Source organism: Hemiscyllium ocellatum, chromosome 14, assembly GCF_020745735.1.
Source record: "Hemiscyllium ocellatum isolate sHemOce1 chromosome 14, sHemOce1.pat.X.cur, whole genome shotgun sequence".
Classification (NCBI taxonomy): Eukaryota; Metazoa; Chordata; class Chondrichthyes; order Orectolobiformes; family Hemiscylliidae; genus Hemiscyllium; species Hemiscyllium ocellatum.
Genome location: NC_083414.1, coordinates 1961656 through 2168578, shown reverse-complemented (window position 1 = coordinate 2168578; position 206923 = coordinate 1961656). Strand labels below are relative to the sequence as shown.

The window sequence follows — 206923 nt, the reverse complement described above, 5'->3', positions numbered from 1 at the left end:
CAGAACACTATTCCAACAAGTGTTGGAACTTCGGAAAACAGAGGAGAACCACCTATACAACGTATTCAAGAAGAACGGATACTCAAAAAACACAGTCCGCAGATTCCTCAAGAACAAACCACGACAAGCAGACCAAACACAGCCAGAAACTCTAACCACCTTACCATACATCAAAGAAGTTTCAGAAATGACAGCCAGACTACTAAGACCCCTTGGAATCCTAGTAGCACACAAACCCACCAACACTCTCAAAGAAAAACTAACAAACTTAAAAGACCCAGTACAACCCATGGACAAAACCAACGCCATCTACAAAATTCCATGCAAGGACTGCCCCAAACACAAATAGGAAGAAAGTTAACCACCAGGATACACGAACACCAGCTAGCCACAAAAATACACGACCCCCTCTCCCTCATAGCCCTACACACGGATGAAATAAACCACCATTTTGCCTGGGACAACACATCTATCCTGGGACAGGCTAAGCAAAGACATGCCAGAGAATTCCTAGAGGCCTGGCACTCCAACCACAATGCCATAAACAAACACATAGATCTAGATACCATCTATCAACTCCTCAGAAAACGAACAGGAAATGACATCACCACAAACCCCAGGAACCCTATCCAGGAGAAAGATACAAATAGAAAGCAGGAGACAACAGCTTCGCTTCACTTGGAGCTCGCTGATGATGTTACCTAGTCAAGTAATGAAACGTCGGGATATCAAACCTACACCTCAGTGAGCAAACCTACACCCAGATCGCTGAAAGTTGCCACCCAGGTTGATAGGATTGTTAAGAAGGCATACAGTGTGTTAGCTTTTATTGGTAGATGGATTGAGTCTCAAAACCATGAGGTCATGCTGCAGCTGTACAAAACTCTGGTGCGGCCGCACTTGGAGTATTGTGTACAGTTCTGGTCACCGCATTATAGGAAGGATGTGGAAGCCTTGGAAAGCGTTTAGAGGAGATTTATTGGGATGGTGCCGGTATGGTGGGAAGGTCTTATGAGGAAAGGCTGAGGACTTTAAGACTGTTTTCATTAGAGAGAAGAAGGCCGAGTGGTGACTTAATAGAGACATATAAGATAATCAGAGGGCTAGATAGGGTGGACAGTGAGAGCCTTTTTCCTTGAATGGTGATGGCTAGCATGAGGGGACATAGTTTTAAATTGGGGGGTGATAGATATAGGACAGATGTCAGAGGTAGTTTCTTTACTCAGAGAGTAGTAGGGGTGTGGAATGCACTGCCCGCAACAGGAGTAGACTCACCAACTTTAAGGGCATTTAAATGGTCATTGGATAGACATATGGACGAGAATGGAATACTGAAGGATAGATGGGCTTCAGATTGGTTCCACAGGTTGGCACAACATCGAGTGCCGAAAGGGCCTGTACTGCACTGTAATGTTATCTGTTCTTAGTAGATTCATTAATATTTTTTAATGTGAAAGGGGTTCTTTCATTCATCCATGGGACAAGGTGGTCTTGGTTGGTCAGTATTTATTGACCGTCCCTAGTTGCCCCGTTGACAAGATGAGGGTGAGCTGCCTCCTTGAATCGCTGCTGTGGGAGGGAATTTCAAGATTTTGTCCCAGTAACATTTAAGGAATGGCGATATATTTCCAGGTAAGGATGGTGAGCACTTTGATGGGAATTGTACAATTTGATGTAGGTGTAAGATTCCGTTGCCTGTGGAACACCGTTCAGGTAAGGAGCCAATCCGCACTTCCCTTACATTCCCATTCTCTCAGTCTATCACCATCAGCACCTGGACTTGAGAAAGTTTGCATTATCTTCCATTTGCAATGCAGCCTTCTGCTCACAATATACATCACTAGCACAGCTCTCTGATAGATCCCAGTACCCCATCTCTTTCCCAAAAGCCCTGAACGTGTTTCACCCCCCCCCAATATTTCTTGGATTTCCCTTTCCGAGTGTTCCTGTTGGACTTGCTTCCACCGTCCTTCCTCCAAGCAGCAAACTCCCACATCACAATAACTCTCTGTTTTAGAAACTGTTCTCCTCAGCTCTGATCTGCTCGTTCATTAATCATCTTAACCCTGTGTCTGGTCACCAAATGTTCAACCATTTTTTCCTTTTCACTGCAATAGGAACAGGAGTAGGCCATTCAGCCCCGTGAGCCTGTTCCTCCATTCAATAGGATGATGGCTGATTCAACATCCCCTCCATCTCCTTTCCTCCCCTTTCCCCATAACCCTTGATTCTCCAACCAATCAAGAATCTATTTCAGCCTTAAATTTTCACAAAGACTCTGGCCCGACGGCTCACTGTGGCAAGGAATTCCAAAGATCTGAACGAAGAAATTCCTCCCCATCTCAGTCTGAAATTGCTGCCCCTTTATTCTGAGACTGTGCCCCCATGTTCCCAGACCCTCCCATGAGGGGGACCATTCTCTCAGCGTTGACCCTGTCAAGCCCCTTAAGAATCCAATATGTTTCGGTGAGGTCACCTCTCATTCTGCTAAATTCCAACCTATTTCGCCCTCACTCATGAGACAATCCCTCCATACGAGGTATCTGCTGGGCACAGAATGTGGCATTCAAAATTATAAATAATTGGGAAGAAATGACCAATAAGCATGGGAGAGAAAGGTAACGTATTATTTCCAAGAGCAATAGTAAACCTCAGTCGTTGACTAATTGGGGGGAATTCAGCAGAGGGATGGAGTAAAGTTTATTTACGAACAACATACTGCCATATGACTTGAAAGGTTTTGTATGTTTCTGTAAGGTATGTAAATAGATAATAGCAGGTGAAGGTGTACACAGGATTTTGGGTAAAATGTTAGCAAAGATTGGGACTTTATAGAAGGATAGAGCAGGAGTAAAAGTCACATTTCAATTTTGAGGCAACAGGTGAATAAATACCTGGGACATCGATACAATCAGTTTAATGTTTGGGTGAGAAAGCAGCATTGAGTGTGAGTTGTCTATGTAGCCGGATGACAAAGGTGATGTGTTTAGATGAAAACAATGAAGTGATAAAGGAAGATGGGCAGATTGCTTGTGTGACCCGGAAGATGGAATATAATGACGAACTGCACAGTGGAACTGTAAAACAAAGACAGAATAGAATAGTTCTTGAAATGTGAAAGACTGAGATATATTTGGGCTATACCTGAAAGAAGGTACGTTAACAACAAGCGAAGATGTTAATTAGCAATGCAAAATGATGCAAAATTTGTGCTTATAGAAAGATTACACCAGCAAAGCACTAGACATCAGTGAGACGACAGCGGACATTAATGAATCATATCTGGAATGTGGCGTGTGGTTTGTCTCAGCAATAAGTCTCCATTGGAATCAGGCAATAGTGTGAGAGATGATATTGTTGACTGAGATTTAGTGAGAGTCCTATTTTTGAAAATGCATTATCAATAAAATGATTTAAAGCCCATAAAACTTCAGCTGCAAGTGTAAAGGAATCCACGGTGGGAGAAATTACACTCACAGCCAGAATATTAATAGATTAGATTAGATTAAAATCCCTACAGTACAGAAATAGGCCCTTCGGCCCAACAAGTCCACACCGACCCTCTGAAGAATAACCCACCCAAACCTATTTCAATATGGATAGATCAGTTCAGATGCTGATCAAAGATAACGTCCAGAAGTTTAACACTGAAGATTTAATGATGACTATGTCATTGCCTGTCAAGGGGTGCCGGTTAGATTCTCTGTTAGTGATAGTCAATGCATGGCACATGTGTGGCACAATTAAGATCGCAGCTTAGAGAAGGGAAAGAACGACATCTTAAAGTTTTGATTTCCTGGAAGTTCAGACGGGATTTCATATTAGAAATCCAAAGTTGCAGGCAGCAATAGTTATTTAAGTTTAAAAAAAAGGGTAGAAGGGTGGGATATGTTAGATAGAAAACGTTCAAAAAATGAAGCCTGATATTGCTCATTTTGCAAGAACTCCGGGAGAGGAATTGTGCAAGTTGGAGGCAAGTTCCCAGTAAGTTGAAAAAACATCAAGAATACAAAAACAGTAATATTATGAGCCCTTACATGATTTGTACATAGTCAGTGAAATTACATGGATACTCTACTTCAGATTTTAAATGTACAGCAGTATTAACCAGTCTGTCGCAGTATTAACCAGTCTGTCCCAGTCCAATGGTGCACTTGCCAGCATTTGGAAATTCCACGTTTAGATTTTGGAGACTGAGATGGAACAGCTCAAATGAGTAGTACAAGGAGAGCATTTTTTTGTGGTAGGTGACACATATTTTAGCATAATTGTGGAAAACAAGGATAAAATAAGAGTAAATGTCCTATAAGGGGAGTTCAAACGTGCGTGGCTGAGAAGCAAGTGGGCTGGAAATAGCAGCGATAACGGAAATCTGTGACAGTCCAAGAGGACCCTGCCAGAAAGGTGAGGCAGGAAATTTAAGCTGAACATGATCTGATCAATCAAACGCGTAGAACAACAAACTCTACACCTTGCTCCACTGAGCAGCTGCAGTAAGGATCCAATTTCAAAAAAGCAAGAAAAATAATATCTGGCAAAGCAAGCAAAATACTACAGAAAATCAGAAACAGTACAATAAGCATAAAGGAGAATTACAAAAAGCAAACAGATCAGGAGAACGTATGGAGAGGATACACCCAAAAAAAACATATTTTTGTGTTCAAAGTATGTAAAGTGCAAGGATAAATGAAGCAACAAGTCAGCTATATTATGATCAAAGTGGCAACCTATCTGTATCTCTATAACTCTATAAATAGTGTACAATGCAATGGGGAAACAGCAGGAGAGTGGCACTAGGTAATATTGTTTGTTTGAAGAGTTGGTGCACAAACAATAGGCCACATGGCCTCCTTCAGCACTGTAACAATTCTCTGATTCCATGTAATGCCTGAAGCGTTTAGCCATGGGCCAATGTGGCAAAGGCTCTTAAAGTAGGCATTGCATAGAATTAGAGTCAGAGACTCATAGAGATACAGCACAGAAACAGGTCCTTTGGTCCAACTCATCCATGCTGTCCAAATATCCCAACCCAATCTAGTCCCACCTGCCAGCACCCGGCCCATTTCCCTCCAAATCCTTCCTATTCATATACCCATCGAGATACCTTTTAAAAGGTGCAATTGTACCAGCCTCCACCACTTCCTCTGGAAGTTCAGTCCACACACGCACCACCCTCTGTGTAAAAATGTTGCCCCTTAGGTCTCTTTTTATATCTTTTCCCTCTCACCCTAAACCTATGCCCTTTAGTTCTGGAAAAGACTTTGTCTATTTATCCTATCCATGCCCCTTGTGATTTTATAAAACTCTGCAAGGTCGCCCCTCAGCCTCCGAAGCTCCAGGGAAAACAGCCCCAGCCTATTCAGCATATTCCTATCACTCAAATCCTCCAACCTGGCAACATCGTTATAAATCTTTTCTAAACCCTTTCAAGTTTCACAACATCTTTCCGATAGGAAGGAGACCAGAATTCCACACAATATTCCAACAGTGGTCTAACCAATGTCCTGTACAGCCGCAACATGACCTCCCAACTCCTATATTCAATACTCTGACCAATAAAGGAAAGCATACCAAACAATCCTATCTATATGCGACTCTACTTTCAAGGTGCAGTCCAAGATCTCTTTGTTCAGCAATACTCCCGAGGACCTTGCCATTAAGTGTATAAGTTCTGCAAAGATTTGCTTTCCCAAAATGCAGCACCTCACATTTATCTGAATTAAACTCCATCTGCCGCTTCTCAGCCCATTGGCCCAGCTGGTCAAGATCTTTTTGTAATCTGAGGTAACCCTCTTCGCTGTCCACTACACCTCCAATTTTGGTGTCATCTGCAAACTTACTAACGATACCTCTTATGCTCACATCCAAATCATTTACATAAATGTCAAAAAGTAGTGGCACCAGCACCAATCCTTGTGGCACTCCACTGGTCACAGGCCTCCAGTCTGAAAAACAACCCTCCACCACCACCCTCTGTCTTCTACCTTTGAGTCAGTTCTGTATCTAAATGGCTAGTTCTCCCTGTATTCCATGAGATCTAACCTTACTCACCAGTCTCCCATGAGGAACCTTGTTGAACGCCTTACTGAAGTCCATATAGATCATGTCCACCGCTCTGCCCTCATCCATCCTCTTTGTTACTTCTTCAAAAAACTCAATCAAGTTTGAGAGACATGGTTTCCCATGCACAAAGCTATGCTGACTATTCCTAATCAGTCCTCGCCTTTGCAAATACATATAAATCCTGTCACTCAGGATTCCCTCCAACAACTTGCCCACCACCGAGGTCAGGCTCACTGGTCTGTAGTTCCTTACCACCTTCGTAAATTAACAACAGAGAAAGAGAGCATTCAGCCCATCTAGTCTGTGCTCTGTTTATAATCCAGGGGTCTGGTCCTGTTGTGTACAGATATTGAGCTGAGGATGTGTTTCAGGCAAGTGCTGCTGGATAAATACAAGATGCCCTGACCAATTCGGCAATCAGCACACAGTGTAGGCAAACACAACAACCACTTTTTGACTCCCTGTTTAAGGATTATAAAATAGACGCTGTCTGGGCTCTCGTGTGTTAATCTTTGATTCATTTTTCATAGTCACCTTTTCACAGCTAATTACACATAATCAAAGTTAAAAATCACATAACTCTAGGTTATAGCCCAGCAGGTTTATTTACCTGCTCCATCATCAGGTAGTTATGGAGCAGGACCATCAGACACAGAAGTTATAGCAGAAGATTACAGTGTCATGCATCTGAAATGATATATTGAACAAACCTAAATTGCTGTTAAGTCTTTCGTCTTTTAGAATGGGTTGCAGGTTTCGGTTCAGTAATATGTAAATCCCAGAACTACTTTTCAGTCACCTTCTCAAGATAAATTAAGGTTTTATTTAAAAAAGGTGACATCTCAGCTCAGACAATGCATTAAAGGAGTGAAGTTAGAGCCTGTCTGTATTGCAATCTTGAGTCGGACTGGTTCTATTCCAAAGTGGAATTTTTAAACTATTACGTGCATTGACTGATTCCAAAAAACCTGTTGGACTGCAACCTGATGTTGTGTGATTTTTAACTTTGTCCACCCCAGTCTAACACCGGCACCTCCACATCATGGCTACACATACAGGGAGACCCTGTATGTGCGGGATCGTTTTCCACGGTTTCAGTTACCCATGGTTTACCGCGGCCTGAACATATTATAGGGAACCTTCCAGAGCCAGGGACCAAGGGGCTGCTGGGATGGTAAATTTCCCATTTAAATAAGTGGGTTCACTTCTATCCATGGTTTTGGGCTTCTGCGTTAGGTCTTGGAAGGTATCCCCCTCGGGTCCGGAGGTCTCCTGTCATCAGTGAACTCCATCCAGAAGGAGATGTATGACTTGACCATCTGTAACAGGTTTGTCCAAAGGCCTAAACACAGTTTGGATTTCTCTCTGTACTTTGAGAACTGTCTCTTCACAGGCTTTGATACAGTTTATGACCACGTCGCACGGTAAAGTTTTGTGGGTCTGCTTTCCAGGACACTTGGTTTGAATGATCCTGCACAAACATTGAATTATGTTGGTGCCTTGTTATATAAATTGTGGGTGAATACCCAAAGCAGACGGTTTCTCTCTGATGAGATTGTGAATTGTAGTGGTGAAGAGACACAGCTGTTAAATAAAGGGAACAGTTCCCAAAATTATACTCTTTACTCTCTGTTTGATTCAATGAAACCTGCAGACAGTTCTAAGGGTAGTTCTTGAAGTAGAAACTATTGTATTCAGACCTTTCATTAGCGACAGGAGATTCTCTCTGAAGATGCCTGGCTAATTAAGATGCCATGAGTCTGGAACAGCTTTAAGTCATCAGCAACTCTACAAGTGACCAACACCTAAGTGTACAAGGCAGAGGGGGAGTGGGTCTCTGCCGGGAACCAGTTGGGAATTCCTTGTGTTCAACAATTAAAAGAGCACGGGATGGGAACTAAATCCTGGGATGGATCTGACATAAATCGGAGCTCAAATTTGAATTCTAATTCAGGTTTCTCATTCTGAATTGTCTGAAATCCGATATCTGGGATGACAAAGAGCTCCTGAAGACAAGTATGGAGAATGAATGAAAGCTATTGACCGTGGCTTGTACAAATTAGGTGCAGGATTAGGCCACTCGGCCCCTCAGTCCTTCGAACCTGCTCCACCATTCAATAAGATCACAGCTGATCAGATTACTCTACATTCCTCCGATAATCTTTCAAACCCTTTGCTCATCAAGAATCTATCCACATCCACCTCTGAAATTATTCGAACATACTGCATCTTTTTGACAAAGAATATTCCAAAGACACATAACACTCTGAAAGAAGAATATTTCACCCTTCCACCCTTCACCTTAAATTTATGTCCCCTTGTAACACTCTGTTGTACCCGGGAAAAAGTCTCTGACTGTCTACTCTATCTATTCCCCTGATCATCTTATAAACCTCTATCAAGTCACTCCTCAGCCTTCGCTGTTCCAATGAGAAAAGGCCTAGCACTCTCAACCTATCCTCGTACGACCTATTCTCCATTCCAGGCAACATCCTGGTAAATCTCCTCTGCACCCTCTCCAAAGCTTCCACATCTTTCCTAAAATGAGGCGACCAGAATTGCACACAGTACTCCAAATGTGGCCTTACCAAGGTCCTGTACAGCTGCAACATCACCTCACGACTCTTGAATTCAATCCCTCTGCTAATGAATGCTAATACACCATAGGCCTTCTTACAAGCTCTATCCACCTGAGTGGCTACTTTCAAAGAGCTATGAACATAGACCACAAGATCCCTCTGCTCCTCCACCTTACTAAGAACCCTACCGTTAACCCTGTATTCCGCATTCTTATTTGTCCTTCCAAAATGGACAACCTCACACTTGGCAGGGTTGAACTCCATCTGCCACTCCTCAGCCCAGCTCTGCATCATATCTAAGTCCCTTTGCAGCTGACAACAGCCCTCCTCACTATCCACAACTCCACCAATCTTCGTATTGTCTGCAAACTTACTGACCCACCCTTTGACTCCCTCTTCCAAGTCATTAATAAACATTACAAACAGCAGAGGACCCAGAACTGATCCCTGCGGAACTCCACTTGTAACTGGGCTCCGGGCTGAATATTTATCATCTACCACCACTCTCTGACTTCGACCGGTTAGCCAGTTCTCTATCCAACTGTCCAAATTTCCCACTATCCCATGCCTCCTGACTTTCCGCATAAGCCTACCATGGGGAATCTTATCAAATGCCTTACTAAAATCCATGTACACTACATCCACTGCTCTACCCTCATCCACATGCTTGGTCACCTCCTCAAAGAAATCAATAAGACTTGTAAGGCAAGACCTACCCCTCACAAATCCGTGCTGGCTGTCCCTAATCAAGCAGTGTCTTTCCAGATACTCATAAATCCTATCCCTCAGTACCCTTTCCATTACTTTGCCTACCACTGAAGTAAGACTAACTGGCCTGTAATTCCTGGGGTTATCCCTATTCCCTTTTTTAACAGGGGCACAACATTCGCCACTCTCCAGTCCCCTGGTACCACTCCCGTTAATAGTGAAGATGAAAAGATAATTGCCAACGGCTCTCCAATTTCCTCTCTTGCTTCCCACATAATCCTAGGATATATCCCGTCAGGCCCGGGGGACTTGTCTATCCTCAAGTTTTTCAAAATGCCCAACACATCTTCCTTCCTAACAAGTATATCCTCTAGCTTATCAGTCCGTTTCATACTCTCCTCTTCAACAATACGGTCCCTCTCATTTGTAAAAACTGAAGAAAAGTACTCATTCAAGACCTCTCCTATCTCTTCCGACTCAATACACAGTCTCCCACTACTGTCCTTGATCGGACCTACCCTCGTTCTCATCATTCTCATGTTTCTCACATATGCATAAAAGGCCTTGGGGTTATCCTTGATCCTACCCGCCAAAGAGTTTTCATGCCCTCTCTTAGCTCTCCTAATCTCTTTCTTCAGCTCCATCCTGGCTATCCTGTATCCCTCCAACGCTCTGTCTGAACCTTGTTTCCTCAACCTTATGTAAGCCTCCTTCTTCCTCTTTACTAGACATTCAACCTCCCTCGTCAACCAAGGTTCCCTCACACGACCATCTCTTTCCTGCCTGACAGGTACATACATATCAAGGACACGTCGTATCTGCTCCTTGAAAAAGTTCCACATTTCAATGACATCCTTCCCTGACAGGCTATGCTCCCAACTTATGCTCCTCAGATCCTGTCTTGCAGCATCGTATTTACCCTTCCCCCCAGTTGTAAAACCTGCCCTGTTGCACGCACATATCTCTCTCCATGATATGATCGAATTCCCCCTGCAGTTTGAGAAGGAGGAGCTGGAAGCAGATGGAATGAGATTACATTTGAATAAAGGTAACTACAAAAATATGAGGGAGGGGTTAGCCAGAGTTGATTGGATGGAGAGCCTTGCAGGGAAGATGGTGGAGCAGCAATGGCAGGAGTTTCTGGGGTAATTTGGGAGGCACGGCAGAAATTCATACCGCGATAGAAGCATCTGTTCAGGGAACAGTGAGGCAACCCTGGATGACAAGGGAAGTCAGGGAAAGTATAAAAACAAAAGATAAAGTATAAAATGTAATGAAGATAGGGGCGGCATGGTGGTTCAGTGGTTAGCACTGCTACCTTACAGCATCAGGGACCCAGGTTCGATTCCACCCTCAAATTCCTGTGTGGAATTTATACAATCTCCCCGTGTCTGCGTGGATTCCCTCCAGGTGCTCCGGTTTCCTCCCACAACCCAAAAATGTGCAGGTCAGGTGAATTGGCCATGCTAAATTGCCCACAGTGTTCAGGGATGTGTACTTCAGGTGCATTAGTCTGGGGTAAATATCAGGTAGGGGAATTGGTCATGGTAGGTTACTCTTCAGAGGGTCAGTATGAACTTGTTGGGCCAAAGGGCCTGTTTCTACACTGTCGGGAATCTATGAAAATTAGTGGGAATCATTTAAAAGCCAGCAGAGAACAGCTGAAAAAAGCAATGGGGGAAGAACATGAAATATAAAGGTAAGCTGGCAAATAACATCAAAGAAGATTGTAAGCATTTCTTTAAGATATTTTAAAAAGTACAAGTAGATTTTGGAGGCTGAAGAATGAGGCTGGAGAAGTAGTGATGGGAAATAAATGAATGGTGGAGGAACTAAATCAGTACTTTACATCGGTCTTCACAGTGGAAGGCACTGGCAACGTACCAGAACCTCAGGAGAATCAGGGCAGAGGTGCGTGTAGTGGCTATCACTAAGGAAAAGGTTCTGGAGAAACTGAAAGATCTGAAGCTGGATAAAGCAGCCAGACCAGAGAGACGACAGACAAAATTCTGCAAGAGATAGCGGAGTACAATGTAAGGGCAGTGGTGGCAGTCTTTCAGAATACCTGAGCAGAGCGGTACTGCTGAGGGTATATAAGGCTCTGGTCAGAGTGCATTTGGTAAAAACACCTTGCCAGTAAGTATATTCTTCCTTCAGTTAGGAGACCAATGTTCCAGGTGAGGTCTCACCAAGGCCCTATGTTACTGCAGCAAAACATTTTTACTCCAAGACTCAAATTCTCTTGAAATAGAAGCCAATGTACCACTCAGCTTTCTAACTGCCTGCTGCATCTATGTACTAGATCCTTGTACACTCATGAACAAGAACACTCAGGTTTACACCCGTACTTCCCACCCTCTCAGCATTTAACATTTCTGCCTTTCTGTTTTTCTTCCAAAGTTAATAACTTTACATTTATTCACATTATATTCCATTCACTTTGTCCATCCAAGTCCTCTTGAAACCTCTTTGCTCACACTTACTTTCCTTCTCAATTTGTTTTCATCAGCAAATCTGAAAATAGTTATTTGGGTCCCAGTGCCATTATTAATGAAGCACTGTGGATCTAGCACTGACCCTAGCTGTACCCCACCAGTAAAAGCCTGCCATCTTGACAATGATCCATTTATTCCTTCTCTTTGCTTTCTGTCTGTTAGCTAATTCTCAATCCGTACTGGTGTAGATTCCTCAAGAAGGGCTTATGCCCAAAACGTCGATTCTCCTGCTCCTTTGATGCTGCCTGACCTGCTGCGCTTTTCCAGCAACACATTTTTCAGCTCTGGTGCAGATCATACCTTTCGTAAAATCCAAATTCAGCACATCCATTGATTCTCGCTACGCTACAAGTACTATTGTCAAAAGTTTCTCACTGTTATTTCAAATATGTTTTCCCTGGCATAAATTCATGTTAACTCTGTCCAATTTTGCTACTTTTATTCTAAATGCTCAATTATCACATTTTTTACATTGGATTTTAATATTTGCCCAACTATGGAGTGTAGTCCTCTTCTTCCCTTCTTAAACATTGGCATTGCATTTGCTGTTTTCCTCTTAGCAGGAACATTTCCAAAATCTATAGAAATATGACAATTAATTACCAATGCAATCACTATCTCTGTCGCTATTTCCTGCAATATTCTGTAGAGAAACTCATCGGGTTCAGGAAATGTATTAACCCACAATCCAGCTAATCTTTCAACTACTAACTCCTTTACAACATTCATTTCACTTCCTCAGTTGCACAAGTCTCTGGGCTAAATACTATTCCTGGGAGATTTATGGCATTTTTGTCTCTGAGAGCAGACATGAAGTGACTGTTTAGTTTGTTTGCCATTTCCCAATTCTCCACAATAAAATCTCCTGACCCTACAACCCTGCTTTCCTGAAATGAGCCTATTTTTGTTCTTTTTTCTTTCACATATCCATTGAAGCTTTTACAGTCTGCTTTTATGTTCCTTTCTGGCTTGATTTATGTTTTCTTTTCCTTTATCAGTTTCTTGGTCCTGTTTTATTGGGTCCTAAATGACTTCCAATCCTCACTATTTTTGGCATTCCTTAAGATCACTTTATTTGATTTAATGCATCTTTGACTTTTTTAATTATATAGAGTTGAGTTTCCATTTTTGTGTATGTGACTTAGATGATGAAATATCTCTTTTGTAGCATTTCTAAAAATACAAGCCATTGCCTGGCTACCATCTAGTGTATTTTCCTAATCCATTCTAGTCAACTTGTAGATTCTTATAGGTTCCTTTGCTCAGATTCCAGAATCAGGTTTCAGAATGAACTATGTTACATTCACACATTATATAAAGATTCTACCATACAATGGTCCCTGTGGTCATTGGGCCTCTTATTGGAAAGCTGCAAGTCAGTGCCAACAGTGACCATACTTCACATATACTTCAATGACTGTGAAGCCATTTCAGGCATCATGAGATTGTAAATATACCACACTTAAAGAAGGTAGCCATGATGTGGAGACAATGGTGTTGGACTGGGTGGACAAGGCCAGAAGTCACACAACACCAAATTACAGTCTAACAGGCTGATTGGAAATCACAAGCTTTCAACTGTAACCTGGTGTTGTGTGACTTCTGACTTTATATGCAAAGAAACATTAAAATTACTCTAATCAAAATTGAGTCTGAAAAATTGTGACGATTTCAAGAACTCTAGAACACCACCACCAACTTTTGTCATACAACATCAATCCTTTAATTAACCCACTGTGGCCCTTCATCCCATCACAGCCAGTCTGTTTTTCTCTTTTTCTCCTCTCTCCCTTTTCCCTCGCTCTTTATATTGAATGTATGGCAGACAGTAAGGCCATTTAGCCCAACAACTCTCTACTGGCTGCTCCTATGTTCTGTGGTCTTATGGTCACTGCTTGAAGAAGGTACCATTGCATATTCATCTTACAATGAATTCCAGTAACTCATCTTCAAAAAGACAACATTTTTTTCCATAGTTTCCTTGGTTTAAAGCAGTATCGTTTCCTTTTTATTTTAGGAAGCACCTCAATCTCTCTTCTGTCTCTCTCCTGGGACAGGAGAAAGAACAGGAAATCCCATTGGTAGCTGTTCTCATTCACCATTTCCCTGTAAAACTGCTGTCTTTGTAAATTCTGTTGTTGAAAGGAAAGGGGGAGAAAGAAAAGCCTTCAAAGACACTGAAAGAACAGAGCTTCCACCAGTGAAAGAAAGATTGGGAACTGATGTACTCACAACCTCATGTCATTAGCAACATCTCAGAAGAAAGTCAAAAGGAAGCAACTCATCACCTTCTGTGATCCGGACTGGTGCCAGAGCTGTTCCCCTGACTTTGTTTTAGATTAGATTAGATTAGATTACTTACAGTGTGGAAACAGGCCCTTCGGCCCTACAAGTCCACACCGACCCGCCGAAGCACAACCCACCCATACCCCTACATTTACCCCTTACCTAACACTACGGGCAATTTAGCATGGCCAATTCACCTGACCCGCACATCTTTGGACTGTGGGAGGAAACCGTGTTCCTTCCCCTCTGATGATATTTGTGTTTTATTTTGACTTGCTGTGTATCACTTTGTGTATGTATGTGGGAATTCTAAAAAGAGTTTAAATTATGGGATTATAAGTTACCAACTCCTGTTTCTTTCTTGCCACTGATTAAAAACAGTTTGTTTGCAGTATGTAGTTGTTTTCTTGCTAATGAAAAAACAACTGTGCATAACCTTTTAATCTGAATTAGGCAGTTAGTTGAGATTCGGTAATTTGATGGTTTAATCACGTTTTCCCATTGGTGACAAGTCCCAGAATAGTGGGCTTGATTTCCAGCAGATGGTCTGAATGAATTGTGTGAGAGTGATTGGTCCTGATGACATGGCCTTGGGTTCTCCTCCCTCACCTCCATCCAAAGCCCAAAGGAGCCTTCCACATCCATCAAAGTTTCACCTGCACATTCACCAATGTCATTTATTGTCTCCTTTGCTCCCGGTGCGGTCTCCTCTACACTGGGGAGACTGGGCGCCTCCTCACAGAGCGCTTTAGGGAATATCTCTGGGACACCCGCACCAAACAACCCCACTGCCCCGTGGTCGAACATTTTAACTCCTCCTCCCACTCTGCCAAGGACATGCAGGTCCTGGGCCTCCTCCGCCACCGCTCCCTCACCACCCGACACCTGGAGGAAGAACGCCTCATCTTCTGCCTTGGGACTTTCCAGCCCCAGGTGGACTTCACCAGTTTCCTCATTTCCCCTCCCTCCACCTTACCCCAGTTCCAAACTTCCAGCTCAGTACCATTCCCATGATCCGTCCTACCTGCCTTCCCACCTATCCGGTCCACCCTCCCCTCTGACCTATCACCTTCATCTCCACCCCCATTCACCTATTGTACTCTCAGCTACCTTCCCCCAGCCCCACCCCTCTCCCATTTACCTCTCCACCCCGGAGGCTCCCTATCTCATTCCTGATAAAGGATTTTTGCCCGAAACATCGATTTCCCTGCTCCTCGGATGCTGCCTGACCTGCTGTGCTTTTCCAGCACCACTCTAATCTAGACTCCAATCTCCAGCATCTGCAGTCCTCACTTTCACCTTGGGTTGAAAGCTGACAACTATTTGAAGTTGAATTGCCAACCCTCCCTCTCTCTCTGATGCTGTCCCTATGCAGTAAAGGATATTGAGAGTAGATTAGATCGAGGTATGCAAGGTTACCAAGGCTTGTGAGATAGGGAAGGGTGCACTTTTCCATTCACTGATAGTGCAAGGACTGGGGGACACAGGTTTGGATTTTTAAGCAGGAGATGTGGTGGGGGATGTGGATGTGGGGAAGCACCAATAGGTGATGGTAAAGTGAAACTCACCACATTGGCAAGGGGATGGGGGGGATGGGGGGGATGGGGGGGGGGGGGGGGGGTGGGGTGGGGACACTACTGGACCGTTCAGGACAAAACTGGATGTAGACTTGAGGCAAAGAGACTTGCAGAGATCCAGGCATAAAATATACGAATGGGACAGACTGCAATTTCCAAAGAGCCTCCTCCTGTGTTGTAATGGTGAAATTAACGTTGACCCCGTGTGGTTGGAGGGTCCCAGGACGGAAGATGAGGTGTTCTTCCTCCCATTGTCAGGTGGCTAGGATTTGGCGGTGGAGGAGGCCCAGGACTTGCATGTCCTTGGTGGGATGGGAGGGGGAGTTGAAGTGTTCGGCTAAGGGGCGGTGGGGTTGCTGGGTGCCTGTGTCCCAGAGATGTTCCCTGAAATGTTCCATGAGTTCCAAACACCTCATCTACTGTACCTCCATCCCCAAGGTCCCAAATGATCCTTCCACATCCGGCAGAGATTTTCCTGAACATCCATGCACCTCATCTACTATATCCACTCCCGGCACCTTCCCTTGCTGCCGCAAGAGATGCAAAACTTGCACACACATCTCCCCCCCCCACTTCCAACCAAGACCTCCCTCCACATCCAGCAAAGATTTTCCTGCACATCTAAACACTTCATCTACTGTAAAAGGCTCCATTGTCCCTGGGGAGATCTGACTTAATGTCCCAACATAGCTATTTCCTTGTCCTGACCATGGAATGAGCTGCCAGAGGATGTGCTGGAGGCTGGTACAATTGCAACATTTAAGAGGCATTTGGATGGGTATATGACTAGGAAGGGTTTGGAGGGATATGGGCCGGGTGCTGGCAGGTGGGACTAGATTGGGTTGGGGTATCTGGTCGGCATGGATGGGTTGGACCGAAGGCTCTATTACCATGCTGTATATCTCTATGACTGTCACCTAGTTATATCCTGGGAGTTAAGGCCAACACTGGGATTGGGATCCATCCAAAATGCAGACCTTTCTCACTATTGACAGTTTGTAGTAGATTGTCCATGATTGAGGTTCAGCTGAGAAATCTGTAGTTGCTTGTTTTCTGTTTCTCTCTCTACACCTCCTCCCACCCTGCCCCCTGTAATCCCACAGCTACCTAGACTACACCTCCTCCCACCCTGCCCCCTGTAATCCCACAGCTACCTAGACTACACCTCCTCCCACCCTGCCCCCTGTAATCCCACAGCTACCTAGACTACACCTCCTCCCACCCTGCCCCCTGTAATCCCACAGCTACCTAGACTACACCTCCTCCCACCCTGCCCCCTGTAATCCCACAGCTACCTAGACTACACCTCCTCCCACCCTGCCCCCTGTAATCCCACAGCTACCTAGACTACACCTCCTCCCACCCTGCCCCCTGTAATCCCACAGCTACCTAGACTACATCTCCTCCCACCCTGCCCCCTGTAATCCCACAGCTACCTAGACTACACCTCCTCCCACCCTGCCCCCTGTAAAAATGCCATCCCATATTCCCAATTCCTTCGTCTCCGCCTCATCTGCTCCCAGGAGGACCGGTTCCAATACCGTACAGCCCAGATGGCCTCCTTCTTCAAATACCACAATTTCCCCCCAGATGTGATCGACGATGCCCTCCACCGCATCTCCTTCACTTCCCGCTCCTCCGCCCTTGAGCCCCGCCCTTCCAATCACCACCAGGACAGAACCCCATTGGTCCTCACCTACCACCCCACCAACCTCCATATACATCATATCAACCGTTGTAATTTCCGCCACCTCCAAACAGATCCCACCACCAGGGATATATTTCCCTCCCCTCCCCTATCAGCGTTCCGAAAAGACCACTCTCTCCGTGACTCCCTTGTCAGGTCCACACCCCCCACCAACCCAACCTCCACTCCCGGCACCTTCCCCTGCAACCACAGGAAATGCAAAACTTGCGCCCACACCTCCTCCCTTACTTCTCTCCAAGGCCCCAAAGGATCTTTCCATATCCGCCACAAATTCACCTGCACCTCCACACACATCAGCTATTGCATCCGCTGCACCCGATGTAGCCTCCTCTATATTGGGGAGACAGGCCGCCTACTTGCGGAACGTTTCAGAGAACACCTCTGGGATACCCGGACCAACCAACCCAACCACCCCGTGGCTCAACACTTTAACTCCCCCTCCCACTCCACCAAGGACATGCAGGTCCTTGGCCTCCTCCATCGCCAGACCATAGTAACACGACGGTTGGAGGAAGAGCGCCTCATCTTCCGCCTGGGAACCCTCCAACCACAAGGGATGAACTCAGATTTATCCAGTTTCCTCATTTCCCCTCCCCCCACCTTGTCTCAGTCAAATCCCTCGAACTCAGCACCGCCCTCCTAACCTGCAATCTTCTTCCCGACCTCTCCGCCCCCACCCCACTCCAGCCTATCACCCTCACCTTAACCTCCTTCCACCTATCGCATCTCCAACGCCCCTCCCCCAAGTCCCTCCTCCCTACCTTTTATCTTAGCCTGCTGGGCACACTCTCCTCATTCCTGAAGAACGGCTCATGCCCAAAACGTCGATTCTCCTGCTCCTTGGATGCTGCCTGACCTGCTGCACTTTTCCAGCAACACATCTTCAGTTCTCTCTCCTTCCCAACCTAAGTAACTGAGTAACATGTACACTTCTCCAGTGCATTGGCACAGTTTGGAAAGCTTTGAAAGACAATAATATATAGCTTTTGCAATTTCCTCACTGATTTATTTTAATCTGGTGGGGTGGATGCCATCAGGTCCTGGAAATACATTTAACTTTAGCTCCCATTACTTTATCCACTGCCATTTTGATACTAAAACATTGATATTGAGACTACACTGACTCACTCCAGCCCCAACTCCCACTGATTCCCTTCAGTACCAGCTAGACCTCTATCTTCCAAATTGACTCCGATTCCGTTTCCCCCTCCTCCGGCTCTTAGTCAGTATCTCACTCCAATCCCAGCTCTGATCCACTGCGGTTTTTTCCATCTCTCAGTTTTAAATATCTCAGCTGCTGAGATGGGAGTGTGTGCTGGGAGGGTCTGAGAGAAGGGGCACTGAGCACAGCTAGTGACTAGTTTCGGAGTGTTGTCAGTTGCAGTCCTGGGGGGTGGGTGAGGAGCTGCAGTTTAGGCTGACTGATCTGACAGGTGCTTTCCGAGGAACCCCATCCTGTGCGAGCCGCTGCTTCCGATTGCAACTTCCCGCAGAAAGTTTGCAAACAGCCAGCCCTGCGGACCGGAGTTCCCCACAACCGCTACCACCGAGAGGCTGCATTTGGGGACGATGAACACCCTCATCCTCACACTCTGCGGTGAGTAACCAGGAAAAAATATTTAATTGCAAATACCTTGGAAAACAAAATGTTCCGCTCTCAGCGCCAGGAGCTGGACATTTTTAGATGAGTGTGAGGGTTTTTTGTTGTGTTCTGACTGGCACTTCGAATCCCCAATAGGATTGAGAGCAACATTGAGTTGGGTCAGTTTGGTTATTTGTGCAGAGGCACCATCTTAAAATGAGCTTTTTAAAAAATAATCAGAGCAATAGGTGTCCCGGGTAAGAACTTCCCTCCCTCCTGCATCTTGGTCTGTTCTATTGGGAGTGAGTGCTACATTGGGAACCTTCACTGCTTTGTCAGTGTTGTACGCATTCCAAGCCTAAGTACATAAAAAGACACACACACACACTCAATTCCTAATTCCTAATATAGAAATAAGTGGGATGCAACATCAGATTTCCAAACTAACCCACCCAGTTTAGCCTGGAGATCCTCTTCCCCAGGATCCTGATCGGATTCATCTCTGGAATTCCAGCTAACAGTGATTCCCTGATGACTTTTTCCAACTGTCACTGACTTTTTCTCTCAAATAATCCCTTCCTCTGAGATCATACCAGCGTCCGTGCTAACTGAGGATCAAGCTTGACATTTATTTTCCCTCCAGTCCTGCATGGGTGCAGCTCTAACAACACTCAAGAAGCTTGACATCATCCAGGACAAAGCAGCCCACTTCACTGGCACTGCATTCACAAACACCCACTCCCGCCACCAACGACACTCAGTAGCAGCAGTGGGTACCGTCACGAGATGTACCACATAAAATCCACAAAAGATCATTAAATAGCATCTTCCAAATCCACAACCACTTCCATTTGGAATGATAAGGACAGCAGATACGAGAGAACACCACTCCCTGCAAGTTCCCCTCTCAGCTCCTCACCAACCTGACTTGGAAATAGAGTCATAGTTGGAGTCATACAGCATGAAATAGACCATTCCGTCCATCCAGCCGTGCTGACCATAATCCCAAACTAATCTTATCTGCCTGTGCTTGGCCCATGTCCCTCCAAACATTTCTTATCCATGTACTTATCCAAATGTCTGTTCAACATTCTACAGCAGCTTGACTAGTCTATGTGACAGCTGTTACAGTTTGGGTCCCTGTCCTGACATGTCTTCACCATTTGGAGAAAGTGAGGTCTGCAGATGCTGGAGATCAGAGCTGGAAATGTGTTGCTGGAAAAGCGCAGCAGGTCAGGCAGCATCAAAGGAATAGGAGAATCGACGTTTCGGGAATAAGCCCTTCTTCAGGAATTTTTCATATCTTCACCGTTTGTCAACTGGGAGTAAAAGACAACGAGGGGAGAACTGCTCCTTTACCAGTATCTCTGGGCAGCCCAGGGTGAGCATTTGCTCTGTTCAACTTTCCCTGTGATTATACTAAGTGGTCTGTCTTGATAAAGAGCAGTTCTGCACATGTCTACTCCAGCATAACACTAGGGTACAGTACTGGTGGGGACAGGTCTGTCACTGTATAACACTGGGGTACAGTACTGGGGGTGGGGATGGGTCTGTCGCTGTATAACACTGGCGTACGGTACTGGTGGGGACAGGTCTGTCACTATATCACACTGGGGTACTGTACTGGTGGGGACAGGTCTGTCACTGTATAACATTGGGATACAGTACTGGTGGGACAGGTCTGTCGCTGTATAACACGGGGTACAGTACTGGTGGGGACAGGTCTGTCACTGTATAACATTGGGATACAGTACTGGTGGGACAGGTCTGTCGCTGTATAACACGGGGTACAGTACTGGTGGGGACAGGTCTGTCGCTGTATAACACGGGTTACAGTACTGGTGGGTAAAAACAATGACTGCAGCTGCTGGAAACCAGATTTTGGATTAGTGGTGCTGGAAGAGCACAGCAGTTCAGGCAGCATCCGAGGAGCAGCGAAATCGACGTTTCGGGCAAAAGCCCTTCATCAGGAATACTGGTGGGACAGGTCTGTCGCTGTATAACACTGGGGTACAGTACTGGTGGGGACAGGTCTGTCACTGTATAACACTGGGGTACAGTACTGGTGGGGACAGGTCTGTCACTGTATAACACTGGGGTACAGTATTGGTGGGGACAGGTCTGTCACTGTATAACACTGGGGTACAGTACTGGTGGGGACAGGTCTGTCACTGTATAACATTGGGGTACAGTACCGATGGGGACAGGTCAGTGAATGTTTTAATCTGTTTCTAGCTTTGCTGGCCTGATTCATGAAGAGGCAATTACCCACTTGTTGTGCTTTCTTTGTCTCTGAGTTGGCATGCAGTGAGTGACGAATGAGTGTGGGTAATACTATGCTGTACCATGGAATGTGGTTGATTTTAGAGAAGGGCTTATTAGGCCATCGGTGCATTCCTGGGCTGGACGTGTATGAGCGGCTCTCCAGCTGGACTCTGTTTTGAAATCGTTCTGAACATCTGTCAGACATAGTAGCATTGCCTGAACCCTCGCTCTGAGGGGCATTGAGAGGGGAGCTGGCAGTTCGTTGACCATCTCTAAAATCCAGCTGCTAGTTTAAGCAGTAGAAGATATTTCTGGACCAATTGCTCTCTCTGTTTGTGACTGTAGGATGAGCTGTTGTGGGGGGTGTTTTTGCAGGGTGTGTGGGGGGATGTGTATAAAATCAGGTAGGTGCACGTTCCCACCCATTATACAAGAGGTGTAATTACGTGTCACTTTTACTCGTTACAAGCTCAATTGAACCCAATGATAGCAGAGATGATGACCTCATTGCATTATCATTATTTTATTAATCCTGAAACCCGGGTTCTTGGGACCTGGGTTCAAATCCCACAACAGCAGTTGGTGGAATTGGAATTCAGTTCAGCAACACTCCGAAAATAAGAGTCTCATGATGACCATGAAAGTGTTGCTAATTTTTGGAAAACCCACCTGGCTCACAGCTGTCCTTTAGGGGAGGAAATCTACCATCCTCACCCAGTCCAACTTACAGGTGATCCAGACTTACAGTAATTGTGCTGACCCCTAACTGCCCTCTGGGCAATTCATAAGGTGCAATGAATTAAAAACAGATTACTCTGCCCATGCCAAAATATAGCTGGCACAGTCAGGTGTGGGCAGCACTTTTTAAAATGTTTTGAAATTGGCATCAGGAAAGGTTGGGGTACGACCCAGAAGGTAGTCCTCCCCTCCTTTCCTCCCTGAGCATTAAAACCTAACCCAGCCCCCACCCTCTTGCCCCTGCTGAGGGGCTACCCAATACCAAATGCTCTGACTTTCCCAGTTGTTGGGGTTCCCACTGTATCCCTTACCTGTTGTCTTGGTAATGCCCACCTCTGATCTACTGGTCTGTTGAAGCTGCTGGTCAGTTGGTGCAGAGAACCCCTTTATCCACAACCCTCACCGCACCCCTTCTCTCAGCTTTCTCTCTCACCAACCCCCCCCTCGCCCTGTCCTCACTCCCACAGGTCACTATCTACCCCCACCCCACTCACAGCCATAGAGTGGGCGCCACAACAATTTACAAAGCTCCAGACGGTATTGGAGGAGCACTGTACCAGGGGATAATGATCATGGGTTAGGAAGGTGCTGTTGGGGAACCTTGATGAGTCCCTCCAGTATATCTTGTAGGTGGTACACACGGCTGCTCCTTATGGTGCTGAGCAGGGGCTGCATTGTCCTGGATGGTATTGAGCTGCTCGAGTTTCATTGGAGCTGCACTCATCCAGGGATTGTTTAACTGAACAGAAAAACTCTCTCCTCCACAGTAATCTCCCCAGCGTTTGTTATGTTCCAAAGCGTGATATTAAATAAACAGTTACTCTTGGTCTCTAAACAAGCCTAACACTTGAGGTGGAAAAGCTGAAGGAAACCCAGCGCTAACTGTGCTGTCTTCCCCTCACCTCTCTGTCTGTCTCTCTTTCTCCACCTCCCCCAGCCAGTCCCTCTCTCCGTCAGCCTGGACACACTCTCCCTCTGCCCCTTGCCTGACTGGCTTTCCGAGAAGCCTGATCTCCCTGTGATGTTCCTGTCTGTCCTGGTACACATGTCCTGCTCCATTTACTTTCCCAGAGGGACTGGCTGTGAGGCTTGTACAGAAACAGTATGGTCCAACTCTGCAGTTTTACTGAGACAATTTGTGAATATGCAGTGAGCCAGTTCAGGTGTTGGACATCAGAGTCAAATTCTGCTCATTACATATTCTTAATCTAAACAGTTTGGTTTGTGCATTGCTAAAAACGAGACAAGAAGCTGAACGTTTTCATCTTCAGTAGCAAGAAATAGACTTAGAACAAAAGTTAAAAATCACGCAACACCAGGTTATGGTCCATCAGGTGAAGGAGCGTCGCTCTGAAAGCATGTGTGCTTCCAATTAAACCTGTTGGACTATAACCTGGTGTTGTGTGATTTTTAACATTGTACACCCCAGTCCAACACCGGCATCTCCAAATTAGAACAAAAAGAGATACCATTTCCTGCAGAATGACACAAGAGTGCTGGGGTTGGGCCATAGTTGACATGGAAATGAAGTTAACTGTCAATCTTCATTCACAGGTCAGGCAGTGAGATTCTGATTGGTCAGGGAGTTTTCATAAAAATCTATCAGAGATTGGCTGTCTCCATGACCACTTTTTTTTAATGAGAATGGGGCAATGTTTGTCCAAATTAGTTTTGCTTAGACAGACAGGGGCTGAGGATTTATCTAAATGTACAAAAAGATCATATTGTGGCCTCAAGTGATTGTCTTCATTTTATTTGAGAATAATGGCAGTTGGAAGAACAAGGCAATGGAATGGGATGTGATGGAAGGAGTAAGGCAAGTAAAGGATGAGGGACGGGATGAGAAGCATTTGAGGGAGGAGGTAATAGAGGGAAGAGGAAGAGGGGAAAGATTACATGATAGTACAAGGAGGAATGTGATGCTTCTGGTCTCCTGCAGTCTTCAGTTGCCAGGTGCATTATACACACATGAAATAGTTCAGAATCTTAGCCAGAACCTCCCTTCCTGGCTGACCCTCTACTCATCCCCCATCAAACCCTCCCAGCTCAGGAATGGCACATACACCCTGAGCAGTGATCATTGGGATTATTCAACACTCCCAGCACTTGTACAGCATGTGGTTGGTTACAGGGTAAAGCCCTCTCTACTCGCTTGAACTGAAAGTAAATCTTCCTCTCACTGTCCTCATCAAACACCCCCAGGACAGGGGCAGGATGGGATCAGATACAGAGTAAAGCTCCCTCCTCACTGTCCCCCATCAAACACTACTAGGATAAGAATGGCACACACTTACTAATGCGCCCTGAGCAGTGATCATGGGGACCATGCTTCAAGCAGGGGAATTTTATCCCAAGTTCCTTCAGCAGTTCCAGCAGTGGAGAGGAACAGGGAGAGCGGCGGGGGGTGGGGGTGCAGCTGCAGGGTTTTATTGGAGGGTGTCTGGTAGGACCAAGCAGTCAAATTGGTTCTTTGCTTCGTTGAAACATACATTGAGATGGTGTTGATCCCTGACATTGATGCAGTGCTGAAGCCCCATGTCTGCTCTCAGTACACTCACTGGAACATCATGCTATTCAGTCCCTGAGTTTCCCCTTGCTGTTCCCAGCTCAACTCTCCACCCACATCATCCAGATTTCTGTGAATGAGCAGCTTTTGTGGAATGGAAAGTGATTCACTGAGAAGGATGTCCAACTCAACTCTAGCAGCTGGTAATGCTCTCACTCCCAGGAGTGTCTTTTTCTCTTTCTCTTTGTCCTTTGCAATCTAGCTGTCTCTCCTCCTCTCACACTTTCTATGTTGCTGTCTCTCTTTCTTTTGCTGTCGTGTTTCTGTTTTGTATTGTCCTCTTCTGTTCCTCTGTTGATAGGATGTGGGTGTCACTGGTTGGGGGCAGTAATTAATGCTGGTCTCTAATCCCCCTGGAGAAGATGCTGGTGAACAGATTTCTCCCCCTCTCCCACAATTGAACTGTTGCAGTCTGTGTTGAGTCATCATATCTGTTAATAGACTCCAGGCTGTTTGGGAAAATTGAAATCAAAACACGTTATGTCTTCATTTATAGAGACAGTTTATTGACTTCCTCAGTCTTTCTCTTCTTGTCGCCCATCCAATCCTCCCTGTATATAAATTATTTTAGATAAGCCTGATATGTTATGACACACCTCTGGGGCTAGTGGGATTTGAAATTCCAACATTTTGTCCAGGGATTGAGACACAACCCCTTCACCACAAAAGCCCAAAAAGGGCACTCGGAAATCAGATGGATTTATATTGCAATGGTTTCATGAGTTAATTATTCTTCACTTTTGAAAATTCAAGTGCTGTCATCTGCTCTGATTGGACTGTCAACTGTGTTCCTGGATCATTACCTGGATTACTAATCCAGTGACAATACAGTTGGTTCTGCTATAACGCACATTTCTTCAACGCAATTGAAGAACTTAGATCATTATTTGTAGAAAGTGAACTTTCCTTGGTTATAATGTGATTCCGGTCCCATTGCTGCTATCACTCGACTTTCTTATAACCGGGATCATGTGACTGTACCATTATCTACTGCATAAAAAACAAGGACTGCAGATGCTGGAAACCAGATTCTAGATCAGAGCGGTGCTGGAAGCATCCGCGGAACAGGACAATCGACTGCGCTAGCCCAAAGTTATCACTGATGGAGGTTGGACCAGGTACAACACAAGGGAGTAATCCATGAATGGCAGGACACTAGGAAGCTGAGAGGAACAGAGAGATCTCTGAGGGTGACAAGAGAAGTTAATAAGTAGTTAAGGAGGCATATGAGACACTTGTTTTTATCAATCGTGGTATAGATTATAAGAGCAGGGAGGTGATGTTGGAGCTGTACAGGAATTTGGTGAGGCCACAGCTGGAGTACTGATCACTGCACTATAGCAAGGATGTGATTTTACTGGAGGGAGTGCAGAGGAGGTTCACCAGGATGTTACCTGGGGATGGAACAGTTTTAATTATGAAGAGTTAAGGGCTTTTGCCTGAAATGTTGATTTTCCTGCTCCTCGGATGTTGCCTGACCTGCTGTGCTTTTCCAGCACCACTCTGATCTAAACTTTGATTTCCAGCATCTGCGGTCCTCACTTTTGCCCAACAATGAAGAGAGGCTGGATAAGCGCGGATTGTTTTCTTTGGAGCAGAGAAGATTAAAGGAGGACCTGATAAAGGGTGAATAGAAAACAGTTATTCCTCTTAGTCGAAGGGTCAATAACAAGGGGCTATCATTTTAAAGAGAAAGGCAGGAGGTTTTCAGGGGATTTGAGAAAAGCCTTTTTCACTCAGAGGGTGGTAGGGGTCTGGAATGTGCTACAGTCACTGAGGCAGGAACCCTCCCAACCTTTAAAAAGTACTTGGATGAGCAGCTGGACATCCAAGGCTATGGTCCCAGTGCTGGAAAGTGCGTCCAGTGTAGATTTAAAGATATTATTGTTGGTGTTGACTTGATAGGCTGAAGGGCCTAATCTGTGCTGTATGATTCAAATAATGACACTGCTTTCGTAGAGATAGGGCACTACCACAGCACCAGAAACGTCCTCTGCTCCCTATATACTTCTATAATTAATAGCCACCACTGTCTTTCAAAAGTATTTTCTAAGAGATGTTTTTCTGTTCAGGTAAGTTATTACATGCCTTTGGAGCAGGTGGGACTTGAACCTGAGTCAGAAGTAGGGACACTATCACCACACTACAAGAGACCCTCCTGTTTATTTTTAACCATAAATAAAGACTTTAACAAATTGAACAATATGATTAATCAAATATTAACAATGCCGACAGTGCTGTTGGGAAAGAAGTTCCAGGATTGGACACTCTGTCTTGCTCTCTCCATTTCTCTTTTACCAGCTTTATCTCATTTTCCTTTTGTCCTTCTCTCTATCTGCATCTCAGTCCCTAATCAAGGGCACTGTGAAGTAACACCCTCATTGCCCGAGGGTAGGTCACTGTGTAATGACAGGGATGGGATCTTGTACATTCTAACCACCGAGATTCTGCCATCACATTGGATGGTAAAAACAATGAGTGTAGATGCTGGAAACCAGATTCTAGATTAGAGTGGGGCTGGAAAAGCACAGCAGTTCAGGCAGCATCTGAGGAGCAGTAAAATCGACGTTTCGGGCAATAGCCCTTCATCAGGAATACAGGCAGCGTGCCTGAAGGGTGGAGAGATAAATGAGAGGAGCGTGGGGGTGGGGAGAAAGTAGCATAGAGTACAATGGGTGAGTGGGGGAGGGGATGAAGGTGCTAGGTCAGGGAGGAGGATGGAGTGGATAGGTGGAAAAGGAGATAGGCAGGTAGGACAAGTCCGGACAAGTCATGGGGACAGTGCTGAGCTGGAAGTTTGGAACTGGGGTGAGGTGGGGGAAGGGGAAATGAGGAAACTGGTGAAGTCCGCATTGATGCCCTGGGGTTGAAGTGTTCCAAGGCGGAAGATGAGGCGTTCTTCCTCCAGGCGTCTGGTGGTGAGGAAACGACGCTGAAGGAGGCCCAGGACCTCCATGTCCTCGGTAGAGTGGGAGGGGGAGTTGAAATGTTGGGCCACAGGGCGGTGTGGTTGATTGGTGCGGGTGTCCCGGAGATGTTCCCTAAAGCGCTCTGCTAGGAGGCGCCCAGTCTCCCCAATGTAGAGGACACCGCATCGGGAGCAATGGATACAATAAATGATATTGGTGGATGTGCAGGTAAAACTTTGATGGATGTGGAAGGCTCCCTTAGGGCCTTGGATAGAGGTGAGGGAGGAGGTGTGGGCACAGGTTTTGCAATTCCTGCGGTGGCAGGGGAAGGTGCCAGGATGGGAGGGTGGGTTGTAGGAGGGCGTGGACCTGACCAGGTAGTCACGATGGTCATTTTACTCAAAGCGCCAGCTTTGTGACAGCAGCTCGTATTTTCAAATCTCTCCTTAACATAGAAATCCAACCCTTCACTGAGATACAATTGAATTGAATTGAATGGATTGTCTCATGTCCTGAGGCACAGTGAAAAGCTTTGTCTTGCGAGCAATCCAGGCAGATCACAGAGTTAAGTAGCACAGATAGTAAATAATAGGGAAACGGCAGCAAAAACAAAAACACAGGTACAGGCGAATGTTAAGAGTTTGTGAGTCCATTTAGTATTCTAACAACAGTAGGGTAGGAACTGTTACGAAACTGCTACAACAATCAAGAGTGACAGCCTGACCAACAGAAAGCAATATTAGACAGTCAGCCACTCGCTGTTGTGACTGGGATTCAATGGGGAGTCTACAGCTCTATTGACCTGGGACTCAATCCTCAGGCTGTAATTCCTAGTTCACTCCAACAGATGATAACTGGCAGCTTTATTTATATTTGTAACGTGATGATCAGTCAGCTGGGTCCCAGTTTTCTGGTTCCAGAAAGATCCATCCTTGTGCATCCACTGGCTGCCCTCAGCAGCCTCACATCCAAAGACACAGCATTTGTTTCCACACGGACAGGACCTCAACTCCGACACTGTCTCGGAATTATCATCCCAGTGTTCACATCCAGCACTGGATGAGCACAAAGTTCCTCCCATTTCAATATCGGCAAGGCTGAAATTACCGTTCTCAGGCCCAACCCCAAACTCTGCTCCCCAGCGACCAACTCCCTCTCCCTCCCCAGCGACCAACTCCCTCTCCCTGGCAACAACCCAAGCTGAACTCACCTGTTTGTAACATCATGTGACTATTTCTGATCAGTGTGTCATCACTAAGACTGCCTATTTTTCTAATCATCCTTTTCAGAGCTGTTATTACACACGTTTGGAGCAGATAGGACTTGAGCACAGACCTCCTGATCCAACGGGAGGGACACTACCACTGCATTACAAGAGGGCTCCCATTCTGATCTTGTCTGAGCTTATCTGCTGCTGAAACCCTGACGTGTCCCTCTGTTACCTCTCAGTGCTGACTATTCCAACACACTCCTGACTGGCATCCCACTTAAATGCCCTCTGGAAACTTGAAACGAAAATTCAACTGTCAGTCATAACTTGCCCCAGGTTCCATTCGCCCATTACCTGTGATTTCCTTGGACCTATACCAGGTGGTTGATTTTTAAAAATGCTATTCTTATTTTCAGCTCTCTCTGTGGCTCCATCCTTTCATTTCCCTGTAATCTCCTCTAGCCCCACAAGCCTCAAAGCACTCTCACGTTCTGGCTTTTACAGCATCGCCAAATGTAATTGCCCCACTGTTAGTAACTGTGTTGTTTGTTCCCTAGGCTTTAAGCTCTGGGGTTTTCCTCCTGAATCCTATTTGCTTTCCTCATCTCCTGTCGGACAAGGCAACCTTTCTCAGCAAGCATTTCTGACATGCATCGTAATCTCTTCCAGTCTGGTTCAGTGCCATGATGTACCCATGAAGCACCTTGGATGGGGGATTATGTTAGAGGTGCTTCATTATTACAAACTGTTGTTTTGGTATAAATTCCCATCACGCTGATCGTTTCAAGACTGTACAATCGACAGAGCCAAGGAAAAAGACCGACAGGAATCCAGCTTGAGAAAACAGCAGGGTTTCTAAGAATGTTTCCCACTGAGTCCAGCTGCAGGAAACGGAAGGCTTGCCCACCCTCTCCTTGCCCTTCCTGCTCTTGTATTCGATCTGATTCAAGCCGCACGTCTATTATCATCTCAAATGCTGCGTGAAATGGAACATTTCCTCCGATCATAACTGGGATGAGGGCCAACTTTAAGACTTTTGTCCCCTCTGTGCTCTTGAAGCTGGCCCTCCCTGTACACTAGCGTCTGATGGGGACAGTGTAGAGGGAGCTTTACTCTGTGTCTAACCGCCTGTCCTGGGAGTGTTTGATGGGGACAGTGCAGAGGGAGCTTTACTCTGTATCTAACCCTGTGCTGTCCCTGTCCTGGGGAGTGTTTGATGGGGGGACAGTGCAGAGGGAGCTTTACCCTGTATCCAACCCCGTGCTGTCCCTGTCCTGGGATTTGGAGATGCCGGTGTTGGACTGGGGTGTACAAAGTTAAAAATCACACAACACCAGGTTATAGCCCAACAAGTTTAATTGGAAGCACACTAGCTTTCAGAGCAACACTCCTTCATCAGGTTCTGTGTTACGATCGAGCCCTCCACTACTACGTGATGAAGGAGCGTCGCTCCAAAAGCTAGTGTGCTTCCAATTAAACCTGTTGGTCTATAACCTGGTATTGTGTGATTTTTAACCCTGTCCTGGGAGTGTTTGAAGTTTACCCCAAAAAAATGGTTGTTTTCTACAGTTGGAAGCCTTCACTGTGAGATCTGTGTTCTGGTAAAAAAATGAGGTGTTCTACCCAAACCTCTTGACAACTTTCTGACTTGATTTTCTTTGGTACAGATGGTCTTTACAAACGGTAGAATTGGAACCTCCTTGTATCCAGCACTGCTGGATTTCTGTCTCTCAGTTCAGTGCATGAGCTGCTCCTCTTTATCTAGCATTGCCTTTTCAGCATAGTAGAGGATTTTAATTCAATATTTGGACACTGCACACATTAACTCTCTAATCACCCACTGTAAACACTTGATGGCCCTTAAAGGGAGTTTAATGAATCTAAATTGCAGAGAATGAGTTACCATGGAGATTAAAAGGTCAGGACATTGGGCTCACTGGCTGGTTTTCTGGACAATGGGCTTGTGTCACACAGCCTCTGGTGGATTATAAAGGTGCATTAGTGAGGAGGCGTTGGCCCTAGAGTGGGGGTGTAGATTGTAGACAGAGTGAGTGAGGCCCTGGAAGGGTACACAATGACATGTTCTGGAGATTCACATTTCTTCGGCAACGTGAGGCTTCCCTCCTGGATCAGCTTCTCTGTGCCTCGAGGTCAGGGTGAAGAGCTGGATTAGAAATAAAGAGAGAGGAATCTCAGACACAGTCCCTGCTCCCACTCACTATCACCCTGGTAAACACTGCCTGTGGAGACTGATGGAACTGAGTTCAGTCCTAGGCACCTCAGAAAGGAGATAATGATCTCGAGAAAGAACAAAACCGAATCATCACAATAATCCTGGGGTTGAAAGGGTTAAATCATGAGGGCCAGCTCTGGAGACAAGACTCATAATGTTTGGTATAAAGATTAAGGGTTGGTCTAAGACAGAGGTGGGGAACCTTTTCATGTTGGAAGGCTGCATTATGTTAGTTGTAATCTAATAAGGCCGCATCCAAAAAACTTCAATTATGTATTCTTCAAAATTCACATTACTTTGTAAAAATCTAACTGCTGTGTACTAACTAACTAAAAAAAATGAAAAAAAAGTTAATTATAAAGTTAACTAACTTTTTAATGACTTTGTTGTGGCTGCTTTTTGTAGGAAAGCATTTGAATGTCTGGTTGCAGCAAGGAGGTCTGCAGTTTTAGCTGATCCTCTCGATGGGTATCCGTCATCTGTGACCTTAAGGGCGACTTGAATTTGGTTAAGTGGGAGAATGTAGATTTGCAGCAAGAATTGGGGATTATTTCGTTGAATTTTCTTTTACTCTCTGGTATTTTAAATACATTCATTTTAAGATTAAAATAAAAATAATAAAGGACAAAAAAAATTAATAAAAAGTAAAAGATTTGTTCTGCAAAATTTGGAATCATTCAAAAGACCACACTCAATGGCCTAGAAAACCACATGCAGCCTTAAGGCCGCAGGTTCCCCACCCCTGGGCTAAGTGAGGGGTTTAGGTTGGTTAAGAAAATTACGACGAATGTTATAAGATACCGGTTATGCCTCAGTTCCAGGAACCGCTGTTTCTGGAGGATATGCAGGCATTGGAGAGGGTGCAGGCATTGGAGAGGGTGCAGTAGAAGGTTAAAAGGTTCCAGGGATGAGAGACTTCAGTTGGAAAGATGGATTGCCAAAGTTAGGACTGTTTTCACTGGAGAAGACAAGAGCCGGGAGGAGATGTCACAATCTTGATGAACTGGACCGAGGGTGGAGGGAGAGGCTGTTTCTTTGGGAGAAAGGTTGTAAAGAGGGTTCCTGAAGAAGGGCTTATGCCCGAAACATCGATTCTCCTCCTTGGATGCTGCCTGACCTGCTGCGCTTTTCCAGAACCACATTTTTCAGCACTGTACAAGATCCTCTTAAAGTCCTACCAGCCCTAGATGCCAAACATTTCTGAACAGGTTGATTCAAAGTAATGACAGGGAAAGATTGGAAGAAGAACTACTCTTGCAGAGAGCCAGCATGAATATAACAGGCCGAATGGTCTCCTTCTGAGTTATGAGTCATTCTGTATTTGTTAGTTTCTATACTTTATGATTTGATAGAGTGGATATGAAGGATTTTCTCAGGTGAGTGGACTTTATAAAGAAGGGTCAGAACCTTAAAGTTTGAAGGAGGCCTTTCAGGGGAGCTGGCAGGGAGCATTCCCTCCCACTGAGAGGAGTGGACATCCGGAACTCAATCTCTCTCTTTTCCCCTTCTACCCAAAAACAAGCTTTTGAGGCTGGGGGCCAACTGAAGTTGTCAAAACGGACTTTGATAGATCTGTGTTGGAGAAGGAGATCATGGAGACACCAGTCAGCTGTGATCTAGCTGAATATTAGATAAGGTGGAAGGGCTGAGTAGCCTTATCCTGTTTGAACAATAGAGACTCTGGTTCCTGAAGAGGTTGGAAAATTATTGTGAAGAAGCCTCTGTGAGGTAATGGAATTCACCAAGTGTTGGCTTTTGTATCGAGGTTATTTAGTGATGAAGGAATGGGTTAGTCAGAGAATGTTTGTAATCAGACTCACAGCTGCCCTCACTGTTGCCATTATCTGTCCATCTTGTGCTGCAATGTGGCTGAACCCCTCCAGCTCTTGATGGTTTTGGGTTTTTTTGATCTCTGTGTATGCTGATGAGAGCAAAATTGGAGACAAAGAGAGGTGACGCTGGGATCACTCAGGACTTAATGACCATGAGTTTCCAACTGGCCAACTGCCCACTGAATTCCCATCCTTTTCACCATCAGTCCCTATCCTTTGTGTGTAAATCCTTTTCCCTCTTTCTCTGTTCAGAGACTGTGAGAATTGTGGTTTAGTGGTAATGTCACTGGACTAGTAACTCAGAACCCCAGGTTCATGATGTGGTTTAGTGGTAATGTCACTGGACTAGTAACTCAGAACCCCAGGTTCATGATGTGGTTTAGTGGTAATGTCACTGGACTAGTAACTCAGAACCCCAGGTTCATGATGTGGTTTAGTGGTAATGTCACTGGACTAGTAACTCAGAACCCCAGGTTCATGATGTGGTTTAGTGGTAATGTCACTGGACTAGTAACTCAGAACCCCAGGTTCATGATGTGGGGCTGACGGTTTGAATCTCACCTCGCCAGCTGGTGAAATTTGATCTAAAAGCTAAACTAATAATGTAACCACTGCCAATTGTTAAAATTTGCTTGATATCCTGATCTTTTTTGGGCTAGCCTACGTGTGACTGCAGATCTATAGCAATGTGGTTACCCCTTGCCTGTCCTCTGCAATGACAGAAGAGACCACTCATTTCAAGAGATGAAGTAATGAGATCAGCTAGCTGGCCCTCACAGCATAGGATTTCCTTGATTGGGGCTATTACCATGGTCCAGTCAGAGAACCCTGGCTAGTGGATAAAAAGAGTAGTATGACTGAGAACTGGAAGGGGCACAGGGTGGACCGAGAACCGGAAGGTGGGTAGGGGCGGGCTGCCTTAGAGTGGTTGGAAGGTGGGAGAGGTGGGGGCTTGCTGGGTCTGTATTGTCTGCACTTCTGTATGTAACTGTATTGTTTAATGTACAAATGTCATTGTCACTGTCTTGTTAAATGTGGAACTGGGATTTGAGGTTTGTCCTCATTCTCTGTAAAATGGTTGAATGGTAGGGTTTGGGGCCTAGCTTTGCTGCTCCTTTCCCTTGTAAAATTGCTGTCTCTTTTACAGCTGTAAATGTTTATTGTAAACTGTTTTGTAATTTGTTTAATAAAATAAAAAAAAGAGTAGTATGACTGAGAACTGGAAGGGGCACGGGGTGGACCGAGAACCGGAAGGTGGGTAGGGGCGGGCTGCCTTAGAGTGGTCGAATGGTGGGAGGGGTGGGGGCTTGCTGGGTCTGTATTGTCTGCACCTCTGTATGTAACCGTATTGTTTAATGTACAAATGTCATTGTCACTGTCTTGTTAAATGTGGAACTGGGATTTGAGGGTTGTCCTCATCTCCCTGTAAAATGGTCAAACGATAGGGTTTGGGGCCTAGCTTTGCTGCTCCTCTCCCTTGTAAAATTGCTGTCTCTTGTACAGCTGTAAATGTTTACTGTAAACTGTTTTGTAATTTGTTTAATAAAAAATTATAAACAGGGAAAAAAAATATTAAAAAGAAAAAGAGTAGTATCAGCGATAATGACACTCTGGGAACTGCGTCTTCAGGGTCAGTTCTCAAAGTCCACATGTAAATAAAGACTGACTTGGTGACGGGATACTGGCCTCTGCAGAGAGTTATTTCAAAGGGCAATTAGGAAGAAAAACATCACATGTCCCAGAAACTCCACTCTGTTTCAAAGAAGAGTGATATCGGACTTGAGACGTTAATCTTATTCCTCTCTCTACAGCTGCTGCCAGGCCTGACAAGTTTCTACAACACTTCCTGATTTTATTCCAGATTTCCAGTAGGAATAGAGAATGAAAGCTGACCTTCCTAGCGATGGCTACAACCCATACATGGATTAAATACAGAATCAAACAGTAATATTGATGTTTCATTTCACCTCATTGAAACAAGCTATGAAATTTGTCTGTTACAGAAAGGGACAACACAATATCTCTAGCTCTGCAACTTTCTCCTTTTCCAAATTATTGTTGAATCTGTTTTCAGTTCCTCTTCAGGGAGTATATTCCAGATGGCAACTCGCTGTGTAATGAAACTCTCTCCTCTCTCTACTAAGACCGGAGGATCTGAATTATAAAGAGAGGCTGGATAGGCTGGCTCATAAGAGGTTGAGGGGTGACCTTATAGAGGTTTATAAAATCATGAGCACAGATGAGGTGAATAGCAAAGGTCTTTTCCCTCAGGGAGTTCAAAACTAGAGGCTTTGGGTTTAAGGTGAGAGGAGAAATGTTTAAAAGGGACATTAGGGCAACATTTTCACACAGAGGGTGGTACGTATGTGGAATGAATTGCCAGAGGAAGTGGTAGATACAAGTACAGTTACAACATTTCAAAGATATTTGGACAGGTACATGAATAGGATTGGTTTAGAGGGATGCAGGCAAATGGAACTAGAGTGGTTTGGGAAACTTGGTTGGCATGGACCAGTTAAACTAAAGGGTCTGTTTCTGTGCTGAATGACTCCATGATCGTGACTCTCTCTCCCTCTCTCAGGTTTTTCCGTCAGTTATTAAATCTGTGTCCTCAGGTTGCCAACTCTCTTGTCATTGCAAACAGCTCCTCACAATCTATTTTCTCAAAACCGTTTATAAAACCATCTATTAAATCTCCATCGAACAATCCAGACTCTGCACATTACCTCAAGCTCCTCGACCTTGGGACTGTTTTGGAAAGAGTCTTCTGTTTTGACAGCTTTCCTCAGGTGCAGTGTGATCAATGTTATAGGTGCTATATAAGTACAAGCTTTTGTAAGTTGTTTAGTTGGAAATTAGTTGGAAGAATGGAGATCAAATCTGAGAGATTCTTGGTCTGTGTTAGTACAACTGTTCACCACATACACAAAAACCTATTCCCTCCACCACTGACACTCAGTAGCAGCACCGCTGAACTGTCTACAAGATGTATTGCAGATATTTACCAAGGATACTGTGGCACGGTGGCTCAGTGGTTAGCACTGCTGCCTCACAGCGCCAGAGATGCAGGTTCAATTCCAGCCTCAGGCGACTGTCCGTGTGGAGTTTACACATTCTCCCCGTGTCTGCGTGGGTTTCCTCCGGGTGCTCTGGTTTCCTCCCACAGTCCAAAGATGTGCAGGTCAGGTGAATTGACTATACTAAATTGCCGTAGTGTTATGTGCGTTAGTCAGAAGGAATTGTATCTGAGTAGGTGGGTTACTTTCCGGAGGGTCAGTGTGGACTTGTTGGGCCAAATGGCCTGTATCCACACTGCAGGGAAACTAATCTAAATCCTCAGACAGCACTTTCCAAACCCACAATGACTTCCATCTAGAAGGACAAGGGCAGCAGATACATGGGAACACCATCCCTTGCAAGTTTCCTCTAAGCCACTCACCATCCTGACTTGGAAATACATCGCTGTTCCTTCAGTGTCGCTGGATCAGAATCCTGGAATTCCCTCCCTGAGGGCATTGTGGGTCAACCCTACAGCACATGGACTGCAGCGGGTCAGGAAGGCAGCATTCCAGGGAAAATTTTGAAACTTTACTCATCCTTTAATACATCTTCAGTCATTGACAACATGTTTGTATTAACCTTTAGCAATCCATTATGTTTATACAAACTATCATCTCCTCCTGCCTTTGGACTGCCCCCATCTGTCAGCTCCTCCAGCCCTTCAACCCTCACTATTTCTGTAACTTCCTCCAGCCTCTAAACTCTTCCCTATGTCTATAACCTCATCCAGCCTCTACACCCCTCCCTATCTCTGGGACCTCAGGACTCTTGGTGATCTTGATGCTGTTCCAGTCCTGGGTTCCTGAGTATTCCTGATTTTAATCTCACTCTTGTTGGTGGCCATGTCTTCAGCTGCATGGGTCTAGTCTCTCAGGTTTCCTCCCTCTCCAACTCTCTTATACAGAAACATAGGAATTTGAAGCAGGAATAGGCTCTGGATGTAGGTTTACTTGCTGAGCAGGAAGGTTCATTTTCAGATGTTTCATCACCATACTAGGTAACATCTTCGGTGAACCCCCGGATGAAGCACTGGTGGTGTTGCCCGCTTTTTGATTATGTATTTAGGGTTCCTTGGGTTGGTGACATCATTTCCTATGGTGATATCATTTCCTGTTCTTGTTCTCAGGTGGTGGTAAATGAGGCACAAATGATAGAGTTCCGGTTGGAATGCCATGCTTCTATGAATTCCCACGCGTGTCTCTGTTAGGCTTGTTCTAGGATGGATGTGTTGTCCCAGTCGAAGTGGTGTCCTACCTCATCCATGTGTAAGGATACTGGTGAGAATGGGTCATGTCTTTTTGAGGCTAGTTGATGTTCATGTATCCTGGTGGTTAGTTTTCTGTCTGTTTGTCCAATGTAGTGTTTGTTACAGTCCTTGCAGGTATTTTGTAAATGACATTAATGTTGCTCATTGTCTTTCAAGTTCATTAGCTGCTGTTTTAGTGTGTTGGTGGGTTTGTGGGCTACCATGATGCCAAGGGGTCAGAGTAGTCTGACAGTCATTTCTGAGATGTCTTTGATGTAGGGGAGAGTGGCTAGGGTTTCTGGACGTGTTTTTTCTGCTTGTTTGGGTTTGTTGTTGAGAAATCAGTGGACTGTGTTCATTGGGTACCCATTCTTATTGAATACACTGTATAAATGATGCAGCTTCGTTTGTGGGTGTTGGGATGATTGTTTCTGTAGTTCAGTATTTGGTCTGTATGTGGATGCTGGTTTGAAGTTCCCCATTGGCTATTCGCTCTACTGTGACATCTGGGAATGGCAGTTTGTTGTTGTTTTCTTCCTCTTCAGTGAATTTTATGCCAGTAAGGGTATTATTGATGAGTCTTGAAGGTTTCCTCTAATTTGTTTTGTTTAGTGATCACAAAGGTGTCATCCATGAAGCGGATCCAAAGTTTGGGTTGGATGGTGGGCAGAGCTGTTTGTTCAAGTCTCTGCATTACTGTCTCTGCTAAGAACCCTGATATCGGAGATCCCATGGTGTTCCGTTGGTTTGTCTGTAGGTCTTGTTGTTGAAGGTGAAATGGGTGGTAAGGCATAGTCCACGAGCTTGACAATACTGTCCTTGCTGATGAAGTTGGTGGTGTTTGGTGTTTGTGTCTTTGGGTCTTCTAATAATGTAGTTAATGTTTCCTTGGCCAGGTTAATGTTGGTGGATGTGAACAGGGCTGTTACATCAAAGCAGGCCATTATTTCATCCTCTTCTATCTTGGTGTGTTTTATGGTCTTCAGGAATTCTTGAATGAAGTAGATGGAGTGGTGTGAGTCTACTCAGTGTTTCAGTCTTTGGTGTAGCTCCTTGGCCAGTCTGTAAGTTGGTGGAGCGTGACTATAGGTCTGAGGGGGGCTCATGGTTTGTAAATTTTGGGTAATCTGTGGAGGCATGGTATATTGGATCTGTTTGGTTTCATTTTTTGGAACTCGATCTTATTTATTTCTCCAGATATCTGAAGTTTTTTGAGTAATGCTGTGATTCGGTTCTCTAGTTGTGGGGTCGGGTCTATTGCCTACCCTATATCCTTGGATAGAGTCACAGAGTCCTAGAGATGTACAGTATGGAAACAGACCCTTCGGTCCAACCCGTCCATGCCGACCAGATATCCCAACCCAATCTAGTCCCACCTGCCAGCACCCGGCTCATATCCCTCCAAACCCTTCCTACTCATATACCCATCTAAATGCCTTTTAAATGTTGCAATTGTACCAGCCTCCTCCACTTCCTCTGGCAGCTCATTCCATACACATACCACCCTCTGTGTGAAAAAGTTGCCCCTTAGGTCTCTTTTACATCTTTCCCTTCCAGAACCTATGCCCTCTAGTTCTGGACTCCACGACCCAGGGAAAATACTTTGTCTATTTATCCTATCCACGCCCCTCATAATTTTGTAAATCTCAGCCTCCAACGCTCCAGGGAAAACAGCCCCAGCCTGTTCAGCCTCTCCCTGTAGCTCAAATCCTCCAACCCTGCAACATCCTTGTAAATCTTTTCTGAACCCTTTCACATCTTTCTGATAGGAGGGAGACCAGAATTGCGCACAATATTCCAACAGTGGCCTAACCAATGTCCTGTACAGCCGCAACATGACCTCCCAACTCCTGTACTCAATAGTCTGACCAATAAAGGAAAGCATACCAAACGCCTTCTTCACTATCCTATCTACCTGCGACTCTACTTTCAAGGAGCTATGAACCTGCATTCCAAGGTCTCTTTGTTCAGCAACACTCTCTAGGACCTTACTGTTAAGTGTATAAGTCCTGCTAAGATTTGCTTTCCCAAATGCAGCACCTCGCATTTATCTGAATTAAACTCATCTGCCACATCTCTGCCCATTGGCCCATCTGGTCCAGATCCTGTTGTAATCTGAGGTAACCCTCTTCGCTGTCCACTACACCTCCAATTTTGGTGTCATCTGCAAACTTACTAACTGTACCTCTTACGCTCACATCCAAATCATTTATGTAAATGACAAAAAGTAGAGGGCCCAGCACCGATCCTTGTGGCACTCCACTGGTCACAGGCCTCCAGTCTGATTCACCTCATTTAAAAGATTCTCCACAAGCACCTGGTGAAGGAGCAGCGCTCCGAAAGCTAGTGCTTCCAAATAAGCCTGTTGGACTATAACCTGGTGTTGTGTTATTTTTAACTTTGTACACCCGAAACGTCGAATCTCCTGCTCCTTGGATGCTGCCTGACCTGTTGCGCTTTTCCAGCAACACATTTTCAGCACACCCCAGTCCAATCTTTTAAACCACATCATTTAAAAGACTTCTCAAAGCTTGCTGAGTTTTTAGGTCAGCTGGCTTATTATCCTGATGTGGTTTGGTATCAAATTCTGTTTGACAATCTGAAGTTTTACTTTATTGTAAAAGTGCAAGTTGTTGGTGATCCAGTATGTTATTGATAGGGTGAAGCCATGGTAACGCACTGTCCAATAGCAGATCAGAAATGCTGGTTTAAACTCTGTGAGATCGGCTGTTTTGAAATTAAAGGAAAATGGGTCATGATGGAAAAAAGATCCAGGAGCAGATTCCCCTCTGCCTGAGAAGTTCATTGTTCTCATGTGTTTAGTATTTTAGGGGATGGAATTTTCCAATGAAGGATATTTATGTTCAGACCAAATTCCATTTTTTTAAAAAGAAAACAAACAGTCGATGGTTATCATGGTTGGGAGCATCTCAGGAATAGTCAAAAAGTCACGGAAAACATGTCAGCCTGACCATATCTTCTGAATTTGTCTGGGACGAGAGTATCCGGGGACACATTGTGAGGAAGGGAAGGGACGGGGTAGGCAGTATTGACTGGGAAGAGAGCACAGGCGGAGAGTCTCAGGATACTGGTCTCAAAATGCTTACTCCAGCCCCTGGATTTAGGATGTCTGCTCTGTTGATGGCTGGGTCTCAGAAAATCTCCAAAAACTGACATGGAATTTGGCAGCTGGCTCCTGAATGTGTATTTTTATGACTGGAGATACTGGTTTAATATAACCAAGAGTTAGATCATTGTATTATACATAGAAATGGTTATTATTAGACAATATATGAGGCACAGTGAGATTGGGGGTGGGAGAAGGACTTAGGGGACTGAATAATAATACATTAAAAACTGCCACATAGTTTAGCAAAGCAGAAAAAGTACATTCTAGAATTCATTTTGCAAGGAAAAGAATTGAAAAGCAGAGGGGTTCTGCTAAACTTGTGTAGAATCTTGGTGAGAGCAATCTTAGAACACTGTGAACAGTTCTGGTTAATTTATAAAAAATAGAAGGGGTCTTTTTCAGAAAGGCAGCTGGTGACGAGTGGAGTTTCGCAGAGGTCCATGTTGGGACCACAACTATTCACGTGATGCATTAATGATCTGAGGGCACTTTTGTTAATTTTGCACATGACACAAAAGATAGAAGGAGGGACAGGTGGTGTTGAGGAAGTGGGGAGGCTGCAGAAGGACTTGGACATGCTCAGCAAGGGGCAAAGAAGTGGCAGCTGGAATGCAGGGTGGGAAAGTGTGAAGTTATGCACTTTGGTAAGAGTAGCAGTGTAGACTATTTTCTAATTGGAGAAAGTCTTCAGAAATCTGAATCACAAGGGGACTTGAGAGACCTAGTTCAGGATTCTTTGTGGTTAACATTGCAGGTTCAGTTGGACATTATGAAGGCAAATGCAACGTTAGCATTCATTGCAAGAGGGCTAGAATACAAAAGCAGACATGCACTGCTGAGACTGTATAAGGCTCTGGACAGACCGCACTTGCAATATTGTGATCAGTTTTGGCTCCCATATTTAAGGAAGATGTGCTGGCCTTGGGGGAAGTGCAGAGGAGGCTTACAAGAATGATGCTGGGGATGAAGGGCTTGAATATGAGGAACACTTCAACTGACGAAGGAGCAGTGTTATGAAAGCTTGTGATTCCAAATAAACCTTTTGGACAATAAATCTCGATGACTTCTGACTATATGAGGAGCCATGATGTGGCGATGCTGGTGTTGAACTGGGGTGGACAAAAGCCGAAGTCACACAACACCAGATTATAGTCCAATAGGTTTATTTAAAATCACAAGTTTTTAGAGTGCTGGTCCTTGGTCAGGTTGTCCACTAATAGGAGAGACTAGAGCCCAAGGGCACAGCCTCAGGGTGAAGGTTCGACCCTTTAGAACTGAGATCAGGAGGAATTCCTTCAGCGAGAGGGTGGTGAATCTGTGGAATTCATTGCCATAGAAGGCTGTGGAGGCCAAGTCATTGAGTGTCTTCAAGACAAAGATATGTTCTTGATGGGTAAGGGAATGATGGGTTATGGGGAGAAGGCAGGAGAATGGGATTGGGAAACATATCAGCCATGATCAGACTTGATGGGCTGAGTGGCCAAATTCTGCTCTGATGTCTTATGGTTATAGAGAGACTGGAGAAGGTGCAGAAAGGTTTATAAGGATGATGCTAGACTGAGAAGAAAGATTGAATAGACTGAAGCCCTTTTCTTAAAAAGGAAAAGACTGAGAGATGAAATAGAGAAGTCTTAAAATCATAAAGATGTTTGATAGGATAGATGCAGAGGAGAAGTTCCACTTGTGGGGAAATCCAAAAGTAGGGATCATAAATACAGGTCAGTCATGAATAGATTCCACTAAAAAAAATCAAGAGTAATGTCTTTATCCAGAGGGTGGTGAGTTTGCAGATATACTCCAATGGGGAGTGGTTGAATGACATTGAGATTTTGAGGGAGAAAGAGAGAGAAGACTAGGATAATAGGGTGAGGTGAAAGAACTGAGAGAGGCTTATGTGGACAGTAAACAGTGGCTGAACTGCCTCTGCTGAAAGGGTTATATCATGTGGAATTTGGGCAGATCAATGAAACATCAAGTGTTTAGAATGAGATGTTAAGTAACGTCTTTTCCCGGGTAAGGGAATGAGGGAAACAGCCAGTGCTCCTTCTCCTGATGATAGTTCAGTGAGTATTGTTGCAGAGTGTGTGAGTATAGTCAGGAGCCTGCATGCCTGGAACACCTTCTGTAGAAGTTACCTTGCTCTGGTTTTAATAAAAAAAATACTGAGAATATAAATCTCACCATCAGTAATGGTGACCATGAGACCACCACTGATTGTTGTTAAACCCATCTGGTTCATTCACGGATGGAAATCTGCCATCCCTACCTGGTCTAGCCTACACATCATTACAGACCCACAACAATGCAGTTGGTTCATAACTACCCTCTAGGCGATTAGGGATGGGGTTAATAAATGCTGGCCCATAAATGAATAAAAATAAAAATAGTTGGAGGCATCAACCAGATATTGAGAGGACTGACCCTGTACTGTCTTCCAGCACTTGAGACAAATGGCAGAGTGAAAGACATAGTCTGGATTAAAGGTGCATGTAGAAAACATTCTGAATTCTGTCTGATGGGAGATTTGATGGTGTTTGAATGAAAGGCTGTCCTCAGCATTGACAGACATGTGACACCTGTTGCTATCTCAGAGAGCTGGCTGCCTGCCTGACGACCAGTTACATTCTATTATTTCTGTCCTGTAACAGGCATCAGGAATAGCTCTGAGCTCATCCAGCCTCTTGTCCTCTCTGCAGCTTCTCAATGTCTCTGTTATTTAAACAACAGCCCCCATCCAAAAGGCAAGGAATCCTTTTGGGTTATGGGTTCTGCACCAGTGGGTTAATTGCGTTGTCTGCTGTGACACTGAGGCACACTGACAGTTCAGAAGATTCTTGGTCCAAAGCTAGTCCACACTGATCCCACCTTAAGCTCCAGCATTACCAACACTGACCTGGATTAAGGAATTCAGAACTTCCTCAACCAGAGAATGGGAAACACATTACCATAGGGAATGGTTGAAGTAAATAATATTGATGCATTTAAGGGGAAGCTGGATAAACACAACGAGAAAGAATTAGGTGCACTTAATATCTGTAAGTGAGAGAGGGTAGTGAGAGGGACAAACAGTGTGATCTACTGGAGTATAAATTCCAAACAGGCGTTAAGACAATTCACAATTCCTGTTCTTGTGTTTTGGGCCAGTTCACACTCCTCAGCTATCCCATGACAAATGAGCAAGAAACCATTAGTGGGGAAGGAGCACAATACTCTGGAAAAGACAGAAACTGAAATGTAAGACGTGCAGTAATTGCGTCCATAGCTTCATGCCCAATTCTAAGACGAAGTTCATATCCTTGCAGATTGGAGCACAGTGCTGGAGGCCAAGTAGCGAATGTGAATGCATGAGCCCCCTCCCACTGGCAGATACACCCCCACTGGTACCACCCTTTGCATGAACAAGTTGCCCTTTAGGTCCTTTTTAAATCTTCCCCCCCCCTCACCTTAAACCTATGCTCTCTCGTTCTGACTTCCCTCGCTGAGGGAAAAGACCTTGCGTATTCACATTTCTTGGTTTCTTAGCCCTTTCATTTACACTGAGAGATTGGAGAGAGAGACAGAGGGAGAGAGAGACAGACAGAGGGGGAGAGAGAGAGAGAGAGAGACAGAGAGAGATGTTTTCTAATGGCTGGTGCTAAAGGTCTCTGGCTGCTCTGTATTTACGAGGCTGTCACCAGACCATGTTTCCTTAACTCAAAACTCCAGGTGCCACTTTGACGCAATAATGTACTAATCTCACTGCTCCAACAACATTGTCTTGTCCAATTAAAAAGTTGCCACGTGATGTTTTCCGAGTCACAAATCTCCTGGTGTTTCAGCTAAATAGTGGAATCTAATGTCTTGTTCAGTTTAGGATCCAAAAAGGAATCTATAAGGTGCCTTACACTGAGTGCTATCTGATTTGCTGCTAATAGAACATAGAGCATAGAACAATACAGCACAGAACAGGCCCTTCGGCCCACGATGTTGTGCCGCACATTTGTCCTAGCTTAAGCACCTATCCATGTACCTATCCAATTGCCGCTTAAAGGTCACCAATGATTCTGACTCTGCCACTCCCACAGGCAGCGCATTCCATGCCCCCACCACTCTCTAGGTAAAGAACCTACTCCTGACATCCCCCCCATACCTTCCACCCTTCACCTTAAATTTATGTCCCCTTGTAACACTCTGTTGTACCCGGGGAAAAAGTCTCAGACTGTCTACTCTATCTATTCACCTGATCATCTTATAAACCTCTATCAAGTCACCTCTCATCCTTCGCCGTTCCAATGAGAAAAGGCCTAGCACTCTCAACCTATCCTCGTACGACCTATTCTCCATTCCAGGCAACATCCTGGTAAATCTTCTCTGCACCCTCTCCAAAGCTTCCACATCTTTCCTAAAGTGAGGCGACCAGAACTGCACACAGTACTCCAAATGTGGCCTTACCAAGGTCCTGTACAGCTGCAACATCACCTCACGACTCTTGAATTCAATCCCTCTGCTAATGAACGCTAATACACCATAGGCCTCCTTACAAGCTCTATCCACCTGAGTGGCAACTTTCAAAGATCTATGAACATAGACCCCAAGATCCCTCTGCTCCTCCACTTTACTAAGAATCCTACTGTTAACCTTATAGAACATAGAACATAGAAAAATACAGGGCAGTACAGGCCCTTCGGCCCTCGATGTTGCACCGACCGAAGCCTACCTAACCTACACTAGCCCAATAACCTCCATCTGCTTATCCAATGCCCACTTGAATGACCATAAAGAGGGAGAGTTCACCACTGCTACTGGCAGGGCATTCCATGAACTCTCAACCTGCTGAGTAAAGAATCTACCCCTAACATCTGTCCTATACCAACCCCCCCCTTAATTTAAAGCTGTGTCCCCTAGTAACAGCTGACTCCATACGCAGAAAAATACCTTGTATTCCGCATTCTTATTTGTCCTTCCAAAATGGACAACCTCACACTTGACAGGGTTGAATTCCATCTGCCACTCCTCAGCCCAGCTCTGTATCATATCTAAGTCCCTTTGCAGCCGATAATAGCCCTGCTGTATCACATAGTTTCTTCCTAATGTGTTCCCTAACCAGCTGAATAAGCCGTTGCAGTCAGAAAGCTCCCCCAGCTCTGCACCCCGCTATAAAGACACAATACGGGTCAGCTTTGAGTGAAGCCAGCTTACCAGGATGAAACGAGACAAACAGCACACCCTGGGTGGGGGAGAATCTTGCTTCGTGATCCTATTGGCTGTTTAGAATATTTATTGAACTTCCAACACCTTTGGTTTTATACTTTAAATCCCTTGAAATAAAAGCTACCATACCATGTGTCTTCGTAATTGCTTGCTGTTACCTTTCTGATATCCTGACACACACCCTCAGACAGACACACACCCACTCCTTGCTTTGTACTGAGATGACTAACTGAAATTATAAAATGAAAGAACACAAATGAAAAGAAAGGTTGAAGGGTAAGTAATGTTTATGGTATTGTGAAAATTACACGACTCCTGTCACAGTGACTAATCTCTCTCTTTCTCTCTTGTCCAGTTGTGGTAGGGACAGGGTTTGCTCAGGATCCTGATTCGGTCCATGGCTGTGCCCAAGGCAGCTGCTATCCAGCTACTGGGGACTTACTGGTGGGTCGTCAGAACAAGCTAACGGCATCGTCCACCTGTGGCCTGAGGAGACAGCAGCCGTACTGCATTGTGAGTCATCTACAGGTACGTACACCCACACTGGAGGTGTGGCAGGGTATCTCTGGGCATCTGCACCAATGCCAGCACTGCTTTGACATAGACCTGCTGGTTTAAACACGTAGCATTTGATCATTTGACACCATTCTGGACACTGAATCAGGTGACTTTTAATCACATGACATTTTGTTACTGTTTTTATATTCATCAAGTGTCACAGTAACAGCACTGATAGAATAATTATCATGTTTACTCGCGAGATGAAAGAACAATATTTTAAAATAAATATAGGGAAAAAGGAATGAATAATTTAAGGCAGCATTTCTCAAACTGTGGATCCTAACCCCAGCTGGAGCTAATGTGCCCCCGCCCTGACCCCACCCGCGCAGGACCCCCAGCTCTGCCCTTGTGCTACTGGGCTCTCACTCTCAGGAGCTTCCTCTTCTTTTCAGGACCATTCAGCAGTTCGGCCTCCCCATCAGAATGATTCCTGATGAAGGGCTTTTGCACAAAACATCAATCCTCCTGCCTCTCAGATTCTGCCTGACCTGCTGTGCTTTTCCAGCACCACTCTAATCTTGACTCTAATCTCCAGCATCTGCAGTACCCACTTTTGCCCGCATGTATGCAAGCGTATGGGTGTGAATATATTTATGTTTGTGTGTGTGTGGATGTGTTTATACCTGTGTGGGTGTGTCTTTGTGTGTCGGTGTGTGTGTGAGTGTGGATGTGTGTGTGAGAGTGTGGGTGTGTGTGGGCGTGTGGGGTGGATCAGGATGTGTGCGTGTGTCAGTGTGTGAGAGTAGGTGCATGAATGTATGAGTATGGATGTGAATATATTTATGTTTGTGTGTTTGGATGTGTTTATACCTGTGTGGGTGTGTGTGTCTGTGTGGGGGTGTGTGTGGGTGTGTCTGTGTGTGTGAGAGAGTGGGTGTGTGCGTCTGTGTGTGTTTGTGGGTGTGTGTCTGTGTGTGAGAGAGTGGGTGTGTGTCTGTGTGTGAGAGAGTGGGTGTGTGTGTGTCTGTGTGTGTGAGAGAGTGGGTGTGTGTGTGTCTGTGTGTGTGAGAGAGTGGGTGTGTGTGTGTCTGTGTGTGAGAGAGAGTGGGTGTGTGTGTCTGTGTGTGAGAGAGAGTGGGTGTGTCTGTGTGTGTGTGTGTGTGTGTGTGTGTCTGTATGTGTGAGAGAGTGGGTGTGTGTGTGTGTCTGTATGTGTGAGAGAGTGGGTGTGTGTGTGTGTGTGTCTGTATGTGTGAGAGAGTGGGTGTGTATGTGTGTGTGTCTGTGTGTGTGAGAGAGTGGGTGTGTATGTGTGTGTGTCTGTGTGTGTGTGAGAGTGGGTGTGTCTGTGTGTGTGAGAGCAGGTGTGTGTGTGTGTGTGTGAGAGAGTGGGTGTGTCTGTGTGTGTGTCTGTATGTGTGAGAGTGGGTGTGTCTGTGTGTGTGAGAGAGTGGGTGTGTCTGTGTGTGTGTGTGTCTGTGTGTCTGTGTGTGTGAGAGAGTGGGGGGGGGGTGTTTCTGTGTGTGAGAGAGTGGGTGTGTGTCTGTGTGGGTGTGTGTGTCTGATGTGTGTGGGTGTGTGCAGTTTGAGGCAGTGATTGGTAAATGTGATGTCACTCAGATGTAAGCTCCTGAGGAAAGGATCCAACCTGAAACATCAAACCCCCCTGCTCCTCCCTCTGATTTGCTTAACCTGCTGTGTTTTTTCCAGCTCCACTCTTTATCCCCTCTGCTAACAGTCCACTCATGTGATATTTCAGACAGTGTTGGCAAAGTGAGTGATGAGCTTACATTAAAGATGGAGAATAATGGAAAATGAGATTGACAGAGGGTTTAATAGTTTCAGTTCACAGCTTAACTAAGCAGCTGCTGAGTGGAGTCAGAGAGACCCAGTTTACTCTGAGCATCATGATCTTTAGCTGGAGAGTTCAATGATGCTGTCCAGCCAGAATTATTGAGTAAAGGTTATCTAAGGCGGGCAACTGTGCAGAGAGGTTTTGGTATCTGCCTGGAGAGAACTGAATGAGGCAGGATGGGAAGATGGACAGGAGATATGAAGAGGGGTGCCTTTCCCTGAGGGGTGAGCTTACTGAGTGCCCCTGTCTGAGCTGAGCAGGAAGCTGACACACAAGCCTAAACACAGGTCCTCCTCACAACTGAACCCTGGAGAAGGATCGGAGAATCACCCAGACTTGCTGCTCCCCGTCCCAATTCTGTCAGTCTTGCTGGGAAAGCTAATCATGAATATCTGTTGATTGTGATCAGCTGCGACGTGCATGGTTGAGCAACTTGTAAACACTAACTGTCAATGCACATTAATAATGGTCATATGGTTAGAAACTATACCAACGCAGAGTCAGCACCTGAGGAACTGTACCCCAGTGAGAGTCAGTGTGTGTATATGTGTGTGTGTGTGTGTGTGGGACTGTACCCCAGTGAGGGTCTGTGTGTGTGGGACTGTACCCCAGTGAGGGTCTGTGTGTGTGTGTGTGTGTGTGTCTGTACCCCAGTGAGGGTCAGTGTGTGTGTGTGGGACTGTACCCCAGTGAGAGTCAGTGTGTGTTGGTCTGTACCCCATTGAGAGTCAGTGTGTGTCTGTGGGACTGTTCCCCAGTGAGAGTCAGTGTGTGTGGGACTGTACCCCGCTGAGAGTCAGTGCGTGTGGGACTGTTCCCCAGTGAGGGTCAGTGTGTGTGTGTGTGTGTGTGTGTGTGTGTGTGTGTGTGTGTGTGGGACTGTACCCAGTGAGAGTCAGTGCGTGTGGGACTGTTCCCCAGTGAGGGTCAGTGTGTGTGGGACTGTACCCCTGATGATAATGTGAAGAGGGTGTGATTGCACAGCACTTGATCTGTCCGATGTTTGAGAGCCATGTATGATGTGTACATTTATTCCCGAGCAGGATGAAAAAAAATGTTTCATCTGTGATTCCCGTAAACCATACGATCGACTGCGAAATCCCAACAGCCACAGAGTGGAAAATGTGATTACAACATTCGCACAGTATCGTAAAAAGGCCTGGTGGCAATCAGAAAACGGTGAGTCTGGGAAACATTGGAAGAAAGTGATAGAGAGGGTAGAATCTGGTGTTAGAACTAACCGTGGTTCCCTCTGACTGAGTCAGGGAACTGACGCTTGGTTTTGCTTGGAGTTTTCTTGGCTCTGAATCGAAAGGTTTTGGGTTTGGGTTCTACTCCTGAACACTCGGAGGACAAGTGCGGGAATGTATGACCCGAGTATTCTTAGATTAGATTCTCTACAGTGTGGAAACAGGCCCTTCGGCCCAACAAGTCCACACCAACCCTCCGAAGAGTAACCCACCCAGACCCATTCCCCTAACTACATATGATTAACACACCTAACACTATGGGTAATTTAGCATGGCCAATTCATCTGACCTGCACATCTTTTGGATTGTGGGAGGAAACCGGAGAAAACCCACGCAGACACGGGGACAATGTGCAAACCCCACACAGACATTCACCCAAAGTGGGACTCGAACCCAGGTCCCTGGCGCTGGGAGGCTGCAGTGCTAACCACTGAGTCACTGTGCCACCCATTTTGCTGATGGATCTCATGTTTTGTTGAAGTTTTTTGTCTTGCCCTTTTCAGACAACTCACAAGCTTACCAATTCCAGGGGAAAACTAACATTTATATTCCATCAGAGGAGAATGTTGCTTGGCAACTGGAATTTGATTGCATACAATTATGCTAATTGACAGTTAACTGCCATGTTTATTTAAATTTTAAATCAGGCAAGTTGACTCTGGTCAGGGTATTGCCTGAAAGATGACCCAGAGAATGCCTTTAGCTATTCAGTTCAGTTGAAACAGGTGCAGTGAGTGTACATCTTCTTTCTGTCTGTAAAGGGCATGGCCTTGTGTATTAGTACCTGGAGCTGTGTCTGCACCTCCGGCTGTCAGCCTAATGCTGTCAGTGTAATTTTTCACACACTCTGAATTATCCAGCAAATGCTGTCCAATTTTAGGACCACATTTACGTGCCTGATACACCCAAACTCCCCCCAAGTAAAGAATCTCAAATATTACAGCAGCAGGAGAAGCCAGCGGTACCATGCAGCTGGTATGCAGTAGCAACCCAGTGGTCTTCACCGCTAATAGGAAGCCAAAACTGTGTTCTGTCTGTCACAGAGATGAGTTATGTGGGATATGAATTTCATTGCCAGTGTGATACCAGGTAAATGGGACAAATGTCTGAAAGACTACTGGATCATATTAAATAGGATGTCTCTTCGACTGATTGCAATAAGTAAGAGTGGTGCTGGAAAAGCACAGCAGGTCAGGCAGCATCCGAGGAGCAGGAGAATTGACGTTTCGGGCATAAGCCCTTCATCAGGAATGGCTTTTGCCGAAAACGGGATTTTCCTGCTCCTCAGATGCTGGCTGACCTGCTGTGCTTTTCCAGCACCACTCTAATCTGGTTTCCAGCATCTGCAGTCCTCACTTTTGCCTGCAATAAGTAAGAAACTGACCATACCCAAGGGCTTACGTTTGTAAAATTTACAACACAGTGTTTAGCTTCGATGTGATTCTGTAGCCACAGGGCTAACACACTGACTCTCACTGGGTACAGGGTCCCACACACACTGACTCTCACTGGGGTATACTCCCACACACACTGACTCTCACTGGGTACAGGGTCCCACACACACACTGACCCTCACTGGGTACAGGGTCCCACACACACTGACTCTGACTGGGTACAGGGTCCCACACACACTGACTCTCACTGGGGGACAGTCCCACACACACACACTGACTCTCACTGGGGTACACTCCCACACACACTGACTCTCACTGGTGGACAGTCCCACACACACACACACACACACACACACACACACACACACACACACACACACACACACTCTGACTCTCACTGGGGTACAGACCAACACACACTGACTCTCACTGGGGTACAGTCCCACACACACACTGACTCTCACTGGGGTACAGTCCCACACACAACTGACTCTCACTGGGGTACAGTCCCACACATACACAGACTCTCACTGGGGTACAGTCCCACACACACACTGATTCTCACTGGGGTACAGTTCCACACACATTGACACTCACTGGGGTACACTCCCACACACACTGACTCTCACTGGGGTACAGTCCCACACACACACTGGCTCTCACTGGGGTAGTCCCACACACACACTGACTCTCACTGGGGTACAGTCCCACACATACACAGACTCTCACTGGGGTACAGTCCCACACACACACACACTGACTCTCACTGGGGGACAGTCCCACAGACACTGACACTCACTGGGCTACAGTGTCTCACACACACTGACTCTCACTGGGGTACAGTCCTGCACATACGGACTGTCACTGGGGTACTGACCCACACACATACACACTGACTCTCACTGGGCTACAGTGTCTCACACACACTGACTCTCACTGGGGTACTGACCCACACACATTGACACTCATTGGGGTACAGTCCCACACACACACTGACTCTCACTGGGATACAGTCCCATACACACACTGACTCTCACTGGGGTACAGTCCCACAGACACTGACTCTCACTGGGGTACACACACACACACACACACACACACACACACACACACACACACACACACACACACACACACACACAAACATAATAGAAAATCCTGAACAGAACATCTCCTTTCACTTCTCCAATGTGATGGCGTCACAGATGTTTATATGGTGGGCCCAGTCTAAAGCAGTGGAACAGTAGGTTCAGTGTGTGAGAGTGTTGCTTCTTTCAGAACAAGCAGCATTTGGCCACTGTACTTTTCCTGTTTCTCTCTCTGGAATGTGTGAATGGGCCAGAAATTGTTCGGGCCAGAACTGTCAGCCTACTGCCACATTTCACAGGGAAACATGTATCTGCTGTGTTAGTCAGCTCCTGGGCCACAGAGATCGCGTTCGCTGGTCACTGAATGGATGCCCATTCACAGAAACTTTAACCTGTCCTTTCTCACTGCTGTTTCAGTGTTAACTCTCTGCGAAGTTCTCTACTGCTGATATCTACCTTCCCTGTGGGATTGAGGGTTGGAGGGTGGAGGACAGTATAAGGTGAAGCCATCCTCTCTCTAACTCACTGTGTCCCTGGGGTTCAGAGAGATGCACTCTTCATTGTTAGCAGCAGATCATTATTCCTGAACAGAGGAATGTGTCACACACACACACACACACACACCCGACATGCTGACAATCTTGTTGGACCATGTACGTGCTGACACCCACATCTCCTCAGACTGGAACACTATATTCCTATACATCCACACACTCTCGCTCACACTGAATCTTCACTGGGTTATTGTGCTCAATGATGATCAGGAACCAGCAGCTCCTTTCCCACATCCTGCTTTTATTTCCATGATTTCAGGGCAACTGTCCAAATTGGTGTGAGCATCAGGCACCATCTCAACCAATCAGCAGATGTTGCAGAGTTTGAAGAGTTCATGTAGCAATTGCCATGACCTGAGGATATTTCAAAGCTTTCACTCTCACTAATGTACCTCAAAACCTTAAGGTCTGGCTGCACCATTTCTTGTATTACAACAATATGTGCTCAGCAGGATCCCATAAACAGTATTGTGACTGTGCACAGAGAATCTAATTCTGCTGAGGACCGAAAAGCTGGGATGACAGACAGGACTTGCATTTCAACAGTTCACCTGAAAGAGGGCATTTTTGACAGTGTAGCACTCCCTCAGTATGACACTCAAACTGTTGTCCTGGATTATGAGCTTTGGAGTGGGGTTTAAACTTGCAGCCTTCTGGATGAGAGAGAGAGAGAGAGAGAGAGAGAGAGAGTGTGTGTGTGTGTGTGTGTGTGTGTGTGTGTGTGTGTGTGTGTGTGTGTGTGTGTGTGTGTGTGTGTGTGTCTGTTGGTGTGGGGGGGTGTGTGGGGGGGTATGTGTGTGTGTGATAGAGAGAGAGAGGGAGGAAGAGCTTCTGACAGAGCTGTTATTGCTGGCTTGATGTCTGAGTTTGAGCTGGGTGTGGTCCGTATACTAAGACTTGTCCAGCACACCTCTGCCAGATCAAGTGGCCATCACGTGAGCCCAGTGCTTCTGCCTTTTCCATTCACCCCTCTGTGAAATGCGTTTATGGAAAGGAATTCCAGATTGTTCTATAATGCAAGCTCCTGATGTGTCGGTGGAAAATTCCTCGGACTCTGTTAAGCAGTTAAACAGGCTGCACTGTCTGTGTTGTGCTGCAGCTGTAACTATGGGTCAGAGATCGAGGGGAATGGGTCACACAGCCAGGAAGTTCAGTTTGGGGACTGTTCGGGATCAGGTGGCAGCTATGGGCTTCAATTATCGTCTTGTTTCAGCTGAATTCCTTTCAGCAACAACTCTTGATGTGGTCTGTATTATGATCTGGCAGGGAGTGCCAAGATGTGAAGGGGCCTCCCAGGGCAAGTCTCAGTCAATTCACTCCTTGTGTTATCTGACTGTGCTCCCTTCAGCACACAGCTCCTTCCGCTGAAAGAACTCATTATCAATGTTTTAAGTTGCCTCTCCTCCCCCCTTCCTTTCTTTGTACATACCTCTTCCCTTTAGGTCCCTCACCCCTCCCCCTCCTCGGCACACCCTCCTTTCTTCTCTGTACCCCACCCTTTTCCCCTTCCTTACTTATCCAGAACTGCAACTTCATTCAGTCCGGAAGGAATGTGTGACAGGGATGTTCCCAGTACTGCTGGGAAGTGGACGGAACACTGGGAAAGGGGAAAGGAAAGAGGGAGAGTAGAGGAGGGAAGGGGAGCAGAAAGGAGTGAGAGAAGGTGACACGGAGGGAGAGTGGGCGGGTGGGGGTGGAGGAAGGAGGGGAGAATGAAGCTTAACCGGTTTCAGCTCAGGCCCCAGATGTTGAACGAAGCTTGTGTGATCCCTCAGAGTGGATCAGAGGCACCAGTACATGGCCATTCAGCCCGTCTGGTCTGTGTTGGCATTTACCCTGCATAAACAAACAGATCCAATTTGATCTCCCGTGTCTTAGGAAGGGTACACTTGCCATTGACAGAGTAGAGCAGAGCTTCAGTCGGCTGATACCAGAGATGGCAGGACTCTTCTAAAAGGACAAGTTAGTTTGATTTGGCTTAGATTCACGAGAATTTAGAATGAGAGGGGATCTGATTGAAACATATAAAATCCTGACATGTCTGGACAGACTAAATGAAGACAGCAGGTTATCCCTGGCTGGAGGGTGTCAAGGACAAAGGTCATTGTCTCAGGATTTGGGGTAGGCCACTTCAGACTGAGATGAGGAAACATTTCTTTCAGAGGATGTGTAACCCGTGGAATGCTTGACCACAGAAGGTCAAGTGTTAGGTAAGTGGTAAATGTAGGGGTATGGGTGGGTTGCGCTTCGGCGGGTCGGTGTGGACTTGTTGGGCCGAAGGGCCTGTTTCCACACTGTAAGTAATCTAATCTAAAAAGAAAGCTGTGAAGGCTGGGTCACAGGCTTGATTCGCACCACACAAATGCCAGGCAGTGATTATCTGCAATAAGAGAAAATCTAACCACTGCACACAGACTGCAGCAGCTCAAGAAGGCAGCTCATCACCACCTTCTCAAGGGCAACTAGAGACAGGCAATAAATGCTGATCCACTCGGAATGCCCATGTCCTATGAGTGAATAAAATTCAAGAAAGTGATTTATAATTTTTTAGGTTTTAATGAGATCAAATGCTATAGGGAAAAAGCAGGAATATGGCGTCAAGAGACCGTTTCAGTTGTAATTATATTGACTGGGCGAGCAGGCTCAAAGGGCTGAATGGCCTCCTCCTGCTCCTAGTTTCTATGTTTCCATCACCTTTACCCACCTTATTGCCAGCTCCCTTCAACTTGCGGTCCTTCTGGAATGGGAGATTTAAATATACAGACAGATCTTTATTCCACTGATATCAGGTCCTTATAAATGTGAACGGAAATTAATAGGAAAACAGGTTATTTACATGGTATTGAGCCTATATTTCACATTTAATTGAGGAAATCCTTTGTTAGTCTCTCCCTGTCTGCATGAGGTTCCTGTCTCACAAAGACACCCTTTCATCTTAAGTTCCAGACATCTATCTGAGTCCGCTGCTTGGTGCCCTCCCTCATCATCACCACATACAGTCATACAGTTCGGAAAAAAATCCTACAATCCAACATGTCCACACCAACCAGATATCCCAATTTGATCTAGTCCCATTTGCCAGCACTTGGCCCATATCTCTCCAAACCCTCCCTGTTCATTTACCATCCAGATGCCTTTTAAATGTTGCAATTGTACCAACCTCCACCACATCCTCTGGCAGCTCATTCCATACACGTACCACCCTGTGTGTGAAAAAGTTGCCCCTCAGGTCCCTTTTAAATCTTTACCTTCTCACCCTAAACCTATACCCTCTAGTTTTGGACTCCCCCACCCCAGGAAAAAGACCTTGTCTGTTTATCCTACTCATACCCCTCATGATTTTATAAACCTCTGTAAGGTCACCCCTCAGCCTCCGATGCTTCAGGAATAAAAGCCCCAGCCTGTTCAGCCTCTCCCTATCCTCAAACCCTCCAGTCCCACAGCATCCTTGTAAATGTGTTGTTGTTTTTGCCACTGTTTACCTATTATTTACTATCGATGCTGTTTAACTGTGTGGTCTGCCTGGATTGCTCACAAGACAAAGCTTTTCACTGTGCCTCGCTACACATGACAATAAATTCAATTCAATGTTTTCTCAAATTTAACAACATCCTTCCTACAGAAGGACGACTAGAATTGTGTTCGGTATTCTAATATTGGCCTCACCAAAATCCTGTACAGCTGCAATATGACATTCCAACTCCTCTCCTCAATGTTCTGAACAATGACGGTAAGTGTGCCAAACGCCGCCTTCACCACCCTGTCTACCTGTGACGTCATTGTCCAGGTATTCTGCACCTGCACCCCTAGGTCTCTTTGCTCAGCAACACTCCCCAGGGCCTACCATTAAGTGTATAACTCCTGCTCTGATTTGTCTTACCAACTGCAACACCTCACATTTAACTAAATTAAACTCCATCTGCCACTCCTCAGCTCATTGGCCCATCTGGTCCAGGTCCCGTTGTACTCTGAAATAATCTTCACTGCCCACTACACCATTTATTTTGGTGTCATCTGAAAACCTACTAACCATACCTCCTATATTCACATGCAAATAATTTATATAAATGACAGCAGTGGACCCAGCACCGATCCTTGTGGTACACCACTGATCACAGGCCTCCAGTCTGAGAGGCAACCCTCTACCACTATCCTGTGACTCCTACCTTTAATTGGTTAGTTCCCTCTGGATTCCATGTGATCCTACCTTACTAATCAGTCTACCATGCAGAACCTTATCGAATGTTTTGTCCATATAGACAATGTCTACCTCTCTAACATTATCAATCTTCTATGTCACCTCTTCAAATAAAAGTTAGTGAGACACAATTTCCCGTGCACAAAGCCATGCAGATACACACTTCTTTGCTTGAGATTTGCTGCTGACAAATCCCCATTGCAGACAGTAGTTATTCACTAAGTAGTTGTGTCACCAGCCGGTGTAATTGCACCATGAAGGCCAGGATGTGGAGGTTCACATTCTCTTCATGCATCACCAGTCTGAGCAAATGGTAAGACCGCCTCTGCCTGGGTTTGGCCGCAAGAGCTGATTTCCTCTACTGGTACCTGAGTCTCCAATGATACTGCAGCAACTTCAATCTCCCTCAGAGATATTACCCATCTCAACTCCTGGGTCTTTCAAACTTCCCCACGATGACTTGGTGCCTACATCATGGAGTGCTGCCAACCAAGCCAGTCTTCACCCTCGGTCCAAACAGATCCTCAATGAGGACACAGTTTTTGCACTAATCAGTGACCCTGGGTATAATCCCATAACCTCACAACACCCTATGTGACAGACTCCTTCCTGCTGTGTCCCAAATTTCAGACATTAAATAGCCCTCAGTCCTGACTCTTTGACTAATGCAAACAATCTGCTTTCTCTACATTACTGAAGTGGGTTTCCACTGCCTATTTACTTCAGTGCATGAGAATGAATTTTAATTTCATTGGGGGTGGAGGATTGGCTACCCATTATATGCCCAGCCTGTTGACCCTTGACTAATTTCCCAGGATTCCCTGTGATCAACATCCTGGGGGTTATCACTGACCAGGTTTTGGACAGGACCAGATAAAGCAACCGTGGTTACAAGAGCATGTCAGAAGCTGGAAGTTCTGCAGCGAGTAACTCCCCTCCTGACTCCCCAAAGCCCGTCCACCATCCACAAGGCACAAGTCAGGAGTGTGATGGAATACTCCCAACCTTCCTGGATGGGGGCAGCTCCAACACTCAGGAAGCTTGACACCATCCAGGAGAAAGCAGTCTGCTCTTGGTTAGCAATTCCATAATCCTCCCTTCACCACCACTGCTCAGTGATAGCTGTGTGGACTGATACCTACAAGTTACACAGCAAAAAATCACCATGTCCATGGGAGCTCAGTGCCTGATGGGATTAATTTGACAGCTGATTCTTGGCCATATTTTCCCCTGAAGTTGTTTAAAATATAATATCACTCACTGGTGTGGAAATGTGCTGGAGTTGTGTGGTTTCTAACCTCATGACTGGGTCAATTTTTGGGGATTGCCTCTGAGTGTGTGTGTGTGAGATTTCTGTGTCACTAGCATAGCTTTCCTGTAGCTCTTTGACTCAGCAGCTGAGCAGCCTGACCTGTACTTGGTACAACCCTGTGTTACTCAGAGCTGAACTAAAGTGTCTCCAGCTTGATGCTGGTCAGGCTGCAGACAGCTGAGCTTTCCAGTCTTGGCTGCTTCCTTGTATTGATTCTGATTGCAGAGTGTAACGTGTGTCATGTGACCCACCTGTCACCCATTCCTGGCCAAACCTTGTGATTCAGGTGAAACTGATGGATCTGACTGTCTGTCCTCCAGGTGTGTCCAATGTCCACTTACGTCTGGACCTGGAGGCAGAGTTCCACTTCACCCACCTCATCATGACATTCAAGGTAGGTGTACAGTACACCAAGGTGGAACTGAGCTTGGCAATTGACCCAGCAGCACCTCTGCTTTTATCAAACAATCAGCAGCAGCAGCTGTATAATACTCACCAATTCTGAAGGAGTTCCAAAGGGAGGAGCAGGAAACGCCCACATCCCGAGAATTAATGTTTTAAAATAGTCTTTGTACCTGTCCCCTGTGTGCCTCAGTGTGGTGTTAGCTACACAAACCACGATAGCCTTGGGGTTGATCCTTGCGCTGTGCAAAGCTGGCTGCTCTTAGCTAATGTTGAAGAAAGGACACTAGTGTTGGTCAGAGCTTTTCTGGGGTATAAGGGAGGGAACAGGCCATGGTTCTGGTGCTCCATAAATTGCCCCTCCTCCCCACCCCACCCATCTACCAAATCAGCCCCTTGATGAAGAGTGGAAATACCCTGCCAATGCTGAGTTGAATCTGGCGTGAGGCATGGCTGCTTTGGTGCTGCTGGTCACACCAAGAACAAGAACAGTTTGGGACGGGTGGTGATGGAGATCAGAGGGAGAGGATTAACTGTGCAATTGTATTATCCCTCTGCAGACCTTCAGGCCTGCTGCTATGTTGATTGAGCGCTCTGCAGACTTTGGCCGCACATGGCAGGTCTATCGGTACTTCAGTTATGATTGTGCTACTGACTTCCCGCATGTCTCTCTGGGACCCCTCCGAAAGGTGGATGATGTTATCTGTGAATCGCGTTACTCTGACATCGAGCCATCAACTGAGGGAGAAGTGAGTAACAAAATAATTGCTTGTTCAGGGACTTGAGTGGTCTAATGTGTTCCTTGCAGAACGTAAACTCTGTGCAGTACTGAAGGAGTGCAGTACTGTGTTACAGGTGAGGCATTAATCAAGGCTTTGTCTTCCCCCTCAGGTATATGTAAAAGATCCCACTGATGGGGTTTCTGGGTAAAAGCTCACTGCCAGTCTGATTTGGTCTGAGTTTTCTTGTATGTTAACAACACACAGCACAATGATTGGATCCTTGCTGAGACAGATGTCTTCAAGTTTATTAGGAACACTAACTTTACATTGCTGCTAGATATCAGACTTACATATAATCTAGGTCCAGTGCTTAAAGCCTACACAGAGCAAAGGTGGATTAACTGCAAACAGACAACTATTATTGTTATTGATGGTGACGCAGCTACCTTTACACTGCATCATGTCATGACGCCATCCAACTGTCTTAAAGGTATAAGACATGTTTGGTCTGGGGTCTCTGCAATAACAGAACCCCAAAATCCAGCGGTGAAAGACTGCGTGGAAGTTCTCCCTATTTTTGTGACCAGTATTTATATCTGTTGGTTATTATACTTTTATTTGTTAGAGCTGTTTGTGCATAAATTGTCTATTGCAATTCTCACATTAAAGAGCCATTCAATGATTGTGAAAATCATGACGGACTTCCAAGTGTAATATGATTTTCCCCTCTTTTTCTGGAACACAAGAATCTATTGAGCATGAAACTGAGTAAGACCTTATACCTCACAACAGAGATAGTCAGAAATAGGTACTGAGAACAAAATGAACAAGCTTAAACATTTTGTGGAATGTATCATTAGGTACGGCATCTTCTTTTGATATTTCATTGGCAGTTAGTTATCGATATTTTGCAGGTGCTGAAGGAGTAGAGAATATGGGACAATAACCTTTGAATTAACATATTTAAATGCACATGTGAGTGCTTATTGGAAGTTAATGCTGAAGTCTGTGCACATAACAGTGACAAATGTTTGGACGTTTTTTTTCTGTCTCCATGGGATGTGAGCATCATTGCCTAGTCTAACATGTATTGCCAATCACTAATTGCCCAGGGAAGAGTTAAGAGTGAAATACATATCTGTGGGTCTGGAGTCACATGTCAGTCAGACTGGGTAAAAATGAAAAATGTCCATTCCCTAAAGGGCATTAGTAAAGCAGGTGGGTTTTTACAACAATTAGGAGTGGTTACACGGCCTTTGGTAGGCTTACTTTTAGTCCCAGATGTTTATGGAATTCAAATTTCACCATTGTCACAGTGGGATTCAAACCCTTATCCCCAGAACATTAGTCTAGGGTTCTAGATCCCTTCAACCCCAACTCAACCCCAGGGCACCAATGTGGATTTCACCAGTTTCCTCATTTCCCCTCCCCCCACCATACCCCATTCCAACCTTCCAGCTCAGCTCCATCCCCATGACCTGTCCTACCTGCCAATCTCCCTTCCCACCTATCCACTCCACCCTCCTCTCTGACCTATCACCTCCATCCCCACCCCCATTCACCTACTGTACTTTTTGCTACCTTCTCCCCAGCCTCACCCCTGAATTTATCTCTCCATTCTGCAGGCACCCTGATGGAGGGCTTTTGCCCAAAACGTCGATTTTCCTGCTCCTCAGATGCTGCCTGACCTGCTGTGCTTTTCCAGCACCACTCTAATCTAGACTCTGGTTTCCAGCATCTGCAGTCTCACTTTTGCCCATATAAACTCCTGGTCCAGCGATATTACTGCTGGATCACCACTTCTTCTAAGATCTACATTTCTATGTTCATAGACTATGTGAAAAACTGGAATATGAAACTGAACTGTTTGGTTGCTTTCTGGATTAAAACATGTTTTTAACCAAATCAGAAGGGAATTTAAATAAAGCAAAGAATTGCAGAAACAGAATCAGAAATTGCAACAAAAACAGAAAGTGCTGGAGAAATTCAGAGATCTGACAGCGTTTGTACAGAGAAAAACAGAATAGACATTTCGCGTCCCTGATGGGGAGAGGGCTCGATACAGATACAGACAGGTTTATGAGTGGGTCAGAATTCGGAATGGATGAGGAAAGGAACTATTCCTGTTCCGAATGGTTCTTGAGCGAAGCAGTTTGAATTTTCCTTTCCCCTTAAATGGTTTATCTTCTGATGAAAGTTGTTTTCTTACTTCACAGGTAATCTATAGGGTTCTGGATCCAGCAATTCCTATTGAAGATCCTTACAGTCCTCAGATCCAGAGTAAGTTCTGTTCTTATAGCTCATGGCTGAAGCAATGTTTGAACAGAGGCCTATAAACAATAATGATTGATCTTCAAAACAGACAAATAATGGGGGTGTATTAATGCTTAGAAAGCAACTATCAGTGGAAAGGCTTTGTGACTTTTCTCAGAAAGCTTGCCCATCACCCAGGAAGAGCTGATCCCAAATTCCATCCTTGGTTTAGTAGCTTATCTCCATTAGTTGACCAAGTGGGGAAAGGTCAATCATGGCTGCTATCCTTGACTGAGATCTGAGGCAAGGAGATGTTGACAGATGACCAAGGCTTGCTCAAGAGCGTGGTCCTTAAAGAGCAACTTAAATTAAGTCGTGTTATAAAAGTGGAGAGACTCTGGGTGGGTATCCAGAGGTTAGGACTTAGACAGCTAATGACTTAGCTGCCATTGGTAGAATGACAGCAACAGGGCGGCATAAGAAGCTGGAACTAAAGGAACACAGATCTCAGGTTGCTGTGGGGCTGGAGGAGGTTACAGAGATAGAGTGGGGTATAGGGGCTGAGGGAGGTTACAGAGATAGAGAGGGGCGTAGGGGCTGAGGGAGGTTACAGAGATAGAGAGGGGTGTAGGGGCTGAGGGAGGTTACAGAGATAGAGAGGGGCGTAGGGGCTGAGGGAGGTTACAGAGATAGAGAGGGGCGTAGGGGCTGAAGGAGGTTACAGAGATGGGGATGGGTGTTTTATTCATGGGGACAGGCAGTGCCATCCTGGTCATATCGCTGGATTAGTAATCCAGAAATCAGACTAACAGTTTGATGATGTGGATTTGAATCTTACCGTGGTTAATGGTGGAATTTAAATTCAATAAAATGTATGCTTATGGCAATGATATAACCATTATTGGTTGTCATAAAAACCCATCCAGTTCACTAGTATCCTTAAGGGATGGCAATACGTCGTCTTTACCTGATCTTGCCTAAATGTGACTCCAGAGTCTGAACTGCTCTTGGGGCAATTGGAGATGGCAATAATTGCCAACCTTATCAATGACACTGGCTCTCATGAAATGAACAATTAAAATATAACCAGGGCATAGAGTATAGGAGCAAGGAGACTGTGTTGAACCTGTATGAGACCTTGTTTGGTCTTAGCTGGAATATTGTGTCCAGTTGTGGGCACCACACTCAGGGAGGGCATGAAGGATGAAGCGGAGGATTAATTGATGACATTGGTTCCAGGAATGAACAGTCTCAGCTATCAGGATAGAGTGAAGAAACTGGAACTGTTTACCTTGGAGAGTAATAGGCTGAGAGGAGATGTGATAGAGGTGTTAAAATTCACCAGCTGTCTGGGCCGAGTGCATAAGGAAAAATTGTGTCCACTTGCAAAAGAATCGGGAATGAGAGGGCACCAATTTAAAGAAATTAGCAAAAGAAGGAAAGGCAGCACAAGAGAAAACGTTCCAACTGTGCAAGTGGTTAGAGCCTAGAATTTGCTGCCTGACAGAATAGTAGAGACAGGTGAAATCAAAGAGTTGATAAGGTAGTTTGATTGTTATGTGTAAGGTTATCGCAAGGGAACAGGGAAATGGCATGAAATGAACTGCTCACTTGGAAAGCTAGTGTGGCCATAAACGGCTGAGTGGTCCCCTTCTACAATGTCACTATTCTGTGACTCTGTGAGAAAGATGACACTTATTTTCATTCGTAAGACTGCACTTGGAAAAAACTGTTGGGTCTGAACCGTGGTCTATTTTGGGATTTATTAGACAATCACTGTTAGCCCATGCACTGTGTAATAAGGTCTCAAGGCTTGGAGCTTCCCCAGGGTGTGTGATAAATTGCCAGTAAATGTTTCCATGTATGATGACTTGTTAAAGGAACATGGGATCAGCAGTAGGCCATTCAGCCCCTCGAACCTGCTCCACCATTCTAGATCACAACTGATCATCTCGCTTAATCCTTTATTCCCACTATTCCCAGTTTGCTTTATATAATTAAGAACCAAGAAATTATAAATTTGTGTCCTGAACATACTCAATGTCTGAGATTCCACAGCCTCTAGGATAGAGAATTCCAAAGATTCGCCACCCTTACAGGAAAGAAATTCCTCCTCAATTAGGTTCTAAATGATCTGCCCCTTATTCTGAAACTGTGTCTCCATGTTCTAAACTGCACAGCCAGGGGAACTTTCTTCATCTAACCTGTCTATTATTTTAAGAAATTTGTATATTTCTTTGAGATTGCTTCTCATTCTTCTAACATTAGAGAATATAGGCCCAATCTCCTCAAAAATAGAAGTTGTTGGAAAGCAGAGCAGGTCTGGCAGCATCTGTGGAGAGAAATCAGTTAACTTTTCAAGTCAAGTGGCCCTTCCTCAGAACCCAATCCCTTCAATCTTTCCTCACAGGATGGAATCCTGTGTACTCCTTCTGTGACAAGTCAATCTTTTCTGACACTATACGCAGTGCTCCAGGTGAGATATCTTACAATCTCCCCTCCATCATAACGTCAGAAATGGGGATGTTAGCCAATGATTGCATAATGTTCAGCACCATTCACAACACTGCAGATACTGAAGCAGTCCATGTACAAATGCAACAAGATCATGACAATATCCAGGCTTGGGCTGACAAATGGCAAGTAACACACAAATGCCAGGCTATGACTATCAACCAGTGAGAGACAATCTAACCACCGCCCCATGACACTCAATGGTGTTACCATCACTGAATTCCCACTATCAACATCCTGGGGAGTTATCATTGACCAGAAACTCAACTGGACTCACCACATAAACACAGCAGCTACAAGAGCAGGTCAGAGACTGGGAATCCTGCGGTGAGTAACTCCCCTCCTGACTCCCCAAAGCCTGTTCACCATCTACAGACACAAATCAGGAGTGTGGTGAAATACTCCCCATTTGCCTGAATGAGTGCCGTTCCAACAATGTTCAAGAAGCCATACACAAGCTCCATTCCCTCTACCATTCATGCTCAGTAACAGCAGTTTGTATTATCTATAAGATGCACTTCAGAAATACACCAAAGATCTTTTCACCTGGGTGGCACAGTGGCTCAGAGGTTAGCACTGCTACCTCAAAGCACCAGGGATCCAGGTTCGATTCCAGCCTCGGGCGACTGCCTGTGTGGAGTTTGCACATTCTCCCTGTGTCTGCGTGGGTTTCCTCTGGGTGCTCTGGTTTCCTCCCACGGTCCAAAGATGTGCAGGTTAGGGTGGATTGGCCAAGCTCAGTTGCCCGTAGTGTTACGTGCATGAGTCAGAGGGAAATAGGTCTGGGAAGGTTAGTCTTTAGAGGGTCAGTGTGGACTTGTTGGGCCGAAGAGCCTGATTCCGTACTATAGGGAATCTAATCTTCAGACAGCATTTTCTAAATCCATGACTATTTCCATCTAGAATGGCAAGTACAGCAGATACATGGGAACACCACCCCCTGCAAATTTCCCTCCAAGTCCCTCCCCATCCTGACTTGGAAATATATTGTCGTTCCTTCACTGTCCCTGGGTCAGAATCCTGGAATTCCCTCCCTAAGGGCATCGTTGGTCTACCCACAGCACATGGACTGCAGCAGGTCAAGAAGGCAGCTCACCCCCACCTTCTCAAGGGACAGCTACTGATAATAAATACTCGGCCCAGCCAACGATGTCCACGTCCCACAAATGAATTTTAAAAAATCATCAAGGCTCTAATTAACAGCAGCAAGACATCGTTACTCTTGCACCACTTTGTAATCTCTCATTATTTAAGAAATTCTTTACACCTTTACTCAACTTATCAAAATGGAAATCCTCACATTTATCCACAATATATTCCATGCTCTTGGTCACTTACTCAGCCTGGGTATAAATCCCCTTAAAGCGTCTTTGCATTCTCCTCCCAACTCATATTCCCACCAAGTTTATCTGCTCAGTTTATTGAAATACAAAAGTCAGATGGAAAAGATGGAACACGTTCCTCTGATCAGTAGCACGACAGACCGATTTCTGTTGGCTTGCTGCTTTAGTTTTCAATTTGTTAGGGATGTGAGTGTTGAAGGCTGGGCCAGCATTTATTGTCCATCCCTAACTGGCCTGGAGAAGGAGGTGCTGAGCTCCTTCCTCGAAGAACTGCAGTTCTTGAGGTTTAGGGAAACCCAGTGTTATTAGGAAGGGAGTTAAAGAATCTTCACCCAGCAAGGGAGAGGCAGTCGCTCAGTAATAGCGTATCTGAGCTAATAATCCTGTTGAAAATGTGTTGCTGGTCAAAGCACAGCAGGCCAGGCAGCATCTCAGGAATAGGGAATTCGACGTTTCGAGCATAAGCCCTTCATCAGGGCTTATGCTCGAAACGTCGAATTCCCTATTCCTGAGATGCTGCCTGGCCTGCTGTATTTTGACCAGCAACACATTTTCAGCTGTGATCTCCAGCATCTGCAGACCTCATTTTTTACCCTAATAATCCAGTTTCCAGGCTAATGTTTCAGGGACACAAGTTTGCATCCTGTCATGGCAGATGATGTAACTTGGATTTGGTAAAAAGAAGTCTGGAATTAAAATGGTGACCATGTAAATATTCATTGTCATAAAAACCCATCTGGTTCAATAATGTCCCTTAGGGAAGGAAATCTGCTGTCCTTACTTGGTCTGGTCTATATGTAAGTTCACAGCTACAGCAATGGGGCTGATTTCTCAGCTGTGGCTGTGAAATGTTTGATTGTGCTGCAGTTATGCAGAACCCTAGTCAGACCCCACTTGGAGTACTGTGAGTAGATCTGGGCACCACACCTTAGGAAGGATGGTTTGACCCTGGAGGGAGTTCAATGAAGGTTTACAAGGATGATATCTGGACTTCAAGGGTTATGAGGAGAGATTAGACAAACTAGGCCTTTATCAGAATATAGGTTAAGATTAGGTTAGATTCCCTACAGTGTGGAAACAGGCCCTTCGGCCCAACAACTCCACATGACCCTCTGAAGAGCAACCCACACCCCTACATTTACTGCTGACTAATCCACCTAACACTACGAGCAATTTAACATGGCCAATTCACCTAACCTGCGCATCTTTGGACTGTGGGAGGAAACCGGAGCACCCGGAGGGAACCCACACAGACACAGGGAGAATGTGCAAACTCCACACAGTCAGTTGCCCGAGGCAGGAATTGAACCCGGGACCATTCTCATAAGCCTCTTCCGAACATGCTGTAGAGCCAGTACATCCTTCCTGAGATATGGGACCCAAAACTGCACACACTTTTCCAAATGTGGCCTGACCAGAGCCTTAGAGAGCCTCAGAAATATGTTCTTGCTTTTATATTCAAGTCCTCTCAAAATAAATGCCAGCATTGCATTTGCCTTCCTAACGACTGACTCAACCTGCAAGTTTACCTTGAGAGAATCCTGGACTAGAACTCCCAAGTCTCTTTGCACCTCAGACTTCTGGATTTTCTCCCCATTTAGAAAACAGTCCTTGCCTCTGTTCTTCCCACCAAGGTGCATGACCTCACACTTTCCCACATTGTACTCCATTTGCCAATTCTTTGCCTACTACATGCAGATCATAGTGGAGGTTTGGAATTCTCTCCTACAAACAGCAGTAGATGCTAATTCAATTGTTAAATTTAAATTTGAGAAAGACAAACCTTTATTAATCAAGGGTATCAATGGTTATGGGCCCAAGATAGATGAAGGCGTTAGGCAACAGATCAGCCATGATCTCATTCAATGGCAGAGCAGGCTTGATGGGCTGAATGGCCTATCCCTGATTCTCTGTTCCTCTGACCTTCTTGGTTGTATTTCAATTCCAGAAAGTCTAAATTGAAGTTACTGGTTTCAGGGTTTAATTCATTAAAGATGGGGCTTCATTTGTTGAAACTCACTCACTCAGAAGTAAATATGGTACAGAATTTAAGGAGGTCATTCAGCCCTTCCTGCCCATGCTGGTTCCTCTGTCAAACTTCCTGCCGTTGAATTGTTTGGATTTCTCAATGCTTTATTCTTGCTTTCTTGAAGATTTATTGAAGATCACCAACCTGCGTGTGAATTTCACCAAGTTACACACCCTGGGAGACAATCTGCTCGATTCACGGCATGAGATTAAAGAAAAATACTACTACGCTGTGTATGAATTGGTGGTGCGGGGAAACTGCTTCTGCTATGGTCACGCCAGTGAATGTGCCCCCATTGAAGGAATTCGAGGAGATATCGAAGGAATGGTACAGTAATCCCTTCTTGAGTATCGATCTGAGATCCATAATAGACCGATTGAGCCAACAACACCAACTCGGGTCAGACATGGGGAATGAGCAATAGGGTGAAGTACCAGAGGGTCAGTGTGCACCCATCAAGGGTCAGATTGGAGGCAGGGAGGTTAACAGCAGAGGCCAGCAGGTTCCAACATACAATGACATACTTTTTTTATTTAGAGCTTTAATTGGAACAAAACATCACTCAACACTTCTTAGGAGCAGTTCTGAGAGCAAATTTTACACTGAGCTACTGGTGCATAGACATCCCAAATACATTGAAAAATGCCAAGAGGGGAAGAAATAAAAACAGAAAACAAAGTCATACTTGGAAATGAATGTACTGGGTATACCAGAGCTCTGTTAGGAAGTTTTACACAATGGGTCCGATCAGAATGTCTCATTTGCAAGTTTGACTGGGTTTGCTTTCTGAAGGGACTTACATGTTAGAATTACAGAGACACAAAGCAGAGAGTACTGCTGCAGTATCATCCAGACCCTGGCCCATTGTGGGAGCTATCATAGCCATATACAATCAAGAGTGGCATCTCAGGTGCAGAATGCCACACCAAGCTCCCTTTTGTCAGAAAGATAAAAGGTTTGAGAGCTACAACAGTCAGTTTTGCAGGAATGGGTTCAGTTCCAGAGCAAGGATCCCCTCTAAGAATAACATGTGATAACGGTACCCAATTCACTTCTGGAGAATTTAAGGGATTCATTGAATAGTTTGGGTTCAGCATCATGATCACATCTCCATGTTACCCTCAGGGATATGGGTTTGCAGACAGCCACATCCAGATGGTGGAGAGAACCTTCACACAATATTGAGGGATAGAAGATGATTGAAACCTTGCCTTATTGTCACATCTGAACATCAAAGCAGTACCATGAATAATATTTTTCAGTGTAAAGAAAACAAATCATTCAGGGGTTTACTTTCTTTTTAACTCAATTATTAACTTTCAGTATAGAAAGTTAATGTTTAGAACAATTATATACAGCCAGAGAAACTATCTATAAAAGAAGAGAGATGTTATATTTTTGCATTCACTGTAAACAGCGAGCAACTGATTGTTTTGTGAATGTTGAACTTACTAGCCCATTGCAGTCCTGTACTGAACGGCAATGTCTCAGTCTGTCAGTCCACCTGCCTCATGGAGAGTGAGGCACTTTTGATGAAGCTCCAGTATTTTGAGAATAAAGTGGGAATGTTTCTCAGTTACAGGAAGTAGGAGATATAACATTGTTTTGGAATAATCTGATTTAATATGGAACATATTTCCAGATCAGGTGGGTGTGCTATAAGATTAAAGGAGACAGAAAGAATGGCTGGCCCTTTCCACATGCAGGTAATGTCTGGTACACCTACCAAATGACCTGTTTTGTTGGTTTGTTGACTGTTTCCCATTGTGTGGCAGGTTCATGGCAGGTGTATGTGCAATCACCATACGAATGGGTTAAATTGTGAGAGGTGTGATGACTTCTATAACGAGTTGCCTTGGAGACCAGCCAAGGGACGGCATACCAATGCTTGTAAACGTAAGTGTCAGCAGCAATTTCCAACGTTGGAATTGATGAGAAAATGCATGGGTCACTGCAGTGTGTATTGTCATATGGAGATATAGACGAACACAGTCTCCGATTCAGTTGAAGACTAGACATTAACTAATCACATATAGTAGAATGAAATTTTAAAGTCGAGACATAATGTTACAGTTGGGCAGAACTTTGGTTACATCCTGCTTGCACTACAGTGGACATCTTCTGGTATCCATTTTAGACAAAGGATATAGAGGCATTGAAAAATATGCTAAACAAAGTCACCAAGATGGTATTGATATTGAGAGGTTATAGCCATCAGGAAAGATTGAAGGCACTCTTTTCTCTAGAATTGAGAGACCAACATAAGTTCTGTCCTGAAGAATTCATACTGGCCCTGAAAACGGTTTCTCTCTCTGCATAGACGCTGCCGAATCTCTCCAGCATTCTCTCTGTTTTTGTTTCAAACATACACCATCCGCAGTATTTCCCAACATGGGTGACTTGTTGAAGGATTTTACGCTGATTGGGGGGAGGGGGGGGTTAATTGGTCTGGTGTTAAGAAAATATTTCCACTTTTCGGGAAGGTAAAATTCAGGAGTGGTAAACATAAGTTGGCGATGAGGGGCAATTCAGGAGAAACTTCTACACCCAGAAATTGGTGAGAATGCGGAACTCACAGTGAGTCAGGCAGCATCTATGGAGAGACAGCAAGCTGAAGTAATCAGCTCTGATGAAGAGTCACCTGGACTCAAAACATTAGCCTGCTTCCTGTCTGTGGATAGCGGTGAAAATGAGGACTGCAGATACTGGAGATCAGAGTCAAGATGAGAGTGGTGCTGGAAGAGCACAGCAGGTCAGGCAGCATCCAAGGAGCAGGAAAATCAACGTTTCAGGCAAAAGCCCTTCATCAGGAATGAGCTCATTCCTGATGAAGGGCTTTTGCCCAAAACGTTGATTTTCCTGCTCCTTGGATGCTGCCAGACCTGCTGTGCTCTTCCAGCACCACTCTCATCTTGACTCTGTCCATGGGTGCTGCCTGACTCATGGGGATCTCCAGCACTCCTTGTTTTCAGTTCAGATTCCAGCTTCTGCAGTAGTTTGCTCCTAGAATGTGGAACTCTATGGTTGAGGTAAATAGTATGGATGCATTTAAAAGATAAGTACATCAGAGAGAAAGGGATGAAAAGTTAGGGTAAAATTATATAAAGTGGGAGGAGTCAACACTGGCATGAGGTAATTGGGTCAAAGGGCCTGTTTCTGTAAACTCAATGTCAGCTGATCTAGGATGAGTCTGAGGTAGCTAACCTCAGCCTGTCTGTTACAGTTTTTGATTGGTTGATTGATTTATTGTCACATGTACTGAAGTGCAGTGCAAAAACTTTGTTTATGAACTACACAGGCAGATCATAGTAAGCAAGGATGTACAGATCAGAGAGACTTAGACAGAGACAAACAGGTTCCATTGCCCCGGGTGTGCCCGAGGAGAGATCAACGTTAGCAAGATCAGCATCATTTGAGGCTCGAGAATCCATCCATCAGTCTAATACCGGCCGGGAAGACGCTGTTTCTGAACCTGCTGGTGGGTGTGTTCAAGCTTCTGTATCTCCTGCCTGATGGAAGGGGTTGTAGGAGATCAATACCGGGGTGGGAGGGGTCTTTGATAATGTTGGCAGCTTTTCCAACGGCGAGCCATGTAAATGGAGTCCCGTGGGTGGAAGGTTGGCTTCTGTGATGGTCTGGGCTGTGCTCACCACCTTCTGTCATTACCAATGGTCCTGGGCAGAGCAGTTGCCATTACCAGGCCCTTATCCCACCCGGACAGTGTGCTCTCAATGGTGCATCTGTCAGCCTCAGTGTCCTGAGTTTATACATGGACCCAGTATTAGTGCAGATTCCCACTGGAAAGTCTGGAGACTGGGAGAGGACTGGATCAGACTTGGCACTGATATCTCTCCTTACTTCAATGAACCAAATTGGTCTTGGAGAGACTAACCTCTTAACTGACACATCAGAGAGATAATTGATTCAAATGGTAACCATGTAATTTCTAGAGAAGGAGATGAAATGAGAGGGTGAGGAAGTGGAATTGCTGGATAGGCCCTTTATCAGAGGTGGAGCTGAGTCTGTGAACATCATTTTCCTTTGTAATTGAAGCTGTCATACCACGTGGTTGTTGTCCCTGTGTGTGAACTTTCTGTGATTCTTGTACAAGGACACCGAGGGTTTCCTGAATGCAACACATCCAAGTCTTTAACCATTTAAAAACATTCTACATTTGCATTTTTCCTTTCAAAGTAGGTAACTTCACATCTCCTCAGATTATATTCCATCTGTTATACTCTTTCCCACTTTCCCAACCTGTCTCTATCCCTCTGCGCCTCTTCACAATGTATTTTCCCAGCAAACTTTATATTATCAGATACATGACTCAGTTACATTACACTTGTCTCCTCCCCCAGGTCATTAATACTGGGCGCAAGTACTGACCCTTGTGATGAACTGTGGGGTGTCAACCTGAAAATGACCTAATGTGGAAGCATTGGAAAAGGTGCAGAGGAGATTTACCAGGATGTTGCCTGGTCTGGAGGGAAGGTCTTATGAGGAAAGGCTGAGGGATTTGGGTCTGTTCTCATTGGAAAGAAGAAGGCTAAGGGGGGATTTGATAGAGACATACAAGATGATCAGAGGATTAGATAGGGTAGACAGTGAGAGTCTTTTTCCTAGGATGATGACGTCAGCTTGTACTAGGGGACACAGCTACAAATTGAGGGGTGATAGATTTAAGACAGATGTCAGAGGCAGGTTCTTTACTCAGAGAGTGGTAAGGGCGTGGAATGCCCTGCCTGCTAATGTGGTTAACTCAGTCACGTTAGGGAGGTTTAGGCAATCCTTGGATAAGCACATGGATGATGATGGGATAGTGTAGGGGGACGAGCTGAGAATAGTTCACAGGTCAGCGCAACATCGAGGGCCGAAGGGCCTGTTCTGTGCTGTATTGTTCTATGTTCTAGTTCTTACTTTCTGTTTTACATTTGTAATCCTTGCTTGTATTTTATTCATTGGTTAAACATTGTTTAGTAATGTTTTGTGTGGTTCCTGAAGGAATTGTTTCTAAAAGTGACCTAAATATCCACAAATCTCTTTCTAGTATGGAATCACGGCACTCTGGTAGATAAAATATGGAAAGACAGAGTAAAACAAAGGGTGCAGCTCTGATGGGGATGTAGGAGGAGAGCAACCTGGAGGTGTATATAGATATGTCATTGAAGGTATCAGGAAATGTGGAAAGAGTATACGTTATTCTATAATGAACAGGAAGTGCTTGAGAAACTCAGCAGGTCTGGCAACATCTGTGGAAAGAAAGCGCAGTTAATGCTTTGAGAACAGTGACCCTTTGTCAGAATGGATAATAGCTCGGAAAAGCTGGGGAGGTTGTTAGGGGTGAGAGCAGACAGGCAGAGATGGGGCTGAGTTTCTCCAGCAGTTTCTGTTTTTATTTCAGATTTCCAGCGTCCACAGTTCTTTGCATTGATCTTTAATAGTGGCTTTGGCTAGAAGAGCAAGGAGGTTATTCTGAACTTGTACAAAAATCATTAGTTTTTCCTCAGCTGGAGTATTGTGTTCAGTTCTGGGTAACACACTTTCAGAAGGATGTGAAAGCATTTGAGGAAACAGAAAAGATTAGTAAGAATTGTTCCAGGGATGGGGCATTTCCGTTAGGAAGAGAGGTTAGAGAAAGTGGGACTGGAGAAAGTTTGAAAGGAGATTTGCTGGAAGGGTTCAAAATCATAAGGGGTCTGTAGAGTTGACAGGGAGACATTGTTCCCACTTGTGAAAGAATCAAGAATAAGAGGGGACTGTTCTCAAAAGAAGCAAAGGTAACATGAGGGAAAGTGTTTTTCACAAACCGGGTAACTTTTACTGAGAGTGATGATGGCTGGTTTAATCAAAACATTTCACAGAGAATTAGATTGGTCAAGAGGCTGGGGAAATGGAATTTGGTGAATTGCTAATTGGAAGAATTGGTGAAAACATAACGGATTGAATGGTGTCCCTCTGCACTGTAACAATTCTGGGAGACAGTTTCCTGATGAAGGACTCAGGCACGAAAGGTCGATTCTCCTGTACCTCAGATGCTGCCTGACCTGCTGTGCTTTTCCACCACCACACTCTCAACTCTATAACAATTCTGTCATTTCCCACACAGGCATTTGCTGGCTACCCCATTAATTCCTTCACAAACAATATCTCAAAACCCCAAACACTGAACAGCGGTTTTAAAATAGTGTGGTTTTAAAATTTGATTTTTTAAAAAAATTATTATATGTCTGGAGATGACAGGGCAACCCTTTACATACATAACACTGGCAAACAACTTCAGAGTCTCAGCCTTGGAAGCTGCACACCCCGATTAATCTTTTCCAGTGCAGTCTCTAACATTTTGCCAAGCTGTTAGGAGTTCATGTGAGTGAAACAAATTCAAGACTGACACTCCCACTGCAACCATAGCATTTTCACTGATTCCTCTCCCTCTCTAACTTTTATTCAGACTGGGCCAGTGGTAGGGGAATGTGGTAAGTAAAGAGTGGGTGGTTTGGAGTGGGGCTGAGTTAAAATCAGGAGCACTCCGTATGATTAAGGAGGTGAAATGTCTTCTTACTGCATTTCATTAAAGAAAGCCTGCCTTAAGTAAAGAATAGATTTTGTTTTAGCAAAATGTGTACATGCCTCAAATGAGCACAGAATATGAGAGATATGATGAGGTGCTGTATAGATCTGGACTGGGACTTGCTGATCTTTATGTAACTCCTTCTCTTTGGCAGGGTGTAACTGTAACAATCACTCTGGGAGGTGTCACTTCGACATGGCAATGTACTTATCCACAGGGAACGTGAGTGGAGGTGTGTGTGATGATTGTCACCATAACACGATGGGCAAGAACTGCGAGATGTGTAAACCGTTTTATTACCAGGACCCATCCAGAGACATCCGGGACCCCAGAGTCTGTGTTCGTGAGTATTGAATGGGTTTCATTGTGGAGAACCTGCATTAGTCGGAAAGTTCACAAGGATCTATTGATCATTTCAATTTTAGCTTAAGTAGGATTTACTGCTGGTCATTGATAATGAGTGTCTAAGGGTTAGAGTTAGTGTGATCCATCCAATGACCCAGATTTTAACACCTAAACTTCAATTTGTCTGATTTGAGAAATGGCGGGAGATGGTACAGTTAAAGGCAAGTGGGGACCATAGAAAATGGTCTCTGGTGGCCAAAGTGACAAGGGTGGGAAGGGAGGTTCATGCCAGAACCGTCTTACTTGAGCCTTTTCTGGCCTCATCCTGTTTACTGCCATCCATACTGATGGACCATAGTTACCCGGTGATTCAAGTTGTTTGTGTGCCTGAATGACATCATTGGAGCATAATCTTATCATTGTAATCCATCCTCCTCCTCCTCTCTGTTCAAAGGCAAAAATGTATTCTGATGAAATCATTTTGAACAGAGTAGGAAAAGTTTAGCAATGGTATGGAATGTTCTCCAATTAGGTGGTTAAAAAACAAATTGTTGCATTGGACGTAGGGATCACTGGATGGGCCGGTATTTATTGCCCCATCCCTGGTTGCCCCTTGAGAAGGTAGGGGGAGCTGCCTTCTTGAACCGCTGCAGTCCATGTGCTATAAGGCAGGGATCTCCAATGGAACGGCGATATATTTCCAAGTCAGGATAGTGAGTGGCTCAGAGGGGAACTTGCGGGGGCGGGGTGGGGGGTATTCCTATGTATCTGCTGCCCTTGTCCTTCTAGATGGAAGGGGTCATGGGATTGGAAGGTGCTGTCTAAGGAGCTTTGGCAAATTTCTATAGTACATTTTGCAGCTAGTATACACTGCTGCTACTGAGTATTGGTGGTGTTGGGAATGAATGCTTATGGATGTGGTGCCAATGAAATGAGCTGCTTTGTCCTGGATGGTGTCAAATGATTTGTGTTGTTGAGAGCTGCCCCTGTCCAGGCAAGTGGGGAGGAATCCATCACACTCTTGACTTATGCTTTTTAGATGGTGAACAGGCTTTTGGGAATCAGGAGGTGAGTTATTCACTGCAATATTCCAGCCTCTGACCTGTTCTTATAGCTACTATTTAGTGAGGGATTCAGTGTTGACAGTCCCATTGAATGTTAAAGGTGCTATGGTTAGATTCTCTGTTGTTGGAAATCCCTGCACTTGTGTGGCACAAATGTTCCTTGCCAGTTTTCAGCCCATAACTAGACATGGCCCAGGTCTTGCTGCATTTTGTCAAGGCCTGCTTCAGCATTTGAGAGGTTGCAAATAGTGCTCCACATTATGCAGTCATCAGCAAAAATCCCCATTTCTGACCTTATGATGGAGGGAAGGTCATTGATGAAGCAGATGAAGATGACACTACTCTGAGGAACTCCTAGAGATTTCAATGCAGTGAGAATGTAGGGAGGGAAAGTAATAAAATAAGATGAGGTCCCCACTCAATCAAGTAAATATTAATAAGCTTTACTAAACATTATTTGTGAGGTATTGTGAGAGAGAACATCTTCTGGAAACAGCTAGACTCAGGATCCAACTCTGTGTCATCTTGATAGAGCTTCTTTCATGCATGCTCAACAGCTAATCTCAGAATAAAGGTGAAAATAACCCTTTACTCCACCCAGAATAAGATGGAGATTAGAAACCAAGGGGAACAATGGAAGAAAATTGAAGAGATATTAAACATAGTTGTCCTCATCCAAACTGAGATGGGCCATGAATGACAGCAAAAGGAATTTATTTTTCCCTTGTGGTAGCCGCTCAGTCATGCAGCTGGCTGGATGACACTGCTTGTTGGGGATAGAGTGAAACTTGTCCAAAGTGAAGTTGGCTGATCCCTTGCTGATGAGCTGTACAAAAATGAGTCAATGGAAAGTACATCTTTGGCCTGTCCAATCTTCACAGCTGCGAGTATAATCCTCCGATAATCAGGAAGAAAAACAATTTTTGATGAGTGCATCTTTGGCCATTACGCCATCCCCAGTTACCAGCCAGCCCAGAGTGGCCGAAGGGCTCCGAAGTATTGTGAACCTGGTTCACTTTTTACTCTTAACCTTCTGAAGTCACTCAGTGGGCTGCTCAGTTTGTGTCCAAGCCACTGTCCATGTTGAAGGGAACTAAGGGCTGGGTAATATAGAACATAGAACATAGAAAAATACAGCGCAGTACAGGCCCTTCGGCCCTCGATGTTGCACCGACCGAAGCCCACCTAACCTACACTAGCCCAATAACCTCCATATGCTTATCCAATGCCCGCTTAAATGACCATAAAGAGGGAGAGTTCACCACTGCTACTGGCAGGGCATTCCATGAACTCACAACACACTGAGTAAAGAATCTACCGCTAACATCTGTCCTATACCAACCCCCCCTTAATTTAAAGCTGTGTCCCCTAGTAACAGCTGACTCCATTAGCGGAAAAAGGTTCTCACTGTCAACCCTATCTAAACCCCTAATCATCTTGTACACCTCTATCAAATCTCCCCTAAACCTTCTTTTCTCCAATGAGAACAGCCCCAAGTGCCTCAGCCTTTCCTCATACGATCTTCCTACCATGCCAGGCAACATCCTGGTAAACCTCCTCTGCACTCGTTCCAATGCCTCCACATCCTTCCTATAGTATGGCGACCAAAACTGCACACAATACTCCAGATGAGGCCGCACCAGAGTCTTATACAACTGCAACATGACCTCAGGACTCCGGAACTCAATTCCTCTACCAATAAAGCCCAGTACACCATATGCCTTCTTCACAGCACTATTTACCTGGGTGGCAACTTTCAGAGATCTGTGTACATGGACACCAAGATCCCTCTGCTCATCCACACTACCAAATAGCCTACCATTAGCCCAGTAATCCATCTTCTTGTTACTCCTACCAAAGTGAATGACTTCACATTTAGCTACATTGAACTCCATTTGCCACCTTTCTGCCCAGCTCTGCAACTTATCTATATCCCGCTGTAACCTGCCACATCCTTCCTCACTGTCCACAACTCCACCGACTTTCGTATCATCCGCAAACTTGCTCACCCAGCCTTCAAGCCCCTCCTCCAGGTTATTTATAAAAATGACAAACAGCAATGGTCCCAAAACAGATCCTTGTGGAACACCGCTAGTAACTGCACTCCAAGATGAACCTATTCCATCAACTACTACCCTCTGTCTCCTTCCAGCCAGCCAATTCCTAATCCAAATCTCTAATGCACCCTCAATGCCATACCTCTATAATTTTTGCAGTAGCCTACCATGGGGTACCTTATCGAACGCCTTGCTAAAATCCATATACACCACATCTACTGCTTTACCCTCGTCCACTTCCTTGGTCACCTTCTCAAAGAACGCAATAAGGTTTGTGAGGCACGACCTGCCCTTCACAAAACCATGCTGACTATCCTTGATCACATTATTCCTATCCAGATGTTCATAAATCCTATCCCTTACAATTCTCTCTAAGACTTTGCCCACAACAGAAGTGAGACTCACTGGCCTATAGTTACTAGGGCTATCCCTACTCCCCTTCTTGAACAAGGGGACCACATTCGCTATCCTCCAGTCCTCTGGCACTATTCCCGTAGACAATCAAGGCCAATGGCTCCGCTATCTCCTCCCTAGCTTCCCAGAGGATCCTAGGATAAATGCCATCAGGCCCAGGGGACTTATCTTTTTTTTTCCATCCTTTCCAGTATTCCCCAGACCTCTTCCCTACATACCTCAAAGCCATCCATTCTAATCACTTGTGACTCAATATTCACATCAGCAACAATGTCCTGTTCCTGAGTGAATACTGACGAAAAGTATTGATTTAGTGGATAACATTGGCCTTCCTCACAACGTCTACAGCCAAGAATAAACAGAAAATGTACACTGAGCAAGCAGCATCGATTCGAGGAGGTGAGCATTAGTGCTAGCACAGGAGAGGGATCTAACCATTGCCCGTCAAGGTGTTGACCTGTTGTTTTTCTCATAAGTGTTGTGGTTTTCCAGTGTTTCCTCAGGGAATGTGAGAGCAGGAAGGCCAATGTTTTTATTCTCCTTTTCCTGCTGACTTTACTTTTCCCCAAGTATTTGAAAACCTGACAGGTTCAGTTTTGAAACGAGGAGAGCCATGCTAATGGTGACTTTGCCCTGCAGCGTGTGACTGTGACCCTGACGGCTCCCTGAATGGTGGAATCTGTGACAGTCGGGATGATCCGAACCTGGGAATGATCGCTGGGCAGTGTCGGTGTAAGGAGCATGTGGAAGGGTCTCGATGTGACAAATGTAAAGCTGGCTACTTTGGGCTGAGCACAGAAAACCCACAGGGCTGTCAACGTGAGTCCTTTCAATCTACTTTCCTGGGTTCCTGAGGCAGGCCACCTGTTCAAGATACTTTCTGATCAACCCCTTCTGAGATGTTCTGACATATCTCTGGAGCAGGTGGGATCTGAACCTGGGCCTCCTGGCCCGGAGGGAGTGACATTATAACTGTGTCAAAAGTGTCCTAGATCATCTGTTCAATCATCACTGATTCTGATGTAATACATTTCCTGACCTCCGTACAGATTTCAAGTAAACAGCTGCATTTCTATGGCACTTTTCACATTCCCACCACAACACACTTTGCCACCAATTAAATATTTTTTGAAGCATAATCACTGATGGAATATTGAGAACATGGCAATAATTTCTACACAACAATGAGATAAATAGCTAAGTTACCTGGTTGGATGGTAGCATTGCCTGGCAGATCTCAATACTGGCTTTCTCTCGTTTACCATTTACAAAGTGTCCTGAATAACAATATGCTAAATAAAAATCATTTCCCCAGAAGGCAGCATGTAGACGGGTGAGTTCCTCACCTGTAATGTTTGTATCAATACCCTAATGGCTAGGTTGAACCTAGCTGGCCTAGAACTCTTCATACCAATGTATTACTCTCACTAACTTCTAATAATTTAATGATTCATTTTACTTTGTTCTCTGTTGCCACTTCCGTACATGACCCTCCTGCTCACCATGTCCCACTATCGCCTGCTCATTGCCTCCACTCACCACTCCTTTCTGTCTTCCTCCCTCCCACTTGTCATACCTCTCCCTCTTGTGAGGGGGTGGGGATGGGTAAAGGGTGGGGTTGGGGGTGGAGGTGGGTGAGAGGGTGGGGATGGGTGGAGGTGGGTGAGAGGGTGGGGATGGGTGAGGGGGTGGGGTTGGATCAGGGAGTGGAGTTGGTGGTGGAGGTGGGTGAGGGGGTGGGGATGGATGGGGTTGGGGTGGGGTGGGGGGTGGGGATGGGTGAGGGGTTGGGGTTGGGGTGGAGGTGGGTGAGGGGGTGGGGATGGGTGAGGGGGTGGTATTGGGGTGGAGGTGGGTGAGGGGGTAGGGATGGATGAGGGAGTGGGATTGGGGTGGAGCTGGGTGAGGGGGTGGGGATGGGTGAGGGGATGGGGTTGGGGTGGAGCTGGGTGAGGGGGTGGGGATGGGTGGAGGTGGGTGAGGGGGTAGGGATGGATGAGGGAGTGGGATTGGGGTGGAGCTGGGTGAGGGGGTGGGGATGGGTGAGGGGATGGGGTTGGGTGGAGGTGGGTAAGGGGGTGGTGATGGCTGAGGGGGTGGGTGAGGGGGTGGAGGTGGGTGAGGGGGTGGGGTTGGGTAATTGTGACCAATTCCCCCACTGCCTTATATGGGTTATGGAAGCCCATTATATTCAACCCCAACTTACCGTCCCCTGAAGAATCAAACCCTCCCACCCAGTCGGGTGGGCTACAGATGGTATTCACATTATGATTAATCAGATCACCCTGATTCCTGAGAGAGGGGGGGGGGGGGGTGGTGATACAGCTCCAAGGTCACAGTGACGGTGTCTTTGTCTCCTGCAGCTTGTTGGTGTGATCCCTTTGGGACGGTAGCAGGCAGTCTGCCCTGTGACCCCGTGAGTGGAGACTGTTTCTGTAAGAGGCTGGTGACCGGGCGCAGCTGTAACCAGTGCCTGGTGAGTCCACCGTATTCAGCCCCCACTGTGCATCCTCCAGCATCCCCGAGATCAGTCTCCAGCAAGTCGCATCATAGCAGGAGTGTGAACTTTTTCAGAAGTCAGTGACGCACCAGACCAAATATTCCCAAAATCCCAATAAGAATCCCCACTCCAATCTTGGGCTGTGTGTTCCAATTGGCCTCAGGTGAAAATAGCACTCAGCTCTGATAAACAAGAATGACTTTTGAGAATAGACTGTGATGGCTCCACAGTCAGACACACGTGAACAATGACAGACTGGGCAAGATAGTGAGAAGATGGCACTGGACAAATCCTGCTCTAACTGGGTGTCAGTGCCCTCAAAGATTAACATGGAGTTACACTTATTAGCATTAAAGTGGATTTCAAACTGATGTTGGGAAGCTGTTATTTCTTGACATTACATCACAAAGGAGTAATGGGCAGGAGAAGGCCATTCAGCCCATTCTTGCCTGCTTCACCTTTTAATAAGATCATGGCTGATCTGGTTCTGGTCTTAATTCCAGTTTCCTGCTACCCACCCATGACCCTTGATTCCCTCGGTGATCACCAATCTGTCTGACTCACCGCCGAATGTGTGTTAAGTGATCCATCCCACACTGCTGTCTGGGGGAAAAGAATTCCACAGACTCACAACTGTCCGAAAGAAACAAATTCTCCCCTGCTCCTTTCAGCCTTGGTGATCAGGCTGAACAGTATTGCTGCAGTTGTCCCCCTTGCATCTGAATCAGCAGCTGGAGTTAAACTGTCCAATCCCCATCAATTTGGTTAACGCAGCACAACCCATGGCCTGCCCTGGGCCTGTGTGCCCAGTGTGAGCCAGTGAGATACTGTTCCGATCAGCACAGCCCATGGCCTGCCCTGGGCCTGTGTGCCCAGTGTGAGCCAGTGAGATACTGTTCTGATCAGCACAGCCCATGGCCTGCCCTGGGCCTGTGTGCCCAGTGTGAGCCAGTGAGATACTGTTCTGATCAGCACAGCCCATGGCCTGCCCTGGGCCTGTGTGCCCAGTGTGAGCCAGTGAGATACTATTCTGAGCAGCACAGCAGGAGCCTGCTTTGGAGTTACCTGTCCGTTTCTCAATCCTTCCTACTCCCAGCTGATAATCTGAATCATTCCCGAAAATACAATGGAACAGCAATTCCTGAGATGTGTAGGAGCTGGCTCCACATCCTATGAAAGAACGTTCACCACCAAAAGGAATAAAAATCCAAGAAATATATATATGTTTGGGTCTGTGTGTATCAGTGTTGTAGTTATTGGTGGTGTGACTGTGACAGTGTGTGTAATGTGGTCTATTGTGTGTAAGGGGAGCGAGGGGAGGGGGTGGAGTGGTCTGTTGTCTCTATGGGGGACTTGGGGGAATGTGGGATGATTTGTGAGGTCTCCATGGGGGGTGCAAAAAACCAGAAAATGCTGGAGAAACACAGCATGTCTAGAAGCATCCGTGGATAGAGAAAAGAGTTAATGTTTTGAGTCTGATATTGAGGAACAGTTTCAAAGACAAGTCATATCAGGCTCGAAACATTAATTCGCTTTGTTCCTCCACAGATGCTGCCAGACTGGCAGCGTCTCTCCAGAATGTCTGTGTGTGCACCTGTCTCAGTGTGAGTGTGTGAACGTGGTCTGTGTGTGTATCGATCGCTGTGTGAGTGAATGTGTCTGTGTGTATCTATCTCTGTGAGAGTGTGAGTGAACGTGTGTGTATCTATCTCTGTGTGAGAGTGTGTACATGGTCTGTGTGTGTATCTATCTCTGTGTGAGTGAATGTGTCTGTGTGTATCTATCTCTGCGTGAGAGTGTGAGTGAATGTGTCTGTGTGTGTATCTATCTCTGCATGAGAGTGTGAGTGAACGTGTCTGTGTGTGTATCTATCTCTGTATGAGAGTGTGAGTGAATGTGTCTGTGTGTGTATCTATCTCAGTGTGAGAGTGTGAGTGAACGTGTCTGTGTGTGTATCTATCTCTGTATGAGAGTGTGAGTGAATGTATCTGTGTGTGTATCTATCTCTGTGTGAGAGTATGAGTGAATGTGTCTATGTGAATATCTATCTCTGTGTGGGAGTGTGAGTGAATGTGCCTGTGTGTGTATCTATCTCTGTGTGAGTAAACGTGTGTGTATCTATCTCTGTGTGAGAGTGTGAGTGAACGTATCTGTGTGAGTGTGTGAGTGAACGTGCCTGTATGAGTATCTAGCTCTGTGTGTGTATCTAACTCTGTGTGAGCGTGTGAGTGAACGTGTCTGTGTATCTATGTCTGTGTGAGTGAACGTGTGTGTATCTATCTCTGCATGAGAGTGTGAGTGAACGTGTCTATGTGTGTATCTATCTCTGCGTGAGAGTGTGAGTGAACCTGTCTGTGTGTGTATCTATCTCTGTGTGAGAGTGTGAGTGAACGTGTCTGTGTGTGTATCTAACTCTGTGTGTGTGTGAGTGAACGTGTCTGTGTATCTATGTCTGTGTGAGTGAACATGTGTGTATCTATCTCTGCATGAGAGTGTGAGTGAACGTGTCTGTGTGTGTATCTATCTCTGTGTGAGAGTGTGAGTGAATGTATCTGTGTGTGTGTATCTATCGCGATGTGAGAGTGTAAGTGAACGTGTCTGTGTGTATCTATCTCAGTGTGAGAGTGTGAGTGATGTGTCTATGTGAATATCTATCTCTGTGTGGGAGTGGAAGTGAATGTGCCTGTGTGTGTCTCTATCTCTGTGTGAGTGAACGTGTGTGTGTGTGTATCTATCTCTGTGAGTGAACGTGTCTGTGTGTGTATCTATCTCTGTGTGAGAGTGTGAGTGAACCTGTCTGTGTGTATTTATCTCTGTGTGAGAGTGTGAGTGAACGTGTCTGTGTGTGTATCTATCTTTGTGTGAGAGTGTGAGTGAACATATCTGTATGAATCTGTCTCTGTGTGAGTGTGAGCGAACGTGTCTGTGTGTGTCTATCTCTGTGTGAGAGTGTGAGTGAACGTATCTGTGTGAACGTGTCTGTGTGTGTATCTATCTCTGTGTGAGAGTGTGAGTGAATGTGCCTGTGTGTATCTATTTCTGTGTGAGTGGGTGTACATGGTCTGTGTGTGTATCTATCTCTGTGTGAGTGAACATGTGTGTATCTATCTCTGTGTGAGTGTGAGTGAATGTGTCTGTGTGTGTATCTATCTCTGTGTGAGTGTGAGTGAATGTGTCTGTGTGTGTATCTATCTCTGTGTGAGTGAACGTGTCTGTGTGAGTATCTAGCTCTGTGTGAGTGAACATGTCTGTGTGTGTATCTATCTCTGTGTGAGAGTGTGAGTGAATGTATCTGCGTGTGTATCCATCGCGATGTGAGAGTGTGAGTGAACGTGTCTGTGTGTGTATCTATCTCTGTGGGAGTGTGAGTGAACGTGTCTGTGTGTGTGTGTGAGTGAACCTGTCTGTGTGAGTATCTAGCTCTGTGTGAGTGAACATGTCTGTGTGTGTATCTATCTCTGTGTGAGAGTGTGAGTGAACGTATCTGTGTGTGTATCTATCGCGATGTGAGAGTGTGAGTGAACGTGTCTGTGTGTATCTATCTCTGTGTGAGAGTGTGAGTGAATGTGCCTGTGTGTATCTATTTCTGTGTGAGTGGGTGTACATGGTCTGTGTGTGTATCTATCTCTGTGTGAGTGAACATGTGTGTATCTATCTCTGTGTGAGTGTGAGTGAATGTGTCTGTGTGTGTATCTATCTCTGTGTGAGTGTGAGTGAATGTGTCTGTGTGTGTATCTATCTCTGTGTGAGTGAACGTGTCTGTGTGAGTATCTAGCTCTGTGTGAGTGAACATGTCTGTGTGTGTATCTATCTCTGTGTGAGAGTGTGAGTGAATGTATCTGCGTGTGTATCCATCGCGATGTGAGAGTGTGAGTGAACGTGTCTGTGTGTGTATCTATCTCTGTGGGAGTGTGAGTGAACGTGTCTGTGTGTGTGTATCTATCTCTGTGTGAGAGTGTGAGTGAACGTGCCTGTGTGTGTGTGTGTGAGTGAACCTGCCTGTGTGAGTATCTAGCTCTGTGTGAGTGAACATGTCTGTGTGTGTATCTATCTCTGTGTGAGAGTGTGAGTGAACGTATCTGTGTGTGTATCTATCGCGATGTGAGAGTGTGAGTGAACGTGTCTGTGTGTATCTATCTCTGTGTGAGAGTGTGAGTGATGTGTCTATGTGAATATCTATCTCTGTGTGGGAGTGTGAGTGAATGTGCCTGTGTGTGTATCTATCTCTGTGTGAGAGAGTGAGTGAACGTGTCTATGTGAGTATCTATCTCTCTGTGAGTGAACGTGTGTGAGTATCTATCTCTGTGTTAGAGTGTGAGTGAATGTGTCTGTGTGTGTGTATCTATCTCTTGTGAGTGTGAGTGAACGTGTCTGTGTGTGTATATCTCTGTGTGAGAATATGAGTGAATGTATCTGTGTGTGTATCTATCGCGATGTGAGAGTGTGAGTGAATGTGTCTGTGTGAATATCTATCTCTGTGTGGGAGTGTGAGTGAATGTGCCTGTGTGTGTATCTATCTCTGTGTGAGTGAACGTGTGTGTATCTATATCTGTGTGCGAGTGTGAGTGAACGTTTCTGTGTGAGTATCTAGCTCTGTGTGAGTGAACGTGTCTGTATTTGTATTTAACTCTGTGTGAGTGAACGTGTGTGAGTATCTATCTCTATGTTAGAGTGTGTGAATGTGTGTGTGTACGTGTATCTATCTTTGTGTGAGAGTGTGCGTGAACATATCTGTGTGAGTCTGTCTCTGTGAGAGTGTGAGTGAACGTGTCTGTGTTTGTATCTATCTCTGTGTGAGAGTGTGAGTGAATGTGTCTGTGTGTGTGTATCTATCTCTGTGTGAGTGAACATGTCTGTGTGTGTATCTATCGCGATGTGAGAGTGTGAGTGAACGTGTCTGTTTGTATCTATCTCTGTGTGAGAGAGTGAGTGAACGTGTCTATATGAGTATCTCTGTGTGAGTGAACGTGTGTGAGTATCTTTCTCTGTGTGAGAGTGTGAGTGAACGTGTCTGTGTGTCTATCTCTGTGTGAGAGTGTGAGTGAATGTGTCTGTGTATGTATCTATCTCTGTGTGAGTGAATGTGTGTGAGTATCTATCTCTGTGTGAGAGTGAGTGAACGTGTCTGTGTGTGTATCTATCTTTGTGTGAGAGTGTGAATGAACATATCTGTGTGAATCTGTCTCTGTGTGAGTGAACGTGTCTGTGTGTGTCTATCTCTGTGTGAGTGTGAGTGAACGTATCTGTATGAGAGTGTGAGTGAGCATGTCTGTGTGTGTATTTATGTCTGTGTGTGAGTGTGAGTGAATGTGTTTGTGTGTGTATCTATCTCTTTGTGAGAGTGAGAGTGAACCTTTCTGTGTGAGTATCTATCTCTGTGTGAGAGTGTGAGTGAACGTGTCTGTGTGTGTGTGTGTGTGTGTCTATCTGTGTGTGTGTGAGTGAACGTGTCTGAGTGAACGTGCGTGTGTATCTCTGTGAGCGTATGAGTGAACGTGTCTGTGTGTGTATCTATCTCTGCTTGCAAGTGTGAGTGAACGTGTCTGTGTGTATGTATCTATCTCTGTATGAGAGTGAGTGAGCATGTCTGTGTGTGTATCTATCTTTGTGTGAGAGTGTGAGTGAACGTGTCTGTGTATGTATCTATCTCTGTGTGAGAGTGTGAGTGAACATGTCTGTGTGATTATCTATCTCTGTGTGATTATCTATCTCTGTGTGAGTATCTATCTCTGTGAGAGTGTGAGTGAACGTGTCTGTGTATGTATCTATCTCTGTGTGAGAGTGTGAGTGATCGTGTCTGTGTGTGTATCTATCTCTGTGTGAGAGTGTTAGTGAACGTGTCTGTGTGTGTATCTATCTCTATGTGAGCGTGTGAGTGAACGTGTCTGTGTGTTTATGATGATTTTGGTACCTGTATCAGTTGGATGATGTCAGGATGATGTTCTGATCTTGTACAGAGTGAACACTGGGCATTGAGCCATGACCTCAACGGGTGTCGAGCCTGTGACTGTGATGTGGGAGGTGCATATGACAATCTGTAAGTAGACAGTTCATTCACATTTAAGATTCCTGAGTGAACGTGAATTTGCTTTTGGATTGATGGTGTGACTGGGATTGAGGAGAGAACTGTACTTCTACAGGGAGGTGAGGGAAGGAATTTGGACAGTTAAAACAAAAACTGAAATGACTGGTAAGTCTCAGCAGGTCTGGCAGCATCTGTGGAGAGAAATCAGAGTTAACCTTTCGGGTGTAATGACCCTTTCCAAGAACTGACATGTTCATATTTGGTTTTCTGAGACATGAGTAGTTTCAGTGTGTTTTTCATTTACAGAAACCACTGCGTGATTGTGTTGCTGAGAATGGAGCTAGTTCCTAAGTGCAACAGACCAAATCAAACTCTTGAGACCGGTACAGAGAGGGTTACATACACAAAAACACAAGGCGTATGAGCAGCAGGAATCCTAACGCACCATTTAGTATCAAAAGGTGGAGCACTGGGAAAGCGCAGCAAGTCAAGCAGCATCCAAGGAGCAGGAGAGGCGACGTTTTGCACATAAGCCCAATGACCAGTGCTGACCTCAATTCCATTTTCACGCCTTATCCTTATATTCCTGAGTTATTTTGTGCCTATTCCTTCTGAATGTCTTCATCACCTCAGCCTGCATGCCACTTTGTGATAGAAGGTTCCAAATATTCACAACCCACTCAGTGATTATATTTTTCGTTACCTTAATCCTAAATGGCCAATCCCTAACCCTCAGGCTGAGATCTCGACTCTTCGGTATGTGGAACAACAGCCTCTCAGCAGCCACCCTGAGGTATAAAACCTCCCAGAATTTTATACGTTTCACTGAGATCACCTCTCATTGTTCTAAACTGTATATGCAACATTGGCCCAATCTCCTCCAACTGTCCGTCCATGGCAACCCTCACAATCCCAGCAATCAGTTTGGGAAACATTCATTACATTTCTTTCCAGGCCAGCAGTTTATTCCTCAGTAAAGGGGTGGGACAGTGGCTCAGTGGTTAGCTGTCAGTGTGGAGTTTGCATATTCTCCCTGTGTCTGTGTGGTTTCCTCCAGGTGCTCCGGTTTCCTCCCACAGTCCAAAGATGTGCGGGTCAGGTGAATTGGCCATGCTCAATTGCCCATAGTGTTAGGTGCATTAGTCAGGGATAAATGTAGGGGAATATGATAGGGGAATGGGCCTAGGTGGCTCATTATTCAGAGTGTCAGTGTGAACTTGTTGAGCTAAATGGCCCATTTGCACACTGTAGGGAATCTAATCTAATCAAGCGCTGCTGCCTCACAGCACCAGGGACCCAGGTTCAATTCCAACCTCAGACAACTGTCTGTCATTCTCCCCATTCTGTGTGGGTTTCCTCCCACAGTCCAAAGATGTGCGGGTTAGGTGGATTGGCCATGGGAAATGCAGGGTTACAGGGATAGGTTTGGGGACGGTTCTGGGTAAGATACTCTTTGGAGGGTTGGTGTGGACTCAATGGGCCGAATGGCCTGCTTCCACACCATGGGGCCTCTATGGTACTTACACCAGCTGCAGTCTCAACAAAGCCCTCTGTAATTCTAAGAAGACTTGCTGACACTTCTTCTGCACTCCCCTTGCCATAAAAGAAAGATACCTTGCCTTTCTAGTTCCTTGCCACACGTGCATGTTAACCTTCTGGGTTTCCTGTGTAAGGACACCCAGGTCTTACTAGCACCAACATTTCTCAGTCTCTCACCTTTATTAAAAAAAATTACTTCTCCATTTTTTATACCGGTTATGATGACCGGTGGCTCAGTGGTTAGCGCTGCTGCCTCACAGCACCAGGGTCCCAGGTTCAATTTGTGGAGTTTGCACATTCTCCCTGTGTCTGCGTTTCCTCTCACGGTCCAAAGATATGCAGGTCAGGTGAATTGGCCATGCTAAATTGTCCATAGTGTTAGGTGCATTAGTCAGAGGGAAATGGGACTGGATGGGTTACTCTTTGGAGGGTCAGTGTGGACTGGTTGGGCCGAAGGGCCTGTTTCCCCACTGTATGAAATCTAACCTAATGTAAACAATTACTGAGGAATTGAATTTGAAAGATTGTAATTGAAGGATTATTGATTTTTAGAAAAAGAACAGATATTGGATTTTAAAAAAAGACATTTCTTGGAAACCCAGTGGTTCGAGGTGATCGCTGGACTTGGCTGCTTGAACTGACTCTAGGGGAAACACCTGACTGTTTTTATGACCCAGCTTTCTGGCTGTTCTGTTTGAATAGTATATTGTAAACGTGGAGGTTGTCTGGATTTTCAGTTGAAGGGAATCCTGCTGGAGATCAAACTCCTCAGTTGGTGCCTCTTGTTTCCAAAGCACCTTCACAGTGAATTCAGTGCGAAACCTGATTCTCTTCTTGGAGAGAGACTGGAAAATTTCTAGAATTGAGTTTCTTGAGCAAGATGCATCTCATAAAGTCATAGAGATGTACAGAATGGAAACAGACCCTTCGGTCCAACCCATCCATGCCGACCAGATATCCCAACACAATCTTGTCCCACCTGCCAGCACCCGGCCCATATCCCTCCAAACCCTTCCTATTCATATACCCATCCAAATGCCTCTTAAATGTTGCAATTGTACCAGCCTCCACCACATCCTCTGGCAGCTCATTCCATACACGTACCACCCAGTGTGTGAAAAGATTGCCTCTTAGGTCTCTTTTATATCTTTCTCCTCTCACCCTAAATCTATGCCTACTAGTTCTGGACTCCCCAACCTCAGGGAAAAGACTTTGTCTATTTATCCTATCCACACTCCTCATAATTTTGTAAACCTCTAAAGGTCACTCCTCAGCCTCCAACATCTCCAGGGGAAACAGCCCCAGCCTGTTCAGTCTCTTCCTGTAGCTCAAATCCTCCAACCCTGGCAATATCCTTGTAAATCTTTTCTGAACCCTTTCAAGTTTCACAACATCCTTCCAATAGGAAGGAGACCAGAATTGCACGCAATATTCCAACAGTGGCCTAACCAATGTCCTGTACAGCCGCAACATGACCTCCCAACTCCTGTACTCAATGCTCTGACCAATAAAGGAAAGCATACCAAACACCTTCTTCACTATCCTATCTACCTGTGACTCCACTTTCAAGGAGCTATGAACCTGCACTCCAAGGTCTCTTTGTTCAGCAACACTCCCTAGGACCTTACCATTAACTGTATAAGTCCTGCCCTAATTTGCCTTTGCAGCACCTCACATTTATCTAAATTAAAATCCATCTGCCACTCCTCGACCAATGGTCCATCTGATTGAGATCCCATTGTACTCTTGGAGGTAACCTTCTTCATTGTCCAATACATCTCCAATATTGGTGTCATCTGCAAACTTACTAACCATACCGCCTATGTTATTACAAAATGGGAACTTTGAAATGGAAACTTCAGTGAATAAGAATCAATGCAGCTCAGTGAACACAGGGATGGATGATGAAAATTTAACAGTATGTAGTGTTCTACTTCTGACACAAAATCGAAACTTTATTGGTAGATTAGTTAGGTTCTAATAAGGAGAGAACAATGGAGGTCAATTTCATGTGCAAAAATGTGAAAGGTAGGAAGGGAAAGAATATATTTAATCCATAAGGAGTGCTGGAGTACCAATGGATAAAAAGATGCAGTAGATGAAGAAGCCACATAAATAAAAATGTCTGAAATGAAAACAGAAATTGCTGGGAAATCTCAGCAAGTCTGGCAGCACTAGTGGAGAGAAATCGGAGTTAATATTTCGGGTCCTGTGATCCATCTTCAGAATTAAAATTGTCTAACTCATTGTAGCATCGATAAATACCTTGATGCAGAGAGAGGGGTGCGGATCCACACTTTGGAATTCACTCAGTTTCTGTTTGGAAGAGAAAATGAAAAAGTTGAGAATAATACTCTTTTGACAGAGAACAGCATTTAAAGATCCAAAGACTCGTATTCAGGTTTAGATTTGTGTGTGTTTACTTATACTTATTCCAGCAATAAATATTCTGAGAAATACCAATGTTAGCACAGACTATGACACAGCCACTACCAATACAGTAGCAGCGATATTGACACAGACATTAGCGATACTAGTTAGCAACAGATTGTCTCTGTAATCCTCTGCACTGCAGTACTGCCTCAGTTTTGACATTATTGTGAATAGATTTCAATCATAGAATCCCTATCAAGTGGAAGCAGACCATTTGGCCTTCCAAAGAGCATCCCACCCAGACTTATTGCCCTTACCCTATCCCTATAACCCTGCATGTCCCAAGGCTGATCCACCTAGCCTGCACACCAGTGGGCACTATGGGCAACTTACCATTGCCAATCCAGCTAACCTGCACATCTTTGGTGTGGGGGAGGAAACTAGAGAACCCGGTGGATGCCCACATAGACATGGGACAGGGGTGATGTGTAAAAGGGATATACAAACTCCACACAGACAGTCTCCTGAGGCTGGAATCAAACCTGACTCCCTGATGCTGTGAGACAGCAGTGCTAACCGCAGAGCAACTGTGCTGCCCTTCAGTCGATTCAGTGGGTGCCGCAGGGCAGTGCATTCCCTCCCCATAAGAACATCATAACAAGGAGGAGTTGGCCCCTGGACCCCATTCAATAAAACTGTGGCTGATCTGATTGTGAGCTTAGCTCCACCTTCCAGCCTCCTCTGCCAGAAAAATCGTCATTGAAAAATCCAAGTGAACCTTGAATATGTTAATTGGCCTAGCCTCCATTGGTCTCTCTAGAAATGGTGAACAATCCTCAGAGAAGTTCTACCTCATTTCTGTCAGATAATAAAACCCCTTATTTTTAAATTGCCTTCTCGGGCGCAACCACAAAATATCTCTCAGCATCTTGTAGCAGCCTGTTGGTCTAGAGGTATGATTCTCACTTTGGGTGCAAGAGGTCCCAGGTTCAAATCCTAGACAAGTTCAGTTTTTGAGAGCAGCACGATGGCTCAGTGGTTAGCGCTACTGCCACACAACACCAGCGACCCAGGTTCGATTCCAGCCTTGGGTAATTGTCTGTGTGGAGTTTGCACATTCTCCCTGCGTCTGTGTGGGTTTCCTCCGGGTGCCCCAGTTTCCTACTACAGTCCAAAGACGTGCAGGTCAGGTGAATTGACTATTCTAAATTGCCCATAGAGTTAGGTGCTTTAGTCAGAGGGTAATGGGTCTGCGTGGGTTACTCTTCAGAGGGTCAGTGTGGACTTGTTGGGCCGAAGGGCTTGTTCCCACACTGTAAGTAATCTAATCTATCCTCTTTAGCCTGGTCTCTTTGTTCAGCAACACTCCCTAGGACCTTACCATTAAGTGTATAAGTCCTGCTAAGATTTGCTTTCCCAAAATTCAGCACCTCGCATTTATCTGAATTAAACTCCATCTGCCACTTCTCAGCCCATTGGCCCATCTGGTCCAGATCCTGTTGGAATCTGAGGTAACCCTCTTCACTGTCCACTGCCAAGATCTCAGAGATAACTATGTTTGGTGACATCTATGTACGCATGATCGAACACCAACAGCTATCTTAACATCTCAAACTTTATTTGTTTCATTTTCAAAAACCAAGACTAATTGGCTAATAGGGTTTTTTCCCCAAAATGCATCCCTGCAGAGAAAAACTCATTTTCTTTCTCATACCCAGTATGTGTCAGTCTGTTTTTGTGTTCATGTTTCATATTATTGAGGGTTAATCATTTATATTTTCATAATACAAACAAAACGTTAGTCAGTTTTGCATCTTCATTGAATACGGTTAAAACTCACACAACACCAGGTTATAGTCCAACAGGTTTAATTGGAAGCACACTAGCTTTCGGAGCGACGCTCTTTCATCAGGAGATTGTTGAGGACACAATTGTAAATCCAAATCATTGAATAAGCTTTGTTTTAATTCAATAATTCTGTGTCTACTTAATACATTTGGTTTGTGGATCTTTTGATTTTAAGCCTAATGTAGAAAAAGCATACAATCAGCTATATTGTGAATGGGTTCAGTTTGTGCAGTGGACTAGTCAGACTGAGGAGAAACAGTGCAGTTCATCCATCTCATTCATAACATAAGGGGACACGTGGGATAGTGAGCACATCTTGTGAAATCAAAATAGCTTGTGAAATTACCAAAACTGGGACAACACATCCATCCTAGGACAAGCCAAACAGAGACACGCCCGAGAATTCCTAGAAGCATGGCATTCCAACCGGAACTCTATCAACAAACACATTGTCTTGGACCCTATTTACCATCCCTTGAGAAAAAGAACCGGAAATGACATCACAGGAAATGACATCACCAACCCAAAGAAATGCAAAGATATAAATAGAAAGCAGGAAACATCAGTATTGCTTCGTCCGGAGGCTCACTGAGGATGTTACCTAGTATGGTGACGAAACATCTGAAAATGAACCTTCCAGCTCAGCGAGCAAACCTAAATCCATTATCAAAACTTTTCTCGAGGTGGAAGAATTATCCCTATGTGACTTGGATACAGTAACTAAGGTTAGGTTAACGGAATTGTCTGAAAAGTGCTGTTGAAATTAATACATGGACTAGGAAAGCATATATGATTGAGGTGATAGCAGAACGGTTATGTTGGGAGAATGGCAAAGCAAAACCAAATGTAATTCAGTTGGGTTGGTCAGGATGCAGGTGAGATGACAAGGACAGGAAGAGAAAATGCTTGGACATGGAAGAGAAGGAAAGAGCATATCAGAAGGAGGAGAAAGAAAAGGAAAAGGAAGTAGGACTTAATAAGTTCCAGCAAGAATATGAAGTAAGGGGAAAGTACATAAGCACACCAGCTTAAAGAGCTGAAACTGAAAGGAGGCCTTTGGCACCAAGGAGGATGTTAGAACATAGAACCTAGAACAGTACAGCACAGAACAGGCCCTTCAGCCCACGATGTTATGCCGACCATTGATCCTCATGTAAGGTAAACCTAATGTATGAACCCTCAAATTTCTGTGACCATATGTATGTCCAGTAGTCTCTTAAATATCCCCAATGACCTCGCTTCCACAACTGCTGCTGGCAACGCATTCCATGCTCTCACAACTCTCTAAAGAACCCGCCTCTGACATCCCCTCTATACTTTCCGCCAGACAGCTTAAAACTATGGCCCCTCGTGTTAACAATTTCTGCCCTGTGAAAATGTCTCTGGCTATCAACTCTTTCTACACCTCACATTATCTTGTATACCCCAATTAGGTCCCCTCTCTTCCTTCTTTTTTCCAATGAGAAAAGTCCATGCTCAGTCAACCTCTCTTCGCAAGTTAACCCCTCCAGTCCAGGCAGCATCCTGTTAGGCCTCCTCTGAACCCTCTCCAAAGCATCCACATCTTTCCTATAATAGGGCGACCAGAACTGGACACAGTATTCCAAGTGCGGTCTAACCAAAGTTTTATAGAGCTGCAACAAGATCTGGCTCTTAAACTCAATTCCCCCTGTTAATGAAAGCCAAAACACCATATGCTTTCTTAACAACCCTGTCCACTTGGGTGGCCATTTTAAGGGATCTATGTACTTGCACACCACGATCCTGCTGTTCCTCCACACTGCTAAGAATCCTGTCTTTAATCCTGTACTCAACTTTCAAATTCGACCTTCCAAAATGCATCACCTCGCATTTATCCAGGTTGAACTCCATCTGCCACCTCTCAGCCCATCTCTGCATACTGTCAATGTCCCGCTGCAGCCTACAACAGCCCTCTATACTGTCAACGACACCTCCAACCTTTGTGATGTCCGCAAACTTGCTGACCCATCCTTCACTCCCCTCATCCAAATCAGTAATAAAAATTGCAAAGAGTAGAGGCTCAAGGACAGAGCCCTGTGGAACACCACTCACCACTGACTTCCAGGCAGAATACTTTCCTTCCACTACCACTTGCTGTCTTCTGTCGACCAGCCAATTCTGGATCCAGACAGCTAAATTTCCCTGTATCCCATTCCTCCTGACCTTCTGAATGAGCCTACCATGGGGAACCTTACCACACCCACTGCTCAATCCTCATCAGAATGTTGCCAAGGAATGATCTGAGTCCAAGCCAAGACATAACAGAGCAATGTTTAAATCTGTACTGGCCGTCCCAAAATTTGATGAACGTATGATTCCACGAGCACATGCATAGGCCATTCGGCCAGTCAAGCTTGTTCCATCATTTCACAAGATCATGGCTGATCTGATTGTAGCCTCAGTTGAAAAGGGATGCTGAAACATTTATCATTTCTTTCAAAAAAAATAGCTAAGCAGATTAATTAGTCAAAAGAAAAAAAGAATTGGACTTTGCTCATGCAACACAGGCTGACAAACTGCTCATGAGGTTTATGCCTTGCTTCTATAGATTATGAGGTGGCAAATGCGGTCATTCTCGGTGCACGCAGGTTCGCCCAGAAGCAGCCTGGACAGACCTATAATAATGCATGCGGGGGTAAATCAAACTAACGCTGACCATTGGGTGTGGATGTTAAAGGTGGAGACTACATATGAGACCCTTAAAGAAATAATTCTCTTGGAAGAATTTAAAAATTCACTCCTGCCATTAGTAAGAGCTCACACATTGAAAACTAGATAGGTGCAACAAGAAGACAGGCAGCTGAGTTGACTGACAATTACAAACTGCTCTGCAGATTCAGAAATGTTTCCCACTACTCCCACAAACATGAGGCCATCGAAAATGGGAAGGTAAAAAGGAGACAAATCACCATCGCTTGCTGCACCAATATTTATTGCCCATCCCTAGTTGCCCCTTGAGAAGGTGGGGGTGAGCTGCCTTCCTTAACCGCTGCAGTCCATGTGCTGTAGGTAGACCCACAATACCCTTAGGGATGGAATTCCAGGATGTTGACCCAGTAACAGTGAAGCAGCTGAGGGTAGTCGAACCTAGGACACTACCCTGAGGATCTCCTGCAGAGATGTCCTGGAGCTGAGAAGACTGATCTCCACCAACCACAACCATCTTCCATTTTGCTCGGTATGACTCCATTTTCAGGAGAGCACTCACCCGAATGCAGCCTGGATGTTAGGGCTGTCCCTCTCCCCTCCCATCTGGAATTCAGTTCTTTTATCCATGTTTGACCCAAGGCTGTGATAAGGTCAGGAGCCGTGTGGCCCCGGGGGAACCCAAACGGAGCGTCACTGAGCAGGTTATTGCTGAGCAGGTGCTGCTTGGTAGCCCTGTTACTGACAACGTCCATCCTTTACTGATGGTCAAGATTAGACTGATGGAGCAGTAATTGGCCAGGTTGGATTTATGTGTACATGACAAACCTGGGCAATTTTCCACATTGTTGGCTAGATGCCAGTGTTGTCACTATATTGGAACAGCTTGGCTAGGAAAGCAGCAAGTTCTGGAGCACAAGTCTTCAGGACTATTGCAGGAATGTTACTAAGGCCTATAGCCTTTGCAGTAGCCAGTGCCTCCAAATATTATTCAATATCAATTAGAGTGAATCAAAGTGACTGAAGACAGCTGTGATGCTGGGGATCTCTGGAGGAGGCTGAGATGGATCATCTATTCGACACTTTTGGCTGAAGATTGTAGCTAATACTTCAACCACTTGCTTTGTACTAATGTGCGGGTGTGTGGGGATTCCCCCATTGTTAAGTGCTTGAGATCTAAAAAGAAGTGTTTAGTAAGGTATTTGTTGTGTGGGTTTTAATTTTCCATAATCCTTTTGAATTGAGGAAGGTGCCATTAAAATGGAAACTAGCAATTGTAACTCCTTTATCCAAAAAGGGAGGGAAACAGAAAGCAGGAAACTACAGGGCAGTTAGCTTAACAACTGTCAAAGCAAAATACCTGCTCCTTTAATGCCGTTGAGTATTTTTAAGGCTGAGCTGGACAGACGTTTGATTGAGCTGGGAGTTAAAGGGTATGCAGCCAGACAGAAAAGTGGAGTTGAGGCCAAGGTCAGATGAACCATGATCTTCTTAGATGGCAAAGCTGTCTCAAAAGGCCAAATGGTCTCCTTCTGCTCCGAATTCCTATGTCACCCAGTGCCCCTAGGCCAGCCCTATCGGGCCATTGTTGCGATATTAGTGTGGTGAGCTTTGTGCCTATCTTCAGTAGACAATTGGTCTGTGTGTTTACACAATTCATCCTTTTCTGCTAATACCCAGCTGCTCGATGGAAACTGGCCAGTGTCGCTGTCGGAGTCACATTGTCGGCAGGCAGTGTACGCTTGTGGACTCAGGGTATTTCTTCATGGCTCTCGATCACTACACATATGAGGCAGAGCTGGCCCAACTCAGCATGGTAAGTATGTCCCTTGTACAGAGGACCATGCAGGCAGTGTGCCCCGTGTACAGGGTAGACACTGTGTCTGTGTACATGGGAGTGTGTGCTGGGTGTGTCACATGTACATCAGACTGTGTGCTGGTGTGTCCGTGTACATGGGAGCGTGTGCTGAGTGTGCCCCATGTACATGGGAGCGTGTGCTGAGTGTGCCCCGTGTAGGTGGGAGCGTGTGCTGGTGTGTCCATGTACATGGGAGCATGCCCTGTGTACATGGGAGTGTGTGCTGAGTGTGCCCCGTGTGGTGAATGCGTCCATGTATAGGGGAGTGTGTTCTATGTGCATGCCAACCGAAACACAAACCCAGTAATAGGGAAAGGCCAAATGAACGCTGTGGAAAATCACGTGGACTTGCGTGAGGCTGATTACTCCACTGTCCGCCCCTTGTGCTGCATGTTCTGACGATCCCAGCCTTTGCAGTCCTACAGTCACTAGCAGCCTCCTCCCATCTCTGCTGAATGGTCACTGTTCATAGATTATCGGGACCAAAGAGGACTCAACTTGTTTTTTTGCAGTATTCACTCTGAAACATTCAGACACACACCAGCTGGTCTTCATTTGAATATTCTCACAAATTGTTTATAATCTGATGCTGAGACTAGATTGATAGCTTAGATCATGCCCAATATAGTGTCTAATCAGCAGTTCACAAAGGCAGCTCACCATCCCGACCCTCTCAGCAATAAATGCTGGGCCCAGCCAATGACATCCATATCCTATGGGTAAGTTTTTTAATTGCTGCAAATGTGTTGCTGGTCAAAGCACAGCAGGCCAGGCAGCATCTCAGGAATAGAGAATTCGACGTTTTGAGCATAAGCCCTTCATCAGGAAGCCTGATGAAGGGCTTATGCTCGAAACGTCGAATTCTCTATTCCTGAGATGCTGCCTGGCCTGCTGTGCTTTGACCAGCAACACATTTGCAGCTGTGATCTCCAGCATCTGCAGACCTCATTTTTTACTCGAAGTTTTTTAATTGGTCTGTCACAGAGCCTAATTTGTCTCTGCTGTTACTGAGAGGGTGAAACACCTAAAGTCATTAAAAATCTATAATCTCAGTGCATTTAGAAGAGACAAATATGTGGAAAATGCGATAAATGAGAGAGGATAGAGATTTTAAGAGAATGTGAAGTCGAGAGCAGAAGAGAGAGTGAGACAGAGAGAGAAAATAGCCAGAGGGCTGTGCTTCGGAAATGGAGTCAGGCCATTTCCAGAGCCTGACCATGTTTATGTCTCCTGAAGATGTGAGCAGGTAGGCTTGATGGTTTCTGTGTTCCTGGGCAGTGTTAGAGGTATGTGGGTGCTGAGATGAGCAAATTGGGTGACCAGCCTGTTTGTTGGGACCTTTCCCTGTTCTCCAACATCGTTCTTAAGCCCTTTAACCATCATCCCCAACCCTCACCCCATACCAAGCTTCTGACCACACCCCTCCCCATATCCCACACGCTTTATATTCCCCAAAATAATTATGACTGGGTCCAGACTCCGGATTTTTGTGTCCCATTGCAGTGTCAGCAAAGGGTGAAGTAATTCTTTCTGAGAGAGTTGGGAATCGAACCACTTCCTGTGGCTGAGTCCAGGGGAATAGAGAAACTGAGGTACAAAGACAATATCTGAGGCAACAGAAGCATTGTCATTCCTAATTACTTCTCTCTGGCTGAGATTTCCTTTATCCTTTCCCTTGGGCTATTTCTGGCGTCATTCCACATTGTTCGACCTATTTAATAGATGCACATTCAATTCCATGTTAATGCCCAGGGTCAAAATTGAAAGCCAAGGCATCCTGAAACCGAGATGACACCTTGCACATTGAAGCTGTGATTCCAGGCTCTCTCCCTCCCTTGTTCTCTTCGTAGTGCCTATCCATTATCCATCATCACTTGCCCTACTAATAAACCTCAGGATATCTTTGAAATAAGAACATAAGAGCTAGGAGTAGGCCACCTGCCCCCTCCAGCCTGCTCCACCATTGAATAAGATCATGGCTGATCTTCTCGTTCACAGCTCACTACCTGCCTGCTCACCATAACCCAGAATTCTTTTTTCTTTCAAAAATCTCTGTCTTTACCTTAAAAACATTCAATGAGGTTTCCTCAATTGTTTCATCGGGCAGGGAATTCCACACATTCACAACCCTTTGGGTGAAGAAGTTCCTCCTCAAATCAGTCCTGACATTATAGACATTAGAAGTAAATGGACATTAAAAGGTAAACTTCTAACAGCCGAAAGGAGTGTCCTAATCAACGATATTTTAAAGGCTTCTCCACAGGAACCCATGAACAATGTAAATCCCCTCACATGTCAAAACAAATGCCTACCCACCCACTGCATAAAAATCTAAACTTTTAATAAATTCCTAAAATTGTCAATCAAACTGCGAGCCCAGCTCCCTGCTGAGAGGGGTAGTGCTGGAGTTACTGGAAGTCAGCCAATCATTTGAAACAGCCCCAGGTTATCGGGACAATATTCAGGAAATGTTGACAATGCAGCCTGTAGAAACTGAAACACTAGACGGCTTTTTACGAAGATGTAGATGGTGTTAATTCCCATTATAATGGATTATCAACCAATAGAGTGTAGCAGGTCTTAGTTCTTTTAAGATCAACTGCAGGACAATTTTTTTTTTCAAAACAACGATTGCTGGATATTTAAATCACAGACCCATACATAACGTGAGATTTTCCCAGTCCATTTTTCTATGGATTTGAAATATTTGAACCATGTTAATGAATACTGACACATTGACAATTAATGTAATGGTCAATTTGGTTTTGCAAGACAGAACTCTAAGCTCAATTATTGCATTGAACATGTATCTAAATTATAATGCAGCATTTAATCATGACATTGAATATCATTAACAAATGTAAAAGTCTCTGTCTTATGAGAATATTCAGGTATCTTCAGCTGCCCTCCCCCACTGACCATGAACTTGCAAATGTTTTTTTGCAAGAGTTTATAAAAGCTCCACATAGACAAGGTCCATCATCGAGCAGGAAATGGTCACTTCCTACAGTCCCCACAGTGATCACTTCCTACAGTCCCCACAGTGATCACTTCCTACAGTCCCCACAATGGTGATCTCAGCCTCAGAAGAGGTGGATGAGATGCACTCTGCACCTTCCTGACCTGTAAACAGACCTCGCAAAGTGACCTGTGGTTGGGAAAGAATTATAATTTGCAGTCAGGAGTCCTAAATGTTTGGCATTCCTAAACCTATTTCTGTCTTCAATAGTAGACAAAATTCTGGCCCAAGAGGAAAATAAACAGATAGCTAGGTTGATAGGCAGGAGAGAGTGGCGCTATAAAACTCTGTCAACATCTATATTTCTCTCTCCCTCTCCCTGCAGTCACTATCTTCTGCCTATGTCCTCTCCTATTACACTGGGGCAGTGGACTTGAAATCTAGCTCTGCTATTCCTGAAGTCATCACAATAGTTACATGCTTTTATCAAAGTACGCAAAGTTCTGAGTTTATCTCTCAGAAAGACACAACTGAACTGCAAAGTGGGATCAGCTTTCCCACTGTTGTTAATAATAACTATTGTTTATTACAAATGTATACATTCTCACCACAGGTTTAAAAATCTATGTACTGTGAACATGTAACTCTACCAGTTAAAAGTCTAACCCCTTTCTAATGTCCCTCTGTACACATACAGACAGAAACAATTGGTGTTATGAGTGGAGGGGAAAACACATGGGTGAAGCAGTTCAATGGCTCCAGTCCACAGCATTTGTTGAGATGATCCTTTTGCTTGTCAGGGTTTCTGTTCCTCGCTCTCTTTTTCTCCAAGTTCTTTCCACTTCTTCACAAGAAACTCAGGCAGTTGCTGCACTAACTGCAAAGTCTGTCAGTTACATGAAAGGGCCCAGCTTTCAGCAACTGAGAGGGGACAGTAAATTTATGTTCATCATGTTGAGGTGTTTTATTGGAAAGAAATATGGACATCACATGTGCTTTCAGCAATCCAATGGCTTTTGCCAGTATCATTCATACCCATAGGCTGCTCAGCATCACAGGAGCTCATCTCTCTTTCTCTCTCTCTCTCTCTCTATCTCTATTTCTGTGTGTGTCTCTTTCTACCTGTCTCTCTCTCTCTCTCTCTCTCTCTCTCTCTCTCTCTCTGTCCCTTTCTGTTTCTATCTCTCTCTCTGTCCGTCTCTGTCATACATTGGTGTTGAATTAACATGCTGTGCTATTAGTTAAATTTCCAGGGCCCTTCTGAGCTGGATGTTTGAGTTTCAGACGGTGCTATTGTGACTTGGCTTCCTTTATTCTTATAATAATTTGTTATTGCTTTGTTTGAACGATGAGCTGATGATTTAAACAGTGTCTGACAGTGCCTGCGTGTTTTTAATGTTATCTGCCACTTGTTTTTAACCAATAATCATTCCCTACGACCAGGGAGCAACTGTTTTACATCGAGAGCACACTGAAAGTCGTCCTGTCACATGGACTGGAACTGGATTCGCAAGAGTTCCAGAAAGGGGCGTGTTGCAATTTCAGATTAATAACATTCCGTATTCGATGGAATATGACTTGGTGATCCGCTACGAACCACAGGTAATTAAAAGGGAAATTGTATTACATCAGTAAACAGGGAATGGATCCCTAATACAGGTAAGTAGTTCCTTGAACTGTGTGGCTTGCTAGGCCATTTTAGTTAAGAGTCAAACACATTACTGTGGATCTGGAGTCACATGTAGGTCAGACCAGGTGATGATGGCAGCTTCCTTTCCCTGGAGGATATGAGTGAGTCAGGTGGAGTTTTCCAACAGTTGACAATGGTTTCACATCATCAGTAGATTCTTAATTCCAGACATTTTTTTAAAAATCAAATTCAAATTTTACCATTTGTCTTGGCAGGATTTGAACTCAGGTGCCCTGAACATTAGCTGAGTTTTTTTTATTCATCCACGGGATGAGGGTGTCGATGGCTAGGCAGTATTTATTGTCTATCCTTAATTACTCAGAGGGCAGTTAAGAGTCAACCCCATTGCTGTGGGTCTGGAGTCACGTGTAGGCCAGACCAGGTAAGGTTGGCAGTTTCCTCCTCTAATGGACATTAGTGACCCAGATGGGATTTTCCAACAATTGACAATGGATTCATTGTCATTATTAGACTCTTCATTCCAGATATTTATTGAATTCAAATTCCACCAACTTGGGCGGCAAGGTGGCTCAGTGGTTAGTGCTGCTGCCTCACAGCGCCAGGATCTGGGTTCAATTCCCACATTGGGTGACTGACTGTGTGGAGTTTGCACATTTTCCCAGTATCTGCGTGGGTTTCCTCCGGATGCTCCAGTTTCCTCCCACAGTCCAAAGATGTGTAGGTTAGGAGAATTGGCCATGCTAAATTGCCCAAAGTGCATTGATCAGGGGTAAATACAAGGTTGGGGAATGGGTCTGGGTGGGTTACTCTTTGGACGGTTGGTGTGGACATGTTGGGCCGAAGGGCCTGTTTCCATACTGTAGGGAATCAAATCCAATCTAATCTAAAAACTGCTGTGGAAAGATTTAAACCCAGGTCCCCCAGAATGTTGTCAGGATCTCTGGATTAATAGTTGAGCAATAATACCCCCAAGCCACTTCCTTCCCAGAAGACTATAAGAGATATTATGGAGCAGTCCAACCCTGTACACAACAAACACACAGGCCCTTTGCAACAAGGGTCAGTTTGTAGCAATCAGATGAGGAACCATGGCCAGAGGGTGAAACTGCATGATGAAAGATTTCAACTCATACCATAGTGGACAGCTATGCAGGACCTTGTGTAGAAAGCTCAGTATACGCCTCAAAGCATGTGTATCCTGCTTTTCAAGTAACATCTACCCTTTCAGTTATCATTTAATTTATTCACTGAGACTTTTTGTTTAAAGATTATGTTGTGAATATCTCCCAAACGTTATTTGCGTAGAAAATGACGCCAGATTAATATATTCCTTTCGACTTCTAAAAGATTGTTAGTATCTGAGGAAATCCTCCACCACCTATGCTGGGATTGGAAGGTGATGGACCTAGGCACAGGTAGAATTCACATAAATGGAAAGGATCTCACAGTGTGTTGTGCAATGTGCCCTGTCCCTGAGCTAGAAGCTCCAAGTTTGACTCCGATGACAGCAATTCCAGGCTGAGGAAAGTGCAGTTATAATGCAGCCACAGATTGACATTTTAATCCCTCCCAATATCTGTCAACGGCAGGTGGTAAGAGCAAAGAGTCTTTGTCGGCCACCTATGGACAGAAATTGGATCTCCTATCATCGCTGTCCATAGCTCTAGACAGCAACATGCAGGTAAAAGGAAGTATATGCTGTCACAGCAACTGAGACTACTTGGGAAGGGTTGGCTCAGTTGATGTGGGTCAACCCCTGTTCCAGCTGGGGAGGATGAGGGCCTGACCCTCTTTACCCTTCCCCGTGGTGGAGGTGATGGGGCTCTGAATCAGACATGTTTAAAGTGGTGCCGGAAAAGCACATCAGGTTAGGCAGCATCTGAGGAGCAGGAAAATCGATGTTTTGGGCAAAAGACCTTCATCGGGAACAACTCAGGAAGAAGAAGACATCGTACATAGTAAGTTGCCACTATACAGTCTCCTATGAAACATTCGCAGACCAGGGACAGCACGGGGTTAGATACAGAGTAAAGCTCCCTCTACACTGTCCCCCATCAAACACTCCCAGGACAGGGACAGCACGGGGTTAGATACAGAGTAAAGCTCCCTCTACACTATCCCCCATCAAATTCCCAGGACAGGGACAGCACGGGGTTAGATACAGAGTAAAGCTCCTTCTACATTGTCCCCCATCAAATACTTCCACGACAGGGACAGCTCAGTGTTAGATATAGAGTAAAGCTTCCTCTAGGAGAAAGTGAGAACTGCAGATGCTGGAGATCAGAGCTGAAAATGTATTGCTGGAAAAGCGCAGCAGGTCAGGCAGCATCCAAGGAATAGGAGACTCGACGTTTTGGGCATAAGCCCTTCTTCAGAAAGCTTCCTCTACACTGTCTCCCATCAAACACTCCCAGGACAGGGACAGCATGGGGTTAGATTGAGAGTAAAGGTCCCTCTACACTGTTCCCCATCAAATACTCCCAGGACAGGGACAGCATGGGGTTAGATCGAGAGTGAAGCTTCCTCTACACTGTCCTCCATCAAACACTCCCAGGACAGGGACAGCATGGGGTTAGATACAGAGTAAAATTATCCCTCTCCAGAGACTCCATCACCTTTTGTCTTGTACTGACCCATTATTGTTTTGTTTGGGTTTCAAGAAAGTGAATCAATGCTTGGTTCTTTGTGGTTTTAGTCCAAGTCCACCCATTCAATGATCTGACTGCCACTTGGTTCAAAATTGATTCAACAGTGTCAGTGGTACAATTGGTCTCTGTCTCCCCCAGCCTCATGACCTCTGTTGAAAATCTGACCTATAGTCCCACCTGCTGGACAATGGTTATTACGTTATGGCTCAGTTCCGATAGGTCATTGCAATAGGTGACTTTCACCCAGGAATGCGCAATGAGGGACTATTTTCACCAAACCATTTAGTGTGGGGTTGGAACCCAAACCCAACTAAGAAAGGAGTGCACTGGCCCTTAATGCAGCTTCCAATCCCTGCTCCAATTTGCACAATGTGCCTGAGAGACACTTTTACATTGTTCCCACAACTCCAACAGCTAAAAATAATTTCCTGTTACTCCAGCATTCAGGACTTAGTCTCCTTAATGTTAATATTGTAACCTATTATTCTGTGTATTGGGAACTTACAATCTACAAGGGGGTGGTTCACTCAGATCACAGAGTGACAAGGCTTCAGATTACAGAAAGGTTGCATGTTCTCTGAGTTATTGTGCCACCATCATCTTACCAGACCACAGCGGCTGCTGTCTCATCAGAGAGAAGTGACTGGTGGTGATTTAACCTGAGGCCTACTAGACCTCAGGCAAGGGAACAGGTTGAGAAGCAGAGTCCTTCATGGCAACCTCAAACCAGTGATAGGAATTCGACCCACATTGTTGGTATCACACTGCTCTGCAATCCTGCAATCCAGCCAACTGAGCTAAACCAATTCCCTCTCTGGAGTATGGAAAACCCGAGGCTGATGTCATTAATTACCTCAAACACTCAAGGAATTGATGGGATAGACAGAGACAAGCTCTTCGCTCTGGTGAGGTTAATCTCAAACAGGTGGTCACAGCCTTAAAATTCGAACTGGGCTGTTCAGGGTTGTTAACAGGAAACATGTTTTCACACAAAGGTGAATGGAAATGGAGACATCGCCCCCCCCCCCCCCAAAAAAAAACTGTTGAGGCTGCGAGGGAATGAAAAATTCAAATCTGAGCCTTTTTTTAGGCAAGGATACTAAACATTCTGGAAATGATGTGGGCAAATAAAGTTGAGATACTGATCAGCCCATAACCTTAGTCAGTGGTGGAGGGAGGTTCAGCACTCTTTTTCACATGTGACAGGTTTGATGGGTTGAAGGCTTCGTATTTCTAAGTGGTCAAACCCAACAAAATATAACTCTTAGCTTCATTATTTTAAATTAAATAAACCAGGAAGAACTATTTTCGCTGCTTGGTGAATGGGTAGCAAGAAAGCATTAAATTAAAATCATTAAAGCATTCTCGGGAATTTAAATATAGAAACATCGGGGGAAGCAGAACTCGGGATAATTTTTAAAAAGGAACAAGATAAACTTGCAGGGATCCGCGGGGGGGCGGGGGGGCATTAAATTAAACAATTCATGGGCGGCACGGTGGCACAGTGGTTAGCACTGCTGCCTCACAGCGCCTGAGACCCGGGTTCACTTCCCGACTCAGGCGACTGACTGTGTGGAGTTTGCACGTTCTCCCCGTGTCTGCGTGGGTTTCCTCCGGGTGCTCCGGTTTCCTCCCACAGTCCAAAGATGTGCGGGTCAGGTGAATTGGCCATGCTAAATTGCCCGTAGTGTTAGGTAAGGGGTAAATGTAGGGGTATGGGTGGGTTGCGCTTCGGCGGGTCGGTGTGGACTTGTTGGGCCGAAGGGCCTGTTTCCACACTGTAAGTCTAATCTAATCTAAAGGGAGAGCTTGGCCAGATAGTAAACAGGGTAAAAACAATGACTGCAGATGCTGGAAATCAGATTCTAGATTGGGGTGGTGCTGGAAGAGCACAGCAGTTCAGGCAGCTACCAAGGAGCAGTAAAATCGATGTTTCGGGCAAAAGCCCTTCATCAGGAATACAGGCAGATCCTCTGCCCTGAAGCTCTTACTCGATGCTACTTTCTCCCCACCCCCACCCTCCTCTAACTTATCTCCCCACCCTTCAGGCTCCCTGCCTGTATTCCTCATGAAGGGCTTTTGCCCAAAACGTCAATTTTACTGCTCCTCGGATGCTGCCTGAACTGCTGTGCTCTTCCAGCACCACTGATCCAGATAGTAAACAGCCCAGTGAAGCAAACCAGCCTCCTATATAGAACAATGTTTCAATTCGAGCCATTATGCAAGTTTTTGGCCCTTTATTCTTGAATGTAATGACTTTTAGACAGCTGTCCTCCACAATATTGACCTGAGTAATATCCTACACTGTTAGCCAAGAGAATAAGTGTAAGGGCTTCAACAGCATGACCACTTCCATCTAGAAGGACAAAGGCAGCAGATACAAGGGAACACCATCCCCTGCAAGTTCCCCTCCAAGCCACTCACCATCCTGACTTGGAAATATATCGCCGTTCCTTCAATATTGCTGTGTCAGAATCCTGGAATTCCCTCCCTAAGGGCATTGTGGATGTAGAGACATACCAAAAACTGCAACAGCTCACCACCTTTACCAGAGCAATTAGAGATGGGCAGCAAATGTGGGACTAGCCAGTCGTGTCCATACATCATAAACACATTTTTAAAAAGCTTTTGAACCATGGAGCTTCATATGCATTTCTGTGCAGTATACAGTAATTGATTTTTCCCTCCATAATTCTGGAGCATTGAAGTGTGTTGCAATGCCCTGGCTGAGACGAGCTGACTCAGCTATGAACAGGAAAGATAGTGATCACTTCCAATCCTTGGGATTCAGCTCCATGTTAGGCAGAATGCTGATGACACGCTGCCAGGCAACATCGCTGAACTCACCAAGACTGTTTCGATCAAACCAGCATCTCCTCAGCCTCTACAAGAAAAAAGGCAGCAGAGAACCACCACCTACGATGTCTCCACCAAATGGCCCAGCATCCTTACTTGGATTCATGTCACCATTCTTTCAGTGAGGGAATGTTACATTGGCAGAGGTGTCATCTTTCACATGAAATCTTAAACTGACTGCTGATATTTTGAAAAAAGAGCTGGGAACGTTTCCCACACTTTGTTGGCCAGATTTCCCCGTCATTGATGCAGTGCTGTTTGTAGGAGGTTGCCTTGTACAAATCAGCTGTTGTATTTCCGAAATTTCAATACTGACTACACTTCAAAAGGATTTCTTTGGTCCTAAATCTATTTGGGACATTCTGAAGTTGTGAAAGGCACTGTTAAAATGCAAGTCTTAATTTAGAGGCACTGATTGGAATGAAAGTTGATGTTAGAATTATAAAATAAGTCATAACTCGAGAATAGTTACTAATAATTCAATGAGGGAAATCAGAAGAACTGTTTTCCCAGAAAGCAGTGAGAATGCTCCACTTCCTTGCTGACTTGTTAAATTGAAATGATGTTGACAAACATGAGTGAAAAAACAAAATGAAAATATAATGATGAGAAGAAGAATGCAAGGAAGCTTATGATGTAAATATTAGCATGGACCAATTGGGCCAAATGGCCTGTGACCGTGCTGTAAAGACTATGTCATTCTATGTGAGGTTTCTTTTCCTGTGACAGTTTCCAAAGGAATGGGAGAAAGTGTCCATTTCTATTATCCGGCCCGGCCCAATTCCTACCAGCAGCCCTTGTGGGAACACCATTCCTGCTGATGACCTGTTAGTTACAAGCTTGCCATCAGGCTTCAGGTAAGGGAGATGCACTGAAGAGTGAATGGGTTCTGCAGCATCTGGGTGTCCTAGTGCATGAATCACGAAAGTTAGTGTGCAGGTCATAGTGAGGAAAATCAACAGAATGTTAAGTGTTTATAGAGAGGGGAATTAAATATAAAACTAAGGAGGTTATGCTTCAGTTATACAGAGCATTAGTGAGGCCGCATCTGGAGTATTGTGTACAGAATTGCTCTCCTTATTTAAGGAAGGGTGCTTAAGGAAGCTATTCAGAAAAGGTTTATTAATGAGTCAATATAAAGTTAGACAAGCTTGGCCTGCTTCTGCTGGAGTTGTGAAGAATAAGAGGTGACGTCGTTGAAACCTATAACATCCTGAGAGGTCTTGCCAGGGGGTACGTGGAGAGGATGGTTCCTTTTGTGGGAGAACCTAGAACTAGAGGGCGTTGTTTAAAAATGAAGAGTCGTCCATTTAAGACAGATGCAAATAATTTTCTCAGAGATCTGTATCTCTGAAAGGCAATGGGAACAGTTTTTGGGAGGTAGCTAGACTCCTGATGAAAAGGGAGTGGAATGGCATTGGCGGGGGGAGTGCAGAGACAGGAATGTGGAGTAAATGAGTCAGTCGTGACTTTATTAAATATGGAAGAGGCTTAAGGGGCTAAGTAACCTACACATGCTCCTAATTTATTGTTTGTGTGTCATAGGAAGTCAAAGATTTGCATGTGAGAAATTACTTTAAATATGTTTACAATCACCAAGTCTAACTAGTCCATTCCAACTATGTACCCAAACTAAACTAGTCCCACCTGCCTGTGTCTGACCCATATCCCTCCAAACCTTTCCTATACAAATGCCCTTTAAATGTTGTAACTGTACCCATACCCAACGCTTCCTCTGGCAGCTCATTCCATACATGCACACTCTCCTGTTTAAAACTTCCTCCTCTCACCTTGAAAATATGCCCCTTAGTTTTGAACTCACCCAACCTAGGGAAAACACCCTTGCTCTGCACCTTATCTATGCCCCTCATGATGTTATAAACCTCTGTGCGGTCACCCCTCAGCCTCCTACGCTCCTGTGAAAGAAGTCCCAGCCTCTTCTTATAACTCAAACCCTCCGCTCCTGGCAACATCCTGGTAAATCTCTCTGAACCTTCTCCAATTTAATAATATCCTTCACTGCCCAGTGACCAAACTGATTAAGATCTCTTTATAATCCGAGATAACCGCCTTCACTGTTTCCTTCTCTAAATTTCTCTTTCTCTCACTCTCTCTGCAAAGGTTTCTCTCCACATTGCTGCCTCCTCTGTACCTGTCTGTAGGCTCGTCTGCTTCTCTTTCCATCCGTCTCTGTTAGTTGTCAATTATGGCAGCACCTTGTCTCTAGGGTCACAATGTTGTGGGAGTAATTGCCACACCAGACACAGGATCATGAAATAAAGGCTGGCAAATGAGGCACCCTCACTAACTCCACCCTCACCCTGAGGCACCCTCACTAACTCCACCCTTACCCTGAGGAACCCTCACTAACTCTACCCTCACCCTGAGGAACCCTCACTAACTCCACCCTCATCCTGAGGAACCCTCACTAACTCAATCCTCACCCTGAGGAAGCCTAACTCCACCCTCACCCTGAGGAACCCTCACTAACCCCACGTTCACTCTGTGGAACCCTCACTGACTCCACCTCACCCTGAGGAACCCTCATTAACTCCACACTCACCCTGAAGAACCCTCCCTAACTCCACCCTCACCCTGAGGAACCCTCACTAACTCCACCCTCATCCTGAGGGACCTTCACTAGCTCCGCCCTCACCCTGAGGAACCCTCCCTAACACAGCCCTCACCCTCAGCAACTCTAACTCAAACCACCCTCTAAGGAAAAAGTGAGGTCTGCAGATGCTGGAGATCAGAGCAGAAAATGTGTTGCTGGAAAAACGCAGAGGGTCAGGCAGCATCCAAGGAGCAGGAGATTCGACGTTTTGGGCATAAGCCCTTCTTCAGGAATGAAGGAATTCCTGATGAAGGGCTTATGCCCGAAACGTCGAATCTCCTGTTCCTTGGGTGCTGCCTGACCTGCTGCGTTTTTCCAGCAACACATTTTCAGCACCCTCTAAGGAACCCACACTAACTCAACCCTCACCCTGAGGGACTCTCACTAACTCAAACCTCACCCTGAGGGACCCTCACTAACTCAAACCTCATCCTGAGGCACCCTCACTAACTCAAACCTCACCCTGAGGGACTCTCACTAACTCAACCCTCACCCTGAGGGACCCTCACTAACTCAAACCTCACCCTGAGGAACCCTCACTAACTCAACCCTCAGCCTGAGGGACCCTCACTAACACAGCCCTCACCCCAAGGAACCATCACGTCAGCTGTCAGTGACCCTGTGGTTGCTGCAATTGTAGTCAGCTGCTTCTTCTCTTCCAGGTACGTGGTCCTCCCTCAGCCAGTCTGCCTCGAACATGCAGTCAGCTACACAATCCGGATTGAATTCAAACGTTATTCTTCCCGTGAGAGGATTCCTAATGCCAATATTCTTGTGGACTCTGTAAGTAATGGTGTGTGTATGTATTTTGGGTATTTAATAATAGGGGCCTTCTTAAATAATGACCTCGGCCCTGAACTGGATTTTGCAAATTGAAATGAACTTCTTACTCTGGTGTATGGTAATGAACCAGGCCAGGTGTTTGAATTAGTTATAGGTGAGCACTTTGAAGAGAGTGACCATAATTCAGTTACGTTTAGTTGAGCGATGGAAAGGGATAGGTACATACCACAGGGCAAGAGTTATAGATGGGGCAAGGGCAATTATAATGCAATTAGGCATGACTGCATAGAATGCATAGAGTTGGGGTAGCAAAATGCAGGGGATGGGGACAATGGAAATGTGGAGTTGGTTTAAGGAACAGGTATTGCATGTCCTTGATAGGTATGTCCCTGAGGTAAAAACAATGACGGCAGATGCTGGAAACCAGATTCTGGATTTGCGGTGCTGGAAGAGCACAGCAGTTCAGGTAGCATCCAAGGAGCAGCGAAATCGACGTTTCGCCAAAACATCGATTTCTCTGCTCCTTAGGTATGTCCCTGTCAGGCAGGGAGAAAGTGATAAGGTAAGGGAACCCTGGTTTACTACAGAAATTGCATCTCTTGTTAAGTGGAAGAAGGAGGACAATATGACGATGGGACAAGATGGTTCAGATGAGGCAATGAAGAGTTAACAGTTTAGCTAGGAAGGATTTAAAGAAAGAGTTAAGAAGAGCAAAGAGAGGACATGAGCAGTCTTTAGCAAATAGAATAAAGGAGAGCCCTAAAGCTTTCTATAGGTATGAGAGTAAAAAAAGGATGATTAAGATAGGAATCAGGCCAGTCAAAGACAGAAGTGGAAAGTTGTGTGTGGACCCTGTAGAGATCGGAGAGGTGTTAAATGAATATTTCTCATCGGGTTTCACTCAGGAAAAGGAGAATATTGTTGAGGAGAAGAATCAGATACAAGATATTAGACTAGAAAGGATTGATGTTAGTGAGGAAGAGGTGTTATCAATTCTAGAAGGAGTGAAAGTAGACAAGACCCCTGGGCCGAATGGGATTTATCTGAGGATTCCCTGGGAAGCTAGGGAGGAGATTGCAGAGCCTTTGACTTTAATCTTTGAGTCGTCATTGTCTACAGGTTTGGTACCAGACGACTGGAGGGGATTGCAAATGTTGTCCCCTTGTCAAGAAGGACAGTAGAGATGACCTAGATAATTATAGACCAGTGAGCCTTACGCGTGTTATAGGAAAGGTTTTGGAAAGGATTATAATAGATAGGATTTATAATCATCTAGCAAGCAACAATTTGATTTCAGAGAGTTAACATGGTTTCATCAAGGGCAGGTCATGTCTCACAAACTTCATTGAGTTTTTTGAGAAGATAACCAAGCGTGTAAATTAGAATAGGGCAGTTGACATGGTATACATGATAAAGCCTTTGATAAGGTTTCACATGATAGGCTGTTGGAGAAAATGCAGAGGCATGGGTTTGAGGGTGATTTAGCAGTTTGGATAGAAACTGGCTTTCTGAAGGAAGGCAGCGAGTGGTGGCTGATGGAAAATATTCAGCTTGGAGTCCAGTTACTAGTGGTGTGCCACAAGGATCTGGTTTGGGACAACTGCTGTTTGTCATTTTTATAAATGACTTAGATGTGGACATAGGTGGATAGGTTAGTAAGTTTGCAGATAACACTTAAGTCTATACAAAACTGCCCAAAGTGATGGATGCATTAGTCAGAGGGAAGTGGCTCTGGGTGGGTTACTCTTCGGAGGGTCGGTGTGGACTGGTTGGGCCGAAGGGCCTGTTTCCACACTGTAGGGAATCTAATTTAATCTAAAACGCTAGTGCGGCCACACTTGAAATATCGTGTACCGTTCTGGTCGCCCCATTACAGGAAGGATGTGGAAGCATTGGAAAAGGTGCAGAGGAGATTGATCAGAATGTTGCCTGGTCTGGAGGGAAGGTCTTATGAGGAAAGGCTGAGACACTTGGATCTGTATTCATTGAAGAGGAGAAGGCTAAGAGGGGATTTAATAGAGACATACAAAATGATCAGAGGGTTACATAGGGTAGACAAAGTCTTTTTCCTAGGATGATGATGTCAGCTTGTACGAGGGGGCATAGCTACAAATTGAGGGGTGATAGATTTAAGACAAATGTCAGAGGCAGGTTCTTTACTCAGAGAGTGGTAAGGGTGTGGAATGCCCTGCCTGCCAATGTGGTTAACTCAGACACATTAGGGAGATTTAGGCAATCCTTGGATAAGCACATGGATGATGATGGGATAGTGCAGGGGAACGGGCTTAGATTAGTTTACAGGTCGGCGAAACATCGAGGGCTGAAGGGCCTGTTCTGTGCTGTAATGTTCTATATTCTATGTTCTTTTACTGGGAAGCTATGTGTACAATCTAGCACTGGAATCTGAGAACTGAACATGGTCGCCTCCAAACCATGTTACTGAGGTAATGGTCACTGAGAAACTGGCAGCTTGCATATTCTTTGATGAGAAGATAAAACACTGAACATTACATACTACTGTGGAGTATTTCCAGTCAACTTCCAGTTCCACTCATCACAGATTGCCAAGCCAAAGGTTTAATTTGTGTTGTAGATCGTGTTGGTTCCTCGCTATTCCTCCATGGAGATGTTTATTGCCGGAGATGCTACCTCTATCAGGAGGAAGGAGACCTTTGAGCGTTATCGCTGCCATGACAACAGCATCCCAGTTGTCAAGCCAACAATAACGGACATCTGTGCCAAACTGATCAGCAGCATGTCAGCTATAATTCACAATGGGGCTCTGCGTAAGTATGGGACTCATTTGTATTGTTACAATAAACTTTTAGACTGTGATCTGATGTCAATTAAATATCCACCCACTCCCTCCACCACCAGCACACAGTAGCAGCAGGATGTACCATCTACAAGGTGCACTGCTGCAACTCACCAAGGCTGCTGATTCCAAACCTGGGATGTCTCCCACTACCTTCCCTTCCCCTCCAATGAGACACTTCATCCTGATTTGAAGCAATACTGGTGTTTCTTCACTGTCGCTGGGTAAAAAAATCACAGATCTCCAAAACTGTCAACATTGTGGCAGAATTTGCACCACATGAACAGTAGCAATTCAAGTAAATGGCCTTTCATCATCTTCACATGGTACATCGTGTATGGGCACTAGCTGTTTCTTTTGGTGTTGATTTGTGAAAAGGATAATAAGTAATAGCCATAAATTAAGTAACAAAATAAGATTTATTTATTAATCCAGTTGTCACTAGAGGGTTATAAATGGCAGTTTGTAGGTTGTACGCTTCTTAGAACCGTAGAAATGATTCAGCACAGAGGGAGGCAGTTTGGCCCATTTTGTCTATGCCTACTCAAAGCCCCATTGATGCCCTTTATAATCCCATCTTCTGTGAGATTTGAGAGATCAGGGGGAGTCAAATGTCCTTGACAACTGCATCTGCAGGAAGTGTGTCCACAAGCACAGACCACATAGATTGGCTGGAACTGCAGTTGGCCACACTGAGGTGTTGGACCAGTGTTATTATCGCTCAGCTGACATCCAGAAACTCAGCTAATGTCCTGGGGACACTGGTCTGAATCCAACCACAACATATGGTGGAATTAGAGTTCTCTTAAAAAATATCTGGCGTTAACAATATTGTGAAACTCTTGTCAATTCTCAGGCAAAAAAAACATCTGGTTCACTATATTGGATCTAATAATGAATAATAAACCTGATTTAATTAGTGACTTACTTGTCCATGAACATTTGTCAAATAGAATCTGGCAGATGGTGTTTCATGTGGATAAGAGTGAGATTGTCTATTTCGGCCAGACAAATGAAAGGGCAGATAAGGAAGGATGTCTTGACCCTGGAGGGAGCTCAATGTGTTTACAAGGATGACACCTGGACTTCAGGGCTTAAGTTATGAGGAGAGATTTCACAAATTAGAATTTAGAAGGTTGAGGGGTGATCTAATTGAGGGTTTCGGGGTATAATCAGGGAAAGACAAGGTACATAAAGATAAATTATTGATGATTCTAGAATTGGGGACAGAAGAATTAAGAGTGTGATGCTGGGAAAGCACAGCAGGTCAGGCAGCATCCGAGAAGCAGGAAAATCGATGTTTCAAGCAAAAGCCCTTCATCAGGAATGAGGCTGGGAGCCTCAGGGGTGGAAAGATAAATGGGATGGAGGGTGGGGCTGGGGGGAAGCTAACTGAGAGTGAAGTAGGTGAATGGAGGTGGGGATAAAGGTGATAGGTCGGAGAGGAGGGTGGAGCAGATAGGTGGGAAGGAAGATTGACAGGTGGGACAGGTCATGAGGGTGGTACTGAGCTGGAAGGTTGGAACTGGGGTAAGGTGGGGGGAGGGGAAATAAGGAAACTGGTGAAGTCCAATTTGATGGCCTGGGGTTGGAGGGTCTCATAGTGGAAGATAAGGCATTCTTCCTCCAGGCGTCAGGTGGTTAGAGAGTGGTGATGGAGGAGGCCCAGGACCTAAAGTCTGGTTGAAGATTTGTAGCTCGGGTGTCCGTTGTTGTGGTTCTGTTCGCCGAGCTGGAAGTTTTTGCTGCAAACGTTTCGTTCCCTGGCTAGGGAACATCATCAGTGCTATTGGAGCCTCCTGTGAAGCGCTGCTTTGATGTTTCTTCCGGTATTTATAGTGGTTTGTTCTTGCCGCTTCCGGGTGTCAGTTTCAGCTGTAGTAGTTTGTATGTGGGGTCCAGGTCGATGTGTCTGTTGATGGATGTTCTTGCCGTTTCCGGGTGTCAGTTTCAGCTGTAGTGGTTTGTATATGCAGGTGCCCGGGAGAGTGGGAGAGGAAGTTAAAGTGTTCAACCACAGGGCAGTGGGGTTGATTGGTGTGGGTGTCCTCCCACTTCCTCCAGTCGAAAAGGGTAGCCATGGGCACCCACATGGGCCCCAACTATGCCTGTCACTTTGTCAGCTACGTAGAACAGTCCATCCTCCGTAGTTACACTGGCACCAATCCCCACCTTTTCCTCCGCTACATTGATGGCTGGTTCGGCATCACCTTGTGCTTCCATGAGGAGGTTGAACAGTTCAGCAACTTCACCAACACATTTCACCCCGACCTTAAATTCCACTGGATCATCTCTGATCCCACTGTCCCCTCCCTGCACCTCTCCATCCCCAACTCAACACTGACATTTTCTACAAACCCACCGACTCCCACAGCTACCTGGAGTACATCTCCTCCCAGCTTAGAAGGAAGTGAGGACTGCAGTTGCTGGAGATCAGAGTTGAGAGTGTGGTGCTGGAAAAGCGCAGCAGGTCAGGCAGCATCTGAGGACCAGGAGAATCGACGTTTTGGGCCAGAGGCCTTCATCAGGAATGATGAACCTGCCTTTTGCTGATGAAGGGCTCTGACCCAAAACGTCGATTCTCCTGGTCCTCAGATGCTGCCTGACCTGCTGCGCTTTTCCAGCACCACACTATTGACTCTCATCTCCAGCATCTGCAGTCCTCACTTTTGCATAAGAACTAGGGCCAGGCCATTTAGGAGAGATGTTACAAAGCACTTCTACATGCAGAGAGTAGTGGAGATTTGGTACTCTCTTTCTCAAATGGCAGTCATGCTAATTCAATTGTAACATTTAAATCTGTGAGAGACAAATTTGTATTAAGCAAAGTTTTAAGGGCTATGTACTCAAGGCCACAGATCTTACAGAATGGTGGAGAAAGCTTCAGGGGCTGAATGGCCTTCTGTTGCTAAATGCTTTACAGTTACGTGGAGGTTAGCTAGATCTGAGTTACGTACTGCCCACAGATAGTGGGCATTGGCCTGAGGGAGCTGGATGTTGATAACAACTAGAGAGAAATTCGGGGCTGACATTTGGCTGAAAGAATTAGTAATCACTCAGGAATTATTTTTGATTTGATTAGATGGTTCACAGTAATTGTTATTATTCTTCTTCAAGGCGTAGTCATTTTTGATTTGGATTGCATTGTCTGAAATTATGTTTGGAAGCAGATTCAGCAATAACTTTCAAAAGGGAATTAGATAAATACCTGAAAAAAATATACAGGGCCAGATGAAAAAATTGAATTCAATTGAATTTATTATCACGTGTACGGAAGCACAGTAAAAAGCTTTGTCCTGTGAGCAATATAGGCAGATCACAGAGTTAAATAGCACAGATAGTAAACAATAGGTAAACAGCAGCAAAAATAAAACACAGGTACAGGCAAATGTTAAGAGTTTGTCAGTCCATTCAGTATTCTAACAACAGGCGGGTAGAAACTGATTTGAAACCAGCTGGTGCGTGTGTTCAGGTTTCTGTATCTTTTCCCGATGGTAGAGGTTGTAGAAACACATTGCCAGGGTGGGATGGATCTTTGAGAATGTAGCGGCCTTTCCTTGACAGCGGGCCTGGTAGATGGATTCTATAGATGGGAGGGTGGTCTTTGTGATTGTCCAAGCTGAGTTCCCCACTCTCTGTAACCATCTCCGATCTTGAATGGTACAGTTGCCCTACCAGGTAGTGATGCATCCAGACAGAATGCTCTCAATGGGGCACCTATAAAAGTTGGCAAGGGTATTTGCTGTCATGCCAAATTTCCTCAGCTGCCTGAGGAAGAAGAGACATTAGACCATAAGACACAGGAGTGGAAGTAAGGCCATTCGGCCCATCAAGTCCACTTTGCCATTCAATCATGGCTGATGGACATTTCAGCTCCACTTACCAGCATTCTCCCCATAGCCCTTAATTCCTTGTGACATCAAGAATCTATCACTCTCTGCCTTGAAGACATTTAGCGTCCCAGCCTCCACTGCACTCTGCGGCAATGAATTCCACAGGCCCACCACTCTCTGGCTGAAGAAATGTCTCCGCATTTCTGTTCTGAATTGACCCCCTCTAATTCTAAGGCTATGTCCACAGGTCCTAGTCTCCTCGCCTAACGGAAACAATTTCCTAGCATCCACCCTTTCCAAGCCATGTATTACCTTGTAAGTTTCTATTAAATCTCCCCTTAATCTTCTAAACTCCAATGAATACAATCCCAGGATCCTCAGCCGTTCCTCGTATGTTAGACTAACCATTCCAGGGATCATCCGTGTGAATCTCCGCTGGACACTCACCAGTGCCAGTATGTCCTTCCTGAGGTGTGGGGGCCAAAACTGGACACAGTACTCCAAATGGGGCCTAACCAGAGCTTTATAAAGTCTCAGTAGCACAGCGGTGCTTTTATGTTCCAACCCTCTTGAGATAAATGACAACATTGCATTCGCCTTCTTAATCACGGACTCAACCTGCATGTTTACCTTTAGAGAATCCTCGACTAGCACTCCCAGATCTCTTTGTACTTTGTCTTTACGAATTTTCTCACCATTTAGAAAGCAGTCTACACTTTTATTCTTTTTTCCAAAGTGCAAGACCTCGCACTTGCTCACGTTGAATTCCATCAGCCATTTCCTGGACCACTCTCCCAAACTGTTTAGATCCTGCTGTAGCCTCCCCACTTCCTCAGTACTACCTGCCTGTCCACCTAACTTCGTATCATCGGCAAACTTCGCTAGAATGCCCCCAGTCCCTTCATCCAGATCATTAATATATAATGTGAACAGCTGTGGCCCCAACACTGAACCCTGCGGGACACCGCTTGTCACCGGCTGCCATTCCGAAAAAGAACCTTTTATCCCAACTGTCTGCCTTCTGTCAGACAGTCAATCCTCAATCCATACTAGTAGCTCACCTCGAACACCATGGGCCCTCACCTTGCTCAGCAGCCTCCCGTGTGGCACCTTATCAAAGGCCTTTTGGAAGTCTAGATAGACCACATCCACTGGGTTTCCCTGGTCTAACCTACTTGTCACCTCTTCAACGTTGTTGGGCCTTTGTAGCCAGTGCGTCCACATGAAGAGTCCATGACCACCCCCAGGAGCTTGACACTCTCCACTCGTTCCACATCTGTGCTGTTAATGTGCAAGGGCGGGGGGAGCATGAGTAACATCCCACCGAAAGTCAATAATGAGTTCCTTGGTTTTGCCGGCATTGAGAGCTCGGTTGTTCTCAGTGCACCATTTTTCCAGTGAGAATGGAACTAACTGAATGGCACTAGAGGTGGGAAGAGCTACAACAGACCATGTGACCTCCTCCTGTGCTGTCAGATTCGATGAATTATTAATGATAACTGCTAACTAGGTTCAATAAGTGAAAGTCTTTGTTGTTTTGTGTGCTGTCAGCTTGCCGGTGTGACCCTCAGGGTTCACTGAGTTCGGAGTGTGAGTTGAATGGGGGACAATGTCGTTGCAAGCCCAGAGTGATCGGCCGACAGTGTCAACAGTGTGCTCCTGGAACGTATGGCTTTGGCCCAGTCGGCTGTCAAGGTAAGAGAGTAAGAGAAAGGAACTCTCTCGCTAATCCTTGTTAGCAGCAACAAAGGCAATTTCAAACTCTTTGCGATTGATCAGGATGCTGGGATGAGTAGATATTTATTTAGTGGATGTAGCTTTCTGCCCTGACTGGCAGTGAGAGAATGTTGACCCCAAATCTTGTTCATTCATTCCTGTAGCCTCTCTTGTGCTGTTTACAGTACAGCTGCAGTTACAGTAGAACGTGAGGTCTGCAGATGCTGGAGATCAAAGTTGAGAGTGTGGTGCTGGAAAAACACAGTAAGTCAAGCAGCATCTGAGGAGCAGGAAAATCGATATTTCAGGCATAAGCCCTTCTTCAAAAAAGGTTTATGTCTGAAACGTCGATTCTCCTGCTCCTCAGATGCTGCTTGACCTGCTGTGCTTTTCCAGCACCACACTCTCAACAGCTGCAGTTATAGCACAGCCCAACCCAGATTTAATTGAATTGTGAAACAGGACCAAGGGGCTGAATGGTCTCTGCCTGTTCTGCTGCTTCTGTACTTAATGCTCCTATCTTGATAGAAGTAAATTGAAATTAATTGTTTCCACTGGAAGGTGGGTCAGTAACCAGGAGAAACAGATAGAAGTTAATTGTTTAAAAGAGGGGAAATGACGATAAATGTATAAATATTCAGAGTTGTTGCCTGAGTTGGTGGTGGAAGATTTTACCAGACATTTTCACATAGAAGGTGAAAGGGAAGGGGAGAAGTTGCTGGGCTAAGGTGAAAGAGCACGGAGAATGGACTAGTTCAGCAGCTCTTTCAAAAATCTGATGCAGGCATTTTAGGTTCAAAAAGTCTCCTTCTAAACTGAGGCACAAGGTGATCTGCCTGTGGTTGGAGTGTGTGGTTTAGCAAACAAACTCTGTTTTTCTCTCTGCCTACAGCTTGTAATTGTAAGCGGGAGGGATCGTACAACATGTTCTGTGACCAGCTGACTGGGCAGTGCCAATGCCGGGCTGGAGCATTCGGTCGGCAGTGCAGAGAATGCCAACCTGGCCACTGGGGCTTCCCAAGCTGCCAGCCGTGTCACTGCAATGGGCTTGCGGAGAGCTGTGACCAACAGACTGGAACTTGCCTTAATTGCCGGGGCAACACTGTGGGACAAAACTGTGAACGGTAATATCCCAATCAGACAAAGTGATCTCCTTGAGACACATATGCTTTGAACAGCAGAGGTACTGAAGATGTAGGATGGATCGTGGCAAACGTGAAAAAGTGTTTCACTGTATTTTACCGTTTTTCTCACTAAAATAGTCATTTAAAATCATTCCCAACCATTGAATAATAAGATATTTACAATAGAAATGGGCTATTCAGTGATCTCTGACCAGGCAAGGTCTTTGTGAGATAAATCCTAAATTAATTCCACTCCTCTGCACTTTCCCAATGACCCCATATGAATCCCAAACCGTTTCTACTACCACACACTCTTCCCATGGCCCTGATCAATCCCAAACCTGTTCCACTGCACCATTCTCTCCCCAAATCCTATATGATTTCCCAGAGTTGAGTTACTGCTCAACTCTCCCGACAGCCCTGTATCATTCCAAACAAATCCCATTGTCCTGCTCTCTTCTCATAGTTTCTGGTCCTCCTCTGCTTCACATGTTTATCTATAATGTTCCCTTAAAAGTTGCAGTGGTCTGGATTTCAATTATTCCCTGTAACAAAGTATTCCTTTGAGAAATATGCAGTGCATTAAAGTTGACCCTGTGTCTCGTATGTGTTTTTTGACCCTTTTCCTCATTCTGTTTTTCTGTCATTACTCCTTATCTGTAATATATTTTTAGTTCTGGGTATGTCTGAAACCTGGACAATCAACAGCTTCCAGTTTTGTAGACAAATTCCTCCTGCTCTTTCTCCCCCGGCCGAGCAGTGAATAATAACAACAGCCTGATGGACCAGCAGCACAGCAGAGTATTGACTGCAGCTGGGTAAGATTTAACCTTTCACCCTGGGTGGAGAGCATTCCGCCTGGGAATCTGTGCTGGCACTAGCTCTTCAACTGGAATTCCTTACTCCAATCCCATTTCCTGGTATTTGTTTTCCGTTTTGTTTTCCTTTCAACTCCTGATCCAATTCCTATTTGACAAATGTTATGTTCCTGCCTTCTTGTTCATAATGGGTAAAATCATCTTCCCTTCTCATTAATTTTGTGTTTGGAAAAAATACTAAGAACACCAGTAGCAAATTCAGGAGGTGATAGGCAGGCTGGTGAAATGGCTAGACACATGTCAGATGCAATTCAATGCAGAGGAGCATGAAGTGATGCATTTAGAGAGAGGATGAGGAGAGGCAATATAAACTGAATAGATCTTTGAAACCAGTGAGACAAATTGACAAGGGTTGGGAAAACCTTATAAGATCCTTGACTCTGTACATACAGAATTTCTGTCTGGATCCCAGCAGGAGTATTGGGTCTATTTCTGAGTTTTGAGATTTAAAATAAAGTTAAAGCTTTAGAAAGAACAAAGATTTATTACAATGGTAACAGTGAAGTAGTGCCTCACTAATGTGGAGAGACTGGGGTTACCCTTCAGACACCAGAGCGCCTAAGCAGAGATTTGTTAATAAAATGATGACAGCACAGAAGGTCCATGCTGGCTCTGTGCAAGAGCAGCTCAGTTGAGGCCCTGTAGTCCTGTCATCTTTTTTCATGAAAATTCTGGTGGAGTAATTGATGAGAAACTGTTTCCTGTGGCAGGTAGAGCAGAGGTTTCTGGTAATTGATAAAGCAGTTGGGGAAGATAATTTTTTTTTGCATCATTACTATGGTCTCGAGTGTATTGCCTGAAAGAGTAATAGAAGCAGATAGCTCAGTCAGACTCTTGGTTCCTGTTTTTAATGATGTGAACAAACTGATGAAAGCACTTGTGAAATGTGCAAAAGCCTTTGTTAAGGGATTTTTAAAATCCTGAGCACTGTCTCTCATTTCTATACAATGATGGAAAAATAAACCCTGGAATCAATAAATTATCATTTTGGATTTAGAACTTCCATTAATTTTTTAAAATATTTAACTTTGGACGTGTGATTAAACTGGTTTGAGGGATCCTCCTAATCATTAACCTAAGCCTTCCTCTAACACTAGTATTAGTATTTCCCTCCATTCCTTCTGTATAGTAGGTAATATAGCATAAGTCATCAGCGATGGCTGGTGATCTGAGCGATGTACTTGGAACATGGATGGGGCTTTCAAGATTCTAGAAATCCTCTCTCCAACCCAATTATGTTGGCAGTGTATATAGTTAATCAAGGTTATTGCTCAGCAGCACTCGGTATTCTCTCTCTACAACCTCAGTATGATCTCACAACGTCTTCTTGCTGTACAGATGTGCTGCCGGTTACTATGGAAACCCCATACTGGGTTCTGGGGATCAGTGCCGTCCTTGCCCATGCCCTGGAGCCCTCAGCAGTAGACGACATTTTGCCACCTCATGCTACCAGGATCCTGGGACGAGACAAGTGGTGTGTAACTGCGACGAAGGTTACACAGGTAGGTGACTGTGAAGGAACATACTCTGAGTGATGGGCCCTCAGTGCTACACTTTCCAAGCGATTCTGTAGATGGAGGTAAAGAGGAGCTGGGCAAGAAAGACAGGACACATTGATAGGGTTTCTCAGCAGAAGGTGTTTATTATCCTGTAATTGAATTTACAGTGATTAAAACACCTTCATGAAAGGCTGATGTGGGACTAGCAACTCATAGAACGTAATATTTTACAGACACAATATTCCAATTTATTTTTCTTCTCTCCCTCATTTCTTTCATTTCATCTCTCCTCATTTTATCCCATTTGTTTGATTTCACAATCCAACTTTTCATTCACCCTCCCTCCATCTCATTTTTCTTTTTACCCTTGTTCGTCGCTGTTTTCTCACATTCTTTCTTTCTCCCTCTCTCTCTCTTTCTCTCTCTCTCTCTCTCACACATACACACGCATTTCACACTTCTCTGACAATCACAGCTTGGTATGGCACCAGTTCTGCCCAAGACTGCAAGAAGTTACAGAGAGTTCTGAACGCAGCCCGATCTATCACACTGACCAACCTTCCATCCACTGACTCCATCTATACCTCTCACTGCCTCGGGAAAACAACCAACACCAGCAAAGACTCCTCTCATCCCAGTTATACTCCCTTCACCCTCTTCCATCAGGCAGAAGATACAGAAGTTTGAAAACACGTACCAACAGATTTAAGAACAGCTTCTTCCCCACTGTTATCAGATTTATGAACAGACCTCTCAAATATTAGAGTTGGTCTTTTTCTGCATCTTCTCCATAGCGTAACAGTATAATTTACATTTTGTCCTATCTCTCTGATGGACTTATGGATGGTATGATTTGTCTGGATAGCATGCAAAACAATACTTTTCACTGTATCTTGGTACATGTGACAATAATAAATCAAACCAAATCACCTTTCTGCATTTTATGGGATAACATAATCAATGTCCCCAACCCCCAAACACCATGACTTAGCTCCGCTGAAAGGACCGTGGGAGCTGCCCATGGGTTTGAAATACAGCCTTGCAGTCATTTAACGGTCAGCGGGGTGGAAGGTCTTCCTCAGAGAATTTCCAGGCCGAGTGGATATCTCGATCACCTGCAGCATGTAAAATAGCAGCAAGGGCAATCTGTTTTACATTACCTCCTCAAGGAAGGTGGGCAGTGCTGGATTGTACTCTTTGCTACCTTCCCCCACTGTCCTCTCTGACCTATCATCTCCAACCCCCCCCACCACACCCCCCGCTTCCCTCCCCCTCCCCCCCCCCCCTCCTCCCACCCCCATTTATCTCTCTACCCTGGAGGCTCCTTGCCTCCATTCCTGATGAAGGGCTTCGGCCCAAAATGTTGATTTTCCTGCTCCTTGGATGCTGCCTGATCTGCTGTGCTTTTCCAGCACCACTCTGGTCTAAATTGCTGGATGAGTCAGCTTTTACTGTCTATCCCTAATTACCCACAGATCTAGAGTCTCAGAATGACAGATCTCCTTCCATTAAAGACATTAGTGATGACTATGGTCAGTGGCTATATGGTCAGCACAAGGCTAGCATTTCATTCCAAACTTTGTATTGAGTTCAGATTTCACTAGCTGCTGCAATGAGATTCAAAGCAATGTCCTCAGCATTTCAGCATGGGGTCCAGGTTATTGCTCCAATAACAATGCCATTATGGCACGGATTCCCCCCTTAGTGTTTGTAGGAGCCATACTACAGTGAAAGTCAGTCTGTGTGGGAGATCGTATCCCAGTGAGAGTCACTGTCTGTGGGATTGTACCCCAGTGAGAGTCAGTGTGTGTGGGAGCCATACACCAGTGAGAGTCAGTGTGTGTGGGACTGTAACCCAGTGAGAGTCAGTGTGTGTGTGGGACTGTACTCCAGTGAGAGTCAGTGTGAGTGGGTCTGTACCCAGTGAGAGTCAGTGTGTGTGGAACTGTAGCCCAGTGAGAGTCAGTGTGTGTGTGGGACTGTACTCCAGTGAGAGTCAGTGTGAGTGGGTCTGTACCCAGTGAGAGTCAGTGTGTGTGGAACTGTAGCCCAGTGAGAGTCAGTGTGTGTGTGGGACTGTACTCCAGTGAGAGTCAGTGTGAGTGGGTCTGTACCCAGTGAGAGTCAGTGTGTGTGGAACTGTAGCCCAGTGAGAGTCAGTGTGTGTGTGTGGGACTGTACCCCAGTGAGGGTCAGTGTGTGTGTGTGTGGGACTGTCTCCCAGTGAGAGTCAGTATGTCTAGGACTGTACCTCAGTGAGAGTCAGTGAGTGTGAGACTGTATCTCAGTGAGAGTCAGTGTCTGTGGGTGTGTACCCCAATGAGAATCAGTGTGTGTGGGACTGTCCCTCAGTGACAGTCAGTGTGTGAGTATGAGACTGTATCCCAGTGAGATTCAGTGTGTGTGTAGGACTGTACTCCAGTGAGAGTCAGTGTGTGTGGGTGTGTACTCCAGTGAGAGTCAGTGTTTGTGGGACTGCACCCCAGTGAGAGTCAGTGAGTGTGAGACTGTATCCCAGTGAGACTCGTTGTGTGTGTGGGAATGTACCTCAGTGAGAGTCAGTGTGTGTGTGACTGTACCCCAGTGAGAGTCAGTCTGTGTGGGAGCCATACCCCCGTGAGAGTCAGTATGTGTGGGACTGTACCTCAGTGAGAGTCAGTGTGTGTGGGAGCCATACCCCCGTGAGAGTCAGTATGTGTGGGACTGTACCTCAGTGAGAGTCAGTGTGTGGGACTGTATCCCAGTGAGAGTCGGTGTGTGTGTGACTGTACCCCGGTGAGAGTCGGTGTGTGTGTGACTGTACCCCGGTGAGAGTCGGTGTGTGTGGGAGCTGTACCCCAGTAAGAGTCAGTGTGTCTGTGTGTGTGTGTGTGTGTGTGTGTGTGTGTGTGTGTGTGTGTGTGTGTGGGAGCTGTACCCCAGTAAGAGTCAGTGTGTCTGTGTGTGTGTGTGTGTGTGTGTGTGTGTGTGGGAGTGTACCCCAGTGAGAGTCAGCCTGTGTGTGACTGTACCCCGGTGAGAGTTGGTGTGTGTGGGAGCCATATCCATGGAGTTGAGCAGTTAAGAGTGAACTGAAATTTTGAAACATTTAGCTTTCTATAGATTCATCTCCAAGCTGTTGCCCTTCTCCAGCCTCCTCCTTAATTTACTGTTATAATGTTTCTCACACCCAGGGGTGGTTAAGCGATCTGGTGGATGGCACCGTAAGTAATTATAGTTTTTTAGTGATCACAATGCCATGCATGGCTTACCCTTTATGTGGTAATTACCTGGCTCACTGGCCTCTATAGTTCAGCTTTAACAAGAAAGTCGTTTTTTTGTTGGTTCTTTCTCCAAAGGCGTGCACAACCTTGTGGAAAAAGACTTTCAGGAATATAACATATATCTTTTACAACCTCAGTGTCCCAAATGCTTCACAGCCAATGAAGTATTTTGAGCCGTAGACACTGTTGTTTTGCAGAAAAATGTGGCAGCCAGTTTGGACACAGCAAACTCCCACAAGCAGCCGTGTGGTACCTGCTCAGTTTAGAAGAGTGCTGGCCCATTGGGACCCATTATGTCTGAGAGGAAGCCTGTGCCAACTCTCTCAGTTCTGCCCTGGGACTGTTACATCTCTGCAGCAGGTCTGGAATGCCTTCCCTCCTGTCTCAGAGGTGTCACTGCCATCCGATGAGCCAGAATCTTCACTTGCTGTGTTGAAACATTGATTTCCCATTCACTGAGCAGCAGCCGTGTTTGAAACTCAACAACAGGAAGCATTTTGAGGGGGTAAAAGAAATCTTTGGCTTGCAAACAAATAATTTTATGCAGTCTGAGTTAGTATACTGATAAACTAAAAATCTAAACATTTATTTAACATTTTTTGATACCAATTTCCCATCTTAATTTTTTGTTAAAAAGAGCATAACAGGATTTTAACTAATCCAAGTACTTGATATATAAAAAAAATTATAAAGATGGATGTGGATTTTGATATTATCTTCTGTAGTAACTTAACATCTCACTCTGCAGTTATCCCAATAATTTAAGCAGGTGACAGGAGAGGAGGTTGACTACTCTTGACTTCATGTCAACTTTTAAAGAATGTGGTATTCAAGAGTCCAATAACATTGAAATATATCAGTATCAATGGGAAAGCTTTCTGCTGGTTAGAGTCATACCCAGCAGGTAGGAAGATGGTTGTGGTTGGTAGAGATCAGTCATCTCAGCTCCAGGACATCTCTGCAGGAGTTCCTCAGGGTACTGTCCTGGGCCCAACCGCCTTCAGCTGCTTCATCAATGACCTTCCTTCCATCACAAGGTAAGAAAAGGGGTCAGTTTAAATTTGTTCAAATGCAACAAGACTTGGATAAAATCCAGACTTGGGCTGACAAGTGGCAAGTAACACTTACGCCACACAAATGCCAGACAATGGTCATCTCCAACAAGACACCATCTAACCACCAACCTTTGACATTCAACGGTGTTACCATCACTGAATTTTCACTATCAAACTCTTTGGGGTTACCATTGTCCAGAAACTTAACTGGACTCACCACATAAGCACAAGAGCAGGACAGAGGCTGGGAATACTGCAGTGAGTAACTCCCCACCTGACTCCCCAAAGCCTGTCCACCATCTACAAGGCACCAGTCAGGAGTGTGATGGAATCGTCCCCACTTGCCCTGGATGGGGGCAGCTCCAACTACACTCAAGAAGCTCAACACCATCCAGGACAAAGCAGCCGCTTGATTGGCACCACATCCACAAACACCCCCTCCCTCCTCCACCGATGCTCAGTAACAGCAGTGTGTACCATCTACAAGATGCATTGCAGAAACTCACCAAAGATCCTCAGACAGCACCTTCCAAACCCTGCTTCCATTTAGAAGGACAAGGACAGCAGATACATGGGAACACCACCCCTTGCGATTTCCCCTCCAAGCCGTTTACCATCCTGACATGAAAATGTGTCACTATTCCATCAGTGTGGCTGGGTCAACCTCCTGGCATTCTCTGCCTAACAGCATTGTGGGTCAACCTATAGCATGTGGATTGCAGCAGTTCAAGAAGCTGGCTCCTACTAACTTCAAAGGCAACTACAACGGGTAATAAGTGTTGGCCAGCCAGCAACGCTCACGGCCCACGAGTGAACAGAAGAAATGGTGACGTGAGAGTGATTGCCCTTGATGTCAAGGCTGAGTGTGGCACCAAGAAGCCCGATTCGGGGGCAAAACTGTCTGTTGTTTGAAGCCATACCTAGTAAAGAGGAAGATGGTTATGGCTATTGGTTAACAAACATCTCAGTCCCAGGACAATACTACAGGCCTTCCTCTGAGTTGTTCCTAGGCCTAAACACAACTGGTTCATTAATGTCCTTTTCAGGCAAGAAATTCAGCCATCACTGACTAGTCTGGCTTACATTTGATTCCTGTTTTATATTAACATAGTTGCTTCTATCTGCTCTCTCAAGTGATTTAGCAAGGTGATCAATTTTCTCAAAGCCTGAGCCATTGTTCAAGGAGAAAGCCCGTTGCTAATCTCCCAGGGTACATCGTGCTGGTGACTGAATGCTGGGCTTACCAGTGACACTCAAATCATGAGAACAAACTGTTAAAGTTAGAGATAAGTAAATCATTAAGTAAAATGTTGAAGATTCTGCTTTATTTTTGTTGACAGGTTCTCGATGTGAAGAATGTGCACCGGGTTACTATGGTAACCCCTTGCTACCGGACGGTAGGTGTTTGCCCTGCATGTGCCACAACAATATCGATGTCAACGATCCTCAGTCATGTGACCGACAGACGGGTCAGTGCCTAAAATGTCTGTACAACACGGAGGGGGCTCGCTGTGAACACTGTCGCCTGGGTTACTATGGTGATGCCTCTCGACGCAGCTGCAGAAGTAAATTTTACGTTTTATGTTTCATCAGGAGAATTGTTTATGTGAAATCTGTGTGTTTGCCTGAGGGGGCTGATGGTGCAAATTCAACAATACATTTCAAAGGGGAACTGGATAAGTACTATAAAGGGAAAGATCTGCAGGACTAAGGGTCAAGAGCAGGGCAGTGCTCAGAAAGCCTGCCAAAAGGGCAATTAGGAAGATCGTTATGGATGTTGGAAGTCAATTATCTCAGCTCCAGGCCATCTCTGCAGGAGTTCCTCAGCCTCTTCAGCCAACCATCTTCAGCTTCATCAATGACCTTCTCTCCATAAGGTCAGAAATGGGGATGTTTGCTGATGGTTGCACAGTGTTCAGCACCATTTGCGACTCCTCAGATACTGAAGCAGTCCATGTGCAAATGCAACAAGATCTGGACAATATCCAGGCTTGGGCTGACAAGTGGCAATGAACATTTGTACCGCACAAATGCCAGCAATGGCCATCATCAATAAGAAACAATCAAACCACTGCCCCTTGACATTCAATGGTGTTACTATCACTGAATCCCTACCAGGCTAGCTATAGAAATAAATAGCTCCAAGGGCAGGTCACAGGCTGGGAATACTACAGCATGTAATTCACTCCTGACTCCCCAAAGCCTATCCATCTCCTACAAGGAGAAAGCAAGGACTGCACATGCTGGAGATCAGAGCCAAGAGTGTGTTGCTGGAAAAGCACAGCAGATCAGGCAGCATCCGAGGAGCAGGAGAATCGACGTTTTGGGCATTAGCCCTTCATTGGGAAGGCTTTTGCCTGAAACATCAATTCTCCTGCTCCTCAGATGCTGCCTGACCTGCTGTGCTTTTCCAGCACCATCACCTACGAGGCACAGGTCAGTAGTATGATGGAATCCTCCCCACTTGCCCTGGATGGGGGCAGCTCCAACAACACTCAAGAAGCTCAACATCATCCAGGACAAAGCAGCCGCTTGAGTGGCATCACATCCACAAGCATCCGCTCCGTCCACCACTGACGCTCAGTAGCAGCAATGTGTGTACGATTTACAAGATTCACTGCAGAAATTCACCAAAGATTCTCAGACAACACCTTCCAAATCCACAACTACTTCCATCTAGAAGGACAAGGGCAGTGGATATACACAAATATCACCCTCAACAAGTTCCCATCCAAGCCACTCACATAGATCATTCCAGCGCAGGACAGGCCCTTCGGCCCTCGATGTTGTGCCGCCCTGTCATACTAACCTGAAGCCCATCCCACCCACACTATTCCATTTACATCCATATGCCTGTCCAATGAAGACTTAAATGCACTTAAACTTGGCGAATCTACTACCGATGCAGGCAAAGCATTCCATACCCTTACTACTCTCTGAGTAAAGAAACTCCCTCTGACATCTGTCTTATATCTACCTCCCCTCACTTTAAAGTTGTGTCCCCTCGTGCTCGCCGTCCCCATACTTGGAAAAAGGCTCTCCCTGTCCACCATATCTAACCCTCGGATTATCTTGTAGGTCTCTATTAAGTCACCTCTCAACCTTCTTCTCTCTAATGAGAACAGCCTCAAGTCCCTCAGCCTTTCCTCGTAAGACCCTCCCTCCATACCAGGCAACATCCTAGTAAATCTCCTCTGCACCCTTTCCAAAGCTTCCACATCCTTCTTATAATGCGGTGACCAGAACTGTACACAATACTCCAAGTGCGGCCATACCAGAGCTTTGTACAGATGCAGCATAACCTCCTGGTTCCGGAACTCAATCGCTCTATTAATAAAAGCCAAGATACTATATGCCTTCTTAACAACCCTCTCAATCTGGGTGGCAACTTTCAGGGATCTGTGTACATGGACACCGAGATCTCTCTGCTCATCTGCATTCCCAAGAATCTTACCATTAGCCCAGTACTTTGCATTCCGATTACTCTGTCCAAAGTGTATCACCTCACATTTGTCCTCATTAAACTCCATTTGCCACCTCTCAGCCCAGCTCTGCATCCTATCTATGTCTCTCTGCAACCTACTACTTCCTTCGTCACTATCCACAACTCCACCAACCTTAGTGTCGTCTGCAAATTTACTAACGCACCCTTCCATGCCTTCATCCAGGTCATTTATAAAAATGACGAACAGCAGTGGACCCAACACCGACCCTTGTGGTACGCCACTAGTAACTGGACACCAAGATGAACATGTTCCATCAACTACAACCCTCTGTTTTCTTTCAGCAAGCCAATTACTGATCCAAACTGCTATATCTCCCACAATCCCATTCCCCCGCATTTTGTACAATAGCCTATTGTGGGGAACCTTATCAAATGCCTTGCTAAAATCCATATACACCACATCAACCTGTTTACTCTCATCTACCTGTTTGGTCACTGTGTCAAAAAAGTCAATAAGATTCATTAGGCATGACCTACCCTTCACAAAACTGTGCTGACTGTCCCTGATCTAGATGGTTATAAATTTTATCTCTAATAACCTTTTCCAACACTTTACCAACAACTGAAGTGAGACTCACTGGTCTGTAATTACCAGAGTTCTCTCTACTACCCTTTTTGAACAAGGGAACCACATTTGCTATCCTCCAGTCCTCAGGCACTATTCCTGTAGACAATGATGATTTGAAGATCAATGCCAAAGGCTCGGCAATCTCTTCCCTTGCTTCCCAGAGGATCCTAGGATAGATCCCATCCGGCCCAGGGGACTTGTCTATTTTCACACTCTGCAGTACTTCTAATACCTCTTCCTTGTGAACCTCAATCTCTTCTAGTCTAGATGCAAGTATCTCTGTATCTTCCTTGCCAACATTTTCATTTTCTAGAGTGAACACTGTCGAAAAATATTTATTTAGTGCTTCCCCTATCTCCTCTGACTCCACACACAACTTCCCACTACTATTCTTGATTGACCTAATTTAACTCTCATCATTCTTTTATTCCTGACATACCTATGGAAAGCCTTAGGGTTAACCCTGATCCTATCCACCAACAATTTCTCATGTCCCCTCCTGGCTCTTCTGAGCTCTCTTTTTAGGTCTTTCCTGACTTCCTTGTAACCCTCAAGCGTCTTAACTGAGTTTTCACATTTTGTCCTAACATATGTCGTCTTCTTCTTCTTGACCAGGGATTCCACTTCCTTAGTAAACCACAGCTCACGCGTTCGATATCTTCCTCCCTGCCTGACAGGTGCATACTTATTTAGGACACACAGGAGCGTTTCCTTGAATAAGCTCCACATTTTTAATGTGCTCATCCCCTGCAGTTCCCTTCCCCGTTCTACGTTTCCTAAATCTTTTGTAATTGCATCGTAATTTCCCTTCCCCCAGCTGTAACTCTTGCTCGTTGGAGTACACCTCCCCCTTTCCATCTCTAAAGTAAACCTGGCAGAATTTTGATCGCTGTCTCCAAAGTGCTCACCTACTTCCAAATCTATCACCTGGCCAGGCTCATTACTCAGTGCTAAATCTAAAGTGGCTTCACCCCTTGTAGGCCTCTCTGCATACTGTGTCAGGAAGCCCTCCTGCACACACTGGACAAAAACTGACCCATCTATAGTACTCGTACTGTAATGTTCCCAGTCGATATTTGGATAGTTGAAGTCCCCCATGACAACTACCCTATCTCTCTCACTCCTATCGAGAATCATCTTTGCTATCCTTTCCTCTACATCTCTGGGACTATTTGGAGGCCTATAGAAAACTCCCAGCATGGTGACTTCTCCTTTCCTGTTTCTAACCTCAGCCCATACTACCTCAGTTAACGAGCCCCCAAACATCCTTTCTACAACTGTAATATTGTCCCTGACCAACAATACCACACCTTCCCCTCTTTTACCATCTTCTCTGTTCTTACTGAAACATCTGAATCCCGGAACCTGCAACAGCCATTCCTGTCCCTGCTCTATCCATGTCACTCACCATCCTGACTTGGAAATATATCATCATTCCTTCAGTGTCACTGGGTCAAAATACTGGAATTCCCTCTCTAAGATCGACTGCAGCGGGTCAGGTAGGGAGCTCACCCTCTCATAGGTATTTAGTGACAGGTAGTAAATGCTGGCCAGCCAGCGATGCCCATGCCCTACAGGTGATAAAAAGAAAGCTACCAAAAGCATGGTACACCAAAGGGGTTTTTGTTTTGTTCTATGTAAATTTATTCCCAAGTTCACGAACTTCAATGGTATTATCTATTAATATGATACTTAATAATCTGTCATAAAAGAACATAAGGAACAAAAGGGAAGTATAGTTCAGGAACAGGCCCTTGGGCCCTCCAAGCCTGTGCTGATCATCGTGCTCTAAACCAAAAAACACGCCTTTTGCCCTTATTCAGTCTGTATCCCTCTACACATAATCATCCAGATGCACCAACATGCCTGCTTCCATCCCCTCTTCTGTCAGTGTGTTCCAGGCTCCTATCCCTCTCTGTGTGAAAAACATCCCTCACACATCTCCCTTAAACTTTCCCCCTCTCACCTGAACCTATGCCCCATTGTAATTGAAAGTTCAACCCTGGGAAAAACCCTCTGACTATCCCCACTATCTATGCCTCTCACAGCTATGTAAACCTCTATCAGATCTCCTCGAAGCCGCTGTCTTTCCAATGAAAACAATCCTAGTCTTTTTAACCGAACTTCATAACCAACACCCTCGGGACCAGGCAACATGCTGATTAGCCTTCTGTGCACGCTCTCCAAAGCTTCCACATCCTTCTGGTAGCGTGGTGACCAAAACTGCACACAATACTCCAAATGCAGCCAAACCAGGGTTTTATATAGGTGCAACATGGTTTCCCAACTCTTGTACTCCAGACAGAGGTTCCCCGGCCTCTCCTCCAGCCGAGTTTACTGCATCAGGTGCTCCCGATGTAGTCTTCTCTCCATCGGGGAGACCGAACGTAAACTTAGGGAACGGTTCCCCGAGCATCTCAGCCAGGCCCACAGGGGCCGCCCGGACCTCCCAGTCACTGCCCATTTCAATTCCCCTTCCCACTCCCTCTCTGACAGGACCATCCTCGGCCTCCTCCATCGCCACAATGAACCACAACGCAAATTGGAGGAACAACACCTCATCTTCCACCTGGGCAGCCGACAGCCTGGAGGACTCAACATTGAGTTCTCCAATTTCAAATAACCTCCCTCCCATCCCTCGACCCCCTTCCCAGCCCCTGCCCATCCCTGCCACCAACCAGATTCATTCCTCCCATTGACCAACCAGATCGCACCCTCTACCTGTCTTCACCTATCCTCACCTCACCACCCTGCCCCCACTACCCCCTTTATCTGCAGTTCCCCACACACCCACCCATCAGTCCTGAAGAAGGGTTAAACCTGAAACATTGACCTCTTCCCCTCCTAATGCTGCCTAGCTTGCTGTGTTCTTCCAGCCTCCTGCTTGTCTACTTCTTAATCACCTTGGCCACCTGTGTTGCTGCTTTTAGGGAACTGTGCACCTTCAAGCCCAGATCCATCTGTATGTTCATGGTCCTAAGGGTTCTGCCATTTACAGTATAATTCACAGCTAAAGTTGATCTTCCAAAATGCATCACTTCACATTTGTCTGGATTAAACTCCCATGTGCTATTTTCTGTGCCCAAGTTGCCAATCTATCTATATCCTGTTGTATCCTTTCACAATCATCAGCAGTATCATCAACTCCACCGATCTTTGTGTCATCTGTAAACGTACTAATCAGACCACTCACATTTTCTCCAGATCGTTTATATATACAGATTGTTCTGCTATAACATGCATTTCATTAACATGAATTCACTACAACACGACTGATGAATTGGGGACACTGTTTCTAATGGATGCAATTTTAAAGCATGTATTGGTATAATGCGATTCCAGTGCCATTAGTTTGCTGCTATTACACGATTTTCTTATAACATGGGATTGCACGAGGACAGAACTACTGCATTATAGTAGAACTGACTGAACTACAAATAACAGAGGAACTAAAATTAATTGCTGCAGAACACCACTAGTTACTGGTCTCCACTCTGAAAAACACCCTTCCACCACTACCTTCTGTCTTCCATGACTAAACCAGGTCATCGTCCAGCAATTTATGGCAACAAAGTTAGATTTATAACTCAAGAATTATCACAAATTCCTTGACAATTTGTGCCATTCTGCTGTGACCCTCATGAAAATGGGAGCTTGTCATCATTGCCCATAGTGTTTCAGGGGTGTTGGTACATTAGTCAGGGGTAAATGTAGAGTCATAGGGGAATGGGTCTGGGTGGGATACTCTTTGGAGAGTCGGTATGGACATGATGGGCCAAAGGGCCTGTTTCCACACTGTAGGGATTCTATGAAAACTTTCCTGTGAATTCCAAGAAATTGTAGTGTTTATATATTGACAACTCAGGTTAATGTGAAGAACTCTCAACCTTTCTCCTCGTCTGGGGTGTGGTGTCCCTCAGCTTAAACCACTATTCTATTGAGAAAGCAGCCATCTGATCAGGGAAGACTATGGCAAGTGGACAAACTTTACCCATCATTGCAGAAAGTTAGGGCTTGAACTTGACAAGATAACTCATGTTCCTGCAGTGTCACTCTACTTTTCTCCTGTTTCTTAAGTGAATTTTTCTTTCCCTCTCTTTGATTTTCTATCTGCACCTGACTCGAGTCTAAATCAGCCTATTTCCTGCTCCACCATTTCTGTTTCTTCTTCAATCCCTAAGTCTTGTTGCTGCCAGATGCCTCCAGACCAGCTGAGTTTCTCCAGCAATTTATTTTCTGTTCCTAACTTCCTGGAAATGTTCTGAGGTGTCTCATTCTATTCAGGTTCGGGACCAATATATTTGTAACATGCAACAAATTGTAAAATTAATGTTTTAAGTTGAGTAAAAATGAGATAATTAATTGATAGCCTTTTACTCCATTGCGTTTACTAACTAATGCTTTTTGTTACTTGGCACAGAATGTACCTGTAATCATCTGGGCACCAGGCCTGATCAGTGTCCATCAAAGGACGAGTGTGCATGTGATCAAAGCACAGGCCAGTGCTCCTGTCTGCCTAATGTGATTGGCCAGAACTGCAATCGCTGTGCTCTAAACCACTGGAATCTGGACAGTGGGTCAGGCTGTGTGCCCTGTAGATGTACCAGTATCAACTCCTTCACATCCAAATGTAATGAGGTGAGTCAGGTGAAAGCATAGTTGGCACAAAGTGTAAATTCAGACTGGACAACACTCAACTGATAGACTTGTATCTAAGCAATATACAACATAGAACATAGAAAAGTACAGCACAAAACAGGCCCTTCAGCCCACCATGTTGTACCGAGGATTATTCCTAATCTAAAATAAAATAACCTAACCTAAGCACCCCTCAACTCACTGCTATCCATGTGCATGTCCAGCAGTCACTTAAATGTCCCCAATGACTCTGCTTCTGTCACCACCACAGGCAACGCATTCTATGCGTTCACAACTCTCTTCATAAAGACTACCTCTGACGTCTCCTCTATACCTTCCTCCTAACACCTTAAAACTATGACTCCTTGTGGCAGTCAATTCTGCCCGGAGGAAAAGTCTCTGGCTATCGACTCTATCCATGGTCTCTTATTATCTTGTATACCTCAGTTAGGTCACCTCTCTTTCTCTTTCACTTCAGAGAGAAAAGTCCAAGCTCAGTCAACCTGTTTTGTAAGATAAGCCCTCCAGTCCAGGCAGCATCCTGGTAAACCTCTTTTGCACCCTCTCCAAAGCCTCTGTATCTTTCCTATAGTAGGGCAACCAGAACTGGACACAATATTCCAAGTGTTGTCTCACCAGGGACTTGTAGAGCTGCAGCAAAATCTTGCGGCTCTTAAACTCGATCCCCCTGTTAATGAAAGCCAAAACACTATATGCTTTCTTAACAATCCTATCCACTTGGGTGGCAACTTTGAGGGAACTATAACACCCAGATCCCTCTGTTCCTCCACACTGCCAAGAATCCTGTCTTTAATCTTATACTCAGCATTCAAGTTCAACCTTCCAAAATGTATCACTTCGCATTTATCCAGGTTGAACTCCATCTGCCATCCCTTAGCCCAGCTCTGCATCCTGTCTGTGTCACACTGTAGCCTGCAGTAGCCCTCTATATTATCGACGACACCTCCAACCTTTGTATCATCGGCAAAGTTACTAACCCACCCCTCAACCTCCTCATCCAAGTCATTTATAAAAACTACAAAGAACAGAGGCCCAAGAACAGAGCCCTGTGGGACCCCACTCAACACTGACCTCAGGCAGAATACTTTCCATTTATAACTATTCTCTGCCTTCTGTCTCCAATTCTGAATCCAGACAACCAAATCTCCCTGTATCCCATACCTCCTGACTTTATGAATGAGCCTACCACTGGGAACCTTATCAAATGCCTTGCTGAAGTCCATATACACCACATCCACTGTTGTGGTTCTGTTCGCCGAGCTGGAAGTTTTTGCTGCAAACGTTTCGTTCCCTGGCTAGGGAACATCATCAGTGCTATTGGAGCCTCCTGTGAAGCGCTGCTTTGATGTTTCTTCCGGTATTTATAGTGGTTTGTTCTTGCCGCTTCCGGGTGTCAGTTTCAGCTGTAGTGGTTTGTATATGGGGTCCAGGTCCATGTGTCTGTTAATGGAGTTTGTGGATGAATGCCATGCCTCTAGGAATTCCCTGGCTGTTCTCTGTCTGGCTTGTCCTATGATGGAAGTGTTTTCCCAGTCAAATTCATGTTCCTGGTTGTCTGAGTGTATGGTTACTAGGGATAGCTGGTCGTGTCGTTTTGTGGCTAGCTGATGTTCATGGATGCGGATTGTTAGCTGTCTTCCTGTTTGTCCTATATAGTGTTTTGTGCAGTCCTTGCATGGTATTTTGTAAACTACGTTAGTTTGGCTCGTGCTGGCTATTGGGTCCTTTGTTCTAGTGAGTTGTTGTCTGAGTGTGGATGTTGGCTTGTGTGCTGTTATGAGTCCTAAGGGTCGCAGTAGTCTGGCTGTCAGTTCTGAGACGCTTAGGACTCATAACAGCACACAAGCCAACTTCCACACTCAGACAACAACTCACTAGAACAAAGGACCCAATAGCCAGCACGAGCCAAACTAACGTAGTTTACAAAATACCATGCAAGGACTGCACAAAACACAAACAGGAAGACAGCTAACAATCCGCATCCATGAACATCAGCTAGCCACAAAACGACACGACCAGCTATCCCTAGTAGCCATACACTCAGACAACCAGGAACATGAATTTGACTGGGAAAACACTACCATCATAGGACAAGCCAGACAGAGAACAGCCAGGGAATTCCTAGAGGCATGGCATTCATCCACAAACTCCATTAACAGACACATGGACCTGGACCCCATATACAAACCACTACAGCTGAAACTGACACCCGGAAGCAGCAAGAACATCCATCAACAGACACATCGACCTGGACCCCACATACAAACTACTACAGCTGAAACTGACACCCGGAAGTGGCAAGAACAAACCACTATAAATACCGGAAGAAACATCAAAGCAACGCTTCACAGGAGGCTCCAATAACACTGATGATGTTCTCTAGCCAGGGAACGAAACGTTTGCAGCAAAAACTTCCAGCTCGGCGAGCAGAACCACAACAACGGACAGCCGAGCTACAAATCTTCAACCAGACTTTAACCACATCCACTGCTCAACCTTCATCGACCTGTCTTGTCAATTCCTCAAAGAACTCAATAAGATTTCTGAGACATGACCGGCCCCTCACAAAGCCATGCTGACTGCCTTTAAAATTTAAAGATAGTTTAAAGATTAGGTGTATGCCATTTAGAACAGAGTTGAGGAAAAACATCTACACCCAGAGAGTGGTGGATACATGGAATGCTCTGCCCCAGAAGGCAGTGGAGGCCAAGTCTCTGGATACCTTCAAGAAAGAGATGGGTAGAGCTCTTAAAGATAGTGGAATCAAGGGTTATGGGGATAAGGCTGGAACAGGAAATTGATTGTGGATGATCAGCCATGATCATAATGAATGGTCGTTCTGGCTCGAAGGGCCAAATGGCCTACTCCTGCATCTATTGTCTATTGTCTATAATCACTCTATGCTTTTCCAAATAGTCATAAATCCTATCCCTCAGAATTCTTTCCAAAACCTTGCTGACCACAGACATAAGACTGACTGGTCTGTAATTACCAGGGATTTCCCTGCTCCCCTTCATGAAAAGAGGAACAACATTCGCCTCCCTCCAATCCTCCGGTACGATTCCTGTGGAGAGTGAGGAGGCAAAGATCTTCGTCAGCGGCTTAGCAATCTCCTTTTTCGCTTCCCGAAGAAACCTAAGATAAATCTGGTCTGGCCCTGGGGACTAATCAATCTTAATATTTGCCAAAATTTCCAGCACGTCAACTTCATTAATCTTGATCTGTTCAAGCCTACTTCCCGGCACCTCAAAGTTCTCATTCACAACAAGTTCCCTTTCCTTAGTGAAAACCGAAGCAAGAAACTCATTCAGGGCTTCCCCTATCTGCTCAGACTCCACGCACAAGTTCCCTCCGCTCTCCCTGATCGGCCCTACCTTCTCCCTGATCATTCTCTTATTCCTCAAGTATGAGTAAAACGCCTTTGGGTTCTCCCTAATCCTTCCTGCCAAGCCTTTTTTGTGCCCCCTCCTGGCTCTCCTCAGTCCATTTCTGAGCTCCTTTCTAGCAAGCCTGTAGTCCTCTAAAACTGTGCTAGACTCTTGCTTCCTCCACCTTACATAAGCTGCCTTCTTCCTTTTGACGAGAAGGTCCATTCTCCTCTCAGTTCCTCTCCATATCCTCTCCATTCTGGGATGATTCCATTCAGGTTAATACCACCGGACTGCCCTGAGTCAGGAGGTCGTTGGTTCAGTCAGAAGGTTGTGACCTGCGTCTCTTTCCACTTGAGCACAAAGAATTCAGAGTGATACACCAAGTGCAGTACTGAGAGAATGTTAAAAACAACTGAAAGAACTGTGGATACTGTAAATCAGAGACAAAAACCGAAATTACTGGAAAAGCTCAGCAGGTCTGGCAGCATCTGTGGAGGGAAATCAGAGTTAATGTTCTGGGTCAACTGACCCTTCCTGAGAACCTCCTCAGTTGCCAGACGTGCTGAGATTTCAGCAATTTCTATGTTTGCCTCTGAGAGAATGTTGCAGTGTCTGAGAAGCTGTCATTCAATTCAGAATTTAAACTGAGAATCTCTCTAGCTTCTAGGATGGATTTAAAAGATTCTGAAGATCAGGAGAATTATCACTCGTGTCTTGGGCAATATTTATCCCAAAATCAACATCACACAAACAAATTATCACACTGCTGTCTGTAAGATTTTACCAGATCAAATTAGTCCCCATGTTAGCAAGTTTTGAGAAGATTTGTAGCTCAGGTTGAGGTTCTGAATCTAGGTTTGCTCACTGAGCTGGAATGTTCATTTTCAGGCGTTTCATCACTATACAGGAGAATCTTGATTATCCGAACGAGATGGGTGGACACTATTTCGTTCAGATAATTGATGATTCTGTTCATTGATTCAATGCCTTTCCTCTGGGGCTCAGAATTTTCTATTAAGTCTGCTCTCTGTTCAGGAGACTACGCAGCAGCACATTGCATGATAGCCCCCACCCTCATTTGCCCCCGTCCACCCTCCAACCCCATTCAATACTATCCACCCCTGCCCACCCAACCAACCTTGTCCAACACTACCACCCCCGCCTGCCCCCCCAAGCCCGTCCAAGTTTGCCAAGTAAATTGGAACCCATTTACCACCCCTGGAGAAAAAGAACAGGAAATGACATCACCATGGGAAATGACATCACCTACCCCAGGAAACTCAAACAGATAAATAGAAAGCAGGCTACACCACTAGTGCTTCAGTCAGAGACTCACTGAGAATGTTACCTGGTATGGTGACGGAACATCTGAAAATGAACCTTCCAGCTCAGCGAGCAAGCTTAGTTCCCATGTTTCCGACATTACAACATTAATTTTAATTTGGAAGTGCTGGATTGCTGTAAAGCGTTTTGGCAGTCCTGCAGCCAAGAAAGGAGCTATATAAAAGTTCTTGCAATTTTTCAAGCCCACTTATGCAGATTGTTCAGGCCAATGCTTGAGTTCAGTACTAAAGAACATTACATGGATAAAGGTGCCATCTTTCCAATGTGATGCTAAATCCTGTCTATATATCAGAGTGGATATACAGGTATATTCTAGCTGAGGAGCTCTATAATGACATGGGCAACATTTAATTTCCAATCTGGACCACTGAGGACAAATTTTCTGGTCTTTCTGCTCTAGATGTGGACATTACAGGCAAGTCCCAAACCTGATTTGTTCATCCCTTATTGCTGTTGTGGTGGTGGTGTTGAGCATGCATTTTGAATTACTGTGGACTGTGTGGTGAAAGGGTTCGTCAGTGATGTTAGATTCCTCAGAATTTTCACTCAGTGATGATGAAAAAAATAGCCAACATACATTGTTCTGTGCATGCCCAAATTTATGACCTGTGCTCCTGACCAGCAGCAAGTGTTTAGCTGAAACATGTTCTATCACAATATCTCCCATATTACATGTAACTGCAAGTCCTGTCCCAATTCTGATCACAAGCTGCATTACCGGAGGGTGTACAAGTGGAAATGGGAGAATCAAAGAATTTTGGAGATGCTCAGATGAGTCCAGCGACTAATTTCCAGAATTTGCCATAGAGCTGGATAGGGAGAGGTTTATGACAGCGACTACCTCCCATCATCTGTACAGAGGACCAGCCGAGGAGCAAAAGAAAAAGTGGGAAGTGTTACGACACGGGGTAAACCCCTCTGCTAATTTACACCAGCAACACAAATGATTCACCCCATGTTGTAATCTATTAAAATTCGAGAGGCAAGGAACTATCCCAGAGGTCAGTATTTGAAGTAAAAATTAATAAATTTATTCTTTAAGTCCAACTGAGCATATTAAAACCAACAACTATTTACAACTCATTTCTCTTAAACCTATCTTTTACCTCCCGCTCTACAACACTAGTTCGATTTAAAAAATCCTGAATAAGATTTATAAAAAAAAAATCACGTTTCAAAACCAGCCTGTTTTGCCGAATCCCCTTTGTAGATTCTCCCCAGGTCAGTTTCGATGCTCTGCTGTGCAAACTCCTTCCACAGACAGGTATCTCTCAGAGAGCTCTTGAGCTAACAGCCTGCATGGGTTAGTCTTTTGGCAGTTCTCTCTCTAGCTGTTCAAAATGTCCCATTTTATACCCCAAAACATTGGATCATTTCATTGGTTTTAATATTACCAAAATACGAAATTCAAATTTGTTTGGATTCTGGTATCTTGGGCATAATTTAAACTGGCCGAAATTGAATTTGTTTTTGTCTCATGGCAACCCAGCTGCTGCTAACTGTTTTGACCAAGTGTTCCATTGTTACCTTGTTCAGAACACTTTGTACTGTGTCCAGTAGGCCTTGTTGGTTTTCAGCTCTCTTAAAGGTACAGGACCTCTACACCTTCATAACAGAAGAAAGATCAGGATATGCCTGGAATTGTCATATACAGCACAGGATATCTGAGAAATGGGATGAAATATTTCAAAGCGTAGTGGATTAGCTTCTGAGGTTGATTTTGTGGTTTTTCTTTGCAGTTCACTGGCCAGTGTCATTGCCGCCCTGGGTTCGGGGGTCAGTTTTGCACAGACTGCCAGGAGAATTACTGGGGCAATCCCAATGTGCAGTGTCGAGGTGAGCAGATGTTTCTTTTCTTTCCCTCTACAGAGAATGTTCTGTTTACTCACGGGGCACAGGCTACAATTTGGAAATTGTAGACAGTTAAAATGGTGTCAGCTGAAGACTCAAATCTTGATCTCACAATCAAGTTGTACCTAAACTAGAGGGGCACTAATATCCTTGCAGGGCGATTTGCTATTGCCACGAGGGAGGCTTTAAACTAGTGAGACAAGAGGATGGGAACCAGAGTAGTAGGTCATCATGTGGAGTGTCTGTAGAGAAGAAAGGGGCTAAATCAAGTCTAGCACGAAGAACAGGCAGGACTAGGTTAATGAACATCGCAGGACTAACAGGCTGAAGTGCATTTATTTTAATACAAGGTAATAAAGACAGATCACGTTAGAGGCTGAATTAGTACTAGGGACTATGATTACAGAAACCTGGTTGAGAGAAAAGCAGGTCTAGCAACTCAACTTTTAGATGATTCAGTGATAGAGAGGGATGTGAAAGGGCTGGATGGGATAGCATTACTGATTGCGGAGAATGTCACAGCTGTACTGAGAAAGGACACCTTGGAGAGCTCATCCAGCAAGACAATATAGGTAGTATTTTCAAAAAAGAATGGTGCAATCACTATAATGGGAGTTATACCACAGGCCTCCCAATAGATATGTAAACAGATCATGGAAAGATGGAAATTCAACAGGGTTATAATAGTAGGTGATTTTAATTTCCCCAATATTCACTGGGGCTCCCTTAGTACCAGAGGCTTAGATGGGGCAGAATTGTAGGTGCATCCAGGATGGATTCTTGAAACAATATGTAGATAATCCAACTAGGGAAAGGACCATATTAGACCTCGTTATCAGCAAATGAGCTTGGCCAGGTGATTGAAGCTTCAGTGAGGGAGCATTTTGGGAAGAGTGATCATAATTCTGTTAGTTTTAAGATAGTTATGGTAAAAGGATAAGCCTTGCCCTCGGGTGAAAGTGCAAACTGGGAGAAGGCTATTACAACAGTATTTGGCAGAACTGGAGAAATTGGATTGAGGGAAGCTGTTTCAAGGTAAATCCACATCTGACAGCTGACCACTGTTCAAGACCAGCATGTAACTGTGAGGATGAAAGATGACAATGGAAAGATTCGGGAACCTTGGATGATGAGAGATGTTATGAGTTTAGTTAAAAAGAAAAAGGAACAATATGTCAGGTTTAGGAAACAGAGGTCCAACAAGGCCCTTGAGGAGTATAAAAGAAGCAGGAAAGAACTTACAAACGGTAATGGGGCAACAGTGCAGAGTAAGCTTTATTTTCACTTTAAAAGAGTAGAGAAAGCTTTACTTTGCAGCTAACCCTGTGCTGTCCCTGTCATGGGAATGTTTGATGGACACAGTGTAGATAGAGCTTTACTTGCACTTTAGAATGAGAGTAATAAGTAAGAATAAGTAAGAAAGTAAGAATAATTGAGCTGCAATAGTTGGGGATTTTAATTTTCCAAACAGTGACTGGGACTGCCATGGTGTTAAAGGCTTGGACGGTGAAGATTTAGTTGAATGTGTTCAAGAAAATTGTCTTTATCAATATGTAAATGTACATACTAGAGACGGATCAAAGCTTGGCCTTCTCTTGGGAAACAAGGCAGGACAAGTCACTGAAGTGTTAGTAGGGAGAGACTTTGGGACGAGTAATCGGAATTCTATTAGTGTTAAAATAGTTATGGAAAAGGATAAACCTTTCATAAAGTTAAATTCCTTAAATGGAATAAGGCAAATTTTAATGGTATGGGACAAGAACTTTCAAATATCGATCACAGATAACTGACAGGTGGGAGGCTTTCAAAATGTGATAACGAAAATTCAGAGGCATGTTCCTGTTAGAGTGAAGGGTAGGGCTGGTAAGAGTAGGGACAATAGATAAATAAAGATACTGAGGTTCTAGTCAAGAATAAGAAAGAATCATATATTAGATATAGACAACTGGCTTCAAATGAATCTCTTGAAGAGTGCAAAAAGTGTCGGGGTATTCTTAAGAGTGCATCCAGGATGGATTCTTGAAACAATATGTAGATAATCCAACTAGGGAAAGGACCATATTAGACCTCGGTTATCGGCGAATGAGCTTGGCCAGGTGATTGAAGCTTCAGTGAGGGAGCATTTTGGGAAGAGTGATCATAGAGTGGATGTGATAGCAGATATGGTTAAGGATAATCCAAAGAGATTCTATAAGTACATTAAGAGCAAAACAGCAATTGGAAAGAGAATAGGACTCCTTAAAGATCATCAAGGTCAGCTATGTGTGGAACCACAGGAGATGGGACAGATACGAAATTAATACTTTGCATTAGTTTTTACTATGTAGAAAAAAAATGAAAGTAGAGAACTTCGGGAAATAAATAGTGATGTTTTGAAAACAGTTCATAATGCAAAAAAGGAAGTGCTGGAGATAGAGTCATCGAGTCATAGAGATGTACAGCATGGAAACAGACCCTTCGGTCCAACCTGTCCATGCCGACCAGATATCCCAACCCAATCTAGTCCCACCCACCAGCACCCAGCCCATATCCCTCCAAACCCTTCCTATTCATATACCCATCCAAATGCCTCTTAAATGTTGCAATTGTACCAGCCTCCTCTGGCAGCTCATTCCATACACGTACCACCCTCTGTGTGAAAAAGTTGCCCCATAGGTCTCTTTTATATCTTTCCCCTCTCACCATAAATCTATGCCCTCTAGTTCTGGACTCCCCCACTCCAGGGAAAATACTTTGTCTATTTATCCTATCCATGCCCCTTATAATTTTATAAACCTCTATAAGATCAATCCTCAGCTTCCGACGCTCCAGGGAAAACAGCCCCAGCCTGTTCAGCCTCTCCCTGTAGCTCAAATCCTCCAACCCTGACAACATCCTTGTAAATCTTTTCTGAACCCTTTCAAGTTTCACAACATCTTTCCGATAGGAAGGAGAGCAGAATTGCATGTAATATTCCAACAGTGGCCTAACCAATGTCCTGTACAGCCACAACATGACCTCCCAACTCCTGTACTCAATACTCTGACCAATAAAGGAAAGCATACCAAACACCTTCTTCACTATCCTATCTACCTGCGACTCCACTTTCAAGGAGCTATGAACCTGCACTCCAAGGTCTCTTGGTTCAGTAACAATCCCTAGGACTAGAACACATGAAGGTGGATAAATCTCCAGGACCTGATCAATGGTAATCCAGGATGTTGTGGGAAGGTAGGGAAGATATTGTGGGATCCCGAGCAGAAATATTTGTATCATCTATAACTATGGGTGAAGCACCAGAGAATTGGAGGGTGGCTAACTTTGTGCCTTTATTTAAGAAAGGGTGTAGGGAGAAGCATGGGAACTACAGACCTGTCAGTCTGACATTGGCAATGGGTATGTTATTGGTCAGCTATTGATGAAGAGATCCAGCATCACCTCCAGTGAGCTAGCGCAGCCTTCGTTAGCCTGAGTAAAAGGGTGTTTGAGAGCAACAACATCAGATCCGACACCAAGGTCATGGGTTACACAGCTTTGGTGGGTTCCCACCCTTCTATATGGCTCTGAGACGTGGACTGTCTACAGCAGGGACCTCGAGGTGCTGGAGCAGTACCACCAATGGTGCCTGTGCAAGATCCTGCAAATCCACTGGGAAGACAGATGCACCAACACTAGCGTCCTCGACCAGGTCAACATCCCCAGCACTGAGGCACTGACCCCTGCCCCCTGCTCAGCCGTGATGGGTTGGGCATGTCATCTGCATGACTAACACGAGACTCCCCAAGTAGATGCTCTACTCCCAGTTCCGAAATGGCAGGCAAGCCCCAGGAGGAAGTACTCCAGGGATATTCTCAAGGCCTCACTGGCGAAGTGCGGCATTCCCACAGACACCTGGGAATCACTGGCCCAAGACCATCCAAAGTGGAGGAAGAACATGATTGAGACTTGCTGTCAAATGGAAGCCAGGTGAAACAACGAAAGATGCGCTGCCACACTGATGCCTGACCCACCCCTTCCCATGACCACCACCCGCCCCAAGTGTAACAGAGTCTGTGGTAGCCACATTGGTCTGTGCAACCAGCAATGGACTCACCCTGAGAGTGGAAGGGAGTCATCCTCATCAGCATGGGACCATCAATGATGACGATAATTGTTGGAGGTGATTCTGAAAGATAGAATTTACTTGCATTCGGAAAGTCGAGGACTGATTAGGGATAGTCAGCATGGTTTACTGCAAAGGAAATGTGTGAGTGTCAACAAACTTGATGAATTTTTTGAGGACGTAATCAAAAAGACTGCTGAGGGCACAGTGGTAGAGGCTGTTTACATGAATTTAATAAAGTCTTTGACAAGGTTCCATATGGTAACAGAGTCATAAATCAGATCATATGGGATTCAGGATGAGCTTGCCAACTGAATGCAAAATTGGTTTGACAGTAGGAGGCAGGGTGGTGGTGGAGGGTTGTTTTTCGGACTGGAGGTCTGTGACCAGCGGGGTTTGACAGTAGGAGACAGGGTGGTGGTGGAGGGTTGTTTTTCGGACTGGAGGTCTGTGAGCAGCGGGGTTTGACAGTAGGAGACAGGGTGGTGGTGGAGGGTTGTTTATCGGACTGGAGGTCTGTGACCAGCGGGGTTTGACAGTAGGAGACAGGGTGGTGGTGGAGGGTTGTTTTTCGGACTGGAGGTCTGTGACCAGCGGGGTTTGACAGTAGGAGACAGGGTGGTGGTGGAGGGTTGTTTATCGGACTGGAGGTCTGTGACCAGCGGGGTTTGACAGTAGGAGACAGGGTGGTGGTGGAGGGTTGTTTTTCGGGCTGGAGGTCTGTGACCGACAGGGTGGTGGTGGAGGGTTGTTTTTCGGACTGGAGGTCTGTGACCAGCGGGGTTTGACAGTAGGAGACAGGGTGGTGGTGGAGGGTTGTTTATCGGACTGGAGGTCTGTGACCAGCGGGGTTTGACAGTAGGAGACAGGGTGGTGGTGGAGGGTTGTTTTTCGGGCTGGAGGTCTGTGACCGACAGGGTGGTGGTGGAGGGTTGTTTTTCGGACTGGAGGTCTGTGACCAGCGGGGTTTGACAGTAGGAGACAGGGTGGTGGTGGAGGGTCGTTTTTCGGACTGGAGGTCTGTGAGCAGCGGGGTTTGACAGTAGGAGACAGGGTGGTGGTGGAGGGTTGTTTATCGGACTGGAGGTCTGTGACCAGCGGGGTTTGACAGTAGGAGACAGGGTGGTGGTGGAGGGTTGTTTTTCGAATTGGAAGTCTATGACCAGCGGGGTTTGATACTGGATCAACTTTTGTTTGTCATTTATATAAATAGTTTGAAAGAGAATATAAGGCATGGTTAGTACGTTTGTCAAGTTATAGTCCTACAGGTTTATTTAAAATCACAGGTTTTCAGTGCACTGCTCCTTCATCAGGTTCAGAAGTGAAGAAGGTTATCTGAGATTACAGAGATCTTGATTAACTGGGTCAATCGGCTGAGGAGTAACGGATAGAGTTTAATTGTGAGGTATTGCAATTTGGTAGAAGAAACAAGGGCAGGACTGAGACATTAATGGAAGAGCCTTGGGTAGTGTTGTCGATGGGAATGGCGGTTTGAGTTATAAGGAGAGGCTGGAACCTTTTCACAGGAGTGGAGGAGGTTAAGTGTGACCTTAAAGATGTTTGTAAAATCAGGAGGGGCATAAATAAGGTGAATAGTAAGGGTTGTTTCCCTTGGGTGGGAGAGTTCAAAACTAGGGGGTATATTTTTAATGTGAGAGGAGAAGGTTTTAAAAATGACACGAGAGGCAGATTTTTTACAGAGTGGTTCATGTGTGAATGAACTGCCAGAGGAAGTGGTGGATGCAGGTACAATGTTTAAAAGACATTTTGATAAGTACATGTGTAGAAAAGGTTTGGAGGGATATAGGCCAACACAAACAAATGGGATTATTTAGTTTGGCAACATGGTCAACATGGAGTATTTAGACCAAAGAGTCTGTTTCCATGTTGTATGATTCGATAAAAGCATAGAAGCTTTACTCTGTATCTAACCCCATGCTGTATCTGTCCCAGGAGTGTTTGAAGACTTAAAAATCAGAGTTTTCTTCCTCTCTGTATCGGGAAGCCTCATTGGTCAGAACATTGAGTCTTGGAGTTGGGACATCATGTTGTGGCTGTACAGGACGTTGGTTAGGCCACTTTCAGAATACTACATACAATTCCAGCTGCCCTTCCAGAGGAAAGATGTTGTTAAATTTGAAAGGGTGCAGAAAAGATTTCCAAGGTTGTTGCTGGGATTGAGGGTTTGAGTTATAGGGAAAGGCTGAATAAGCTGTGGCTTTTTTGCCTGGAGCATAGAAGGCTGAAAGATGACTTTTATAGAGGTTTATAAAATCATAACGGGCAGGGATAGGGTTAATAGCAAAGGTCTTTTTCCTAGGGTGGGGAATCTCAAAACGAGAGGCATAGGTTTAAGGTGAGAGGAGAAAGGTTTGAGAAGGACCTGAGTGATTACTTCCATGCAGATCCTAGTGCGTACATGGAATGAGCTGCCAGAGGAAGTGGTGGAGGATGACATAATTACAACATTTAAAAGGCATCTGGATGGGTATATGAATAGGAAGGGTTTAGAGACAAGTGAGATGAGGTCAGATTGAGATGTCTGGTCAGCGTGGACGAGCTGGACTGAAAGATCCGTTTCCATCCTGTAGGACACTAGGTGATGAAGATAATAGTTGATGTGATGTACACAGAGTTCAAAAGGTGTTTGATACAGTGCCACACAATACACTTGGGAACAAAATTAGCCATCATAGAGCAAAAAGGATGGTCACAATGTGGATATAAAACTTGTTGAGGGATAAGAAAACAGAGAGTATTGGTTTATGGGGATTTTTTGGCGAGAAGGGTTTGACGTGGATTTCCCAGGGGTCAGTGTTCCTTTTCCTATAAACTTGTAGATGATACAAAAACTTGGAAAAATTGTGAACTGTGAGAAGGAGTGTAGAACTTTTGATGGACACTCACATGTTGGTGGAGTAGGTGGATATGTTTCAGATGGAGAAGAGTGAGCTAATACATTTTGGAAGAACATGGACACAAAGTACAAAAGTAAGGCTACTCTGTGGAGAAACAGAGAGACCTGGAGATATGAGTATAAAAATCATTAAGGGTGGCAAGACGTATGGAGAGAGCAGGTAATCAAGCAGCTTTGACTTTATTAATAGGGGCATACAACACAAGAGCAGGGAGGTGATGCTGACTTGTGTAAGACACTAGTTAGTATGCTGTATCGTTCTTTGTACCACACTTCAGGAAGGATGTGAATGCATTGGGAGAGTAGAGATTTAGGAGAATGGGTCCATGGATAAGAAGCTTCAATGATGAGAATAGTTTGCAGAAATTAGAACTGTTTTGTTTGGAGAAGTGAAGGCTGAGAGAAGACTTTTGATAGACATTTTCAAAATTGAGTAACTTAGATACAGTAGATAAGGAAAATCTGTTCCCATTCATAAAGGGATCAAGAACAAAAAGACACAGATTTATAGCTCTTTGCAAAAGAAGCAAAACGATGTGAAAAGTCCCTTTATAACACAGACTGAGTGTGGAAGTCACTGCCTTGAAGTGTGGTGGAGACATACTCAATTGAGGCATGTCAGGGAACATTGAATGATTATTTGAATAGAAACAACGTGCAAAGTTATGGGGAAAAGGGCAGGAAATGGCACCAAGTCATAATGCTCACTGAGAGAGTCAGTGCAAACACAATGGACCAAATGGCCGCCTCCTACAGTGTAACAATCTTCTGATCCTTTGATCTCAGGATTGTGGAACCGACGTGCTGAGGCTCTTCTCCCTTGCCCAATGATTCAAAAGGCTCAATAGTGATTTTCTCACTAAATTATGATTTCTGTTTTCTCAGTGTGTGATTGTGACCATCGAGGCATCGCTACAAGCCAGTGTGATCGGGTGACCGGGCATTGCGTGTGCCGTCAAGGGGTATCTGGGGTGCGTTGTGACAAGTGTGCCCGCGGATTCTCAGGACAGTTCCCAGACTGCTACCCTTGCCATCAGTGTTTTGGAGACTGGGATCGCATTGTGCAGGACTTAGCGGCTCAGACAAGGAGTCTGGTGGAGCGAGCCAGTGAGATTAGACTAACTGGAGTCAGTGGTTTCTATGAAAGTAACTTCCGTGGCCTGGAGGAGAAGTTGCTGCAGGCTCAGAGGATTGTAAATGCACGAAACGCAACTGCTATGGCAGTGGCAGAGCTCATGAATGTGATAAGAGACCTACGGTGAGTGATTCATTCTGTACATGGTGTGACATGACTATTGCTCACAGATCCAGATATTATGAATCAAAAACAATAAGAAAACATTTGTTAGATTCTGTAAGGAACATTCAAAATTCAAATAATTTCTGGGTGATGATACCCTACGCAGTCTAATAACAAAGGATAGTTCTTTAAATCATAATCAAAGGTAGTAGGAGAATGGGATTCAACTGAATGGCATATTAAACAGCATGGGAAGTAAGAATTAACAGGCTTGGATATTAACGAGTATGAGAACTGATCTGGTGTAAGGTTAGACTGATATACTAAAGGATATTAGGAGTGAGCAGCAGAATGGCAATAGATGAGATGGGATATTCATGGGCATCAGGAGTGGGCAGGAAAGCAGAATTAATTGAATGAAATAACCACCCTTTGTTACTGTGAGAATGAAAGCCATGTTTAAAATTTTTCTTCAGGAACCAAATTTCTGGGACCACAAACATCTTGAATGGACTTGAAGATGTTCTAACTGCAGTACAAAACCAGAACAGTGGTGCGAGTGTTGAACTGAGTAACCTGGAACGTGAAGCAAGAGCCCTGAATCTTTCCAGCAAGGAGTTATCCAGACAACTTGACATACTGAAGCACTCCAATTTCCTTGGTACACCTCCCCCTGAATTCATGGCTCGTTTAACTGTGTTGGTTCATGCCTCATCGTTAGCTGAATGACTCTTTACGGCTAAATATGGTGTGGCACTAACCTACTAGAGGAAGCTCTGCAGGTTCAAGCCCAGGTCTAAGGGGTGAATTAATTGAGATCTGAAAAGGACTTAACACTGTAGATAGAAAATATTTCATCTGAAGGGAGATGTCCAAAACAAACGGGGGCAAGGATGGCTTAATCTTAAAATTTCAGCTTGACTGTTCGGGAGGGAAATTGAGAAACATTTTATCATGATAAAAATCCAGACATCCTGACAGCTGTAAATGCTAAATAACAGATGGAGTTTTCAGGACTGTGATTGAAATACTTTTAATTGGGTAAGACTAGGGTGGCACAGTGCGCCAGTATTGGTTAGCTCTGCTGCCTCACAGCGCCAGGGACCTGGATTCGATTCCAGCCTCGAGTGACTGTCTGTGTGGAGTTTGCACTTTTTCCCCGTGTCTGCGTGGGTTTCCTCTGGGTGCTCTGGTTTCCTCCCACAGTCCAAAGATGTGCAGTTTAGGTGAGTTGGCCATGCTAAATTGCCCGTAGTGTTAGTTAAGTTAGTCAGGGGTAAATGTAGGGGAATAGGTCTGGGTGGGTTTCTCTTCAGAGGGCTGGTGTGGACTTGTTTCCATACTGTAGGAAATCTAATTGAGTCTAATCTAATATTCATAACTCCTAGATGGTGGACTAGTAGTCCAGTTGATAGTTCCCAGTTTCAGAACCCAAACTTCAAATCCAACTTGAGAACTTAAATAAAAGTAAAGTACTGTGGAAATTATGGAAATCTGAAATTAAAGCAAAGTGCTGGAGAAACTTGACAGATCTGGCAGCATCTGTGAGAAAGAAAAAGGTCAACATTTCAAGCCCAATGTAACTCTTCTTTGGAATTGTTTCAAAATAATGGACTCAAAACTTTAACTCTGATTGTCCTAACCCAGATATTGGATGGTGGTACCTCGTTGATTCTAACCCAGATATTGCCAAGTCTGCTGAGTTTCTCCAGCACTTTGTTTCTATCCCAATCCAGAACCTACAGGCCACAGAAGGAATATTCCCGATTAGTTTGTAACAGGCTATTCATCAGCAAACTAATCCCACCAATAAACTCTCACTATTCCCCAATGGGTGAACAAAACTGCACAGAACAATTTGAAATAATACCTTTCCAGGAACTGGACTGACAATGTCTCATACTCACTTCACTCTCCATCAACAGAAATGTTCATTGAAGTACTCCATCCTCTTTAGAATAATTGGCTGTGCCCACCCTTCCACCAAAGGGGGAAAATAATGGCCTGGTGTCTGGAATTCTGTTCCTGAATCTCTCTGTCTTGCGACACCATTGGCACATGTAAAAGGTCGTATGCATCTTATTACATTGAAGGCTACTTACAAATCCAAGCTACTGTTCCTAACTCCTCAAACGAGATGGAAGTGGTTACTGCATATGCTTGAGATTACAGTCAAGATTAGAGTGGTGCTGGAAAAGCACAGCAGGGTCGGGCAGCATCTGAGGAGCAGGAAAATCGACATTTCGGGCAGAAGCCCTCCATCAGGCTTTTGCCTGAAACGTAGATTTTCCTGCTTCTCGGATGCTGCCTGACCCTGCTGTGCTTTTCCAGCACCACTCTAAACTCCCCAAACCACCCAATTTTTCTGAAGCTCCATTTTGAGCGTGGTATTTTGATGTCAGTCGTCTGTAACATTTGGGTTTTGGGTGTGCAAGGTACTATATAGTTGTTACAGCACAGAGCCAGATCGGTTGGCCAACTGATGCCAGTGTTCATGCTCCACACATGCTCCCTGTCAATGTACGCACCCTACCCATCTTCATGGTTCCTCACAGCCTCCAGGTCAATTATGCATTTTACTCTCTGAGGCCCATCATACATGCCGTACCAACCTACACCCTCTACCCAACACCACTGTTCCTCATGCCAAACAATGCTCCTCCATCACTTGTTAGACCACTCACTCCAGCATAATACAAACCGTCCCAACCCATGACCCCATCTCCTCCCATGGCCTTTTATTGCCCTTAGTGCCAATTCTTGCTTATCCACTCCCCTTTAATTTAACGCAATCCAAGACAACCCACTCCAGTATCCACTATGGGTAGACCTCAGGAGCTATGCTGAGATCTAATAATAGGAACATAGAACTCCGGAATTAGGAGCAGGAGTAAGCAATTCGGCCCTTCGAGCCTGCTCGGCCATTTAACATCATCATGGCTGATCTTATCCTGATCTCAACTCCACTCTCCTGCCTGCTTCCATAGCCCTTGATCCCAATTTTCATCAAAAACATGTTTATTTCTTTCTTGAATCTGTTGATCGATTCTGCCCCCATTGCACTCTGGGACAGTGAGTTCCACTGTCTTTCACAACCTGCTGTGAGAAGTAGTTTCTCATCTCAGTTTGGAGTGTCTCTCCTCTCATTCTATGTCTCTGACCTCTTGCCTGAGACTGTTCTGCAAAGGGGGAACATCTGTTCAACATTCGTCTTATTAATCCCCTTTAGCATTTTATGTACCTAGACTGTAAGACATCGGAGCAGACATTAGGCCATTTCGCCCATCAGGTCTGGTCTGCCATTCAATCATGGCTGATATGTTTCTCAACTCCATTCTCCTGCTTTCTCTCCATTACCCTTGATCCCCATGATACTTAAGAACCTATCTATCTCAGTCTAAAATATGCTCAATGATCTGGCCTCCACAGTAGTCTCTGTGGCAATAAATTTACCTAAGCGTATTTGATATACCTAAGTATATTGTATATACTTAGATTATCAGATCTCCCCTCACTCAGCACGATTACTCAGTGATTCAACTGCTGCCTCAAAGAGTCAGGGACTCAGGTTCGATTCCACCCTTGTGCGACTGTGTGAAATTTGCACATTCTTCCTGTGTCTGCATGGGTTTCCTCCCACAGTATGAAGATGTGCAAACTAGATGAGTTGGCCATGCTAAACTGTGCATGGTGTCCAGGGATGTACAGGCTAGGTGTGTTGGCCATGGGAAATGCAGGGTTCCAGGGAGGGGGTGGGTCTGGGGGAAGATGCTCTTTGGAGGGTCAGTGTGGACTTGATGGGCCAAATGGCCTGTTTCCACACTGTAGAGATTCTATGATTTATTCCTCTGAACCCCAGCAAGTACAAGCACAAACTATTCAACCGCTCCTTGTGCAACAGACCTTTCATCGTTGGAATCAATCTGGTGAATCACCACTGAACTACCTCCAGTGCCATCACATCCTTCCTCAAGTAAGGAGACTCTGACTGGATACAAAACTCCAGGCGTGATCTCGCCAATGCCATATATAATTGTAACAACACTTCTTTAATTTTATAATCCAGTCCTTTTGCAATAAATGCCAAGATTCCATTTGCCTTTCTTACTCTAGGCTGCACCTTCACTTTCTGCAATTCATGCACAAGGTCACCCAGATCCCTCTGCACTGACCCACTTTGAATCTGCTTTCCATTTAAATAATAATTTGCCCTTTTATTTCTCAGGCCCAACTAGACAACCTTGCACTGATCCACATTAAACTCCATCTGCCAGATTCCAGCTCATTCTCCTCACCTATCAATACCCATCTGTAATCTCTTTCTCTCCTTACCACAGCCTGCTTTCCCACCTATCTTAGTATCATCCACAAATTTTACAAATGACACTCTGTCCCAGGGTGCAGATCATTGATATAGACTGTAAATAGTTGAGGTTTGAGAAGTGAACCCTGCAGCTCCCCTCGTTACAGTTCACCATCCAGAGATGGACCCATTTATCCTGACAGTCAGCCAATCCTCAATCCAAGCCAGTACTCCACTCTCATCTCCCAGGAGTCTAGCCTGCTGGATCAGTCTTTTATGTGGCAACTTGTCAAATGCCTTCTGGAAGTCCAGATATACCAAATCCACCAGATCCCCACTATCCACCGCACTGGTTACATCCTCCAAGAACTCTGGCAAGTTTGTGAAGCATGACTTGCCCTTCATGAAACCAGGCTGACACTGGTAAATTGAGCTTTGTTTTTCTAGGTGTTTAGTAATCTCCTCCTTTATGATTGACACCACCAATTTCCCCTCTATAGGAGTCAAAGTAACTGGCATATAGATTCCCACTTTTTGACCATCTTTTTTGAATAATTAACATGTTTCCAATCCGCTGTACCTTTCCAGAATCCAGGGAATTTTGGAAAATCATAACTAATGTATCCACTATCTTTGCTGCCAAGTCTTTTAATACCTAGGATGCAGGCCATCAGGTATTTAATCCCATTAGTTTAGATAATACCTCCTCCCTAGATATAGTAATTTCACCAAGTTCCTCTGTAGTAACTGCAGTTTTTGGGGAAAAATTATTATCTCCCACTGGTTTAGTGCCTCTGCCGTTTCTGAGTTTCTCATTATTACCTCACCACTTTCATCCTCTAAAGGGCCAACATTTGCTTTCACTATTTTCTTCCTTTCTTTATACTTACTGAAGCTCAAGGTTTGTGCGAAGATTTGTAGCTCGGGTGCTCGTTGTTGTGGTTATGTTCGCCAAGCTGGAAGTTTTTGTTGCAAACGTTTCGTCCCCTGGCTAGGCGACATCATCAGTGCTCTGGAGCCTCCTGCGAAGCGCTTCTTTGATGTTTCTTCCGGTATTTATAGTGGTCTGTCCTTGCTGCTTCCGGGTGTCAGTTTCAGCTGTCCGCTGTAGTGGTTGGTATATTGGGTCCAGGTCGATGTGTTTGTTGATGGAGTTTGTGGATGAATGCCATGCCTCTAGGAATTCCCTGGCTGTTCTCTGTCTGGCTTGCCCTATGATAGTAATGTTTTCCCAGTCGAATTCATGTTGCTTGTTGTCTGCGTGTGTGGCTACTAGGGATAGCTGGTAGTGTCGTTTCGTGGCTAGTTGATGTTCATGTATGCGGATTGTTAGCTGTCTTCCTGTTTGTCCTATATAGTTTTTGCGCAGTCCTTGCATGGTATTTCTTAAACTACATTAGTTTTGCTCATGTTGGGTATCGGGTCCTTTGTTCTAGTGAGTTGTTGTCTGAGCGTGGCTGTTGGTTTGTGTGCCGTTATGAGTCCTAGGGGTCGCAGTAGTCTGGCTGTCAGTTCTGAAACGCTCCTGATGTATGGTAGTGTGGCTAGTCCTTTTGGTTGTGGCATGTCCTCGTTCCGTGGTCTATCTCTTAGGCATCTGTTGATGACAGATAACATCTTTATCAACAGATGCCTAAGAGATAGACCACGGAACGAGGACATGCCACAACCAAAAGGACTAGCCAGGAGCAAACCCATGCAGACAAGGGAAGAAGGTGCAAACTCCACACAGACTGTCACCTGAGGGTGGAATCGAACCTAGATCCCTGGCGCTGGTAAGCCAGCAGTGCTAACCACTGAGCCATTGTGCCTTCTGTCTTGACAAAAGACAATTTAATGTATTTAAATGACTTCAGGTACTTAATTGCTTATCAGAAACAAACAATTCTCTAAATACTTAATCCCTTATAAAAGTAGAAATTTGTATTCATATTGACCCATTGAAAACAGCTAATCACTTGATTGCCTTTCTGAGCTGCTAATCGTTCTGTGATTATGATAGGTTGTGAAAGCAGTCAATGAACACTAATGTAAAAGTGGTAAGACAGCCAAAGCTTTTGAAATTACAGGCATTGGATTTTTTATCAACTGAAAATTGTTTCTCTTTTCCCAAAATATAAAGGGCAGAGATTTAATAGCTGAATAGTTCGAAAGATCCTATCCACTTTTTATGCACATTCATATCCATATCTTAACAATTCGAAAGGGGTACTGAATATTTCTAAAAGGAGTATTCCATCACTCCAAAAAGGATCATTAGTTCCCCAAAGAACTTTGGTAGGGTTAGAGCTTTTCCTTAAATGCCTAAAGACCACAAGTCATGTATAAAACATTCATGTGACTCAATTTAAATCTGCTTGAAGGCAGCTGCACTTTTCAATGCTCATGTGAAGCATGGCTGTGTGAAATAATTCCCACCTCTATTCCTCCCCACCAGCAATACTAACGTGCTAGGTTTGGAGACAGGACTTTAAGTTTTGTCAAAAGTAAGGACTACAGATGCTGGAGATCAGAGTCAAAAAGTGTGATGCTGGTCAGGCAGCATCCAAGGAGCAGGACAGTCAATGTTTCGGGCATAAGCTCTTCATCAGGAATGTGGGTGAGGCCCAAGAGGGCTGAGAGATAAATGGGCGCGGCTGGGGGGCAAGGTAGCTGGGAATGTGATAGGTGGGAGGCAGGGGGTGAAGGTGATAGGTCATAGGGTAGAGCAGATAGATGGGAAAGAAGATGTACAGGTAGGACAGTTCAAGAGGGCAGTGCTGAGTTGGAAGGTTGGATCTGGAATAACGTGTGGGAAGGGGAGATGAGGAAACTGGTGAAGTCAGTATTAATCCCGTGTATTTGGATGGTCCCAAGGTAGAAGATGAGATGCTCTTCCTCCAGGCGTCGGGTGGCTAGAATCTGGTGGTGGAGGAGGCCCAGGACTTGCATGTCCTTGGCAGAGTGGAAGGGGAAGTTGATGTGTTCGGTCACTGGGGGGGCTGTTTAGTATGTGTGTCTCAGAGATGTTCTCTGAAACGTTCCCCAAGTTGACGTCCTGTCTCCTCAGTGTAGAGGAGACCACATCGAGAGCATTGGACACAGTGGATGATGTATGTGGAGATGCAGGAAAATCTCTGCCCGATGTAGAAGGATCCTTTGGGGCCTTGGATGGAGATGAGGGAGGTGTGGGCGGAGGTTTTACACCTCTTGCAGTGGCAAGGGAAAGTGCCGGGAGTGGAGGGTGGGTTGGTGGGGGGGGGCATGGACCTAACACGGGAGTTGTGGAGGAAATGGTCGCTGTGAAATGCAGATGGGGGTGGGGGGAAAAATATATCTCTGGTGGTGGGATCTGTTTGTAGACGATGGAAATGATGGACGTCAATGTATTATATTCAGAGGTTAATGGGTTGAAAGCTTAGGATGGGGTGTGGGGGTTCTGTCCTTGTGATTGGAGGTGTGGGAAGTGGAGGAGATGCCCTAGAGTGCATCGTTGACCACTTGGGAGGGGAAACTGTGGTCCTTGAAGAAGGAGACCATAAGGATGTTCTATGGTGGAGTTGGTCCTCCTGGGAGCAGATGCAGTGGAGGAATTGGGAATAAGGGATGGCATTTTTACAGGAAGTATGGTGGGAGGAGGTGTAGTCCATGTAGCTGTGGGAGTTGGTGGGTTTGAAGTAGATATCCATGTTGAGTCAATTGCAGAAAATGGAGATGGAGAGATCCAGCAAGGGATGGTAGGTGTCCGAGATGATCCCGGTGAAATTGAGGTCAGGGTGGAAGGTGTTCGTGAAGTTGATGAACTTTGTTTTGGAGTACGCTGCCATTTTGGCCAAGGTGCAGAGTCCTTCCAACATAATGAAAATGCAAGCCAAATTGTGATTCTGTCCAAGTTTTCACAACTTCCTTTCCTTGCTTTTCAATTGGTTAGCACTGCTGCCTCACAGCACCAGGGTCCCAGATTCGATTCCAGCCTTGGGTGAGTGTGTGGAGTTTGCACATTCTCCAGGTGCTCCAGTTTCCTCCCACAGTCCAAAGATGTGCAGGTCAGGTGAATTGGTCATGCTAAATTGCCCGTAGTGTTAGGTGCATTAGTCAGAGGGGAAATTGGTCGGGGTGGATTGCTCTTCGGAGGGTCTGTGTGGACTGGTTGGGCTAAAGGGCCTGTTTCCACACTGTAGAGAATATAATATTAAAAACACGCTCATGCTCGGTGTACAGTTTCTATGGTTTTGAACATTCCCATTGCGACTTTTAAGGATTCACAGAAGTGTACTCCTAACTCCCTTCATTCCTCTCCCTCATTTATGCATTTCATTTTCTCATGTTATTGGCAAATGGCATGATTAACCATGACACTGTTTTCTTTTACCAGGGGCTTATGACAGTATACGAAACTCTTACGATCAGTCGTGTCAGGCAGAGAGGATGGTAAATAGTTCCACAGTGACCTTCCCCAGTATTATCAGTGCATCTGCTAGCACCCGTCGTAAGACGGAGCTCTTGATGAGAACGAGGAAGGATGATTTCAATCGGAAGAATGCTGCCAACAGACGTGCTCTGAATGACTTGGCTGCCAAAGTGCAAACATTAAATTTGAAGAACATTAATGAAAAGGTTTGTTGGAATTTTCTGTCTGCTTCTGGTTCTGGCCCCCAGCGCTGCTGTTGTTGGAAGTCAAAAACCAAACTTAATATTTCTCCCTGTGATTTGGATTTTCCAATCCAGTATTGACTATTGAGAAGTTATTGCCTGAAGTGAAAAATCCATTTGCAGGAGAGAGGAGTAGTGAGGGGCAGAGTAGAGATGCCCCAGCTTGACTTGGGAACAGCCAATTTTTTATAAGTTAATTCTAGTTAATGCTGTATGACTGTAAAGCGTACTCTTCACTTTGCAAGTCAGTCCTGAGAAGATACCAGTAGGCCTTCACTCTTACCCATTGCATTTGTTGTGGTGAATATTCACCTATAGTGCTGTTTAGGAGATTAGTTCCAGCATTCTCATGTAGGGCTGAAGAAGTAACAGTCGATAAATGTCTAAGTTGGAATATTGTCATGTGCATTCTGACCTTGTCCTTCCATGTGGAGAAATCACAGAATTACTTTGTTAATGCAGTGCAGGAGACCATTTGCCCAGTATGCCTGTGCTGGCTCTCTGAATGAGAATTCCATGTTCTGCCATTTTCCTGTCTACTCCATGTAACTTTTCTGATTAACTCAGGGCACGTAGGCATTAACTGCCCTTGAGAAGAAGGTGGTCAGCTGCCCTCTTGAACCAGTGCAGTCCATCTGCAATTAGGGAGGGAGTTCCTAAATTTTGACCCAGCGACACTGATGGAATGCTGATGTATTTCCAAGTCAGGAAGGTGAGTGGCTTGGAGGGAAACTTGTAGCTGGTAGTGTTTGCCGCCCTTGTCCTTCCAAACGGTAGCAGTCATGGGCATGGAAGGTACTAAGGAGCCTTGGACAATTTTGGCATATGTTTATTTTCAAATAACAGTCTAACTAACTTTTGAAATTCTTGACAGAATCTTCTCTTCCATACTCTCAGGCAGCACATTCCATATGCGAGTCAGTCACTGTGGGAAAAACATTTTCTCCAATCACTTTTACTTCTTTTGCCAATTATTTTAAATCTGTGTTCTCTAGTTCTTTGCCCTTTCACAAATGAGATTTTCTCCATTTGCTCTGTCCAGCCCCTTCATAATTTTAAAAACATCTGTCATATCTACCCTTCATCTTCTTGAAGGAAAACAGTCCAAACTATTCCAATCTATGTTCATAACTAAAGTGTCTCATCCTCGAACTATTCTCATAAGCCTCTTCTGCACTCTTTCCAATGAGCTTTTATCTTTACAAAGAAGTGCAGCACAAATAACTGTAAGCAATACACTCGTGTGAGGCCAAACTAGTACAAATTTAACGTCACTTCCTTGCTCTTAGACCATAAGACATAGGAGTGGAAATAGGGCCATTCGGCCCATCGAGTCCACTCCGCCATTCAATCATGGCTGATGGGCATTTCAGCTCCACTTACCCGCATTCTCCCCGTAACCCTTAATTCCTTATGACATCAAAAATTCATCAATCTCTGCCTTAAAGACACTTAGCATCCCGGCCTCCACTGCACTCTGTGGCAATGAATTCCACAGGCCCACCACTCTCTGGCTGAAGAAATGTCTCCGCATTTCTGTTCTGAATTGACCCCCTCTAATTCTAAGGCTGTGTCCACGGGTCCTAGTCTCCTCGCCTAATGGAAACAATTTCCTAGCGTCCACCCATTCCAAGCCATGTATTATCTTGTAAGTTTCTATTAAATCTCCCCTTAATCTTCTAAACTCCAATGAATACAATCCCAGGATCCTCAGCCGTTCCTCGTATATTAGACCAACCATTCCAGGGATCATCCGTGTGAATCTCTGCTGGACACGTTCCAGTGCCAGTATGTCCTTCCTGAGGTGTGGGGACCAAAACTGAACACAGTACTCCAAATGGGGCCTAACCAGAGCTTTATAAAGTCTCAGTAGCACAATGGTGCTTTTATATTCCAACCCTCTTGAGATAAATGACAACATTGCATTCGCTTTCTTAATCACGGACTCAACCTGCATGTTTACCTTTAGAGAATCCTCGACTAGCACTCCCAGATCCCTTTGTACTTTGGCTTTATGAATTTTCTCACCGTTTAGAAAGTAGTCAATGCTTTTGTTTTTTTTCCCAAAGTGCAAGACCTCACATTTGCTCACATTGAATTCCATCAGCCATTTCCTGGACCACTCTCCCAACCTGTCTAGATCCTTCTGTAGCCTCCCCACTTCCTCAGTACTACCTGCCTGTCCACCTAACTTCGTATCATCGGCAAACTTCGCTAGAATGCCCCCAGTCCCTTCATCCAGATCATTAATATATAATGTGAACAGCTGCGGCCCCAACACTGAACCCTGCGGGACACCGCTTGTCACCGGCTGCCATTCCGAAAAAGAACCTTTTATCCCAACTCTCTGCCTTCTGTCAGACAGTCAATCCTCAATCCATACTAGTAGCTCACCTCGAACACCATGGGCCCTCACCTTGCTCAGCAGCCTCCCGTGTGGCACCTTATCAAAGGCCTTTTGGAAGTCTAGATAGACCACATCCACTGGGTTTCCCTGGTCTAACCTACTTGTCACCTCTTCAAAGAATTCCATCATGTTTGTCAGACACAACTTCCCCTTACTAAATCCATGTTGACTTGTTCTAATCAGACTCTGCTCTTCCAAAAATTTAGAAACCTCATCCTTAATGATGGATTCTAGAATTTTACCAACAACCGAGGTTAGGTTAATTGGCCTATAATTTTCCATCTTTTGTCTTGATCACTTCTTGAACAAGGGGGTTACAACAGCGATCTTCCAATCATCCGGGACTTTCCCTGACTCCAGTGACTTTTGAAAGATCTCAACCAACGCCTCCGCTATTTCCTCAGCCACCTCCCTCAGAACTCTAGGATGTATTCCATCGGGACCAGGAGATTTATTAATTTTAAGACCTTTTAGCTTTTCTAGCACTTTTGCTTTTGTAATGGCAACCATACTCAACTCAGCCCCCTGACCCCTTTAATTGTTGGGATATTACTCATGTCTTCCACTGTGAAAACTGATGCAAAGTACTTGTTAAGTTCTCCTATTTCCTTATCTCCCATCACTAGGCTTCCAGCATCAGTTTGAAGTGGCCCAATGTCTACTTTTGCTGTTGTTTGTTTCTGATGTATTGAAAGAAACTTTTACTATCATTTCTAATATTACTGGCTAGCCTACCTTCATATTTGATCCTCTCCTTCCTTATTTCTCTCTTTGTTATCCTCTGTTTGTTTTTGTAGCCTTCCCAATCTTCTGATTTCCCAGTGCTCTTGGTCACTTTATAGGATCTCTCTTTTCCTTTAATACATTTCCTGACTTCCTTTGTCAGCCATGGCTGACTAATCCCTCCCCGGATAATCTTTCTTTTCTTGGGGGTGAACCTCTGTACAGTGTCCTCAATTACACCCACAAACTCCTGCCATTTTTGCTCTACTGTCTTCCCCGCTAGGCTCTGCTTCCAGTCTATTTTCATCAGTTCCTCTCTCATGCCCTCATAATTACCTTTATTCAACTGTAACACCATTACATCCGATTTTGCCTTCTCTCTTTCAAACTGCAGACTGAACTCTACCATATTATGATCGCTGCTTCCTAAGTGTTCCCTTACTTTAAGATGTTTTATAAAGTCTGGTTCATTATATAGCACTAGGTCCAGAATAGCCTGCTCCCTTGTGGGCTCCATGACAAGCTGTTCCAAAAAGCCATCCTGTAAGCATTCCATGAATTCCCTTTCTTTGGATCCACTGGCAACAATATTTACCCAGTCCACCTGCATATTGAAGTCTCCCATGATCAATGTGACCTTGCCTTTCTGACATGCCTTCTCTATTTCCCGGTACATGTTGTGCCCCTGGTCCTGACCACTGTTAGGAGGTCTGTACATAACTCCCATTATGGTTTTTTTGCCTTTGTGGTTCCTCAATTCCACCCACACAGACTCCACATCATCCGACGCTATGTCATTCAGTGGCATAGATTTAATTTTGTTCTTAACTAACAAGGCAACCCCAGCCCCTTTGCCCACCTCCCTGTCTTTTCGATAAGTTGAAAATCCTTGGATGTTTAACTGCCAGTCCTGACCCCTCTGTAACCAAGTCTCTGTGATGCCTACCATATTATAATCATTCACTATGATCTGTGCCATTAGTTCATCTGCTTCGTTACGAATGCTACGAGCATTCAGGTAAAGTGCCTTAATGCTTATTTTATCATTAGAGATATTGGAAGTCATAAGATGTCCTAAGTTATCCTTGCTTTTTTCTGCATTCCCAGTCTGCCTCGAGTTTAGATCCGCCTGCACACATGCTATCCTGCTGCTTATCTTTCCATTTAACGCCATACTCCCTGTCGCTTTCACTTTCCCTTCCCCCCAACTCAGAAGTTTAAAGTCCTATTGACCATCCTATTTATCCTCTTCGCTAGAACATTGGTACCTGATCGGTTCAGGTGGAGACCGTCCCAACGGTACAGATCCCCCCCGGTTCCAAAACCGATGCCAATGCCCCATGAAGTGGAATCCCTCTTTCCCACACCAATCCCTTAGCCACATGTTTACTTGCCTAATTTTCTTGTCCCTACGCCAATTGGCACATGGCTCGGGCAGTAATCCGGAGATTATGACCCTTGAGGACCTGTGCTTCAATTTCCTGCCGAGTGCTTCGTAATCCCCAAACAGGTCCTCCACCCTAGTTTTGCCTATGTTGTTAGTACCAACGTGGACCACAACAACTGGATCCTCCCCCTCCCGCTCCAATATCCTTTCAAGCCGGTCGGAGATGTCCCGCACCCTGGCACCGGGCAGGCAACACACCATGTGGGATTCCCGATCTGGCTTGCAAAGGATACTATCTGTCCCCCTAATTATAGAATCCCCTATAACAACTACTTGTCTATTTGCTCCCCCCTTTTGAATGGCCTTCTGCACCATGGTGCCGTGGTCAGCTGGCTCATCCTGTCCAGATATTGTGTATCCATGTTCTACCTGCCTCTTGTGCTCTACAATCCTATTAATAAAGCCCAGGATATTGACTGCTTTACTGACTGCTTTCTCAACCTGTCCTTTCACATTTATGATTCATACACATAAATCCGAGGCCTCCCTGTTCCTGCATTCCCTTTTTTACCCTGTAATTAATATTGTGTATCCATGTTCTACCTGCCAAAATGAAGCACATCACATTTCTCCACATTGAACTTCACTTGTAACCTGCCTGTCCCTTTCACCCAACTTATCAGACATTCTGGACTGTCCATCTCTCAGTTTATTGTACTTCTAAATTTCATATTATCCAGAAATTTTGAAATTCTTTGCTGTACCAAGTTTTAGATCTTCAATATATCAGAAAAAGCAAAGGTCCTACTACGAAGTCCTGGAGAACTACAAACCTCCTACAGCCTGAATAAAAATCCATTAACCGTTACCAAAAAAAGAACTGCAGATGCTGGAAATCAGAAAACAAAATAGAAATTGCTGGAAAAACGCAGCAAGTTTGGCATCACCTGTGAGAGGAGAGAAAACCGAGTGAATGTTTTTGCTCCAGTGACCCTGTCCTGTTTGTGGTTGTGATTTATGTCCCTGATTCTGGTTAATACCTCATCGACACATTACCCTCGGTTACCTCTTCAAAAAACAAACTTTGACAAGTTAGTCAAATTTCATTTACATAAAAAATCCATGTTGATATTCTTTAATTAATTCGCATCTGTCCGTGTTGCTATGATTTTGTCCCAAGTTACTATTTTTTGATGTTTCTCACCACCATAGTTGCTGAGCATATTTAAAAAATGTTTTTTTGAACAAGGGTGTCATGTTTTTTTAATTCTCTAGTTCTCTGATATAACCCCTGACTCTAAGGAAGCTGAAAAGCTTCTGGTCAATACCTCTGCAATTTCTACTCTTGCTTCCACCAGGATCCTTGGGTGTGTCTCCCCCAGTCCTGGCCGCATAGCAACTAAGTACAGATAATCTACCTAAATACCTCTTCCTCATCAATTGGACACCCTTCTAACAACTGAATTAATTCTTCTTTCCCCTTAGCCTGCACAACATCTTCCTTCTTAGTATAGATAAACGCAAACCACTCATTTTACATCTTAGCTATGCCCCCGCCCTCTGCGTAAATCCCTTTTTTTATCCATGCCTGGACATCACTGGCTAGGCCAGCATTTATTGACTGTCCCTAAGGGGCCTTGAGAAGGTGGTTAACAACTTTCTGGAATCGCTACAGCCTATGTAATCTCTTATTGCCCTTTAGTATTTATATATCTTTAGAAAATTGTGGGATTCACTTCTATGTTTGTTTGGGAAAATTCTCACTCCTCTTCTATAGATTTTAGGTATTGAGGCAATTCTATGGCTAGTGCTGAGGGAAGGTTTGGGCTTAGGTTAAGGAGAACCGTTTCAGAGGTATAATGACTTAACCCCACCAATCCTGACCTGAGGAACTATAAGCATACGTAAGCATAGGTCTTGGTTAGGATTGAGTACCTGTGGAAATGTGCGCATATTCATTTTCAGAATTTTGATAGAATTGGTAATACTAATTGTTCATTGCAGGTGTGCGGTGCTCCTGGAGATTTACCATGTGCCGACAGCCCATGCGGTGGGGCTGGATGTTATGAAGATGATGGAACCAAGCACTGTGGGGGTCTGAACTGCAATGGTGCCGTTGCAGTAGCTGACACTTCTCTTGATCGAGCCCAACAGTCAGAAGAAGAACTCCAGAGAGCAATGAATGAGGTGGAGGAACTATTTCAGAAGGTGAGCAAGAACAGAGTCAATAAATTTAGGCTGCAACAGGTTTCTTTCTTTTATTAACCAGAGGTGACCCTAGAGAGTATTTATTTACTCATTCGTCTCACTGGCCAAGCCAACCTTTAATTTCAATCTCTCATAATCCTTGAAAAGTAGTGGTAAGTCCATGTGGTGTTAGGAGATCAGGATTTTGACTAATGACAGCGAATAAATAGTGATTTTTTTTTATTTATTCAGTCATGGGATGTCTTCATCACTGGCTGGGTTATTGCCTGCCCCTAGGTAGTGTAGAATTGCTTCTCGAACAGCTACAGTCCATATAGTCCCAAGTCAGGATGGTGAGTAACTTGAGGCAGAACGTACAGATGGTGGTATCCTGTGTACCTGCTGCCTCATTCTTCATGTGATGAGAAATCATAGAATCTGAAGATGAGTCATACGGACTTGAAATGTGAACTGGTTAACTGTTTCTCCAGTTATAGATGCTTCCTAATCTGCTGATCTTTTCCAGCGCTTGCTGTTTTTATTTCAGAATATTTGGAAGGTGTGGTAGGAGGACCCTGAGCAAGTTGCTGCACTCGTAGATTATACACACTATTGCCACTGTGAGTGGTAGTGAAGGAAGTAAATGTTGAACATGGTGGATGGCCTGCTGATGAAGTGGGCTTTGCACCTTATTTTTAAACCTGAGACTGCTTCTGACATACTCTCCACAGCTGTCACTGACCATGAGGTAATCTGAGGGTAATATTGAAGTGTGGTACATGCCAGGCCATGAGGTCACAGAAAAACAGAGAGAGAGACATAGAGAAAGAAAGAGAAACACAGAGAGACACACTGACAGTGTGAGAGAGAGAGAGAGAGAGAGAGGAGAGACAGAGAACATATTGCAGGTACTGGCAGTGTACCATGATATCCCAAAGATTATGATAATGAAGCGAAAGGACCAGTTTTGGCCCAGCCTCATCCCTTATAAGTGTAGCATGTCATTTCCTATGGTGATGTCATTTCCTGTTCTTCTTCTCAGGGTGTGGTAAATGGGGTCCAAGTCAATGTGTTTGTCTATAGAACAACACTTCAACAATCACATTGACTTAGACCCCATTTACCACACCCTGAGAAAAAGAACCGGAAATGACGTCACCAACCCAAGGAAACCCAAACATATAAATAGAAAGCAGGAAACATCAGCAGTGCTCCATCTGGAGGCTCACTAACGATGTTACCTAGTATAGTGACAAAATGTCTGAAAATGAGCCTTCCAGCTCAGTGAACAAACCTACATCCAGACTCCCCCTTTTTAATCTGTTAACCAGGGCTCCCTGATTGGCAACTCTGCTCGAGCTATTCCTGTAGTTGCATATGGAGTGGTCTTATAATCAAATAAGAATCATGACAGTTTAGTGTCTAGCAAGGCTGTAGGCTGTTTCCTTCAAGCCAGCCTTCAAAGTTTGGACTGCTTTTTCTGACAAGCCATTGGATGATAGATGGTATGGACCTCTCCTTCTATGTCAAATTCCATTCGACTTTAGGAAATACCCAGATTCCCTGGTGGTAAATGACGGCCAGTTATCTGTGCTTCCATTTTTTCTGTTGTCGTCTCTGTTTGATGAATGAACTCTATGCCTAGTCAATGTACAACCAAGTCCAGGTTTACCCAGCCATTCTTGTGGATATAGGGGAATTGCTAGCTGTAATTTTAGTCCTTGTTGCCACTCTGGGACTGCGGCTCTGTTTGTATACAGGCCTGGCCACCAGATATAACTTCTTGCTAATATCTTCATTTTGGAGACCTCTGGATTGCCCTGGTGAAGTTCAACTGAACTGGTGGTGTCTCCTGCACATGACAATCACCCTTGGTCTCCCACAACAATATGTCTTCCTCTAATATGAGCTGGTTCCTTCGGTTCAGTAAGATTTGAATTCTAGTTGTGATAGCCCTTTGGTTTTCTCCACTACCACCAGTTGTTTCAATTTTGAAAGGACTGAATTTTCCTGTGATCACTGATATAGCTGTGCTAATATTGGCCTCTATTAGAACTGAATTACCATTTAACCAGATTTTTTTTTGGTAATGACTTAAATGTAGCTAAGTAATGTAACTGGTCCAAACCAGATTTAGTGGACATTCCAGGGAGTATGAACTTTCCTGGATACCGGCCTATGAGTTATCTTACTCACCTTGGGACTAGTAAGACTTTATTGCTGTCTTGAGTCCACATACTACCAGCACCTACAATGGTTTATGGCCAGGACCCTGAATAAAAGTTTTATCAGTTTGGCTTAGGCATGGCTTTGTTTTGGAGTTTTGATGTGGGCTCTCTGATCAGGATATGTCCTGAGTGAGGCTATGAAGTTGTCTGCACACAAGTGGTGTTCCTTAAGCTCAATCAGACAGGTGAGGTTGCCCTCTTCTATCGGAATACCCTGCAACTCATATGCTCCACTTGCCACATTTTCCAAGCCACTGGCTCCTGTCAGTTGTCTTAAACTAGTCAAAAATCCCGATATGGATTCCCCGATTCTCAAATTGCTGAGTTAAATCAATAGCATCTCACAATTAGAGAAGGCCTGGGGTCGTAACATTCCTTAACTAGATCTGTCAGTTCTTGAAAGGTTTTAGTATTTGGTGCCTCAAGGAAAGTCAGGCTCCAAATAACAGAAAAAGCTGCAACTCCTCAGGCTGTCGGGAGAATTAGTCGTTACTTTTTGTCTGCTGCAATATCATTTGCCCAGAAAAAAAAACAAATTCTTTCCATGTACAGGGCCCAGTCCCTGATGGCAACCACGCTTCCCAAACAAAGGCATGACATAAGAAATGCTTACCCCACTCAAACAACTGACACAAGCAAGTCACTAAATCACTCTTTATTTATACATGAACAGTCCTTGACTCTAGTACTGCCTCTTCAGAGTGAGCTTTCAGAGTGGCATTATCTCTGACACTCAACTTTTTTTTTAACTGAATCTTTGGCACTCCTGTTTATACTCAACGTTTTTTTATCTGTCAGCCAGGGCTCCCTGATTGGACCAGATTAACAGCCCCAATCAGGGACCTCTTCTTCTATGAGGTCCAGTTGATTGACCTCATTACAATCACTACACAACCCATAGGTCAATTGTAGTTTGTCGTTGATTTATTTATTGCATGGCCCCTGGTTTTGTATTATTCCACATTAGTTTTCTATTTGCGAGTGCTAATATTTTTCTAATATTTGCAGGTTGCTGACTGGTTTATTTGGTATTTGCAGGTTGCTCACTGGTTTAGTTTGTATTTGCAGGTTGCTGACTGGTTTATTTGGTATTTGCAGGTCGCTCACTGGTTTATTTGGTATTTGCAGGTTGCTCACTGGTTTAGTTTGTATTTGCAGGTTGCTGACTGGTTTATTTGGTATTTGCAGGTCGCTCACTGGTTTATTTGGTATTTGCAGGTTGCTGACTGGTTTATTTGGTATTTGCAGGTTGCTCACTGGTTTATTTTGTATTTGCAGGTTGCTGACTGGTTTATTTTGTATTTGCGGGTTGCTGACTGGTTGCTCACTGGTTTATTTTGTATTTGCAGGTTGCTGACTGGTTTATTTTGTATTTGCAGGTTGCTGACTGGTTTATTTTGTATTTGCAGGTTGCTCAGGCCAAGGTAAAGGCGAATGAAGCAAAGCAGAAAGCTCAGATGACTTTGAACAAAGCAAATGATGCCAAAGACCGGATTAATCGTTCAAACAAAGAACTGCGTGACCTCATAAAGCAGATCCGAGACTTTCTTACACGTAAGAGTTGATCGATAAATGGTCACAGTCACGGATATAATTTGCCATTCATAAAATGTGTAGTAGCTGTGATGAACTGCACTATAATGTTAACTCTCAGCACAGGGCAAATTAACCTTGAGAATGGCGATTGATGAAAAGCTGCTTCTTATAAGGTAAAGAATCAGCCATCCCTAACTAGTCTGGTTTAAAATTGATTCAAATTCAAATTGTTCCAACAATATGTTTCAACATTCTCAGGACGATTAAGAATGGTCAGTGATAGCTCTACAGTTTTTGCCAATATTAGTGATATATAGAGTCATACAGCATAGAACCAGGCCCTTCAGCCCATCATGTCTCTGCCAACTAACACACACCAAACTACACACTAATCCCATTTACCTGCACTTGGACCATAGCTTTTATGACCTGACATTATTTTTAGATTAGATTCCTTACAGTATGGAAACAAGCCCTTCGGCCCAAAAAGTCTGCATCAACCCTCTGAAGAATAACCCACCCAGATTCATTCACCTACCCTCCATTTACCCCTGACTAATGCACCTAACACTATAGGCAATTTAGCATAGCCAATTCACCTGGCCTGCACATCTTTGGATTGTGGGAGGAAACTAGAATACCGAGAATATATATTAATGATATAGAAGATGGTATTAGCAATAACATTAGCAAATTTGCTGATGATGCAAAGCTGGGTGGCAGGGTGAAATGTGATGAGGATGTTAGGAGATTACAGGGTGACCTGGACAGGTTAGGTGAGTGGTCAGATGCATGGCAGATGCAGTTTAATGTGGATAAATGTATGGTTATCCACTTTGGCAAGAACAGGAAGGCAGATTACTACCTAAATGGAATCAATTTAGGTAAAGGGGCAGTACAAAGAGATCTGGGTGTTCTTGTACACCAGTCAATGAAGGTAAACATGCAGGTACAGCAGGTAGTGAAGAAGGCTAATAGCATGCTGGCCTTCATAATAAGAGGGATTGAGTATAGAAGCAAAGAGGTTCTTCTGCAACTGTACAGGGCCCTGGTAAGACCACACCTGGAGTATTGTGTGCAGTTCTGGTCTCCAAATTTGAGGAAAGACATTTTGGCTATTGAGGGAGTTCAGCATAGGTTCACGAGGTCAATTCCTGGAATGGCGGGACTACCTTACGCTGAAAGACTGGAGCGACTGGGCTTGTATACCCTTGAGTTTAGAAGACTGAGAGGGGATCTGATTGAGACATAAAAGATTATTAAAGGATTGGACACTCTAGAGGCAGAAACATGTTTCTGCTGATGGGTGAGTGCCAAACCAGAGGACACAGCTTAAAAATACGGGGTAGACCATTTCGGACAGAGATGAGGAGAAACTTCTTCACCCAGAGAGTGGTGGCTGTGTGGAATGCTCTGCCCCAGAGGGCAGTGGAGGCCCAGTCTCTGGATTCATTTAAGAAAGAGTTGGATAGAGCTCTCAAGGATAGTGGAATCAAGGGTTATGGAGATAAGGCAGGAACAGGATACTGATTAAGGACGATCAGCCATGATCATATTCAATGGCGGTGCAGGCTCGAAGGGCAGAATGGCCTACTCCTGCACCTATTATCTATCGTCTATTGAAACCCACACAGAAATGGGTAGAATATGCAAACTCTACACAGACGGTCATCAGAGGTAGGAATTGAACCCAGGTTCCTGGTGCTGTGAAGCAGCAGTGCTAACCACTGAGCCACCATGCCACTCAGTGTATATCCAGATGTTCTTAAATGTTGAGAGAGTACCTGTCTCCACCACCCCGCGTTCCATATTTCTATCAACAAGTAGGTGAAGAAATACTTCTCTTCAGAACTTTTCTAAATCATTTCAGGAAAATGATCCCAGGAATGAAAAGCTTAATATATGTAGAACATTTGAGGACTCTGCGTTTATACTCGATGGAGTTTAGAAGGATGAAGGGGGGTCTAATTGAAACATTCAAAATACTGAACGGCCTGGACAGAGTGGATGTTAGGAAGATGTTTTCAATGATAGGAGGGACCACGACCCGGGGCACAGCCTTGCAGTAAAGGGAAGGCCAGTTAGAACAGAGATAAAGATAAACTTCTCCTTAATTAGAGACTGCATCACAACTGCAGAAAAAGAGTTTGTTGAGGAGGGTTTGTGTGGAAGTCAGTAACAGGAAAGGAGCAGTCACTTTATTGGGTGTCTTCTATAGACTGCCCAATAGCAGCAGAGAGATAGAAGAACAATTGGACAGCAGATCTTGGAAAGGTGCAGATGTAACAGTTGTTGTTATAGGTGACTTCAACTTCCCCAGTATTGATTGGAACCTCCTTTATGCAGATGGTCTGGATGGAGCTGATTTTGTCAGGTGTGTCCAGGAAGGATTCCTAACTCAACATGTAGCTAGGCCGGCTAGGGGAGAGGCCATATTGGATTTGATGCTAGGCAACAAGCCAGGCCAGGTGTCAGATCTCTTGGTGGGAGAGCATTTCAGTGACAGTGACCAAAACTGCCTCACCTTTACCATAACCATGGAGAGGGAAAGGAACAGACAGTATGGAAAGGTATTTAACTGGGGGAGGGGAAATTATACTGCTATTAGACAGGAGCTGTGGAGTATAAATTAGGAATAATTGTTCCATGGGAATTGCACAACAGAAATTTGTTGATTGTTTGAGGAGCACTGTTGTAGAGAGAGGAATTATGACTATTTGGAAAAACATAGGTTGACTAAAGATAATCAGCATGGCTTTGAGAGGGCAGATCATGCCTCACAAGCCTCACTAAGTTCTTTGAATATGTGATAAGATACATTGACAAAGGTGGAGCAGTGGATGTGGTGTATATGGATTTCAGTAAGGTATTTGATAAGGTTCCCCAAGGTAGGCTCATTCAGAATGTTAGGAGGGTATGGGATACAGGAAATGTGGCTGTCTGGATACAAAACTGGCTGGCCAAAAGTGAGTGGTAGTGGATGGTAAGTATTCCGCCTAGAGTCCCACAGGGATCTGTTCTTGGGCCTCTCCTCTTTACAATTGACTTGGATGAAGAAGTGGAAGGGTGGGTTCGTAAGTTTGCTGATGACACCAAGGTTGGTGGTGTTGTAGATAGGGCTGTTGCAGGCTACAACAAGACATTGACAGGATGCAGAATTGGGCTGAGAAGTGGCAGATGGAGTTCAACCTGGATAAATGCAAAATGATTCATTTTAGAAAGTCCATTTAAATGCTGAATACAGGATTAAAGATAGGATTCTTGGCAGTGTGGATCATGTTCATAGATCCCTCAAAGTTGCCACCCAAGTTGATAAAGTTGTTAAGAAGGCATATGGCGTTTTGGCTTTCATTAACAGGGGGACTGAGTTTAAGAGCCGCGAGGTTTTGCTGCAACTCTATAAAACCCTGGTTAGACCACACTTGGAATATTGTGTCTAGTTATGGTCGCTCATTATAGGAAGGAAGTAGATGCTTTAGAGAGGGTGCAGAGAAGGAGATTTATCAGGATGCTGCCTGGATTGAGGGCTTGTCTTATGAAGAGAGGTTGAGTGACCTTGCACTTTTCACATAGGAGAGAAGGAAGAGAGGTACCTCGATAGAGGTGTACAAGGTAATGAGAGACATTGAGAGAGTAGGACTTTATCCCACGGCAGAAATGGCTGTCATGAGGGGTCATCATTTTAAGGTGATTGGATGAAGGTTTAGGGGAGATGTCAGAGGTAGGTTCTTTACACAGAGAGTGATGGGTGCATGGAATGCACTCCCAGCGGTGGTGGTAGAGTCAGAAATATTGGGGATATTTAAGCGACTTCTGGACAAGCACGTGAACGGTAATAAATTGAGGGGTGTGTAGGTTAGGTTGACCTTAGAATAAGATAAATGCTCGGCACAACATCATGGGCTGAAGGGCCTGTACTGTGCTGTACTGTTCTGTGTTCTTCAGCCAGAGAGTGGTGAATCTAATGGAATTCATTGCCACAGAAGGCTGTGGAGGCCAGGTCATTGAGTATATTTAAGACTAAGATTGATAAGTTATAGAGTCCTAGAGATGTACAGCATGGAAACAGACCCTTCGCTCCAACTCGTCCATGCCAACCAGCTATCCCAACCCAATCTAGTCCCACCTGCCAGCACCCAGCCCATATCCCTCCAAACCCTTCCTATTCATATACCCATCCAGATGCCTTTTAAATGTTGTATTTGTACCAGCCTCCACCACTTCCTCTGGCAGCTCATTCCATACACATACCACCCTATGTGTGAAAAAGTTGCCCCTTAGGTCTCTTTTATATCTTTCCCCTCTCACCCTAAACCTATGCCCTCTAGTGCTAGACTCCCTGGTCCCAGGGAAAAGACTTTACCTATTTACCCTATCCATGCCCCTCATAATTTTGTAAACCTCTATAAGGTCACCCCTCAGCCTCCGATGCTCCAGGGAAAACAGCTCCAGCCTGTTCAGCCTCTCCCTATAGCTCAAATCCTCCAACCCTGGCAATATCCGTGTAAATCTTTTCTGAACCCTTTCAAGTTTCACAACATCTTTCCGATAGGAAGGAGACCAGAATTGCACACAATATTCCAACAGTGGCCTAACCAATGTCTTGTACAGCCACAACATGACCTCCCAACTCCTGTACTCAATACTCTGACCAATAAAGAAAAGCATACCAAACGCCTTCTTCACTATCCTATCTACCTGCAACTCCACTTTCAAGGAGCTATGAACCTGCACTCCAAGGTATCTTTGTTCAGCAACACTCACTAGGACCTTAACATTAAGTGTATAAGTCCTGCTAAGATTTGCTTTCCAAAAATGCAGCACCTCGCATTTATCTGAATTAAACTCCATTTGCCACTTCTCAGCCCATTGGCCCATCTGATCAAGATGCTGTTGTAATCTGAGGTAACCCTCTTCGCTGTCCACTACTTAAACATTCTTGGCAAATGCTTTCACTTCTGTTCGTCTTGCGCTGATCCAAGAATTTCACCTCTAGCAGCACAATACGAATGCCCTCGGCCGTCCCTCTTAATCATGGCCCCAGTTCCGAAAATCAACAAAATAGAACCAAGGTCCTATCCCATTATTCCTAGCTGAAGTATCCAGGCGACCAGCCTGCTTTGAACACTCTAATTTTTTCAAAGTAAAAGGTTCTTGAGTATCAAGGGTTACGGGGGGAAAATGGGAGAATGGGGTTGAGAAATGTATCAGCCTTGATTGAATGGCAGAACAGATTCGATGGGCTGAATGGCCTAATTTCTGCTCCTATGTCTTACGGTCTTACTTACTTCTCACCTTAAACTTAGTCCCTCTGGTTTTAGGCACTTCTGCCACAGGAAAAGATTCTCATGATCTAATCTGACTGTTCCTTTCATAATTTTGTAAACCTCAATCATATCTCCCCTCAGCCTCCTCTCCTCCAGGGAAAACAAACCTAGCTTACCCAGTCATTATCTCAATAACAAACAAATGAATTTGGGATAGTCACCAGTAGTGCACTGTAATTAAGACCATAAAGTGATTGAAACCAATATTCTGTGTTCCTTTTACCCATCTCCACACAGAGGAGGGTGCAGACCCTGACAGCATTGAGATGGTGGCCAGTCGTGTTCTGGAGCTCTCAATTCCTGCCTCCCCCCAGCAAATCCGTTACCTTGCAGAGGAGATCAAAGACAAGGTCAGTAGTTTGTCTAACGTGGACACCATTTTGGATCAGACCGCTGATGATGTGAGGAAAGCAGACCAGCTCCTTCAGGATGCAAGAAGGGCAAGGTACGTCCATGGCACTGACTGCCTCTGCCACGTGCATCTTGGGAAAAACAGCTGTAATTTTACTGGAACTGGCTTTTAATTCCAGTTGTTGTATTTGAGCTCTTGGTTCAGACTGGGTAACCCAGGTTTGTTTTTAATGTTCTTTAACTGTGAAGGAGCCGTGCAGAAAATGTGAAGAACACAGCCGAAGCAGTGAAGCAGGCCCTGGAGGAGGCGAGCCAAGCTCAGCATGCTGCACAAAATGCAATCAGCCATGCAAAGGGAGACATTGAAGAGACTGATCAGGCCCTAAATGGGGTAAGGAAAGGATGCTCAGTCCTGGGATCTTTTCCCACTAATTTTCTCTTTAACTCCTTTGAATTGCAGTGTGAAACAAAGAAAAAAAGAGACAATTTGTCCCATCAAGTCTGTTCTGTAAGAATGGGAGGAAGCTGTTCATCTCAGCGCTGCTTAATCATTTAGATATGTTTGCTTGATATCCCTTGATAATTTTACCCAACAAAATTTGATTGATCTTGATCTTTATATCTTCAATCGGCCTCCAGCATCTGTAGCCTTTCGAGAAGACAGTTTGAAATGTTCTCAACCCATTGTGTGTTAAAGTGCTTCCTGGTTTCACTCCAAATGGTTATGAAGACTCTCGGCTAGATTTTATTGCTCTGACTGCCCCTAACGGATAGGTGACTTAAAGTCCAATACCTGGTCTTTCTTCTGCTTTCTCACCTTCCCCCAACCTGTAAGAAATGTCTGGGGTGCTATGGGAGGAGTTATGGGTTATAAGAGTCTAATGAAGCCTTTAAATCACCTATTGGCATGAAAGGGCCTTATCCTGTCCCTGTCCCCCACTATTTTACCAATGGCAGATGTTGAGCCATACCATGCAGAAAGCCCAGCAGTGTTAGCTGTGCGGTGGTGGGGGGGTGGGGAGAGGGTGGATTTTATTTCATTGGCCATCCAATTGTCCAGCAGCTCACTAAGCTAGGAATTCCTGTTGCTGAAGGACAGGAATCCTAACTCTAGCCTACTGACAGTGGGAAAGCTGCTCTTCCCATGGGTGAGTCCTCCACTCAGCATGGCAGGGATCATGCACCTCGTAATGTCCAGTCTCCACTTCATTGTTACATTGTTGCCCCATTGTCCAAATCATTTGTTTAAAGCTACTTGAGAATTCAAACATTTTACCACTGCTGGTATGGCTGCCCTCAAGACTGGCACCAGGTTGTGTCTGCTCCATTATTCATTCAGGTTTGCTGTCAATTTAGCCAGGCTGTAATGTTCACTGCTACCCTCTTCTTTTTCAACTGATAGGCTACAGAACTTTATGATCCGTGTAGCCCTAATTCCAGTGACATTAAGGACTCTGCTCTCTCACTTTTAGATACGGAGTGAAACAGTGAGTGCGGAGAGACAGTTGATGAAGGCCATGGACAGACTGGCACAGCTTGACAACAGAATTGATGCACTGAAAATGAAACGAGCCAACAACAGCCTGGTGGCATTGCGTGCAGAAGAAACTGCTTCAGTAGCACGAGAGAAAGCCAATGAGGCCAAACAGGTACAACTAAAGAGCGAAATTCTTAAATTTCAATGATGTGGATGGGTAGGAAAGAAAATTACAATTGCAGAAATTTCAGACAACTGGGATTACATGGATAGCTCGACGGAAAAGCCAGCACAGGAACTATATGCTTCTATAACCTGTTCAGAAGAGCAGATTAAAACTGCAGCCTGTGAGAGGAGAGTGGGATATCGGGGACCACAAGATACAGGGGCAGAATTAGGCCGTTTGGTCCATTGAATCTGCTCCACCATTCATTCATGGCTGATATGTTTCTCAACAACACCCTCCTGCCTTCTCCACATAACCCTTGATTCTCCAGTGAAGAATACGTCTATGTCTTGTGTGTTAAATATTCTCAATGACTTGGTCTTCACAGCTCTCTGTGGCAATGAATTCCACAGATGAACCACTTCTGGCTGAAGAAATTCCTCCTCATCTCCAATCTGAAAGATCACGCCCTCCCTCTGAGGCTGTGCCCTCGGGTCCTAGTTTCTCCTGCTGGTGAAAACATCTCCCTGTCCACTCCATCCAGGCCTCTCAGTATTCTGCAAGTTTTAGTCAGATCTCCATCATCTATCCAAACTCCTTTGAGTACAGACCCAGATTCCTCAACCAGACCTCATATGACAAGCTCGTAATTCCCAGGATCATTCTTATAAACCTCCTCTGGACCCTAACACTAGCAAACCCTTCCTTAGATATGGGACCAAAAAGTGCTCACAATATTCCAAATGTGGTCTGACCAGAGCCTTATACTGCCTCAGCAGTGCACCTCTGCTCTTGTATGTTAGCCCTTTGAAATTAGTGCTAACATTGCTTTCACTTCCTAACTCCCAAATGAACCTGCAGTTTAACTTTTAGAGAATCCTGAACTTGGACCCCTAAGTCCCTTTGTGTTTCAGACTGCTGAAGCCTTTCCACATTTGGAAAATAGTCTACACCTCTGTTCTTCCTGCCAAAATGCGTAATTTCATACTTTCCCACACTGTATTCCATCTGCCACTTCTCTGTCCACTTGCCTAGTGTGTCCAAGTCCTTCTGCAGCCTCCCTGCTTCCTCAACACAATCTGTCCATCCACCTACCTCTCTGTCATTAGCAGACTTAGCAACAATGCCCTCATTTCCATCATCAGTATCATTAGTGTGAATAGTTGTGGTCCCAACACTGACCCCTTGAGAACTTCGCAAGTCACTGGCTGCCATTCTGAAAAATACCACTTTATCTCCACTCTCTGCCTTCTGCCTGTCAGCCAATCCTCTGTCCATGCCAGAACCTTGCCCATAACACCGTGGGCTCTTATTTAATAGCCTTCTGAGAGGCACCTTCTGGAAAGAATAGAGTGGTGCTGGAAAAGCACAGCAGGTCAGGCAGCATCCGAGGAGCAGGAAAATCCCTTCATCAGGAATGACGCTGGGAGCCTCGGGGGTGGAGAGATAAACGGGAGAGGGATGGGGCTGGGAGGAAGCTAGCTGAGAGTGCAATAGGTAAATGGAGGTAGGGGTAAAGGTGATAGGTCAGAGAGGAATGTGGAGCGGATAGGTGGGAAGGAAGATTGACAGGTAGGACAGGTCATGAGGGTGGTGCTGAGCTGGAAGGTTGGAAGTGGGGTAAGGTGGGGGGGGGAAGGGAAATGAGGAAACTGGTGAAGTCCACATTGATGCCTTGGGGTTGAAGAGACCCAAGGCAGAAGGTGAGGCGTTCTTCCTCCAGGTGTCGGGTGGTAAGGGGGTGGCAGTGGAGAAGGCCCAGGACCTTCTGGAAATCCAAATAGATCATGTGCACTGGTTCGCCCTTGTCTAACTTGCTCGTTACCTCTTCAAACAGATTTGTTAGGCATGATCTCCGCTTGACAAGGCCATGCTGATTCATCCTAATTTACCATGCACTTCCAAGTACCCCGAAATCTCATCCTTCATAATGAACTCTAAAATCTTACTGATGACCAAGGTCGGGCTAACTGGCCCATAATTTCCTGAGATCTACCTCTCTCCCTTCTTAAACAGGCGTGTTAGATTAGCCATTTTCCAGTTCTCTGGGATCCTCCCTATTCCCATGATTCCTGAAAAATTACCACCAATTTCCTCGGTTATCTCCTTCAGAACTACACTCACTTTTGCCCCCTGGCTCTCTTGAAGTTCTGGTATGTTGCTGTCTTCCACTCTGAAAACTGTTGCAAAATTCCTGTTCAGTTCCTCCGCTATTTCTTTGTTTCCCATTACTACTTCTCCAGCCCCATTTTCCAGCAGTCCAATGTCCACTCTTACCTCTCTCTCTCTCTCTCTTATCTTTTCGATATCTAAAAAATCTCTTACAATCTTCTTTTGTATTATGAGCTTGCCTACTCCCACTTATTGACTTTTTACTTAATCCTCTGCTGATTTTTAAAGGTTTTCCAATCCTCTTCCCACTAATCTTCATTATATTGTATGCTTTTTCTTTTGCTTTTATGCTGTCCCTGACTTTCCTCATTGGCCGTGGTTGCCTCATCCTCCCATTAGTATGTTTCTTCTTCTTTGGGATGAATTTCTGCTGTGCCTCCCAAATTACCTCAGGAATGCCAGTCTTCCCTGCTCAGCTAAGGACAAGTGTCCTGACAATTTTTAAATTGCCCACGTTTACTGATCCAGTTTACATTTCCAGTATCTTGTTTTATTTCATATTGAAGATAACCTCAGTGTACCAATTGATTTTGCCCATAAATTTTACCTTCCAGAATACTGGGATTATGATGAGCAATCATTTCAGGAATGAAAGGTAGACTTAAGCTGAAATTGATTTGTACTTTATTATTTGTAGTGTTAAAGCTGGTTGGGTGTAGACTGTAAGTTTGTGTGATAATGTGAAACATACGCTTAGATTAGATTAGACTTACAGTGTGGAAACAGGCCCTTCTGCCCAACAAGTCCACACCGACCCGCCGAAGTGCAACCCACCCATACCCCTACATTTTTACCCCCATCTAACACTACGGGCAATTTAGCATGGCCAACTCACCTGACCTGCACATTTTTGGACTGTGGGAGCGCCCGGAGGAAACCCACGCAGACACGGGGAGAACATGCAAACTCCACACAGTCAGTCGCCTGAGTCGGGAATTGAACCCGGATCTCAGGGGCTGAGAGGCAGCAGTGCTAACCACTGTGCCACCGTGCCGCCCACACAACATTTGCTTTAGTGGTATTTGAACCCATGTCCCCTGGGCTTGTGGGTGACTGACCTCATGACATTCCCACTATGCCGCTGCTTCCATTGAATCGTTCCCCCCCCGCCCCCCATGACTTCAATACAAATTAAAATTGAAATGAAGAGAGATATAAAATGAGCTGTGGCTTCACTGTCACCTGTTTCACACAGATGCACAAAGAAAATATTCAGTTGTGACATTGCATGGGTGTAGGCCATGTGGATGAATCAACTGGTCTTTTCTTGCCCATCAAATTCACATCTTCATACGTTGGTACATTCTTTTTGTTTCCAGATGCTGGAGGGACAGCTCTCAGATAAATATAAAATTATGCGTGGTCTTATAGACCGAAAGAGTGGCACAGTTTTCGATGCTAAACACAGAGCGGAGAGTCTTCGAGATGAAGCCAAGCAGCTCCTGAGAGATGCACAAGAGAAGCTGGAGAGATTGAATGGTAAGATGCTATAAGGAGAATTTGTAAAGGCATATTTGCCAGGATACATGCATTGACATTTCTCTCCTACAGTTAACTTCGGAAGAAAATATTCCATTGTCAAGTGTGTGGTGGGGCTTTAATCACAAAGATTATACATTTCTGAGCAGACTCAGGCAGAGAATCAACAAAGAAGAGAAAGAAAGTCTTGCCTTTCTGGAGCACTTTTCTTGGCCCCAAGGTGTAGTCAATCACTTCATACCCAATGAAGAAATTCTGAACTGGAGTCACTGCTGAACTGTCTGACATCCAGCAAACAGATTACCATAAGATGTACAAATACATATAGGCTACTTGGCCATTAGATCTCCTCTGCCATTCAATGAGACCATGACTGATCAACTCCATTTTCCTGCTTTTTCCTCATAACCTTTGATTACCTTATTGATTAAAAATCAGTCTATCTCAGTCTTGAATATATTTAATGACCTAGTCTGAACAGTCTTCTGCAGTAAAGCTATCACGGGCACTCACACCCACACTCACACACCTCATATGCACACTCACCTGTCGCTCCTACATGTGCACACATATTAATTTATGGGGTGAATTTGTGTTTGCAGAGTTATTTTGCTCAAAACCTGCACAAATCCATGTAAAACTCTGTAAAACTATGCAGAGGGTTTGTCAGTCTGACATAGTATTGTTTAAAATGTTGAGCTATTTTTGAGAATGTAATTTAAAAGAAGTTCTGGGATTTACATATCAAAGAACAGAAACTAGCATATCCCATTCTAAAAGATGAAAGATTTGATCTAAAATTGATTAATGTATCACCATGACACTGGACTCCTTTGGCTATAAAATCTGTGGTCATGATCTTATTCTGCACAATCACCTGATGAAGGCGCGGCACTCCAAACGCTAGTGCTTCCAAATAAACCTGTTGGACTATAACCTAGTGTCATGTGATTTTTAACATTGTACACCCTATCCAACATCGACATCTCCAAGTCAAAACTGGTCACAGTGTACAAGGTGTAGTCTAACTAGTGCCTTGTTTAATTTTAGCAAGACTTCTCTACTTTTGCATTCCATTCCTTTTGGAATAAAGACCAAATTCCATTTGCCTTCCCTATCACTTGCTGAACTGGTATGTTAGCTTATTGTCATTCATGCACACAAAGTCCCAAATCCTTAGGTGATGTAGCTTATTGTAGTTTTTCTCAACTTAAATAATATTCAGCTCCTCTATTGTTCCTGCCAAAGTGCAGGACCTTACATTTCCCCACATTTTCCAATTATCAAGTCTTTTCCCCATCGCTCAACCTGCCTATATCCTTCTGGTGACACTTTGTGTGATCCTCACCATTTGCCTTCCACCCATTTTTGCGACATCCCTTATCCAAGTCATTAACATACATTAATAGAAATTGTGACCCCAGAACTGATTATTGTGACACTGCACAAGTTACAGGTTGCCATCCTGAAAATGCCTGCCAAATCTCAGATCTCTGCCTCATATTATTTGTGATTTCCCCAACTATAAATAAACTGAGGGTTGTACTTCATACAACATTGCTTAGACTCTCTTTTGTCTCTCCCTATCAGCACATGCTTTTATTCCTTTCACCCTGGTGTAATGTTTGTAGTTTCCTCTTCGCAACCTTAATAATCATGATTTGGAAATGCCGGCATTGGACTGGGGCGTACACAGTTAAAAATCACACAACACCAGGTTATAGTCCAACAGGTTTAATTGGAAGCACACTAGCTTTCGGAGCAACGCTCCTTCATCAGGTGACAGTGGAGGGCTCGATCATAACACAGAATTTATAGCAAAAATTTGCAGTGTGATGTAACTGAAAATATACATTGAAAAATTGATTGTCTGTTAAGCCTTTCATCCGTTGGAATACAGTGATAGTTTCACTTCTTTCATGTGTAAATCATAAAACCCTTCTTTTTAAAGTTGCATTCTCGGGTTAGCTGTTAACAATGGTGATAGCTAGACAATATGTTGAAGGTGTTAGCCCCCTGTGTTCTCTGCCTATGACCTGATGTTTAGATTGATTCTAATCTAATAAGTGAGATAAGAGTTTTACATAAATTCCTGCAGTTTTTGAGCTCAGAGTTCTACATGAATGCATGCAGTTTTTGAGCAAAGTGCAATGTAACTCTGCAATACAAATTCACCCCACAAAATATATGTGTGTGTGTGGTGTCTATCTGGGGTGGTGTGTGTGTGTGTGTGTGTATGTGTGTGTGTGTGTGTGTGTGTGTGGTGGGTGCAGAGTGTCTTAAGTCTGCGAGGGGTTGCATGTGTGAGCGTGGGAGTGTGTGTGTGTCTATAACGGTGTGTATGGGTGTCTGTGTGCGCGTCTGTGTGTACCTGTGTCCATGTGTATGTGAGAGTGTGTGTGTGCAGGAATATCTGCGTGTGTGTGTAGTGCAATGGTGATCACCTGTAATGTGACATGAATCCAAGGTCCCGGTTGAGGCCCTCCCTATGGGTACCGAACTTAGCTATCAGCCTCTGCTCGGCCACTTTCCTCTGCTGCCAGGGACAGCTTAACCACACACTCACACTCTCACTCACACTCACACACACTCACAATCCCCACCCCAGTCAGACACACACACACAGACAGACAGACAAAGACCCACATGCACACATATATTGTGTGCGGTGAATTTATATTGCAGAGTTACATTGCACTTTGCTCAAAAACTGCATACATTCATGTAGAACTCTGAGCTCAAAAACTGCAGGAATTTATGTAAAAAACTGTTATCTCACTTATTAGATTAGAATCAATCTACACATCAGGTCATAGGCAGAGAACACAGGGGACTAACACCTTCAATATATTGTCTAGCTATCACCATTGTTAGCAGCTGACCCGAGAATGCAACTATAAAAAGAAGGGTTTTGTGATTTACACATGAAAGAAGTGAAACTATCACTGTATTCCAACAGATGGGAATGTTTAACAGACAACCAATTTTTTAATGTATAATTTCAGTTACATCACACTACAAATGTTTGCTATAAATTCTGTGTTACGATTGAGCCCTCCACTATCACCTGATGAAGGAGCGTCGCTCCGAAAGCTAGTGTGCTTCCGATTAAACCTGTTGGACTATAACCTGGTGTTGTGTGATTTTTAACCTTAACAGTATACGATTTGCCAACACCCATTCAGGTATTCACATACAATTACTATTAGGTTCAAACAAAAACAAATACTGCAGAAGCTGGAAATGAATTAAATACAGAAAAAAAGCAACAATTTCTTATTTTACTTATTATTAGATACATTCTACAGTTCAATTTTTAAAATTCTCATTCTTGTTTTAAACCCATCTGTGCTACATTCCCAAGACCTCTGCAACCTCCTCCAGCTCTACAAGCCTTTATGATCTTTGCATCTCTCCAGTTCTAGCCTCTCCAGCATCAGTCATTTCAATCTCTCCACTTTGTGGCCTTCAGTTGCCTTGGCCGGAACCTCTCCTATGGATTATCTGATTATGAATAAGAGTTTAATGAAGTTCCTGTTGTTGAAGGTAATATAGAGATGCAGGATGATTTTATTTTCATAACTAATGAATGAACGTTCTCCTACCCGACAGATCTCGAGGGTCAGTATGAAGCAAATGAACAGGTTCTGCAAGAGAAGGCCCGGCAGCTGGATGGCCTGGAGGACAAGATGAAAGAAATTTTGACAGCCATTAATCAACAGATCCAAATCTACAATACCTGCCAATAAATGAACACTTACCAAAAAAGAAAATAAACCTACATATAAATCAGCATTTGTAGTATTAAGCCTTTAGAATATCCAGAGCAATATCACATTATCTAGCTGTTAGGTGCAGTATCACATTTTAGCTTCTCTCAAGGACAAAACCTCCCCCTGCCACCCAACAAACTCCCACTTTTCAGTTTTCTGCAAAACCTGTTACATACTGAAGGCAATAAGTGAAAATACAAAGAGGAAGTGAAGATGATAATGGCTGTCACTGCATACTGAATACAGAAGAGTTAGATAGTACTTTAGCCCCTTGAATTAAATCAGATGTGAACATTCATTGAAAAAGGATTATCAATGGCAATATTGATTCCAACTTAAAAACCCTCATGAAATATATTACTTGACAATATTCAAAGCAAGCAATATGTTGGGGAAAAGGTTTGGCTAAAATAACTATTCTATTCAAGAAATAAGAAAAAGAAATGACTACCCATAATTATTATGCAATTTATCAATGGGACTCACAATCAGGTCTTCATTTTAACTTTAGATGTTCTTTATAATTTACTTTCAAAGTGAAGAACTAATGTTTATTTTCTCTTCCTTACACTTCACGATGATGTTGAAAGGCTAGAACTTGCTGGAGATTATGCATAGTGGAGTGAGTTGGAATCTTGCCTTGTATAAATTAAAAAGAAAATGTCCCAGAATCATAAATTCCTACAATACAATCTGCACTGACAAAAAAGTGTTTCTCACCCATTCATCACTTGAAAAGAACTCAAACTTAATTTTAATGATTCCTACTTTGCAGTGTCATTTGTTAATTTGAGGCAGTCATTTGGAATTTAAACATGCCCCAATTCCTGTTCTAAATGGAGAATTTCCCTATTTTCCTTCCAAATCCTTCCAAGTTTTTACCCTGTATAAAATTATACCCATGCAGCATTGAATGTAGTTTTATTTGGTTAGTTTTTTTTGTGCTGTTTAATGTGCTTTCTGAAGGTACTCATAGCTCTCATAGCAGCTGATCATTTTATGACATCAGACATCAGAGTGGGAATCTTGACCTTTGAATTTTAACAATGTTATCACAAGCACAGTACCCTCCAAGAACCAAAATCCACAAACACCAAAGTATTTTAATATCCCTGTTAAATCTGGATTCCACCTTGATAATAAACTGATTTTCATATATAAAGAATAATTGTTACACATCTGAAGTTTGCACCTTTTCACTAATTCATCCTTGCTCCAAGCTGCAATGCAAGGTCTCATTTTATTTTGACCCCAATTTGTGAGAATTACAACTTTTTAAGCAATTAACATGATGTTGTATTTTAACACTTTGTGCGCAGTTAGCTTAACCTTGCCACAAACCTGCTTATACAGTACAGCTCATTTCACTACACCCAACTGGTGAAAGAGTTGGTAACTTGAATGAACTCCGTGCAAACAACTACAATCCATGTGTGGAGATCTCAGCTGAGACTCAGTAGTGTTCTTACCTCAGGTAAAAGGTTGTGGGTTCATGCCACTTCAGGCTATACCCACAAAGATCAATACTGACAGTTAATTGTCATAGTGAGGCTGTACCACACTGTTACAGATGCTGTCAATTTGATGGGATGTTAAAACCAAAGCCTGTCTTCCCTCATGGGTGAATATAAAAGATCCTGTATGGCCATTTGTACAGTAGATGACTTACCCCGGTGTCCTGAGCAGTATTTGTCCCACAATCAGCAGCAGTAAGACTGATTGTCTGTTCATCACCACATTGCTGTTTATGGAAGTTTCCTCCATTCCAACAGTGACCACATTTTATTGATGAAGTGTTTTTGGATATCCAATGATTCTGCATGATTATGCTATATAAATATAATTTGTTTATCTAATCTCCACCGTACAAAGATTCTGTACCCCATTTAACATGTCAGCATATGAATTAGGAACAGGTGTAGGCCATTCTGCCCCTCAAATCTGCTACAACATTTAATAAGATCATGGCTGATCTGAGTGTGCTGCAAATGTGTTGCTGGCCAAAGCACAGCAGGTTAGGCAGCATCTCAGGAATAGAGAATTCGACGTTTCGAGCATAAGCCCTTCATCAGGAATAAGAGAAAGAGAGCCAAGCAGGCTGAGATAAAAGGTAGGGAGGAGGGACTAGGGGGAGGGGCGATGGAGGTGGGATAGGTGGAAGGAGGTCAAGGTGAGGGTGATAGGCCGGAGTGGGGTGGGGGCGGAGAGGTCAGGAAGAGGATTGCAGGTTAGGAGGGCGGTGCTGAGTTGAGGGAACCGACTGAGACAAGGTGGGGGGAGGGGAAATGAGGAAGCTGGAGAAATCTGAATTCATACCTTGTGGTTGGAGGGTTCCCAGGCGGAAGATGAGGCGCTCCTCCTCCAGCCGTCGTGTAGTTGTGTTCTGCCGGTGGAGGAGTCCAAGGACCTGCATGTCCTCGGTGGAGTGGGAGGTGGCCTCAATTCCACATTTCTACTTACACCTGATATACCAAGATTCCGTGCACTTCAACGAATGTGCAGACACCCTGACTTCCAGTTTTGGAAGGTGTTGTACACGTGACCACACACCAAAAACAATTAGAGAAAGTACGAATACAAGCCCAGTCTATCCAACTTTTCTTCATGAGGTAATCACTTCAACCCAGGAATCAGCTGTCAATCCCTTCTAACGCATTACAACTTTTTGTCTTAAATAAGGAGACCATTAGGTCAAATGTGGTGTGATCAACGCTCTGCAAGTCTGTAGATAAACAACCTGCCTTCTATATTCCATTCCCTTTACAATAAACAGTAACATTCAATTTACCTTAATAACCACTTTTGAAATAACTCCATAGAGGCCGGTATCCTATCACCAAGTCCCCCTTTATTTACACTTGGAGAGTCCCTGACACTGATCCAACTCCCTCAGAGCCAGCTCTCAGAATGAACAGAACCTCGGACACTCCTGTTTTTGTCTGTCAGCCAGGGCTCCCTGATTGAACCAGATTAACAGCCCCAATCAGGGAACTCCGATTCAGTGAGGTGTACCTGACTGGCCTCGTTACAGTCACTACATCCCTCCCCCTCTGAGCCTGAGGACGTTGGCTGGGTTTTGTTTTGTAACTCCTCCTGGAGCGTTATCGTACTGGGTCAGGTTTCTCTAACTCTTCCTCTGATACGGGCGCCGTGTGACACACAGGAGCTCACCTCACGCACCCGGAGCATCTCGGAGAACATTCATTCTCCTCTTCAGGAGCAAAGGCGTCAAAGGCAGTGACATCTGCTGTGTCCATCCCAGCCTCTGAGGTATCTTCAACACTTGATGGAGAGGGAGAGCCTACAGGTTCTGGAACAGTTGGAGATGTTGTCAATTCAATGGGATGTTAAAACCAAGGAGCCCGGCATGTTTTGCTCCTGCATTGTTTGCGGGTTTGCAGTTTTCAGAAGGTTCATGTTGTTTGTGCAGGACCATCACACCTACCTGAACATTATACATCACTGGACCTAACCTTGTATCAACCATGCCTCTTACCCATGTAGGAGATTCCTGTGATACCTACACCAGATTTTATCCTCTAAAGTAAACTGTCTCTCCTGTGTAGTGGAGTCCTGTGTTGGCGTTCCTAATGCTAATTCATCAATTCCCGCAACCCCCACCCCCACGCCCTCTACATTCCCCCCTCCCCCCCCAGCTCCGGGAGGATCAGATTTAACCTGGTGCAGGGTCTCCTCCTCATCAGTGCCTCTGCTGGAGCTATCCCTGTAGTTGCATGAGGTGCAGTCCGATAATCAAACAGGAACCGGCACAGTGCGGTATCTTATGAAGCTGTGGGCTGTTTCTTTAAACCTCCAAAGTTTGGACTGCTCTTCCCACCAGCCCATTGGATGATGGATGGTATGGAGCTGTCCTTACATGCTGTATGCCATTCAACTTTAGGAAATATTCAAATTCCATGCTGGTAAATGATGGCCCGTTATCCATGACCAACACTTCCGGGAATCTGTGCACTGCAAAAGATACATGCAGTTTTTCTCTCGTTGTCCCCAATGTTTGGTGAATGAATTCTATGCATGTCCATGAGTACAATGACTGAGAACATTCAGCCCATGAAAGGACGATGTGTAACCGAGTCCAGGGTTTACCCGTCCATTTCCACAAACGTCGGGGAGATGCCATTTTATGTCCTTGTTGGCACCCTAGGCACTGCTCCACCAACATGGCTATGTCTGCATCCAGTCCTGATCACCAGACATAACGTCTCACCAATATCTCCATTTCAGAGACCCCTGGATGACCCAGATGGAGATCAGTCAGTATTTGGTGGTGACCTTGCTCCCCATAATACACTGCCATCCTCTACTGTGATCTGGTCTCTCCAAAACGGTTTCAGTTCTGGTTGTGATGGCTCTTTGATATCCTCCATCACTACCAGCTGTTTTAATTTTGCCAGGACTGGATCTTTCTGTATCCAAAGTCTGATATTGTCAGCTGTGACGGGAAGTGTATACAGGAAATTTAAAACCATTATGGACTAATCCAGGGGTGGTCGAACCGGGGGTTGTATCTGCCAGTGGGAGGCAACTTGGCACTACTTGGCCTCCAGGATGGTGCTCCGAATTGTAATTATATGCACTTAGTCTTGGAGCCCACTATCAAATTCAGTCTGAAGCTATGGGCAGCACTGTCTTGTTCACTTTAACTGGACCTAGCAGGGGTTTATCGTCTGTTATTATTACAAATTTACATCTATAAAGGTATTGGTGAACATCCTGACTCCAAATATGATCGCTAACCTTCCTTCTCTATCTGGGCGTATTTACACTCTGCATCAGTCAAAGCCCTTGATTAATACAGTATTGGCCGTTCCTCTCCATTGGGACCGCCTATCAGCTAATATTACCCTGATGACATACGGAGAGGCATCGTAGATCTCACTTGTGATCACAGTGTGCCAACATGTTAAAGGATGAGAGTTGCTTCTTCACTTCCCTGAAAGCTATGGCTTGGCTATGTTACCATTTCCGAAGTTGATCCTTTTTTAACAGTTGATGTAAAGATGCCAGGATGAAGGCCAGGTTATGGATGAACATTCCAGAATAGCTCACCAACCCAAGGAAAAACCTGCAGTCTGGGACAGGCCTGGGAGCCGGGCCACCTTTGATCGCTCTCACTTTATCTTCCAATGGTGTAACCCGGTCTTGTAGACTCTGTCACCCAAGTAGGCACCTTGGGGTGCCTGGAATACATAAATTTCCCTTCTAACACATACGCCTGCCTCAGAAATATCTAAGGAATATGTTCAATGCTCTAAATGTTCCTATTGGTCATAGAATAGTAGAGTCATACAGCATGGTCAAATTAGACCACACTGACTGTGTTCCCAGACTAAACTATGCCTACTCACTTGCTTTTGGCCCCTATCCCTCCAAATCTTTCGTCTTCATGTACTTATCCAAATGTTTTTAAAAATGTTGTAACCTGTATTTGCATATACATCGAGTTAGACCCCATCTACCACCCTCTGAGAGAAAGGAACAGGAAGTGATGTCACCACAGGAAATTACATCACCAACCCAAAGAAACCCAAACATATAAATAGAAAGCAGGAATTTTCAGCATTGCTTCGCCTGAGGCCCACTGAAGATGTTACCAAGTAGGGTAATGAAACATCTGGAAATGAACCTTGCAGCTCAGTGAGCAAACCTACATCCAAAATCTTCTAGATCTTCATTCTACGCATGAAGCATTCTCTGTATAAAAACATTGCCCCTCACGTCCTTTCTAAAATGTTCTCCTATCGCCTTCTGGCGATACCCTCTAGTTTTAAACTCCCCCACATTAGGGAAAAGACCCTTGCTATTCACCTTATCTATTCCCTGTAATGATTTCATAAACTTTAACCTCCTACGATCCAGTGAAACAAGTCCCAGCCTATCCAGCCTCTACTTATAACTCACTCACTCCAATCCCAGCAACATCCTGGTCAATCTTTTCTGAACCCTCTCTAATTTAATATCCTTCCTCTAGCAGAGTGACCAGAACTGCACAGAGTACTCCAGAAGAAGCTGCAACCTCTGTACCTGAACCCCTAGGTTTCCCTGTTTGACAACACTACTCAGGACCCGACAATTAATTGTTTAAGACCTGCACTTGTTTGTTTTATCAAAATGCAATACCTCGCATCTATCCAAACTAAATTCCATCCGCCACTCCTCAGCTTATCTAATCTAGGTCCTGTTGTATTCTGAGTGTTCTTCACTGTCCGCTACACCTCAAATTTTGGTTGTCATCCGTGAACTTACTAACGATTCCTCCAATAGTCACATCCAAATCATTTTTTAAATGACAAAAAGCAGTGGATCCAGCACCAAACCTTGTGGCACACTGCTGGTCACAGGCCTTCAGTCTGAAAAGCAACCCACCATCACCCTCTGTCTCCTACCTTTGAGTCAATTTTATATCTAAATGGCTAGTTCTCCCTGCATTCCATGTGATCTAACCTCTAACTAGTCACCCATGCGGAACTTTGTTGAACACCTTAATGAAATCCATGTAGATCACATCCACAGATCTGCGTTCATCAATCTTCTTTGTCATTTCTTCAAACAACTCAGTGAGACACACAAAGCCCTGTTGACCATCCCGAATCAGTCCTTGCCTTTCTAAATACATGTAAAGCCTGTCCCTCCAACAACTTGCCCACCAGAAAATGACTCTCTGCTTCCTGTTTAGCCAGCTAATCTTCTATCCATGTTAATGTTACGTCATCCCTGCAATGTAACCAGATGATTGGAAGGTGGCAAGTGTTATTCCCTTGTTCAAGAAAGGGAATAGGGATAACCCTGGGAATTACAGAACAGTCTTACGTTGGTGGTCAGCAAGTTATTGGAGAACATTGAGAGAGACAGGATTTATGTTTGTTTGGAAAAGCATGGTGACATCTTGCAAAATGTCCAGATGACAGAGGAGGAAATGCTGAATGTCTTGAAACGGTTAAAGGTGGATGAATCCCCAGGACCTGATCAGGTGTACCCGAGAACTCTGTGGGAAGTTAGAGAAGTGATTGCTGGGCCTCTTGCTGAGGTATTTGTATAATCATTAGTCACAGGCGAGGTGCCGGAAGACTGGAGGTCGGCAAACGTGGTGCCACTGTTTAAGAAGGGCGGTAAGCTATGGAACTATAGACCGGTGAGCCTGACCTCTGGTGGGCAAGTTGTTGGAGGGAATCCTGAGGGACAGGATGTACATGTATTTGAAAGGCAAGGACTGATTAGATTAGATTAGATTACTTACAGTGTGGAAACAGGCCCTTCGGCCCAACAAGTCCACACCGGCCCGCCGAAGCGCAACCCACCCATACCCTTACATTTACCCCTTACCTAACACTACGGGCAATTTAGCATGGTCAATTCACCTGACCCGCACATCTTTGGACTGTGGGAGGAAACCAGAGCACCCGGAGGAAACCCACGCAGACACGGGGAGAACGTGCAAACTCCACACAGTCAGTCGCCTGAGTCGGGAATTGAACCCGGGTCTCAGGCGCTGTGAGGCAGCAGTGCTAACCACTGTGCCACCGTGCCGCCCACATTAGGGATTAGGGATAGTCAACATAACTTAGCGCTTGGGAAATCATGTCTCGCAAACCTGATTGAGTTTTTTGAAGAAGTAACAAAGAAGATTGATGAGGGCAGAGCAGTAGAACTGATCTATATAGACTTCAGTAAGGCATTCAGCAAGGTTCCCCATGGGAGATTGATTAGCAAGGTTAGATCTCATAGAATACAGGGAGAACGAGTAGATACAGAACTGGCTCAAACGTAGAAGACAATAGGGTGGTGGTGGAGGGTTGTTTTTCAGACTGGAGGCCTGTGACCAGTGGAGTGCCACAAGGATCAGTGCTGGGTCGTCTACTTTTTGTCATTTACATAAATGATTTAGATGTGAGCATAAGAGGTACAGTTAGTAAGTTTGCAGATGACACCAAAATTGGAGGTGTAGTGGACAGCGAAGAGGATTACCTCAGATTACAACAGGATCTGGACCAGATGGGCCAATGGGCTGAGAAGTGGCAGATGGAGTTTAATTCAGATAAATGCAAGGTGCTGCATTTTGGGAAAGCAAATCTTAGCAGGACTTATACACTCAATGGTAAGGTCCTAGGGAGTGTTGCTGAACAAAGAGACCTTGGAGTGCAGGTTCATAGCTCCTTGAAAGTTGAGTCGCAGGTAGATAGGATAGTAAAGAAGGTGTTTGGTATGCTTTCCTTTATTGGAGAAAGTGAGGACTGCAGATGCTGGAGATCAGAGCTGAAAATGTGTTGCTGGAAAAGTGCAGCAAGTCAGGCGGCATCCAAGGAGCAGGAGAATCGATGCTTCCTGAAGAAGGGCTCATGCCCGAAACGTCGATTCTCCTGCTCCTTGGATGCTGCCTGAAATGCTGCACTTTTCCAGTAACAAATTTTCAGCTCATGCTTTCCTTTATTGGTCAGAGTATTGAGTACAGGAGTTAGGAGGTCATGTTGCAGCTGCACAGGACATTGGTTAGGCCACTGTTGGAATATTGTGTGCAGTTCTGGTCTCCTTCCTATCGGAAAGATGTTGTTAAACTTGAAAAGGTTCAGAAAAGATTTACAAGGATGTTGCTAGGGTTGGAGGGTTTGAGCTATTGAGAGAGGCTGAACAGGCTGGGGCTGTTTTCCCTGGAGCGTCGGAGGCGGAGGGGTGACCTTATAGAGGTTTACAAAATTATGAGGGACATGGATAGGGTAAATAGACAAAGTCTTTTCCCTGGGATCGGGGAGTCCGGAACTAGAGGGCATAGGTTTAGGGTGAGAGGGGAAAGATATAAAAGAGACCTAAGGGGAACTTTTTCACACATAGGGTGGTACACGTATGTAATGAGCTGCCAGAAGATGTGGTGGAGGCTGTCACAATTGCAACATTTAAGAGGCATTGGTATATGAATAGGAAGGGTTTGGAGGGATATGGGCCAGGTGCTGGCAGGTGGGACTAGATTGGTTTGGGATATCTGGTCGGGATGGACAGGTTGGACCGAAGGGTCTGTTTCCGTGCTGTACATCTCTATGACTGTATGACTCTACGAGATGGTCAGCATGGCTTTGTAAGGGGCAGTTCAGGCTTCACACACGTTATTGAATTCTTTGGCTATATAACAAAACACATAGGTGGAAGTAGAGCAGTGCATGTGGTGTACATGGATTTTAGCAAGGGATTTGATAGCTTATTCAGAAAGTAAGGAGGCATGGGATAATGGGACATTTAGCTGTCTGGATCCAAAATTAGTTGGCCCATAGAAGATAGAGGGTGGTGGTAGATTGAAAGTATTCAGCCTGGAGCTTGGTGACCAGTGATGTTCTACAGGGATCGGTTCTGGGACCTCTGTTCTTTGTGATTTTTATAAATAACTTGGTTGAGGAAGTGGAAGGCTGGGTTAGTAAGTTTGCCAATGATATGAAAGTTGGTGGAATTGTGGATAGTGTGGAGGGCTGTTGTAGGTTGCAGCAGGACGTTGACAGATGCAGAGCTGGGCTGAGAAGTGGCAGATGGAGCTCAACCTGGGTAAGTGTGAAGTGATTCACTTTGGAAGGTCAAATTTGAATACAGATTACAGGGTTAAAGGCAGGATTCTTGGCAGTGTGGAGGAACAGAGGGATCTTGGGGTCCACATCCATAGATCCCTCAAAGTTACCACCCAAATTGATAGGGTTGTTAAGAAGGCATATGGTGTGTTGGCCTTCATTAGCAGGGGATTGTGTTTAAGAGCCATGTAGTTATGCTGCAGCTCTATAAAGCCCTGGTTAGACCTCACTGGGGATATTGTGTTCAGTTCTGGTTGCTTCATTATACGAAGGATGTGGAAGCCTTAGAGAGGGTGCAGAGGAGGTTTACCGGAATGCTGCCTGGACTGAAGGGCATGTCTTATCAAGAAAGGTTGAGAGAGCTAGGGCTTTTCTCACTGGAGTGAAGAAGGATGAGAGGTGGCTTGATAGAGGTGTCCAAGATGTAGAGAGGCATAGACAGAGTGGATAGCCAGAGACGTTTTTCCCAGGGCGGAAATAGCTGTCATGAGGTCGAATAATTTTAATGTGATAGAAGAAAGGTTTAGGGAAGATGTCAGAGATAGGTTCTTTACACAGAGAGTGGTGGGTGTGTGGAATGCATTGCCAGCAGTGGTAATGGAGTCAGATACATCGGGGACATATAAGCCACTCTTGGATAGGGACATGGATGATAGTAAAATGACGAGTATGCAGGTTAGTTTGATCTTAGAGTAGGACAAAAGGTCGGCACAACAATCAAGGGCCAAAGGGCCTGCACTGTGCTGTACTGTTCGATTTCTATAGGAGAATCAAGCACTAGAGGTCACTGTTTAAAAACCAGGGGTCTCCCATCTGTAACAGAGATGAAGTGAACTTTGTCTTGAGTCTTTGAAACAATTCCTGAAATGCTGATAGAAGCAGACTCCATGAATACTTTTTAAGGCAAAAGTTGATAGCTTCTTGTCAAGTAAGGGGGTGACAGTTAGTAACGGCAGGTGGGACTGCCATGATTTATTGAATGACATTGACAGGCTGAATGGCCTACAGTACTGCTTCTCCTTATTCAAATGAGCTCATGCAGTAATCTTTGATGAGGTACTTTATCACTGCCTTCTGGAAATCTAGGAAAAATCCATCCACATATTTTCTCTTTATTTGGTTTGTTTGCTCCTTCCACAACTCCAAGACACTAGTCAAACATAACTTCCTTTTCACTAAAAGCAAATACCGCAGGTGCTGGAAATCTGAAGCAAATGAAGAATGCTGGGGAAACTCAGTAAGTCTGATAACATCTGTGGCTGAGAAACAGAGTTAATGTTTTGAGTCTGATATGATTCTTCATCAGATGTGAAATGTTAACTGTTTCTCTGTCCGCAGATGTTGTCAGACCTGCTGAGTTTCTCCAACGTGATTTGTTCCTTTTCACAAGAACAGGTTGGATCTGCCTGATCACACTGAAGTTTCCTGAGTGCCCTGCATTTTAGATTCCAAAGTTTTCACTCTGACTCCCCTCCCCCCACCTTGTCTCAGTCGGTTCCCTCAACTCAGCACCGCCCTCCTAACCTGCAATCCTCTTCCTGACCTCTCCGCCCCCACCCCACTCCGGCCTATCACCCTCACCTTGACCTCCTTCCACCTATCCCACCTCCATCGCCCCTCCCCCTAGTCCCTCCTCCCTACCTTTTATCTTAGCCGGCTTGGCTCTCTCTCTCTTATTCCTGATGAAGGGCTTATGCTCGAAACGTCGAATTCTCTATTCCTGAGATGCTGCCTAACCTGCTGTGCTTTGACCAGCAACACATTTGCAACTCTGACAGGTGGGTCTTGGAAACGTCCAACCTTTAGGTTCAGGGTGTAAGAAGCCATTGATCAAGAAACAATTGTCACAAATACGTTCCACTCCTTATGTACCAACCTACCATGTGAATTTCATCATCCCACCGATTTAAACTGTTAGAAAATCTGGCAGAAACACCCCCAAGTACTTCTGGCAATTCATTAAGTGTTAGCCACACATCAAACTGAAAATCCAAACCTGTATTACTAATTGGAAAACTGAACTGTCAATGCGTATGTGATTTCAATATTTCTATTTTCATTCATACGCTTGTAAAATTGAACCTTTTTGCAAATTTGAACCAAATTTGTTGGTAAGGTAGCAAGACCAGAAGAATGTTTTAAATGTCATGATTGCTTTAATTATTTTGTTGCAAACTAATGGGAAATATTATCCAAGTAAATAGACACACATGAAGTGTAATGTATTTACCTATATTGAATTTTAAATTGTTTGCTACCAAAATTCATGTACGAGGACATGGCTAGAATGGTGTTGTCACTGTCCCCACACAAGGGGCTAATTAATCTCTTCTGTTGGACAACAATGCCCTAAGGTAAAAGAATGAATTCCTAACATTTCTCACAGCAGTCTGATTAAAATGATCATGGATGCATGACTGAAGTCTAATTCCAGTATAGCTTGCAAGACTTTTAACTGCAGTCCAATTAAATAGCCAAACCCTTTCTCATCAAAAGCAGATCAGCTGAATAAAGTGCTATCCCAGACAGGGCAGCACGGTGGCTCAGTGGTTAGTACTACTGCCTCACAGTGCCAGGGACTCAGGTTTGATTCCACCTTCAGGCGACTGTCTGTGTGGAGTTTGCACATTCTCTCCATGTCTGCATGGGTTTCCTCTGGGTGCTCTGGTTTCCTTGTGCAGGCCAGGTTAATTGCCCATAGTGTTAGTCAGAGGGAAATGGGTTACTCTTCAGAGGGTCGGTGTGGATTTGTTGGGCTGAAGGGCCTGTTCCACACTGTAGGGAATCTAATCTAATCTGTATTACAGATTTAATTTTGTTACAGTATTCTGCTTTTTCCAGTCAGGTATGTTAAACATGATTCTTTAGTACTGATTAAATGCTACTTTCTCCCTGTGTACTCGATGGTTCAACTGTTTAGTATCTAATTGGAACTTACATTTCAAGAATAGACAATCAATAGACAATAGAATGGTAGCTTAGGCAACAGGAACATAATGACTAGGTTTCGGGTTTAGCGTTCTACAGTTCAGCACTTATGACCAGAGACATGAGTTCAAATACCATTACTGCTGCTGGGGAATTTAAATTCAATTAAATTAATCTGGAATCAAACATTAGTGAACACTGAACATGAAATTAGTGAATTAGTGTAAAAGTAAACCACCCGGCTCATTGTGGGGAAGAAAATCTATTGTCCTTACCTCGTCTAGCCTACAAACAGTAGAGATTTCTTCAGGGAAAATTGTGCTTTAATGATTTATTTGATTCATCGATGAAGTGACAGAGAGCTTTGTTGAGGATATTATGGCGAATGAGATGGGCATAGACTTCCAAAGTTGTTCAATAAAGTGCAATATAATAGGCTGGTCAGCAAAATTGAAATCCATGGATAAAAAGGGTAATGAAGTATCTACAACATGGAAAACAAATTGTGTTCATGTCTATCCTACCCATAAAGGAACATAAGAACCATTCTGCAAGATAATAAAAGCATGGTTGATCTGCAACCTAACTCTATATGCAGGAAGTCCCTGTTTTACTGACTGACCAATACTCATGCCTATGAATGAGATCCTATATTAACATTAATTTTAAACATCTGAAATGTGAATTATTGTTTGTACTTACAAATGGTTCTTTAACATTATAGTGTGTTCCAATGTGCATACAAATTAACTTACGAATGTACTAGGAACAGAACCCATTGCTAACCTGGAGACTGCGTATACCTATTATCGTCCAACATCACTCAGCACATTGGTTAACAAAAACCTAGAAATCTCAGATTTTAAAGTAACAATTGATCTAGCATCATTTGCTACATGTGGATGAAACAATATTTTCCAAATTCATACTTGAATTATCTGATTTAAAATTTTTAGAATAAACACATAGGCATCAAAAAATCCATCTTGAAGATTAAGTCATTAATGCAGAATGTCACTCAAACAAGACTATCAATCGCCTTTACAACTGTATAAACAGGCCTCTACCAGGCTGAATCCATTAGTCATTCATGAACCACATACAGGCAATTATAATGAGGCCATCTGTTCAACCTGATTCTGTTGATGCAGTTGCTTGGTAGTGTTATTATGAGTGCTTTGCTGAGTTTCAAGAATGAATGATGACTGCATTTTTATTTGGACTGGATTGAAAGCTTCTTCAATAAGAATTCCATTGCATTGTTTGATTGTCTCTCTTACCTTCTCATAGAATTGTTAATGTTTATCAAAGGGAATATTGAATGCCTGAATATTTATTCAATTCCCAACTTCTGTCTAGGTTTCCTCCACGTGGATTCATAGAATAGAATCATCAGAGAATCCCTACAGTGTGGAAGCAGACCATTCAGCCCTTTGAGTCCATACCAAACCTCTGAAGAGCATCCCACCCTTGTCTGCAACCCTGCATTTTCTATGACTAATCCACCTACCCCGCACATCCCTGGACACTATGGGCAATTTAACACGTCCAATCCACCTAACCACATCTTTGGACTGTGAGAGGAAACCACATCAACATGGGGAGAATATGCAAATTCCACAAAGAATCACTCCCGGGTCCTGGCACTGTGAGGCAGTAGTGCTAACCATTGAACCACTGTGCTGCCCTTGTTCAAAATTGTGGTGGAATCTGAAATATCCTTCTCAGCAATGGAACTGGCAAATACAGGAGCATTATATAGCAGGCTTGGCAGCCAGATCCTGATTACATCTGGCAAAAACTGCCAGTGATGGAGACGGAGATGGGAATGCCAAAACCAGGTCTTGCATGTTAGCTTTAAAAAGGCTCAGACACGGACAGAGCTATGAAGTAATCCAAAGGGTCCCCTTTCTTTCCTTCCCAATTTGACCATCAAACATTTGTATGCATATATTCTCAGGGTAATCTCTGATCTTGTTCTACATTTTAAATAACACCATTTAGTTTGTTACCTTTCCTCAACCTTCTCCGAAAATGTATGACATCATACAGTCCTAAACTCTTATTGTGTTGCTAGCTTTTTCACTCTTTAATACTTGCATTATTTTATGCTGTATCACCAAATCCAGGCCATTGTCAAATATTAAAAAGCCACTTTGAAAAACAACTTGTCTCTTTAATTCAGAGGGAAGTCCTAAAATGAATATTATGGTTGGCTTTCATTTGTGACATAAAAAACAAAGCATTTGTTATGATCATCAATAGATACCCTTTCACAAACTTTGCGAAAACCTATGGGCGCAACACGCTACAACTGGCCCGAAGATGGGAAAGGAATGCCATCCGAGAGAGTCTCACCCGCGAACAACTGTACTTCCTGCATGAATGTTTAAGAAATAGAAAGCAGGAGACAACAGCTTCGCTTCACTTGGAGGTCCCCACTGATGATGTTACCGAGCCAGGTAATGAAACGTCTGGGTATCAAACCTACAGCTCAGCGAGCAAACCTACACCCTAAAGATACCCTTTGATCCCTTTAGTACCAATTGCTATATCCAACTTCTTCTTGAAATCATACAATGTTTTAACCTTGACTGCTTTCTGTGGTAATATATTGCATAGGTATTCCGCCTTCTGGATAAAGAAATTTCTCCTGTCAGTCCTATATCCTGAGATTGCAAACCTTGGTTCTAGGTTCTCCTGTCATTGGGGATCCTTCCTGAATCTAACTTGTCTAGTTCTGTTTGCATTTTATAGATCTGCACATTCTCAAAGCTCCAGTGAACGTAACCTTAATTGATTGAATGTTTCTCCATATGTCAGTCCTGCCATCCCAGGAATCACTCTTCATTGCACATCCTTCCTCAGATAAGGAGACCAAAACTTCATACAATATTCAAGGTGAGGTGTCACTAACACCCTGTTTAATTATAGTAAGACACCCTGCTCCTATACTCAAATCCTCTCACTGGGATAGCTGGTGTACCATTTAAATTGTTTACCATTATTGTGGATAAATCCCACAAGTTACCTTTAATTTGGTACTAATTAAGAAATTTCACAGACAATCAAGCACTGAAACAATGATTTAAGCTTTATTGCATGTAGCAACCAAAATAAGAACCGTCAAGTAAGCAAGTTAAGCCTCACAACCCAACTTGGCTATTACCCAATTAATGGTGGAATTTAGATGTGATTCCACCAACAGCATGTGACTTTGGAAATATCTAAGGTTTGATCCTTCTGCAGCATTATTTTCAAAGTTCTGCTGCTAAATTGTTCTAGTGTTGGATTCTTATGCAATTTTCCCTTTCAAGTTTGTGGTATGACATTATTGATGATTCTTTACATTGATTACATGTTGGGAGACCTCATGACTGTAGCTTGCTTTCATATTAGGAGCAGCGTGGTAGCTCAGTGGTTAGCAGTGTTGCCTCACAGCCTAGAGTGGTGCTGGAAGAGCATAGCGGGTCAGGCAGCATCCGAGGAGCAGGAAATTCAACGTTTCGGGCAAAAGCCCTTCATCAGGACTGAAGGCAGGGAGCCTCCAGGGTGGAGAGAACTCACAGCAACAGGGACTTGGGTTCAATTTCACCCTTAGGTAACTGTCTGTGTGGCGTTTGGATGTTCTCCCCATGTCTGCATGTGTTTCCACCGGATATTCTGGTTTCCTCCCACAGGCCAAAGATGTACAGGTTAGGTGGATTGGCCATGCTAAATTGTCCATAGTGTTCAGGAATGTGTAAGTTAGGTGCATGAGCCATGGGAAGTGCAGGGTTACACAGATAGGCTAGGAGGTTAGGTCTGGGTGGTATACTCTTCAAGGGTTGGTGTGGACTTGTTGGGCCAAATGGCCTGTTTCCACACTTAGGAATTCAATTCCATGTAGTAGTTCACCTTTCCTTGCTACAATCAGAATTAGCTGTCTGTTTAAAACCACAACTTTTCCAACAAGTAACCCCTTTAGTTCAGGACATTCTTTCTGCAGGCAGTCCCAATTGCCCCCTCCCCATTTGTCATGAGGCAGATTATGAAGCAGTTACCTTCTCTCTCTCCCAGGAAACAGCTTGTTTATGTTATATTGACTCCTTCTTCCGAGGGAAAGCTAATGAACATGTTGCTTTTAAATCCTTTATAACAGTTCCTCTTTGCCTCTTTCATCAGGTGGGCCAATGAACTGAGGAGTAACAGACGGAGTTTAACTTAGATAAAGGTGAGGTCTTGTATTTAGATATAGCAAACCAGGGCAGGACGTATAGAGTTAATGGAGGGCCTTGAGGGGTGTTGCCAAACAAAAAGACCTGTGTCAATTGTGGAGTATTTCCTCTGGTAGATGTTGATCTTCTTTGAAAAGTAACCAAGTGGCAGTTCAATCCCATCCTCATCTTCCTGAGGGAGTACAGCTCCAACTCCGATGTCACTGGCATCAATGACGACTTTAAAAGGTTTTGAAAAGTTTGATGTAGCTAAAACTGGTTTGGTGGTTAATATTGCTTTCAAATGGTCGAATACTCCTGGCATTGTTCTGTCCACCAAAACTTTGTGTTCTTCTTCAGCAAATCGGTTAACAGTGCCACTACACTGCTGAAGGTAGGAACAAACTTCCAACAGTATCTGCTGAGTGCTAAGACTTGAAGCACTTCTTTCTTTGAGGTTGGTCATGGAAATTCCTCGATAGCGTTTGTCTTTGCGGTCCATGGAGTCAACCTTCCACGACCAATGTTATGTCCCAAGAACGACACCTCTGCTTTCGCAAATTCATTTTATTTAAATTTATCACCAGTTTTGCTTCTCGTAGTAATTCAAAGAACACTGCCAACTGTACCATGTGAGCTTTCCGGGACTTACTCAAGATCGCTACATCATCCAAAAGGACTGCACAGTTTTTCAACCCAGTCACAACTCTGTTCATGAATCTTTGGAATGTGGCAGGTACATTCTTCATTCCAAAGGGCATCACTTTAAACTGATATCGCCCATTTAGGGTTACAGATGCAGAAACTTCTTGCGCCATCTCTGATAAAGGTACCTGTCAGTAACCACGCAGTAAGTCCAACTTGGTGATGTAAACGGCTTCGAGTAAAAAGTGAGGTCTGCAGATGCTGGAGATCAGAGCTGAAAATGTGTTGCTGGTTAAAGCACAGCAGGTTAGGCAGCATCCAAGGAACAGGAAATTCGACGTTTTGGGCCAGAGCCCTTCATCCCCTTCCTGATGAAGGGCTCTGGCCCGAAACGTCGAATTTCCTGTTCCTTGGATGCTGCCTAACCTGCTGTGCTTTAACCAGCAACACATTTTCAGATGTAAATGGCTTGTCCGACTTTCTTGATACAGTCCTCCAATCTCGGTTTTGGATATGAGTCCAATTTTGTAACGGCATTGATCTTCCAATAATCCATGCAAAATTTTTGAGTCCCATCCGGTTTGGGAACTAAGACGATCGGCAAACTCCACTCACTCTGGCTTGGTTCAACCACCTCCACCTCCATCTGGACCTATCTGGCTTTGAAAGGATTAAGCCGATAGGGGTGTTGTTTTATCAGAGCAATACTCCTTATGTCTACTTCATGTACAATCGCATTAGCCCTCCCCATCTGATTCTTACATATGTCCTCGTACTGCAGTAACAAACCTTTCAACTCCGCTCTATGCTCCTCGGACAGATAGCTTACTAATCTATACCACTCCTCAAGAACTTCTTCATTTTTTAATCTACTTTGTGGTACATCAAAATCCACATCATCTGGATTTGATTCCTCATGCTGCAGGCAGTAACTAACACCTGTTTCCCCAGTTCTTTCTCTCTAGTATAATATGGTTTCAACATGTTCACATGACATACCTGATACCTTTTTTTCCTAGCTGGTACCTTTATTAGATAGTTTCCTCAATTTGATCGGGACCACTAAACCTGCCTTTGAAGGGCTCTCCAATCACTGGTAACCGTACTAACACATCACCCCCTCGGAAAAATGTCCAAGTCTCAGAGCTTTTATCTGCCACCCGCTTCATTCTACACTGTGCCCTCTTTAGGTGCTGTTGAGCTAACTCACCTACTCCATTTAATCTCTCCCTCACCTCCGAGACATAATCTAAATGTGAGAGCTCCAACTTTGGTCCTGTCAATTTCTCTTTAATTAATCTCAAAGGGTCTCTCACTTCATGCCCAAATATTAACTCAAAGGGAGTGAACTGAACAGATTCATTTGGGGCATCTCCAATGGCAAACAATACCAATGGGATACCTTTATCCCAATCATTTGGGTAACCCTGACAGTATACTCTCAACACGGTCTTCGAGGACTGATGCCATGTTTCTAAAGCTCCCTGGGATTCAGGATGATACACACTGGATCTAAAGTGCTAAATACCTAAGCTATTCATAACCTTCTTAAACAACCTAGCAGTAAATTTTGTCCCTTGGTCCAACTGAATCTCTCTGGGTAGCCCATACCATGTGAAGAGAGCTACTCACTCCTTTACTATCTTTTTTGCCTTGATGCTCAGTAATGGAGTTGCCTCAAGAAATCTGGTAGACACATCCATTATGGTTAACAAGTACTGGTTCCCACTTTTAGTAATGGGCAACACAGTGGCTCAGTGGTTAGCACTGCTGCCTCACAGCACCAAGGACCCAGGTTCAATTCCCTCCTCAGGCAACCATCTATATGGAGTTTGCACATTCTCACCGTGTCTGGGTGGGTTTCCTCCCCCACTCTAAAGATGTGCAGGCCAGGTGAATTGGCCATGCTAAATTGCCCATAGTGTTAGGTACATTAGTCAGGGGTAAATATACAGTCGGGAAGGGGTCTGGGTGGGTTACTCTTCAGAGGGTCAGTATGGACTTGTTGGGCTGAATCGCCTGTTTCCATACTGTAGGGAATCTAACCTTTAGTTCTCGGGAGGGGACCTACACAGTCAATTATAACTCACATGAAGGCTTCTTCAAATGTGGGAATTGGCAACAAAGGGGCGGGTTTTATTACTGCCTGTGGCTTACCCACCATTTGCCATGTATGACACGTTCAGCAAAAGTTAACCACATCCTTGTGCATTTCAGGCCAATAGAAATGTTTTTGTACCTTAGCCTGAGTCTTTTGTACTCCTCGTAACCTCCTACAGGTAGTTCATGTGCTACCCCTAACACTTCCTGGCTGTATGCTACCGGCAACACAATCTGGTGCACATCGGTCCAGTTCTCCTCTGCACTAACCTGTCGTGGTCTCCGTTTCCACCTTAGGATTTTATCTTTCAGATAATAACCCTCTGGAATATTCTCTGCCTCCTTTTCAGAGTACGCATCCACATATATATCTTTTATCGTCTTGTCTTGCTGTTGCAAGTCTCTTAGCCTGTCAGGAGTAAACACTTCTGACTGACCCTCTGCTTGTTCCGGTTTTTCCTGCACCCTTACGTTAAGCAGGGAGTCCGCTAACTGAACTTCAACTCCTTCACCTTTCTCTTTACTTTTCACTTCATGCTACGTCTTAGGATAATGAGATCTGGTTTCCACACAGTCTGGGAAAATCTCAGGATATGTCTACTTTAACCCCTCAGTTTCTTGGTCTTCCTTAGGCTTCTCCATAACAAAGGCTGTCACTCTCACCCCCCGGATCCTGCTGAATCATTCCCAAGAAGAAACTGGATTCCTGGAACTGACACTCTGTCAATCACTCCCACTGTGATTTCCCCAGTCTTGAGTTAGGACTCCAACCTGATCTTACACAGGGGAATGCTACATTTCTGTCCATCTATTCCACAAATCACCACACTCTCGGGTAACAAGCCAGAAAGAGTGCATATTCGCTCATCTCTTAAGAGGTGGGGAGTGGTGTCGGTGTAATTACAGAAGATCAACTGTTCTACGTAGCCAACAAAGAGACAGGCATGACTGCCACTCCCCACCTCTTCCTCCGCTACATTGATGACTGCATTGGCGCCACCTCGTGCTCCCGCGAGGAGGTTGAGCAATTCATCAACTTCACCAACACATTCCACCCTGACCTTAAATTTACCCGGACCATCTCTGACACCTCCCTCCCCTTCCTGGACCTCTCCATATCCATTAATGACGACCGACTTGACACTGTCATTTTTTACAAACCCATCAACTCCCACAGCTACCTGGATTACACCTCTTCCCACCCTATCTCTTGCAAAAATGCCATCTCGTATTCCCAATTCCTCTGCCTCCGCCGTGTCTGCTCCCAGGAGAAACAGTTCCACCATAGAACAACCAGATGGCCTCCTTCTTTAGAGACCGCAATTTCCCTTCCCACGTGGTTAAAGATGCCCTCCAATGCATCTCATCCACATCCCACACCTCTGCCCTCAGACCCCACCCCTCCAACTGTAACAAGGACAGAACGCCCCTGGTACTCACCTTCCACCCTACAAACCTTTGCATAAACCAAATCATCCGCCGACATTTCCGCCACCTCCAAACAGACCCCACCACCAGGGATATATTTCCCTCCCCACCCCTTTCCGCCTTCCGCAATGACTGTTCCCTCCGTGACTACCTGGTCAGGTCCACACCCCCCTACGACCCACCCTCCCATCCTGGCACCTTCCCCTGACACTGCAGGAACTGTAAAATCTGTGCCCACACCTCCTCCCTCACCTCTATCCAAGGCCCTAAAGGAGCCTTCCACATCCATCAAAGTTTTACCTGCACATCCACTAATATCATTTATTGCATCCATTGCTCCCGATGCGGTCTCCTCTACATTGGGGAGACTGGGCGCCTCCTAGCAGAGCGCTTTAGGGAACATCTCCGAGACACCCGCACCAATCAACCACACCGCCCCATGGCCCAACATTTCAACTCCCCCTCCCACTCTGCCGAGGACATGGAGGTCCTGGGCCTCCTTCACCGCAGCTCCCTCACCACCAGACGCCTGGAGGAAGAACGCCTCATCTTCCGCCTCGGAACACTTCAACCCCAGGGCATCAATGTGGACTTCAACAGTTTCCTCATTTCCCCTTCCCCCACCTCATCCCAGTTTCAAACTTCCAGCTCAGCACTGTCCCCATGACTTGTCCGGACTTGTCCGACCTGACTAGCTCCTTTTCATCTATCCACTCCACTCTCTCCTCCCTGACCTATCACCTTCATCTCCTCCCCCACTCACCCATTGTACTCTATGCTACTCTCTCCCCACCCCCACCCTCCTCTAGCTTATCTCTCCATGCTTCCGGCTCACTGCCTTTATTCCTGATGAAGGGCTCTTGCCCGAAACGTCAATTTCGCTGCTCGTTGGATGCTGCCTGAACTGCTGTGCTCTTCCAGCACCACTGATCCAGCAACTGGTGGGAAAGCAACTTGCAAGGGGGATATAAAGAGTTTACAGGGAGATATTGATATTAAATAAGGGGGTAAAATGTTGGCAAAATCCTACTCCCATAACTACTGCATACCCCTCTCCTGTCCATCACAACCTCCGCCCTCCACCATATCTCTCCTCCTCACAGTCCTCCCTCACAGCCATGCCTCATACCACTCTCCTGTCCCCAGATCCTTCCCGCACACATCTTCCCTCTCCACACTAGCCTCCATATCCCCTCACCAGCAATCTGTCTTGATCCATCCATGTTGACACTATGGTTAAGAAAGCATATCAACACCTCTACTTCCTCAGTGGCTAAGGAAATTCAGCATGTCCAATTTTTACAGATGCCCCATTGAGAGCATCCCATCAAGAACACCTGCTCCCCCCATTGTGATCAGAGTGATATACTGGTCATTTTTATACTATGAGATGGTTGCATTCTTGTGCTTTAGAAACCAACATTTAAGTGTTGGCGATGTAATCGTGCTACAGCCACCACGTTTGAAAAATTCGTACTTTAGAAACAGCACTCCCAATTCATTAAACGCGCTGTAACAAATCTCTGTTAATGTAATGCATGTTGTAACAGAACCACCTGCATTACAGCTTATCTTGGAATTCTTAAAAGAGTATTCAGGACAGCTTTTTTGGCCAGTGCACAGAAGGCGCTATAAGGAAGGGGATGGTACTGCACTTAATGTTTCATTACAGAGTTGGGCAAGTGTCAGTGGGGGTACAAAGTTACAAATCACACAAAACCAGGTTATACTCCAACAGGTTTAATTGGAAGCACTAGAATCACCTGATGAAGGAGCGGCGCTCCAAAAGCTAGTGCTTCCAATTAAACCTGTTGGACTATTGCCTGGCGTTGTGTGATTTTTAACTTTGTGCAACCCAGTCCAACACCGGCAGCTCCAAATCACGTCAGTGGGGGAGCATTTTGCAAACGGTGATCATTGCTGCTGTAACATTCTGTTCTATTATGCTAATGTATTTGTGTCAGGTATAGAACCTATATAGAACATTACAGCGCAGTACAGACCCTTCGGCCCTCGATATTGCGCCGACCTGTCATACCAATCTGAAGCCCATCTAACCTACACTATTCCATGTACGTCCATTTGCCTGTCCAATGACGACTTAAATGCACTTAAAGTTGGCGAATCTACTACCGATGCAGGCAAAGCATTCTGTACCCTTACTACTCTCTGAGTAAAGAAACTACCTCTGACATCTGTCCTATATCTATCACCCCTCAATTAAAAGCTATGCGCCCTCGTGCTCGCCATCACCATACTTGGAAAAAGGCTCTCCCTGTCCACCCTATCTAACCCTCTGATTATCTTATATGTCTCTGTTAAGTCACCTCTCAAGCTTCTTCTCTCCAACGAAAACAGCATCAAGTCTCTTAGCCTTTCCTCGTAAGACCTTCCCCCCCATATCAGGAAACATCCTAGTAAATCTCATCTGCATCCTTTCCAAAGCTTCCACATCCTCCCTATAATGCGGTGACCAGAACTGTACACAATACTCCAAATGCAGCCGCACCAGAGTTTTGTACAGCTGTAGCATAACCTCATGGTTCTGGAACTCGATCCCTCTATTAATAAAAGCTAACACACTGTATGCCTTCTTAACAACCCTGTCAACCTGGGTGGCAACTTTCAAGGA

The 206923-nt window shown here is 44.7% G+C and overlaps 1 protein-coding gene across 2 annotated transcripts; it reads left to right on the top strand.

Moving 5' to 3' along the window:
* Positions 1-18745: 18745 nt before the first annotated feature.
* On the top strand, positions 18746-183448 carry lamb2 (laminin, beta 2 (laminin S)). Of its 2 annotated transcripts, XM_060835292.1 has the most exons (33): positions 18746-19013; positions 45733-45905; positions 48777-48912; positions 57850-57923; positions 58492-58680; positions 60870-60933; positions 66917-67119; positions 68568-68688; positions 73515-73703; positions 77880-78059; positions 79604-79716; positions 85698-85777; positions 95873-96008; positions 100453-100611; positions 106894-107021; positions 109441-109561; positions 112155-112347; positions 117761-117904; positions 118818-119049; positions 121266-121429; positions 127085-127309; positions 134238-134455; positions 140931-141027; positions 148926-149298; positions 149757-149941; positions 157938-158179; positions 164737-164940; positions 168557-168701; positions 174248-174455; positions 174611-174752; positions 175834-176010; positions 179496-179655; positions 183268-183448. In XM_060835292.1, exons 1-33 carry the CDS (start codon positions 18986-18988, stop codon positions 183402-183404), a joined length of 5340 nt encoding a protein of 1779 aa, XP_060691275.1. In that variant the 5' UTR covers positions 18746-18985; the 3' UTR covers positions 183405-183448. The 2 variants fall into 2 exon arrangements, with proteins under 2 accessions (XP_060691275.1, XP_060691276.1); XM_060835293.1 differs by lacking the exons at positions 18746-19013; positions 45733-45905; positions 48777-48912 and adding an exon at positions 53782-54229.
* Positions 183449-206923: the final 23475 nt, after the last annotated feature.

What these genes read in the sequence shown, in the direction of transcription:
- lamb2 (XM_060835292.1), top strand. Translation starts at nt 18,986, where the DNA reads ATGAACACCCTCATCCTCACACTCTGCG. An exon ending in AGCCATCAACTGAGGGAGAA is followed by an intron (nt 58,681 to 60,869) that starts GTGAGTAACAAA and finishes CTTACTTCACAG; the next exon opens with GTAATCTATAGGGTTCTGGA. An exon ending in CTCTCGACGCAGCTGCAGAA is followed by an intron (nt 127,310 to 134,237) that starts GTAAATTTTACG and finishes TACTTGGCACAG; the next exon opens with AATGTACCTGTAATCATCTG.